Source organism: Globicephala melas, chromosome 1 (genome assembly GCF_963455315.2).
Source record: "Globicephala melas chromosome 1, mGloMel1.2, whole genome shotgun sequence".
NCBI lineage: Eukaryota > Metazoa > Chordata > Mammalia > Artiodactyla > Delphinidae > Globicephala > Globicephala melas.
In genome coordinates, this window is record NC_083314.1 from 1,784,876 (window position 1) to 2,056,792 (window position 271,917).

At 44.6% G+C, this 271,917-nt stretch overlaps 3 protein-coding genes and 1 long non-coding RNA gene across 14 annotated transcripts; 3 read left to right on the forward strand and 1 right to left on the reverse strand.

Annotated features, from left to right (window-relative positions):
- Nucleotides 1-25,935: 25,935 nt before the first annotated feature.
- LOC115845963 (uncharacterized) lies at nt 25,936-47,236 on the reverse strand. 5 transcript variants are annotated; one of them, XR_009561188.2, is made up of 7 exons: nt 46,922-47,236; nt 46,260-46,380; nt 39,145-39,303; nt 34,096-34,226; nt 31,644-31,806; nt 29,669-29,862; nt 25,936-29,583 (listed from the first exon to the last, which is right to left on the reverse strand). It is a non-coding gene; the product is annotated as an uncharacterized lncRNA (long non-coding RNA). The 5 variants fall into 5 exon arrangements; XR_009560761.2 differs by having other exon boundaries at nt 25,936-29,862; XR_009560775.2 differs by having other exon boundaries at nt 25,936-29,862; nt 39,145-40,539.
- Nucleotides 47,237-47,516: 280 nt separating this feature from the next.
- Nucleotides 47,517-69,291, forward strand: DDX59 (DEAD-box helicase 59). 7 transcript variants are annotated; one of them, XM_030844303.3, is made up of 8 exons: nt 47,517-47,711; nt 48,852-49,672; nt 50,748-50,915; nt 53,780-53,869; nt 61,176-61,427; nt 62,660-62,812; nt 63,327-63,455; nt 68,332-69,290. In XM_030844303.3, the coding sequence occupies exons 2-8, from the start codon at nt 48,863-48,865 to the stop codon at nt 68,593-68,595; spliced, it is 1,866 nt and encodes a 621-aa protein (XP_030700163.2). In that variant the 5' UTR covers nt 47,517-47,711; nt 48,852-48,862; the 3' UTR covers nt 68,596-69,290. The 7 variants fall into 7 exon arrangements, with proteins under 7 accessions (XP_030700163.2, XP_030700166.2, XP_060149528.1 ...); XM_030844306.2 differs by having other exon boundaries at nt 63,327-63,442; nt 68,332-68,504; XM_060293482.1 differs by lacking the exon at nt 47,517-47,711 and adding an exon at nt 48,009-48,086 and having other exon boundaries at nt 68,332-69,291.
- Nucleotides 69,292-88,013: 18,722 nt separating this feature from the next.
- KIF14 (kinesin family member 14) lies at nt 88,014-137,063 on the forward strand. Its single transcript, XM_030844298.2, has 29 exons — nt 88,014-89,095; nt 90,966-91,220; nt 91,741-91,828; nt 95,450-95,548; nt 96,545-96,597; nt 97,858-97,888; nt 98,287-98,394; nt 99,779-99,895; nt 100,626-100,741; nt 101,985-102,157; nt 103,128-103,275; nt 103,564-103,627; nt 104,216-104,400; nt 107,653-107,755; nt 108,579-108,739; nt 111,417-111,564; nt 111,933-112,085; nt 113,575-113,701; nt 116,116-116,209; nt 116,732-116,861; nt 119,745-119,845; nt 123,599-123,693; nt 126,505-126,729; nt 126,897-127,078; nt 129,630-129,788; nt 130,361-130,483; nt 134,081-134,155; nt 134,740-134,878; nt 135,241-137,063. Exons 1-29 carry the CDS (start codon nt 88,014-88,016, stop codon nt 135,621-135,623), a joined length of 4,917 nt encoding a protein of 1,638 aa, XP_030700158.2. The 3' UTR covers nt 135,624-137,063.
- A 103,648-nt stretch (nt 137,064-240,711) lies between these two features.
- Nucleotides 240,712-245,688, forward strand: ZNF281 (zinc finger protein 281). The gene is made up of 2 exons (XM_030844308.2): nt 240,712-240,798; nt 240,914-245,688. Exon 2 carries the CDS (start codon nt 240,932-240,934, stop codon nt 243,542-243,544), a length of 2,613 nt encoding a protein of 870 aa, XP_030700168.1. The 5' UTR covers nt 240,712-240,798; nt 240,914-240,931; the 3' UTR covers nt 243,545-245,688.
- Nucleotides 245,689-271,917: the final 26,229 nt, after the last annotated feature.

Consider the following 271,917-nt stretch of genomic DNA (forward strand, 5'->3'; position numbering starts at 1 on the left):
GACTCTCCAGTACATATCGAGCCATACTGCTCTCAAGACCTTGAACATACTGAATCCTTTCCCAGGCTGACTGGTTTGGCTGATTTTTTTTTAACCTCCTTCCATAACACCCTCCACCAGACCAACGTGAGCTATGGAAATCCTCTCATCTTTCAATATCTGCCTCAAATGCCACCTTCCCCATGAAGCCTTTACAGCCCCACCCTTGGCTTCCCGCATCGATCTGTGCCCTCTCACGGTAAGTTTTGTCTTGAATTATAATTCTTTCTGTGCACCATAAGAGACAATCTTCTCATGCAGCTCAATATTAAAAAAAATAAACAACCTAATCAAAAAATGGGCACAAGACCTAAAGAGACGTTTCTCCAAAGAAGACATACAGATGGTCAACTAACACATGAAAAGCTGCTCAACATCACTAATCATTAGAGAAATGCAAATCAAAACTGCAATGAGGTATCACCTCACACCGGTTAGAATGGGCATCATCAGAAAATCTACAGACAACAAATGCTGGAGAGGGTGTGGAGAGAAGGGAACCCTCTTGCACAGTTGGTGGGAATGTAAACTGACACAGCCACTATGGAGAACAGTATGGAGGTTCCTTAAAAAACTAAAAATAGAATTACCATATCACCCAGCAATCCCATTACTGGGCATATACCATGAGAAAACCATAATCCAAAAAGACACATGCACCCCAATGTTCATTGCAGCACTATTTACAATAGCCAGGACATGGAAGCAACCTAAATGCCCATGGACAGACGAATGGATAAAGAAGATGTGGTACATATATACAATGGAATATTACTCAGTCATAAAAAGGAACAAAATTGGGTCATTTGTAGAGACGTGGATGGATCTAGAGACTGTCATAGAGAGTGAAGTCAGTTGGAAAGAGAAAAACAAATATCGTATATTAACGCATATATGTGACATCTAGAAAAATGGTACAGGTGAAACCGGTTTGCAAGGGAGAAATAGAGACAGATGTGGAGAACAAACGTATGGACACCAAGGGGGGAAAGCGGGGGGCGGGGTGGGGCAGTGGTGTGATGAATTGGGAGATTGGGATTGACGTGTATACACTAATATGTATAAAATGGATGACTAATAAGAACCTGCTGTATAAAAAATAAATAAAATAAAATTTAAAAAAAAAAAAAAAGAGAGAAGAGACAATCTTATTCTGCTTCATAACCTCCATCAGTGCCTAATATATAATAGACCACAGCAAGTATTTGTTGAATAGAAGAAAGAATCAGTGAATTAACAGGTAACAAAAAATACACATTAACACACATTCTAAGACCGTGAAACAGACCAATATAACTTAACTAGCTTATATGGGAATTGAAAATGGAAAGTTAATCTCAATACTATACTAAGTCGTTTCCATTGGTTCCTAAATACTAGTCTATTATGTTTTATTAGAATCTATAGTGAGAAAATGTAGTGATTTTTTTCCATAAACTAATTTTCTTCCTCTGAAGGACTATTTTTTATTATGAGATTGTTCCCTTCCTGATTTTTTTCTGTTAAAATGTCCTTTCTCTCAGGGAATAACCATGATTATTGACGATGGTTGAGCTTTTTGTATCATTTAGAGAAATGAAAAGTGGACAACCCTGTATTTTCTCCTCTCCAGTTTATTCACTTATTCATTTATTTGGGAACCATCGCTGCTCTGTGAAATCCCAGTCTGGAGGTCACTGCTCTAATCGACCGAACTAAGTGAATTAGTCCTGCCTAGGCTTCTTAAACAAAACTGGCTCCAAATAGCATTCAGAAAAACAAAGCACAGATGTGTTATTTTTGTGTTACCATATTTGCTATGGAAACAGTTATCACTCTCATTTCAAATACATTCGTATTTGAACAAGTGATGGCATATGGGCTAAATTTTCCTTCTTTTTTAGTCACTAAAAATATACATCAATTCTTCCTTTAAACCTCTTGTTAGGAGTTATGCTTCAACTTTTGTGGACCTCTTTCTAAATGGATTTCGAACTGTTGCTGAAGATAGGATATGGTCGTTCCTTTCGTGATGCCCTATAGACACCTAGAAAAATGTACTGCCCCCCCCCCGATGTTTGATCTTTTGGGCCAGGCTACTGGGAGGATGCTGCATATATGATTTTGATGAACAGAAACAAAATATGGTGGCTTCCTTCTCCAGATTTAGTTTTCTCATCTGTCCCCATCTTCCTTCCCATTTTCTACATCAGAGAAAGGCAGCTTCCTGTTTAGTTTCTTCTGTTGTTGATTTAAAGGTTCTGGATAAAACTGGAAGAGGAAAATTACAGCTTGGGCTTGAGCATCTGAAAAGGAAAAAGCCTGTGGCATCCAAAATGATATTGCTTATGGCGCTTGGGTAACTCAACATTATCTTTGCCCCTTGAGAAACACTTGGGGTCTTCAAAATCAAAGCTGGAGGTGAAAAGGCAGGAAAAGCAACAAATGGCCCAGAGGGTTAAAAATATGCAGAGATCGTCCTCCACGATTCCCAAACTAAAGAGGTGTCCTTGAAAACAGAAGAAAGACTCTGGAGCATTAGCTAATCCATTTTAAACCTGCTTAAACCTGTTTCTTATTGCATTTTAAAACATTTTTTGATACATTAGTGGACACAATTCAGAATAATAACAACCATTTGTAAAGAAGATCAGGAGATTTTTATTTGAAGGTAAATGGGATCGGAAATGCTCAGAGCCACCTGGACATGTGCGAATAGCAAACCATTTTCTCACCGCTGATCTCTTTTGTCCACATGAATATTCACAGAGCGGGGCTGGTTCAAGCAGGTTGGATACTTGGACATCATCTAACTTTTGATTTCATTTGAAGTGAGTTTTGTTGTTTACCTTCCACAGGCCACTTAGCTAGTCTGGTTAACTTTTGGGAGTGAGGATGGACGTGAGAGATGAGAGCAGAGACGTGGTGGGTAGGATCGGAAAAAAAATGGTCGGGACCACAGCCTGTTCCCAAATCGTGGCCAGCACTTTTTAAAGTATGTATTTTTTCATTAGGAAAAGGGAACACAGTACAGATAACTTCAGGAACCCTACATTAATACTAAAAACAATTTAGAATATGGTCTTCTAACTGCAATTGAGTATATTTTTTATACTTAAAACTCACAATTTTTTCTCACGGTGAAAGCAATCCACATTTATTTCTTTGATTTAGAAAATACAGAAAAGCAAATGGAGAAAAGAAACACCTGTAATTTCACCACCCAGAGATATGCTTTGTATGTACTTCCATATATTTTGTACCAAAGTGAGATCATATTGTATCTCCCATTTGTACCTTGTTTCTTTCACATAATAGTATTATTAATATACCTTGATATTAATAATTATTCATCTAAAACATCAATTTAATGCATAGTGAATTCCATTATTTCGATGCATTACTTTTGTTTGTTTGTAACCAAACCCCTGTTACAGGATATTTTTGTTATTTCGATAATTTTTGTTTTTATGATAAAGCTGTAAGGAATACCCTTGAACATACATCTTTGCTTACTTCACTGATTATTCTTAGATATGGATAAGTTCTTAAATGTGAATTGTCCATTCATTTTTGTTGCCTTTTGATATATATGCTATACTGTTCTTCGGAGAAGTTGTACAAATTTTCATGCATACCAGCAATAGGTAAGAGTACACATTGGTTTTTTTTGTTTTGTTTTGTTTTTTTGTTTTTTTTTTTTGCGGTACGCGGGCCTCTCACCGTTGTGGCCTCTCCCGTTGCGGAGCACAGGCTACGGACGCGCAGGCTCAGCGGCCATGGCTCACGGGCCCAGCCGCTCCGCGGCATGTGGGATCTTCCCGGACCAGGGCACGAACCCGCGTCCCCTGCATCAGGCAGGCGGACTCTCAACCACTGTGCCACCAGGGAAGCCCCACATTGTTTTTTAAATTTATATTTCTTTAATTGCTAACTAATGATGTGAAACATTTCTTCATAATTTTATTTGCCTTTTTTCTCTTATAAGACTAGTTTCCCATTTATCTATTACAGTATTCATCTTCTTGTATTGATTTGTGAGAGACATACTATATATTAAATATATTAGCTTTGTCTCTCAAATAGTCATTTTTCCAAATTTATCACTTCTTTTTTTAAAAAATTATTCCAAATGGATGCACCATTTGTTTTATTTTACTTTTTATTGGAGAATAATTGCTTTACAATGTTGTTAGTTTCTGCTGTACAGTGAAGTGAATCAGCCATATGCATACTTATACCCCCTCCCTCGTGGACCTCCCTCACCCCCCATCCCATCCATCTATGTCATCACAGAGCACTGAGCTGAGCTCCCTGTGCTATACAGCAGGTTCCCACTAGCTGTCTATTTTATACATGGTAGTATCACTTCTCTTTTAATGTTACTTATAGCATTTTTTTTTCGGTCGCACCATGCAGCTTCTGGGATCTTAGTTCCCCGACCAGAGATTGAACCCCGGCCCTTGGCAGTGAAAGCACCAAGTCCTAACCACTGGACCGCCAGGGAATTCCCACTTATAGCATTTTTTTTTAACAAATGTATTTTTTAAAATTTATTAATTAATTTATTTTTGCTGCGTTGGGTCTTCGTTGTGGTGTGAGGGCTTCTCATTGCAGTGGCTTCTCTTGTTGTGGAGCACGGGCTCTAGGCGCGCGGGCTTCAGTAGCTGTGGCACGGGAGCTCACTAGTTGTGTCTCATGGGCTCTAGAGTGCAGGTTCAGTAGTTGTGGTGCACGGGCTTAGGTGCTCCGTGGCATGTGGGATCTTCTTGGACCAGGGATCGAACCCATGTCCCCTGCATTGGCAGGTGGATTCTTAACCACTGCGCCACCAGGGAAGCCCTGCCTCTTCCTTTTTTTAAATAGGTCCCTTGACAAATATTCTTTGGGGGCCATCAGCTACAATATGTTTTGTGTCTTGAGGTAAGTTCTTTCCTTCAATAAACTGTTTTCCACCAGACACTTCCAACTAAACATCCGAAAGGCTAGTATGTCATTTTACAGAATAACTGTATGTAAGAAAGCAATAAAACCTCAAAATAATGATGTGTTGTAGCAGGACCTATAGTATGACTCCACACAGAACTATCTCTTCTGAAACATAATGACCAAATACAGTAAATGTTTGAATTGTGCTAATCTATAAGTTACCTACCACCCTAATATCCAGGCCCAAACAGAATTCCAACGTAAGAAAAGAGGGTCATTGCCTTAATTTTAAATCTCTTAACGGAGATCAGAAGCCGCATTCAATTTAGGAAAACCACTCAGCATTGCTTCAGTTGATCAAATGCTGGAATAACAACTGTAATTCCAAGGACTGTGTTGTGTTGCTTTAGACATTCCAAGGGGACTAGAGAACAATGCTGAATAGAACAATGAAGGGGACAGTCTAGCCTGGTGGAAAGACAGACTGAGTGGCCTCAGAGGGCTTGTCCAACCCTTGAGCTCTGTGACACTTCAGTGGCTTCTCACAGTTTCATGAAAGTTAATAAAAATGGTTTTGTCATCCTCTTTTTAAAAAAATCTATTAATTATTGTAGTTTAGAACAACATTACATGGTCTCTACTACAAGGTGTTTTTTTCAACTGATTCAGTAGGACCCCAGGTACTTTTCTGCAGAGGAAATTCTCTAAAAGAAAACAAATTACCACTTTTTCCAGGCAAATATCTTAGTTCTTTCTAAATCCCAAATGGAACTAAAACTACATTATGTAAAAGATGCTTGCCAAGAGCATGACTGGGTTTTGATCAAAGGTCTTATTGAAACACACACTTTCCTAATTGCATCCTTTCCCCAAACTTCTTACAATAAAAAGTGAGAGCATAACTAATGGAGAAAGTCAGGCTCTACACAACATGTTCGGTTTGCTTTACCTGGTGTGTGTGTTTTCAGAATTTGTAAAAAAAACAAAACAAAACAAAAGAAAAAACCTACCACCACAACAATCCCCTGAAGCAAAGTTGTATGACGAATAAAGTGTTCCAGCCAAGTTATACATCTCTGCAAAGGGAGGTTTGAATGGCAAGTGCTGGGCAGGACGGAGCCCTCAGGTCAGCAGAGCTCCGAAACAAAGAAGCATTCAGGAGTCTCCAGGACACTGCACGCTCCAGTCTGTCACTAGCTAAACATGAGGCTGCTGGAGCTGTTAGTGGGGTTTGTCTGGAAAACTCAAAGGCATGGAAAGAAACACATTGAAGGGTGCCTGGATCTGCCCATGCACTGCACTTCTGATAGACCAAATATTATTTTGGCACATGGATTATTTCATTAGCTAATAATGGGCTTTTACCATCCAGCAAAACTAAGACACTTCAAGCTCAGTGTATCATGCCCCATTTGGTTTTTGTTTGCTTTTTTTTCCCCTTAACTTCACATTCTGTCTTAAAGCACATAACCAGTTCCTAACCATCAACGTCAAACAATCATCAAAAACCACAGTTTAGGGGCTTCCCAGGTGGCGCAGTGGTTGAGAGTCCGCCTGCCGATGCGGGGGACGCGGGTTCGTGCCCCGGTCCGGGAAGATCCCACATGCCGCGGAGCGGCTGGGCCCGTGAGCCATGGCCGCTGAGCCTGCGCGTCCGGAGCCTGCGCTCCGCGGCGGGAGAGGCCACAACAGTGAGAGGCCCGCCTACCGCAAAAAAAAAAAAACAAAAAACAAAAACAAAACCCACACAGTTTACTGTTTAAATTTGATATGTCATTTTTTTTTTAAAAAAAGGCAATCACTGCAATCATCTTGGAGGTGTGCAGAGGCCAGCTTCTCCTCTGCGGGTTGTACTCTTCCTTTAGGGCCTAATTAGAGAAGATTCCTTTTAGATACTTTACTGGATTTCAAGCAATGAGTTACAGAGAATGTTCTCCCGGAAAAGCAGAAATAAAAATAGTATGAGAATGGATTAATGTAACAGTTCTCAACATTTTTTATTCTCAGCTGTCCATTTTTAATTCCCTATATCATTTGTCAATTTAAATACCTAAAACAGAAGAAGCATGCCCACTTAGCCTTTTTAAAGAAGGCTCAGGGCTTCCCTGGTGGCGCAGCGGTTGAGAGTCCGCCTGCCGATGCAGGGGACACGGGTTCGTGCCCCGGTCCGGGAAGATTCCGCATGCCGCGGAGCAGCTAGGCCCGTGAGCCACGGCCGCTGAGCCTGCGCGTCCGGAGCCTGTGCTCCGCAACGGGAGAGGCCACAACAGTGAGAGGCCCGCGTACCGCAAAAAAAAAAGAAAAAAAAGAAGGCTTAAAAATACAAGAGGAAGACTACACAGGTGTAAAAGTTTAACTCACTATGTCCCTCTGCTGCCTTTTTTGGGTTTTTCTCAGCCTGGGTGTGTCCCTTGAACTGCCCTCGCACCCCACCCTCACCCAGCACCCCTTCGTGGCAGATGGAGACCCAGGTGCATGAGGTGGTGCTGTGAAGAGAAAGAATCACTGCATCCAGGTGCCCTCAGGGCCGTGCATTCTTCCAGCTCTGCACTTGACCACAGGGTGACTTACCTCATTGGGACTCAGTTTTCCCATTTCGAAGTAGGGTGTTGAAGAAGGCGTTAGGAATGGCCTAAGTTAAATTAAATCACATTTGGCATCTAAGTCTGCCTTTTAAAATCGTTTCTATAATTACGTAACGAATTACCCACTCTATACATATATACGGTGAAATACTACTCAGCCACAAAAAAGAATGAAATAATGCCATTTGCAGCAACATGGATGGACCTAGAGATGATCATACTAGGTGAAGTAAATCAGAGAGAGAGACAAATATTATATGATATCACTTACATGTGGAATTTAAAATATGACACAAATGAACTTATCTACAAAGCAGAAGCAGACTCACAGACATAGAGAACAGACTTGTGGTTGCCAAGTGGGAGGGGATTGGGGAGGGATGGACTGGGAGTTTGGGGTTGGCAGGTGCAAACTATTATATATAGTATGGATAATAACAAGGTCCTACTGTAGAGCATAGGGAACTATATTTGATATCCTATGATAAACCATAATGGACAAGAATATTTTTTAAAAAAGTATATGTACATATAACTGAATCACTTTGCTGTACAGCAGAAATTAACACAACATTGTAAATCAACTCTACTTCAATAAAAAATACTAAAATTGAAAAAATGAAAATAAAAAAAATTAAGGTTCTGAACTTTAAAAAAAAAAATTACCCACTCGTATTGTTTTCAATTTGCTCCCTTTATTTTTGGTCTTGGGCCTGCTTATTTAAAACTTATTTTCCTTTCCTCTGGTTCCCTTCTCTCCTGGTTGCTCAGCTGTATTCCTCTCTATCCCTATGCTCCCCGCCAAGCCTGGTTCACTTTTCGCTTCATTGTTCTCCCAATTTTATTAAATATGACTTCATCTTCACTCTTTCACCCTAGTAAAGTAATTTTGGAAAACACTGCTTGATTTTAAATGATTTCTTCATTTGCTGTGTTATAAGTAGAAAATGCTAGTATTAAATCAATGTATCATAAGACATTCCTACTCAAGTTCAAAATGTTAGAATAATAGGACTTGTATTTCAGCAACTACTGCAACATTCGAAGGTATAAATCAGGCAGGACTGGTTTTACTTTGTTTTAAAATATTTCAGGAAACTTGCTTAGAATATTTCAAGAACACTATAGAAAGTTACAGAAAATAGCATAAAGTACTGACCATTGATCTTTGTCAAATCTGAATATTTTGCTATATTTGCTCCAAGTTTTTAAAAATAAAATGTTACAGGTACAGTTAAAACCTTCTGTATGTTTTCCCCATCTCATTCCTCACCCTCTGCTTCCCATGTATACATTATACACTGAACGTTTTTTCCCTTACTTCTTTTTATAATTTTATTACATATGAGTGTGTAACAAATAAAACACATTATTGACATATGCTTTTAAATTTTATATTAATGATATCAGACCACCTTTCAATGTTAACATTTACCCATGTTGACCCACTCAACTCAAGTTCATTCTTTTTTTTTTTTTTTTTTTGCGGTACGTGGGCCTCTCACTGCTGTGGCCTCTCCCGTTGTGGAGCACAGGCTCCAGACGCGCAGGCCCAGCAGCCATGGCTCACGGGCCCAGCCGCTCCGCGGCATGTGGGATCTTCCCGGACCGGGACACGAACCCGTGTCCCCTGCATCGGCAGGCGGACTCCCAACCACTGCGCCACCAGGGAAGCCCAAGTTCATTCATTTTGATTGTTGTATAGCATCCTTTTATATGAATATACTACGGTTTATTGATCCACTTTACTATTAGTGGATATTTAGGTGGTTTCTAATTATTTGCTATTGCAAAGTGTTACAGTAAATATTCTTGTACCTGTTTTCTTGGGCACGTGTGTGAGAGTTGCTGGGGGTTACAAAGATGCACCTTTTCAACCTAAATATGTATTTCTCAAAGGCTCTCAAAAGTGTGTGTTTCAGGGGACTTCTCTGGTGGCAGGTGCAGTGGTTAGGAATCGGCTTGCCAATGCAGGAGACACGGGTTCGAGCCCTGGTCCAGGAAGATCCCACATGCCTCGGACCAACTAAGCCCATGTGTCACAACTACTGAGCCTGCGCTCTAGAGCCCACGAGCCACAGCTACTGAGCCTGTGTGCCACAACTACTGAATCCTGTGTGCCTAGAGCCCGTACTCGGCAACAAGAGAAGCCACCGCAACGAGAAGCCCGCGCACCGCAACGAAGAGTAACCCCTGCTCGCCGCAAGTAGAGAAAAGCCTGCGCCCAGCAACAGACCCAATGCAGCCAAAAATAAATAAATGAATGAATGAATTAAAAAAAAAAAAAGATGTCTCCTCGGTTGTAAAGAAGTGTGTGCGTTTCTCCTGGTCCACATCCATACCAGCTCTTGACATCATCAGATGTTTACATTTTTTCTGATCCGATGTAAGGAAATGCAAGATCATTTTCGTTAGAATGTGCATTTCTCTGATTGCAAGTGAGGTGGATCATTCTTGTTTCATGTTAATTGAATTTCTTCTGTGACTTGCCTATCTTCACCCTTCACTCATTTTGCTTTTGAGTAGTCTTTATTTTATTTAGGCTTTTCCTTTGTGCATTGTGTGTGATAGGTATGTTATTTTATTTTTTCCCACATGATTGATCAGTTTTGCCACCAATTATTGAAGTGTTTGTCCTTTCCCCGCAAATTTGTAATGTCATGTGCAGATTCCATGTAGGAATGGTTTCATTTTGCAAATTGTTTGGTGTTTTTGATCTATTTTCCCATCACTGAACCAACATTAATTATAATAGGCACAGTCATAACTTATAATAAGCTTTCTTACATGGCAGGGAATATTCTTTTACGTTGTTCTTTTTCTCTAAAAGCATCTCTTCATATAAGTTTTAGAATTCATTTGCGAAAACCCTGTAGAGATTTTGGTTGGAAATACTGTGAGTTCAGAGATTCACTGGAAGAGAACGGACATTTTTACAATATTGAATCTTCCAACAAACAAGATATAGCTCTACATTTATATGTCTCCCTTTATTTATTTTGACTAGTCTCAGATTATTTTTTTACAGGTTTAGATTTACTCCTAAGAATCTTATGGGTTTGGGTACTATCATATTGATGATATGTAGAAATGCAATTTGGTTTTCTAAAACTCTATTATTTATTTTATTTTATTTTTTTTGCAGTACGCGGGCCTTTCACTGTTGTGGCCTCTCCCATTGCGGAGCACAGGCTCCGGACGCGCAGGCTCAGCGGCCATGGCTCACGGGCCCAGCCGCTCCGCGGCATGTGGGATCTTCCAGGACCAGGGCACGAACCTGTGTCCCCTGCATCGGCAGGCGGACTCTCAACCACCGCACCACCAGGGAAGCCCTTGAGTCAGTTTTGATCAGTTAAATTTTTTCTAGGAAAATTTTCCCTTTCATTTATGTTTTCAAATTTATTTACATAGACTTGCTCATAGCATTTTCTCATTACTATTTCAATTTCTGCTTAATCTCCTAGTTATTTCCCTTTTCTCATCCCAATATTTCTTCCTTGTGTTTTTCTCTTATTTTCTGATTAGTCTTGCCAGAAACATGTCTATCTCATTAATAGTTTTAAAAAGTAACTTTTGGGGAATTCCTGGTGGTCCAGTAGTTAGGACTCAGCACTTTCACTGCCAGGGCCCGGGTTTGATTCCTGGTCAGGAAACAAAGACCCCACAAGCCATGCAGCGCAGCCAAAAAAATAAGTAAATAAATAAAAATAAAATAAAAACTAACTTTTGTTTTTATTGATCTAGTCTCCCTTTGTTTCCTACCTTGTTAATCTCTGCTCTTACCTTTATTTCCTTCATTCTATTTTCTTTGGGTTTACAGTGCTGTTCTCTTTATTACTTCTAAAGTTGATTCTAGCTCACTAATCTTTACTTTTTTTCCTTCTTTAATGTGACTATTTAAGGCCGTAAACTTCTAAGAACTCCTTAGTCTTTGACCCACAAATGCTGATGTATATTATTTTTCAGTTATAAGAATTGTCTAGTTTATATTATTACTTCTTTCTTGACACGATAATTATTTGTGCTTTTATTAAGAAAAATTTCAAAGCACTATGTTCCGAGAGCACATCCAATGTAAGATATTGATTATTTGATATGTGTTAGGATTTTTATTGTGCTCCTGTGTGATGTATTTTATATATGTTCCATGCATGCTTGGACAGACTGGATTTTATCTAATTATTTGTTGCAAGGTTCTTTATATGTGCATTTGATTGAGGTTGATACATGTTTTTTCCAAACATCTATATCTTTTCCAATTTTTGTCTGCTTTCTATGTCCATTACTGAGAGAGGCATATTCATACCTCAACAATATGCTTGTTCGTGTTTCAGTTTCTCCTTGTACTTTGGACAACTTTGGCTTTGTATACTCTGAAGCTATGTTATTAGGTGCCTGCAAGTTTAGTGTTATTATGTTTTTCTGGAAAATTGTTTCCTCTTATCATTGGATAGTTACTCTCTTTGTCCCTGATAACGCTCTTTGGCTTAATCACGGAGCTTTCTTTTGTTAGAATTTACCTAACATAGCTTTTCCCATCTTACCTTTTCACCCTTTTGGTGTCCTTACATTTTAAGTTTCCTGCTTATTGATGAGAGACAAACAGGTCGTCCTTGAGGCTCATTCCCTCCTACATTTGGTAGCTTAAGGAGAAAGTAGCTCAGCAGATTAACTCGATGGAAGGACAGGCTGATATCACATCCTAGTAGTGCCAGCTTCCTCTTTCTAATAAGTCCATTTCTTCCATCAAGAAGGTCCCACTGTTTTGCTGTAAAATAGATGTTCCTTGCCTCTCCTTCCAACATCCCTAGAAATATGTAGAACAATAAAGGGGGAGCCTCTTTTTGGATCCTGTGACACATCACAAAGTCCTCACTTGAGCACATTTCTCTGCGGGATAATGAGAGATGGGAAGATCGTGTGCCCTCTGTTGTTCTCGGCCTCTAAGTTTCCTCAACAAACAGCACTTTAATTTTCCATCACATGTACCTAGTGGTATATATTAGTCTGCTCAGGCTGCCAGGACAAACACCATAGACTGGGTGGCATAAACAACAGAAATGAATTTTCTCCTAGTTCTGGAGGCTGAAAGTCCATGATCAAGGCTCCAGATGACTCAGTTTGTGGTGAGAGCTCTCTTCCTGGCTTGCAGACAGATGTTTTCTCGCTGTGTCTTCACATGGCCTTTCCTTGGTGTGCACATGTGCACACGCACGCATGCACACGTGCACACGCACGCATGCACACACACACACACACACACACACACACACAGACCAAGCTCCCCGATAAGAACACTAATTCTATCAGATCAGGGCCCCACCTTTATGACCTCATTTAACCTTAATTCTTCCTTAAAGACCCTACCTCCAAATAGAGCCATACAAAAGGCTTGAGAAAAACTCCAGTATAAGCAGTGAGAGGTAAGGTAAATGATGTAAGGTTATTTTTATATTTATTTAAATTTACAGAATTTATCAGAAACATTTAGTCAAATATCTCCTAATAAATTTGGTATGAAAATCTGAACATGCGCTAAGTCAACTATCACATGAAGCGTTAATCATTCTGTTATCACTCTAATGTTAGCCAAGAAGGGTTTCATCTTGCATAACATCTATAATATACAGCAAAGTAAATGAGGAGATCATCTTAATGCATTCTGTAACTCATTCCTTAAAATTAAATATCAATTATAATCGTTTTGCCTAAATTCTAAAGTGTCTCTTAAAGGAACTTTGAAATTACTACTCTTTTTAAAAAAATAAGTTTATTTATTCATTTGTTTATTTTTGGCTGCATTGGGTCTTCGTTGCTGTGCTTGGGCTTTCTCTAGTTGCAGCGAACGAGGGCTACTCTTCATTGTGGTGCACAGGCTTCTCATTGCGGTGGCTTCTCTTTGTTGCAAAGCGAGGGCTTCAGTAGTTGTGGCTTGCGGGCTTAGTTGTTCCGCGTGTGGCATGTGGGATCTTCCTGGACCAGGGCTCAAACCTGTGTCCCCTGCATTGGCAGGAGGATTCTTTTTTTTTTTTTTTTTTTTTTTTTTTGGCAGGAGGATTCTTAACCACTGCACCACCAGGTAAGTCCTGGAATTACTACTCTTATTCAATATTCAGAGAGGGAAATTTTGATGACAAATCAATAACATATTGCTTTAAATATTTTATAGAAAGTGTTTTAAATAAGATACTTGAAATGATAACCACTTTTTCAATAATCAAATTCCAGTACTTGCATTTAGGTGCAACTTTGCCTACCAAAAACCTTGAAAGAGCCGACGTACATCTACACTAGCAATAAAAACTGTTGTAAGTCCTTTAAGTGGTGCTTGGGTGAAATCAACTTCTAAATACTCAGCTACAATGAATGGCAGGGTTTCTTAATCAGAACTGTTTTGGTTTTGGGCAATAGAAATCTACTCAAGCCATCTTGAAAATATACTATATAAAGGGTTTATTATAAGTAATTAGGTTATCACAAGGAACCTCAAGAATGGGGTAATGTGAAGAATTAGACAACTAAACAAGAAAACTAAATTAGAAAACTAAGCCTCTGCATTCTTATTTGGGGACTCTGTGGTTTCCTGTGTTCATCACATTTCTCTCTTTCTCTCTGCAGACCTCTTTCCCTGTGCTCATAGTCAAACATTTGCCCCCATTTGCTCTCAAGTATAATCATAACGTAAGCCTGAAAATGTATGAAAGGACTCTCTAATTTCAGGTAGTCATATCTAACAACTAGGCTCAAAGCTCAGGAGTAAAGGTGATTTTTTCAACAATTATCTAAAAAGTTTAGAATTCTTATTTTCATTCACCAAACTCAGGAAGGAAACTATTAATTTTTGAGTTGGTTTATTGCTGGAGTTTCATAAGATTAAAAGCAAGTTTGAGGGATGTGATGGTTTCTTTTTCCAAATCACCATATTTGGAAATATAAGACATGCTCCAATTTTACAAAGAAATCTTTCACCGGGAAAATTAAATACTTGTCATCACACGTGTATTGATCCTGCCTTGCTTTCCATCCCTTCTTCCCGGGACCCCTTCATCAGTCCCCAGCCTCTGGCCCCCGTTGCTTTTTGCCCGCGTCCCAGGCAGGACTGCTCACTCTTAACTGTCCCTCCTGAGATACTAGCTGAGGTCAGAGCCCGGGCTTTCCACCACCAGGGATAAAGATCACGTGTCGGACATGTTGCTTTAAACACTACAAATTAACTTTAAACAAGTGAGGGGAAGATGGAGGTTGGGCTGACTTATCTGTGGAATAGGCAAATTCAGATCCAGGTGATGACAGGTAATCTAGACAATTCCATTTCTGGACTTGTTTTCCTGAATTAGCCAGACAATTAACTCGGCAATTAAAGCTCACCAGATAATCTCATCATCTTTCATTCGGCAGCTTCTCGAGACAAAGCATGGCTACTTGCTGCATCGGGAGCAAATGCTGATTTTGTACTTAACCTGCCCTGTGCCGTCATAGGGCACAGAAGACTCCTGGTGACTAACAGAGAAAGAATTGGAAAACGGGAGTTAGGTACAAGTTTCAGCCTTTAGAGGATGAGGAGCCTTTGGGTTAAGTCTCTCCTTACATCGTTTGAATCTTTGAAATGAATCACGACTGATTCATGGCCCAGCTATTTTATTTTATTTATTTTTTTACTTTATTTATTTATTTATTTATGGCTGTGTTGGGTCTTCGTTGCTGCGCGCGGGCTTTCTCTAGTCGTGGCGAGCGGGGGCTACTCTTCGTTGCGGTGCGCGGGCTTCTCATTGCGGTGGTTTCTCTTGTCGCGGCGCACGGGCTCTAGGCGCGTGGGCTTCAGTAGTTGTGGCTCACAGCCTCAGTAGTTGTGGCTCGCAGGCTCAGTAGTTGTGGCGCATGGGCTTTGTTGCTCTGCGGCATGTGGGATCTTCCCAGACCAGGGCTCGAACCCATGTCCCTTGCACTGGCAGGTGGATTCTTAACCACTGCGCCACCAGGGAAGCCCCCCAGCTATTTTATGTCTAAAGGACTGACATCTTGACTTTTAAATTGACAACAGTAAAAAGTGAAAGTCTTTCTTTGAGAAACTGGTATCCTTTCAGATCATTTCTGTATCTCTCCAGAAATGATGTTGCAAAAGGCTAATCATACATAATCAGATTTACAGAGCCAATCAGTTCACATCATTTCATTTGGTTCTACTAATATGTTTACTGGTTATGCAGAGGAAAATATATTGTTGTTCCCGTCTCAGAAATAGAGAAAGTGGCACAAAGTCCTTTTAGAGTCCTGGCCCACAGATCGCTGGCAAAACAGGGAGTGAGCCGGTGGAGCCCCGCCCCCCATGGTTTGAAGTGCTATCTTTTTCCCTATTTGCTGGCTCTTCTGTGTTGAAACGCTTCATGCCTTCAGTTGGGAAATGCCTTCATTAGAAATACAGTTTAGTCATTCTGGCCTTTTGGAAGTGGCTGTAAAATGACGGATCCTCGTGTTTTGGTTTGTGTTGGGATGTTTCAGAGCTGGGCGGTCCAGGAGATAATTTACGGGCAATAAGGACTTGCAGGAAGCTCCCAGGAGGCGGGAAAGCACTGAATTATTAGCACCGGCAACACCACCAACAAACACTCCCGAGAATCTACTGCAGGCTAAGTCTGGAGACGTAAGACCAAAACAGACAAACACATAATCATGATGTAAACACTGCCCTCAAGGAGTTTCTAATGAGGTGTGGGGCATAATCGTAAACATAGATGACAATGTAAAGTAATAAGGCTAGGTGTACAGTGAGCACTTTTTTCAAATGAAATTTGGGTGGTGTGGACTAAGGGTACTTATGGGGGTGGAACCTCTTATTTTATTGCCAGTCAGCAGATGGACCTCAGAAGAAGGGGTGATTCTTAAGCACCTGGGCTGGTTGGTTAGACCTTGTGGAGGAGGCGTGGCTTGAAAGGAAGGCTTCAAAGAACATTGGAGCATAGACAGGCAGAAAGGAGGTAAGGAAGGCATAACAACAAAACAGGAGATGGCATGGGTGTGGGACTTCCGCGTAATGTTAGTTGGAATAGAGGGAATAAGTCATTAAGAAATAAACTTGGGGGCTTCCCTGGTGGCGCAGTGGTTAAGAATCCGCCTGCCAAGGTAGGGGACACGGGTTCGAGCCCTGGTCCAGGAAGATCTCACGTGCCACGGAGCAACTAAGCCTGTGCGCCACAACTACTGAGCCTGAGCTCTAGAGCCTGTGAGCCACAACTACTGAGCCCATGTGCCACAACTACTGAAGCCCGCGCGCCTAGAGCTCGTGCTCTGCAATGAGAAGCCCACGCACCGCAGCGAAAAGTAGCCCCCGCTCACCGCAGCTAGAGAAAGCCCGCGCGCAGCAACGAAGACCCAATGCAGCCAAAAATAAACAAATAAAATAACTAAATTTAAAAGAAAGAAACTTGAAGAGCACGTAAGGGCCAGATGGTAGAGGGCTTTGAATGCCAGCTAAGGACATACGAGTTTACAGGTAGCGAATGGGCTGAACTTGGTTGGATGCAATTAGGAAGTGATTTTACTTATCACCACTTGCTGAAAACATACTCCAAATAGGAATTCTCTTCTTCACCCCTTGAGTGACTTTTTGAGTAAGGTCCATAGTTTTCAGGGAAACTTAGGGCTTTGAGTAAATATAAATAAACATGCCAATCCCTCATCCGGTCAGAGCTCCTCTCTTGCCCTCAGCTCAGGCCAGACCTCTGGTTTGGGAGCCAGCAACGGGTGGGCGTCTGGTCTGTTCCTGCTCTATATCCTACCCACCACTGCTCTTGGCTTCTTTAGGGTTGGAGACAGTGGCAGGTAAGGGATTAGAGGGAAAGTGGCAAAGTCTATTCCTCACATCTGGTGATGTCTGTAATTCTCATTTGGCCACCTAATGTGTGGCGCGCATCCAAGTGCTGGCTCTTTCACACAGCATGTAGCGAGGTCTTTGGAAGTCCCACTGGATGTCCTGTTACAGCACTGTTCCTGGCCTGTATCACCTCCATCCCCTGGTGGATCATCCAGAGTATCCCTCTGTAGGGATCTAGGCAGATGGTTCTCTTGGATGGGGCTCCTCCAAGATAATCCTTTCCCAGCTACTCGCCATGGTACTCACTTTGTCCACCGGAAACATTGCACATCCTTGCTCCAGGATTGGACGATGCTCTCCGGAACAGCAGACTGTTCCCACTGCTGCCTTTTCTTCCTGCCCTGACACCATGGGCAACTCCAGCTCAGCTCCCCACCCGATGAATTTTCCAGGGGAGAGTTAGACATTAGTCCCTACCTTCGTCCTGTATGACCCAATTTCCTGGGGACATTTTCTCCCCCAAATGTTATGTTCCCACATTAGTAGCAAAACAGCCAGCTGGAAAGTGAGATTCCAATCTCCCCTCTTGTAGACGGCGCCAATCTCTATAAATGGGTCAACTGGGATCCCTTCTTTTGGTTTGGAGGTGGGAGGGGAAGCAAAACTATAAGCCTTTCTACTCACATTTGAGTTCCCTTACTACCAAGAATCTCACTGAGGAATCTCTTCTGTTATAAAGGTTGGAAATGGGGGATGGTATTGATTATTGATGGATCCGTTTGGTTACCCCTTAGTTAGTCCTGCAGGGATGTGTCCAGTCTCTTTCTTAAATATGGGTGCATTGTCACCCGTTGTCCAAGCCTTGAGGCTTTCACTGAAATATTGAAACAAAATCTCCTCTCACATCCTGTGACATGGGAAGTGGGAGTCCAAGGAGGAGGAAGACACGAGGAAAGGGAACACATTTAAGTTCTCTTCATTGCAATTTGCCTAGGACTCTAGTGGTCTGTCTATGAGCTTCTGCAAACCGTCCTAAATGACTCCATTGGCTTGTTGGCTCGTTGGGCTGTGGCTGCCTGAACTGAACTGGAGTGAGCACTCACAGGCCCTAAAGATTGCAGCTCTGTCTCTTTGCATCATCGGTATCACATGTCCAGCCACACGAGTCCATCTACCTCTCCTGCTTCGCATTAAGAATCATTCTGATGCTTTATTTTCGAGCAGTTGCTATCTAATATTCTTTCAAGCTGAGATTAAACGAATATTTATGCACCTAAATGTGGGTATTATTTTCTCTCCCAAGTTATGTTCCTTAAAGTACATCCGTTTTCAGCCACAAATGCCCGTATCCCATCTCCAAAATGAGTTTTCAGTACATTCCTCTTTGATGTGTGCTCTCCACAAAGATTATGGCATGCATTTGAGGCGTCATGTGGGAAAACTTGGGGTTTATGTTTTTTGAATTTTTAAAAATGTTTTGAACACTTCTAATAACAAGTGCAATAACATGGAACGAACATATATAAAAGACAAAGCTAATTGTCTCCTCTTTTTTCTTCCTCTGCCCCAACGCCATCCATTCACTGCTGCTACCCTGAGATAACCAACGTCAGTATTTTAACACATATACAAATATATATTCAGATACGTTGGGGGCTTATCTGTTATCATACTTTATACAGTTCCAGATTTTCCAAGGTTCAGTACCGAATCCCAACTTGCTTTTAAGTACCCTCAGCCCATGCAGCCCAACTTACATTTTGTTAATCTGACAGTTTATCATAGATTTCTCTGCAAGTTAGTAGATCTACGTCTGTAACAATGTTTTCTAATTTCTTCATACTTAATCTCCCTCACACATGCCATTTTACATAGAAGAGTTTATTCCGTGTATACTAGAGTACGTTCACTTTGCTTAGTCTTTCCATATTATTTATTCATCTGCATCCTCTCCTTCTCTCCTCTCCTGCTCCCCCATCCCTCTGACCACCCCTTTCTCCTCCAGGGAATTTGTGCAAACAAGATGATGCATATTTTTCTGTGTTTTTCTCCAGACATATAACTATACATAGATATGTAGATTTTAAACCATTATTTGCTTTGCAAAAATGCGATTATATTATATACTCTGCTCTCAAACCTTAGTTTTGTCTTGCAGTAACGTCTCATCCAAATCCCTTTGTGTCGACTGGCAGAATGCTAATGCATTCTTCTTCATGGCTGCACAATATTTCATAGTGTGAATGAATGTAACATATTCAGCCATTCCTCTCTCAGTGGACACTTTGTTTCAAATCTTTTTCACTATGAATGACCGCATGCGGGATCTTCATTGAGGTATGCAGGATCTTTTGTTGTGACACACAGGCTTCTTTCTAGTTGTGGCATGCAGGTTTTCTCTTCTCTAGTTGTGGTGCGCCGGTTCCAGAGTGGGTGGGCTCTGTAGTTTGCGGTACACAGGCTCTAGCTGGGGTGCACGAGCTCAGTTGCTGCGGCACGCGGGCTCAGCTTCCCCGCGGCATGTGGGATCTTAGTTCCCTGACGAGGGATCGGACCCATGTCCCCTGCATTGTAAGGTAGATTCTTTACCACTGGACCACCAGGGAAGTCCCCTATTTCTGAGTTCTTTATTCTAAACCATTGAACTACGTGTCTTTCCCTCTTCCAAATCCACACTCTCTTAGTCACTGTAGCTAGATTACAAGCCTTACTATCAGGTAGAGTGATTCCTCCCCTTTTATTCTTCTTTGTCAAGATAGTTTAGCTATTCTAGGATGTGTTCCATATAAATTTTAGAATAAGCTTGTCTGTGTCTTAAAAAATCTTTGCTGGGATTTTGATAGGAACTCCATTGAAGCTACAGGTTGATTTGGGGAGAATTGACATCTTTACTGTTTGGTCTCCCAGTCCGTGAACACAGAAAGTCACTTTATTTATTTAGGTCTTCTTTTATTTCATCAACATTTTACAATTTTCAGTGTACAGATCATCTACATGTTTTGTTAAATATATACCTAAGTATTTCATTTTCTTTGGGGTGATTGTAAATGGTATTGTGTTGTTGTGGGGTTTTTTTTTTGCAGTACACGGGCTTTCACTGTTGTGGCCTCTCCCATTGCAGAGCACAGGCTCCGGACGCGCAGGCTCAGCGGCCATGGCTCACGGGCGTAGCCGCTCCGCGGCATGTGGGATCTTCCCGGACCGGGGCACAAACCCGTGTCCCCTGCATCGGCAGGCGGACTCTCAACCACTGCGCCACCAGGGAAGCCCGGTATTGTGTTTTAAATTTCTTTTCCACATGTTCATTGTTAGTATGTGGAGATACCCTGTGTTTTGTGTGTTGATCTCTTATCCTATGATCCTGCTGAACTCAGTTCTAGGGTTTGTTTGTTTGTTGCAGATTCCTTGGGATTTTCGATTTTCTATGTACACAATCGTGTTATCTGCAAATGGGGATAATTTTATTTCTTCCATTCCAGATGATATGCTTTTTATTTTATTCTTGCCCTAGAGCAGCGACTAGACTTTCCAGTACTACGTTGAATAATAAAATCGTAATAAAAGGGGACATCCTTGTCTTGTTCCCAATATTAAGGAGAAAGCATTTGGTCTTTCACCATTAAGTGACATTTTAGCCATAGGATTTTGTAGATTCTTTGTGAAGATGAGTTAATTCCTCTATTCCTATCTTGCTGAGAGTTTTTTTTTTTAATCATAAATGGGTGTTGGATTTTGTCAAATGCCTTTTCTTTGTTAATTGATATGATCATTATGATCCTATGATTTTTCTTCTTTAGTCTGTTGATATAGTGATTACATTGATGGATTTTCAAATGTTGAACCAGTCTTACATACCCAGAGTAAATCCCACTTGGTCATGGTGGATAATTTGTTTTAGATACTATGTTGCAATCAATTTGCTAACATTTTGTCAGAATTTTTGTATCTAAGTTCAAGAGAGATACTTGTCTGCAGTTTTGTTTTGTTTTACTGTCTTTGATTTTATATCAAAGTAATACTGGCCTCCTAACACATGAGTCAGGAAATATTCCTTCTGTTTCTATTTTCTCGAAAAGACTATGTAAAACTGGTATTAATTCTTCTTTAAATGTTTGATGATCTCTCCAGTGAAGACATCTGGGACTGGATTTCTTTTAGGGAATTTTAAATTACAAATTCAGTTTTTTAACGGCTGTAGAATGATTTAGTTTCTCTATTTCACCTTCATTGAATTTTGGTAGTTGGTGGTTTTTAAGAAATTTGTCCATTTCTTTTAAGTTGTCAAACTTATGAACATAAAGCTGTTCATGGGATTCCTTGAAGGATTTAGAGTAGCATCCCTGATATTGTTTTGTGTCAGCTCTCTTTACTTTTGTCAGTCTTGCTAGAGATGATCAATTTTAGTGATTTTTTTTTTTTAAGAACCAGCTTTTTTTTTCACTGATTTTCTATTTCCAATTTCATTAAATTTTGTTCTTTTTTTTTTTTTAAGTCTCCTTCTACTTGCTGGGGCCTTATTTTGTTTCTCTCCTTTTAGTTTCTTGAGGTAGGCACTTAGATGACTGGTTTAAGACCTTTACTTGCTTCTAATGTTTGTGTTTGATGCTATAAATTTCCCTCTCAGCACTGCTTTAGCTGCATCACACATATTTTGATATGTTGTATTTTTACTTTCCATTATTTATATTTTTAAAAAATTTCCATTGAGACTTTCTCTTTGACCCATGGATTCTTTAGAATTATGTTGCTTGATTTCTCCATGTGCAGAGGAACTAAGACCTCTGGCCAACAGCCATCCAACTTGCTGGTCGTATGAGTGACCCATCTTGGGTGCAGATTCTGCAGCTCCAGGTAAGTCTTTAAGTGACTGTAGCCCTGGCCCCACTGTGAGTTCATCTTTGTAGCCTCCTAGCTAAGCCACTCTTGATCCACAAAAACTGTGAGAGATGATTAGTATTGCTTCAAGCCCCTAAGTTCTGGGGTAATTGTTATCTATCATGGATAATTAATACAATATAAGCTCTGTTCAGATTAATTTGTTATTTTTGCTCACTTTCTCAAGTTTTTTCCTCAACTGGTGGTTTGTCTATGATATATTCTCTGAATCCTTGTATATTTACAAGTATCTTTCATTCAAACTGATGGGTAATTGATCATTCACCTGGGTATAGAATTCTTGGATTTCAATCCTTTTCTCTTAGTACTTTGCAAAGTTTGCTCCACTGTCTTTTAACCTCCAGAACTGAAGATAAATCACATGCCTGTCTGATTCTCTTTCTTTATAGTTTGCTCATTTATTTTCCTGGAAACTCATGAGATTTTATCTTTATGTTGAAGTTCAAAAATTTTACTCATATATGCCTAGATATGGTTCTCGTTATTATGCCTGGAACTTAGTCAGCCGTTTGAAGTTGCAGACTCTGGTCTTTCTTCAACGCAAAAATATTTTCTTCTATTTTTATCTCTTCTCCACCTGCTCCTTGCCCTCCTTCTAGAATCTATCCTCCAAGGTCTATCTTCCAAATCTCTTATCTTTATGCTTTTGTCTATGCAATTTCTATCTCTTTGTGCTTTTGCTCTGTCATTTGAGATTTTATTCCATTGAATTTTCCAGGCCTCTAATTTGAGTCTCAGCAATGGCCTTCATTTTACTAAAATTTTAGTCAGAAAATAAAGGTTTGATTTATCTAGAGAGCCTCTTTTATGCTGCACATAGATCTCCTTCGTGTTCTTATTAGTTTTTTCTTACTGTTTTTCTTACAAGTTGTTGTCTGTCTCTTCCAGTGGCTCTATTTCCTAAGGGACTTAATCTGATAGTTTGATTTGCTCCTTCTCTTTCTGGTTGTGGAATCCTGGGAGAAGCTTAAGTATCAGTGGTCCAGGGAGGATGGAAGGACAATGGTCTCTGATTGTCTGATGGCATGGCAGCAGACAGGTCCTCAGGGAGGAAACCCTTTTGCTCCCTGATCTCCTTTAATTCTCCTGGCCTCGGTTTGGTTCTTCTCCAGCTCTTTGGGGTCAACAAGAATATACCCATGTACAAGGGGCAGAAATCAACCTGCTGGCAGGCCAACTATCATGGCACAATCAGGGGGTCTGTCTACTAGACATCATCGTTTTTAGTTCTTTACATCAGTTCCATCCTACCCTGACCCCCAACCCCCGTCCCGCCCAGAGTGAAGGCGGCATCACACAGGTCTGTGATTCCCACCCCTTCTTGCCTACTGAGTGGCCCCAGCAGAAGGAGTTGGAATGCAGTTGGAGTTAGAAGCAGAGGGAACGTGAGAGACAGTAAGCTACAATCTTTCCCTTGCGTAAATTTGAAATTAATTATTTTTTCACATTCATTCAGATCATCTTTCATGCTAAGTAGACAGAGTGCAAATAAAGTTTTTGTGAGTCACCTAAATATAAAAACATACTTGGAACTAAAATTCCAAGAACGTTTTATAGACTCCTTACAGAACTCCAGCCAACCAAATGATTTTTGTTCAGACTCTCCAACGCGAATGTTTATATGTAGACATGAAGCATGAGAAATGTCAGACCTGGCATAAAAACGGAACAAACGGCAGAATCTATGGTTTTAGAAAGGAACGGTTATTTGATCTCTGTGCAAACCTCAGCATATTTCTTCTCTCTCCCTTTTTTTATCCTCTGGAAAGCTATAATTTGAATTTAAGAGCAGTAGTTAGGAGCAAAATGCTAATCAAAATCAGAAGACCATACATTAAACCCTCTCATGAGTGAGGCACTATGTAAAGCAGAACCCAGCAACCGTTCTGAAGACTCGAAGCACTTTTTCTGACCCCAGCATCAGCCCCTCACTGTCCCAAATTTCTTCTTGCTGATCCCAGGATTTCCCCAGATGGCTCCCCTCCTTGGCCATGAACAGTCTGGTTTCTCTTCCAGAAATCCCATTCTCCAAGGTTAGCCTCAAAGGGGGCTACTCCTGCCATTTTTTAAGCCGGAAACAAGCCTTTTCATTTGAAGGGTTTTCACTGCTCCACGTTATTAAGAAATAGGGAATTAAAAGTAAACAAATGTTGGAAAAGTTACAGAAGTTTAAGAACTTACCAAAAGTTATCTTAAATACGTGTCCTTAGGCCGCAGTAAAATGTAGCTGAGGCCGGGATGCCTCATCCAACGTCTCTCTTTGGTTGCTCACATAGAGAGTTGTAAGCGCCAGCCTTGCGGGGCTCCCCCCTTCTGTTTCTATCACCCTTATTCCTCCGGCTACAGCTCAGGGAGACTTCCTCTCCCAGGCCCCCACCCTGAGCCCCTCTCCTTTTCTATCAGGTTCGGATATTCTGATGATCTTATTGGAGTAGAACTTTGGGTGCCCTAGTAATTCAACCAAATGCCTACAGGCATTTGAAGTGGGTCATTTATATCCCCAGAGCAGTTCTGTGTCTATAACCTTCATACAGGACATGTCATTAAATTATCCTTTAACAAGTATCACAGATGGAGGGAATTATAAAGCAATTATGAAGTCAGTGTCCTTAGTTTTCAGTAACAATCAGGCTCACGTGTAAGTCACAGCTCCAAATCCAAGTGGGGTAATGTAAGTTGGAGAAGAGGTTCAAAGCAAATTCAAATGATTAAGGACTGCCTTGGTGGTGCAGTGGTTAAGAATCCATCTGCCAACGTAGGGGACACAGGTTCAAGCCCTGGTCCAGGAAGATCCCACATGCCGTGGAGCAACTAAGCCCATGCGCCACAACTACTGAGCCTGCGCTCTAGAGCCCGCGAGCCACAACTACTGAGGCCATGCGCCACAACGACTGAATCCCTCGCGCCTAGAGCCCATGCTCTGCAACAAGAGAAGCCACCACAACAAAGAGTAGCCCCTGCTCGCCACAACTAGAGAAAGCCCGGGTGCAGCAACGAAGACCCAATGCAGCCAAAAATAAAATAAATATTTTAAAAAATCAGAAAGAAAATTCAAATGATTACTAAAGGTCTGGAAAATAAGAATATACTAAGAAGATAACTAGTTTATCAACCTTGGTACTATTAACACTGGAGGATAATTGTTTGGAGGGCTGTGTGCATGTGTGTCCATGTGTGTCCGTGTGTGTGTGTGTGTGTGTGTAGAACCACCCTGCACATTGTAGGGTGTTTAGAGCATCCCTGCCCTCTACCCACTAGACGCCAGTAGCATTTGCCCTCCAGTTGTGACAACCAAAAAAGGCTGCACACGTTGCCAAATGTCCCCTGGGGATAAAATCACCCCAGTTGAGAATGACTGGGTTAAAGGTTAAAGATATTCAGCACAGTGGGGGAGAGAAATTAGGAGTTTGGGATTAACATGTACATATAGAATAGATAGACAACAAGGACCTACTGTATAGCACAGGGAACCATATTCAATATCTTATAACAACCTATAATGGAAAAGAATCTGAAAAAGACCATTATGTATATATACAATTGAAAATATATACAATTGAAAAACTATATATATACATCTATATATAAAACAGAATCACTTTGCTGGATACCTGAAACCAACATAACATTGTAAATTAACTCTACTTCCATTTAAAAATGGTTTTTAAAAAAGAAATCATAAAGAAAATGTTCAGCACAAAACAGAGCTTTTAATACAGGGTTCAAATACACGAAGGGGGCTCACACTGACGACAGCCAGTAGCTTTCTAATTCCACTGAGGACAAAGGAATTTCAACTCAACGGATTTGGATAAAACATAGTTGATTAACTTCTTGTGAGGCGTGTTACGTAACTACATGGGTTACTGAAAAGGACTGGAATTCCCTCCTTTGCCCATCTTTTTTAAAAAATTAATTATTTATTTATTTATTTTGGCTGCGTTGGGTCTTAGTCGCTGCGCGCGGGCTTTCTCTAGTTGCGGTGAGCGGGGGCCACTCTTCGTTGCAGTACAAGGGCTTCTCTTCGCAGTGGCTTCTCTTGTTGGGGAGCATGGGCTCTAGGCGCGAGGGATTCAGTAGTTGTGGTGCGTGGCCTCAGTAGTTGTGGCTCACGGGCTATAGAGCGCAGGCTCAGTAGTTGTGGCGCCCGGGCTTAGTTGCTCCGCAGCATGTAGGATCTTCCTGGACCAGGGATTGAACCCATGTCCCCTGCACTGGCAGGTGGATTCTTAACTGCTATACCACCAGGGAAGTCCCTGCCCATCTTTAAGATGAGATAAACCCTTTGTTTCTAAGGTAACTCTGATGCGGTCGTTCGTTAGAGAAGATGTGACAGAACACCTTTGCATTCCGCTCTGCCCGCGCGTCCCTTAATCTCGCACAAGGCAGGAGCCTTGCAGGGTTCACGTGCCTGTTACCAGCACCACCCTGTCGGTCAAACGGGCCTTTGCCAAACAGACAATGTGAAGTATGAGTGTTGTTATTATTTTGACCTTATTAGGAAGAATAGAGGAATCCATAAAAGCGTCCTTCAGTGTTTTCTTTTGAAGATACATCTTAAAGGGCTTGGAAGAAGTCTATCAGTTCTAAGTTCCACTCGGTATTATATTACCCTGAATTATTTATTCAGTGTAAGTGGTAAGAAGAAGTATTGTTGGCGTCTCTTAAGAACCACAGGGTGAGAACAAGAGGTCTGTGTAAAAGGAGAGTTTGACTTCCTAGAAAAGAAGCTGTTAGAAAGAGGAAGGAACGGCTTGATGCCTTTTAAACTTATTTATATTCCCACGTCGTTCCAGAAAGATTTCAGGCTGAATTGTTGATAATGACGGAATTTTCAAGCTCTTAAATCTACAGTAATATTCGTTACCGAGCAACGTGTGGCAAAGAATTCTTGCAGCCTGTGATCAGGCTAGGGCTTCAGATTCTGGCTGCACAGTGCAGAACAATGACGCTTTGTATATCTCTGCTATATAACAGTTCATTCATGCGAATAGATGAACTAGTCAGATATCTTACTTGGTTTTTAATTATCTTATTTAATTATTTTAATTGTTTATTGTGTTATTTTCCATGTAGGAGAGTTAGGAATAATCTCAAATGTATCAGTTAGGATTTTTTTTCTATTGCAAGTTACAGAAAACCCACTACAAACTGGTGTAAGGAGAAAAACAAAACAGGGATGGAGAAGAGGATTTCCTGGATCTCGTGGCTAAGAAGCCCCAGTGGAGAGCAGACGCGAAACGTGGCTGGATCCTGGGCTAAAAAAAAAGTTCTTTCATTGTCATATGCTCCACATGGCAAGATGGCAGCAGAATTAAAGGAACCTGCTTTTCTAGTAGCTGGAATGAGTCACGTGCCAATCCCGACCCAGTCACGCTCGTCTAGGGACTGTGGGGTTCTGAGAGGTTTGGCTAGGTCACAAGTCACCCCCAGACTCCCCCTCAACCAGATGGACAGAGAGGAAGACTAGATGCCCAAACAAAACCCGGAATTGTGACTGGAGGTGGACTGAACGGGTGTTAGCCAGCCAAGAACAAACGTCTTTCACACACGTTCCTTGTATTTGAATATTTCAGTGAAGCTCTCAGTTTAGGACGGTTATGCTGCAGTCTGTGCTCCCTGCTTGTCTGGTGTGAAACTCCTCGGATTCAAGCTTTGTTCAGCAGTCAAAGCGGAGTCCCAACGGCCAGCGTCAACTGCCAGGCTGGTTGTTCCAAAGCGTCGGGTGCCGGGCTGTGAGCGCGTCCGTATGGTGAGCTAAGAGCGTTCCTTTAGATGAGGACTTTGTTTTTTGTTTGTTTGTTTAATTTTTATTGTATATTGAAGCATAGGTGATTAACAATGTTGTGTTAGTAAGACCAATATACGATATCGATATGCGGAATCTAAAAAGAAAGATGCTACAAATGAACTTGTTTACAAAACAGGAAGAGACTCACAGACTTAGAGAATGAATTTAAGGACTTGCCTTGTAACATCACGGAAACCTTCGCTGGCACAGAGTAGCTGCTGGAGACGAGAGGCCCTGGGGCAGCACCTGCCCACCTCCAGGCAGACCCCCCAGAGTCGGACACTGAAGGCTCTTGGCTGGAGGACCCGACCAGACACTGTGGAATGTCCAGGCGCTGCCCGAGGCCCTGTCCCAGCCGAGGGCGAGTCCCACTCACAGACGTCCTGAAACCATCACAAACCAGGGACCCTGCTGGCGCTGAGCTGCCTCCTCCCAGACTTCTCCTTGGCGAGGTCGGTACCCCTTCTGTGTTCTCCCTACTCTTACTAAGCTGTGCTGTGTGCTCACCACGTGCACTAAATTCTATGATTCCTGAACTGAATACTGGCTCCGTTCTGTGTGTCTCCACTCCCGTGACCCTTACGCAGCCTCACCGCTGGGCCTGGTGACAAAACCAGGACACACTGTCATTATGCTATGTGGTCGCATAGATTCTATTTAGAGTTATCGTGGCAGAAATGCTAAGAGCCCCCCACGCTGCCTCTTCCCTCCTTCCAGAGCAGGGAAAGTTTTACCCCGGCGCCTGGGTTGCCAGACACACACTACCTCCCCCAGCTCCCTGACAGCAGGTGCAGCCACGTGGCAACGCTCCAGCCAATGAGATGTGACGACAAGTGATGTGTACAGTCGCTAGGTCTTGTCCTAAAAGTGCGTGTGGGTGAGGCTACCCTTTTCTAATAACATACATATATATTTTAATATAATATACATGTAATTTCTTATATATAATTTATACTTCATTATTTATTATATTTTAAAAAATATATAAACCTGTATTACCAATATTTCAAAGAGCAAGCAATGTTTACCCTGGGGAAGAGAAAATTTAAGAGAGTGGTTTTAAAACCACTTTTAGGGACTTCCCTGGTGGTCCAGTGGTTAAGACTTCGCCTTCCAACGCAGGGGCTGTGGGTTCGATCCCACATCCCCTGCACTGGGGGAGCTAAGCTCCCACATGCCTTGTGGCCAAAAAACCAAAACATAAAACAGAAGCAATATTGTAACAAATTCAATAAAGACTTTTAAAAATGGTCCATGTCAAAACCAAAAAATCTTTAAAAAAATAAAATAAAACCATTTTTAAAGATTTTAGTGTATGTTCTTGTTTTCTAACCACTGAAATAAATTTCTAACCTCAACAGAGCATCACGGCATCTAAGGAAAAGCCCCCAACTGCTAACCTTGGCTGTTCCAAGGAGCTGGTATTGTCCAATAGGATGGCTGTCCCCTCACATTCCCGAGACTCCAGGTAGGAATCACTGACTCGGGGCGGGGATGAGAACACTGTCTCTAAGACTCGAAATGCCGTCCTGGGAAATGGGGAAGACTGGTTCCTGGTGAGGCAACAGTGAAGCTTCATGAATGTGGCTGAGATTCCCTGCCATTGGAGGTGTTTATAGAGAGTGGATGGTCACCTACCAGGGATGCTGTCGAAGGACCTCACACCTTGCCTTTCCACCTTCACTTGGATTTCACCTTAATTTGAAAAGTGAGCCCGTGGCGTATGGCCCTGGGAGACCAGGAGACAGTCTTGCTGCTTTGGAGTCAAAACCACACCAAAGGGCTTCACTGGTTGGTTTGAAATATTTGGTCTTCTAAACTCTCGTTCATTCCTATGAAGACATACAGAAAAAAAAAAATTCCAAAGACAAAACACACAAGAAATCAGAACATCACCATCTTCGCCAGGCCTGCTCCAACCCCCTTGACCAGCGTATCACTTGCAATCGACTCTGAAGAATCAAACGTGTAAAGACCAGGGAGCTCAGTACCCTCATGAAGTCGGTGGCTTTTAGAAAAATCATCACCTTCGAGCTGTAGATGTTTCACTGACGCCCGCCCTTGGGAAACAAGCTCATGAACTCAGCAAAGTCTGAGAGTCTGTGACTGATGAGGTTTAATGTGCTGACTTGTAAAGGGTGTGAGCTCTGGACAAGAAGGGTGAACTAAAAGGCACACCTCTTTAATTACAGGATTTAAGCCAAGAAAAGGCAAAGACAGTGGGTGGGGTTTGTGACCCTGTCTCTGCCTTTAGTAGAGAAAGCCTTCTGGGTAGCTCTTGAATTTTTTTCTTTCTTAACGACCAGTTTGTTTAAGAGCCAAATAAGGGTCACGTGTTACATTCAGTTTCTATGTCTCTTCTAAGCCATGGGTTCCTCCTCTGTTTCAGTCAGGCTCACTTCCTTTCTTTTCCTGGAAATGTATTTGTCATTTTTTCCTGTAAGTTTTTCCACAGTCTGAACCTTGCTAATTGCATGCCACTGACGTTGTTTAAAAGCCTCCTCTGTCTCTTATATTTTCTGTAATTCATACATCTAGAGGCTCAATCAGATTTAGGTTCAATTTCTTTGGCATGGACACTGTGTAAGTGGTTTTGCGTGCTTCCATCGGGAAGCACGGAATATCTGTCTGTTTCTGTGACGCTGGGATTGTTCAGCGGGCTCAGGCCCTGCCAGGCTGACTCATAACACTGTCAAGTTCTGTCCTTTTTTCACCTAATGCTTTTAGCAGCCGTTGGTGATCTTTGCTTACACCCGCTCTTTCACTGGAGGCTGCAGCCCTGTGATATTTCTGGATCTAATGAGGCCTGCTTCGCTTCTTAGCTGGAATCTCTCTACAAAGGGAAACCATTTCATCAACGAGTGGTTACCCTCAGGTACAGTTTGTACAGGAAGGCCAGACAAGTGTTTGATTCTTTCTTTTTATTTATAAGTTGTTAGAATGATAGGTTGGTTCCTGAAAGAAAACTATGACTATTTCTTCTACTCACAAAACTTCTGAGGCCAGATGTGTGGGATGCTCTGTCCCATTAAGCAATTCTGACACTAACTACCCGAAATTAGTGCAGACGGGCTAGAGGCACAGTCCCTCAAGACCATCCCCAACTTGAGATGCTAGTTGCAAATCCCGGGTACCTGTACTTCTGACCAACCAGCTAGAAATCGGAGATCCCCACAACCCTCACCTCAGCTTGATCATTTGCTCACAGAAGTTGGGAAAGCACTTACTATCACCCATTTATTACAAAGGACACAACTCAGGAACAACCAAAGGGACAAGATGCACAGGTATGGGGGGAGGGGTGGGGCATCCATGCCCACCACTCCCAGGACTTTGACGTGTTCACCAGCCCAGATGCTCTCCAAAACCTGTTGTGTAGGGTTTTTACGGAGGCTTCATTTCTTAGGCGTCATCGATTAAATCATTGGCCATGGGTGATTAAGTCCATCTCCAGCCCCTCGCCCCTCCCCCGAGGTCAGTGGGTGGGGCTGAAAGGTCTGACCCTCTAATCAACCCAGCCTCCCCTCAGTCCCATCCTTAGGGTCTTTTCTAAGTCACCTCATTAACACAAACTCAGGTGTGGTTATAAATAAGCAAGGAGGCCTCATTTTACCCGATCGCTCAAGAAATTCCAAGCGTTTCAGGAGCTCTGCGCCAGGAAGCCCGTGGAGACACCACACACATATTTCTTATTATGTCACAGTTCCCTGGCGTCCTCTGTGGGTGACTCACGGTTCCTTCTTTTCTTCTTTTTCTTTTGTCATTATGAAATCTATCTACATAAAAGATAAACATAAGAAAGGCTAAGCAAAATGATTTATTACATTCATTTTCCAATTTTTTACGTTGTAAAAGGAAATCGATTCCACATCCTACCGTATAACATATTTAAGCTACTACGGTGTCTTAATCTGTTCCAGATGCTCTACCGAAGTACCACAGACTGTCATTCTGTAAACAAAATTTATTTCTCATAATTCTGGAGGCTGGGAAGTCCAAGGTCAACACCGTGCCAGCAATTCGGTGTCTGGCGAGGGTCCAGTTCCTCATTCATAGACGGTGCCTTCTCACCGTGTCCTCACGCGATGGAAGGGGCGAGGAAGCTCTGTGGGGTCTCTTTTATGAGAACACTAATCCCACTCATGAGGGCTCCACCTTTATGACCTAAGCATCTCCTCAAAGTCTCACCTCCTAAGACTATCATGTTGGGAGTTAAGATTTCAACAGATCAATTTTGGGACGACACAAACATTCAGATTATAGCATATGGTTTTTTTTTAAAGTAATTGAAAGGTAAACTAAATACTGATATTTTTACTCACAAGATGAAAATTATAATTATAGACATACAAATTGATACGTGGCTATTTACAGAAAGCAAGTGAGGTAAAGTCGCAGCAGCCATATTCATAGGGAAATCTTATTTGATTTAGGAAATGTAGCATCTTCACATTTCTCAAAGTTGAATCCTAATCCAGAAATATTTGTAATGCTTTTTAGGAATAATCCAAGTGGCACACTTATCTCAATCTATTACCTTTCAGAGAAACAAGCTAACCAAGCTTGTGGTACAAGCTTTTGTATGACCCACTCTTATAAAAGGGAGATACTGGGACTTCTCTAGTGGTGCAGTGGATAAGAATCTGCCTGCCAATGCAGGGGACACGGGTTCAATCTCTGCTCCGGGAAGACCCCGCAGGCCACGGAGCAACTAAGCCCGTGGGCCACAACTACTGAGCCTGCGCTCTAGAGCCCGCGAGCCACAACTACTGAGCCCTTGTGCCACAACTACTGAAGCCCACATGCCTAGAGCCCGTGTTCCGCAACAAGAGAAGCCACCACAGTGAGAAGCCCCAATGAGGCAACGAAGAGTAGCCCCCGCTCGCCACAACTAGAGAAAGCCCGTGCACAGCAACGAAGACCCAACGCAGCCAAAAATAAATAAATAAATAAAATTTTAAAAATAAATAAAAAGGAAATACTCTAGGTGTAGGAACGAGAATGTTTAAGGTGGAGAATATTAGGGGCCAGGAACTCCCTTTGGTTGTTATCTTACCCAATGAGAATCTGCAAACAGCTCCTGTTAGCAGCTCTCTCTACTCTGAGAGCCACCAATTACCTTAAACTGGAAAATAAATTCTTATCGTTTAGTTGGTAACTTGGTAGATTATTACATCCTTGTATATCATTCAAATATTTTTGATGTGCCAAGGCTTACAGAGGTGTTGGTGACAAAAAGGGGAAAATTCAGGGTCTCTACCCTCAAGGAATTACAGCAGGTGAGGCAGACAGGAGACAGGCAATCTTAGCAAAGCCTCAGTGTGATTCTTTTTCCTCCAAAATAAGAATTACATAATAATCCTGAGTGGAACCGTGTATATTGTACTTGACAGCATTTCTCCGACGCGCCACCCTCTGGTCTTTTGCTTAAGCAAAGTCTCCAAGGGGTAAACACACAACTGCATCCTCCGCTCTTTGACACAAATCTGGGCTGTTATGTAGCAAACACTTCTGACAGCGGGTTCTAGCCCAGCTGCGGGTCTGCCTGCATCGCCATATAAGGGCTTTCCCTTTTCCACCTTAGAATTCAGGGGCAGGTCACGACTGCAAAGATGTAAACGTTTACGTAAGTGGTCACTGAAAAACCAGCGTTGGTTTCCAAGCTTTTTTCCATTTTTTTTTTAAGCTCCAGACCAAGTATTTAAATGAAATCACCCGTTGGTAGAAAACTGAAGGCTGCTACCCACATTCCCAATTTCCAGGCGCCTCTGCAGAACTCCGGCTGTTTCTCAGAACACTGACTTCAAGGATAAAAATGCAAAAACATAAGCAAAAACCTTCAACTTGAAATTTCTTGCAAAGGCTTATGTTCATGCTCTTTAAGAACATATATCTTCTTGCTTCACATAATAATAATAATTTCTATTTTATACTGCTTTTAACTTTCGGAAGTGTTTTTCTATGAATTATAGCAGATTTTGTGGTCTGGTCCCCCCTCCCCCTTTTTAATGTAGTTATTTCTAATTTCATGGCCTATGTCTAAGAAGGAAATTTGATATTATTACCTATTCATGGATTTTTCTCACTGTTTAAGCAATGTAGCCTTTTGACTGAGTAGATCTCTTTTAAGCAAGTATGACTTGAAAGTTATTTTCCTTAAGCCCAGTTATCATCTGATACTGATTGCTCCACCCACCTGCAAAAAAGAATTAATCAACATATTAACATATGCTATAATAAAGAGAAAATCTCCAATTCTTTAAAATACTTTTATATAATCTTTCAGACTATTTATAATCTACTTTAACACAGTCATTTTAATTCCCACAGTATATTATTATACTGTCAAATTGAAATTTAAGTTTTTTTTTTTTTTTTTTTTTGCAAAACACTGTTGCTTGTATTTATCACTGTGAAGGGATTACCACCAAATGCTAACCCGTCATGGGGTAAGGGAAGGATGTGCTAAAGTGGATTAAAGTATTAAACCCAATTTGTGAAACCACACTGAATATATTACCATTGCAAATTAAGATTTTTAAAGTGCAGAGGTTCTTGGGATGCAGCAAACAATGAAAAGTCAAAAATGGAAAGGCATGCAGCCTGGAATGAATCACCACACAAGACGAGAAAAGTAGAAACACCCACCAGATATCATTATTTGATGGAAAAAAAAAACCAAAAACCTTCCTCTATTCTACAGTAGAGGACAGTTAGAAGATGTAGGAATGGCTTGGGAGAATGGAGCAGTTTGCCTCTGAAGACAGTGATTTAACTTAAGAATGGTCTTGGGGCTTCCCTGGTGGCGCAGTGGTTGAGAGTCTGCCTGCCGATGCAGGGGACGCGGGTTCGTGCCCCGGTCCGGAAAGATCCCACATGCCGCGGAGCGGCTGGGCCCGTGAGCCATGGCCGCTGAGCCTGCGCGTCCGGAGCCTGTGCTCCGCGACGGGAGAGGCCACAGCGGTGAGAGGCCCGCGTACCGCAAAAAAAAAAAAAAAAAAAAGAATGGTCTTAAACCCAAGAACTTCTATACTTAATTCTAAGAAGTTACCTTGCTGAGACAAACCATTGAAACGAATAACTTTCTTTTTTCTTACGACTAGAAACGCTTGTTCACTGCAGGGGATACAGATGAACAAAACGATAAAAAACAGCATAAGCTCACCTTCCAGGAAGAGCTATTAACACTTTAGAAAGCTTTCTTGAGATTCACATACCGTACAATTCACCCATTTTAAGTGTATAGTTAAATATTTTAAAATATGTGTACTGGGTTGTACAACCATCACCACAATATAATTTTAGAACATTCCATTACCCCAAAAAGAAACCCATTAGCCATCACTTCCCATTTTTCCCTACCACACAGCGGCCCCTACTCAGCCCTAGACAACCACTGATCTGCTTCCTGTCTCTGTAAATTTGCTTATTCTGGACCTTCCATATAAGTGGAATCACAATATGTGGTCTTTTGTGACTGACCTCTTTCACTTCGCTTAATGTTTCCAAGATTCATGCAAATTGTAGCATGTATCGGTACTTAATGTTTTATTGCTGAATAATATTCCAATGTATGGATATGCCGCTTTTTAAAAATCCATTTATGACGCACATTGGATTGTTTCCAGGTTCTGATGGTCGGGAATAATGCTGCTATGAATATTCCTGTACAAGTTTTTGTTTGAACACCTGTTTTTGAGTCTCTTGGAGTGTAGGAGGAGAATTTCTGGGTTACATGGTGACTCTATGCTTAACATTTTGAGCAACTGCTAGACTGCTTTCCAGAATGGTTGTGTACCACTTTACACTCCCGTCACCAATGTAAGAAGGTTCCAGTTTCTCCATATAACACTTTTTATTGTCTGTAAAGAAATCACTAACATCCTCTCATGTCATTAAATATTCAACATAACTTTTAATGGCTGCCTTTTATTCCATTGTACAGATATACAATATTAATTTAATTCCCTTTTGGTGAATACTTAGGCTGGTCCCACAACAACATTATCATCAAATGATGTAATAAAAAAATACACCCAAAATATACCTTATGTGTATCAGTAATTAGTTTATAAGGAAAAAACCTAGAGTGGGAATTGCTATGTAAGAATATTTTTAAGTCCTTGATACATATAAGAGCTTAAGCGTCCCTCAGTATAGATGGAGATTACTGTTGTGAAATCTTGACTAATTCTGAATTCACATTTTATCGTAGACTTACACAAAGAGGGACATCTCAAAACTAATAGTTTTTGATAGCTTGACTTAAAGTCAAATAACCAACTCTTCCCCCTGTCTTAAATATCTCAGTTTAATGTTATTTTCTTCTCCTATATGAAGTACTGATTTGTTTTGCTGCACTAGGTAAACTGTCACTGAAAGTGAACATTTCAAATGAAGTAACTGAACGAAACCACCAAGGTTTGTGGCAGGTGTGCTGAAGTTAACCCCCCAGTACAGAATCTAAGTTGGATACGATGGGAAAGGAAGACAGAAGATGGCATACATGTTGGGAGAAAATAGAGAAATTAATAGACTAGTGGTCCCAGTGTGGTTGAAAAATGATCACGGCAGGAAAAGTAGGGCAGGGAAAGCTGGGAGGAAGGAAGATTATTGCCAGATAAAAGAATATCTGAATTGCCGCTCTCAATATGTCCACTGCTGAGAAATTTAGAGTTGCCTTGGAAAAACTTAAGATCTCTTGAGGGGACTTAGCTGGTGGTCCAGTGGTTAAGAACCTGCCTGCCAATGCAGGGGACGCGGGTTCGATCTCTGGTCCGGGAAGATCCGACATGCCGCGGAGCCACCAAGCCTGTGCGCCACAACTACTGAGCCCACATGCCGCAAGTACTTAAGTCCGTGCGCCCTAGAGCCCATGTGCCACAACTACTGAGCCTGCGTGCTGAAACTACTGAAGCTCGCGCGCCTAGAGTCCATGCTCCGTAACAAGAGAAGCCACAATGAGAAGCCTGCGCACCGCGACCAAGAGTAGGCCCTGCTCGCTGCAACTAGAGAAAGCCCGCGCGCAGCAATGAAGACTCAACACAGCCAAAAAAATAAATAAATATTTAAAAAAGAAAAAGAAAGATCTCTTGAGAATATAATGTCCCAGAAACAGGCCTAATCTTGAAAGGGACAGTCCATGCAGCATCTTTCCCTCTGGAAAATGGACGCACACTGGCAGATTTCTAAGTGTTCCAACGGGCATGGCTCTTGTACGATGTCTTCAGAGTATACCAGCTTTGCAGTGTTTAATCTAATGAAAACTGTATGTACCTCCCTTCGCTAAGGTCTACATATGCAGACTTTATAGTGTAGGGGACCAAAATTTCCACTCCAAAATGTCTCTTTGGGATATGGATTATTTTGAGCTGAAAACAATCAAGGCCAAAAGACGCAGGGAGAAACTCTGACCTTCCCCCAGCTGCCTAAAAGAATTTCGATAGAGGGCCTGTTCCCAAAATAGAGCTATCGCCAGAGATCTCTGCAAAGAATACGGGCCGGGCCGGTGTGGTGGGGAAGTCGGCAGGGCCTGGAGACCAGAGTCCACTCTGTCCCATTGTGTCTGCTGGCTCAGCAAACTCGCTCACCAAGCATTTGCTTTTCCATCTCCATGTAAATGGCCTTCCTCCCCTTTGAGGTCCCAAACCACTACTCGCAACTTCCTCTTTTGTCTTTAGTTGAAGACGGTATTTAAGGTGAGGGTTTTGGCCGTTTGGGGGAGTTACTCAGTTTTTGTGGATCTCTCCCATGAAGACATGTTATGAAACTTTGCGTGATTTTCTCCTGTTAATGTTTCATGTCAATTTAATTCTTAGACCATCCAGAAGAACCTAGAAGGGTAGAGGGAAATTTCTTCCTCCCTGACAATCGGTCAGTACCAGTCTATTTTTCTAACCATCCAATGACTTTGTAAGTTCGAGGGGTATTTTTAAGATTTTTTTTTTTTTTGATGTGGACCATTTTTAAATCCTTTATTGAATTTGCTACACTATTGCTTCTGTTTTATGTTTTGGCCGCTGGGCATGTGGGATCTTAGCTCCCTGACCAGGGATAGAACCCGCACCCCCTGCATTGGAAAGCGAAGTCTTAACCACTGGACCGCCAGGGAAGTCCCATAAGTTCAAGTTTTAGGATGAAGTTTTAGATTTCTAACACACCCCTAGTTTTAACTAGACACCTCCTAATTTGGCATCCCAGAAGCCTCACTGCCAAGAACTATGTAGTTCTGTGAATACATCTGTGCCAGGAGTTTGGGCAGAAGGAATAATATGATTACCAAGATCATTAACTCTGTGATGTGTTCAAGATTAGTAGGAAGACGTTTCTAAAATTATTAACAATAAAATATTTATCACGCTATTGTATTAAATTCATCTCTATAAAAGCTTTAATCTTCCTGCTCTGCTCTGTGGTTAGAATAAAGCAACTCGAGTGACAACCATGGTTCCTTTCTTTCACCCTCCACATCCAGTCAACCAGGGAGAGCTAGTTACTCTACTTCTTATGCATCTCTTGATTCCGTCCACTCCTCTGTATCCCCATGGCCTCTACCTGCGTTCAGGCCACCGTCTGCTCCAGCCTGAATTATTACCTCAGCTTCCTCCCTCAGTTTTACGCCCAACAATCTTTTCTCCACACTGCAGCATGAATGAGAAATAAACCACTGTTGTTGTTGTGTGCCACTGAGACTGGGGGTCACTTGTTACTGCAGCATAACCTGGCCTAAGCAGATGATCCCTAACTTCTTTCAGTTCCTTGCATGTACCGTACTCTCACTTTGGGCCTTTCCCTCCTCCTCTTTTTCCTGTGTCAATTGTCCCAATTTATCTTTGGCCTTTCAGATCTCAGCTTAGGTGTCATTTCCTCTGGAAGGCCTTCTCCTTTCCCCCACGACTGGTTTGTGTTCCCATCCTACACACTCCTCCGACATTCTGTACGTCCCCTGTCACAGCACTTACTGTGTAATTATCGCCCCACCTCTACTGTAAGACAGAGACTATGGCTTTCTTGTTCATCATTGTATTCCTATGCTCGCCATGTGGTAGATGCCAGAAATCCCTTGAATGAGTAAATCAATTTTTAGAACTTGAAGATTTTGTCATAGTGTTTACCGGGAAAAGTCACCGACGGCAGAAAGTTGAGTCCAAGCTGTGGTCTGATTCATTGTGATGATACAAGTGAAAGAAGTATCCATGGCAGCCAAATGCTATCAACCTGTGCTTTCCTGTCTTCCCCTCGACGTAAGTTATACGGGTTTCCAAGCCTCCATACTAAAGGAATAAGGAGTAATATATATATTTATAACTGAATCACTTTGCTGTACACCTGAAACTAACACAACATTGTAAATCAACTATACCCCAATTTAAAAAAAAAAAGGAGTAGCTATAAACGAATAGGTGTGAGACTGAAGGTCCCCGGAATCAAAGAACGATAGGCATTATTATTTCTGTACATGTCTGAACAGCGCATGAGGATAACATACAGGTCAGCTCACATTCTTGCAGCATTTCCGGTTCTAAGACACAGCCTAAGGCAAACTCTTAGCATGGTTATGCAGGATGTACGCATTCCACAACTCTTGTCTAACTGAGTCACCCTGGATAGTTTCCTGTCCCTCCCTGCCATAAAGCATAATGCACAAGAACAATGCATTCATCATGCCATCTGTGATCCCCACGTGAACTACCATGGGTAAGGCTTCCCGTGGTCCCACAATTAAAAGACCATCTGAAAACCATGTCGGTGAAGACGTTTTGTGCAGAAAGCAGGAGTCGCAGCTTAGGTTAACTAGACTGTGCTCTGGTGAGACCTAGGAGGAAATCTGACTCTGAGCTCATTACTAAAGAGCATATGGTGGGGTAGAGCCACATGTGAGGCCTGAGTGGTTCTGAGGTTGACTTATTAACACCAAAAGATGAAGGGCTTGATGTTTAATAGTAGGCTTCATGTAGCATGCCTAACTCACGTGCAGAAATGAGTTTAACTCACTAGGCTATATATTAAGAATGAAACACCCCACATGTAAAAATTGCCTAGTTTTTGAAAAAGAAAAAACAGAGGAAAAAGACTGACTAGTTTTCTTAAAGTCATAGTAAGAAGAGGCATGTATACAACAAGGGTCCAAATCTTCTATGAGAAAACTGATGAGCGTCAGGCAGGGCAGGGTTATGCAACACGTATTAGCTTGAACTAGTTCTGAGGTTTCCAAAGGATTAGAAAGTGCTGGGAATGCTAGAAACGATGGTTAGAACCAGGTCCCTTGATTGAAAGTTAAGGGGACATGGTTTTAGGCCCAACGTAAAGAAGCACTTGTGGGGGCTTCCCTGGTGGCGCAGTGGTTGAGAGTCCGCCTGCCGATGCAGGGGACACAGGTCCGTGCCCCGGTCCAGGAAGATCCTATGTGCCGCAGAGCGGCTAGGCCCGTGAGCCATGGCCGCTGAGCCTGCGCGTCCGGAGCCTGTGCTCCGCAGCAGGAGAGGCCACAACAGTGAGAGGCCCGTGTACTGCAAAAAAAAAAAAAAAAAAGAAACACTTGTGAATGTTACCTGTTTCTTCATCAGTGCAATTCGGATAAAATACCTACTTTATAAGATTGTACTGAGAATTAAACATAATGTTTGTAAAATGCTTTGCACAATGTTGGCTAATTAAATGGTAATTATAATTAAGCAGAGATCTCCAATGAAGAACTGGGCTTCCCTGTAAGGTAAGAAGTTCACTGCCTCTAAAAGTACTTAATAAGTCAACTGGTCATGTGCGGTAACACAACGCCTCCTGTTTGGGTACGGAGAGTGGCAGGGGCTATGACTGGACCCTGGTAAATGTATTCAAATCTAAGATTCTAAGACATATTGATGCTTACATTTCTTTGTACACACTGATTCTAAAATAAAATGGCCCCCAAATACACAAAACTAAAATTGCTGGAACTACAGGGAAAAATGGACAGATCCACCATTTTAATAAGAGATTGACTGACCTATTTTATCTATTAATGGGTGATAGATAGGCATACTGATAGGCAAATCTGAACATGAGCGTTAGTAAAGGTGTAAAACGTCTGAACTACCAAGCTTGCTTTATTTGATACACATCCCTGCACCTATCTACCTGCTGGTGAAATCAACATTCTTCTTTGTTTTAGACTATTTCTAAAAATCGACCATGGACCAGCCCATACAGCAAGCCTCCAGGATCTTTGATTCTCTGGCCACAATGCAACAAATATATATGAACAAAACATAAATACATTTTGAATTAAAAAGTCCTGGGCTTCCCTGGTGGCGCAGTGGTTGAGAGTCCGCCTGCTAATGCAGGGGACACGGGTTCAAGCCCTGGTCTGGGGGGATCCCACACGCCGCGGAGCGACTAGGCCCGTGAGCCACAGCTGCTGAGCCTGCGCGTCTGGAGCCTGTGCTCCGCAACAAGAGAGGCCACGACAGTGAGAGGCCCGTGCACCGCGATGAAGAGTGGCCCCCGCTTGCCACAACTAGAGAAGGCCCTTGCACAGAAACGAAGACCCAACACAGCCAAAAATAAAAATAAATAAATTAAAAGTCCTTAAATAACTCATGGTTTAAAGAAGAAATAACAATGGACATTTTAATATACGAGAACTGAATAAAAATACTATGTATCAAAACTTGTGGGATGCAGAAAAAGCAGTATTTGAGGAAAACTTATAGCCTTAGATGCTTATATTAGAAAAATAGAAAGATTAAAGGTGAATATGCTAAACTCATTAACTGAAAAATAGAATAATCTGAAGACAGTAGTAGAGAGAGAAAAAACATAAAGCAGTGAAACGGAAAACAAACTTGCAATAAAGAGGATCAACAAGGTCAAAAGTTGATTCTTGGGAAACGTACAATGAGACAAACTTTTGGTGAGATGGATTAAGAAAAAAAATGAGAGAAAGATCAAGTCAGTATTAATGAAAAAGAGACATAATATTATATATAAAATACATTTTAAAAAGATAAAATGAAGAACTTTCTGAAAGTAAATATGAAACAGTTGAAAAGAACATTAAAACACATATAACTTAGCAACACTGACCCAAGAATTCCTTAAGAAAGGCTGAATAGTTCTATGACTGTGAAAAACAATAAATCTAAAGGTAAAAATCTTTCTACCCACACAAAAAAACTCGACACCCAGATAATTTATAGGGAGCTCTGCCAAACTTTCAGCAGACAGGTCATTTCAATATTATATAATTTATTCCACAGAATAATGGAGGAAAAAAAAGAAATATTCCCCAATTCATTCTTTGATGCCTGTAAAACCATGGATAGCGTGAGAAAGGAAAATTACAGATCAATTTTACTTATAAACATAAACTTAAAAATCCTAAACAAAATGTTAACATAAAATATCAGATATATAAAATATATTATGGACAAATTAGGCTTATTTCAGGAATGCAAAGGTGTTTAACATTTGAAAAACCTTTAAATTATAAATATAATTCTTCATATTGCTAGATAAGGGGGAAATGCTTTTGCTGATCTCAATAGATTAAAAAAGAGAGGAAAAAAGCATTTGATATAATCCAGTACTCTTTCATGGTGAAACTTTTAGCAAATTCACAATGAAACAGAACTTCCTTAACTCGATAAAGGGTATTTGAAAAACCTGCAACACACGTCATTCCTAATGAGGAAATGTGTGAATTAAAGTATTTTAAAACCAGGAACTAGACAAGAATGTCTGCTATCATCACATGTATTCAACCCCGTGCTGGAGATGGTAGCCAGCATGATAAGGTAAGAGAAAGAAAAGGAAAGGAAAAACAAAACTGTCATTACTTAAGATGTGACCCTCTAAATAGAAAACTAAAAATAATCTACATATTATTGGAAATATGAAGAGCATTTAGCAAGGTGGCTAAAATATCAATATGTGAAAATCAATTTCATTTTTATAAACCAGCAAATAATTCAAAAACATAAGTTTAAGGACTTCCCTCGTGGCGCAGTGGTTGAGAATCCGCCTGCCAATGCAGGGGACAGGGGTTTGATCCCTGGTCCGGGAAGATCTCACATGCTGCAGAGCAACTAAGCCCATGCGCCACAACTACTGAGCCTGCACTCTAGGGACTTCGTGCCACAACTACTGAGTCCATGTGCCACTACTACTGAACCCCGCACACCTAGAGCCCATGCTCTGCAACGAGAAGCCACTGCAATGAGAACTAAGAGTAGCCTCCACTCGTCACAACTAGAGAAAGCCCACACACAGCAACAAAGACCCAACGCAGCCAAAAAAATAAAAAAATAAACAAATAAAAAGTCACCAAAAAGTCTTATTAAAAACAAAAACATAAGTTTAAGACACATTTATGATAATAACATAAACTGTAATGAATGTAGAATAAATCTGACCAAAGATGAGCAAGTATCTCTAGAGAAAATTAAAAATTCTATAGAAATCGTTAAAGAAAACCTAAATAACTAGAGATATATAGCAAAATCTTACTATAGGAATTTCAATTCTCCCCCCAAATTGACCTACAGAATTAATGCATTTCCAATCATAATCACATCAGGACTTTTTTGTGGAAATTGACAAGTGGATCCTAAAATGTATATGCAAGAAAAAAGGGCCAAGAATAGCCAAGCCAATCCTGAACAAACCTGCTCAACCAGACAGCAAAATGTATAAAGCTATAGTAATTCAGGCAGAAGGGTACTGGCACAGGGACAGAAAACTAGGAAGAGAATAGTGAGTCCAGAAACAGACTTTGGGGCCTTGATATATGACCAGAGATGGTAACCACAGGTCACTGGAGAAAGGATTCTAGTCAATATAGGGTGTTTGCACAATTGCCTGGCTATCTGGAAAACAGGAAAGGAAAGGAAATGGATCCCTACTTCATACTAGACAAAACCCAATTCCCTATGGATTAATGATTTAAATGTAGAAGGCAAAACTTTAAAAATTTCCCCCCAATTCGAAGAAATACCTTTCAGATAGCAGGGTGGACAAGGATATTTTTTTCTATTTGATAGACTTTATTTTCTAGAGCAGCTTTAGGTTCACAGCAAAACTGAGAAGGTACAGAGATGCCCCGTCTACCTGCTGCCCCTACACAGGCCCAGCCCCGCCATTATCAACGCACCCCCCCCACCAGATGGCACGTTTGCTTCAACGAACCTACAGACATGCATCACCATCACCCAGAGTCCACGGTTCACATTAGGGTTCACTCCACTTGTTGTACATTCCACAGGTTTGGACAAAGGTATAATGACATGTGTACCCCATTGACAGTGTCACACAGAATAGTTTCACTGCCCTAAATATTCCCTGCGCTTTGCCCATCCATCCCTCCCTCCCCTCAACCCCTGGCAAGACCAGGATTTTTTTAAGACATCAAAGTTTGCTAATTACAAAGGAAAGGATAGACATATTTAACTATGCTAAACTTAATATTTATCTAAAGATAGTATAGAAATAAAGAAAGTGAAAAGATCTTGGACTGGACCCTGGCCTGGGGGTGCGGAGGATTGCTCTAAATCATTGGTTCCCAACCTTTTTGGCACCAGGGACCGGTTTCGTGCAAGACAATTTTTCCACGTACAGGGGTTGGAGGGGGGTAGTGGAGAGATATGGTTCAGGCGGTAATGTCAGCCATGGAGAGCGCAGATGCTGCTTCGCTCGCTCACCCACCGCTCACCTCCTTCTGTGTGGCCCGGGGGTTGGGGACCCCTGGTCTAAATGACATTATTGGAACAACTGATGAAATTTCAATGTGGACTGTATATTAGACGTATCATATCAGTGCTAAATTATCTACATTTGAAAATTGTTCTGTGCCAACATAAGGAAACATCATTGTTTTCAGAGGTGCATGCTGCAACTTACTCTCAAATGGTTCAGCAAAAATAATTTATATCTTGTCTCTCTTACACACAAATACAGCAAACTGTGAATCTATGTGAAGGGTACACAGGAGTTCATTGTATTAGTCCTGAAACTTTTCTGTAAGTTTGATATTTTTTTTTCAAAATCAGAAGTCAAAATTTTAAAAAAATATTTGAAAACACACGCTATAAACAGGGAGAAAATATTTGCAACACATACAATTGACAGAAGATTGGTATCCAGAATGTTTTTTTAAAATAAAAATGCTTAGAAGAGGAAAAGAAACATGAATGAGCAATCAGCACATGAAAAAATGTTCGACATTATCAGTAATTAGAGAATGCAAATTAAGACCATAATCTTGTACCAATTTACTCTCAGTAGACTAGCAAAAATTAAGAAGTTTGACCAAAACAATGATTGGAAAGAATGTGGAATAACAGGAAAGGGCTGATCCGTGCTGGTGGCAGTATAGATTGGTACCAGCACTTTGAAAACATTTTGGCAACATCGTGTAAAGCTGTATACCCCATCCCTCTGATCCAGTCCTGTTACTCCTGGGTTCAACTGAGACGAGTGCAAGAGCTGTGCACAGGAAGGCCCTTGCCAGCCTTGTGAGTATCACCCAGGCAGGCTCAGGTTTTGTCAGGCATGAGCTTATGTAATTGGAGAAAAATCACAACAAATTGCAAATGTGACAAAACCCAGGAAAGTACCATACTAATTTTAAAATTAACTGTCTCACACACCTCTATACCCTTTTCCTTCATTCTTTTGGCTGCATAGGCTTAATCCCCTCTTTATATGACAATGATTTCCACAACATCACTTTCCATAGAGAAAATGAGAAGACTGCCCTTCTTCTAACATAGTTTACTGAACATTTTTTATTATTAATATTTGGGATGTAGAAAACATGTGTCTTCACATCCAGACAGACTCACTGTAGTTCTGTTATAGGGTTATGGCCTACAAACTCAGAGAATCTGACAAATTTTACTTTGTGTGATTCTCATCATTAAAGGAAACATGTAAAGTGCATTTATAAACATAGAAGCATGACTACGTTCCTGACAGGAGAGAACTTCCAGGTCAGAACTGGATCCTCCACTTACAATTTTACACATCTGAGTTTTTTCAGATCAGCTTCCAGCTCCCTACATTTCAAACTAGGTTTCTGCCCCAACACACACATAGGTCAGGTGCTGAATGTTATGGGACATTCCTATTCTGATATGACCATCTGTTCATGCACCTTCCTACCCTGGGGCGAAAAGCAAGAGCCTGACATTGAAGACTGCAAACCTCACACATACTCTCCACTGAACTCAAACGCATCCCTGATGCAACCCACCTTGGCTCAACCCCAAATGCCTGCAGCCGTGTATCACCCAAGCTGAAAAGGGCTGAAGGAGGGGGCGCAGGAACGTAAAGAGAAACTGGCCCTCTTCCATCGCGGTTTAAATGTCTTCCTTCTGTAGATTTTACAAAAACATATGACCATGGGAACACACTGCCAAGGCTCCTCTTTCGGGTCGATGGGAGAGACCCATGGGAGGGGCCCTGAAACTCCAATTTCATTAGCTTCAAGGTCGGTTTGCCTCCAATAATAACAAAATACTGGAGACAAGTGTCCACAGAAAAATGGATAAACAACTGGACATAAACGACTTCACAGAAACGCAATGTTACAGCAGCGAAAATACATGTTACACAGCTTGCTTACACTTAACAGCTTGGGTGAATCAAAGAAACGTTCAACGATAAAAGCAAATCCCACAAGACTGTGTATCATTTGTATAAAGCTCAAAAAGAGAAAAGTCAAACAATATATCCTTTGGGAATGCCTCCACCTATAATCAAACGACTAAGAATGTCAAGGAGAGACAAAGTTCAGGACAGGGGTGGTCGAGGGAAGAAGCAAAGGGTAGAACCCGGGAAGCGCCCGTATATATGCTCCACGTGGATAATGTGGAGTCACAGGCTTCCGTTTTCTCAGTGTGCTTTAAAACTTACATATTTGCTCAACATGTGATTTCGTGTGCATCCAGTATTAGCCTGAAAGCGCTGGAAGTCCTGGAGCCCCGCGTCCCTCCTTCCGGTCCCGCGCTTTCCCCGTCACTTCACTGCCAGCGGCTCGGGGACCAGCTCCAGCGAAGTGCGACCCCCGGGACCCACCCGGCACGTGACTGTGTGACTATCCCCGCAGTCGGGTGGGGCGGGTGGAAAGGTCCAGAGTATCTCACGTGCACACTAAACCTGCTCCGTTAATTCCAGTTATTCGCCGGCTAGAAGCAGATCAGGGTTCGAGGCCCACGGGGCCTCACCCACTGCCCGCAACACCCCCCCCACCCCCGCCTCCAAGCTTGCCGACCCCCCCACTCCCACCCCCGTCCCCGCCCCCGCCCCTTTCCCGGCGCCTTGACTCTTTTCCTCTAGCTCCGCCCACTAGATTACGCGAATTTTTCCAGGAGGATCCCCACATCCGCCCTCCCCACGGAACCCTCCCGCTTCAACCAGTCTCCGGGATTTACAACCAGCCGGAAGCCGGGAAAGGGGCGTGGAAAACGCGCGGAACTGCCCGCCCCCGCCCCCTCCCTTCCGGCCTCTCCGTCGGGCCCCGCCTTCCCCGCGCGCAGCGGCGCAACCCAAAAGCCGGAAAAGTGGAATCTGCGCTCCGCACGGTTCCCCAGCGGCAGGGTGGCCGCGTGGCCGCGTGGCCGGGCTCATCGGCCGGAAGCCCGGCCCAGCGCCTCAAGGGGGAGCTGCACCCGAGAGGGAGCGGACGCGGCCGCAGTCCGCGCGGGTGAGCGTGCCCCCGGCCCCACGGCTCGGGCCTGCCTCCGGTCCTACTCCTCTCGTGCGGGACCCGGGCGCCGAGCCGCGGCAGCGGGACGGGCCCCTGCGCAGTCCCCTCCCCCACTCCCTGTCACCGCCCCAACTTCCGGCCTCGTGCCCAGCGCGCTCCGCCCGGGCCATGGCAGCGCCGTGACGTCACGCGCCTCTGCGTGCGGAGCCGCGGTGGAGCGGGCGACGCACGAGGGGGTTGACGTAGGGGGGAGGGACGACGCCCGGGGGAGGGGAGGGGCGTTGGCGCGAACAGGAGCAACGCGTCTGCAGCCCCGCCAGCTCCGCCTCTGTTCCGTCGCGGGGACCTGCGTTTCGAGCTCCTCCCTCTCGAGTACAGCCGCCCCCCACCCCCACCCCCTTGACCTTTTCGGGGACTTGAGGTGGTAACCCTAGACCTTCACTTGTAATTTCGTTGGAATTTTTCTGGAAAAATGGAATCTGGCAATGTATCCTAAGAATTTTTGTTTTGAGAAAAATGTTTCTTAGCATATTTGGCAGCCCCCAAATTAGGTTAAAGCCTGTTTACCAAACGCTGTCATTTTGCAAAAACCTGTTTGGTTGTAAATGGGAAGCGCTGTGGTTGGAGGCTTGCACACGCTGAGAAGGTGTGAGCTTCAAGTCCCTCAGCCTCGAGGTGCTGAGTCCCCCGTGAGAACTGACCCCACGTAAGAGAACACGCGTGTGTACTTCGCGCTCAGCTCTGACCTTGGAACCTAGTAACTGCTGCACACGTGTTACTAGTGATCTTGTGGCTTCGTTTTAAAGACTCCAGTTGTGAAGTAGACCTTTTTCTTTTTGTGTTTTCGTTTGTGAACGTGTAACAGAAGGGTTTACCCCAGAATTTCTGTGATGTCTGGTATGTCAAAGTGCAAGTCAGTCCACAGACGGAGGTCAGTGGTGTGAAGCCGTGTGCAGTGTATGCAGACAGAACTGTCCTCACCCGGCGGACTCGGGCGGGGGCGGAAGGGAAGCTTGATGGGAGCATCGCCTTCTTTGTTCTTTTGAAGCAAAACCTGGGGACATGATGAACTTAGGGTTCTTTATCTGTGACTTTATTGAGGGTAAAATAAATCTCTGTGTATAATTTCTTCCACAGAATATTGAAGGATGTTCGTTCCAAGATCCCTGAAAGTCAGGCGGAATGCTGACGATGATGGTAGAAGTTGTGCAGCCAAGAAAGTCAAACCAGAAGCAGAAGACCCCCAGCTGGGTGCGGGCGGGGATGGTCCAGCTGATGATGCCCCGGGTACCAAAGAAGCTGCACTAGCGGCGCATCACGGCGCCCAGCCGTGCCCTCTCCCCGGGCCTGCCAGCCAGGTGCCTGAGGGGGGTCTGGCTGGACCCGGGCAACGGGCGCAGGACAGCGATCTCCTCGAAGAGCCGGTGAAGTCCTTCTCCAAAACGCAGCGCCAGGCCGAGCCCGGGGAGCCGGTGTGCGTGGTATGCGGGCGCTATGGAGAGTACATCTGCAATGAGACGGATGAAGACGTGTGTAGCCTGGAGTGTAAAGCAAAACACCTTCTGCAGGTGCGCGGAGCAGAGGCGCTGTTAGCTCCGGGCGGTCCACAGAAAGCGGATTCTAAGCCAGCGGCTCCACATCCTGCTTCGTATGTGTACACCGAGCACGCCTTCATCTCGAACCTTCGGGAGGACCAGATTGAAAACCTCAGACGGCAGCTGGGAATCGTGGTTCAAGGGCCAGGCATCCCCAGGCCCATCATTGACTTTGAGCATTGCGGCTTCCCTGAGGCCTTAAACCTCAACCTGAAGACCTCGGGCTACGAGATCCCCACCCCCATCCAGATGCAGATGGTCCCCCTGGGGCTTCTGGGCCGAGACGTGCTGGCCAGCGCCGACACTGGCTCTGGGAAGACGGCCGCCTTCCTGCTTCCCGTCATCATGCGAGCTCTGTTTCAGGTAAGGTAGAGCTCACCTGTATGAGCCTCAAGAACAGTCAAGGTGTTTACCAAGCGTCATCCTCAACTACGTTAAAATTGCAAACTGAAACCAAGTACTTCGATCTTTAGTCACTGGAACTAAATTTTATTATATTGAACCAGTCTCTTCATTGAAGGTCTAAAAAATTGCTTTCCTTACAAAGTGTTGTCTTTTTAACACATTTTCTATTCAAGGAACAGGCTTTGGGTTTGGGGCGAAAATCCTGCTGACCAGGTGAGCTGTGATTTTTGTGTCAATCTAGCCTGCTTCGATTTTGTGTTTTGAAAAACCTGATACCAAAGTCAGAACACTATTGTAGAGTTTCAAAATATACCGCTAAGTGTGACCTGCGTTTCATCTTAAAATGATACCACCTTGCCTTACTCGTTGGTTTATAAGCACTCCTGCACATAATTAGTTTAACAGACGTTTTGAGTAATTATTTGCCAAGTACTAGGGAGTTTGTGAGGTTTGGAGGATGGCAAGGGGGGAAAGGAGTGAGAAATGTAGGCAAAGGGAGAAGAGATAGAGGAAATTTTGGAACGCTAAAGCGTAGTAGAAGATAATGTGAGAAAAAAATAAAAGACTAGATTTTCAAAATATAGACGAAACTCACCGGAAGACCAAAATAGAATGTTTGTATAAGTAAGGTCTCCTGACAAAGAAAGAAGTGAATCTACAAGAGCGCCGAGGGGAAGTCGAGGGTAGGATGCCAGTCTTCACCCAGATCTTCAGGGCAACCAGCAGGTTTCTCTTCCGAGGAGGCTGGCTGAAGGTCGCACAGGCCAGTCGATGGGAAGCCAAGCTTCAGTTTTCCCGCCGTGATTGAGGCAGACGCCTCTCCCTGGTCCTGATGGTGGGGTCTTTCATTGTCTGTCTGTGTTATGTGAGAAATGGGTGCAATTTATGCTGGTTTTGGAGGAGAATTCTGCAGTTGAGCAGAAGGCCGGTGGGCTGATGGGACCACTTTCAAAGAAAAGTGCTCCTGGGGCTGCCTTGAGGCTTGCGTCCACAGCAGCAGAGCTCACTGCTGGTGTGTTTCACATCTTTGCAGAGCAAGATGCCATCCGCGCTCATCCTCACGCCCACGCGGGAGCTGGCCATCCAGATAGAGCAGCAGGCCAAGGAACTGATGAGCGGCCTGCCCCGCATGAGGACCGCGCTCCTGGTGGGGGGCCTGCCCGCCCCCCCGCAGCTCCATCGCTTGCGCCAGCGCGTTCAGGTGGGCTCCCTGGACCGAACGCCTTTGCAGAGGACCTAAGCAATGCAGGAACTAAGGGTTTTCGCCCCCTGAGGAACTTCAGAGTGTGATTTTAGGTGGCCTTTAAAGTCTTGCCATGTGAGCCTTTCTGTGGGGAAGGCCAGGAGCACAGGTTAGGGAGGTGCCTTTTGTTTTCCCAACGCAGTTGGACGTTCTCACAGCCATTACCACCTTTAATCATTGCGTTTGCTCTGGGAGGTGGGGTGGCGTACCCCCTCTTTTCACGGCTGAGAAGATGAATCTCCGAAAGGTGGGCCTTACCTCAGGATCGTGGCTGATACACTTTAGAGCGGGATTCCTACAAACAAGGACATTGTCCTTCATCATCACAATCCAGTTATAGACCCAGGAAGTTCACGCTGGTCTGTTGGGATGCGTTAACATTGGTGTCACGCTTCCGACCCCACTCAGGTTTTGCTAGTTGTCCCGTCAGCTGTTTTCCGTCAAGCTCAGAGTCTTCTGTTGCTTGTAGCTGTCATGTCTCTCAGTGTCTTCAGTTTGGAACCGATCTTTCCTTTTTTCTCAGGATCTTGGCACTTTTTAAGGATTATAAGCCGCTTACCTGGAAGAACAGCCCTGAACTGATGAGATTCAAGTTGTGGCTCTTGAATTTAGTTCTTTAACAGGACATCACAGAAGAGACGCTTTCCTTTCCATTATGTCCTTCTAGGTGGCGCACAGTTTCAATTTGTCCTTTGACTGGTGCTTTTATCTGCCAAGTTAAAACTGTAGAGTTTGTTTGTACCCTTTGTGTTGAATAAGTATTTTAAGGGGAGTACTTTCAGGTTGTAAATTTATTGAGCTTCCCCAAACTTTCCACTTATTTACTTTTTTGTATCAGTACGGACTCATGGCTCCCTGTTTTTTTTACAGGGGTATAATCTCTTTGACCAGTGGAAGCACCTTCCAGTCGGTTTCTGTGTCCTTTTATCATATCCTTGTCATTCTTTGACTACTTTCTTACTTTCCATCTAAAGAAGATGTTCCGTCCTTACCTCGTTCTTTCCTGGCCTCGGCCCTGGAACTCTCTCCACGGAGCCCTGGCTCCTTTGGTGTGGAGAATAGTCTTCAGAAACCGAGACCTGGGCTCTACCTGGGCTCCTTGCTGTTGGACTGTCATTGCTTCTGGGACCTCAGCCTATCCGAGACCATGAGTTCATGTTGATATTTCCAGTTCTCATTCATCACAAGGTTCCTTTTACGTTTTCTGTTTCCACGTTGGTAACTCTGACGATGAGAAACCTGCCATCCCTTATCCTTTATGTAGTTATTTATCTGCCCCATCCCCCGGCATGTCACCAGTGTCCCTCCGTCACAGCGATGCCTTCCTCCCTGGACTCTGCCCTACACGGCCTCACCCCTCCTCGCCCGGCTGCCGCACCCCCTGCCGCCCGGGCCAGGACTCACAGACACCTACCCTCTGGGAGGAAAAGCAGCTGAAGCGTCTGTGTGCTCGGCAGAGCTATATTTCAAGAGTAAGGACAAGACGAAGACCTACTCAGATAAACAAAACCGAGAGAGTGTATTGCCAGTGGACCATCTAAAGGAACTTCTGGAGGAAGCCCTTCTGCAGATAAAGAAGATTCCAGAGAGGAAGGTGGGGGGTGGAAGGGAAGCTGGTGCAAAGTCGGCAGTAAGCGTGTGGGCGAAGCTAAACAGACACAGGCCAAGCGAACAGTGACCAGGAGCAAGCCGTGGTTTCAAAATAATGGGGTGAATACCATCCCACAGCGTGTAAGGGCAGGCGAGATGCGATCGCCGTAAAGCAGCGCCCTGGATCTTTCAAGAACAAGCTAAAAGTGCCGGTTAACTTTATATTAAGTTATAGCTTTGTTGACATTCAAGGCGAAGCACTCAAAGAATGAAAAAAGTTGATAACTTCCAAACCATCAGAGGGGAAAACGGAAGAGAAGGAGTGAACTCAAGTCAAAGTAATTAAAATTGACTTGATATCTGTGGATGTCTGAAGTACCCACGCCAAACCCTGTGTTCTGGGGATACAGACCTTTTATCATCCGCGGCGATGTTACCACTGTGCGGGTGTAGACTGGAAAAGTGGGTACAGCTGAACATAGGAGGTCATTTGTAACTCCACCAGAGTTATCCCGACACTGTCTCATATAATCCCCACGATAGTTTTCAGCATTTCCATCTTACGACGAGAGAACAGAGACTCACACCATTATTAAATGCTGAAGCCACGATTCCTGCTGAAGTTTCACTAAGCCTCTACTTTTAACCACAACTTCAGCTAATACATGATAAAACTGTTAAGACCCTTGAGTGACCTTAGAGTTCATTGTACCCAGCCTCGTAATTTAAAAGTGAAATAGCAGGCCCAGAGAGGGCAAGGGGTTTGCACTTGTTCACGGAGCCAGATAGCGGTGAGTGTGCTCGTAAGACCCTCCCAGCGTGGGCCCTGCCAGGTTCTCAGGCCTCAGCTGCCTTCTCCCCCCTCCACCCACGCCAGCCTCCCCGCCTCCGAGCTCACCGGTCACGATGCCCTTCCCTCTCCCTGGACCTGCCGGTCGTGCTCACTCCCACTACTCCCGTGGGTGTTGGCTTGTGTTTTAGCAGCACTGAGTACATCCCTCCGTTGATAACACCCTGTCGTGATTCTCGTGAGCACGTGTTGGCTCTGTTTCTTCCTTAGTGTCATGACTTTCACGAGAGCAGAGACCAAGTCTGACTTACTCATCATCGAGTTCCGAGTACTTACACCAGAGTCTGGCATGCATTGGCCACTCAGTAAGTGTAGAATGAAGGAATACGTGAGTGAATGAACGCGATCGAACTTTCTAATTTGCCTTTTCTCTTTCGTTCAGGTTATCATAGCAACTCCTGGGCGACTTCTGGATATAATAAAGCAGAGCGCTGTAGAACTTGGCGGTATAAAAATTGTAGTAGTGGATGAAGTAAGTAGTGGTGTTTAAAAACAGAGTTTTATATAATCTGTGAAAAGCGCGTTATAGTTATATAATTGCATTGTATATTTTCAGGCATTTTCTCTCCCAATGGAAAACAATTCAGGGATTTTTTTTTAATTGGCAATAGTGGTTCTTAAGCTGGTTCTTGTGTAGCACTGCAGCTAAACTGAAATTAAACCACCACTGTCTTGTCCTAATTGATTGAAAATGTAAACTTAACAGGCATACTGTATTCTCAAGTGTTAAGTTTTTTAAACATGCTGGGTGTCATTTGTCTACAGAAAAAAGAAAGAAATCAGTGGCCAGTAACTCAGTGGGAATTTTGGAAGTAGCTAATGATGCTTAGTTGGAGGAGGTTCTTTACTTTTTTCTATGTGGACGCAGGTGTCTGTGGTTGTGGTTTCTGTGTTGCATATAGCAAATAGGCATTTTTGTACTTTGGGCTTGCTTAATAAGAAGTGAATGTGTTATTATTTGATGGTAATCCAGCACGTACCAACGGGACAGGGTGGGGGGCACGGCTGTCCTGCCTGCATGCTCGTCCTGCTGGCTGTGACGGGGCAGAGCCTTGGGCTTACCCAGCAGTGATCAGTGCCGACCAGTGACAGCAACCTGGCCTGCGTCTGTGGCACCAGGGAGTAGCCTCGGGACAGCCTTGGCCACAACACAGCCAAGACCCAGAAGACGGGGGTTTGAGCCTGTACTGCGCCTGCTGTGAGACCTTGGGCAAGTCATTTCATTTTCCAGAGTCGTAGCAAGGAAGAGTAGTGGTTGTGAAAACGTCTCGCACTGAAAAGTCCCGTATAAATGTAAAATAAGATCCAGTCCTTTAGAAAGTGCTGCTAAGTCAGCGTTTTCCTGGCCCGGCCTTTGGGGGACCTGATGTGTTGCATTGGATTCTCGTCCTTGCTGCCACCCTGAACATGTGGCTGGGTTTCCCCTGTGGATAAGCCCATGTCCTTAGGTTTCCCCTCCCCGTCTCATGAGCCAGAGGATGATCCTAGTAGAGAATTCATTCATGCCCCCCTCTCTTCAGAGCATTTTCGTTTTCTTACATTAACAAGGTGTCCGGGGCACCCCAGGGCTGCGCTCAAGGTGATGGTGCCCGAGGAGTGCTGTCCGGCAGAAGTGCACCGATGCCCAGCTCTTCGGTGACTGGGGACGTGGCTCCTGTGTGGTCAGGGGAGAGGAGCCGGTCAACAGCATAATCGGTCACATACTGAAACTGAAGTCAGCACAGAGGTGCTCTTTGGGTGCAGGGGACGAGCCCTGGGTGAGATGGGTGGCGTCACAAAGAAGCTGTAAACACCCTCCAAGCCTACAAGGTGCCCTGTTTACAAGAGCAGGCGAAGGTCTGAATTCGTCCGGAGAGCCGAGGTTTGCCCTCCCCCGATGCAAGCTGTCAGTAGGACCGTGTATGTGCTCAGGGTTCAGGAGGAGAAATGAGAGGGTCGGCGTGTTGGCTTCTCAGAGGTCACGGGACTTGACCTGAGCCTCGGAAGAGGGAAAAGGATTTAGAAGAGTAGAGGATGCATCCAGTGTCCCAGGTGAAGAGACCAAGGCGAGCAGACTCTGTCGGGTGCAGTGCACGTGTGCGGGGCTGGCGGGAGAGACGGGCGGGTGTGCCACGTGGGAATTGGTGGTTGACGAGGTCTGCTGCCCATGCTGGGGAATTAGAGGAGGAAGAAGAAAGCCAGCCATCGGCCCAGAAGAGGGGGGAGGGTCGGGGACGGAATGGAGGCAGGCGTCGGGGTTCGCCTGAGGGTCACAGGGAATCACTTACGGGTCGCGTGATGACCGGACACGCGGGAGGACGAAGGTGGGTGGGGTGTGCCTTGATTTAGGGCCCACGGGAACGGGCTGGGGCCTGGTAGACACACTCGAGTTGGTGCTGGATGAAGGGGCAGGTACCAGACCCATGCGTGAGAGTCCGCGGGACGTGCTGGCTTCTCTAAGGAGGAAGTTGAGAGAGACGAGCAGTGGGCTGAGGCTCTGCCTTCTGCAGCTGAAGACAAGTCAGTGAACAGAGAGGTGGTCTGAGAGCCCAGAGGAAACCGGGAACAAATGATGTCCCTGGGGAGAGGGGCCACTGTTCGGGGGCGGGGGGAGGGGGCCGGACACAGGAATGGTCAGGCCGGAAGTCTGACAGTCCTTTAAGATTAGGAAAATCTGCTGCCACCCTCTGCGTCCCCCGTGTCCCGAGGATTCTCTCCCACCCCCTCCGCCTGCTCTTCCTTCGTTCCGTGTCCATGACTCAGAACCTTCCCTCTGGAGCCGCCCTGCAGACCTCAGGCCCCCTCGTCTCTGCTCCGGGGACCCGTGCGCAGACCGTCCCTGCTCCACCCTGCGACCAGGCGCACTGTTTGCCGTTTCCCCGGTGGCTGAGATGGAGAACCAGAGCTCGTGCTTGGATGATCTGGTTCCGTGGGTCGGGTGGAGTCCAGGAATGTTTGTACTGCTTCCCTTTAGGGAGGCTTGGGGCACACGGACCGTCCTACCTGCTGACGTACGGTGCTGAGAATAATGAATGCTTATCTGTCAAATCCATTAGGGCTTTTCCCGTGCTAGCCTTTGTTCTTGGTTGTGAGGATGTGATGGAAAGCGAGGTGAGCTGTGACACAGGCGTGTACACAAGGTGACGGGACAGAGGCGCCCGAGGAGAGGGGGCCCCTCAGGTGGGAGGGGCCTCTGGGGGGCTGAAGAGCAGCAGCTGCCACACAGAGATCCGTCTGGAGGAAGGACTCCGAGTGGGAGAAGGGCCGCCGGCCACAGGGGGACAGGTGAGGACAAGTGGCGAGTGGGGCAGGTCTGGGGAGGGAGACGGGCTTGCAGGAGGGGCGAGGGGGAGGCCGGGCCGGGCGGGCGCCCTCCTGGAGTGATGGGAGGTCTCGGGAGGCTTGGGCCAAGGAGGAGCACCTGTGACACGTCCTCGGGCATCTGTCTCCTTGCCTGAGGTGAGCGGGTTCTGGTCGGCCGAGGCGGGAGTCGGGTCCGCACGGACGTCAGCGGAGTCTGCGGGGCTGCTGATGGATCGGAGGTGGGGTGATGATGATGAGAGACGAAACAGAGGTGCCGGACGGTGCCGTCTCCCGAGATGCTGCTGGAGTAGGACTGGGTCTGGCAGTGGGAGAGACGGTCTGTTTTGAACATGTTAAATTCCAGGGGCCTTGAGGTCCAGCTGGGGCCACGGAGTGGGCAGTGAGTCTCCACCACTTGAGTCCAGGGAGGCGGTTATGGCCCCGAGTGAGGTTTGCGGCATCTTTGACGTGTCCGTGGTGCACAGAGCCCTGGAACTTGTTGAGCTTCCTGGAGAGAGAGCATGGGTTGAGACCGAGGGAGCCTGGGACGTAGCCCACCGGCTCATTGACGTACAGAAATTGTCTGAAAAAGGAGAGCCAGGGAGGGAAGGAAGACCAGGGCTTGAGGAAGTGCTGGTCAGGATGTGCCGTGCTGTCATTTAACTGTATCATGTTTCGAGGATACGAACATAGTAAGTTTCCCTTCTGGACCATCAATTCTGGAAAGGTAGGGTCTCCTTCCGTGTCCTCACCGTCGAGCACACAGCATTGAGCTTGGTGTTCATGACGTAGGTTTGGAGACAGTGGTCCCCAGTCCACAGCCCAGCTCCACCACATCGTAGGGCACTGTGTCATGTGCCTCAGTTTCCACATCTGTAAAGCGGGGTCGCGATGGTGCCCACCTCCCACCATGCTCCCTTGAAAGGTGCCCAGCGTCCAGTAAATGCCCATCGAATGGGGACTGTCAGCCACCGTTGGCTACGAGTTAAGGTTTGCTGAGTGGAGTGAATGTTTAGCCTGGGGACCCTCAGGAGTGAAGTTTTGGTGGCAGAGATGGAAGTCAGATTGTCTGGGATTAAGGACATCACGAGCAGTGAAGAAATGCAGGTGACACCAAGAACAGTCCCCAGAAAATTAGGCCAGTTTTGCTGTTTAATTAGGGGACACCTACGTTCACCTCTTACCTTATTAATGCTTACTCTGTATCCAAGTGCCGTCTCCCCCCGGGGACTCTGAGATTTTCAGAGTAGCCTTGTGTTCATTGTGAGTGGCTCTACTATTTGAATCACCTTAAATTTAAGTAGTGCTTTTAATTCTAAGAGGTTTTTTAAGGTACATGTTCCCCCACATTTTAATCTGTTAACATCCCTCTAAGGTGGGTAGGAAATAGGTTTATAAATGGAAACTGAGGTGTAGAAAGAGTAAGATTTTCCCAAGGTCTGATTGATAATGGCTTTCAAAAAGTGCAGTTTAGATGGGAACCAGTCATAAATATTGTTTAGGTAGGGGTGTGTGTGTATGTGTGTGTGTGTGTGTGTGTGTGTGTAAATGAAACAGAACTTTCATGAAACAATACTTACCCTTGTGACCTGTGATTTCTCTATTCTCATATGTTTTATTCTGTCCTATTTTGTGGTTTTAAAAAATGATCTTCATGGCCCATTCTGCAGTTTGAATAACAACTGTATTCTATGAGTAATCCACGTACATTAAAGAGAAGTTAGAAACAGGAGGAAAAACACCCATATTCCCATTGAAATAACCATAGTCATTGTATTTCTTTTTCATTTTCTCCTGGCCTTGAGAATTCAGACATTATTCTGTAGACACTGGGAAACTTTAAAGGATTTTAAGCCTGAGTGTATTATACTCAGACTCATATTCTCCACGTGGAGAATAGCCTTTGAGCAAGCAGGCTGGTTCCCAGGAGGGAGGGGGGAGGGCTTGAGCCAGGGTGGTGGCTGTAGGGAGCGGGGGGAGGGTTTCCAGACACAATTAGGACATGGATAGTAAGTGAGGCAGTGCTGGTGTCTGGGTAGTGGGATGATGGACGAGTTTGGTTTTCTCTACTTTGTTTTGTTTACCAAGTTTTCTACAGTGAGCGCGTTATTACTTCTAGTATTTAAAACTAATAATAGGGCTTCCCTGGTGGCGCAGTGGTTGAGAATCTGCCTGCCAATGCAGGGGACAGGGGTTCGAGCCCTGATCTGGGAAGATCCCACATGCCGCGGAGCAACTAGGCCCATGAGCCACAACTACTGAGCCTGCGCATCTGGAGCCTGTGCTCCGCAACGAGAGGCCGCCATAGTGAGAGGCCCGCGCATCGCGATGAAGAGTGGCCCCTGCTTGCCACAACTAGAGAAAGCCCTTGCACAGAAACGAAGACCCAACACAGCCAAAAATAAATAATAAATAAATACTTTTTTTAAAAAAGAAAGCAGCATACTCTTTAAATAAAATAATAATAATAATTGCATCTTAAAAAGAGTTAGACAAAGACGTAAAAATGGCTGTTGAATGTGGCACCTGGGGAGTGATTGAAGACCTGAAGGAGCCGGTGAGGGGCGGGAGGTGAGCCCTGGACCGGACAGTGGGGGGAGGGCGGGGAGGCGGGGGAGAGAGACCGCAGGGCTGGAGGACTCTTCCAGGAAGTTTGGGTGAGAAGAGAAACTGAAGGAATTTATTTCTCATGGTCTTATTTTTTCTGAACCAGGAGAAGCAAGGCCATCTACTGAGATGAATGGGGCTTAGTGAGATTACTGAGGCACGTGGGGATGTTTGCAGACACACTGTGGGTGTGTGTTCTCTCTGTCTGCTAGTTAGTTGAAACACTGAGAAGGACCTTGCTGGTACTTTATATACTTTATCTCTTTAATCCTCATCACAGCCCCAGGAGGTAGTTACTATTATCATTTCCATTTATAAAGGGAAAAACTAAGGCTTAAAGCTCTTCATTAACTTGCTTGAGGTCATAGGTAGAGCCAGGATCAAACCCAGACCATCATGATAATTTCATATTTTTTAAATGTCATAGAGTGAATAATATTAAAACAAGGGATCAAGCTTCAGTCTAACTGACAGCACATTAGTGGACACTAAAACAATTCAATGTCTTATTTTCCAAAATTATAGACACCCAGATTATATTTGAAAATCAAGATAGCCTTAACTTTTCTTATTTTTTTTCTTTATTTATTTTTTTTTGTGGTACGCGGGCCTCTCACTGCCGTGGCCTCTCCCGTTGTGGAGCACAGGCTCCAGACGCGCAGGCTCAGCGGCCACAGCTCACAGGCCCAGCTGCTCCGCGGCATGTGAGATCTTCCCGGACCGGGGCACGAACCCGTGTCCCCTGCATCGGCAGGCGGACTCTCAACCACTGCGCCACTAGGGAAGCCCCTGTTTTTATTTTTTTTAATGTTTATTTATTTTTGGCTGCGTTGGGTCTTAGTTGCAGCATGCGGGATCTTTCGTTGTAGCGCACAGGCTTCTCTCTAGTTGTGGCACACAGGCTCCAGAGCGTGTGGGCTCTGTAGTTGTGGTGTGCGGGCTCCAGAACACGTGGGCTCTGTAGTTGCGGCTCACGGGCTCAGTAGTTGCGGCACGCGGGCCCCCGCGGCATTTGGGATCTTAGTTCCCAGACCAGGGATTGAAACCTCGTTCCCTGTGTTGGAAGGCGGATTCTTAACCACTGGACCACCAGGGAAGTCCCTCATTGTTTTTAGAAACCAGCAATGCAGAGGTATATACAGAAGTGAAAACCCCCAAATTAAATTTTTTTTGTTTATTTAAAATCATATTTTATTATAAATATATGTTCATGGTAAAAAAAAAAAAAAAAATTCAAGAACTTCCCTGGTGGTCCAGTGGTTAAAACTCTGTGCTTCTGATGCAGGGAGTGCAGGTTCAGTCCCTGGTTGGGGAACTGGGATCCCACATGCTGCACGGTGTGGCCGAAAAAAAGAAAAAAAAGATCAAACTTTGCGAAAAGCTATAAAATGAAGAATAAAACTGTTCCCCCCCCCCAGCTCACAGGTCTTCTCTCCAGAGTTAGCAATTAACTTTCCTGAGTATATACACAAATGGTCTCATGTTATACATAGTGTTCTCTATTTTGCTTCTTTTCTCCTAGCAGGGATAAAAGGCTCTCTGGTCATTTTTCATGCTAGCACCGTGTTGTATGGTATGGGTCTACCATAATTTACTTACCAAGTCTCCTCCTGTTGGATATTTAGGCTGTATATGGTGGGGGGGGGGGGTTGGCCACTATTACTAATGCCATAGTAAAAATCTTTGTATATCATTATAAACGTAGTTACACAATATGTAGTTTTATATAAATATATTTTTTTCCCAGTTAATCCTTTGGCTTTTGACATTGTGGTGTATTTTTCCGTGTAAAGAGTTTTAAGTTTTTTACGTTCTTAATTGTATCCGGTTTTTTTCTGGGGTGGCCCTGGGTTTTCGTGTAGGACTAACTTTACAATGATTTTGTTTAGGCTGATACCATGTTAAAGATGGGCTTTCAACAGCAAGTGCTTGACGTTTTGGAAAATGTGCCTCGTGACTGTCAGACCCTTTTGGCTTCGGCCACGATTCCAGCCAGCATAGAGCAGCTCGCAAGCCAGCTTCTGCGCGACCCCGTGAGAATCATCACTGGGGAGAAGAACCTGCCCTGCTCCAACGTGCGCCAGATTGTGTTATGGGTGGAAGAACCAGCCAAAAAGAAGAAACTGTTTGAAATCTTGAATGTGAGTGGTAAAGCGGTCAGCCCTGCTTTGTAGATTGCACTTGCATTTTTCACAGTTTTTTGTTTTTTTGCTTTTTTTGGCCACATGGCTTGTGGCATCTTAGTTCCCCGAACAGGGATTGAACCCGGGCCTTTTGCAGTGAAAGCATGGAGTCCTAACCACTGGACCACCAGGGAAGTCTCCACAGTTCTTTTTTTTTTTTTAAATAAATTTATTTATTATTTTATTTATTTATTTTTGGCTGTGTTGGGTCTTCATTGCTGTGCGCAAGCTTTCTCTAGTTGTGGCGAGCGGGGGCTACTCTTTGTCGCAGCGTGCAAGCGTCTCATTGCAGTGGCTTCTCTTGTTGGAGCACGGGCACTAGGTGAGCAGGCTTCAGTAGTTGTGGCACACAGACTCAGTAGTTGTGGCTCGCAGGCTTTAGAGCGCAGGCTCAGTAGTTGTGGTGCATGGGTTTAGTTGCTCCGCGGCATGTGGGATCTTCCCAGACCAGGGCTCGAACCCGTGTCCCCTGCCTTGGCAGGAGGATTCTTAACCACTGGGCCACCAGAGAAGCAGTCTGCACAGTTCTCGAGAGAGTGCTTTTTAGATGCAGCTTCAGGGGAACCTGCTGTAGATGTTTAATAATAAATTGCTTTGCTTACTTCAGAATTCTTTAGGGTTCAAGTAAATTTTTATTTGTGAAAACATGCAGTATAGACGCGAGGTTGGTTTTTTTCGCATTATTATAGAAAGATATTTAAATATCAAGGTTATTCCCAAAGAATATTTTTTTTGTTTCAAAAATTTTTAGTAGTTTTATATATAAGGTAAAGACAAGTTCTTTCTTGGCTGTTCTGTCCTTGAGAAATAGAATTTTTTTAACAGTAACTGGTTTAAGCAGAAATTTGTTAAGTGGGTGGTATGTATAAGCGTAGTTGTTAAAAATACAGTATTACGTTAAATATGGTTTATTTTGACTTACGAACAATTTTGGAAATTTTAAATTGCACTTAAAATCATTTCTGCAGTTTTCATGAGGTGATGCAGAAGCGTGAAGGACGTACACTGTTTGCCTTCTGTTTGTGCATATTTTAAAGAAAACACTCATTTTAATAGAATGTGCCTTTTTTCCCTCTTAGCAGTGTTGGTAAACCTGTTGATAACTAGCTTATACTAAAGCTCTCAGAAGAACGTCCCATTGTAAATTATGTTATAGCAATAATTTTAAATATGTGTTTTTAATGTTTCAGGATAAGAAACTCTTTAAGCCTCCAGTGTTAGTATTTGTGGACTGCAAACTAGGAGCAGATCTGTTGAGCGAGGCCGTTCAGAAAATCACAGGTCTGAAAAGCACCTCTGTGCACTCGGAAAAGTCACAGCCGGAAAGGAAAAACATACTGAAGGTGACACCCAGCGTTCTGTTGTCTTCTCTTTCCTGTAAATCTGTTTTGCCTCATTTTCAAGAGATACCATATTATCTGCTGCTTTTTAAAGCAGACCTTTTTTTTTAATGACCCTGAGAACTTCAGGCACACAGCAGTGTGAAGTTAATTGTTTCTCTCGCTCAGGCTTCTGTGTTTTGGGAGCAATAAGCTTGTCCCCTAGGGATTGTCTACTAAATAGATTAATCATTCAGAATCCGCCATTTCTGAAATCAGGTCACTTTGGACTGAGGCATAGAGTAGTTCACCTTTGGAAAAGGTTTGCGTGAATAAATTATTGGAAAAAATTGGGGGTTGGGGTCGGAAGGCCTTTAAGCTACATATGTCTCTCAGATGTACTAAGACCTATACTTACTGCGAAGGTATCGCAACACCAGTGTTGAAGAAAGTGTTGAGAAAAGAAAGGATAATCTGAACGACAGAAAACCACTCAAGAAAAATCCTCAATAATGAATTTTGTTGCTGTTTTGGAAAGGGTTTACTTGAAGGAGACTATGAAGTTGTCGTGAGCACGGGGGTCCTAGGAAGAGGCCTGGACTTGGTCAGCGTCAAGCTGGTTGTCAATTTCGACATGCCTCCCAGCATGGATGAGTACGTGCATCAGGTAGATTTTATATGTTACCACCGTTCTGCTCATGAATTTTCTTATGCAAGGCATTGTCGTTATAATGGTAAGTTAAAAGAAAGCAGGGCATAAAACTGCATGTATTTTTGCTTTTAAAATATATAAACTAAATTATGTTTTTCACAACGATATGGATGTGTAGAATGCATTAAAAATCAGTTGGAAATAAAAAACTAAAACATTTATTTAAAAAATTTAAGTGATTAGCTTTTGGTGTAGTTTAATTTTCTTTCTATTTTTTGTTTTCTTCAGTGAGTATATTAAATGGCTTTTATAAGCAGAAAAAGAGGGCTTTGTGTAAAAAGGTTGTTTTAAGTTGCTGCATCTGGCCAGAATAAAGTCGATCTGCTGAAGTGTTTGTTTTTTTAGGAATCATGTCTTCATCTCCTCTTCATACCCTTATTCGCTCTAGACTTTCACCTTTCAGAGTTTGGTTCCTTTCCTTTGCTGCCAGAGATAACAGCAGCTCTTCTTTCTCTCAGAAATAAAGCCTCTCTGAGCGCCACGTTATCTCACTGACCGCTACCTGTCTTCCTTCTCCGGCATCACTTACAGACTCTTCAAGTAAAGCCTTTCTCTGATGTTCTTAGAATCACCTCTGAATGTCACATTTACTGAAGTTGCCCACTGAAATGCCTGTAGCGCCCTTACTGAGTTGTTGCTTTATTTTTCATAAGACTTAATAATCTAGCAGTCTGCTCTCTCTCTCCCTCCTTCTCGCTCTCTCTCTTTTTTCCTTTCTTTCTTTCTTTTTTTTTTTTTGGTACCACCTCATTTACCCATGCCTCAGGGATTTGACTATTCCACAGGAGCTGACTGTTCACGTAACTAAACTTTATTTTCTTCCAAACTTTCAATTTTTTTTTTTTTTTTTTTTTTTTGCGGTACGCGGGCCTCTCACTGTTGTGGCCTCTCCCATCGCGGAGCACAGGCTCCGGACGCGCAGGCTCAGCGGCCATGGCTCGCGGGCCCAGCCGCTCCGCGGCATGTGGGATCTTCCTGGACCAGGGCACGAACCCGTGTCCCCTGCATCGGCAGGCGGACTCTCAACCACTGCGCCACCAGGGAAGCCCCAAACTTTCAATTTAATGATTTTGGCTGGATGGGACTTCCCTGGTGGCGCAGTGGTTGAGAATCCGCCTGCCGGTGCAGGGGACTCGGGTTAGGGCCCTGGCCTGGGAAGATCCCACGTGCTGCGAAGCAACTAAGCCCGCGAGCCACAACTACTGAGCCCGTGCTCTGCAACAAGAGAAGACACCGCGATGAGAAGCCTGCACACCTCAACGAAGAGTAGCCCCCCTCGCTGCAACTAGAGAAAGCCTGCATGCAGCAACGAAGACCCGACGCAGCCAAAAATAAATTAATTAATTAATTAAAAAGAAAAAAATAATAATTTCGGCCAGAAATCTGTCTCGAGTATTAAAATACTTAAGAAGCTTCTTTGCTTGTTACATGGAACATGCTGGTTATACCTATGTACCCGTCTCTTGCTCTCCCCAGGCCAGCCCTGTGGCTGGCAGTTACCACGCTGCACCCACTGTAATACAGGCAGCGTGCCTCGGGGATGCTGACAGGTGCAGAGCTGCGTGCCTCTCCTCAGAGGGGCCACAGGTCCTTCTGCTTTTCTAGTTCTGTATTTGGGTGTTTTTTTGTTTGTTTCAATCATCAAAGTACACATACACACGATAACAAAGCAACGCGAATAACGAAAGATATAAAGTGAAAGGTAAGTCTTTTCAAGGAAGCCCTCCTACCTTTGGGTGGTTCCCCCAGTTAACACTGCAGAAACGGTAAATGCATGCGTGTGTGCATATAAACAGATGTGATGTGCATACCCTGTCACACCTTCCACATAAATGGGACCATATTATACCCTCTATTCTGTGCCTTCTTTCTTTTTTTTTTTTAACGAGGAAATATATTTATTTTATTGAAGTATAGTTGATTAACAATATCATGTTAGTTTAGGTCTGCAGCACAGCGATTCAGCTCTATATGTGTGTGTGTGTGTGTGTGTGTGTGTGTGTGTGTGTGTGTGTGTAAATAATATATTCTTCAGATTGTTTTCCCTTACAGGTTATTACCTAATATTGATTAGAGTTCTGTGTGCTATATAGTAGGTCCTTGTTTTTTATTTATTTTATATATAGTAGTGAGTATCTGTTAATCCCAAACTCCTAATTTATCCCTCCTCCCACTCCCCCTTTCCCCTTTAGTAACCATAAGTTTGTTTTCTATGTCTGTGAGTCTCTCTGTTTTGGAAATAAATTCATTTGTATTTTTTTGTTTTGTTTTAGATTCCACATACGAGTGACATCATATGACATTTGTCTTTCTCTGTCTGACTTACTTAGTATGATGATCTCTCTAGGTCCATCCATGTTGCTGCAAATGGCATTACTTCATTCTTTTTTATGGCTGAGTAGTATTCCGTTGTGTATTTATACCACATCTTCTTTATGCATTCGTCTGTCTGTGCCTTCTTTCTTTATTAAAGAGACCTTAGACAGTTTTCCTTATCAGCACACACACTGGGTGCCGTTTAGTAAGTGTTAATATGTACTGAGTGCTTAGCCTAATGCTAGGCACTGTTCTAAGCTCTTTAAATGTTTTTACTTGTTGAATCTGCCTCGTTCTATTTTCGTGGCTGCATGGGAATGTATTATATGGATGTCCTGTAATTTATTTAACGAATCCTTCATTGCTGGACAATCAGATGTTTCCAGTGTTTTGTTATTAATGCTGCAGTGAACACCTGTATACACAGCTCCCTGGGCCTCTCCTGCAGGTGCATCTGTAAGAGAAATTCCTAGTGGGAGAACTGCTGGGTTAAATGATATGGGTATTTAAAATTATAGTCAGTATTCCCACGTGTCTAATTTTTAATTTCAGGGGTGGTAAGCTTCTGGAGAAATAATTTGTATTGTTAACATTAGCTGTCTTTGGCCGGGCTGCGTGGCTTTGTGGGATCTTAGTTCCCCGACCAGGGATTGAACCCAGGCCCACAGCAGTGAAAGCTCCGGGTCCTAACCACTGGACCGCCAGGGAACTTCCTAGCTATCTTTTAGAATTTGGAGACCATTGTAGTTAATTTTTAACTGCTTTTTATCTCAGTATAACATATCTAGTATAAATTACATCTCAGATGTAATCCACATGCTATACAATTTGCCAATTTAAAGTGTACAGTTCATTGGTTTTTAATATATTCATAGAGTGGTGCAGCCATCCGTATAATTGATTTTAGAAAATTTTCATCGCCCCCAAAAGAAACCCCTTGCCCCTCCGCAGTCACCCCAGTTCCTCATCACATGCACACACCCTCATTCTCAGGCAACCGCAACTGTACTCGGTAGATTTATGTCTTCTGGACATTTCATGTAAATGGAATCATACAGTATGTGGTCTTTTGTGACTTGCTTCTTTCACTTAGCATAATGTTTTCAAGGTCCACACGTTGTTGTAGTGTTTTATTGACAGATAATATCCCATTGTAAGGATACACCATATTTGTCCATGCATTCATTGGTTGCTAGACATTTAGGTTGTTTCCACTTTGTGGCTACTATGAATAATGCTGTGAACGCCCAAGGCCATGTTTTTGTGTGGACATGTGTTTTCATTTCTGTTGGACATAAACGTAGGAATGGAATTGCTGGGTCCATGTTGAACATCTTGGGGAACCACCAGACTGTTTTCCCATGTAGCTTCATATTATACATTCCCACCAGCAAAGTATAAGTGTTCCATTTTCTCCATATTCTCATTGACATTTACATTCTTTTTTTTATTATAGCCAGGTTCATGGATATGAAGTGTTTTGGATTTGCCTTTCCCTAATGACTAATGACGCTGCACATCATTTCATGTACTCATTGGCCACTTGTATACCTTTGGAGGAATGTCTGCTTAAATCCTTTGCTTTTAAATTGGGTTGTCCTTTTGAGTTGTAAAAGTTCTTTATATGTTCTAGAGACCCTTATCAGAAACATGATTTGCAGATATTTTCTCCCATTCTGTGAGTTGCAGGTATTAATTTTTAGTTTTATTGAAACAACTCAGTAAGGTAAATAAATCAGGTAAAAACAAAAGCTGATACTGAAAAACAGCATCTCCCCCTTATTTCTCCCCAGTCTCATTCTCTGCAGGCCACCCCTTCCAGCTTTTTTAGAAGTTTCTTCTTTTACAGCGTTAAGAACGTTCTGTCTGTTGGCGGGAACTATCTATTCATTTAGATAATCTGAGTATACTTTAAGTTCTACGTTTCAATTAAGGAGCAGAAATTGACCATGATTGTGTATTTCACTCCCTTCTGAAGAGTTTCTCAGTGTATTTGGAGACACATTTTGTTCCTTCTCACAGGGTCTCCACAAATTTGTGTCTGTTTAACTCTGTCAAAATGAGAAATAACTTTATGCATAAATGGACTTGCCTCAGTCTCACATTTCAAGGCACTTAAGTACTATAAAAGAGATACAGTCCTTTTGCTCTTAATGCAATAGCTTTCAAAAAGTTTCTACCTTAACCCACTCACAATAAGAAATATCTTTGCCTCCTTACCCCCTACACGTACATACAAACATGCACACACGCGCATAACTGAAACACAAGTTTCACAAACAATACTCACTTTTCTTATTTTTATTTTCTATTTGGGTTGTTTCCTTAACACTGTGCTAGTGGCAGCCCACTAAATTGATCTCACAAGTATATTGAGGTGAACAACTCAAAAAATGCTCTCTGAACAAATGTTCATCTCAGTGAAGCTTCTGTAAATACTAGTCTTCGTTTTCTTTCAAGAGCCGTTAAGATTCTATGTGAACATTTTGAAAACGTCCTTTGCATTTCATTTCAGGTTGGAAGAGTGGGGAGGTTAGGTCAGAATGGAACAGCGATTACTTTCATCAATAACAACTCGAAAAGACTCTTCTGGGATATTGCAAAACGAGTGAAACCCACAGGGTCCCTTCTCCCCCCGCAGTTGTTAAATTCCCCTTACCTTCACGACCAGAGGAGAAAGGAGCAGCAGAAGGATAAACAGACACAGAATGATCTGGTTACGGGGGCTAATCTTATGGACATTATTAGAAAACATGATAAAAGTAATTCTCAAAAATGATTTGTGATACCACGTTGAATAATTTTTATTGCATATTGTCAGTGAAATTTCTGTACATTATTCCTGTATGGTTTGATGAATGTGACATGCACATGAAACAAAAAGTTAACATGATGTAAAAAGTTTTAATAGACTATCAAATTTATACAGCAATATTGTATTTATTTTCCTTTTTAATTTTCATAAATTAAAAACAACAGAAAGTGAATTACTAAATGAAGTAAAAATTTCTTCTCTCTGGAAAAAGTCCTTTTTTTTTTTTTTTCAATAAAGATTCCTTGTAGCTATCATCAGAACCAGAAACCCACACATCCTGACTCAGATGGTGATTCTTCTGTTTTATATCCACTGTGCTGCATGCACATTGGCACCTGGATTATTGTTGAATCAATGAATATTAGCAGAAAAGTAAATGATAAAAAATGGAAGAAATGGTCAGTGCCCCTTTTGGAAGAAATGTTAATTAAATATCTATTTTCTCTCTCCGTTTTCCTTTCGGCTAGATAAACGTACATTTATTTTACATCTGATGTGGGCTGCTCATCAAATGATGTCGACTTATGTGAATGTTGCATAGCAATATATGGTTTTATGTTAACGCCACTTTGCTAATTCAGTTGACTTATTTAAAAAATAAGTGTACAAGATGTATTAGTGTACTCCACACATCTTTCCTGAGCTCACACTATGTTCTGGATGTTTGTTCAGTGCTCAGGACACAAGTGGACACTGTGCCTGCCCTCAGAGCTTACAGACTGCATAATAAACCAACTTTAAAGTCTGGGGAATTTAACAAAACCAAGATGTATTTCTCACTTAGGGCAGGACTGGCAGCTCTCCTCTGGGTCTGAGTTCGTCCATCTCTTGGTGTCACCGGCTTAAACACGTGGCCTCCAGGGTCGGCCTGAGAAACACGTGCAGGTGCTGGCCCGTCTGGGCTCAGGCTTCCAAACCTCTCAGCTGATGATTTTAAACACTGGGAGGAAGGATGGGCATTTTGCTTTGATGCAGCAATCCTTTCATTTCTTTAAAAACCATTAGTATTGGTTTAGCTGGGTTAGTTAGAAGGTATGTTACTTAAATGTTGACACTTAAACAAGCATTGTACCCTCAGCATCCTCCCCGGGGGTGAGGGACCAATGCAGGTAACTAAACCCTAGCGTTTGTGGTCGCCACCCAATGGGAACAGTGGGGTCAGAGTCTCCCCAGAGTGCGCGAAACCTCAGGACTCCCTCTTGCCCCATTTCTGTCTGCCCACTGTTGAGCAGTATTTCAAGGGACCAGGCTGCGGCAACCCTTAAGGCCCAGGGCGCTGTCAGAGGTGCAGTGAGCACAAGTCTGCACACGCACCAGGCGCTGTCGACGTGTTGGTAATACTCACCAAAGAAAGGGCAGCTTTTCAGGAGACTCAGACGTGTATATAGATAAAAGCAGTATGACCAGAAACGCAAGAAAGCTTAGCAAATCAGCATTTGCAGGGGAACGTATTTAAGCAAAAACAAGTACTGTTGGGCTGCAACATCACCTCCCTGGTCAGCTTAACGCGCGGGCACCCTGGCTTCTGCTCCCACCGCTGGGCACACGATCCTGTGTCTCTGTTCACCACCTTCCAGCCACGCGTGCCGCGTGCTCTCCGTTCCGGGTTTTGTATTGCGTGGGGCATGTGGACCACGCTCTTGGAGACTCACTTCTCAAGGCAGCAGGTGGAGGAGACAGTGGTGGGGAGGGAGCCCTGACTCACAGGCTTGTTATGCGGACCAGACCTCAGTGCTGTGCAGAGCTCGGCGGCGGCAGCGGGTAGAGGGAAGAGGGAAGGCACCAGTGCCCTGCCCTCCCTCCTCGTCCCCCACCATCCCCCCACTCCTATTTCTGGTCCTTCCTGCTTCTCCATATCTCAGCCTCTCACTCCTTGAGATCTTGGCAACACCTTCCACCTCTCCCATCTCCCCTCCTGTCGGGGACAGGTGGCTGCAAGGCACTTGCACTTAATATATCAGTAATTTACAGACCAGAAATTAAAACTTGTTTTCATTGGTCCCAGTGTTGCTAATATTTTTTTCCCAATTAAAGATGTTATTTTTTTAAAAAGCTACCTTCTCTCATTTCATGAAAGAAAGAACGTGAGATCTAGAACAAGAAGGAAGGACATACTCTCTGAATGAGAGCCACTTCTTCCCAAGAAGGGAGAGATGGCAACCTTACACCGATGAGCCATATGATAAAATTTTAAGTAATAGATGTTTGTGACGAATTACTATACAGTCTGAAATTTTAATTAGCTGAAATAACTAGTCATGTATGCTCTCAGACATTTGTTTTGCTCTTCTGCTAATTGTGTTACGTGACAGAGGTACAGAATTCACTCTTTAATTGCTTTATTGCCAGATGGAAGCAGACATCTTTTGTATGTCAAACACCTTAATGAAATTAAGCAGCTTTTAGACTCTGCGGTATGCAGTGCCATTTTATAAGATACGTTCAATGGCATTCTATTCATATTTCTAATACCAAGCACATTGTTAAATCAGAATTTTTTTCCCAAAAGCCCAAGTTTGTGTGTGTGTGTGGTTTCATAACATCTTTATGAAGAACATTGCCACATACTTAAACTGTGACTCACACTGATGAATTTAATAAATCTAAGTTGGCTCCATGAACTGTCATATTTTCTGATAAAACAATACTATTGGGGCTTCCCTGGTGGTGCAGTGGTTGAGAGTCCGCCTGCCGATGCAGGGAACGCGGGTTCGCGTCCCGGTCCGGGAAGATCCCACATGCCGCGGAACGGCTGGGCCCGTGAGCCATGGCCGCTGAGCCTGCGCGTCCGGAGCCTGTGCTCCGCGACGGGAGAGGCCACAGCAGTGAGAGACCCGCGTACCGCTAAAAAAAAAACAAAAAAAAAAACACAACAACAAAAAACAATACTATTTTCTGTTGGCAGGCTGAGTATTATTCGGGGTGTGCCCTTCTTTGGAATTAATATCAGCACAGGCCTTATTGCCTTGTTATATTTTCTGCTTAACACAGTCAACACAAATTTCGCTCCATAAACTAGGTAGGTATCCAGAGGTGACAGGTCATTCAAGGTGACTTTCCTGGAAGCCACTTGTAAAACGACTCCGGGCAGATAGGACTCTTGCGGTGTCTCCCAGGCGCACTCAGAGTGACCCCAGAGGCACTAGGGCCACAGTGTGAAAACCAACTAATGATAATTAAGGAAACACACTTCTCTTGTTCTGCTGTGGGTGGGAGGACCAATTTTATAACGGCACATGTGGTGTTATTGGACAGAATTACAAATAAAGTCAGTATAAGACAAATGTTTACTTTTTGGATGTGTTGACAGTCATTTGTAAAATGTTTACAAACAGTGATTTTAAATTTTGAATTTTAGCTTTCCAAAAAGTTTGCATATCCTTCTTTTTCTCACTTCATCTCAGAAAGATGAAAACTTGGCAAAGCCTTTTGCAAATTTTTTTCATTAGAGGAAATTAATTCTATCTCTAATCTTTAGCTTTTCTCATCTGTAAGATGAGAAAAGGATTGCTTTAAACTTCTCTGAGGTCTTCCCAAACCTACATGTTCTGTGCTTCCTGCTTTTAAATCTCTCCCTGTCTGGAATATGCTTCAGAATCACACAGGGTGGAGGAGTCTGGAGGAAACTCGTTTGGCCGGGAATTGATCATTATTGAAGCCAGTGCTGGGGGCGTGGAAATTCATTATTATTTGGTCTACATCTGATGTGTCTGAAACACTATATTCCATAAGAAAAGCATACAGGGCTTCCCTGGTGGCGCAGTGGTTGGGAGTCCGCCTGCCGATGCAGGGGACACGGGTTCGTGCCCCGGTCCGGGAAGATCCCACATGCCGCGGAGCATCTGGGCCCGTGATCCACGGCCGCTGAGCCTGCACGTCCGGAGTCTGTGCTCCGCAACAGGAGAGGCCACAACAGTGAGAGGCCTGTGTACCGCTAAATAAATAAATAAAAAATAGCATACGTATATGTATATATATAATCTGCAATCCTCTCCTTTTATTTGTGCCCTAGTTACAGATCTTCAATTCTCCACTGAGCCTTTGGCTCAAGTTGGACCCGTCTAGAGCCAAACTGACCAGCTTCCTTGCAAAAAGCCAGTTTCCCTCTTTCCAATTTCCCTGTTGCCTGTGGTGCAGCTGCTTCCTATGCTCAAGATCAGGGAGCCATCCATAGAGAACAGACTTGTGGTTGCCAAGGGGGCAGGGGTGGGGGAGGGAAGGACCCGGAGTTTGGGGTTAGCAGATGCAAACTATTACATATAAAATGGATGGACAACAGGTCCTACTCTATAGCATATGGAACTAGATTCAATATCCTGGGATAAACCGTATTGGAAAAGAATATAAAAAAGAATGTATATATGTAACTGACTCACTTTGCTGTACAACAGAAATTAACACAACATTGTAAATCAATGATACTTCAATTAAAAAGAAAGATCAGGGAGTCATCATCAGCCCATTTCTCTCCCTAGCCTACGTTATCAGCTTAGTCACCGAGTCGTTCTGGTTTTCGTTCAAAATGTCCAGATTCTTACGCTGCTACGGAAGCCCGGGACTCCATCACCTCAACTCAAATTCTACTAGCTGCTTCCAAACTGGCTTGTTAATTCTAGGACCCCTGTCACTCAGGATCTCTCCAATCCAGAGCAGGAGAATATTTTTAGAGGATAATTTCACTACTTCTCTGATGTTTCCTTGCTCAGAAAACTTCGGCACGCTTTTGACAGTGATAGCGAACCTGAGTCCTTCTGGCCGGAGTCCGGATCGCTCCTCTGCCTGAGTGCACGGTACAGCATTCTCCCCACTGCTCCCAGCCCGAACCAGCTGTTCTGCACGGGGGCAGCACTGAACATCACAGCCTGGAGATGAAACGGGGACACATCCCGGCAGCTACAATTAGCAGCTGGCCGCCAGGAACTGATGTGTCACTGGCGTTGCTCTGTCTCCCAGCACAAATAAAGGAAGGCCAAGAATCTGCTAACGGAAGGGCAACTTAATGAGGGAGGGAATGTTTTCGCATTTTTTCCCTTGAATCCTGGTGATATTTTCATTGGGATTACAGACAACTGTAAATGCTTGGAATCAGGAAATAATAAGAAAGTGAATTCTGAAACCAGGGCAGCATTTTAGAACTGACGAAGTTGCTATGATTTGAGCTAGGCAACTGAGTGCATTTAATTGAATGTGGTGCTTTGTGGGGAGGAAATTAAGACGTTTGTAAACCATTGTTACGATTTCTGAGATGTTTCGCCCAATTAGAGTAGTTTATGACTTTTATGAATGCAAAAATATAAAAGATGCAGAAAATTTGTAATTGAAAGTAGCATCTTACATATGTGTGTGTGTGCATGCACGCGCGCGCACACACACGCATGGAAAGTACCTTCGGAAGAATAGTAAGAAGGGAAATGTCTACTGGTGGGGGAACTGAGATCCCACGTGCCATGCTGTGCAGGCAAAAAAAAAATTAAAAAAAAAAGCACAGTATGGGAAAAGAACCTGAAAAATAGCGGATATACGTATATGTATAACTGCTTCACTTTGCTGTACAGCAGAAAGTAACACAACATTGTAAAGCAACTCTACTCCAATGAAAAAGTTTAAAAAAAGAATACAAACTACTAGATATAAAATAAGTAAGTTACGAGGAAGTAATGTACAGTAAATGGAATATAGCCAATATTTTATAGTAACTTTTTAAAAAAATTTTATTTATTTATTTATTTTTGGCCGTGTTGGGTCTTCGTTTCTGCACGCGGGCTTTCTCTAGTTGTGGCGAGCGGGGGCCACTCTTCATCACGGTGCGCGGGCCTCTCACTGTCGCGGCCTCTCTTGTTGCGGAGCACAGGCTCCAGACGCGCAGGCTCAGTAGTTGTGGCTCACGGGCCTAGTTGCTCCGTGGCATGTGGGGTCTTCCCAGACCAGGGCTCGAACCCATGTCCCCCGCATTGGCAGGCAGATTCTCAACCACTGCGCCACCAGGGAAGCCCTATAGTAACTTTATATGGAGTATAATCTATAAAATATCGAATCACTATGTTGTACCCCTGAAACTATTGATAATATGGCGTTGTAAGTTAACTATACTTGAATTAAAAAAACATAGTGTTCAAAAAAATAAATAAAATCATGCACAGATTTCATATTTATTTATGGGTAAATGGTTACTAAATTTCCTTTTAATTCTTTCAGATTTGGATGTGGAGGGGGAGTGTGGAGTTTGTGTGTTTGTAAGTAGCAGACCTGGCTGCTGTGGTTAAACACGGAACTGGTCTGGGTGGGACGGGAGGCGGTTAAAGCTGAGTGCAGGACACTGAGTGGAACAGAGAGTCAGCCCAGGGCCCCCAGACTGGCAGGCAGCCCCAGTGGGTCAAAACCTGTGCTGACGGATCAATAAAGCCGGGGTGGGGTAGAGGGGGCACCTGCAGGGAGTTGGGGGGGACAGTGCAAAGAAAGGGAACCCCCCTCCACCGCCTAGTTTATTTCTCAAGGAAAAACCTCTCCCCTCCTAGAAATGGAAGCAGAAATGAAACTTTAGCTGGAGCCGAGGGTGGCAGCAGGGCAGGGAGCCTGGCATTGAGAGAAAACTCCGTCTATGAATGTGGAATCCATCGCCCCTCCTTCCACCTCCAAGGTGCAGGGCGGGGAGAGAGAGAAGCACAGCCCGGAGGGTCCAGACCAGGCGCCCACACAGACTGGCGCCCACCACCCTGGCAAGGCAGGGCCCTGTGCCATCCTGATGACCCCGTGCTGGGTACCTGTCCCACAAAGGGAGAATTGAGTTCATGGTGTCCTCAGGTAAGAAGGTGAGTTTACAGCTGAGCCAGCGAGGAAGGAGTATCAGTTGCCACATTCCAGGAATGGGCCAGATTACTAAAGATTCAAACAGTTTAGGGAAATGGGCAGAAACGAGGCTAATGAAATTCAGTCTCACAAAGCTGGAAGGTCAGCCATTCAAGCAGAATCCATAATACATTTAAATGGAGCCTTAACAGGGAGAACTGCTGAAAATAATGAGGAAAGAGCCCGAGGGCAAAATATATCATCCACAGTCTAGTTGCCAATGGGATTTCCTTCCAGAGCAGTCGAGGCACTGGGGGCTCTCCATAAAGGCACCTCTCACACCTCATTTAGAATCTGGGGGGCAACCCTGGGCTTGCAGCTACTCAGAAAAGGGCTTAACACAAGGCAGAGTCTTGTGTTAAAGGGGGAACAGGAGAAACGAGAGGGAAGGCTGGCCTGCAGCTCAGGAACCTGCATTTTCACCCTCTTCCTGAACTGAGCACAGAACCTTTACACTCAGGTGTCGCGAGTTTCTGAGAGGGGTTCCCCCAATTCTTTTCATGATTTTGTCCTGACTCTTTTGCTGACTTGGTTCTTCTCTCTGTTGTGTGTTTTTGCAGCAGAGCTTCTAAATCAATTGCAGGGCGAGAGCTGGGGATTTGAACCAAGAAAAAGGAAATGGAATGATTTTGAAATTAGCATTAATTGAACAGAGTCAGGTACCTAATAGCTGTGAACAAGCTATGGATACAAATTCATGAAATCTGAAACAGCCTCAGACTACAGACCCGCTGGCAGCAGGAACAACAAAAGCCCAGGCAGATGAGGTGAGAGACCACGGAGTGTGCAGCCCGAGATCGGAGCTGTGGAACTCTGCTCCCTTTTGCCCAGCTAGAATGCCATTACCCTGTGATTGACGAAATACATTTTGAACCCACATCCTAAGACCCTGCTCTGTTATTCCTATACGCAATGAGAAAGAGAGAGAGAGAGAGAGAGAGAGAGAGAGAGAGAGAGGGAGGGAGGGAGGGAGAGCCCCTACACCTGCACTGTCCAATATTATGGCTCTTAGGCACTTAAAATGCGGTTGGTCCTGGAAGTGTAAGGTACACACTTGGGTTCTGAATAAAAAACATAAAATCTCTTATTAATCATTTTTATGTTATCCAGCGACAGATGAATGGATAAGGAAGATGTGGTACATATACATATATACACACAATGGAATATTACTCAACCATGAAAAAGAATGAAATTTTGCCATTTGCAGCAGCATGAATGGACTTGGAGGGCATTATACTAAGTCAGACAGAGAAAGACAAATAGTGTAGGATATCACTTATATGTGGAATCTAAAAAATACAACAAACTAGTGAATATAACAAAAAAGAAACAGACCCCACAGATATAGAGAACAAACGAGTGATTACCAGTGGAGAGAGGGAAGGGGCAGGGGCAAGATGGAGGTAGGGGATTAAGAGGTCAAACTACTATGTATAAAATAAATAAGCTACAAGGATGTATTGGACAGCACAGGGGGTGTAGCCAATATTTTACAGCAACAATAAATGGAGAGTGATCGTTAAAAACTGAATCACTATGTTGTACACCTGAAATGTATATAATATTGTAAACCAACTATACCTCAGTTTAATAAATTTATGTTGATTATGTATTGAAATGATATTTCTGATATGTTGGGTTACATAAAATATATTATTAAAATGAATTAACCTTTTCCTTTCCTTTTCTTAATATGGCTACTACGGGATTTAAAGTTCTCACGTGGCTGACATATTGGACAGCCCTCCTTTAGACTCTCAAATAGTGGAACAGATTCCTAGGGCTGCAGTTTGCACTCCCCCTTGTTAAATTCAGGAGACTGGGCGCAAACTGATCAGCCAGAAGTTTGTTTTCACTTTCTTTTTTCAGGAAAATGATCTCAAACTGCTCAGACCTGATTGTTGTCAACTGGAGTGGACGTTTGGGGCCAATGAACAGTTGCGGTACAGAAATTTAATTAATAATATTGAAGACATGCAGCTGGGAGAAATAAAGGACACAGTGGAGAAGACTAATTCTGTGAGCATTATTTCATATCATTTCATATGAATTAAACCCATAAAGTGCACACAAACCTTCACCATGGCTTGGGGGAAACTGTTATCACAGAGGACAGAAAATACCATCATTATTCATCTCTGTGCTGCAGGAAACTGAGAAACATTAATCCAAACAGAACACTACACTCTCTGTTGAGCCCCAGACCATTAGATCCGAAAAAAAAAAAAAAATGCAGAACTCTTTCTGATGGCGGATTTCTTTTTTTCCTGAGTGAGTCAGAGAACAGACTGTGGTTTAAACCAAAGAAAAAAAAATGAAGGCTTCTGTAAACGGGTAAAGGCATGTGGACGGGTATGGAATGATTCATGAAGCCGTGAGACTGACAAGCCCGCCTTTTCTCCCACTGAAAAGCCTGGCATGATGTATAATTCTTGCCATCCAGGTGGCCTCTTATTTGACAGCTGCCCTTTGAAAACCACAGATAAGAGAAGCAGTCACTCGACACAACCTTTTTTATGCTGTTTTTTAAATGAGAAAACTCATTTATATGAACACACACTGAAAAGGGGTTATAAAAACAGCTAAATTTGTATCAATTTAGATAATTCGAGATACTCCTAGTATTACAATTTAACAATAAAAGCTATGTGATTCTAAACTATTTTGGGCTTAAGATGGACCACAGAGTGATTTATACACATTCAACATCCTTCCTGAGGTCATCTTTTTAAACTTGTTGAAAGTTAAGTGGCACAAAATCTTTCATTCTCCACTTTGGAAAAATAGCTCCAATTCTACTTAGAAGAGTCAGCATCATTTTTAACAGGATGTCAGAAATGACTTTGGGCCATGTTGGCAAAGCACAGAGGGGAGAAGACACCTGATCGAAGGTCAAACTTGGCCTGTTTTAAAAAAAAAAATGTTCTTCCTAAGTGAGCCCCAGAGCTCCCTTTATGTAGAAATAGGTTACCCGGTAGACTTTGGGGTTGACAACGGTTCTAAATTTTCCTAATCTTCTCTGGAATGAAACCAGCAGGATTCAAAGAGAAAAGAGCGGTTGGACTAATCCCTGAGTTCTTTTCGTATTAAAAAAAAAAAGGATTACTCACTTAATGTCATTGTTTCTTTTAAAATTCCTGGCAGTGTTGCTAAATGTATTTAGCTTATGAAACTGATCATAAAGGTTTTCATCAGCTTCATCAAAACATACAAGCCTGCTATATGCCTGCTTCCAAGACCGTTGCTCTAACATGCACTAGAATTTAGAAAGAAAATAGAAAATATGACAGATTTAAAACTACCCTTACGTTTGTTTAACTCTTGTGCTTATCACAGTGCCACAGAAATGTGAGAATTGGGAACAATCTTAGTAAAAACAACAGGTCAGGGTAGTGATGCGGGACACCAGCAATGGCGCCCCATTTTCTGAGTTCTGAACTTGGCTCTGTGACTTAATAGGCTAATAAGATCAGGCAAGTTATTTAACAACTTGGAAACTCAGTTTACCTCATCTGTAAAACAGCAATAATCACAATAATAGTACCTGCCTTACAGGGTTATGGAAATTAAATGATATAATGTACGCATCTTACATAAAGAAGAGACTCAGGAGTTGCTGGTTTACTGGATAATTTAATCCAGTCATTGAGTTTCACAGGTGAGGAAACTACACACGGAGACCCCGCCTCAGTTCCCTCCACTGAGCCTCGACGGAGCTCAGCTCTGATCACTTCTCCTCCACTTCCCATCTGGGCTTTAAAATTAATCCCCATAGTCCTGTTTGGTTATGGACCCCAAAATGCAGCCAGTTACAAACACCTACACACCCAGAAAATAATCCCCATTTTAATAATTTAAAAATTATGAAATTGGGTAAATTGTAATAGAGCTGTATCCTAAGAGACCATTAATTAGCATGAGTTAATCATTTTTCTTTAAATCTTAACATAATAGAAGGCTTCGGATGTGCTTGCTTTACTTCTGAACACTTTCTACATGTTTTCTTTTGGTTTGTCTCCCTCTGGTGGATTAAAAAAATACTTCCTTTCATTTTCAGAATAACCACGGATTTTTTGGAACAGGTTTTGCTCAAGTTAAGAGTTTGTCTGAAAAAAAAAAAAAAAAAAGAGTTTGTCTGTTGTCAGCCTGGTTCACGTTGTGGAACTTCTAGAAAACTATCTTTCCTGGATGGGAATCTCTGCAGAGGCTCAGATTCAGGGAGGGCACCTGCTCCCTGACACTAAGAAGCTCATGCAAAGACACAGAGGAGTAGTCAGAGAATGACGTGTGGTTTGAATGGCTGAGAATAAAGTACCAGAGATTAGGGGTGAAGGGCGATGGTAAGAGATGAAGTAGAAGGTTGAGCAGGGACCAAATCATTGGGCTTTTAAAGTTATGTTTGAATTTTATTTTGTAGGTAATGGGAGTTGCATTAGTTAGGATGAGGCTGCAAAAACAGGAAGCCCAAATAAGTAGCTTTTAAAACAAAAGGGATATTTCTGTCTGCGTAAAAGAAGTCAGGAAGTAGGCAGTCCAGGGTTTGACATAGAGCTCCCTGTCATCAGGGATCCAGGCTCCTTCCAAAAAGTCCTACTCCATCCCTAGGGTGTGGCCTTTGTCCTCATGGCCCAAAACAGCTGCCGGAGCTCCAGCCGTCACTTGCATTTATCCAACTGGACATCTACATTGGCACTTCAATCTCAACTTTCCCAGAAAATACACCAATTCCTACCCTCAAACCAGTTCTTCTGTTTTGTTCTTTAGCTTCCCATTTCACTAGAGGAAAGAGCAGTGAAATGAGGCTGAGAGGGAGGTGCAGGAGACTCTGAAGCTAAGGAGAGAGAGTTCAGAAAACAGCAGAAGAGTGATTTAAAGGGGAGCAGTGACCAGTCATCTAAATGCTGCACAGAGCTCAAGTTGCACGTGCTCTGCAGGTTGACTTTTATTAGAGGTGCCAGTGAGGCTGGTGACCTTGGTGATGATGTGTCTGCACTTGTTTTGCAGAGCAGAGCCCTGTTCAGTGTTGAAGCTCGTGGCAGCCCTGACCAATGCGGCCTCCATCACATGAACCCAATGTGCGGATCCCCCCTGCCCAACACCTACTCACCCCCCCCGTAAGGTAACCTAGACGTGAAGAGATAGAACAGCAGCCAGAGGCCTCCAAGAGGAGGGCTGGGGGTATCTTCAAAAATTTTCTTTTTCTTATGAGAGAGATGCTGAAGGTAGAGGGAAGTTGGGGATGTGCTGCAGGGAGGTCCCTGGGGAGATGTGGAAGCTGCGTCCAAGATACAGGTGTGGCACTGGCCCTAAGCAGCAGGAAGGACACCTGTTTCTCTGAGGCCAAGATCTAAACAAGGGCTGAGATGAAGAAACGTTTGCAGCTGGTGGCATATGAGGTCACAAACTAAGACAAAAATATTACCAGTAGAGCTACCTTAGATGACGAAAGCCACAGCTGCTTCTTAGTTCCCGTTTATGGAGGCCTTTTGTTCCATGCAATGTGTGTGCAATTTTCATACACATTATCTTTTTCTTTTCTTTTTGGCCTTGTGGCTTGTGGGATCTTAGTTCTCTGACCAGGGATCGAACCTGGGCCCACGGCAGTGAAAGCGCCGGGTCCTAACCACTGGACCGCCAGGGAATTCCCCACATTATCTATTTTAATTCTCACAAATATCTCAGTTAACTATATACAGTCAAAACATATATCAGGGGGCTTCCCTAGTGGTGCAGTGGTTGAGAGTCCGCCTGCCGATGCAGGGGACATGGGTTCGTGCCCCGGTCCGGGAAGTTCCCACATGCCGCGGAGCGGCTGGGCCCGTGAGCCATGGCCGCTGAGCCTGCGCATCCGAAGCCTGTGCTCCAAAACGGGAGAGGCCACAACAGTGAGAGGCCCGCGTACCGCAAAAACAAAAACAAAAACAAAAAACATATATCAATTAAAATTTACATGCAGTAATGTGTCGCATGTTTCAGATGGTTTCGCGTGCATTATCTAGTTTGATTTTTCTAGCTATTGTTGACAATATCCCCTCATTTTACAGGTCAAGAAGCCAAGGGTCAGAGAGGTAAAGTAATCTGAGTGGCAAGCAGATTGTATAACTTTAGATTCCCAAAGTAGGCGTTATTTTAATGAGTCAAATCTGAAAACAGGTTTGAACTATAGGGCATTTTAAACAGCTGCTGTGTCACCAGTAAGGAAGCATTCCCTCTGCCTGAACTGGAGGGTAGAGCTCTGACACCACCACTGTCAGTGTGGCTGTTGGAAGGGCTGCACGTCCTCAAAGTCAGGCAGCAGGCCAGGACTAGAGGCCCCGAGATTTCATTTCACTTCATTGCATTTGTGGAGAAATGAGATTCCTTCAGGATGCTCGCCCTGGAATCTTGTGTGACTGAATCTGAACTTTCTACATTCCTTTTTCTTTTTTTTTTAGTTCAATAGTATTTTATTTTTATTTTTTTAAGTTGAAGTTTAGTGGATTTGCAATATCATGTTAGTTTCAGGTGTATAGATTCCTTTTTCTTGTCTTCCATCAAAAAGCATAGATGATCTGAAGTTCTAAAAAATTTTCATCGTATTAAAGCAGAATGGAGATTAGTTCTGCTTCCCCTTGGAGACCATTTGTCACTGCTTTCTCCTGATTTTTAATAGCCTCCAGTGAGTCCAGTACAAAAGGACTCACTGTTTCATCTTGTGGTTATTTCTAGGGATTAAATCGTAATCCTCAGCCTTCATAAAGTAAGATGTGTCATTACAGAGAGCCTGTAAATGTACGATCGCGGTTGGTCAACACTGGCCAGGGCCCTGCGGCGTTTTGGAGAGCGGTTTCAGGCGATTCAATTTAGTAGCTTACATTTAGGGAACGTAATCCTGTGCCCGGCTCGATGCTAAGCACTTTGCATGCACTATCTAATTTAATCCTCATGACAACTCTTTAGGGTAGGTGGCATTAACATCTGCAATTCCCAGATGAGGAAGCTGAGGCCCCCAGAAGTGACTTTGCCTGCTGGTCAGCTGTGGGCAGGATCTGAAGAGAGAAGCACCGTGTCAGTGGAATATATAAAAGACCCCAAATCCCTCTTGTGTAACCCGGAGGTGGCTCACAGGTGGCCCTTGATTCTGTGGAGTATTATCCCTGTGGCTGGAATTGAATCGGGAGCTTCGTACAGAGCAAGAAGAAAAGGGAAGTGTGGCTAGCGACCTGTGAAGGTTCTCTGTGCCAGGCACTGGGGAGACAGGGTGACACAGACGAGGCCCCTCTCCATCTTGGGCTCACAGTCTGGGGCGGTGTCTGGTCTTTAGGCCACACACTGTCTGCTTCTAGTTAATTCGTAATTGTAACTTTAATGACACTTAATTGTTGTAATAGAATTTATTATTTTTTTTCTTCATTTTTAACCATTTAAAGCATTCTCTCATGGTTGGCCATTGAGAGCTTTTCCAGCTTGGGGCCTACAAACTTTTAGGATGCCACTGAGATATTTTCTAAGAATAAAGTTTTGTAGTGCAGTAACTAGGTCAAAGAATATGAATCTCTTTACGGTTCTTCCAATACATTATCATATCGCTTTCTTTGATATTTACTCAACAAACATTTATTAAGCGTCTTTTATATATTAGGCCTTACACTGAGCAGTAGGGATACACTGTGAATGGGTGTGGTCCTTGCCCTCAGGAAGCTTACCAGTTGCTGTCACTAGAAATGTGTACTTTTAATTCTGATGCAAAATCACTAGCACCAAAATTAAAAAACATTTTTTTTACTTGTACCTCTTTTTTTTTTCACACTTGCATTTAATGGCTGGGTTTTACATTCTATTTTTATCTGAATGATTTTTGTGTGTATATGCATTCTTTATTGCATGAAGTCCCTTTGCCAATTTTTACATTTTATTTATTTTCTTATTCTATTTATAAACTTATTTGCCTTATAACATTGAAAGAGATCTTTACATCTTGTCACACTTAATGTATTTTTCTAGTTTACTACATTTTATTTTTGTTATTTTGAACGATACTTAAGTTTAAAGTTTTAATGTATTTGTCAGTCTTCCTTTGCCATATCTTCTTTTGCTTCTAGACTTGATCATTTCCCATATATCTGATAAATACAATATTCTTTTTTTGATAGCTGCTCTATAACTTAATTTTAATAAATTTTAGCATTTTTTTAGCATGATTTTTAAAGTGAGCTTTAGAATGAGTACTTTATCATCCACTCAATTTTTCTTTATAGTTGGAGTCCATTTCTGTTTCTCTAGCCTACTGAATACATTTCCATTATCTGCACTTTTTGCTGTTTAAAAAATATAGTTGCTTTATAATATTTGCTGGACTAGAGTCCCTCTCACAGATCTGGTTACTTTTCAGCATGTATTTTTATTGTTTTTTCATGCTTCAAAATCTTATTGTAGGGCTTCCCTGGTGGCCCAGTGGTTGAGAGTCTGCCTGCCGATGCAGGGGACGCGGGTTCGTGCCCCGGTCCGGGAGGATCCCCCATGCCGCGGAGCAGCTGGGCCCGTGAGCCATGGCCGCTGAGCCGGCGCATCCGAAGCCTGTGCACCGCAACGGGAGAGGCCACAACAGTGAGAGGCCCACGTACCGCAAAAAAAAAAAAAAAAAATCTTATTGTAATATTTATAGAAAGTAAGTTATATCTCACGACGTGGGCTTTGGAATTCTAGTTACACCGCCTGCTACTTGTCTGATTTTTCACAAGTTTAACTCTAAACCTCAGTCCCTCATCTGTAAACTGAGGAATCATATTAATATTTACCTCGTAAGATATACAGGATTAACTGAAAAAATTCCATGTAAGACATTTAGCGCACTTCCCATCACCAGTCTTTGCACAGGAAATCCTAGAAGTGTGAATGATTCTGGTTCACTTGGGGGCAAACAGCCATTTCTGCACCGAGAAGTCCAGCTGTGAGGCGGACGGACCGTACTCACTGTGCACCGTGGCTGGACAAGCGCGCTGCTGCCCGCTTCCTAGTCCTAGCCCACCCGAGGGCGGGCGCCCCGTCCGCCCAGAGTCCGCGCCCCCTGCGCGGCTATGGCCGCGCCCAGCTCAGTGCGCGCAGCCCGGAGGGCGGGCCCGTTGCCTAGGAGATGCGAGCTCGGATCCGCGCTACGGGCGCGCGCTTCCGGGAGGACGTGCTTGCGCGGCGCCCGGCAGCCAATCAGAGGGCGGGGCGCGCGTTCAAACCGCTGGCCGGCGGCGGAGGCGTGAGCGGCGCGGGAAGGCCTGGGGCCTGCTAGGTGGGGTACGCGAGGTAGGTGTTGCGGCCTGGGGGCGGCGCGTCGGTGCGGGCGGCGGCGGCGGGGGGCGGCCGAGCGGCTCGGGAGTCCGGGCGGGGCAGGGCAGGGGTCCTCCAGGGGGACGGGGCGGGAGGTCCCCAGGAGGGACAGGGGCGGGACCGGGCCTCGTCCTTCGCGCCGCTGCCCCCGCCGGGGCCGCCTTCGGGGCGCGTCGCTGTCTCGGTCCCGGCGTGACCGCTGAGAACCGGTCCCGGGGTCTGGGCCCTTCTTCCCTCCGGTCTCACAGCGACCCCCCCCCCAAAAAAAAACAAAGAGCCATCTCATTCCGTGTTAGTAGCAGCGGGTTTTCAGCTGCGGTTGAAGGTCCGCAATCTCTTCTTGCCTTTGTATTTGCTTCCGTAACAGGAAGATTCCCTGCTTTTAGTTAAAAGGTGATGGGAGATGCTTAGGTCCTGGTGAAGTTTCCGGTAATGATTTTTAGTGATTTAGAACTTTCAAAGGCTTACTTGAAAGTGAACCTCTGTTATTTTGTTCCTTCAGAGCCGTAATCTCTGGGGTCGACTTTAAAAATACAGCAGCCAGTTGCTGGATTAGCAGGAAGAGTCCGTGTGGGAGCAGCAGAGAACTACAGCTCAGGGCGAGCTCGCTGGAGCAGAAAGGGTGGACCAGTCCAGAGCAGAGGAGAGGGGCTTGTCTGTCCCGGCACCTCCCAGGTAGTGTGGGCTCCGTGAGACCACCCATGGAGTCACAGGGATGTCTTGTTTCATATAAAAGTTATGTTTGTGCTATACTGTAGCCTATGAAGTGTGCAATAGTATTGTGTCTAAAAAGACAATGTACATACCTTCATTTAAAACACTTTAATGGTAAAAATGCTAACCATCATCAGAGCCTTCAGTGCGTCCTAGTAGTAACATCAAAGACCGCTGATCACACATCACCATAACAAGTAGGGGGCTAATGAAAAAGTTCGAAATATTGTGAGAATTACCAAAACGTGACGCAGACATGAGGTGAGCCGATGCAGCTGGGAAAATGGCTCTGACTTGCTGATGCAGGGTTGCCACAAACCTTTAGTTTGTAAAAAGCGCAGTATCTGTATGGGGCAGCAAAGCGCCTAAGACAGGTCTGCCTTTGTGAAGAAAAGGAGGGAATTGAACGGCAGTCGGGGTGGTGATCACCTCCTAGTGGCTGAGCTGCGCATCTTCTCATTGGCTGGGCGGTTGCTATAGGCGACGAGGAAACCTTTCTTCCTCTTTGCTCTGGGATGTGAAGTAGCTTCTTCCTGTAGAGTCTGTAAAACATGGCAAGGGGTAAAGCGTGAGAGCTGCTCTTTAGATCCCCCCGTTCTATTTTAAATGAGGTTTCCTTTATTTACTTTCACAATGAAATATGTGTCAATGATCAGGTGTCATTTTACAAGTTCGAATCAGGCATGCAAATGTAAAGACTTGTTTACATCAATATAACCAGTTTGATTCAGCGTTGACTAGAACCCAGACCTCTTAGCTGTTACTGCAGTTCTCTTTTCTCTTAAACATGAATGCTGGATCGCTACTGTTGACACATAGTTAAATACATTCCTGTCTACTTTGTTGTCTAACTGCTAGAGGGCAGGCTGTCTACTTAACTAATCTTGCATAATTTTTCTCAGCACAAGCAATTAATTTACAGCACTTATTTTTATTGTCTCTGCTACTTATTTGGGAATAATCTGTCTGTGACACCTCTCAAACTCATCTCTCTGAGGCATTCTTGCATGTAACGTGCATTCAGCTGATGTAGAAGTGCTTCACTCCGGTCTTTAACTTTGGTGCTGGAGTGTCCCCGTTAGTCCCCCTCCCTGCTCCCCAAGCTGGGGGTACTTAAAAAAAAAACCTTTGCTGACATGTTCTCTTTTCTAACATTTACCATCTTAACCGTTTTTAAGTGTACATCCTTAGATATATTCATATTGTTGTGTGGTCGTCACTACCATCCATACCCATAACTCTGGTCATCTCGTAAATCTGAAGCTCTATACCTGTTAAACACTAACTCTCTGTTCTCCCCTCCCGCAGATCCCCCAGGCAGCTTTCTGTCTATGGTTTTAACTACTGTATGTACTTGATATGAGTGATGTCATGTGTTCTTTGTCTTTTTGTGACTGGCTTATTTCACTTAGCATAATGTCCTTGAGGTTCATCCATATTGTAGCATATTGCAGAATGTCCTTACTTTTGAAAGATGAATAATATTTCATCGTATGAATATACCACATTTTGGTAAGCCGTTCATTGGTCAGTGGACACTTGGGTTGCTTCCGCATTTTAGCTATTGTGGATAATGCTGCTATGAACATGAGCATAAGGATATCTCTTCGAGACCCTGCTTTCATTTCTTTTGGGTCTATACCCAGAAGTGGAATTGCTAGGTCATGTGGTAATTTCAATTTTTTGAGGACTGTCCATACTGTTTTCCATAGTGGCTGTACCATTTTGCATCAGCAGTACACAAGGGTACCAGTTTCTTCACATCCTTGTCAACACTTGTTTTTTTTGATAGTAGCCATTCTAATGAGCTAGTGATGTGGCATGTCATTATAGTTTTGATTTGCTTTTCCCTAATGATTAGTGATGTTGAGCATCTTTTTATGTGCTTGTTGGCCATTCTTATGTCTTTGACATGTGCTTTTTTTTTCTTTTTTTGGCTGTGCCACACAGCATGCGGGATCTTCGTTCCCTGACCAGGGATCAAACCCGTGCCCCCTGCAGTGGAAGTGCGAAGTCTTAACCACTGGACCACCAGGGAAGCCCCCGACATGTGCTTTTTACATCTTTAAAGTCACCTGGTACATTTGGCCTGATAGAAGTGTTATCTGTGCATTCCTTCTAGACTAAGGAAATGAAAACAGGGGTCTTGCCTTTGAAAATCCATAGTATCCGTCAGAGGGCCTGGCACCTCATGGGAGCTCAGCTGAGTAATGATTGTAAGTAATGACTGTAAGCTCTCTGAGGTCGGAGGTTTGTCTGAAGCTGCATGGGAACAATATCTGAGCTGGAGATCATGACCCACTCTGATGTATTGCTCTGAGCAGTTACTTTCACCATGGAAGCTTCTCATGTTTTTACGGCCTATTCGTAGTCTGTGCCATCTAAATTTTATTTATTTAATTTTAGCAGATAGTTTTGGAAACTGATGCAGAAGGAATGGCTGGAAGTTAAATGAACGTCCGAAGAAGAGCTTAAAGTTTCTTCAGCAACATCCTTTCTAAAAATAACTTGTTGCCACAATGTCAGTTTACACTGCACAGAGTAGAAATGACAGCAATATCCTTGGTATCCCTTCTTCCCCAAAGAGTTCATCGCTGCCTGTTCTCCCCCACGGTAGCAGGCTGAAGCAGCATTCAAAGTCGGATATGTCGGAATGTGAAAATGATGATCCGTTATTGATATCCGCAAGTAAAAGCAGAGACATAAATAGCACTTATGTTATCTCTGCCTGTAAAAAAACGGAAGATACACCCCTTCCCCCTAACCCTGTGGGTAGGTTAACACTTCAGAGGAGAGTGACAAGGAGCAAAGAACCCTCTCTGCTTGGTGAGTTGGGAGACACAACTGCGAAAACAGCAGAAACATGTCTTGCGTTACAACGTCGGGCTAAGACAGATTCTGTGGAAAAGTGGAAAGCATCGCAGAATGTGGGAGGTAAAGGAGAAAACAACTGTGCTTCACCAGAAACTAGTATAAATGCAAAGACTGTAAATAATGATAGAAACTTTCTTGTCACACCTTCTGTACCTTTAGCTGCAGACCCAAAAGACCCTGAAGTGAAGGCTGGTGGAAAATACAAAGAAACGCTTTCCGCTGTTGGTGGGGCAGACGAAAATGTTGCCCTTAAGTCCCTAAGTGATAGACCACCCGCTGGTTCCCAGAGTCAGACTGAAGCTGTTAGATCAGGACGCTTGGCAACAAAACCTATTCAGAGCAAGTTGGATATCAGAGCGTCAGGAACAGGAAGCTTACATCACAGAAGTGCTGGGAAGGATGGTGCGAAACTTGCACCTAAATTTGAAAGCTTAGAGAAAAGAACACCTTCGAAGTGTGTTACAGAGCACAGATCGACACCAAAGCGTGGCATTCCTCAGTTTAAGAGCCCAGCTGCGTCAGTTCTGAAAAACAGGATACCTACCCTTCAAGTTAAACAAAGGCCGAAAAGTTCTTTTCTCACAAACAAAAGGGAACGGTCACGAGAAAATATATTCCTTCTTGAAGAAGAAACTGCACTTCGGAGAACCTCTACAGAAACAGACCCCTTAAAAGTGGAAAACAGTCAAGTGACGGTGGCAGTCAGAGTCAGGCCTTTCAGCACGCGGTACGTTCCCCTTTCTGTCTAAGGCCAGGCTGGTGGCGTGGGGCGTGTCCAGTTCCTCTCTGCCTTTGGGAAGTCAGTGTGTTCGTGCATTTTCAAACTGGCTGGTGATTCTTTTATATAGATAGAACTTCTCGGTTCAGTTGTAGTATGTGGATTATTTTTGATGATTGGCTGTAAAATTAAAGAATCGAAATCACCGTATTTTGCAGACATAAGTTTCTCTGGCTATACTGCTTTTTAAAAGTCTAAATGACTTCAGTCTAACGTAGTCTGCTTTCAGATCTGTAATGTACGGTGGAATCTCTACCTTTCCCTTGAAAAGAGCCATAGCAGGTCACTCGTTCCCCAAAGAGGTCCTTCCAAAACCCTTTCCAGAGTGGTGGTCACCCCCTCATCATCTCTGCTATGTGGTGGTTATACGCTCATTTATTAGATTAGATTTTTTTAAACAATAAATTTATTTATTTATTTTTGGCTGTGTTGGGTTTTCGTTTCTGTGCGCGGGCTTTCTCTAGTTGTGGCAAGCGGGGGCTACTCTTCATCGCGGTGTGCGGGCTTCTCATTGTAGTGGCTTCTCTTGTTGTGGAGCACAGGCTCTAGACGTGCAGGCTCAGTAGTTGTGCCTCACGGGCTTAGTTGCTCTGCGGCATGTGGGATCTTCCCAGACCAGGGCTCGAACCCGTGTCCCCTACATTGGCAGGCAGATTCTCAACCACTGCGCCACCAGGGAAGCCCTAGATTTGATTTTGATGGCAAAAAAAAATCTCTCCCCAAAAGTGCTTGTGGGTGAGACACTCACAGATTGCGGGTTGTGCTGAAAAAGACGACCCGCCCAGTGTGAATGTGGCATCTGGTTATCTTTACATTCTTGGAGAGATGACTGTGAAGACTTCACAGAGTCAGTAGTTTTTAACTCTGTTATGGACCTAAGTGAGTTAGAGGAGGGTATGGTGACCCGGCAGTGCAGACGGACCTCTGGTTTAAACCTAAATGGCCAGCAGTTAAGGCAAGTTCCAGAGGGCTGTGGGCCTTTTAGCTGAAAATGTGGGGTCAGTGATAAGGGGAGAGAACTCAGTACCAAAGAGCCTCAAGACTGTGCGGGGAAGAGGGGCAGAAGGGACAAGCCCGGGATGGGTGGCTGCCCTGGAGAGGATGGAGCGAGGGACCACATGCTGATTCCAGACCCAGCAGGCGCACCTGTAGCAGGCCCGCGGGGGAGGATGAGGGAGGTGGTTTCCGCAGTAGTTTCTGATCGAAAGCAGAGTTGGGGGCAGAAGGAGAGACCTGGGGCCAGACAAGGACTGATACTGTTTTTCTGCAGCTCTGGAGCCAGTGAAAGATTTCCTACTAAGTCTTAGATGGAAGAAGGATGGACCCAAAGAGATAATTTAAAGGAGGAGGGACCTTTGGATTCATAGAAACGTAACTGGTATCCCGAAGACACTTATGGTTCAGACTTGTATCTAACTGAGTTTGTTGAAATTGTGTTTCTTACCAGCTTTATATAGATTTGTACCTCCAAAATTTCTTTATAATATATTCAAACAAGTTTCCAGGTTTGAACTGCTGAGACAGGTAGATTATAGTAGACAGGATGAGAAAAGGGAGAGCTTAAGAGAAAAAGGAAAAAGATGGAAAATCCTGTAAAAGTAGGGGGCATTTTTCCAGACAAGCAATCTGGAACTCCATTTTCCCTTTGAGCAGTGGCACTGGAGCTGCAGGAAATAGATTTTGGAAACCCACTATCATTACATGTGCTGGTCTGGAGTAATGTTGTATTTAACTAGTTTGAGGTCCTTATTACATTCTGTGGGAATGATACTCAGAATAATTATAGTAACGATATTTTTCTCTGTGCTTCTTTTTAAAGAGAGAAGAGTGAAGAAACATCCCAGGTGGTCTTCCTGAATGGGGAAGAAATAGCTGTGGAACATCCCAGCATGAGACAGGTGTACAGTTTTGTTTACGACCTTTCCTTCTGGTCTGTTGATGAGTGTCATCCCCGCTTCGCGAGCCAGACGGCCGTGTACGAGGCACTGGCAGCCCCGCTCCTGGAACAGGCCTTTGAAGGCTTCAACACCTGTCTCTTTGCTTATGGTCAGACTGGCTCTGGAAAGTCCTATACGTAAGTTGTATCATAAGTCCGATTATCCAGAAATGTTTACATTTTTTGTGCGAAGCAGCATAGTTTAATGGAAAGAATATAGTTTTGCAACTGCACAGGCCTGGGCGCAAATCTCACCATTTTACATACTAGTTCTGCAAACCTGGGCAAGTTACTTTGTCTCTGGGTTTCTGTTTATGTGTGAGATATTGTTTCGTTGGCCCCATTTTACTATAAACTCTTTCTTGTGTAAACTGAAGCCCAGAGAGGTTAATTGGAAGTATTGTTGTGAGAATTACAAGCAAGTCATCTGATCAACGGAATGGTAATAATGCCTGTCCTAGAAGGAAATACTCAAATTTTAATAGTAGCTAGCACTTAAGTTTTTACTGTGTTCCAGGCCCTGTGCTAGAGGCTCTGAATTAGATAGTTCTTATTTATTCCCATTTTACAGAAGAGGAAATTGAGGTTTAATTTCTCCCCAAAGAACTTAAAAACCTAATTAGTTTTACTTCCTCCCTATTCATAATGTATTTTCCAGGATGATGGGATTTAGTGAAGAACCAGGAATAATTCCAAGATTCTGTGAAGGTCTTTTTGCCGAAATAACCAAAAAACAAACCCAGGAGGTATGTTCTCATAGTATCCATAAGCCTTCTTATTAGACTAGAAAACGGTCAAACCAGTTAAAGTCGGAGTCGTGGCCGCTGAGGAACTGCTCAGCAGAAGATGTTGTAACTTCTGGTCGCTCTCCTTTCGGACAGTGGTTTGGGGGACGGGGGCTCCAGACTCAGAGGCGGTTCCTCCTGCTGGACAGGGATGCAGGGTCCTCTCTTCCGCCTTCTCTGCCCAATCACCTCCATGGGTGTGGGGTGCACGTGGCGGTAGTTACGCCCCATCGTGCGTGTCTGCAGTGGGGCGGCGGCCCGGCCTTCCCTAAGGACGGCAGGCATCAGCATTAGGACGGCGACAGTAGGAGAGAGGGGAGTGACGTGCAGATTCAGCCCGGAGTGGAGGTCACAGCCTCGCTCGTGCCCCGCACTGCCCCCGTGCTCGTGCCCCGCACTGCCCCCCGCCCCCTCACCTGGTCCTAGTGCGGCCAGCTGTTTGCCGGGCAGCCCGTTAGACCAGTTTTTCTGAAACTCGCTTGCGGGTAAGAGCGCCTAGGAATGTGTGTGTGGGTGTACTTGCTGAAAAGCTTCTGGAGATTCTGGTTCAGTTGGTGTAGAGGGTAGCCTGGGAATTTATAATTTTCATACTTTTCCTCTAGTGATTCTTATGATAAGGGGACTTGGGAAAATGTTGTGCTGTACTTGGGAGCACGGAGTGGAAAGACCCGGTGCCTGTAGTGAAGAGAGTGATGGAGAAACGGGCCAGTACACAGTCGAGTACAGTCACTGAGATGCTAAATAAAGTGAAGTAAATACTAGGTTAGGATGAGGGCGGCGGCTATGGGAACAGGTAAGCTGGGGGCACGGGGTCCTTAGAGGAGGCGTGGCCCGTGGGTTAGGCCCCTCTGTTTAGCATCTGTTTTGGTTAGAGGTGGTGGAAGCCAGGGAGGGAGAGCAGGCGAAGGCAAGGGGTCTCTGGAGTGATCACGGGTCTGGGGGCCTCCAGTTGTGGGGAGCGACTTTGTCAGTGAGCGGAACACATGAAACGGTTCAGAGCGTGGACTTTGGAGATGGCTTGAGCTGGAATCCAGGTTCCACACTTCCATGCTGGAAGTGTGACCTCGAGCAATGTGCTTAACTTCTCTGAGTGCCTCAGCACAGAGCCTGGGGACGAGGAGGACGTTCTCCTAGGTTTGCTGTGTGAAATGTGCTCTGTGTGAAAGGTTTTGAACAGTGCCCCCCACATAGAGAGCCCAGCAAAGTGACTGTGGTTTTCTCAATTTGGGATTATTCAGGATGGTAGAAGATAACAGCATGCGGGTGGGGGTCTCGGAGGTGGGTATAGCCACAGATGCCAGGTGCCTCGAAGGAGCAGACAAAGCATGATCCTCTGCGACGTGACCTCTGCACCTTTCACTGCTCCCCTCCCACAGCATGTTCCTCTCCAAGGCCCCCTGGAAGCCCCATAACACAGTACACTGTTTTATATATAATAGACATTAATGCATGTTTGTTGAATTCTGAGCCCCAATACCTGTATCCACAGCCCTTGTAAATAACCTGTAATTGCATGGGTTCACCTGTACCTGATCTCTACCCGGAAGTGCTTTGTTCCTCTCCCGGGATGCTAACTGTATCCTTCTGTCTGTGTTACTCAAGTGCTGTGTTGCATCTCCAATTAGACTGTGAGTTCTCTGAGGATGAAGCCTGTCCAGTTCACCTCAGGTTCTCCCACGGCACCTAGAAGAGTGCTGTGTGCCTGGTAGGCCTAATAAATATTTGGCGAATTGAACCTACATCTCTTTGATCTCCCTTGAAGCTTCTAGTTTCGTTAGCGCTGGGTGTTTGCTGACTCACTTTGGGCCTGTAGATGAAATTTATTTCGCTAACAAGGAAACATGCCCTAACTCAGAAGAGCTACATGGAAGCAAATTTTCCCTTTTTGGCTTTTATACCTTGTCTTTCAGAGTCAAAAGGAGGAGAAGCTCAGCTCTACTGAGTCTGGTGATTGTTTTTTGCCGCAATCCGGAATCACAATCTGATTTAAGATCCGCACTTAGCAGATCAAGTGTTCGCCCACAGGGTCCAGCTCGCTGCGTTTCTCATGCCTCACATCCTTTTCTCCTCCTTCCCCAGCCTCTCTGGCACCTGCATCTCCCCTTTCTGATTGGCCGTTTTATCTATGGTCATGATTTCTCATTTTGGTTCTTAATTTTCTATTGCTCTGTCTTATCTGTTGGAGGGTATGTTATGTTTCTCTGAGATGGAAACTCGTGGGCGAGAACCTTGCCATATACTTCTGTATATCCTTCTCATATAGTCCAAAGCCATGCACATACTAAGGTGAATTGAATTAGGTGAATTTCCTAGAAGTTAGTAAGAAATGCAAGGACTTTTGTTGTTGAAATTTTCCTTTATTAAGATAAAATTCACATAACATAAAATTGACCATCTTAAAATATAAAACTCAGTGGCATTTAGTACATTTATAATGTTGTGCAACCACCACCTCCATCTGGGTCTAAAAAAATTTTCATCACCCTCAGAGACCATCCACGTACCATTAAGTAGTTATAACCCATTTCCCTCCCCTCAGCCCCTACTTTCTGTCTCTGTGGCTTTACCTATTCTGGACGTTTCCTGTAAGTGGAATATCATGCAGCATGAGGTTCATCGGTGTTACAGCATGTATTGACACTTCGTTCCTTTTTATGGCTGAGTAATATGCCATTGCATATATGCGCCACGTCTTCCTTATCAGTTGATGGGCATTTAGGCTGTTTCCATCTTTTGGCTTTTGTAATACTGTTGCTATTACAATACACAGTTGTATAGTTGTGTACAATTTTTATTTGAGTAATTTTAAAAAATATTGATTTATTTGGCTATGTTGGGTCTTAGTTGCGGAATGCAGGATCTTTCCTTGCGGTGCGTGGACTCTGTTGTGCGCACGGGCTTCTCTCTCGGTGTGGCGTGTGGGCTGCAGAGCGCGCAGGCTCAGTAGTTGCGGCGTTTGCTTAGTTGCCCCGCGGCAACTAAGTGGGATCTTAGTTCCCCGATCAGGGATCGAACCCATGTCCCCTGCATTGGAAGGCGGATTTTTAACCACTGGACCACCAGGGAAGTCCCTATTTGAGTAATTTTTAATTTGAATTTATTTGTAATTCTTTTGGGTAGATAGGAGTGAAATTGCTGGGTTATATAGTAATTCTGTGCTTAACCTTTTGAGGAACTGCCCACTGCTTTCCACGACATTTGCACCATTTAACACTCCCACCAGCAACACTGGAGGGTTCTGATTTCTCCACATGCTCATCAGCATTTGTTGTTTTCCGTTTCCTTGATTACAGCCATCCTAGTGGGTGTGAAGTGGTTTCTTACCATGGCTTTGATTTGCATTTCCCTACTGACTTGTGATGTTGGACACCTTTCCATGTGCTTGTTGACTATTTGTGTATCTTTTTTGCAGAAATGTCTGTTCAGTCCTTTGCCTATTTTTTAATTGGTTGTTTGTCTTTCTGTTGTTGAATTGTAAGAGTTCTTTATATATTCTGGTTACCAGACTGTTATCAGATATGATTTGTAAAAAGTGCAAGAACTTTTCAAATAAATTGTATGCTGTGTTTCTGTTCCTGCTAGGTCAGCTATCACCTTGAAATGAGCTTCTTTGAAGTATATAATGAAAAAATTCACGACCTTCTGGTTTGTAAAGGTGAAAATGGGCAGAGAAAGCAAACAGTAAGATTTAAAAACTTACTTGTTTTTAATTTCTGTTTTTATTGATGCATATAATTATATTGGTTCTCAAGATGATATATAGCTTAATTACTAAAATGCATATGATAGCAAATGCTTGAGATCTAGTCTAACTACATTGCTATTTATTAAATAAGCTGAACATTATTGTTAGTGGACATTAAACTAGTTATGAACTGTAACCTCATTTTACTTAAGCAAGTATTGTGTAGAAGTTAAAGATAAAACATTCTAAGATTTAGTTGGACCACTTATGGCAAATACCAAATTCCTAAAAGTCTGCAAAGCCAAAAAAGAATAAAAGTTTAAAAAACTGTATTGTTATTGTAGAGTATGTATTTCACTCGATTATTTAGCAAATTGATGTCTTATAGCTCATATTTTCTGTGAAGTAGAAAGTTTCACAAAGGCGTAAACTTTTTAAACAACCACTATTAGAATTAAAAACTTCTGACTTTGGAAAGGGCTGTGGAGAGCGAGAAGCTAACATCTGAAGAGGTCACTTGACTCGCTCAAGGTCGTGCAGTCTGCTTTTGGCAGCATCAAGAGACTCACACAAAACTTGGCATTTCCTTCTCTGACTTCTACGTGTTCTTAAATTTCTGCTCACAAAGTTTAAAATGTATAATGTAAAACGGAAAAAAATGTTAACTGTCTGAAATTTATTGCACATATTTTAGAAAGCTATTTAAAAGCATATAAACAATAGCTACGGCAGGACTTAGGAATAAAAATCTAGTAAGATATTTGATGTTATGGTATGTTGTCAGATACTGTGCAGATGTGAACAGTTTGTGGTCTTGAGGCAGTTTCCTAGTGCCTTACAGATGTGTTTCTGTGAGGACCTTTATATTTATTTCCGGGTAGAGACAAATCTCTTTACTGTAGACCTGAAATATAGAAAAAGAAGGTCATTTGAAATTCTCTTTTATATGAAGTATTTGCCTTGCTGTTAACGTGCCTCATGTTTGCCCACAGCTGCGAGTGCGGGAGCACCCGGCCTCCGGCCCCTACGTCGAGGGCCTGTCCACGTGAGTGTGTGCAGCCAGGGCCCGTGACCGCTGTGCTCTTGGCAGCCTCCCCAGCCGTGAAACGCTGCGTCACTAGTCTTCTCCCCTTAATATTATCCAGTTAAATGTTCCTCTTTCCAAATAGGGTGTTAGCTGCTTGTTGTTATATTTGTTTATATCTCTCACAGCACCTGTGAAGTGCCTTGCGTAGAGCATTAATTATACTGTGTAGGAAATATTTGTCTTTCCTCCCTTTCCCCTGCTAACCCATTAAGTTAAGCCTTCCCTCTCGAGCCACTTTTTATATCTGTTACTTTAAGCTGTGGAGGCGAGAAGGTGCTGAGCTCAATGTTTAGAGTTAGAAATATGCTGAGAGTCATTTATTTGGTTTTCAACTCCAAATGCTCTCTTTTTATATGTGTATATATGTGTATATATATATATATATATTTTTTTTTATAAATTTGTTTATTTTACTTGTTTTTGGCTGCGTTGGGTCTTCGTTGCTGAGCGCAGGCTTTCTCTAGTTGCGGCAAGCGGGGGCTACTCTTCGTTGCGGTGCGCGGGCTTCTCATTGCAGTGGCCTCTCTTGTTGCGGAGCACGGGCCCTAGGAGCAGCAGGCTTCAGTAGTTGTGGCACATGGGCTCAGTAGTTGTGGCGCAGGGGCTTAGTTGCTCCGCGGCATGTGGGATCTTCCCGGACCAGGGCTCGAACCCGTGTCCCCTGCATTGGCAGGCAGATTCTTAACCATTGCGCCACCAGGGAAGTCCCAAATGCTTTCTTAAAGGAAAAGAAAAGTGGCTAGAAAAAATTCAGCTCCATTTAGTAAATCTGGGACAGTGCTGAGACCCATACACACCCGCACTACCACACCCATATATATGTGTACCTATACATGTACCTCTACCTACGCCTAACCACACCCACATATACAGGTACCTATACCTATGCCTTTGCCTATACATATGGGTTAAAGTTTATCTTTTGGTCTCATGATTTAGACTTGGATAGTACAATGTTAAGATGCTATAAGGTGCTTCATTATATTAAGAAAAATCATACTTCTTAAAATTTGTTAAAATGAAAGCATTATTTTATTACCTCCCTTTTACAATGGAGAAAATGAAAGATTCTGTAAGAATCAGTATAGTAATACCTATGGATTTTTCCACCGTGGTATTCGTGGAGTAATTATGTGGTTGAAAGGTGGCTGATGTTTTATAAGGACAGGAGTGTGATCATGAGTAAAACTGACTTTGTCCTTTGCTTTTGTGAAATAGGAATGTTGTCAGCTCTTACTCTGATATCCAGGTAAGGTCCATTGTAATTGATCTTCTCTCTACTAGATAGATCAGTCATAAACATTCATAAATATTGCTGTTTGCATAAATAAAAGGTTAATTTATAAGGAACTGATTTTGTTTGTGTAGACTTTAAGCAAAAGAATTACTCTTAAAAACGAAAAATTTAAATCGATCATCATGTCAGTTTAGAGCTATAGAAATAGCCTGTTAAAGGTATTATTTCCTCATTCAAATTTCTATGACAGAAAAAAAATAGACAATGGGAATGCAAATTCTTAAATAAGCATGTATTAATATTTTTATTTTATGAGCTGATCATAAATGTGTGTATATGCGTGCTCACGCTACTTCGCTCCGGTGAGCCCCTGTCTGCGGGCCTGGCCTCCTTCTCCCCTTTCTCACTAGGTTTGGCTGGAACTGGGAAATAAGAGGAAGGCAACTGCGGCCACTGGCATGAATGACAAAAGCTCCCGCTCGCACTCAGTGTTCACCCTGGTGATGACCCAGACCAAGGTACTGTGTTGTTGATTCATTTCTTAGGTAAGATAGTCACTATCTTCAAGTGTCATGTTTTCCTTATTTTCTCCTTTATTTTTTTATTTTTATCATCTTTATTGGAGTATAATTGCTTTACAGTGGTGTGTTAGTTTCTGCTGTATAACAAAGTGAATCAGCCATATGCATACGTATATCCCTATATCCCCTCCCTCTTACATCTCCCTCCCACCCTCCCTATCCCACCCCTCCAGGTGGTCACAAAGCACCGAGCTGATCTCCCTGTGCTAGCGGCTGCCTCCCATTAGCTATCTATTTTACGTTTGGTAGTGTATATATGTCCATGCCTCTCTCTTACTTCTTTAAATCAAAGGTAAAAGTCCAATCATATAAGTATATAACATAATTGGATTTTAGGACATATACACAGTAACGCTGAGTGGCATATACAGGAGTATGTTTTTCTCACTGTTTTAAAAATCAGTAACGTGATTATTAACTTATCATGATATTGATATTGTCATATCAATACGTGATAATATATTATCAACAATACATGATAATTGTACAGTATTTGAAAAAACATATCAGAAAGTAAAAGATTTTTAAGTAATTCAGCTGTAGGGTTCCACTGCTCAAATGAAACCCCTCTAAAGAGTTTGGTATATAATCTTTCAGTTGTTTTACAATCACACGTAAACAAATTTACAAAATCTGCAACAATTTTATACTATTAAAATTACTTGCAAAACATTATTATTCACAGCCACATAATTTTCCTTTGACTGTTAAAATTCCTCAAATTTTTCTCTGCTGTTGGACATTTATGTTGCTTTTAAATGCTTTGCTACTTCAGGGCTGGGATGAACAGCACCTTTGTACATTAAGCCTTTTTTCTATCTGTGGCCGTTTCCTTAATATAATTGTGTAGTTATGGGTTTAGCCCTTTAAAGTCATTCCTTTTATTTTGCATAGTCTGAGCACTGCTCAATATGTTCTTATAAATCGTCACAGATTCAACAAGGGATAGCTTCAAAAATAAGTGAGTGGTTTGTAATCTTGTCAAACTTTCCGTTTTGCAGACTTATATTGATGGCAAGTCGTAAAAGAACTTATGATGTGTTATTTTACCGTTTTTTTTTTTTTTTTTTTTTGCTGTACGCGGGCCTCTCACTGTTGTGGCCTCTCCCGTTGCGGAGCAACAGGCTCCGGACGCGCAGGCTCAGCGGCTATGGCGCGCAGGCTCAGCGGCTATGGCTCACAGGCGCAGCCGCTCCACAGCATGTGGGATCTTCCCGGACCGGGGCACGAACCCGTGTCCCCTGCATCGGCAGGCGGACTCTCAACCACTGCGCCACCAGGGAAGCCCATGATGTGTTATTTTAATGTCCTTTTGTCCCAGACAGAATTTGTGGAAGGGGAAGAGCTGGATCACAGAATTCGGAGCCGCATAAACCTGGTGGACCTGGCGGGCAGTGAGCGCTGTTCCGAGACCCAGACGAGCGGGGAGCGGCTGAAGGTAAGGGTGAGCCCTCACGCTGGGGAGCTCAGTCCTGGCCACTTTTTTTAGGAGATTACTGGCTAAGGACGTAATCTTTTTTTTTTATATATAAATTTATTTATTTATTTATGGCTGCGTTGGGTCTTTGTTGCTGCGCGTGGGCTTTCTCTAGTTGCGGCGAGCGGGGGCCACTCTTCGTTGCGGTGCGCGGGCTTCTCATTGCGGTGGCTTCTCTTGTTGCGGAGCACAGGCTCTAGAGCACAGGCTCAGTAGTTGGGGCACACAGCCTCAGTAGTTGTGGCTCGTGGGCTCTAGAGTGCAGGCTCAGTAGTTGTGGCTCGTGGGCTCTAGAGTGCAGGCTCAGTAGTTGTGACACACGGACTCAGTTGTTCTGCAGCATGTGGGATCTTCCCGGACCAGGGCTTGGACCCATGCTCCCTGCACTGGCAGGCGGTATTCCTAACCACTGCGCCACCAGGGATGTCCCTAAGTATGTTATCTTAACCAAGAATAACCTCTCTGTCCCTGCACTTTATAGACTGTGTTGCTGAGACTTAAAGAGGAGCCCGTAGTTCCTGGTTATGATTGCTTCTCAGAGTCAATTAGTAAATTTTGAGTCTGAAGAAAGTTGGTAGTTTATGGAAGAAAGTATTTCCTCAGTAATTATATGAATGAAGAAATATATTTTGTGAAATACATTTATTGCTGGGCAGTTCCTTTCAATTAAAATGTTTGATCTTGTCCCCAGGAAGGCGTGAGTATTAACAAGTCCCTGCTGACCCTGGGAAAGGTCATATCCGCGCTCTCCGAGCAGGCCAGCGGGAAGAGAACATTCATTCCTTACCGCGAGTCTGTCCTCACATGGCAAGTAGCTTTTGGAGTATAAGGAATTGTACAAAATAGAGTGAGTACTGTGGGGGAAAAGGGCATAGACTGACTTCATGTGACTCTGGGACAGAGCAGTGGTGAGCGGTACGGATTCCAGAGCCAGGCTACCTGGACTTGATCTCAGCTGTGCTTCCTACAAACTGTGTGACTTTGGATAAATCAGTTAATAGTCTTCCAGCCTGTGTCCTCATCTGTAAAATGGGGATAATTATCAATATCTGTCTTTTAGGGTTGTAATGAGGGTTAAATGATGAATGAACTATTATTAGTGCCTGATGTTTGAGCATATATGGTATCACCAAACACATTACTATGTGTGTGAAGTGAAGTTTAGCACACACTGGCTGGTATGTAAGTGTTCAAAAAGTATTTTCATTAATGAACATGTATGTAACTTCAGATATATTACATTCAGAATACATCTGTATTGATTTAATATCCAATTCTGATACGGACTGCATCACTGTTGACAGCAGTGTATCGTTATATTTGACTTATTATATTATAATTGCCACCTCAAAACCTGTAAGGGAACAATGTGATTTTTTTAATGCCTTTTGAAAATTAAGAATAACTTTTGAAAGTTAGGAATAATTCACTCTGCATTCATAAATACAGAGCTTTTAGTCTCATGATCTTTTTCCTTCTAAAATAAGGCTTTTGCATATAATAGAAAACAAAGTTTGTGTTTGTATGTTCATCCGTCATTTTCTGCACTTTCGAGCAGCTGCTTTGAAGGGCTCTGGTGACCCTGGAAATGCAAGGGTGACCAGACACACGGTCCCGCCCCTAAAGTAGCTTGCGGTCTAGTGTGGGGAGAGGGATTTTACTAAATATTGGAGAGTTAACCGTATTTTAAAATCTTTGCACAGACTATCGCTTCACAGAACAACATAAAAGTGTGAGACGAGGGACTTTCCCTGGCAATCCAGTGGTTAGGACTCTGCGCTCTCACTGCCGAGGGCCTGGGTTCAATCCCTGGTCGGAGAACTAGAATTCCACAAGCTGCGCGGCCAAAATAAATAAATGAGAAGTGTGAGATGAAATAAAGTGCGCAGAGATCTAAAAATAGCTACAAATACCAAACAATTCTAACCGGTGTCTGAGTGAGGAGCGTAGCACTGCGTCACGTGTCCCGGTGGTCTGCCTTGTGCTCTCTAGGTAGTTGTCACGAGGTCGTTGCAGAAGCAAAGTCTAATTGTGACTGTTTTCCTTGAAGGCTGCTGAAGGAAAGTCTGAGCGGAAATTCCAAAACGTCGATGATCGCCACGGTCAGCCCGGCGGCCAGCAGCGTGGAGGAGACCCTGAGCACGCTGAGATACGCCACCCAGGCCCGGATGATAGTCAACGCCGCCAGGGTCAACGAGGACGTGAGCGCCAAGTTGATCAGAGGTCAGCAGTTCCCTACAGACTTAAAGATTATCTTGCAAGAGTTTAGTCTCAAATATTCATTTCAGTGATGAAAATATGCAGTTTAAGGAAGTTAAAGATTTTTCTCTCGTATCTGTGTAATAGCTGCTAGCCATCGTTCCACACTGATGAGGAAGGCGGATGGAAGGACGGCGGGAAGGAGAGGAGGGAAAGGGAAAGTCAGAAAAAGCTGGGAAATGGGGTGGGTGAAGGGGAAGGAGCCAGCGTAGGAAACCCTCTATGGACTGAGTCGTGCGCCTGTGCAGCACAGGGACGATAATGTCCGTTACTTTTCCTCCTGTAGCCTTTCCGCCGTTGTCTGTCTCTCACCTCTGCTTCCTCTTGGTTCATTGACCCAAAGGCTGCTTGGTCCTGGGTTTCCAGCACGGGCCTCCCTTCGCCAGTGCCGAGTGTCCTTCTCTTGCTCACCTGCTCGGGGATCTTGCAGAAGGCGAATAGGTCCCTCAGAGGTGTGGGCCAGAGGAGGATGGATTTGCCGTCTCGTGCTCCATCTTTTCCTGTTTGGATCCCCTCGCGTTTACAAATGGGACCATTTTCATTAAAAATAAGTATTCTGAATTCCAGCTTGGCAAATCTGTCATCCTTATCTAACATGTCTTTATGAGTATGGTTTGCCTGGGGCAGTCCTGGTTCATGGCTGTCATCCCAGTGTGATGAATGGTGCCCCCGGTCCTTCCCAGACGTGTCCCTCTTTGGACGATACATTACGTGGCCATACTGCTTATGAGGGAGGGAAATTCATTAAGAGGGGAGCAGTTTTTCAGGTAAAGGTTAGGTAGAGATTTGTGGGTAAAGTAAAATTTCTGCAAGTATTCTGTTTTACTTAGTATTTAAAACGTCAAATAAAATAGAAGATTGGAGGGTTATGTCTAGTGTGGGAATTACTATATATCAAATGTTATTGATCATGCATCTTTCTTCAAATATTTAGACTTGAAAGCAGAAATTGAAAAGTTAAAAGCTGCTCAAAGAAACAGTCAGAACATTGACCCTGAGCGATATAGGCTCTTTCGGCAAGAAATAACATCCTTGAGAATGAAGCTGTATCAGCAGGAGAGAGACATGGCAGAAATGCAAAGGTGGGCTCTGGTCACTGCCTTCGATGCTGTGGGTGTTGCCTGGAATTGCTGGACTGGCTTGGGGCAAGGGTCGGGACAGGGGGGCGGGGGTGGAGATGGGGACGGGAGCTGAGGAGGTACCGGAGTCTGCCTTTATCCCTGCCTTCCCTGTGAACAAAGCAGCTTATCCCCAGACCATTATGTTTTAAGTATTCCCAGGTGGTTTCCTCATCTCAGAATCTCTTGATTCTCAGTCTTATAAACCTGGATAGTTTTAACTCTTTTAAACTCTCATTTGTCTTTGGTAAGAATGTGGAAAGAAAAACTTGAACAAGCTGAAAACAGGAAACTTCAAGTAACAAAGGAGTTACAGGTATCGTTTCAACTCTCTAAACTGATTTGAAAATTTGCAAAGAAATATGACAGTAAATATACAGATGTACTTTCTCAAATTCCAGGCCAAGGAATTTGTTTTATCCTGTGGGAAGTGGGAAATCATTGAAAGTGTTTGACCAGGGAATCAACATTTTGAGAATTAGTTCAGAATTACTTTGGTGTAGGGTGTAAGCAGGACTGAAGCCAAGAGGGACTGTTGGCAGGGCGGGCAGAAGGCTGCCTCAGTGGTTCAGGCGGGAGGTGCTACGGGTCTGAACCAAGGTGATGGCAGTGGAGACGCGGCGGCAGGACCTGACCTGCTGTAGACGTCGGTGGGTGAGATCAGGCACATCTGGTGATGCTGGGTTGAGCCGTGAGTGGGCTGAGGATGGTGCCAGGACAGAGGGTCAGCGTCTTCCTGGGAGTCTAAGAAGTATGGTGGTCACACTTACGGGGAAGTCGTGAGGAGAGGGTCTAAGAGACCGTTAATTAACTGAGTCCCACATACCGCGACTTTAATGTTTTAGGTGGATCTAACAGTTTCATGCTTGTGATTAAAGTTAATTTTTCTTCTGACTTCTACTAGAAAGCAGGAATTACATTTCAAATGGACAACCATGTGCCAAACCTGGTCAATCTCAATGAAGACCCTCAGCTGTCGGAGATACTGTTATATATGATAAAAGAGGGAACAACTACAGTCGGAAAGTATAAACCAAACTCGAGCCGTGACATCCAGTTGTCGGGGGTGCTGATCGCCGACGAGCACTGGTGCGTTCCTGCCAAGTACTTTTCCAGATCTTGATGACTGTGGCTTCCTTCACATGAGGCATTCACTCACACTGATTCTTTGGTATAAGTCTTCGAATGCATCTCTTAGCCAGGAAAAACAGGCAGTCTGAATGTTTTGTAAGGATGGCAGGTCAGTTACTCTCAATATGAGATACGATGTGGTATCGCTCTATCAGAAGTTATCCCTCAGCCAATAGATGTAAACTTCTATCCATCATCTATGGCAGGATTTTTGATCGGGTTGACAAATTCTAAAATTTGTTCACATGAATTGAACACATTTTAAAATTCATTCATATGATTGAATGATACTGTGTTGTTAGGGTGATAGTACATGTAAACTGTTGTAGCTCCGCAGTGTGTTTTCATGATTTGTCCATGTTGACGCTCTCTCATTTTTCCGCTGTGAAGTACCCTGTTGTATGAGTCTACCTGTCTACTTGGTTGGTGGGCGCTTGGGTGGTGTCTCATGTTTTGCTCCCCCAGTACTGCTGTGGGCGCTCTTGGATGCATCTCCTGGTACAGACGGGCAGAGCTTCTGTGGGGCGAGTTTCATACCCTGAGTTAGGGCCCTCGGGGCAGCCGCTGGGAACCCGGGCGGCCAGGCCCTCCTGTCCGCCCCGCTGCGCTGCGTGAGTCTCTGATGATCTTCCTGTTACCCTCCCTGTACGGTGATCATTGTGAAGTTTGGGAAAATTGCTCCTAAGTGGTATGTCTAGCAGCAGAGATGCCAGGCTGCAGCATATGTGCGTAGCCACCTTTATGAGGTAATTTCGGATTGTTTTCCAGAATGGCCGGCACTCCTGCCGCCCTTGGCGCTGAGGTCCCTGTGGCCCCGCATCCTTGCCGACCCTTAGCTGTCAGGTGGATGTGAGATGGCGTCTCGTGGGGGATGCGTGTTGCATTCCCTTGACTAATCCTGTTCACCTGTTCTTGGGCCATTTTTGTTTGCTCTTCTGTAACCTGCCTGTTCATGGCTTTTGTCCATTTTTCGATTGTGTTGGGTTTTTTCCATAATTTTTAGGAGTTTTTTAATGTATTTTGGTGGCCCAGCTTTTGTGAGTTTCGCGTGTTGAAAATGTGTTTTCTCCAGCGTGTGGCTCATCGTTTCACTCTCTCATGGTGCCTTTGGATGGATCAGAGTCTTAGTTCGTGTAGTACATAAGTCAGTCTTTTCCTTTACGGTTGTCAGTGTTTGCGTCTTGTTTAAGAAATCATTTCTACACTGAGGTCAAGAGACAGTCACCTAAATTATCTTCTAAATGTTTTGAAGTTTTGCCTTCACATTTAAGTCCTTAAGTCGTATGGAATTTTTTGTTTGGTGTGAAGTAGGGATCTAAATTCATTTATTTTCCACGTGAATAACCAACTCTATCAGTACCATATATTAAATAACATATGACTTTTTTTGTGATCTGCAGTACAAAAAATTTCCAAAAATACAGAGTGTATTTTCTCACCAATATTGCACGGCCTTAGGTCCTCGAGCCCGCGTTGTCTTTGTACCCAGCGTGGCACGGCTTCTTGATCCTCAGATCCTCTTTCTCTTCCGTTAATTAACCATTTTCTATAACAAATAAACCCAGAATTATTTATGCTTGTAGCAAAGATACAGAACATGCCCCCGAAGAGTTGAGAGTCCAGGGGGACCAGGAAGTCCCCCACTCGCCTGGCACTTGGTGTTTCCCCTTTTAGTACACGGATAGGTGTTTGTCTCACTCTCTGGACCGTGAACTTCACGAGAGCAGGTTTCGTGTCTGTCTTCACTGATGACATACCTGGCACGTGGGGCTCAGTGGACAAAGGAGCGCCAGTACCCATCAGTTTATATTAACATTAGGTGGGTCTTAGCTACTTAGTGCTTAAAAGTAAAGAAAGAGGGCTTCCCTGGTGGCGCAGTGGTTGAGAGTCCGCCTGCCGATGCAGGGGACACGGGGTCGTGCCCCGGTCCGGGAAGATCCCACATGCCGTGGAGCGGCTGGGCCCATGAGCCATGGCCGCTGAGCCTGCGCGTCTGGAGCCTGTGCTCCGCAGTGGGAGAGGCCACAACAGTGAGAGGCCCACGTACCGCAAAAAAAAAAAAAAAAAAAAAAAAAAAAAGTAAAGAAAGAGAAGGAAAGTTCACCTCTAGCTTTGAGCCCTAAAGAGAAGCTGCTGAGAGGGCTCTGGCCTTGACGAGTGATGGAGATAAGGGAGAGGATGTCTTATGTCGACGGAGCGATTCAGGTAAAGGAGAGAAGCTGATGTTAAGGCAAATCCAGGTGGGGTTCTTATGGAAAAGAGTGGTGGATCAGGGGGTTGGTGGTTGAAGCTGGATGGGGGTGGGAGGGGGCAGAATGCTAAGGCCAAGGGCTTTTGATGGCAGAGCAGATAGAACTGGGAGAGAGGAGGTGTCAGAACAAGCAGACCTTGTTTAAACCTTTATGGGGTTAGGACACTAGGCTGGCGGGAGGGTGGGCTGTTCTTCCCAAGTCCTCTCCTCTAGGTGCTCAAGTGCAAGTTTAACTGGAGATCTCGGAGCCTTGTCTGGAGCTGGAGGGTTTGTTTGGGGCTCAGCTTTTGCTACAGTTTTCTCTTTCTTTCTGTCCAGTTAATCCAAAGATAATTGGATTTTGGAGTTTCTTTCCTATTTTCTGTATAAAAAGACTAAAAAGGATATGTAGCATTTATAGTTGATTTTCAACAGTATCATGTTATCGTCAGAGTTCAGTTAATTAGACGTCCAAGGAGTGTGCTTTTATCTCCGTGCTTTTCCTTCCTCTGTATTACCTCTCTTTTCATGGGAGGAAAATGTTGTTTGTTCCATTATTAAAACTCATAAATGAAACCAGAAAGTTAGAAAAGTAAAACATAAAAATACTTAAAGCTCTTCCATTCATAAAGAAACCACTGTCAGTATTTTAGTGTATTTTCCTTTAATGTTTGTGTATTTTTTTTTTTCCATTTCTGGGGAAGAGGGGTTGGTATTTTTTTTAAGTAGTTTTAATCAAAATACATACGATGAAAATTTTTCCCACCACTGGTGGATAGAATTGCTAGAGAAGCCAGGCTTTTTCACCAAACCTTCAAAATCTAATTGAAGGAAAATAAGAGAGTTCTAAGTCATTATGGTCACAAATTGATATGAACCTTGACACTAAGGGAATAACTCAAGGAGGATTATCTGTATTGCCTTTTTCTTACTTGTTAGTCTGTCCTGTAGTTGTAACAATGTGCATCCTGTCTTCACAGCACCATCAACAATTTCGATGGGACCGTGAGTATCATCCCAGCTGGGGAAGCAAAGACATATGTAAATGGAAGACTTATTTCGGAACCCACGGTATTACACCATGTAAGTTGGCTGCTGCTAAGATGTGAGAAATTGTTTGACTTTGGGCAAGTGATCTAGTTTTTCTGAGCCCAGTTCTGTCCTCTGTAAGATCAGTAGTGAACGGGATGAAGGACTTTCTGGTTCTAACGTTCTCTTATTTCACGAATTGCCTGCCTTTGCGCAGAGACCGCAGTTCTGTTATGGTTGGGTGGACCAGCCCCCAAGGAGCTGTCCACCAGCAGCAGCATTATGTGTTCCGGGAAGAGCTGGGCTTTGGAATCAGGCCAGACAGGGTCGAAGCCCTGGCCCTGCCACTTGCCATATGACCTTTGAAAAGTTATTAAGCTCGGGGTGATTGCATGTCACCCATGTCAGGACACTTTTGAGAGCATTTCAATAATTATATTAGGAGAACAGGCATGAACTATTCTGTTGAAGGTAAAGCAAGACGTATGGCCACTTGGTATATATCCTGTCTTTCAGGAGGGATAAGGGAGGAGAAGGTGAAAGAATTCACGCATAGTTCTTAATACATTGTCTGCAGACAGTGAGCTCAGTGTGCGCTTACCACTGTTACTGTCAAGCTCTGTGCTCTATTAGTTTCCTCATTCCTAAAATCGGGATAATAACATGCATAGTTGTGAGACATCAGTGAGATGATGTATGTGTAGAGTGTCAGATGCAGTTCTTGGCCTGTAGGAAGCATTTCATAAATGTTAGCTGCCGTGATTTTTATGTTTATCATTAGTGATACTAGACTATTGAATTGTTGAACATAAGGTTTGTCCCACGGAATTTTTTGGTTCAGACTCACCTCAAGGAGTAAATTTCTTGTGTGCTTTAGGGTGACCGGGTGATTCTTGGTGGCGATCATTATTTTAGATTTAATCATCCAGTAGAAGTCCAGAAAGGGGAAAGACCGCCCAGTAGAGATGCTCTTGTGAGTGAGGGTCCAAGAGACTTTGAATCTGCAAAAAATGACTTGCTCTTGGCACAGAGATTACAGTAAGTATTTTTGTTGGTATGAAACTGTAAGTATACGGGAGAGGGCTATGGAGAGCCTTAATCAGGTTGTCCTGACTGCACTCGTTAACTCTTGGGGTGCCGATTTCTAGCGACGTGATCTTTCCTCTTCTGTGTGCACTCACTCAACAAACAAACTTAGCTCCTACGCTGGAGGAATTTGTCTTCTTATGGGGCTGACGGACAGACAGACAGAATGCCCTGACAGAGCCCTGCACCGTGTGGAGCTCCTGGGGTGACTCCTGCCCCGACCAGGGGTCAGCGAAGGTCTCGTGAGAAGATGTCCCCTGGGAGGGAGTCGGCCAGGGGAAGCCTGGGGAGTGGACCCTTATTTACTTTTCTTCTTTTGCCCCAGTTTTAGCTGAGGCAATATTGTAGGAGTTCTGATTTCAGCAGGATCCCTGTAAAATAAATGGCAAGTAACACAGAAATAAAATGCTAAAGCATTTGGACTTTATCTTAAAGGTTATGGGGTCATAAGAGAATTTTAAGGAGACGTGAGACAGACATGATGGGGATCACATTGCAGAAGGGTGGCTGTGGCCCAGGTCTGGAGGGTGGAGGGCGGTGGAGCCGGGTCCCGGGCTGCAGTGCAGTGGGGGCTGGGGGGTGAGACGGGCATCTTGGGGTCACGGGGAGAGAAGTATCCGCACAGAGGATGGAGGCGGGGGGTGGGAAGGATGACCGGGGTGGGCCACACGAACCCTGCTTTGTCACCTCGTCAAAAGTCTGAGCTTGCTTTGCCCTCTTTTTTTTTTTAAAGTTGTGGTACAACATACATAGCGTAAAATTCACCTTTTTAGCCATTTTTAAGTGTGCAGTCAGTGGTGTTAAGTACATTCACAGTGTTGTGCAGCCTCAACCATATTCTGTCTCCAGAACTTTCTCATCACCCAACTGGGCCTCTGTACCTACTAAGCAACGGCTACCCCCTCCCCCCAGGCCCTGGTAGCCATTAGGTCCTCTTTCTTTTGACATTCTTATTCTTTTTTTTTTTTTGGCTGCCTTGGGTCTTCATTGCTGTGCGCAGGCTTTCTCTAGCCGCGGTGAGCGGGGAGCAGGGGCCACTCTTCGCTGCGGTGTGCGGGCTTCTCACTGCGGTGGCCTCTCCTGTTGTGGAGCACGGGCTCTAGGCGCATGGTCTTCAGTAGTTGTGGCTCGCGGGCTCAGTCGTTGTGGCTTGTGGTCTCCAGAGTGCAGGCTCAGCAGTTGTGGCGCACGGACTTAGTGGCTCCGCGGCGTGTGGGATCCTCCCGGACCAGGGCTCGAACCCGTGTCCCTTGCCTTGGCAGGCAGATTCTCAACCATTGCACCACCAGGGAAGCCCTGACATTCTTATTCTAATTCAGTAAAATTGGGTACGGAAATTTTATGCAGTACAGTTGTTAAAGCGTCGGGTTTTGTTGAGAAGAAAGAAGCTTTTAGTTTTCTGTAATCACCAATCCTTTTCCCCCCATACAGTGAAAGGTAATTTAATATTTTGACTTCTCAAAATGTCTAAGTGTTACCTGAAAACTGGGTTCACCTCTTGGTGGGTGTCGAGCCAAAAGACACAGCCAGGCCAAAGATCAGGAGAAGGAAGGATGCATTACTTGCATCAAGTAAGGAGAACGTGGGAACTTTCCCAAAGCCGTGCTTCCCCAACAGTAAGACTGGGGAGGTTTTAAGCTAAGGGTACATGCGTGTTCGTGAAGGGGCCCGAGCAGGGGAGAAGTCAGCATAGAATCAGGGCAGGGATCGACAGAGTCCAGGCTTCAGTTGACTGAAGTCACGGGGATCACAGATGGTCAGCATCTCCATCCCTGAGGTTCCCGTTGACCTGGTGGCTGAGCTTCAGGCTAACCTTCACCATTGACTCAGAGCTGCGAGTCTTCACAACGGGTGTCTTATCTTTGCTGTTGTTGTTTCTCTTGCCTGATAACAGTTGTTCTTTTTTTCCCTCGAGATCATTGGTTTCTGAGGCTTGTTCAAGGGCAAGCGCTGTGTCCAGGCTCAGATCGCAAAACGGCTCAGGCCAAACATGGCTTCTCTTCTGTCAAGAAAGCCCTGCCTGGTTCTCTCTCTGGGGGACCCCCCACCCTGTCTGCTTACAAAGTTATTATAGATGATTGGAAAAATATGGTACAATCTCTGCTTTATCAGCTCATGTATCATGCTTTTAGAGGCATTTCAATATATTCCTAATCTGTGACCTAAACATGAATTGAAAGATAATGATATGAAATAATTTTTGCCCTAACCATTGTTAGTTTAACATAAAATGCCCATATTTTGTGTTTACTACAATGTTAACTGTAATATTTACTGCAGTGTTCACTGTAACATAATTATGTTATAAATATATATTTTATATTTTTATGTAAGTTAAAACATTTTTATATAGCTTAAGCATTAGAAAAACATTTGCTTAAATATCGAGCATCTGCAATGGTAATTAAGTTAGAAATGAGCACATTTTCAACCTTTTATGTTTTGTTTGTATAAACAGTTCTAGAGCTAATAAACATTTCAGAATGCTGCTGACAGAATGTCAGAAATGAAGTTTTGAGATTTGAACTTTTGTTTAATTTAACATCTTAATATGATTAAGAACTATTATAGCATATGAAGAATTCTTGACAGAGTACCCTGTCACTATTGAATATTTTGCTACTTGTAGACTTGAAGCAGAAATAAAGGAGGCGCAGTTGAAAGCAAAGGAAGAAATGATGCAGGGGATCCAGATCGTGAAAGAAATGGCTCAGCAAGAGCTTTCCTCTCAAAAAGCTGCGTACGAAAGCAAAATAAAAGTCCTGGAAGCAGAACTGGTAAGAGGCAGAACTGTTTCCTTTCTCTGCCGGTGCAGGGCCCCAGGGGAGCGTCAGAGGGGAGATCACGGCTGCTGGGCTGGGGGAGGAGAAGCAGACAGGCTCTGTCCCCCAGCCCTTGGGCAGCCCTGCCTCCCAGAAGCCCATCTGGAGGGCAGCGCTCTGAAAGGTTTGACTAGTGATGGTTATTTTCGGTTGGGTTAGTCAACCTGGATGGGGTGGAGAAGCATTGGGGCACCTTTTCTATCTGTGAGTCAATTTCCTGTGCACTGATTTTTACAAAGGGACTTTTGTACCTATTTGGTATCATTTTTGAAGAATTGCTCTGTATCTTTGCCCTATTTATTTTTTATTATTGTATGTCAAAGAAAGAAGAATGTCAAAGAAAGAAGATACAGGAAATAAATAACCAAAAGGCTAATTACAAAATTGAGGAACTAGAAAAGGCAAAGCAGCGTTTTGAACAGGAAATATATGTCAACAAAAAGCGGTTAGAAATGGAGACTTTGGCTACGAAACAGGTAATTTCATTTTATAGCTAGTCTGAGCTATCTTGAGGAGAGGCTGGATTTTTCTTTTTTTTAAAGAGCTTATGGTCTCTTGATGGGCGATGGCCAAATACAGGTCTGCAGGTGAGAAGGGGCTTCCTGCCTGAAAGCCTCTGTCCTCACGATGTGCTCACACAGATCTTTTCAAAGGGACAGAGCTGTTGTTTCCAGCGAGTTTCAGTCGAGTGTTCTCTTTCCCTGCGTGCACAGCGACCCTGTGGTCAGTCATGCTGAACGATGTAAGGAGTGAGGTGATACTAGGGCGTGGTACACAGAAGGGGGGACGGCTCAGCTCCTGGACCGGTTACATCCCACTGCCAGGGTGGAAAGAGCAGCGAGCAGGCCGTGTGCCCGCGTGAGTCCTCAGGGAACTACCTCAGCCTTGGGAGCTCAGGCGCTGACTTCCCTCATCTCTCTGAGCACAGAGGCATCTTTCAAGGGCAGCTCACGGTGGCTCTCCAGGTGCTGGACCAGCAGCCTCAGCATCGCCTGGTAGACGTGCAGATCTCGGTCCGACCAGAACTGCCGAATCACATCCTCTGGGGTGGGGCCGGAATCCCTTCTAACCAGCCCTGAAGGGGGGCCCTGAATCCGGAAGGGAGAGCCCCTGCTTTCGTCTCTGCTGCAACTTCTTACATCTTCAAGTTTTACTCTCAAATGGCAGTTTTCCTTCTTTCCTTCCTAAGTTTATGGTGGGGTTGGGGGTAGAGGAAGATACTCGCAGTAACCCCAGAGTACCGGTACTATAAAATGGTGAGAATACATATATTAGCCGATTCTAGAGCACGGAGGGGCTAGTGAACCACCCTGGAAAGTTTTAAGAGAAAAACAGATGTGTTTAAATCTTGAAAACAATTATCATTAGTGGGCTGTTATAAGGCTTATTTGTATCAAGTGAGGTGTTTTGTTTTTTTTTTTTTTTTTGTGGTACGCGGGCCTCTCACTGTTGTGGCCTCTCCCGTTGCGGAGCACAGGCTCCGGATGCGCAGGCTCAGCGGCCATGGCTCACGGGCCCAGCCGCTCCGCGGCATGTGGGATCTTCCCGGACCAGGGCACGAACCCGTGTCCCCTGCATCGTCAGGCGGACTCTCAACCACTGCGCCACCAGGGAAGCCCTCAAGTGAGGTTTTTAGGTGTATTTTTAATTTAACTTTTTAATTTAGTCAACAAATTCTTGAGTAGTTTTTTCCTTTTTTTGTTTTTTTCTGAAGGTTTTTATGCTCCTATCAATGGGGAGAAAAAGATTAATCTATGTTATCAAAAATTCCTAATGATTTTGTTGTGGGGGAAAAATCATTTTATGAGGATACTTTATAAATCATTTTTTAAAAGCCTTTATGCTTAATAAAACACGCACTGTGAAATGAGAATTATGTAGTGCATTACCATTGTCAGTCTGGTTTTCTAATTTCTCTCTTTGCACGGTCTCGTGTACGGCTCCACATGAATGAATAACAATTAGGCTTTAGAAGACCACAGGATCCGCCATGCAAGAATTCTGGAAGCTTTAGAAACCGAGAAACAAAGGATTGCTAAGGAAGTACAAATTCTACAGCAAAATCAGAGTAATAGGGATAAAACTTTCACAAGTGAGTATAGGACGATTTTAGCAGGTATTTTCTAAAGTTATGTATGTTATTTCATACAGTTAGTAAAATGTTAATTAACTTTGTGTATTTAAAATTTTTTTTCTAGATGTTGCTGACTTCTCTGGATCTAGATAAATTTGTATGAATGATTATTTTTAGGATATTCACTTTTTAGAATATTTAGTTATATAAGCAAATAGTAAACAGAATTCCAAGTATTATTTTAATGTGTAGTATGCTTCTCAAAATGTCTTACTCTAATCCTTAATTCTTATTTTATAAGAATTATTAATCCGAGTTGTGCTTAATCATTGCATACTTCGTTTTCTTTCTCACTTGAAAGTTGTTATTTTTTTGTACGTTTCTACATTCCTGTGTAGAGCACAGCATTTTTTTCAAATATTTATATATTTATTTGGCTGTGCCGGGTGGCTTGTGCCACCTTAGTTCCTGACCAGGGATCAAACCCAGGCCCTGCAGTGAGAGCGCAGTGTCCTAACCACTGGACCGCCAGGGAATTCCCCAAACACAGGCTGTTTAATGTAAGCTTTCTTTTTTTAATTATAGAAAGTTTCAAATAAACTATGAAAGCGGAGAGATTACTACAGTAAACTCTTCCATACTTATCATCCATCTTCAACAGTTACCCACACATGTTCAGTTTTGTTCCAGCCGTGCTCAATCCCCCTGCCCTCTTGGACTATTCTGAAGCAAATCCCAGACATCCTGTCACCTGATCTGTAAATACTTCACTGTGTATCTCCAAGTTAGATAAGAACTCTCTTTTCTCTCTTTCCCTGTCACTCTTTGAAGCATAACTCTGATATTATTATTACACCTAAAAATATTAATAATAATTTCTTACACATCAAATATCTAGTCCCTATTCAAATTTTGTGGACCGTGTCATAATTTTTAAAATCCAGGAGCTTCCCTGGTGGCGCAGTGGTTGAGAGGCCGCCTGCCGATGCAGGGGACGCGGGTTCGTGCCCCGGTCCGGGAAGATCCCACATGCCGCGGAGCGGCTGGGCCCGTGAGCCGTGGCCGCTGAGCCTGCGCGTCCGGAGCCCGTGCTCCGCGATGGGAGAGGCCACAGCAGTGAGAGGCCCGCGTACCGCAAAAATAAATAAATAAATAAAATAAAAAATAAAATCCATTCGGTTTGTTTGAATCAGGATACAAATGTGGTCGTCCACACCCTGTGTTTGCTAGATGTACCTTTTTTTTTTTTTTTTTTGTGGTACGCGGGCCTCTCACTGCTGCGGCCTCTCCCATCGCGGAGCACGGGCTCCGGACGCGCAGGCTCAGCGGCCACGGCTCACGGGCCCAGCCGCTCCGCGGCATGTGGGATCTTCCCGGACCGGGGCACGAACCCGCGTCCCCTGCATCGGCAGGCGGCCTCTCAACCACTGCGCCACCAGGGAAGCCCTAGATGCGCCTTTTAAGTCTCTTTTAATCTGTCAGCTGGCTCTTCCTTCCTCTCTCTCTTTCCCCTTATAATTCATGTATTGAAGAAGCCAGGTTCTCTACCTGTAGAGTTTCGCAGATTCTGGGTTTGCTGACTGTATGTCCAGGCTGTTGCTTATGCCTCTACATACCCTGCAAAGAACCCGTCGTCCGGGTTCAGTGTTTTAGCAAGAATACTTAGTAGTTGTGCCGTATACTTTCCATAACTTCTGTTTTTAAATTACCTTGAAACTGTTAAATCTGTTGTGAGAGATAAGGACATTGTATTAATACATGTTTTTATTCCTCTTAGGTCCTAAAACAGTACCATGCAATGAATACTTGATTTTTTTTATCCACACGAACAATGAATTTCACTCTTCCAAAAAAATGTTTTTAATGGAATGCTGGTTATAAGTTTGAACAATATAGAAAATGTTTATGCCAAAATCTTAAATTTGAATTAGGAACGTGGAATTATGTACTGAAAGTGTTTTTATGTCCTAATATATCTCTGTTTCTGTCTTTATCTATCTATTTTTAAAATTTCAGGCAAAATTAAAAAAGGACTGTGGTTCTATTTAAGTTAAGGCTGTAGTATACTTTACCTAATACTTTACATAAGTTAGAAGTTAAGAAAAAAAGAAATTAGAAAAAAAATCTTTAAAAATATTAGAAGGAAAAGCAGCATCTTTGGCATTTCCTTGTTTACAAAACCCGTATCCTCTCTCTGTGAACTTCAGTTTTCTTCCACGCCTCCACGGGTGAAAGACCTCATTTTGTATGAAGAATATTTTATTTCACCAGTGAGGCTTGAAGAAAAGTTACTGAGTTGTCACCTTCACCTTCTGTGATGTATCGTTAAAACCATTCGTTTGAAGTCAGTTGTTTTTCAGGACGTGTTGTGCCTGGTGGCGTGTTAGTGCTCACATACGTGTTCTGAATCTTCTCCGTGTGCTCTCTGCTAGTTCAGCCCAGTTGGAGCTCCATGAAACTCTCCGTGATGATTCAGGAAGCCAATACCATCAGCAACAAGTTAAAAAAGAATTATGTTTTTGGCAGGTGAGTGATTATCTTATTTGTAAAGTAATTTGTTGTTTTAAACTAGTCACGCTTCATGCTTCATGTGATTTTTTTTCTGTTTTAGTTTCTCTAAGGACATGGTATCCTACATGCCTGTCCAGGAGCAAGTGGGTGTCATAATCCCCAGGGGCACTTCCAGATTCCCCTCTCAGAGCTCACTCTGGAGTGAAAAAGGCTTTCAGCAATGAACATACTTGTATATTTTATAAACAATAATTTTAGATGTTTTAGGAATTCACTAATTTTCTTTTGAGTTGAGAATTTATAAGTATTCCACATTTTAAAAGGAATATACAATATTAGAACTTTTAAGAAATTATTATATAAGAAGTTATTTTAATATAGTATATACTAGACATGATTATTAGTATAACAAAAATACTTAACTATGGAGAGATTTAATCAGTGGTCTGAATCTTTATGGGAGTCATTCTAATTCGGAAAACTCTAGGTTATGTATGTTTTAGGAGAAGCATTTTTTTTCTTTGGTTTTTCTTTCAGACATGTATCAGATAAAGGAAGTAGTTCTGACACTTGTATTCAGGTTCGTAACCTGCAACTAGGGGTCTCAACTGTCTGGAGTCTGGAAAAGTTTGAGTCTAAGCTTGCGGCAATGAAAGAACTTTACGAGGTTTGGAATATTATTAAAATCTCTATAACCTTTTTGAAATCAAAATATTATATGTAAAAACTTACAGGATTCTGCCAGATTATAGCCTTAATGCTTGAATTGTGTAATGGAAAAATGAAAATAAACTAGTTAACTCAATCTAGAAAAGGATAAACCTAAACCAAAGGAGAATAGATGAAGGAATCATTAAAAATAAGAGGAATAATTGACAAATTAGAATTAATAAACTCAGGCTTCAGCTCTTTGAAAAGATGAACATGTGATTTTAGGAATGGACATAGCATTTAAATAAAGATCTCAAGCATTTTAAGATTATATTACATTTTTATGTAAATAAGTTTAATAAGTAAGCTAATAAGTTTAATAATTTTCTAGAAAGTTAAGATTTTTCTAGAAAAAGAGAAATTATGAAAGTTGATTTAATAGGTGACTAACCAAGCAATAAATTGAAAAGTTTGTCAATGAACTAGCCTGAAAAAAAAAAAAAAAAGATGCTGGGCTTCCCTGGTGGCGCAGTGGTTGAGGGTCCGTCTCCCGATGCAGGGGACACGGGTTCGTGCCCCGGTCCGGGAGGATCCCACGTGCCGCGGAGCGGCTGGGCCCGTGAGCCATGGCCGTTGAGCCTGTGCTCCGCAGTGGGAGAGGCCACAGCAGTGAGAGGCCCGCGTACTGCAAAAAAAAAAAAAAAAAAAAGATGCTGATCCCAGTCAATTTCATGGGTAAGCACTTTTGAACCTCCAAAAAACAGACAAATCCTGTTAACATTTAAACTATTCTAGAAAGTGTCACAGTTACGATGCTAGAATAACTGATTACAATCAAAACAAACAAACCCCACAAAAACTGAAAAGATGATTCAAAAGAGAATTACAAACCAATCTTAATATGAACACAGCTATAAAAATCCTGAAAGAAATGTTAGTAAGTCAAACCCAAGGTTGTATTTAGAGAATACTTATACCATGATTAAGTAGGGTTAATTCCAGGAATGGAATGCAAGGTATATTCACAATAGAAAATACAGAAAGGCTGAAGGGAATCATACAAAAGCACTGACACTTTACCTCTAAGTGATGGGTTTGCAGGTGGTTAAAATTTTTTTCTTTGTGTTTATATGTATTAATAATTTCCAGATTTTCTACAATGAATGTGAATTGCTTGTGTAATTAAAAAAACAAAAAACTGTATTGAGGTCATTTGATAATTCTTGCCTTGACATATACATTAAAATCTGATGGGTGGGTGAGTTACCTTACATTCCTACTTTCAACCGTTTGTTGCAATATTCTTTACTTATTTTTCCATTTAGTTATACTATTCTTGAATCAATCTCTATGTTTATTTTGCTAGCACTTCAATTGGTATTGCTTTAAATATTTAAGTTAAAATATAGATTGTTATCATGATCAATATATTCAACCAGGAAATGATTGAACCTTTTTTATTAGAAATAATTCATAATAATTTATTCCACAGTTAATATTGACCAGATATTGCTTTAAGCATTTTATAGTTATTGGTTAATGTATTCATTTCCAAAAATACTGATTCATTAAATTAATATTTTGTGTCAAAGCTAATTCAAATTTGTCTTTGTTTTTACCATCTTTACTGGAGTATAATTGCTTTACAATGGTGAGTTAGTTTCTGCTTTATAACAAAGTGAATCAGCTATACACATACATACATCCCCATATCTCTTCCCTCTTGTGTCTCCCTCCCTCCCACCCTCCCTATCCCACCCCTCTAGGTGGTCACAAAGCACCAAGCTGATCTCCCTGTGCTATGTGGCTGCTTCCCACTAGCTATCGATTTTGCATTTGGTAGTGTATATATGTCCATGCCACTTTCTCACTTTGTCCCAGTTTACCCTTCTCCCTCCCCGTGTCCTCAAGTCCATTCCCTAGTAGGTCTGCGTCTTTATTCCCGTCCTGCCCCTCGGTTCTTCATGACCATTTTTTTTTTAAGATTCCATATATATGTGTTAGCATACGGTATTTTCTCTTTCTGACTTACTTCACTCTGTATGACAGACTCTAGGTCCATCCACCTCACGACAAATAACTCAATTTTGTTTCTTTTTCTGGGTGAGTAATATTCCATTGTATACATGTGCCACATCTTCTTTATCCATTCATCTGTCGATGGACACTTAGGTTGCTTCCATGTCCTGGCTATTGTAAATAGAGCTGCAGTGAACATTGTGGTACATGACGCTTTTTGAATTATGGTTTCCTCAGGGTATATGCCCAGTAGTGGGATTGCTGGGTCGTATGGTAGTTCTATTTGTAGTTTTTTAAGGAACCTCCATACTGTTCTCCACAGTGGCTGTATCAATTTACATTCCCAGCAGCAGTGCAAGAGTGTTCCCTTCTCTCCACACCCTCTCCAGCATTTATTGTTTGTAGACTTTTTGATGATGGCCATTCTGAGCTCTGTGAGGTGACAGCTCACTGTAGCTTTGATTTGCATCTCTCTGATTATCGGCGATGTGGAGCGTCCTTCCTGTGTTTGCTGGCCATCTGTGTGTCGTCTGTGGAGGAGTGTCTGTTCAGGTCCCCTTGATGTTGTCAGATTATTCTGTTTTTCTCCTGAGGACGCTATCATTTTTGTTTTCTCTATGTTTTCTAAATCACGTTTATTATTTCTGAATTATTTAATGATTTCTGTTGCTTTTATTAGTAGATCTCTTTTAATATAATTCCTAGTGTCACGTGATTTTAAAAAATTTTATCAGGAATGCGATTTTTTTTACTTTTAACATTATCTAGATAATCTATAATTTTGCGAATTTTATAAATGCGACAAACTAAACATTTTTCCCTTAGTTGCTAAACATTTTTAACCCATAATTACTAGAAACTATATATTTAATTTTCTTAGAGCCATTGTAGTAACAAGTGTGAAGATGTGTTTTGCGACCCTGAAGATGAATGGGAACCCGACATCACAGATGTTCCAGTGTCTTCATTTTCCAGAAGGAGGTGAGGACATTTGTGTTACTGGCTTTCCTCCTTCTCAAAAGAACTATCTGTTGTCATGGTGGATATCTGGGAAGGAACCCAGCAGGTCACTGATCAAATTACAGCACTTAGGGCATTAGATCGTTTATATTCAGTTAGAATATGAAGAAACAGCCTCAGTATTTTACCATATAAGTTTTAAGAGCAACTTAGACTGGCATAAACCTAATTTCCTATGAAGATGAACAGTGTTTATTACTTTACCCTTTCTCAAAAACCTGGCATATTCTATGATATTTTATTGTAAGTTACCGAGTTTGAAATGCCGTTAAGTTAGTATGAGCACCTCAGAACGCTAAATCGCGGTGACGGGGACTTCTGTACGTGACAAATGTTGCTTATTAACTACAACATACAAGACTCAGCTCCAGAGGACGCTGCCCCTGCACACGCCCCCGTGCTTGGGTTACAGAGAGGCGAACGCTGTAGTAGGAACGCCTTCGTCCTGGGACTCGGTTAGCCCCTTGGTTTGATCTTTGAACAGGACTGCTGGCTGCCGTGTCCTGAGGATACGGGGATAAGTACAGAATATTCCCTGCCCTCCAAGACCTGGTGTGGAGGAAAGTTGGGGCGGGGCAAGTTGATGAAGACCTGACCCGAGGCTGGGCAGGGGCTGCAGAGGAGGGTAGGTCTACGGGCATCTGTGAGGCAGGATCACAGGCCTCGGGGGCTGGTGTGGGGTGACAGTGATGCGGGGCTGCAGGCGGGTCCTGGCCGAGCGACTAGGGGAGGGTGGGGTTCCCTGAGGTGGACGGTAGGGAGGCTCTTTTGGACGCGGTGAGTTTGAGGTTCCTGGGGATCATCCAGGTGTACACTGAGGTCTAAGACTTTGTAGAAGGGATTCGGGAATTTTCAGGGTGTAAAGGTCAGTGGCGTTTCATCCAGCAGAAGCATCGCCATAGATAGAACGTGTACTGAATGCATGCGGAGCAGAGTCTCATTCACCTCAGAACTGCTGCTGTCCTTACCCCCATTTTACAGGCGAAGTAACCAAGGATTTAAAGAGACAAGGATCTTGTCCAGAGTCACCAGCCTCTCTGTTGCAGAGGGAAGAACAGCGAGTTTCGGGTCAAATGTAGTTTCAACTTCATCGCCTTCAGCGCAGCTCAGAGTCCGTTTGGGTTTCTAAACCTTTTTAGGCCTCTCTTGGTTTTGACCATGCTTATTTTAAACTCATTTGCATAAACTCTCCTCAAAGAGGTGGAACTGCTTAATTACCTGTGACTTTTGCTTTATTTCCTGCATTCTAGCTGCTAAGCTAGAGTAAGAAATAGCCAGGACGTCGCGTTCATGTTATATGTTAGGTACGTGGCAGCTCGAATCTCAGGCTGAAGGAAACACAGAGCGTGTGCTTTAAACAGACTCTGGGCTCCTTGAGTGCATCCGCTGCAGGCCCGTGCTGTGCAGAGTCACGGGTCCCACCGAGACCTGAGTCCTCGTCCCGGCCGCACGTGGCTGGGGGCCCAGGGCAGGACGTCTCGAGGCTTCAGTTTTCTCATCTGTGAGCTGGAGACAGGACAGGGTCATCCGTGAGGAGCAGCTGCTTCTCCGGTGACCACCGTGGTCTCTGACACGGGACCGATGACGCGGATGATGCGGTGTTGCTGGGAGGGTTTAGATCCAACCTTGTCCGTGGCTGTTCTGTAAATGGCAGTTCTTGCTCTCAGGCACCTAATGTGTATTGAATAACCTTGGGATACAGAGAGGATATGATTTCTGATCCAATTCCAGTGAAAAGACAAGTGATGTCTTCAGGTGATTTGTCCCGAGGACTTCAAAACCGAGGTGGGCTCTGGCACTGAAATGAGCTAACTCGTCCTGGAGTGGAATTGGGCCGATGGGGCCTGGGACACTTACACCAGCCCAGAATGGGTGGCATAAGCCTCCCAGAATTCAACCCAGACCTACAGATTCTTGAGAGTGTGGTTTATAAATTCCTTTAGATTTAAAAATTACTGATTTCTTATTGTTTTATTATAAACAGGTATAAGTTTTGTGTACTTAGACGTGTGGATCAAATACGAGCATTAAGAATTAACATTAAAGTTTTATCCTATTGAAGGTTAGTAATTTACATCTTAAGTCCCGCTGACTTAATGATAAGGGAATAATTAGGGAATCAACAGAAACTTAAATTGTCACTGAAAAATCAAAGCAACATTTTCTAAGATTTCGAAATCAGGTGTTTTCATTTGGCAGAGATGTTTTTGAAAACTTTTATAACTTAAAAGTATCATTTTTTTAAAAACATGGATTGCTCTTGGTCAGGAGCCTTGTGTATGAAGTTTCAGCCTTGTAAGAATGTTCATGACAGAATTGCAGACTCTGAGAATGCCTGAAGGTAATGGACTCTTAATTATGGAGCTTCTAGGCAATGATGTGCTTGTTCTGCGGTGAAATAGACCGGTTTGGTGGCATATAAATTTTGATATGTGCTGTTGACAGTTAAAAGTAAAATTTCCCCCGATGTTAAGTAAAAATTCTTTGAAAGGAATGTGACAAGCATTTTTTAATTTGAGTTTAAACATTGTTTAACTACAGTAGTGTTGAAAGAATAAGTTTTCCTAGTTCAGACTTAATGGGATAATGTACGCTTTTCTTTCGCTACTAAGTAAAAAAACTGTAACCTTGATATTTTCTCTCCCTGTTGTCAGTCATAATTCTGTGTTTCTCCCGTAGGAATTCATGGGGAGATTTTATATTTGAAACATTTAGGCGACTACAGATAGAATGCTTTGTTTAACCATCTTTTCAACAAGTAGCGTTTTTCTGTGAGCGGCCACTAGTAGAGAGGGTCCTGTTAAGGAGAAGACTTCAAAGGTCCCGCTGGACTGAGGTCTGGGGCCACAGCCTGATGTCTAGGGGCTGGAGCTGGGCTTTGGAAAGTTGGTCCATGGGTGGTGATACGGAAGCAGGCGCTCCTTCCGTCACACCCCAGGGGGAGACGTGAGTGTTTTTACCCTCGGCTGAGGGGAGAGGCAGCAGGAAGAGCCCTGAAGGTCGAATCTTGGGGTCGCCTCCTGCCTTGTGCCGCTGCTGCGCTTCCCGGTGCTGTGCTCTTCGCCCTGTGCAGCAAATATTTACTTGAATTTATTGACCTGGATCATTTCCCTGCTTAAAACCCTTCCCAGGATAACTTGCTCAGGATCAATCCACGCTCCCTTAGCTGGCATCCGAGGTCGGCCCCAGGCTCGCTCCGGGGGCCCTCCCGGCTCTGGGGCCGAGTCCTTCCATCCGAGCGCCTCCGCAGCCCTCTGTGCCCTCCTGACTTCCTGTGGACCGTAAGCTCCGTGAGCCCAGAAGCCCTGTTTGCTGTGTCTCAACCACCGTATCCGGAGCCTGTGAATAGTAGCACAGCTGACCCTCTAACAGCACAGTTTTCAGTAGTAAACACGACCGGATTGGGGTTGGCTGAGCCCGCGGGTGTGGAGGAACCCCGTGTGCCGAGGGCTGACTGTGCGCCCCTAACCCCCGCCTCGCTCACGGGTCAGCTGTGCATTTGTTCTATTCAGTTCATTAACTAGAGGGTTAGACTGGTACCTGACAAGAGTAAATTCCTGTTCGATAAACCAAATTAATTTAACCCTTGATGAAAGTATTTCCATGGAAAACATTCTCGTGGATGTCCATTCTCTTTGGAGAATGTGAAACTGTGTCCTTCGCATTTTCCCACGTGGAGTGTCGCTGCCAGCCTTACGGTTTCTGTTTTTCCAGGAGCAGGACTCTGATGAAGAACAGGAGGATTTCCAGCTGCCTGCATGGCATAGCGGCCCCCGCGGCCCAGGATTTGCACTCTTCACACTCATCAGGTACTTTTCTCTTCAGACTTTGTTGTTTACTGGGAATAGCTCCAAGTCTTGTCTCTGCCACTGTCCTGTTTCCGGTTCTTGTGCAAATCATTTCATCTCCCGGAAGCTTCCATCTCCTCTGTAAACAGGGTGGACCGGAGACCCCTCCCACTTCTGAAACTGTGCTCTGTGATGTATTCCAAGCCTTTAGTTGAGTGACTAGTTCAAATGTGGAAGACGTGTGTTTGTTCAAAAATGTATGAGGATGTTGTTTTCTTCTACGTGAATAAAAGGCAAAGTGTAGAAGATTATGTATGACAGGATACCGTGTGTGTGAGGAGGAGGAGAAAGATGCATGCAAACATGCTTACGAACGAACATGCGCTCCCTGGAAGCGCTGGCTTGTCCAGGCACTTGGGGGAGGGGGCGGGGCAGGAGGGAAGACGCCCTTTCACAGCATATCCTTCGTTTTCTGCTGAAGTTTATATAATATGCATGATTTGTCTAAAGCTGCTTTAATTTTTAAAAGTTTAAAAGAAAAAGTTATAGGAATTATTCCACTGAATAATTATTTCATGCCAATATTGACTATGTTAATTTTCATAAGAAGAGGGGATACACTGTAATTTATATGTGTAAGTACCTGTAATAATTAAAATTACTGCCTGGTAACAGCAGGCTACTGCACAGCAATAGAAAAGAACCACTGATTCGTACAACAACCCAGATGAACCCCAAAACATGAGGTTGAGTGAAAGAAACTAGATGATAACGAGTACATTCCATATGATTCTATTTATAGGAAGTTCAAAAATAGGCAAAACTAATCTATCGTGACAGAAGCCGAGTACTTCAGGTAGAATGGTGGGTCACGAGGGAGCCTGCTGGAAAGCGGCGATGGGCGTGTTGCACGTGCCGATCTGAGCGGGGGTTGCGCGGGGTACACGTGTGTAAAGACAAGCTGCACACTTAAGATGTGCACAGCTTACACTTTACAGAATGTCACTTGTGCCTGAGTAAATGGAGTTTTAAAATTACTCCGTAATGTAGTAGTCTATTTCGATAAAGGTGTCAGTGGAATATGAGTAGCCATGAAGGAAACTGTGTCTCGTCTTTGCCTTTAAAATAAAGACACTGGGGGGCTTCCCTGGTGGCGCAGTGGTTGAGAGTCCGCCTGCAGATGCAGGGGACACGAGTTCGTGCCCCGGTCGGGGAAGATCCCACGTGCCGCGGAGCGGCTGGTCCCGTGAGCTACGGCCACTGAGCCTGCGCGTCCGGAGCCTGTGCTCGGCAACGGGAGAGGCCACGACAGTGAGAGGCCCGCGTACCGCAAAAAAAAAAAAATAAATAAATAAATAAAGACACTGGGGTTTCTTTTTTTTTAATCATAAAATTATCTTTTAGGAAGATAATTATTATCCTGCTACTTGTTTAATATAGACTTTATGTTTACCAGCAAAATAAAAGTTTCTGTATCTGTGGTAGCAACTTATTTATTCAGTATTATTTGAGAGTAAGATGTTTTACAAAGGTACCTTTTCCAGATAACTAAACCTGTTTTGAGGGTCGTTTTTGTTTTTTTTAATCGAAGTATAGTTGATTTACATCATTGTGTTAGCTTCAGGTGTTCAAGGGTCATTTTTTAAGGGCCCTTTTTAAAGGTTAAGGTACAAGGGGAAGTCAGACATATAAGAGGTCTTTGCTTGTTTGCAGTTTTCAGTGAGGGAGCTGGAAACCCACGTGTGCATTTAGTGCGAACCTGCCCGGGGGCTGCGAGGTGTGGGAGGACAGGCCTGCCAGCTTCGGAAAGTCGAGCCAGTGTCCGAACCTCTCACCTTAGGGGCCGTATTTCGAAACTAGATTTTTACAAGTCTTTCTGACACGCTGATGCTGGATTTGGGGATGCATTCACACCGGTATCTCACTAAGCAGGCGTTACGTGGTTAACTGTCCGTGGTGACGGGAGGAGCGTCGCTGTCGTCGTCACCCTGTAGTGACAGAGCTTTGGGCTGGCAGCTGTTTTCTCTTCCCAAATCCAGCTCCTGTCTCGGCTCTCGACTCTTAATAGTCCCCACCTGGTGCCTTTATTGCACTCTGCGTTTTAGTTTGCTGTTTCTAATGGCTTATGGAGTAGAGCAGAAAACTAATCGTACATATTAAATGAGAACCCTACTCACGTGTTAGCATTCCGGGATAAAGTTATTTCCAGAGGCGCCAAATGAGCTCTTAAAGTTTTTCCGTTTACCTCTGGTTTGGACGGTGCTTCGAAAATTATGCTGAGAGTCTGTCTCCCCAAGATGTGATAGATTAACTGTAGACAGCTGTTTGGCTTGCACCTCTTTTGGTTGTAGGGTACCTAGAGCAGGGCTGTTACAGGAAGAGCTGCCGAGAGGTCTCCCTTCTAACGTCGTTTGCTCTATTACTGCCTGCTTTTCCAGCTTATAAATTAATTAAGCTTATTTTACTTATATTTAATGTGTTTATATTATTTTATGCAACTGCCATTGTTTTCACCAACTCACAGTTCCTTAGGTGTTACCAAAAAGTAAATAAGGAGGTTAAGCCAGTGGTGACGTGGGATGTTTGGATTCCCTGTCATCTGTGTCTGTAGCCGCTAAGCTATGGATGGATGCTGTTGAGAGGTTGATTGATTCTTCTGTGGAATTGTGTTTTCCTTGGTGTGTTTTCCGCTTGGAAGTAAGGTGTCCTGGAGTAGGAATAGCCTACTTGGAATGTGTGGCCAGTGTTCTGTGGCCGCTTGCACTGATGGGTTTGTTTGCAAGTATCGTCCCTGGAAACGAGGCTTGAGGTGGCTGTTTTCTGTCGACACAGGCTTAGCGGGGAAATCAAGCCCCGTGTACCGAGATTCAGCAGAATCCTTTCTTCCCGGAGTTTGCAAGGAATTGATTGGCTCGTCGTTAGAGCTTCTTGGACAGAGTGACGATGAAGAAAACACTGTCGCGGACAACTTGATTAGTAATTTCCTTAAAATCCACGACGGGATACTCGCCGTGTCCAGAGCTCATGAAGAACAGGACGAAGACAGTCAGAGTAACGGTGAGCAGCCCCTGCCGCCCGCTCATGAGCACCGCGGTTCCCTGCTCCGTTGTGCGTGGCTCTGTCACCTCTGTCATGCGGTGCCCGGCGTTACAGTGTCTTCATGCAGATCAGACGTGAGCTCTCGTACTTGGGGGTCACTTATCAGTTTTCTTCTTCTTCCGAAGTGTTCTCCGATCGAGCAAACCAGTCGCTCGCTGTGCAGGTGGCGAGCGCCTTCGAGCGGCTCGTGGTGCTGACGAGACACTGGCTGAGCGGCGTCCCCCCCAGGCCCGGCACGGGGGCTTCGCCGGCCGAGCTGAGACGGGAAGTGAGGAAGCTGGGAGGCTGCTTACAGTTGTTTCTGCAGGTAAAGTGATCTCGGCTTATCGCTAGGAGAACTCATCTGTTCAGCAAGTGTTTATCGACGCTCTCCTGTTCGCATCTTGCCCAAAATGCGACCCTTAGGATTTTCAGAAGTGCTTTCTGTGTTGAAATCCCAAGACTGTGGATGTTGGATGATTGATTGATGGCAGCGAGACTTCCCAGGGCTTTCTGCGCCCCGCGCACTACAAATGTTAACTCCTTCAGTCCTCACCGCAGCCCCGGACGTGGGCACTGGTGTTGTCACCCTGTATCAGTGAGGAAGTGGAGGCCGGGAGGGTGTGTCGACTGTTCACAAATAGTAGGTCATAGACTTGGGCCCAGGTCGCCGTGGACCCAGCGTGTGCTCCTACCTCCGCCCCCCCACCCCCACCCCGGGCCGTACTGCCTTCTGCAGGGGCTGCCGGGAAGGGGTTCGGGGTCTCGCTCTGGTTACGGGTGGGGCTTCAGTGCGGGGTGAGTTAGTCACAAGCCTGCTGGCACAGGGGCAAGGAAAGTAATCTTGTTTCCCTGTTTACCTTAAGTCAGATAAGATGAGGCTTGGCTGTAGGAAGAGGTAAGGTGGAAGCTTCCTTCCTCTCATAAAATCTGGAGGCGGGCTTGGCGGCTGCCTCGGGACCCCGGTTCCTTCCGTGCAGCTCTCGGCTGGGCCCCGAGCCTGGCCCCAGGCTCTGTGTGTACCGCGTCCAGGGCTCCAGGGAAGGTCAGTGCACGGGATGGAAGAAGGGGCCTTCTTCTAAGGAGGTTTCTGGAAATGGCCACATGACATTCCTATTTACGTATCTTTGGCCAGAACCTCCTCACGTGACCACACGTAGCTGCAGGTGTCCCTGGGAAGTGCATTTTTACTCTGGCAGCCGTGTGACCAGGGCGGACTGGAGGAGAGGGACATGGGGGCTGGTGCTGGAGAGACCCCGCGTCTGCTGATGCCCGCACCTCCTCTGAGAGGCTCCGCACGTACGAGGGGCCAAGGCAGAAACCCAGAGGGACAGGCTTTGTAGCGAATGTTCTAGATGCTTGGACAGACCCTGTAGAGCCTCCCAAGGCTTCCCGGCCCTTCTGCTCTAGTGGATGCTCAGTTGGCGGCAGATGCCTCCTGGGAGGCTCTCTTTCTGACTGAACTTACGGGTCCAGTGTTGAAACTAGACGTGTGGTTTACATTGTCCATTATTCTCCCCTAGGAGGTCTTTGTGGGGCTCCCCGAGACCTGGCCACACATCCCTCCTGTTAGGTCCTCTGATAATAACCCTGTACGTTACCCGTTGTGCCGTTTAATGCACTGTGTCGGTGTGGGCAGTGAGCTCCCGGCAGGTGGATGGAATGTGGTGTCCTTTCTCACGAGGGCTCATTTTGTGATCGATGCTCGGTTGGGTCCTTGTTATTGAATTAATTATAAACTGACATTGGACGAAGGGTCATTTTGGATATAGGTCACGAGGAAACAGAGTGACCGTCACAAGGAGGGTGGGCCGCAGACCGGTGAGGACGGGGGACAGAGGCAGGAGGGCTCGGACAGCGCAGGCCCTGAGAGCGCGGGCCGCAGGGTCACCCCCAGCCGCCTGGGCTCCAGCCGCGTGGTCACGGGAGGGCTGGGTGACTCGGTCAGCCTCAGATCCTGGAGGCGGTGCAGGATAGGGAAAACCCAACCCAACCCGCCGCGGGCGTTTGGAAGTCCAGTGTGTGAACCGGGGCTGGATTAGGTGTGCGTGTGTCCTTGCACAGACTTTGTGAGTCTCCTGTTGCCCACCTAGAAAGTGAAGTGGCAGTGCCAACCTGGCGAGGCTGCTGGGACGGCCAGTTAGTTGGCTGGTGTTACAAGAAAGGACCGCAGGGGACCTGGGGTGGAGCGTTCTCCCGTCTCTTCCGTCTCGAGGAAAAGCACTTTGACCATAACTTAGGGCTGTGGCCTGTTGCCCTGTGAGAAATGCTTTCCATAAGGAATCAGGGCGGAGAGGACGGGTGACCTGGAGGGGGAGGTCAGCTGAGCTCAGGAGACGCTGAAGTTCAGCTGGCAAAACTGGATTTAGGAACTAGGCTCTGCTGAAGTGTAGCCTGAGCATCCTTACCTTGCAGTGATACAGGCAGCATTTTCCAGGAGGCAGACCCGGGAGGGGTGCCTCAGCCGCCCTCCCCGCTCCTCTGGGAGATGTGGGGGAGCCTTTCATCTGCAGGGTTTCAGGTCTTCCCTCCCTTTTCCCTTCCCCTCCCCACCCCCCATAGTAGGAAGCGTCCTGGTTACCCATCCATCAGACGGCCCCGGCACAGGGAGCGCTCGGCCGCCGTCTCACGTCTGGCTGCTGCCTGCTCCCCTTCCGTCTCCTGTTAGTGCAGAAGCTCTCTGAGGGCAGCCTGTGTCCTAGTCGTGTCATCACCGTCAGAAGCTATGGGATCACACGTTGTCTGGTCCCGATCGGACTTTGATGAAGCACGGTCACCGTATCGATGAATGCAGAATCCATTTTCTTCACACTGGTCTTGTTCTTACCTCCCCTGGTAATCTCACGTATCCGATACCCTGGTCCATTTTTATCTCACAGGGATGCTCTTCAGATATTTCATCAATGGTGAAAGAGGCTCAAAAGCAAGTGATCCAGATCGTACACCAAGCCATCAAGTACGCGGGGCAGCTAGCAGCTCTCAGCGGGGACCAGCTGCGCTCCCTGGAGAGCAGCGACTGCGGGGCTGCCGGCCTCCAGGTAACTCGGCAGCGTTCGTGGTGGAAGCCTTCATCTCAGGGAACAGTAGGGGCTTCTGATAGTGGTGTTGCTAAGCAGGATGAGTAGCAGCACATCCTTTACTAGTTTAGCAGGAGATTGAAAGCTGTCCCAGTCTAAGTGGTTAAATGCACCTGATGATCTGGGATCCTCGCCGTGCCTTCCAGATCTTTGGCTTGAAGGTCTGCCATGTGCCGGCCAACATGTGAAGAATGTAATTACGTTTGCAAGTCATTCTAGAAGATGTGTATTTGCTTGCTTTAATTATTCATGCTACTGAAAACATAATATTGTATTAAAACGTTCTAGCAACGCGGTGTCCTGTCTAAGAGGATGAACATTCTTTAACATATAGTATGTGGGATACAAAATTACAGACTGGCTAATTTTTTTTCCTCATGCACCGTTAGTTCTTATTCTAGCTTTTGTTGAATTAATCAACTTGGAATGTATTACAGTCCTAAAATAAGCAGAAAATATAACTTAATTATTTGGTAATTTAAAAAGAATGTAGAACTTGAATTTGCCAGTTAACGCTTAAAAACTTTTCCTAGGATGATTTCATGGGTGCTGTTTGTGATGGTGTAGGCTTGGGAATGGAGAGTCTCCTAGATTCTGGCCTAGAAAAAGCAAAAGAGCTTGAGCGTGCACTCCGAAGGCAGAGTCCCCAAGATGAGGTAAGACGAACAAGGCGATGTCCTGTATAGTACCAGCCGGTATGTAAAGCTGGTTTTTAAACATAGTTTAACTCAGTCAGTGGCTGAGGTTTTTATAAATCTATGTATTTTAGCTTGTGTTGGATTGTTTTTTACTGAAAAGGCTGTTGACGTCATCACTCATGGTGACATTTCCCAGGTTACACCTGAGTCACTGCAGCCCCTTTTGTGGTTCGTGCTTTGCTGGTCCTGCCCGGGCTGCCTGGGGATAAACTGAGCGGACAGAGTGTGTCAGCGACCCCTAGTGGCCACTTTCCGCTTCTCTTTTTCTTCCTCGTCTTTATTCAGGACTCTGCTCTTCCACTTGAGAATGGAAACTACCATTTATCGATCCACTGTCTTGAACAAGGGGAGTTCACATCAGTTGTCTCGTATCAAGATATAGGACCAAAGGAGATGTGGGTGGCCTCCTGGGACAGGCCTGTCCCCACCTCCTCCAGCTAATTCATGTCACAGTACAAAGCCAGTGCTGGCTCACAGGGGGGCTGTGGGGACCAGCTGGATCTTGCCATTGGAGGACCTGTGTGTGTGACCCGGCTCCGTCACCTTCCAGCAGTTGTTTACCGAGTCGCTTAGTGTTCTGAGCCTGTTTTCTTCACCTGTCATGTGTGATAACACCCGTGGCACAGGTTGTGAGCCGTTTACTTATTAAGTGACTCCTGGTAGCAGGTACTGGACCAGGTGTTTACACGGAGTAGAGGTGACCCTCACTCACCACCTTGCGGGGGGCGGTGGTTACTGCCGGTCCCGTGGCTTCACTGAGCCGGGGCACCTAGTCTCCCTGAGTCGGGGTCTTATGTTCTACCTGCTTGACTCCCAAAGTCAGCCTGCCACGTGGAAGTCACTGATTACGCACCAGTCTTCTCTGTTGAGAGTTTGTATTAGTGAGTCGGGAATTAGGAAGGTAGAAGTTCAAACCTTGTGACGGTGGATTTCAGGTTGGTCTGTTCTAGAGTCTTGTTGTAACACCTGTTGTTAGAACCATATCTGAAGGAGCTCCCCGGGGACACTCGGGTTCCTGAGGTCACCCGTGTGGGTGAAGATTTACGTACGTGGTGGTGATCTGGGGAAGGCAGGTGCGTGGAGGGCTGTCGGTTCCCACCCCTCTGGGGGGCTGTTTACAGGAAGGCGGGGAAAGTGAGAGTTCTTTCTTCCTCTTGGGGAAGCCTTTGCGTTGGTGTATTTCTAGCTCCCTTAGCTGAGGGGAAGCTTCTCATTGAGCCAGAGGGGCTCCCCGTCCTTCCGTCAGATGATGGGGCTTTATCTCTGCCCAGGGCAGCTCAGAGCTGGGAGACGCTGAACGCTGAGTTGCTTCCCCAGGTCCCGTGTAGCCGTGAGCAGCCGCCTGAGCCTCGGCTGTACCATTTACAAGGTGAGGACGGACCATGCTCACTTCCTAAGCTGCTCTGAGCATCCTACGAGATTAAGAACAGCGTGCAGGAAATCCTAACCGTAGACATTCTGCTTGCACTTTCCTATCTCACTTTGTGTCTTGTTTTGTTTTTAAAATAAACACATTCCAAAGGAGCTCACATTGTCACTGCCTCAAGGTCTGTGGGTCTAATTGTGTCCAGGGGACACGAGGCTGATTTGGGTTCCTTGATGCGGCTCTGCAGGCAGGGCGCTCCGCCAGCGCAGCTGACGCCGGAGCCTGGCTGTGCCCTGCAGCAGTGGCGGTGACATTCATCACTAACACTTTACTTATCGCTGTTTGCAAAGTAGAATTTCCACTGGCAAGGAGTGCAGAAGGGTGCAGAGTAAGTTAATGAACGGTGCAGGTGGGATAGTGCGTGTGGGTGCGTTTAGCAGGTGCTGAAGCAGGTGCAGGTGTTGGCGCTGGTCTTTTGTTTTTGAATTGTATTTTATTTATTTTTGTATACAGCAGGTTCTTATTAGTCATTGGTTTTATACACATCAGTGTCTATACGTCAATCCCAATCGCCCAATTGATCCCACCCCCACCCCCGCCCCCGCTGCGGCTTCCCCCGCTTGGTGTCCATACGTTTGCTCTCCACATCTGTGTCTCAATTTCTGCCCTGCAAACCGGTTCATCTGTACCATTTTTCTAGATGTCACATATATGCGTTAATATACGATCTTTGTTTTTCTCTTTCTGACTGACTTCACTCTGTATGACAGTCTTTAGGTCCGTCCACATCTCAACAAATGACCCAAATTCGTTCCTTTTCATGGCTGAGTAATATTCCATTGTATATATGTACCACATCTTCTGTATCCATTCGTCTGTTGATGGGGACGCTGGTCTTGTTTTGAGGAAGTAAACAGCTAAAGGGTCAGGCCCCTCGTCACAGAATTGACGGGATCTGCATTTCCATGTGGACCTCTGCTCCCACCCCATCCTCTCCTTTCCTCTCTGCAGAAGGCCACAGCAGTGTGCTCACGGCGGGGGTTTAGTTTATCGTATTCTTAAAAGTTAAACTCGTAAGAACCCACAGAAGGAGAACAAATATCTGAAGAAATACAAAATCGGCTCAGACATAAGGCATTGGAGTTGTATTTTCAAGCTGGAGTCTAGAGGGAAAAAACAGAATTTGGGTGCTCTTTTTTTTTTTTTTTTACCACAGAGAGGAAATTTGAGTTAGACCCAGGGAAGGGCTCTGTGGGAAAAGCCAGTTACATGCTTCAGCAGCTCGCGTGGCAGAAGTGCTGCGGGACACAACCAAGCAGCACAAGCCACAGCTTAGAATGGGGGGTGGGGAGGGGTCCCACCCGGGTTCTGACCTAGGCCTCGGGGTCTGGTTCCATGTTGTAAAGTGAGGACAGGCGCGTCTGCAGCACGGGGCCCTGGTGGAGAATCAACTGAGCATCAAGTGGTAAAGCACGTGAAAGTGAACTGGCTCAGACAAAGATACGTGCTGTGTGAGCTCATGTGTGTGTAGAATCTAGAAAACCCAAGCTCACTGAAACAGGTGGGTGGAGCGGGGGGAGAGTGGGCCGGCGGGCAGGGGGTGCAGACTTGCAGCTGTAAGATAAACGAGTCCCGGGGGTGTGACGTGCACGGTGGTGGTTGACGGTACTGTGGTTTATGTTTGAGCGCTGCTGAGAGAACAGATCCTGAAAGTTCTCAAGAAACAAAATCGTGTAACTGTGAGGCGACAGATATTAACTAGACTTGCGGTGATCATTTTACGGTACATACAGGTATTGAATCATGCTGTACACCTGGAACCAATACAGTGTCTCTGTCGGTTTATCTCGGGGGACTGGTGAATGCATGTAAAGTTCTGAGGGTGTGATCTTTTTCTGGACACGTTAGTTATCTCACCCCCTTCCAAAGGAGGTTTTGGAAATTTCTTTTCTATAAATATTTAAGTAGGCAAATGCTGTTACTACAGCAAACATCAGAGGGTATCCACATTTAGTGTAGAATCTGTGTGTGATTTCTTTAGAAAGAAATTCCACTCGTGTGATTCAGACACTCCAGTCTCGTGACTACTAGACGAGAACTCTTTTCCCTGGCAGGTCCCGTGGAGTTCCAGGGTTTTTATACTTCTAAATAGTTATTTGTATAACAGAATATTTTAACTTTCTCTGTAGGTTACCGAGCAGATGAAAGCTAATGCCGTAGGATTGATTGAATCCCTTGAAAGCCTCTTTGCTGAGTGGAAAACAGTAAGAAAAGCATTAAATTGTTTTTAGGGTTAATTTTGTTTAGTGTACTTCATTTGGTTCCAGCGTGGATGTGTTTATTTCAGTTTCTGTCTTTAGCCAGTGACTCCTCTGTGCACGTTTAGTAGAAGCAGGTACAGTAGCTCTCAAGCTTCTTCCTCTTGGCGTCCTAGCTTACTAGGTTTAGCGATGGATAAAACAGTGTGCAGAGATTGAGTAGTAGTCATGTATTTTATCTGTTTCTTCCTGCTGCTGGTTTAGTAACGGTCAGCTTCTGCTTGAATAGTCAGCAGAGGCTAAAAAATTGTGTTTAACAATCAGTATGCTCAGAGATTTTAAAATACAGGCAAATTAGATAAATTATTTTATTCTCATGTCACAGGTAAATAGAAAAATATTATAAGCTAAGTATATAATCAGTGTGTTACAAAGGAGAGAAATTTCTGTGGCTTGAAAGTGTTTGTTTAAATAAAATAAACGGGAGATATAAAGTTGAACCCTTAAAAATTAAATAAGTTTATCTTTTATGATGTTGGATAATAAATGGTAGGTACTGCTGTTTTAAACTATGAACTTTATTTACACAGAAAAGCTTCAGAACTCAAGTACAAGAAGAAAATTCTGGATACCAAGATTTGAAGAAGATGCTTAATTTTGCCCCAGAATTCTTGAAGTTAAAACATTGCTTAGAGCAAACTATTCAAATTATTATTTCTGCGCTGAGAGGTATATACTGCAAATGGAATTTATGGTTAATCAGAATTTGACAGTTTGAGGAATCTCAGACATCTTCTCGTTTCTAGTCTGGTTCATTCACTGGGGCCTGCTCAATGCTCCTTCACTGACATTAATTACCTGTAGGAACTTGTGGGATTGAATTCCCACTTAGCATCTGTAAGTTCCTCTGCCTCAATGACTAGATCCTAAGAGGCAGGTTGCTTATTTAGCAGATAAACTGAATAATCTTAAGTGGTTTCAAATTGCCTTGAGGGGTCACTTTGGCTTAAAGGGCGTCTTGAGTCCATCACAGCGCTCACTACCTGGTGAGGAACGCCAAGGGTGACGGCCTTTCCCTTCTCCTTGCACAGGGCACCGCGGCCACGTAGCACTCCTCCAGGACTGTGTCCAGAGTCTCTGCAGCTCGGCCAGGGGTCTCCACGGCGACCGAGCCCGCCACAGGGAGCTGGAATCTCGAGCTACCTCACTCCTCTTGGGTTTTGGATTTGAAGAAAGACCTGGTTTGTTGGGACCCTGGGAAGCTTGTGATGGGGATCCCACAGCAGCAGGACGAGAGCAGCCTGAGCCAGACAGGCCCGGCCCCTGGAGGACCCGAGGTGTACCCAAGCGGGTGTATGAGCTCCCGGGCCCGGCCCCGGGGGGCTCAGAGCAGGGCGCACTGCCCACCCAGGAGGGCGCTGGTCGGGGGTCTCCCACCGCCGGAGAGCAGAGTGACCACTTCACAGACATCTAGTCTGTGGGTGGCCTCCTGTTGGGTGTGGACATATAAACGCAGTGGATCCTGATTCCAGATGCCTGTGTGTGCACCCAGAGGTTTCCCAGCAGACGGTTTAAAACAGGTATTTACTATGTTGGAACTTTGTGGCAATAGGATGGAATCAGGAGTTCAAAGCCAAGTGAACCTTCCTCTGGTTTTCCGTCGCCTTGAATTGTAAGTGTTCATCTTTGACGCTGACGTGCGGTCTCTGGTTGGCTCACTAGCCTGTCGGTAAAGGGTTTTTGTGGTGATTGTGAGTTATTTTCCTGTGAGTGGAAACTTTTGTGCCTGTATCTGTGCTCCCCTGCAAATAGCAACGATGAGTTTTATGGTGAAACTGCTAAAACAGGTCTAACCAGAGCAGCTTAACTTGCCCCGGTAAATCTAAAGCTCTTTTCTTGAAGGGTTAACTGGCTGCTGTTCTGAGTAGCGTGTTCAGGACACAGTTTCCTGTTTCTTTCCAAATTATAAGGCGCTTCCTAAGTATGGTATAGTTTACATTAACAGTGCGGCTTGCTGGCGTACTAGTTTACTTCGTTATCCGTTGGGGGTCATATTAGGGGCTGTGCGAGTATCATTTACAACCAGTTAAACACTGCCAGAAGCACACTTGACGGTTAGATGAGGTTGGGAGGCCAGAGGCTGGGTCGTTCCTTGATAATCCTTGTTTGATAAGCGAGCAATGAGAGCTTGTGTGTGATCTGATGACGATTAAAGGGCCTCACTATGTCTCACAGCTTTATCTACAGTCAGGTAATAAAGATGACATTGTACTTCAGGCGTCTTCCACTGAGGAAATAGTTTGACATTTCTGACGGCAGAAATGTATGTAAAATGAAGAGATACACAGTGGCCTTGCTTGGGTGATGTCAAGCATTTCCTGGAGAAGAATTATTTTAACCGACCAGGTCTTTCCCTCGCAGACACACTGCGTGCTCGGCACGGCTGCTGGGAGCCAGCTGTCGGTGCCAGGGCTGAGTGTGATGCTTTTCTCATTGGGCAGAGCTTGTTCTGACACAGTGACCAGTATTTATTTACGGTGTTAATGAACCACGTGTCTTCAGGTGCTTTGAAATGGTGCAGTGTAAGAAATGTGCTTTTGTTTTCTTTCTCTTTTATTTTTGGCGTTTGCGCTTGTATTCCTTCTGAGGTTCCGTGTGTATTTGTCGTAGCTGATGCTCTACCAAGGGGCACTTTGATCTGAAGTTTTACGAAGAGTAGGTGTGCAGACAAGGATCCTCTGAAGGTCTTAAAGTATTAGTTTGGTGGGTTTTATCTTAATTTTCAGTATTTAATCTTTACTTTTGCTTTCTAAACTCATGACTTCATTGGTCAGAAACCTTTCTTTATTGTCTTTGTAAAATTTTGTATATACATGTGTTTATACTCTGGGCCGTTACATGATATTTGATCCAAGGGTGGAAAACATATTAGAATCATGTGTGCTAATAAGACGTGTTATAATAAAGGAGATGCCTTCAACAGGTCTCGCCTTGTGGTCTCAGTTCTCACTCCTGTTTGTAAAGTTAGTGTCTGTCGTCCTTTCCCATCACCAGTCACAAGACCATTGTCATTGTGCCCACAAGGCCGCCCTCGGGGGCACCTGCCACGTGTGGACGGTCACCGTTTCAGAGACAGTCTCACTCCTCGCCTGCCTTCCCCATGCCTCCGTCACCCGGCCGGACGCTGGCTCCACTGCCCTTCCTCCGTGCAGTCCCCCGTCGGCACCTTCCTCTTCATCCCCAAGGGCGAAGCTCGGCTGGGAGGCCGCTCGTGACCCATGTCACTCCCCGGACCCCCTGCTCCGTTGTGCCCAGCGCCCACGTCCAGGAGACTCTTCAGCCTCTGAGCTTATCTCCTCGAGTCCTTCTCCCCAAGAACAAGCGATGCCCAGATACAGCGCGTGGCGTTCAGTCCTATAGACATCTCCCAATGCGCCACCCGCTCCGGGCCGCCCAGGGGGCCCGTGCGTCCCGCCTCCGGGCTTTGGCCGACTCGGAAAGCATCCCTCCTCCTCTCCACCTTGTCTAGTCCTGCCCGTCTCTCAGATTCTGGAAGTGTCTCAGTCATATTAACTGTAACGCTGGGGACGTGACGGGCGGGGCCCTGAGATGCTGAGGAGACAGCGGCAGAGGACCTTCAGAAGGGGGACGACAGGTCACTGCAGCGGTGACACGGTGTGGCCGGTGCCCCAACGTGACGGGCGGGAGGCTCCCCACCCGAAGGCCGAGACGAGCAAGGTCGGACCTGGGACAGGGCGGCAGCAGAGGGAACTGCATGTGCAAGCCTGCAGGACGGCGGGGTTGGGGCGTGACCAGTGGGGCTGGGCTGCTGCGGGGGGCTGAGCGGGGTGGGGGGGTGGCTAGGCCGGGAGCGTCCTCACAAGGACCTCAGGAGAGGCCTGGCCCCGTAGCAAGGCCCTTGAATCGTTGTAAGCTGGGAAGTGATCTCAAATTTGGATTCGTGGAGCATCCCTCTGTGTGGGGGATAGAGCGTGGGTTGGAACGGCTGAGAGTTGATCTCCAGGATGCCTGGACCAGGGTCACGGATGCAGCTGGAGACAGTGAGAGGGTCCTAGAAACGTTCGCGGGGGGCGGGGGGGGGGAACGGACCAGACTTGGTGACCTGGCAAAGGGAGGACCAGGGAACGGAGGCAAAAGCCTGCTGTCCAGACGTTCGGCCTGAGCAGCCAGGTGGGGTGGGTACCACTGACCGGGGTAGGAAACTCCAGAGGAGGGGGCGTGGGGAGGTGGGCTCGTTCACCACAGCTGCTGTGACAGGTACCACAGCCGGCAGCTGAAACAGCAGGAACTGAGTGTCTCCCAGTCTGGCGGCCAGAGTCCAAGTTCAGGTGTCAGCGGGTTGCTTCCTCCTGAGGCTGAAAGGGAGGATCTGGTCCAGGCCCCCTGCGCCCCCCTCCCCTCCACAGGCTTGTGCATGTCTGTCTCCAAATTTCTCCCTTTTATCAGGACAACAGTCATATTGGATTGGGGCCTCCCTTAATCCTCTCATTTTAACTTGATTATCTCTGTAGGGACCCTCTCTCCAAATAGGGTCACATTCTCAGGTGCTGGAGGTTAGGATTTCAACATATAAATTTGCGGGGTGCGGGGGGGGACACAGCTCAACCCATAAGAGGAGCTGTAATGAACTTAGTTTTAGATCTGTTGATCTGAGTTCTCTGGGCACATCCAAGGCGTGGTGTCCAATAGGAAGTTGAAAGGATGAGTCTGAAGCGTGAGAGGGTTTATGGGTCTTTTATATTTTCATACTGTGGTGTGTCTTTCCCTTTTTCATATAAACCTCATCGCTCCAATCAGTAGGTATGTTGCCTGATGGGAGTTTAGTGGATCATTTAATTCTTACAGTGGCTATCATGTAAACAGAAGCACTCAGCTCCATTTTACAGAAGAATGAACAAAAAATTTTGAGAAGTTGAACTGTTTGTCCAAAATCACACAGTGAGAAATAATTAGAATTAGGCCTCAGATACAAGTTTATAAACTCCAAATATCACACTTCTTTGTAAATCTCAGTAGATGGAGGGGTAGAGGGAGGAAGAGAGGGTTGGATGATGAATAGAAGGACGAGTGGTTGGATGGATGGATGGATGGACAAGTGGATGGGTGGGTGAGTGGGTGGGTGGGTGGATGGATGGACGGATGGACAAGTGGATGGATGGACAAATGGATGGACAGATGGACGGACAAGTGGATGGGTGGGTGGATGGATGGACAAATGGATGGACAGATGGACGGACAAGTGGATGGGTGGGTGGGTGAGTGGGTGGGTGGGTGGATGGATGGATGGATGGGTGGATGGACAAGTGGATGGATGGATGGACGGGTGGATGGATGGGTGAGTGGGTGCATGGATGGATGGATGCGTGGATGGATGGATGGATGGATGGATGGATGGATGGACGGACGGATGGATGGACGAGTGGATGGATGGATGGATGGGTGGATGGATGGGTGAGTGGGTGGGTGGACGGATGGATGGATGGATGGATGGATGCGTGGATGGATGGATGGATGGATGGACGGATGGATGGATGGGTGAGTGGGTGGGTGGGTAGGTGGGTGGATGGATGGATGGATGGGTGGATGGATGCGTGGATGGATGGATGGATGGACGGATGGATGGACAAGTGGATGGATGGATGGACGGGTGGATGGATGGGTGAGTGGGTGGGTGGGTGGATGGATGGATGGATGGGTGGATGGATGGATGGACAAGTGGATGGATGGATGGATGGGTGGGTGAGTGGGTGGGTGGGTGGGTGGATGGATGGATGGGTGGATGGGTGGGTGAGTGGGTGGGTGGGTGGATGGATGGATGGGTGGATGGGTGGGTGAGTGGGTGGGTGGGTGGGTGGGTGGATGGATGCGTGGATGGATGGATGATGACAAGAGCTCACATTTGTTGAGAATTTACTGTGGGCAGTTACTAAACTAAAGCAGTGTACATGCAGCTGCTCATGTAATCATCAGATAACTCTACGAGGGAGATGCTGTTGTTATCCTTACAAGCCAAGATGAAGGAAGTGACGCTTGGGGTGGGGGGTGATTCTCCTGGGGTTATAGGGTTAGGAAGTGGGTGGAGCCTAGGTTAGAACCCAAGCCTGTTTCAGAATTTTTAGTCTCTCTGCTAATTAATGCAGTTCTCTGAGAGTGTAGATGCCACTGCAACATTCAGATCCTCCCTGGTTTCATTTGAGTCTATAATTAGTAAGCATTTTTTTTAAGACTGTAGGTGGGCAGGATGACACCTACTCGCTGTGGGAAGCCCCTTCCTTTCTTTGCCCCTCTGAGAGCTGTCTTGCTGCCATTCTGGGTACCATGATGAGGACCATAAACTTTAAGGCATTCACGTTTTAAATGTCTTCTCATTTTTTATCCGCCCTAGCCGTGACATCCTCCCTGGCAAGCTCAGTTTTTTTCAGATCAACTTTTTAAGTGAAGCATGACAGATACATAAAATTCACAAATCACGTGTCCTACAAGAATTTTCACTATGTGAAGACATCAGTGTAGCCACGACCTAGGCAAAGGAGCAGAATATTACAGACACCCAGTGGCCCTCCTCATGCCCGCTCCTGTCATTGCCCCGAAAGGTGACCCCCTGCCCTACTTGTAACACCATCGTTAGTTGTGCCTGTTTGAGCCTCATACAGGTGGCGTTACACCTGTGGGTTCCTTAGTGTCTGACTTCTGCTCGGTGTCATGTTTGTGACTAGCAGCCGGTCATCCATTTTCACTGCTGTATAGTATTCCCCTGTGTGACCATATCACAACTTAACATATGTGTGGGTAAGTTGCCAGCTGCCCACCCACCCCCTCCCACCCGTCTGCCATACCCTTGGGCCTGTAACCTTTCAGTGCCTTCCCCCTGCCATGGCTTTGGCCGTCTGACTGGCTTTGGCTAAGAGGACATTAGCAGGAATGATACGCAGTCTTGGAAAAGTGCTTTGAAGTTGGGGCTTAGTAGCTCTTGTACTGCCGCTGTCACCACGAGACAGGTACATGCAGCCTGGTCCTAGGAGAAGGATGAGAGGCACGTGGTGCCGAGGCTCCGACCCCCAGAATCCAGCCTAGACCAGCTCATAGATTCGTAAGCTAAAAGCAAGCGCTGGTGCTGATGCCATAGAGCCTGTGTGGGCGCCGTGCTCAGCTGACATTGACTTCCTCTGTGCCCCATGCTGTGTCTCGTTGATAGGCATCTTATCCCCTGGCTTTGGTTATTACAATAGTGGTGACATGGACTTTTTTTTAAAAAAATTTGTTTTATTCATTTATTTGGTTGCTCTGGGTTCTTAGTTGTGGCTTGAGGGCTTCTTAGTTGTGGCATGTGCACTCTTAGTTGTGGCATGCATGTGGGATCTAGTTTCCTAACCAGGGATCGAACCCGGGCCCCCTGTATTGGGAGCACGGAGTCTCAACCACTGCGCCAGGGAAGTCCCAGACATGAACATTCTTGAACTGTCTTTTGGTGCACACATCTACAGTTTCCTGAATGGCTCAATATTTTAAAATTGAGGACTTCCCTGGTGGCGCAGTGGTTAAGAATCCACCTGCCAATGCAGGGGACACGGGTCTGAATCCTGGTCCAGGAAGATCCCACATGCCGCGGAGCAACTTGAGCCCGTGAGCTACAACTACTGGGCCTGTGCTCTAGAGCCTGCAAGCCACAACTACTGAGCCCGTACACCTAGAGCCCGTGCTCCGCAACAAGAGAAGCCACCGCAATGAGAAGCCCGCGCACTGCCACAAAGAGTAGCCCCCACTCGCCACAACTAGAGAAAGCCCGTGTGCAGCAGCGAAGACCCAAGGCAGCTAAAAATAAATAAATAAAATAAATATAAATAAAAATTGAAAAGAAGGAAGGTCCTCATGCAATTTCCTTGAACAATTTTGTTATGAAAATGTACTATATTCCCCCAAGTAAAAGTAGCATCTGTATGCCTTTGGTTTCATTCAAGCCTCTAGAAAGATGAATGTTAACTGCAGACACACAGAGAATCCCAACAGAGGTGGTTAAGCATGGGCTCCTTACCTGCTGCAGACGGGAGGCCTGGTGAGGCTGGTGGGAACAGGGTCCCCTGGAGTCCAAGTGGGGCTTCTCTTGGCCCCCTACAGGCTCCACCAAGCTCACCTGGACTTGTGCTCTCCGGGGGGTGCCCTTGTTGGAGCCGTCCAGCACCAGCGCGGTCCCCTGACGAGCCTCCAACTCTCCCTCCTCCTGGGAGCGGGGGCCTCCCTGAAGCATCGCTCTTACAGATCGGCAGGGCGAGCTGCGGCCCCGTCATCTATTAGTGTAATACACCATCAGGGCGAGGTGCACAGAGGGCCCAGCTGGTCCCTCTGTGAACTGTGGGATCCAGGAGTTCAGAGTGTAACGCAGATTTCAGGCTGGATTGATGTGGCTGTGAGTGGTATTTTATGATACAAAGTTTGCCTCTGATTTAGAAAGTAATTTAATGTGGCTGACAGCTCAGGTTCAGGCTGAGAGGTGGCCGCAGTAGATATCCATGCCTCTTGGAAGATGTATTTCAGGAATAAATGACTGTTCTTGATACTTTCATTTCATTTTGCAATATGTCATCAGGGGCACCAGAAGATTGGCCTGCGAGGAAAGTTTTGCACATAAAGCAAAACGGGCTCATTCCGCTGCTCGCCAGGTAAATATATGTGGGGCAAGCATGGCCTCTGGGAGGCTCCGTCCGTCACCATCTGTTTTGGGTGGCTGGAGCTGCGTCCTCAGAGGGCCTTGCTCTTGACCTCATGTTTAGATAACAAAGCAGCAGTTGCAATGCATAAATTGTTAACAGTTTCTATAAGACTTCGGACTTCAGGAGAACTGTCGTGTTTAGGCAGAGGAATAGGGTACAGGAAGTCCAACGACAGGAACCAATAAGTGGTTCAAATAAATCAGGAACCCACATCAGGGGATGTGTAGCTACCTTTGTTGCTCAGGAGAGAAGAGGCTCTGTTCTGTCCCGTGGACGTCCCCGAACTGCTTCTGACTAGACACGGAAAGAATTTTCTGGTGGCTCTCAAAAAGAGTCGTCCACAATGATCAGTACTTAGTATATACTCATCCATTATCTCACATACAGTTCTCACAACAGCCTTATGAGTTAGGCTATTATTATTATATCTATCTTAAAGTTGAGAAAAGGAAAGCACAGAAAGGTTGAGTGACTTGCCCAAGGTCACACAGCTGGTAAATGATGAACACAAGTGACCTGGATGCAGCCATTCTGCTCTTCACCACTGAGAGAGGCTCCGCTGTGGTTGTACGTCAGCATCACCTGGGGACCTTTTAAAAAATATTAACCCCTGAGCCCTGACTCCCAGACCAGAGATTTTGATTTAATTGGCATGGAGTGGGGACGTCTATAAATGTTTTTTTTTTTTTTTTTTGTCTGCGTTGGGTCTTCGTTGCGGTGCGCGGGCTTCTCATTGCAGTGGCTTCTCTTGTGGCGGAGCATGGACTCCAGGCGCACGGGCTTCAGTAGTTGTGGCTCGCGGGCTCAGTAGTTGTGGCGTATGGGCTTAGTTGCTCTGCGGCGTGTGGGAATCTTCCCAGACCAGGGCTCGAACCCGTGTTCCCTGCATTGGCAGTTGGATTCTTAACCACTGCACCACCAGGGAAGTCCCTATAAATGTTTTTTAAAAAAAAATTTTATTGAGGTATAGTTGATGTACAATATTATATGTTATAGGTGTACAGTATCATGATTCACAGTTGTAAAGGTTATACTCTATTTACAGTTATTCTAAAACTTCAGCTGTATTCCCCGTGTTGGACACTGTATCCTTGTAGCTTATTTATTTTATACACAGTAGTTTGTACCTCTTACTCCCCTACCCCTATATCGTCCCCACCTTCCCTCTCCCCACTAGTAACCACTAGTTTGTTCTCGTATCTGTGACTACTGCTTTTTTGTTATAGTCACTGGTTTGTTGCATTTTTAGATTCCACATGTAAGTGGTATCATACAGTATTTGTCCTTCTCTGATTGATTTCCCTTAGCATAATGCCCTCCAAGTCCACCCAAGAATACATTTTTAAAGCTTCGTAGATATTTTCTACTGTGCAGGTAAAGATAAGACCCACTAATTCAGTGGTTCTTTCAATAAATGGTCCTTATTTTCATCACGATATTTTAATGCAACTGCACCAAAAAAGGGCAGAGCTCACTTTTCAATGAGCTCTAGGGAAGCAAAGCAGTTAGAGGGCCCTGGGCTAAGGAGGTACCACCTGGGCCGCGGGACCCTCATTGGCACGATGACACCCCGGGTGAAGTTTTCCTGTAGGAGCCTCGGCACCACCGTCGCCATGGAGACGTCAGGCCTGTGGCCAAACAGGCCCTGAAGCTCACGGCCCCTTCTCAAGTAGAAAGGGCTTACTTTGGAACCTCACACCGGCACTCCCTGGCGGTCCAGTGGTTAGGACTCGCGGCTTCCACGGCAGGGGGCACAGGTTTGATCCCTAGTCGGGGAACTAAGATTCCACACGTGGGCAGCCTGGCTGGAAAAGAAATAATAAACCTCACACCAATCTTTTCAGAAAGATTTTAGAAATCACTCCTTATCTCGAAGGCAGTGGGTATCTTTTTGCAACTGAGATGACATCCACATTCCTTCCAGTCCTGATGGCGGGATCCTGTGCTCTGTCATCTCAGGCAGCTGGGACAGGCTCTCGGGCTGGGCCGCCCCTGTGAGGCTCCCTCCCCTCTGGGGCCCCGCCCCTCGGCCCCGATGCGGGGAATCTCGATGCTGCTGTGGGCCTGGCTCTTGCTGGCTGAGGTCTCAAATCTGCACCTCGGGCCAAATGCAAGATGGCATACGGCCAGCTCATGCAAAGAAAATCCATTCCTCTGAGGGTTTTCTATTTAGCGCAGAACGAGAATACGAATGGACATCCCAATATTGCACATCCTTCGGAGTCTATTAATGTTTCTAATGTAGTTCAAGCACGTGAAATCATCTGAAACTGACCATGAAACTGTTCAGTGCTAATACAGTTGTAGATGGTTCTGAATAACACTTGATTTTAGCCCAAAGCTTTTGACCCTAATAACATTTAAATGCTGAATGGGACTATAAAATTTTTATGTATAATTTTAGAAACTGAAACCAATAAGCTTTTAAAAATGTGATTGAATAAATCTAAAATGAATCCTAATTTCATAACAGCGAGCTGTTTGTTATACATTTTATATCACAGATCTGTGTATATTGTATCGGATAATGACGGGGCTGTGGAGAAAATCAAATCGATTAAAGGGGCTGGAAAGTGCTGGCCTGGTGGGAGAGGGGTTGTGCTCTCTGCCAGATGGTTAAGGAAGGCCTCACTGGGGTGGAGATGTGTGAGCGGAGACCCCAGGACGTACCGAAGCCAAGCAAGTCCTGGGGCAGTGAGGGGCCCTGGGGACTCGACGTTGGGTGAGCCCAGGCAGGGCGGGAGAGAAGAGTGTGGTCCGTTAGGGGAAGGGCAGGGTCTGCGGAGGAAGGAAGGAAGAAAGGGAGGGAGGGAGGGAGGAAGGAAGGAAGGAAGGAAAGAAGGAAGGAAGGAAGGAAGGAAGGAAGGAAGGAGACGGGACGTGGGGAGAGAACCCCCTGTCCCCGCGCAGCCCCGAGGGGTGGAGAGAGGCCCTTTGGTCTGCTTGCAGGACGGAGAGAGGCCGTGGGAAAGTCACGGTGCCCAGCGCCAGGGCGCTGTCAGCACCAGGAGAGGTGTGCTTCGGCCACCAGCGCTTGCTTTCCACTGCCCTGCACACGCAGACACACACAGACACACGGACATGCGCACACAGACACACACGCGCGTGCGCACGTGCACACACGCGCAGCTTCCGCTGCGGGTACCCCATCACGTGGCTGCCTCCCGGGAGGGTCCCCGCCAAGAGCCGTGGGGCAGCGGGGGCCCAGGGCTGCCCGGCCCACCCCCTGGGGAGCTCCCGGAGCAGCCCTCTGCCCTGCGGCTCGCGGAGGAGCTGGATCTGCAGACCGGGCACGCGGGCGGGGGAGGGTCTCATCTGTGAGTTTCTGGACTCCCTCAGCCCGTGGAGCCTCGGATGCTTCCGAATCCCGTTCCAGAGCAGACCGGGTGGGGGGGGAGGGGGCGCGTGGAGGGGGTCCTGGCCCCTCGGCTGAGCAGGGCCTCCGGTTCCCTCCGGGAGTGGCCATGGCAGAGGTGGCGGCGCTTGCGGGGCGGGGCGGCGGAGGCGAGCAGAGTCGTCCTTCTCCTGTGCTCTTTCTGCCCCCATCCCCCGAGCGCGGGGCCGCTCCTTGGCATGTGCGGGGCCTCCATCCTCGGGGAAGTGACCGAGGCCGGGCGTGGACTCGGAGGCGTCTGGTCCCCCGGCTCAGGGCGGTGAGACCGCAGGGTCACCACCCCGGGCAGAGCAGAGCCCTCGGCTACGGCGGGGTCTTCATCTCGATTCACAGGCTTGCTGACAGGCTGGAGAGCACAGCTCCCTTCACACTAAACCAATCACCTGTCGGGGCTGGGTACCCAGGTGACCTTCGGCCCCTGCTCTTTTCCCCATCATGTCAAGAAGCCTGAATTTCCTGTTGCAAACCCCAGAGGGCAGCGCTCTACCGGGTCCAGGAGAGACAGAAGGGGGACCCGGGGCCTGAGAGCCTGGCGAGGCTGCCCACGGAAATGACGGGGCCTCTTCTTAGCCTCTCACCGCCTCTGACAGCCCTGCTCACAGAGGGCCCACAGCCCTTAAACCAGGCAGACCCCGGCCGTTCCTCCTCACGAGGATCCCATCGACCTCACCTCCTCCTACACGAGAAGGCGGACAGGCGCCGTGGCTGCCACCGGGCAGGGCCGGGATTTGAACCCCGTGCTCTGGTGGGAAGCCCCCGTGCAACCCTGCCTCGGGGGTGGAGATGCCACGTAGAAGGACTCGGAAGAAATACTGCATGGAAGTGACACACAGCCGCCGCCCGGCTACTTCCACCCCCGGGAGTCACGACTCGCTTGTTGCCTGTTTTTGCTGCGGTTGAAACGGTGACCGCTTTCTTGGCACGATGGGTCCCGTCCACCCGTCAGGAGCCTTGGGAACGTCAGATGTGAACCAACGTGGACAGAATAAAAAAGAACGATTGTCACCCTTCAAGTTTTAAAAATCTAAAACCGCATGGCACCTCTGAACGAGTTTCATAGCCGTCAAGCTCCTTCCCAGCAAATCTGTTGACGACCTGGCATCCATGGGGGACTTCTCCCCTCGGAGTCTGATGGGGGTCGGTCAGGTGGCCGAGGGAGGGGAGCCGTCGGTCTCAGCCGCCCCCGTCGTGTAGTGAACAGCTTGTTAGTTGTTTTCCTGTCTGTCCAGCATCCATGGTGCGTGTGGTGAACTGCTTCCTCCCGGCTCTAGACCGTGTGGTTCGGATGGGTGGCCCGTTGTAGTGACCACAGGGATGGTCACGTGACCTGTGCCAGCCCAAGGGGTCGGGGGTGGCTGGAGAGAGAAGGAAAGGGCGGAGGCCTGATGATATCAGATCCAGCTGTGTCTGAACAGGGTTTGCTCCTCTGGACTTCTCAGTTCCACGAGGCAATTGTGCTTCCGTCACTCATAACCCAAAGGGCCCTAACGAACCTCTGGGGGGCAGGTGGGCAGCCGAGGAGGCTCAACCTGACGGACGTGCGTGGCCATCAGGCCGGGCAGAGAGGCGTGCAGCTCCGGAATGGAGCGGCCCCCAGCCCCGCCCCCACGCACGGCACGGCAGCTGGGCTCCGTCAGCCTCCGGCGTGGGGCTCTGGAAGTTTGGGGGTCTCCTCTCTGAACCGTCCCCTGATGCCTGAGCCATCATCCCAGGAAGGAGAGGGCTGCGGGCAGAGCAGTGTCTTCCTCGGGTCCGAGACAGTCAGCACGGCGGCCAGGGCAGCGTGGGACAGGAAGGGGACCGCATCTCGTCTCCGGAAAGGGTTTAGGTTGGGGAGTGCTCTGCGGGGGGCCGGGGGGTCCCTTCTGACCTCTAGCGCCCCCCTCAGCCACTGTGGAATCCAGGGCCACACGCAGGCCTTGACCTCTCCAGGCCTGGCTTCCCTATGTCCAGGTCAGCCCGGAGGTGCCATTGGTCAGAGCCGTGGGGGTGCAGGGCGTCCAGAGCCCCCCAAGCTGATTGGCACGAGTATGGCTTCCACCAGCTCCGGCAGGTGACCAGCTGACCGGCACTCGGCTGGTGGGGACGAGACGACCTCCCGGGCTCTGGGAGGACAGAGGAAAGTTTCCATTACCCTGTCTGCTGCAAGATACACCTTAAACTCCTCCCCTTGACGTCTGCTGAGATGCAAACGTGCTCCTTGGCCCTTGATCTTTTTCCTACAACAGGGCTGAGCCTCCTGCAGCCCATCATTAGGAGGAATGCTTTTCCACTCACTTGCTTTAGATCATCATAAGGACGTTTTCAGGTTTATAGGAATTACTCCCATCCGGGTCTAAAACCTTGACCACACGCCTCTTGCAAATGCATTGCTACTTTGGCATTGAAGAGTTGTTGAACTTTCATTTGTTTTATGCCCATGGCCTGATGCTCAGCAAACGCTGCTGGGAAATACATACAAAATGTCAAGTCTAATTAAAGTTCATGTGATATTTCCAAGAAACGCTGTCAGTGAGCGAAGCTACTATGTGTCTGGTGACACCTGGATACATTTGGACCTTGGTCTCGTGATCAGTTGACTGGGAGAGCCAGAAACACACGAGCCCTTCCCAAAGGTTCATGCCCTATTTTACATATGCTTAGAATTTTCTAGTTTAGCCTCTTTGCCTCCAAAGTATACATGCAATTATCAGAAAGTTCACTGGTTTCTGTAACAGTAACGGTTCATGTTTCTGCCTTTCTTGTTTTGTTTTGGTTTTGCTTTGCATCTCATCACGGAAGGATTTAGAATAAGCGCAATGGCGCTTATGCAGTTGACTTGACAGATAGGAGGCTGACGTCTCAGTGACTGGTTTTCTTGTCTGTCTCTTTAGAAGAACTTGAAGTATTGGGGCTGACACTTTTTAATCTGCCAGCCCCCAAACATAATCCTGGTAGTAATTGTTGGAAAATGCACACACTGTGACGTAATAGAGTTTTTTACTCACTAGGTATTTTCTAAATCCTCACAGCAGGAATGGTCTCCTTTAAAGTTCCTAGTGATTTATGCAAAGAGCCTTGGCTCCTGGATGTTCCTTGAGCCGTAAGCACGCGGTCTTATGGAAGCATTTGGGGAAGAGGTCTGGGGAAGAGATCTTTGCAGGGATTTTTGGCACAAAAGAAGCCCTTTACACGAAAGCGCGCAAAATGGGAACCGGAGAACTCCGGAGGTTTGCCTTTGCTTTTCGGTCTATAAAGCTAACTTCAGAATAGATTTGTGTAGAGGAAAGGCAGGGCCCCAGTTAATGAGGCAGCTTTAGGGTAACCAGTGCTGTTTCCGGTGGAGGCCTGGAGTGCCCGGCCGTCTCTTCCCTGACACTTCACGGCTCCTCAAGTGGTTCTTCAAGAAATGCCCCCTCCAGCTTCCCAAGTTCAAAAACGGCAGCTCCTGGGCTGATGCTGGCTTCTGAAGAGAGACCGTGCCCCCAGGAGCTGTGATCACAGTGGCGGGAGGCGGGCGGCTCCGCAAATCTCTCTCTAAGTGGCCTCACCTAGTGCTGGCATTTCCACCATCAGTGACCGCCTTTGGGTCAGAACTTAGGCGAAGCCCTAAAGTGAAAAGACTCAGGCATCCAGGATGGGATTTAATCTTGTTTTATCTTATTTGATAGAATCCGAGAGCTTTCTAAGTTGTCAAATTTTGCACAGAAGAGAAGGGTAAATAAGCAGATACCAAAATCCAAAGTCTAAGCTTTTCTTCACTTTTGTCCTATTCCGTCTCTATCCTCCCCAAACCTTTCGCTTCTTAATGGCGACCCCCCCCCTCCGCCCCCCCCGCTCCCCCCCCCCGAAAGCCGCAAGCTTTCAAGTTTCTCTGAGCGCTAGTGTCTGTTGTGCTTGCTCCAGGGACCCGGAACCTGGCTGTGAACCAGCAGAGGCTCCCTCAGCCTCGCACTCGGATCTGAAGAGGCAGGGCGAAGGGGCAAAGGGAGAAAGCAGGTTGGGTCATCAGTCATCATCAGTCATCGAAGACGGTGTAAGAGAAGGAAGGTGTCGGTAACCTGAGTTTTGCTTCCAGCTCTGCGTCTTTCCGTGTGATCCCGGGCAAATCAGTGGTCCTCTTGGCTCTGCAAACTCCACCCTCATTGCAAGGACCTCTGAGATGGGGCTGTGGAGGCCGCTTGCGGAGACCAGCGCTGGTGAGCTGCAGGGCCGCACGAATCGCCAGGGGTCTTGCTAAAGCCAGAGTTTCTGAGTGATGTTCCATTGTGTATGTGCCGCATCTTCTCTATCCATTCCTCTGTCGATGGGCGCTTAGGTTGCTTCCGTGTCTTCGCTATTGTGAAGAGTGCTGCTATGAACACTGGGGTGCGTGTAAAAAGGAATGAAATGACGCCATTTGCAACAACATGAATGAACCTAGAGATGATCGTACTAAGGGAAGTGAGTCAGACAAAGGCAAATACCGTATGACATCACTTATTTGTGGAATCTAAAATATGACACAAATGAACTCATCTACAAAACAGAAACAGACTCACGGACATAGAGAACAGACTTGTGATTGACAAGGGAGAGGGAGGGAGGGGGAGGGAAGAACTGGGAGTTTGGGGTTAGCAGATGCAAACTAGTATATAGAGAATGGATAAACAACAAGGTCCTACTGCATAGCACAGGGAACTATATTCAGTATCTTGTGATAAAGAATTCAAAAAAAAGAATGCAGGGCTTCCCTGGTGGCGCAGTGGTTGAGAGTCCGCCTGCCGATGCAGGGGACACGGGTTCATGCCCTGGTCCAGGAAGATCCCACATGCCGCGGAGCGGCTGGGCCCGTGAGCCATGGCCGCTGAGCCTGCGCGTCCGGAGCCTGTGCTCCGCAACGGGAGAGGCCACAGCGGTGACAGGCCCGTGTACCGCAAAAAAAAAAGAAAAAAAAAAAAAAGAATGCATATATATGTATAACCAAATCACTTTTCTGTGCAGCAGAAATTAACACAAAACGGTAAATCGACTATATTTCAATCAAAAAATAAAATTAAAAAAAAAATTAAAAAAAAATACAAATGAACTTATTAACAAAACAGAAACAGACTCACAGACATAGAAAACAAACTTACGGTTCCCAAAGGCGAAGGGGGAAGGGGAGGGATCAATTAGGAGTTTGGGATTAGCAGATACACACCACTCTATATTAAATAGATAACCAACAAAGACCTACTGTACAACACAGGGAACTGTACTCAATATCTTGTAATAACCTATGATGGAAAAGAATCTGAAGCTGTACACCTGAAACTACCACGATACTGTAAATCAACTATACTTAAATAAAATAAATAGGAAAATAATCTGACTTCCTGCCCGAGCTGAGAGCTTAGGGTCATCCTCTTCTTGTCCCAAGGAGGCACGAATTCACCATTTCTACTCGTTAGTTAATGGAGACCTGTTGAAACAGGAGGAGATGTGAATTTTCTTTAAGATCCTCCCTGGATTTCCATAGTCCGTGCCACATTGCTCTGGAAAGGGGGGGTTCCACCCGCTCTGACCCAGAGCAAGAAACACGTGCAGCGCTGGTAACCCCAGGCAGTCAGAGAATCTCCAGGTGTCTTCCTCTCTGACCTTTACTGAATGTTTTAAAAACAAAGTTCCCTGCGTATTTACACTGAGCTTCGGAGGCACGTGAGAATTTGCAGGGGGCAGAGCCCACGTGGCCTGTGTCTGCTTTTTTTTTTTTTTTTTTCAGTCAAGGACTTCCACCATCTTTATTTTCTGAGACAATACTATCCAAAATTCCCCAGGCACAAAATTATATCATGTTTGGATTCCGTACATGTTAGCCAAATTCTATAAGTGAGAGAGTTTAGGGCAAACATCTCTCCTTTGCTTTGACTTGTAATGTGTAGGGGTGTCTAGGTTGATTAGCTAAGATCTGGTCATAGCTGCAGTGCAAATTGGGCTCAGGTGGAGATACAAAGGGTTAGGTGCAACTCTAGTCAATCTGAAAATACATGAGGCTGAGGTTCAAATGGTAGATCAGCTTATCTACCAACAGCAATCTTGGGCCAGTGAGTTTGTTCGACTTAAGAATTATCAGGTCGGGCTTCCCTGGTGGCGCAGTGGTTGAGAGTCCGCCTGCTGGTGCAGGGGACACAGGGGTCTAGCAAATTGAATATTTCGGAGTCACCCTTCTGGAGCTGCTGGAAGTCTTGCTAAACGTATGGCCCCCATGTCGTGCCTTCGTAGAGTATGCTGAATGAAGTACATTTCTCTAAAGCTCAGGTTTTTTGGATCTGCTTATGAAAATATTATAAAGCTCATTTGTAAAAATGGAAGAAAAATTGAGAAAGTAAAGAAAATAAATATCATCTATAGTCCTTACTGCACAGAAATAATAACTGCTCTAAAGTTTTAATTTTTTTTTTTTTAATGGCTGCATTGGGTCTTCGTTGCTGCGCGCGGGCTTTTTCTCTAGTTGGGGTGAGCAGGGGCTACTCTTCGTTGTTGCCGAGCGCGAGCTTCTCATTGCGGTGGCTTCTCTTGTTGCAGAGCACGGGCTCTAGGAGTGTGGCCTTCAGTAGTTGTGGCTCGCAGGCTCTAGAGCGCAGGCTCAGTAGTGGCGCAGGGGCTTATTTGCTCTGCGGCATGTGGGATCTTCCCGGACCAGGCCTCGAACCCGTGTCCCCTGCATTGGCAGGCGGATTCTCAACCACTATGCCACCAGTAATTTTAATTTTTTTGGTACACGCACACAGACACACACACACAAGGTTTTAGCAGGCTGCATCTTGCTTTTCTCATTTAATATTTTATATTTCATGAATTCTTTCCTGTTTATTAAGTTTTTAATGTAATAAACACACCTAAATTTTATTACTTAAAAAAATTTTATTGGAATATAGTTGACTTACAATGTTGTGTTAGTTTCAGGTGTACAGCAAAGTGATTGTTATATATATACATATCTACTCTTTTTTAGATTCCTTTCGCATGTGGGCCACTACAGAGTACTGAGTAGAGTTCCCTGGGCAGTACAGCAGGTCCTTATTAGTTATCTATTTCATGTATAGTCGTGTGTATATGTCAGTCCCAATCTCCCAATTTATCCCTCCCGTGGTAACCATAAGGTTGTTTTCTACATCGACGACTCTACTTCTGTTTTGTAAATGAGTTCATTTGTGCCCTTTTTTTTAGATATAAGTGATGTAAGCGATGTCACGTGATATTTGTCCTTCTGTGTCTGGCATTAAAGCATTTTTTAAACTACGACTTCAGTGTCTTCATACGAGGTACACAAGCAGGTCTTTCTTCGGCGGTTTCGGCCTCGCAGGCTCAGCATCACCCGGAATATTAATTTTCACTGGTGATGTAACAGGAGTAGGTGGGTTGGCGGAGGATGAAGTGTCAGCAGAACCCAAACAAAAAGCTGAGTGTGTTTTAATGCATCATTTAATAAACCATTTCTCACACTAACGAGCTTCTTTCCCCCTGATGCAGGAGTAGAATAAAAATCCTAGTTAATTTAGATCTTTCCTGAGGTTTGAGGATGGTAGGGTCGTTTGAGAGCACCTGGGTGGGAAGGAAGCAAGACCCCAACAATGTTGCTTTAACTGCCGCTGTAAATCCGCAGACCCTCCCAGCTTCAGTGCCTTGTAGCCTGGTGACAGCAGATGGGAAAACTCAGATGGGGAGCCGGCCCCGAGGTGCCGCCTTCACCGCTCCTGCTGAGACGAATCCAGTTCCTGCTTGAAGACCGCGTGCTACACACATTCCTTTTACAAGTGCGAATCAGAACAGGGCAGGTCGTAACTGAAAGAAAATAAACCTTCAATAATTCGCGACACGCGAACACCCAGAAGTCCGGAGGGACCACAAGGCAGGCAGAGGTCAGCATTCTGGGTCGCGGAGGCTACATGCTCTGGGGACGCCACCCTGACCTGCTGGGAGGCTCCTTTTGGGGGGGGGTGGCTTTTGTGGGGTCCCCTCCTGGCACTGAGTTGATTCTGTCCCAGGCTCCTAGCGGGCGGGGGCTGTGTCTGTGTGATCACTGTGCACAGTCCCTGGACAAAACCACTTACACTGTCACTAATGAAGGTTTTAATCTAATTTATTTCCTGACGAGGCAACGCGTTCACCCGCTTTGAAATCCAAAAGGTGCCCAATAACATCCGATTAAAAAGCCTTCTTCCCATCCTGTACCCCAGCCACCCAGAGTCGCAGTTTCTTATGGGTCCTTCAGTAGATATTTTATGCATTTATAAGCATATGCATACATTTTTAAATTTTTCTCTTTTTTAATCAAATAGCGCATTCTAGAGACACTCTACTTTGTTCATGGAACATCATCTCGAAATCATCTTCAAGTCAGTTCACAAAGAGCTTCCTGGTTCCATTTTATGGCTGCATGGCATCCCCTTGTTTGAGCCATAACTTAGTTACCAAATCCCTCATTAATTGACATTTGGGTTGTTTTGCTACCACAAACGAATCGCCAATGAATAATGGTGGAATATGTCACTTTGTACGTCTGAAGGAATCATACGTGCTTTTGAATCTCACTAAATTGATTAGAAAACTTGAAAGGAATGAGCTGGATGGAGGCAAACGTAGTTTCGTGACGACGGGAGCAGGAAGCCAGCGGGTTAGACCTCCTTCTACCGCAAGCACAAGGGGCCTGTCCAGCTGAGTGTCTGGCAGGTAGCTGCTGCCTGGGAGGGAGGCTGACCTAAGTGCTGTCTGCTCTCTTGCTGAGCACCTTCAGCAGGTTGAGAGCGGCTGGCTGTAAGTACCTGCATCTCCAAGACTTCCTCTTCCATGCTTCCCCTCACCCAGTCCCATTTTCTCGTATTTTTACTTTATTTATTTATTATTTATTTATTTATTTGGGGGCACTGTGCCCCGCGGCTTGCGGCATCTTAGTTCCCCGGCCAGGGACTGAACCCAGGCCACCGCACTGAAAGCACTGAGTCCTAACCACTGGACTGCCAGGGAAGTCCATCTTGTATTTTTATTTTATTTAATTTATTTATTTATTTTTTTGCGATACACGGGCCTCTCGCTGTTGTGGCCTCTCCCGTTGTGGAGCACAGGCTCCGGATGCGCAGGCCCAGCAGCCATGGCTCACGGGCCCAGCCGCTCCGCGGCATGTGGGATCTTCCCGGACCAGGGCACGAATCCGTGTCCCCTGCATCGGCAGGCAGACTCAACGACTGCGCCACCAGGGAAGCCCCATCTTGTATTTTTAAAGAACCGAGACTAGGCATCAGAGAATCCAAACATGGAGGTCAGAGTCTATCAGTCCTCTGTCTTTAGCTGCAAAAACAAACAAACAAAACACCCCAAAACCTAAAAGCCAAAAAAACCCTGAAACAAACAAAAAGAAAACCTGGAGCGTCCTGCTGCCTTTTGGTTCCAGCTCCTTCTTTGCCCTCCTCCCTCTCTCCCCACCCGCCTCCTGACCCCTCTTCCTTTTCTCCCGTCAGCACCCAGTAGCCAGCCTGAACCACGTGCCTGCGGTGTCAGGCCCAGCATCCCTGCCCTCGGGGCTCCTCCCACCTATAGGGGTGGACATGGCTGTGGATGGGGGTGGGGAGTGGAGGCCCCCAGGGAGGCGGGCGAGAGGGTGAAGAGGAGATCAGGGCAGCATGGAGGTCGGGAAAGCAGGCACCGTTCCCTCCAGGAGGAGGGGGGGCCAGGGGCTGCCCCCAGCCACAAGGAGCACAGAGGCGGTGCAGGGACGGAGCGGACGAGGGGAAGGTGAGTGGGGACAAGATTGTAGGTCTTGAGGGTGTGAGGGGTCAGAAGATGTGTGAGCAGCCTTCAGCAACCAGCACCCTGATTCGTCAGCATCCGTCAACGTCAAGGCGAGACCCTCCATCAGCAAAAGTATTAGGACTCGCTGAAGGCTCAGATGATGGTTAGCATTTTTTAGGAGTAAAAAAAATTGTTTTTTTTCGGTACGCGGGCCTCTCACTGTTGTGGCCTCTCCCGTTGCGGAGCACAGGCTCCGGACGCGCAGGCTCAGCGGCCATGGCTCACGGGCCCAGCCGCTCCGCGGCATGTGGGATCCTCCCGGACCGGGGCACAAACCCGCGTCCCCTGCATCGACAGACGGACTCTCAACCACTGCGCCACCAGGGAAGCCCTATATTGTTTCTTTTGTGAAGAAATTGTTTACACTTTTTGCTCATTTTTCTGTGAAGGCATTAGTGGGTTTTTATTTGTTTCATTTTGGTTTGTTTTTATTTCAGTTTGTGTAGTAGATTTATGAGTATATTAAACTTCTGTCATATGTATTGCAAATAGTTTTCAATTTCTGGTTTGCCTTTTAATTTTGCTTATTATATCTTTGAAATACAGTCACTTAAAATTTTATGAGGTCAAAATTGATCAGTATTTTATTCCATTTTTCCCTTTCCATAAATTTTATGTCTAGAAAATCTTATCCTATCCTCAGAGTATATAAATAATCATATATTTTTCTAGCTCTTGTTAATGCTTTCACTTTAAATTCTTCAATGAATTTGGGGTTTATTTTGCTGTACGAGAAGAGGTAAGAAAAATTTTTCCCCAAATAATTGACCATTTAAAAAATTATTATTTGTCACACACTCCATCTCGTCCTCATTGATCTGTGATTTAAAAAATAAATATAATAGGGGCTTCCCTGGTGGCACAGTGGTTAAGAATCCACCTGCCAATGCAGGGACACGGGTTTGAGCCCTGGTCCGGGAAGATCCCACATGCCGCGGAGCAACTAAGCCCGTGAGCCACAACTACTGAGTCTGTGCTCTAGAGCCCGCGAGCCACAACTACTGAGCCCACGTGCCACAGCTACTGAAGCCCACGCGCCTAGAGCCCGTGCTCTGCAACAAGAGAAGCCACCGCGATGAGAAGCCCGCGCACCGCAACAAAGACCCAACGCAGCCAAAACTAAAATAAATTTAAAAAAATAAATATAATACACTAATGTCTTAAATATTTGAGGGCCCATTTTACAACCATTTTTTCCTGTTCCAGTGATCTATGTATTTATTCTCGTGTCATCACCACAGTGTTTTAATTAATTTGTCTTTAAATTGATTTTAATTAGGCAACTCCTCCTTCACTTTTCTTCTCTGCCAAAATTTCCTGCCTATTCTCAACTGTCTATTTTCTCAGGTAAATGTTAAAATAATTTTGTCAAGTGTTAAAGAATGGTATTGTATTTGAATTTCATACTCCTATGCCTTAATGGAAATACAGTCTTTCTCTATGAAATTTCTCTTCACGGGTGCATTTCTTTTTTTTTTTCACTTTTTGTAATTTTATTCTTAAGGGCCTGGTGAAAGCCTTTCGGGACTTATTTTTGAACCCTGACCACACTGATTCCATGTGGACTCTCCTGAAGTTTTCAGTCCTCATCCACTCATAGATAATGTCCTCTCTCAGCAGTAATGTCATTTCTCGTCTTTCATTTCTACTGATAATGAATAGTTGAAAATTTCCGACTTCCAAAACAAAGTTTCCAAGGGCTGTTGGGTAACTGATTACAGTGCTGAGGTTTGGAGGTCTGTTCACGGTGGTGTGAATCAATCGCTTGTGAAAATTTCCCTCAAAAGCACACGCAGAAGGGACCAATTTGGCCAGCTCCGTGGCTGGCGTGGGAGACAGGAAACAAGGCTGCAGTGAATCTAAGAGCGGCCAACAGGTTCTGTCCACATGTGACAGGTGGATGGCTGAATGGTGAGGACACTAAACAGAGTTTAATGGGGAAGCCCCAGAAGGTTTCTGAGGTCAGAGAGAGGCCACATGTTTTGGGATGCCACGGTGTGGTCAGCTGGTGAGTGTGGGGGACGAGATCCCTAACACTCTCCGCTCACTGACGAATTCCTGTTGTTTTTCTTGTTTTGGTCCGATTCCTTATTTAAGAATGATCCCCAGGTATATGATTTTGAAAACAGAGAAATTCCAGCGGTATACTTTTCTTTTTTTTAAATATATTTTTCCTTATTAGTCATCCATTTTATACACATCAGTGTGTCCATGCCAATCCCCATCTCCCAGTTCATCCCACCACCACCAAACCAAGCCGCTTTCTCTGCTTGGTTCGGGTGCATTTCTAATTCGAATCCAACACAAGGATGCCCCCGAAAGTCGCTGGCGGATGACACGGGAACATTAGCGGCAAATGACAGCTCTCTCGGTGACTCATATCGAACAGAACCTATTTCCTTGTCAGAACCATTAGAAAGGGAAAAACATATCGTACATGTATGTTACAGAGTGGAAGTGGCTTTGATGTAAATACAATGCCACACCCCGTGTGTGCCTGCGTTTCCAAGGTAACCAGCGGGGCTCCCCACCTCAGGGTTGGGGGGCTATGTCGGTGTGAACACAGCCACCCCCCCCTTGTGCTTTGTCTCCTCCCCCATCCTGTGGGTTGATGTGTCATCAAAGGAGTGATTTCCTCTGCTGAGTCATGGTCAGAGCCCAGATCTTAAAAATAACGGACGGTGCTTGAGTTCATGAAACATGCTATCTTAACTCTCCCGTGAGAGTGTGAATTAATTATAATCGTAGAGCTAGAGTGCTTTATTCAGGCGTGAGAGCTTTAAGTTAAAATGACTGCAATGTAGGATGTCTTTCTTGTACAAAAAAAAGCAGTGTTCATAACTTCAAAAGCACTGCCTTGGAGTCTTACTGGTCTGGGAGGACTCAGAGTCTGTGGCTTCCACAGAGCCCTTGACTTCTCACTGGGTCACAATCCAGCGGGTGGGCGGGGGCGGGGACTCTGCTCCATGAAGCCACTCAGGGATCCCAGCTCTTGTAGGCGCCCCCCGCTCCTTTAGGTTCTGGGACTCCCTTCCTTTCAGCCGGCAGAGGGGAAAAGGAAAGGAGGGTCCCACAGGGGAGGTTTTCATCAGCCAGGCCTGGAGGTAATGCTTCCAAGGGCCAGAATTTGGTTGCCGGATCACGTTAACCGCAAAGGAGATAAAAAAAATGCGGTCTGGTTGTGTGCCCCGGGAGGAAGAGCTTCGCTGCAGGACGCATTCATTCATTCATTCGTTCATTCACGCATGGACACGTGTTGAATAGCTGGGACGTGCCAGATGGTGTCTGCAGCTGAGAGGACGCAGCCCACGGGACTGCAGGGGAGTCGGCCTTAGGGGGACTGTACCCTCGGTTCTGAGTTCTCACCTAGTAGCCTTGTGACTGGAGCCGTTTGAGCCGCTGGGTGGGCGTGAACAGAGCTTGCAGTGCTGTTGTGAGGACTGCGGGATGCCACGTGCAAAGCCCCCATCACGCTTTCCATACATGGAGGAAATGACCTGCAATGTGTCGATCACGTAACGTGTCTTCAAGATTTGTCGTGAAAGAAAGATTTGTGTTTCTCTTCCTGTGAAGTCACAGAATTCATACAATATACACTTTCATATCTTAAAAGAGTGGATTTGTACTTCTAGCAATACTTCCAATGTTTACAGATTAAAAGCCTGGCTTTACTTTCCACCCAAACATTTGTCCAAAACAGACAAACAAACAAAACTCCTTAATCCTTCAACCAAAGGAGTTTACGGGTTTTATTATGGCTCATTTGTACTATTCCTATGGAGGAAAGAAAAGATTCATTTAAGCCCCGAGGAGTCAGTATAATTAGTGGGAGTGTTGGTGAAGGACAGGTCACAGGTTTGCCAAATAACCTAGAACTTGAGGGACAAAGGGCAGTCAGCCTCCTACTGTAGTGCTCACATTGGCCACTAGATGGCAGCATCTCACAGGACTATGTGAACTCGCCCCCACCCGACTCTGAGCCACTTCCCAAGGGCCCTCTGAGCCTGACCTCTGTTCTTGACTTCCATGCACACGTGGGAGCTGGTCTCCTCCAGGGCTGCTGATAGGAAGCCTCATTTTTTCCTAGAGACACAGAACAGAATGAGACAGTCATGAAGAGACATCCGGAGACTCTGGAAGCCACTGGGGAATGTCTGGCAGTTTTTATCCTTGTGGTGATTGTAAGACTGTTTAGCCTGGAACGGAAGCCAGGGAATGTTTTCTTGCTGTTTAGTGTCTGCGTGGGTTTTCCAGAGAACTGAGTATTGAGTGGGAATCCAGGAGACTGGGAAGGTGATGATGCCTGAGACGAAAACGTCCCTGACGATGAGGCAATCACAGAAGCTGTCATTTATCGAGACATCACTATACGGTAGTCAGGCGCTGTCCTCAGGGCTTCACGTCTATGGTTTCATTTACTCCTCATGTGAGCCACCTACGGAAGAAAGGTACTCTTATTGTAAATTTACAGGTGAGGAAACAGGCAAAGAAAGGTAACGTGTTCCAGGCCGCACAGCTAGTGTAGATGCAGGCCTTGAATATGGGTTTATCTGACTCCAAAGCCAGTTAACAACAAACAAACCCTTGTTTGCCTTCTATGTCACACCCGATTCCCCTGTTAAACACTAGGCTTTGTCTGGACGTCCGCATCCCTATGAACTGCCTACCGCCCTCCACCCCCCCATAAAACTGAATTTCTGTATTCACCCAAGAATCCAGCTAATGTTTTAAAAAATCTTCATCCACAGCCTGAAGGAAGAGAAACAATGAAATTGGGGGCGTCTTCCCCGCCTGCGGTGGAGACCCTGGCCTGGGATTAGACTCCACATCACGGTTCTCAGGCCCAACCCCTTAACCCTTCCAGGGCCTCCTGGTCTCCAGGCGGCCAAGACCCAGCAGGACAGTGAACAGGTTGCCGGGTGATCAGGGCACCTCTCACCCCAACCTCGTCTCTGCCAGCCTCCTGACGTCTCCCCTGCTGCAATGACACTGAGTTTGCCGTGTCCCCTCTGACCTTCATGGAAAGTCTCTGAGTTTGTAATGACCCATTTGTACTGGTGTTTGGTTGTCTCCCTGAGGAGGCTGTTTAGTCCGTCACACCCAGAGGGCCCGAGTCCACAGCAGGTGGTCCAGCGGGACTGGGTAAACTGACAGGAAGCGTATTTCCTTTTTTTTTTGCGGTACGCGGGCCCCTCACCGTTGTGGCCTCTCCCGTTGCGGAGCACAGGCTCCGGACGCGCAGGCTCAGCGGCCATGGCTCACGGGCCCAGCCATTCCGCGGCATGTGGGATCTTCCCAGACCAGGGCACGAACGCGTGTCCCCTGCATCGGCAGGCGGACTCTCAACCACTGCACCACCAGGGAAGCCCCATGGAAGCATATTTTCTGAATAAAAATAAAGTGACATGATTGAGGAAAACTTTCTCCCCTGACTTGTGCATTTTTTTATATGAAGTCATGTAATGCTAAAAATATTCCATCACATTTTTTTATTACTCATAGGAAATCAGCATAATCAAGGATGTTTGAATCACTGAAATCAGGACTGTGGGCAAGCCAGGGCTGCTGTCCGAAGGGCGGCCGCCCAGCTGGGAAGTCGGGCCTTTGACCAGGTCAGCAAAGAGGGGTTTGGCCGACCGCTCTGCTTTTCCTCAGGCAGAATGATTTCCACAGAGCTTTCAGCATCTACCTTCTCCCCTAAATTCTCAGTCTAAACTTTTCCACTAAATCTCTGCTTTAATGAGAAGCAGCTTTTGGTGTTTCAGCAATAGTTCTGGGGCCTCTCTCACTGCTGTCAGGTTTGCGGGTTTTATTTTTGTGTGTGTAATTGGAAAATTCCCCCGTGAGCCTGGGGAAAAGCATCAGTGTGGCTACAAAAATGGGCTCCGGGTCCCACCGATCGGATCGGGGGAGCTTTTGCGTGCGAAGCCCATCGGGGAGGTGAGGGTCAGGCTGGTAATTTTGCTGTTGCTCTGGTTGGACATTGGTCTTTGTTCTGGGGAAGATGAGGACGCAGCGAGCATCGTGGCTCGTAAAACACATTGACGGCGCCCGCGGTGGCAGGGCCTGTTGGCGGCTGGGATTTGGGGGAACAGAGGCGGCTCTGGGCCGTGCCCGAGGGCCACCCCTGCAAGTCCCCATGGGGCCCCTCCATGCAAACGCCACCTCTTGGAATTTTCTTCTTCCACATCTCCTTACCCCTACTCCCTCTGTCTCCTTTATCTTCCTTTCTTCTCCAAAGAAAAGAAGAAACCAACTCTAAGTGGGTTCTTGCTCTTTTTTTTAACATGGATGAAGACAAAATTCTTTTTTTTTTTAATGAATGAATGAATTATTTTATTTTTGTCTGTGTGGGGTCTTCGTTGCTGTGCTCAGGCTTTCTCTAGTTGCGGTTGCGTGGGCTTCTCATTGCAGTGGCTTCTCTTGTTGCGGAGCACGGGCTCTAGGAGTGCGGCTTCAGTAGTTGTGGTGCGTGGGCTCAGTAGCTGTGGCTCACAGGCTCTAGAGCACAGGCTCAGTAGTTGTGGCGCACAGGCTTAGTTGCTCCGCAGCATGTGGGATCTTCCCGGAGCAGGGCTCGAACCCGTGTCCCCTGCATTGGCAGGTGGATTCTTTTTTTTTTTTTTAAATAAATTCATTTATTTATTTGTGGTTGTGTTGGGTCTTCGTTTCTGTGCGAGGGCTTTCTCTAGTTGCAACGAGCGGGGGCCACTCTTCATCGCGGTGCGTGGTCCTCTCACTGTCGCGGCCTCTCTTGTTCCGGAGCACAGGCTCCAGACGCGCAGGCTCAGTTGTTGTGGCTCATGGGCCTAGTTGCTCCAGGGCATGTGGGATCCTCCCAGACCAGGGCTCGAACCCGTGTCCCCTGCGTTGGCAGGCAGACTCTCAACCACTGCAGGCGGATTCTTAACCATTGCGCCACCAGGGAAGTCCAAGACAAAATTCTTTTACTAATTATTTTTAAATTTTATATGGCAATATAGTTGATTTACAATGTTGTGCTAGTTTCAGGCGTATAGCAAGGTGATTCAGTTATACATATATCTATTCTTTTTCAAATTCTTCTCTCTTTAGGTTATTACAGAATATTGAGTAGAGCCCCCTGTGCTATACAGTAGGTCCTTGTTGGTCATCTATTTTACATGTAGTAGTGTGTATATGTTAATCCCAAACTCTCAATTTATCCCTCCCCCCATCTTTCCCCTTTGGTAACCAAAAGTTTGTTTTCTATGTCTGTGAGTCTGTTTCTGTTTTGTAAATAAGTTCATTTGTATCATTTTTTCTTTAGATTCCACATGTCAGTGATATCACATGATATGTGTCTTTCTCTGGCTGGTTTACTGCACTTAATAGGATAATCTCTAGGTCCATCCATGTTGCTGTGAGTCTCTTTTTTTTGTCCACCATAAACACATCTCTCTTCTCCACGATCCTCACTATTTATTTTGGAAAATTCTCCAAAGGAAATTCATTTCACATTATAGTGTTTCTGTTACCGAGGGCCGTGTGGGATGTGCAGAAGCCCCGTGCACTGATAAATACGTGAGAGAGATTCCCTTATGAAGCAAGGCAAGCACTTCAGTTTCTGCCAGCAGCTTCCCCTCCTGCACATCCCTACTTCATGGTAAAGTGACTCTCTGTCGCCAGAGGCCCCCCCCAACCCCAGCGTCCCCTTAGGGAAACTGCCCTCCTGCCACTGGGTGTGGGACTCACTTTATCACCCTCCAGTTCTCACGTCTCTGATTTCACCAAATCTTTGGGGCTCGTGTTTAATAGGCCTGTGTTTGCATAAGTCCACGCCTATAAACCGTTCACTTGGGGACCTGAAGCTGATGTTTTTTATGACCCAAAGGGCAGTAAAAGCCGCCTCCACGTAGGGCAGCCGCAGGTTCTGGGACTGAGTTGTGAAAGCTCTTGTTAGAGCCATCCCTGTCCTGAGGTTCTGCACGCCTCCTGCAGCCTATAATTTCGCTAGTAAGAATGGGACTAAAAAACAAGCGGGCTCCACCCGAGATAACCTCAGCATCTCAAGTTCACCTGCAGTTTGAGAAAGAATCCTAGTTCGGGCATCCTGGGCGGGGCAGGAATGAAGGATGGGATGGATGTAATCAGTTCTACCCAAATGTGTCTTTTGCTGTATAATCCGTTTATTAACAGCTCTGATGTGTTCCTGTATTTGTTGTTTTTTTTTTTTTTTTTTTGGTGGTACGCGGGCCTCTCACTGTTGTGGCCTCTCCTGTTGTGGAGCACAGGCTCCGGACACGCAGGCTCAGCGGCCATGGCTCACGGGCCCAGCTGCTCCACGGCATGTAGGATCCTCCCGGGCCAGGGCATGAACCCGTGTCCCCTGCATCGGCAGGAGGACTCTCAACCACTGCGCCACCAGGGAAGCCCTCTGTATTTGTTTCTTACTACATTCTTCTAGAGCGAGGTTACCAAACCACGGCCCATGGGCCAGATTTGGCCCCACTGCTCGTTTCTGTCTGGCCCTCACACTGAGGGTGGATTTACGTGTTTAAATGGTTGAAAAGGATCAAGAGGATAATATTTTGTGACGTGAAAATTGCGTGAAATTCACATTTTCATGTCCGCAGATAGAGTTTTATTGGAACAGGTCACACTTCCCCATCCACGTGGGTCCAGGCTCCACTGGGGCTGCCCTGGGGAGCGGGGTCATTGCCTGTGAAACCTAAAATAGTCACTCACTGGCTCTTGGCAGAAAACGTTTGCAGATCCCTGCTCTAGAAAAACAAAAGGATGCCTCTCTGTTCACAAGTAATTTCTGCAAGTCCCCAAGGCTTGAGGGTTCCTTCGTGTTCAGGAGAGCTGCTTCCATGGTCCCTTCTGAGCTGGTCTGGTCTAATTTTCCTCCAAGGGGCTTTCAAATTGGGTGATTCTTGAAGAATTCTGCTCAGTGAATATTTTTGCCTAAATGTTACCTTTTGATGGGCGCACACTCTTCACTGGAGGAAGCTGTCATTCACTGCTTCTCCTTCCCGGCTGTCCTTTGAATCACCGGGAGTTTTTATAAATCCCAATGGCCGGGTCTCACCCCAGGCCCATTGAATAGAAGCTGTGACTGTGGGACCCAGGTGATTCCATTGTGAAAGTTCAGTTTACGAAGGGAGAACCTCCCTCTGCTATTTTGAAATTAAGGTTTTAGTTGCCATAGCCGATTCCACTGGGAACGTTATTCCTTTGGACACGTATTTGTTGAATGCCCACAAAATGCTAATTGCTCTGGAATTTGTATGTCAAAAAAGAATGAAACAGCTCTCCGCTTTGTACGATTTAGCCAGAAGCATCATCAACACGGGACTGCGGGGCCCCCCTTTTCCCAAACAGGCTAGCATCAAAATCGTCATTTCTGGGAACCAGTTAAATATGCAGGATGGAGCATGTAGATATATGGAAAACAAAAACGATTAACAAATACAGTCCTAGCTTTAGAGCCATCCCACGACCATGCTGGAAATGGCGACATTTCTACTAACATTTGGGCCGTTGGGGGGGAGGGGGAGGGGCATCAATTTGGTTTCTCTTTAGAAGCAGCGGCATCACAAGGTAGAGCTCACAGGCCCTCCCACATACAAGCTACACAACCTTGACCACGTCCCTTCATTTATCTTGGATTCGTTTTCCTCTTCTGTGAAATGGAGGTAATAGTAATACCTCTGCCACAGGGTTGTTGGAGGGATTAGATGAGATAACGTACATAGACGCTCTCTTATGACTGTGGAGGTCTATTCTGGTTCAAGCCTCTTCCCGGGGGCTCATGCTGCCATGAGACAGACAGAAGTAAACAAGGAAATACAAACGGAGGCCCAGGGTGGGAAGTGCTGCAGAGAAAAACTAGGCAGGATGGGGGGAGGAGTGCTTGCGGGGGGTGAAGATGTTTCAGATGGGATGTTCAGAAAAGACTCACCAGGAGACCGGGTAACTATTCGCTATCATTACGGTATTGATAGGGAGTGATGAGCCCCCTGCTATGACCACGGGGAAGGTCTGGGAGAAGAAAAAAATGCACCCAGACCTTTTGTCTATTTCCTTCCTCGACTCCAAGACTGTTGAGCCACTAACACGGACAGGGTGGAACTCTGGGATATCTGCAGATGACTCGTGTCCTAATAAGAGACGCTGGCGTGGGTAAAATAACTCCCCACTTCTCCGAAGCTGCATGATGCCTGGGTCAGCCTTAGACACAGACAGCAGCCTTCGTGGGTGACGCCGAAAGGCTAATTGCCTCTGAACCAACTTGCAGTCGATAAGATTCGAGGTCTCTTAAAACTTCTAGAAGATGGGTCAAGGACATGAAAATTCATTGGATTGACTCATAAACGTGCAGGAAAAAATCTCATCTCCACTAGTGACCCGGGGAAGACAGATTAGACTAAGAAAATATTTTTTACCTATCAGATCAGGAAACTGGCTGATGGGAGTATGACCTGATGCCTCCTTTTTGGGGGGCAATTTGTCAGTATCTCTCAAACTTTAGTAGGCATGGACATTTAAACCCAGAAATTCCACTTTGGGGAATCTATTCTCCGGAGATAATCACGCACAAGTATACAAGAATACATGTATAAAGGTATGGATTTATCATAAGAGTGAAAAGTTATATTTCTATAGACAACCGATACATATACATCACAGGCACTTGGTACACGTGTGTTAAATGAGCAAATGAGTGTGTGTATAAGCGGGATATGATGAGACACAAGCAGGAGAGGAGGAATCCGTGGTGCGTGAAAAGTGCCCTGGGAACCACATTAATACAGAAATACACAGCTGCTCTGTCATGGAAAGGTCTGGAAAGCTGCTAACAGGCCTGCACAAATCTATTGGGTCAACTACAACACAGAGCACTTAATAATACATAACAAATAAATAGTAATAGATTTTCTTCACACGCTGCAGAGCGGGGTTCAAGGGGGTGGTGGGGAGGGGAGATTTTCCCTTTTCCTCTTATACTTTTCAGTATGCGTAGAAATGCTTCCAATTTTCACAGGCTACTTAGGGAAGTCTTTACAATTAAACTAATTCAATATTGGTAAAAGCCTTTTAGAAATACAAGCATCTTTTAACCGGACAAAAGTGTCGCATTCCTCCTTAGCTAAGCAGCTCCCATTTCCTAACTATTGTAACTAATGGGATGTGGGAGACACCTGCGTTGGTTACGTCATTCAAGCTTGCCAGGTAGGGCAGTGGAAGCTTCTAGAAGCTGAGTAACTTTGCTGCATGTTGAAAGACTTGTCTGGTTTCAAAGACCATGAGCCCTGTTGTTTCGGGGCAGAGGAGGTCAGAGCCCTGCGGACACAGCCCAGAAATGGGGACTCTGAGACCACACCAGGGGACCCTCAGTCACCCAAGAACAATACTGGAGACAAGGACATAGCGACAAACTTCTCCTTTCTCACATTTTGCCTGGGGTCAATCTGAGTGCAGTTAAAAATTAGGATACTGCTCTAGAAACTTTGGAATCGATTTGAATCCCTACCGGGCCAAAGTTCAGCCCCTGAGCCACAGTGACCAGACAGGCCCGTGAAGGCCAGTACTCATTTGCTGTAACACTGTTTTCTAGAAAATCGACCTTTATCTTCCTCAAGGTCCTGCGTATAAGATTCCGGGGAAATATCTGTAGAATCGAGTGGAAGGGCTTGGTCGGTCACTCCAAGAAACCCACAGTCCCTCCTTTCAGATGACTGGCACCTCGCAACCTAGGGGCCCCTTTGTGGTTCCAGCTTGGGTCAGAAAGCAAAGCCGGGGGCACGGATGACATGTACCAGCCCTCAGACAGAGCAGGTCTGTTGCCTCTGCGTGTTCTCTTTCCAGATTTTCCAGTTCCGCTTCTATTACACCGCCGTGTCTCTTACCCATGGAATCCAGGCCGAAGCTCTAAAGATGTCGGGCCTCTCCGTGGCCTGGCTGCAGACCAGCCTCCCAGCCTCTTGAGCCATCCGTCACTCACTCTGACCGCCACCTGCTTTCTGCAAACGCGCTGCAGGCTCTGCCCCGCTCTCCGCTCCCTCCCACCCTCGGTCCAGCCCAGGCCGGCAGGGGCTCTCCTTGACCTTGCCCTGCCCAGCGCCCGGCGCTGCTCACCCTGCCCCAGGTCCCCAGTTCATTTCCTTCCGAGCCGTCCCGTGGTCAGTACTGATCTTGAAAGAATGAGGCTTCAGGGCCCGGTCTCAGTCACCTCTGTCTCCCTAGAGACTGGCAGAGGCACCCGATGAACATTCATTGCATCTTTAATGAATACACTTGTTTCAGGCTACTGCAAATTCTATCTGGTTCCACAAGAAAGGGGAGTCAAAGATACTCAAATCAACACAGACATCAAACGTAATTGAGAACGAGGGGACTTTTCCCTCCTATACGCACCCTGCACAGCCCTCCCCCGCCCCGAGGTGTTAGCTCACCGTGCCAAGCAGCACACTGACTGCAGTTCCTGTGGGCAGGTCTCTTTACACAGTCCTTACACACCAGCCTCCAAACCGTACTCCTCGTTCCCTTTCATGGAGCCACACACTACGTTTATTGAGCAGCTGTCATCCTTTCCCTCAGACTGCGACAATTTCTCCTTTCCCTGTAACGCTGGGCATCACACACGGGTTCACCCGAGTGTGTTTCCTACTGACCCCTCTTACACACGTGTCCACCTTGTCTCAAGGAGACGGTCGAATTCAGGTGTGGGGAGGGCTTATGTTTTTCTTCTGTGACTCTCCTCTCGCCGCCCGGGACCCAGTACAGTGACGTTGCCAAATAAGCAACTGATGATTGAGCTATGGATGGACGGACATCTCGTGTACCAGCCGGTCACACCGTCAGCAGCAGAGCATGTTTGTTTCAACTTTCACTGAAGTCGTGCTTTGACAATGTGTCATTTGTTAATGTGTCAGACGAAGCCAGGGGGCACATTCCTCAAAGGTAGAACAGTCCTCGGCATTCCAGAGGAGGCTGGGTGAGTAAGATGGTCCCTGACCGCAAGGAGCTGTGGGAGACGAGAAAAAGGAAACGCGAACTAACTTTATATATATGTATTTATACAAGCATATATATAATAATACATATATTAAGATAGCATATAATAAGATAATGGAACTTTGTGGCAGAAAGTATAATAAGGAGCTAGACTAGGTGTTGGCAAACTTTGTCTATAAAAGGCCAGACGGTAAATGCATGAGGTTTTGCCAGCCACGTGGTCTCTGCTGCAACCGCTCAAGGCTGGGGCAGCCAGCAGGCAGCAGGCGGTACTTGGGCCCCCAGGAGGTAGTTGTCAACCCCTGATAGAGGACTTCAGTAAATGTCTTTGGATGAGGGGAAGGCAGCCAGGACAGGAGGGCAGGAGGACAGCTCTGAGTGGGGAGGTGGGGCTGACCTGGTCTCGAAGGCATGGTCAGATCTGGATAGCGCATGGCAGGAAAAGGGATCGCTGACGTCCGATGACTGTGACAAGCAACAACCTGCGCCGGATATTCGGGGGAAATGTTGAGAAGGTATCTCGGCGGGAGAAGAATTTGCATTCAGGATGAGAGGGAGGGAGATGAAGACTGAAGGGCGGTGGGAACTTTGAGCTAACCCTGTGGCCAAGAGCTTCTGGAATGTTCCGCTTACACAGCAGAGAGGGATGGTCACCTGATCACCTGAAGTGAGGCTGTTTCTAGGAACAGTTTTATTGTAAAAATTAAGGCAATTTATCATTCTTCTCTATAAGGTTTATTTTAGTGAAAACAACAAATGTCACGAATTGCCTACCATTGCGCGGAATTAATGCCATAGGGAAATGTGCTCTACTCATCCAGCAGTTGTTTTTGTTAGTTTAAAATGATATTTTATTTTTATTTATGTTTTTCAATTTTTTTAATTGAAGTGTAGTTGATTTATAATATTGTGTTAGTTTTGGGTGTACAGCAAAGTGATTGTCATACATATATCCATTCTTTTTCAGATTCTTTTCCCATTTGGTTATTACAAAATATATTTTTTTATACCATGCTTATGTCTACATTTATTTATTTATTTTTGGCTGTGTTGGGTCTTCGTTGCTGCGCGCGGGCTTTCTCTAGTGGTGGCGAGTGGGGGCTACTCTTCGTTGCGGTGTGTGGGCTTCTCATTGCAGTGGCTTCTCTTGTTGTGGAGCATGGGGTCTAGGTGTGCGGGCTTCAGTAGTTGTGGCACGTGGGCTTCAGTAGTTGTAGCTCATGGGCTCTAGAGTCCAGGCTCAATAGTTATGGAGCACGGGCTTAGTTGATCCATGGCATGTGGGATCTTCCCAGACCAGGGATTGAACCCGTGTCCCCTGTATTGGCAGGCGGATTCTTAACCACTGCACCACCGGGGAAGTCTCTATTACAAAATATTGAGTAGAGTTCCCTGTGCTCTACAGTAGATCCTTGTTGTTTATCTATTTTATATGCAGTAGTATATACATGTCGATCCCAATCTCCTAATTTATCCCCCCTCCCACCCCCTTCCTCTTTGGTAACCATAAATTTGCGTTCTGTGTCTGTGAGTCTCTTTCTGTCTTGGGAATAAGTTCATTTGTATCTTTTTTTAAGATTCCACATATGACGTTTATCCTTGTCTGACTTACTTCGCTTATTATGTCAATCTCTAGGTCCATCCACGTTGCTATAGATGGCATGATTTCACTCTTTTTCAAGGCTGAGTAATAGCCCGTTGTACATCCAGCTGTTTTGAGGAGCTTGCCACACACCATGGCGGTCCTCTCACCGTAGTCTGAAAAGGATGGGGGTGGCCAAGGAGAAGGAGTGACTCCCGAAGGGCTGACCCTGGAGGGGGTGGCCTGGGTAAAGGTCAGTGTGATGTACCCCCATGGCCGGGTTACACACAGAGGGGTCAGGGTGTGGAGGCCTGGGGACCGATTAGAAGGCGGTTTCCATGGACAGCTGTGACACAGCTGTGACACTGATGGGTGAGAAGTCCCGAGGGTCTTACTGAAGGATGGGAAAGGCAGAAGACAAACATGTTCAGGAGGCAAGGATGCCAGGGCTTGATAAAAAACAGTGGGCAAGTGAGGTGTGCACATGTGCGATAATGCCGCTTCCGATTAAGGCAGAAGACTAGTTTTTGTTTTGTTTTTTTGCGGTACGCGGGCCTCTCACTGTTGTGGCCTCTCCCATTGCGGAGCACAGGCTCCGGAAGCGCAGGCTCAGCGGTCATGGCTTACGGGCCCAGCCGCTCCGCGGCATGTGGGATCTTCCCGGACCGGGGCACGAACCCGTGTCCCCTGCATCGGCAGGCGGACTCTCAACCACTGCGCCACCAAGGAAGCCCAGACGACTAGTTTTTGCATGGTAAGTTCAGCGATATCGTATTTTATTGGTTCTAAGACGCATGTGTCTTAACATTTTCACATCTGTGGATTCAGGATGCTTCAGACAGTTGGGGCACAACCGAAGTTAGCTGTCAGATTTTGTTCTTTCTTAGTGGTGCACAGAATGGCGAGGCGTCTTACCATGGCATCTTGGATTTGTTGAAATACAGTATTTGTAAGGTTTTAATGACAAATTACTAGCTAATCATCTCTCTGTTCAGGGCCCTCAGTAAGACACTAAAAGCTGCCGGAAGGTGAAAGGTGAGATCAGAAGGGTTTTTCAGGCATCGTTGGGTTATTTTTTGGTCCTTTTCTCAAAAAAGGTCAGTTCCCACTGTCCTGTTAATATAAGGAGGAGACAGACCAAGACCTTTCCCAGGATTTTTCTTTCTTCCTGGAACTAACTGATCAATACAATACAGGTTAGTGTGATCACTTACCTTTTCACTTGCTAGGCAGCAGAAATGACATTATATACCAAATGTAACTAGGTCGTTATGATTCCGAAATATGAAAGCGGGTTTTTTGCACCCAGACGACTGTCTAGTCAGGACAGTTTCAGGGCTGCAGCCAGCCATGCAGATGGGTTCATTCAGAGACAGTGAGGTGTACCTCTGAAGTCAGAAGCAGAACGAGATGATTTCACATTGTTTGTTACGATCGCATCTAAGGATGGCTTAATAAGGAGTCTCCAAGTAAACAGTGGGAACAGTACATGGAGCATTTAGAGACGGTTAGAGCTCTTGACGCTTCTTAGAGCAGTTTCAGGATATGGGCAAAGCATTTTGGAAGAGGGAATTCCCTGGAGGTCCAATGGTTAGGGCTCCGGGCTTCGACTGCAAGGGGCACGGGTTCGATCCCTGACAAGGGAACTAAAATCCCACATGTCACGTGGACCAAAAAAAAAAATTTTTTTTTTTGGAAGAAAGTCTTGCCAGTTGAGTTTCATGCTGCTGAAACAGGACATTCCTGAAGACACAACCAACCTCCATGCAGCCCTGAGGCTCCTCCGCACAGAACCAGCGGGTGTCTTTTTCTGAGAGACGTTGCGAGACCCATAGACCCACTCCCATTAATATGGGATCACAGAAATGTATTTCCTATGGGAGAAAGTTAATTTTTAAATAGATCTTTTTTGACTTCTAAATACAGACTAAGAAGCTTCCCTTTATTTTTAAATGTAAAATGCAGATTCCTGAAAGCAACACGACTGAGGGGCTTTGGTCTCCCACGTGTGCTATTTATTTATTTTGCCATCATCTGGCACGTCAGCGGGGCCCCGTAATGCCCCGTGTCACAGAAAAGCAAACACAGTCACGGTACGCTCACGACCAGGCTGAGACCAGACAGCTGACTGGCTACAATTCTATGCCCCCTTTGCTATACAAAACATGACCCTAAATCTTAACCAGTTTGGAATAGAAGGCCCCACAATTATGATATTGTAACAAAGTTCATGTTGTATACAATGTGATTGTTTCAATACTCTGCCCATCCATTTTCATTTTACATGCTATTTATACGTGGCAGTGAAAAGTCAAGTGGAAAATCCACTCTTTGCTATGTTAGGCGCAATATTCATTTACCTGGCATGTTTGCGGGATAAAACTAAATGCAGTGGAACCCTCTTTTATAATCCTGGTGTTTGAAGTTAGAACTACGCTCGCCTGGCGGTGTAATTGTAATCACAGACCTTTTCCATATGTAGTTGTGTTTCCCAAAGGCTTGGGTCATGATCTACCTCTGTATATCTGATCAATCATCCCCGATACCCCCTGATTTTTAGCTAGATGAGTCTTTACCAGATATTAGATACTCAACAAGTACCAACCATCTGGAGCAGAAATAAACCTTCTGTTTGGGCTGTTACGTATCCAAACGGTCCAGTAGAGATTTTTAGTGAAAGCAGTGAAACGTGCCCGCTATATTAGGCAAAACGGCACTAGTAAAAGTGGGTCTGTGTGGCTTGCGTGTCCGGCAGACAGGAACCATCACAAGAGGTCTATGTGCCCTTCTGTCCTTCCTGAGAGGCCTGCAGGGTTATTTTTTGGAGGCTAGATAGAGAAACGCCTACCGCTGTATCATTTCCTTCAGAGCCAGCAGCTTTGATTCTTTTCGGCAAGTGTTTAGAGGAAAGCGTTGATGCTTATTAATCTGTTTCTCGTCTTACAAACGTGCGTCGGCGTGATTGGTGGCAAAACCGCCTATCTGACGGGTCTCAATGTAATCTACATGGCAGGACGAGATTGTTACACTGAACAGATCTGTTTGGAGTTGTTATTCTTTGTAATTACCTTCATTAAGTGAAAGCATGTGTCAATCAACTTTGAACTTTAAACATACCAGGAATTTGCAAGAAAAATGCATTTCTATTTCCTAGAGGCACATGTGTGCTTAAAGATGAGCATGTATGTAATAGGTACAGAGACGCTGTATTAGAAACATGTTTCTGTCCTTTTCTGGATATATCATTTCACCCTGGTTTGCACTTGATAACTTTATAAAGAAAGTGCATGACAACTCCAGAGTAGGTTTAATAGATCACTAATTCATGCACTAGTGTGAACGAATCGTTTTAAAATAAAGAACAGTGCTTCCTGAATTTCTGCAATGAAAGAATACATTCACATTAATTTTAACAACCACTGATCCCTAGGGATGTAAATTTGGAAACACACTCACTCTGCTGCTGTCATATTGGAAGGGAACCCTGTGCTATAACTTTCTGGGTTTGATCGGACCTCCCTCGGGCCAGGACTCTGTGGCCAAAGTAGGGAACGTGCCACGAAAGTGTCCTCAACTTTAGCAGGTGGATGGATTCCTCACCTGTGACAGGCGCCCCCCGACAGCCCTGCACTTACCGCCCACCCGCACTGCCGCGTGCTCAGCCCCCGGGGATAACGGGATCGATGAGGTGCCCCAAAGATGGCCCAGGAAGCAAAGACGGGAAAAGCGGCAGAACTGGTCCGACGCCAGCGTCCAGCCTGCGGCGGGCAGATTCCTTGTCCGTTTGGTGAGTAGCCAGTTACCTCCAGCAGGGGGTGGTCAGGGATAGAGAGATAGGATGGAGGTGCGGGGTGGGGGGGGGGGCTGGGTGGGAAGTGTGTGTAGGGGGGCCGAGCGAGCCCTCCACAGCAACCTTCCCCCAGAGGCTAGGAGCCCCGACCCAGGTCCTCAGCCGTGCGGGGGCTTCGGGGACCCTCCGTCCCTACAGGAGACGGAGGGACCGCGTGGCGGCGCCCCCGACCCCTCAGCCCTCACCCCACAGCCCTCCTGATCCCCGGGTGCTAGCGCCACCTGCGCCCGCCCGTCCCCGCCGTCCCTCCTGCCCCTCCCCCACATCTGGGCCGGGCCCCTCCACCCGCCCGACCTTTGCCCTGCGGTTCCCCGCTCCAGTCTTGGGCAAAGCACCTCCTCGGACCCGCTCTGTGCTTCCAGAAGCCGCAGACCCAGCGTGCACCCGGCGGGACCCCTCCCTTCACGGCAGCCTGGGGGACCCTGTAGCCCGGGCATCGCGGATGCTGCGTCTGGGGTCTGGCTCACCTGAGCAGGTAGGCTCTGCTCGTCCTGCCACTCACATCGTACGTGGTCCCAGTTCCTGGAGCAACGCCGGGAACACTGTCTAGTAAACACTTTTTGAATAAAGGAGCATTTCCAGATCCCCAGACTGAGCACGAGGGGGTCAGATTTGTCAGACCGGCCTTCATTGAGGCTTGTGGTGATGGGCCCCCGGGGGGGAAGGCCTCACCCACCATCTCTGGAAGGAGACCCGGCGGTGACCTCCTGGTGGGCGCCCCGGAGGTGGTGACCATCTCACCTGACTCTTCTTCACGACACGACCTTGCGAGGTGCTCAGAGGAGGCGCTCGTTCCTCAAATCTCTCAGAAGGGCTCTGGGAGGGGGCCTGGCCAAAAAGAATCCTTTTCGACGCTGCTGGTGGGGGTGGACCCTCAGTTCTAGGAGGACCTGTAGGCGGGTGAACTGAAGGAGATCAGAAGCTTCTGGAGAAATTTGTGGAAACCTGACACTGGGGAGCGAACTTGAAAAGCATCTTGGGGGCTGGGGGGGGGGGTGAGTGTGGGGACAGTTAGTGGGAGAGAGCTTACAAAGCTGTGGGGCTTCCTCTTTAAACCCATCTTTTTTCTTTTTTTTTTTTTGCGGTACGCGGGCCTTTCACTGTTGTGGCCTCTCCCGTTGCGGAGCACAGGCTCCGGACGCGCAGGCTCAGTGGCCATGGCTCACGGACCCAGCCGCTCCGCGGCATGTGGGATCCTCCCGGACCGGGGCACAAACCCGCATCCCCTGCATCGGCAGGCGGACTCTCAACCACTGCGCCACCAGGGAAGCCCCATTTTATTTTTAATAGCTTTATTTAGATATAATTCACATACACATAATTCACTGATTTAAACTGTACGATTCAGTGGTTTTTAGTGTATTTGCAGAGCTGTGCAACCATTACCACGGTCAGATTCAGAGCATACTTTTCACCCCGGAAGCACTGTACCCGCAGGTAGTCACTTTCCACTCCTCCCTGCCTCTGGCAATCTCTAATCTCCTTTCTGTCTCCAGATTTTCCTATTCTGGACATGTCATGTAAATGGGATTCTACAACACGGGGGCTTTCGTGACTGATTTCTTTCGCTTTGCAGATGTCTTCAAGGCTCAACCGAGTTGCAGCATGTATCAGTACTTCCCTCCTTCATAGGGATGAATCCTATCCTCCCATACGGTTAGACCACGTTTTGTTTATCCATCCATCGGTTGGTGGACATTTGGATTACGAATATTGTGCACATTGGTGTCCAAGTTTCTGTGCAAATATATGTTTTTCTTTCTCTTACGTATATATTTAGAAGTGGAATCAGGGGACCCTATGGTGGTACCACGTTAAACCTTTACAGAATTGCCAGACTGTTTTTCATTGTAGTAAAGCTCACATGTCTGTAGCAAAGCAAGACACGGTACCAATGCTATGGCCTTCCGGCAAGTTCTACGTCTCATCCGGACCTTCTCCTCGGAGCTCAGCTCCGCAGCCTGAAGGCTCCAGGGTGGCTGGCCACCCAGCCGCATGGGGCGAGTGTCCAGGAGGCCCGTGGAAGAGAGTGGAGTGGGTGACCAGGGCAAGGAGAAAAGTACAGGAAGAGGAAGGAAGAAAGAAGGCAGGGCGCTAAGGCAGGGGGAAGAGAGGGTTGACCTGCCTTTTGGAGGCTGCCCACTCCTAAGCCTAAAATTGATGAATATATTTGTATTTTAAGTTTTCTGAGTAATTCGCACAAGTGCTTAATTAAGAGGGGCGTGTGTGTCTGGGCTCCCCATGGAAGGCTGAACATCGATCGTGTCGTGAGCCGCAGCCTGCCCGTGGGATGACTCACATCCTGGGGGGAGGGACATGTAGCAAAGTGACTCACCTCACCTCTGGCTGAGCTCCTCCTCCCGGCCACATGCGAGAATCACCGGGAAGCTTTTAAATACCACCGATGCCAGGGCCTCATGCCGGGACCCTGATGGACCCGGTCTGGGCTGAGGCCTGGGTACAGGTGTATTTTAAAGGTTCTACAGGGACGTTATGCAGCCAGGCTTGGGAACCGCCAATGCAGAGCCACAGTTTTTATATTTCAACCTACATTCTCAAGACGAACCACGGTGGTGATCTTTGGACGCACTGTAGAGCTTTTCCAGAACTGCTTCTGAGCCCCAATTATTGCTCCTTTTAACGGTGCTAGAGAATAAGGGATTTTGACTGCTGTATTACTTTACCTGCTAGTGTCTCTCTTGGCCAGAGGTGGTTCTATTTTGGGGTCATGGAGCACGTCTGTTGGGACCCATGAGAATCTCTGAGTGGAAGGGCAGGGTACCAGGTAGGGCTGGACCAGGTACGTCTGAAAGCAGCATGGCCTCTCAGAGAATGTGGAGCCCAGAGTGAGTTCCCTGCCTCCAGTTTGGGAGAGATGCTCTTCCCACACTCCTTCATACAGATTCCTGGGCACCTTCAAAGTGCCTCATAAGAACCAGAGGCCTGGTGCTCTGAGCTCTGCACCTCGGTCTCCACAAGCCTCAGGGGCCTTCCTGGGACCACCCTGACCCAGGTCTGCCTCATCTCCAGCCTGGCCTCGGAAGCTGTCTACTTGCTTTTGCTTTTAGCCTTTCACAACCTCCTCTCCTCACAGCTAGAGGGATCACTAAACAACAACAACAAAAAAAAAAAAAAAAAAACCCAAACCAAAAACCAAACAAAAAAATATGCCATCACTCCCTTCCTCAAAGCTTCCAAATGGCTTCTCAGAATTAAACTCCACCCCCTCAAGCTCTCCAGGGCCTCACCCGTCCTCACCCTACTCTTCTCCCTCCAGCCCTGGAGCCTCGGCTTCTTTCTTCCTTTGGGCTCTGCACCTGCCCTTCCCTCTGCTTGGCCCAGCCTTTCCCCAGATGATCAGTGGGTGTTTCTCTGCGTCCCCCATGAGATGACGCGCCTCTCTCACGCCAGGACCCTGGGCCGGCCATTGGTACGTCCCCACCGCACCCAGTAAGGCCAGCTATGTGGAGGAGGTCCTCAGTAAGACACTCAAGGCTGGGAAGGGACAAAAATATAAAGAAAGTGACGCGCTGGGAGGTCTGTGCCCCAAGGTCTCCGGAACAGGTAACTCAAAAGAGCTAGATCAGCACATCCGAGTCTGCACTGGTCGCCTCGCTGTGCAGAGAGCGGCAGGGATTTTACGCTTGTGCAAGCAGGTCCTCTCGGAGTAATTTTCTCTGCAGGACACAGGCTCAGCAGTAAATTCCCAGGCTCTTACAAGAAGATGGAAAGTGGAGATCGCATGGAAAGTTCTATTCGCACATGGGCAGCTCCAATCTCGGTCCGTTAATGCTGTGAGCCCACAATTCGACTGTAATTTCTCTCTGTCCGTGTGTCTCTTTCCTCTCAACTCGGGAACATGCTTCCTGGCAGGTCTACACGGCATGAAGTAAACCGGGTGTCCTGCAGACAGACATGTTTGGACATAACACAGGCTTTGTCTCCCATTTTTATATCTTTAAATTAGATATTTTCGTATTTTATATGAGGTCTATTTATATCTAATTCTAGATAATTTGAAAATATATGGACTCAAGAAAAAGTTACCCATAGTTCCACCACTCAGAGAAAAGTCAGTATTTTGTATCTTCCTGTGTGGGAATACCTTGAAATTTTTAACCTTTTGCTCATGGTTACGAAAGCCATACATCTTCATCATAGAAATTTTGGAAACAGAAGAAAACTGTAAAGAAGCAGAGAGAGAAATAGGTCATCATATAGAAAGATTTGTAGAGAAATAGTATTTCACTACGACATACATGGGAAACGAAAGTGTCAGGCTGGTTGAAAACCCCAAAGAAAAAAACACAAGATAGGCACGTCCCCCTAGGGGAGTTCCCTGGCGGCTTAGTGGCTAGGAGTCTGGGCTTTTGCTGCCGTGGCCTGTGTTCAATCCCTGGTTGGGGAACTGAGATCCCACAAGCTGGAAAAAAAGGGGGGGGACCTGAAAGGAGCACATTGCAGACTCTGGGCATAGGTCGCTGGAAACGCCAGGGTCATCCTGAGCAGGAGGGTGACCGTGGGGGACTCAGAGTCACCACAAGAGATGGGGAGAAGGGTGAAGGGCAGCAGTGTATGCGTGCATGTGCGTGTGTGTGTGTCTGTGTCTGTGTTTGCAGAGTGGATGGGGAAGGAGAGGGGGCCTTCTTGCACAAACACTCAGGGGGGAGAACGCCAAGGGGAGGGAGTGAGGGGCCATGGAGCCTACAGAGGGGGACCCTGCAGGGTCCTGGGGGACCAGAGTCTGCCCCCTCGGGGGGTCTTGCAGGCACTGAGGTCCTACGTCAGCCCCTCACGTGCAGGGTGGCCTTCTCTGTGGCCTGGCTGGACCATCTCAGCCATAAGTCACAGCTCCCTTGCACCGACTGGGACACCGTCCACCCAAGAAGACCCAGGCAGGGTAACGCGAGGGGCGTGGGGAAGGGGTGGGTCCCCCCGACTTGGCTCTTTTGGTCTCGTGGGAAGCACGCTGCTGGGAGCTCACCAGCATCCCGGTTCCAGCCCGGCTTCACACTGGCCGGCCTTAAGCTTATTCTTACCTTGTTTTTTTGTTTGTTTTAAAGAGCAATCAATGCCTGCCCTGCTCACCTCTCAGGAGTATTAGGGGCATAAAATGAAGCGGTGAACACAAAGGACTTAGAGTAAGATTCCACGGCCGATCCCCACACACCCTTCAGATCTGTTGCTACAGCACTCCCTCCAGGAGAACCCCAGTCTGGGTGAGCCGGGGTGCCCCCAGCCTGAGCTCCTGTGGCGGTTGACTGGCGGTCAGTGGATGCTTCTGGCTGAGCTGGTGGCCGGGGCTGGTTGGTCACTGCACCCCTCCACCTCCCAGCAACTGGCACGGCTCCTGGCACTGCTGGGGGCTCGATCAGTCTCACGTGTTGGTTGAACAGGCGAGCGTCGCTGTTGAGTCCTTGCAGAATATAAGGCAACCGTTTCGCCTTTGCCTTTTATGTAAGGAAACCAGAGCTTGAGAGAGAAACAACAGAAGGAAGAAAACCCGGGAGACGCGGGCTAGAGGCAGGTTTGCGCCCCGGACTTGCCGCTTTCGGCTGAAAACTGCCCCACGAGGTATCACTGGGTGTGGATTTTGTGTCCACGGAAGAAATCTATTTCAAAAAATCTATTAACATCGATTAAAACTTCATAACTGCTTCCCTCCCCCAGGACACCTCCTTGAGGTCCGAGAAGGAAGGCTGGGTGGGGCGGGGCATGGGGTGTGCAAAGGCCTTGGATTCCAGGCCAGCCTCGGCCCCGCGAGCGCGGCGCTGGGTACACAGCTCGCGGCCCTGCAGAAGCAGTTGACCGGAAACCCAAAAACCCGCGGAGCCTGCAACACAGGCTTAGGCAGCGCCCAGAGCGATGGTGAAGATTAGGCAGCAAAAGCCCTTCCATCACAATGGCTGGCAAGAATACAGACATTGAAATCAAAGATTTGAAACGGCAGGACCTGTGCCGCGCGCATGGCTGAGTCTGCGTGGTCGGTGTCTGCGCGGGGGCCGGGGCGGGGGCCGAGGCGGGCACACACCACCGCTCCATGGAGCCGGTTACACCTGCGAGTCATGCTAACGATAAACAGAACCACAGAAAGTGTGGGGAGGGGCGGGGGTTGTGGTGGAGAAGCCGAGTGAAGGGCTGGTAAGGGAAAAGCCATTTATCGACTCATAGGTGAATTTTCCTTTGCTATTTTTGGTAATTTTCTTAGACTGCAATATACTTCCCACTGCAACATATTTGTATGATGCTCGGCTGACGGCTGCCAGCATTTCCCGCGGACTCACAATGGTTCCTAGGCCCAGGACAGTCTGTATTAAAATTGTAAAATTACCTCTAAGCACAATGTTATTTTGTTGCTGAACTCTTGGCCTTCTTTCATTTTCAGAGGATCTAATGAAGTACCTAATATGTTTCACTCTTACACTGATACTGTATTTAATGTGTACCTCGTGTGTATTAAAAGCCCAGAATATCAAATATCTCCAACTTCAGCATGAATGGCCCTGCGTTCTAAAATGGGGAGCATGCTTCTTGAAGCTCATAAAGAATGTTTTCAGGAAAGAAACAAACTAAGATTTGGATGGGTGAAAACAAGTAGTTTCTTTAATAAAATGTGTTTCATGAAAAGGCACTTTTGTTCAGATGCAGTTATTGCAAGATGAACTTGCAATGTTCCTAGTGCAGGTCCACCTCCCTACTTTACCACTGTTTATTTAGTAGCAAGAAGTATCCTCCTCAACTGAGGGCAGGATGTTTCAGATCCAGGCGCTGGTTATCTAACCATCAAAAGGACGGTTGGTTTTTCTTACTATGTGGTCCTTAAAACTCAGTGCGTATTTTGAGATGGGAGTGATCCGTCAGGCATAGAGAGTCTTCATTATTACTCTAAAAACTTAAAAAAAATGTTCCAAATGAAGAAATATGTCATAGACTCATTTCACCTGAGCACAAAAGGAAAAAAAAGTCTGTTCTCTTATAACAATGTTTAAAATGTATGTAGAAACAAGCTTTGTCCTTTGTTTGAAGAAGACAATAGCACAGCGCGCGCGCGTGTGTGTGTGTGTGTGTGAGGATGATTTATCTCTTGTTAAACCGCCCTAACTGTTGATGACAGCGAAAAGACAGGTATCATTAACCTTAGGTGTTGACAATTTAGAATTCACGGGAATGAGTTTGAGAAATGCTAGCTGGGTCCCACTCCTGAGTTTGTGGAGAGCAGATGAATCCTATGAACCGTCACCATAGATTCCTTTTGTGACCAGAAGAGAGTTCCCTGGAATTTTCATAGAGGGGGTTTGGTTTCATGTCCCTTCTCTCTGAAGTTGAAGTAAACATTGTTTTTAGGAAAAATGGATCTATATTCCAATGAAAGTATTTTACAAGGTCCTAGAATCAAGTTTATTTGTAAACCCATAATTTACTGAACCGTTTTCCCTTCCTTGTAAGTGATTCCTATAAATTAGTGATGGATTCCTGATTAATTTATTTTTGCTGCTGTTCCTGTATTTTAAAAGCTTTCATTGCTCGAGATCACCCTCTTCATAAATACCTTCAATAGATTTCAGCACAGAATGACAGCTCAAGCTCTTTTCTCCTTTACAGGGTGTTATATAATCGGGCATTCTAAAGCAAATAAGAATTCGGTGACCCCAAAAATGTATCAGATTAAAACCTACCAATAAAAAATGACGTGGTACCAGAGAAAATACTCTGCAGCTGTTCTTTGCTTTCGATGCACAGAACACCACCACGGACTTGGGGTAAGATCCGGTCTCAGCGTGGCATGCATTAATTCACTTAAAAAAATCTTTTACATATGTTTATCTTCTTAGGAGCATACTGCTGTACTACGTTAGATCTCCTTAAAATCTATTGAGAGTATTGATTTTTTTTTTTTAAGAAAAATCTGCACAGTGAGATGGTCTCTCTCCTCTTACAAAGGCCACTAGAGAAAAACAGAACTGTGTTGACATAAAGGAGAACACTTCCTAATGTACATGACATACCGCCGTGGTTCAGAAAACTCAACTCTCTTTCAAATCTAATTATCTGATTTTGTCAAGCTTGAATGCCAGAGCCAGTCCCACTTTGCACTGTGATCACACCACTATCAACATAAACTCCCCTAGTTAGTAACCAGATGTGGCTACAAAAAGACTAATCCAAACAGAACTCTCTTGATATTTTACCAATGTGGTAATATTATAATCTAGTAACGACATGAACTGCTTAAATTTCATTTGGGCAGTTTCTTTAAAGATAATTTCCAATTGCTATGAGACTGGAGTTTCACAGTGTATGATTTAGCTGCAATAGTTTAGTAGAACTCGGTAGATAAATCAAATACCCTGAATTCCCTTAATGGCCATTATGATTTTGACATCTTCTTATTTTAAAGAAATTGCTGAAAATCTGACAAAATGAGTGTGGATGGCTATAACTGAACTTGACAATATCTATATGGGGGAAGAGGGGAAATCACTATATTTAGAAACCAGTGTCCCCCCCTGCCCCCCAACACACACATATTCATGTGAAGTGTGTGCATTCCGGGAGCTGGAACATCTGTTTCTCGCTTTTGTTCCTCTTCGCTGCGTTTCAATTGGATTTCCTCGCACAGGTCCCAGGCCTGTCACTGCGGCCAGGCTCTGTTAACCATCGCCACCGGTCCCGCATTAAGGAGGGGGTTCAGGGCTAAGCTAATAACTGGCCTGCCTTTCTGACTGATCACAGCAATGCTTTCCGCAGCCACTTGTCACCGGCTTCTCCGGGAGGGAGCTCTTCTTTGTCTGCACCTCTGGGGGGAACCGGTCTTGCCCCCCACCCCGTTCCCGGAGCCCCATGTGAGAAGACAGAGCCCATTGTTGCTTCTGTGGGGTGCCTGTGTCCCCCCACCCTGTCTAGTCAAAGGAACCAAGGGTCACACACAAACTCGCCATGTTCTCTCCGAAAGAACTCCTGGTATCACCTGTGCGTGACGACTCCTTTCTTGCTTCTCCCACAGGATCTATCCCTGAATACGCTTTTAAAGGAAGCTACGTGACGTTTAGAGTGAACCAGGACTTGAGTGTTCGGAATCGTGGTTATGATTTGGCATGAAATCACACGCGGAAAAGGTTTGACGTTCACAGGGTAGCAGGCGGGTGGCCCACATCCCAGGAAGCGGGCTGGGGATGGGGTTGGAAGGAGACAACAGTTGTAAAGATGCTTATAAAAGCCTTTACACGATTTGGCGACTTCTACTTCACACGTGTTCCAGGCTGACCGTATAAAAGGGGACGTCCAAATTCAAGGGTAGATGAAAAGCGCTTAGGAGGTTTCTAACTGGCCAGGGGGACGTGTTGAATTTGCTTACCATTTCTACTGTCTAGTTGGCTGCTGAGACAGCAAAGACATTTGGGTTCCACCTGGCCCTGTTCCCCGGGGTTGACACCATCCTGGTGTGACTTACGCAGCTCAGCATTGATAGAAGTGAGCTCCCTTTGCCAAACCCTGCACTGGCTTTGAACCTCGAGTGTCCTCTCCCTGGGGTAGGCGTCTCACAGGGAATTCTCTCTGCGGCCAAACCTGGCCCTGGTCTCCTGTGTGGATCTACTGCAAGATGGAAAACAGATCCTGGGCGAGGAATCACCCCAGAGTGATCAGGTGCAGTTACTGTAGCATCAGAAATGGGATCAGGGTGCACGGCTTCTCTGACACACCTGTTGGTCCTCTTTTGGGGAGGGGATGGAGGGGGGGAGACAGATATTATCCAGATTTCTGGCCACTGAAGCCATGAGTAAACCTACCCCTGGGTCTTACTAAATTTGATAATAACGGACCTTTTGTTCTGATTTTACCCGTCTCCTTTGCATACCCATTTTACGAGGACTTCCAAAAAAGAATTCAACTTTAGGAATTCTAGTTGTGAAAATCTGCTCATTAGCTTGGTTGTTAGAAGCACAGAATTACATTGTTAAAGTGGTTTGAGCTTTAAAGAGAAAATAAATTGATGACATAAAGAATCAGTGGAGGGACTTCCCTGGTGGCACAGTGGTTAAGAATCCTCCTGCCAATGCAGGGGACAGGGGTTCGAGCCCTGGTCCGGGAAGATCCCACACGCCGTGGAGCAACTAAGCCCGTGCGCCACAACTACTGGGCCCGCACTCTAGAGCCCATGAGCCACAACTACTGAAACCCGCGCAACCAGAACCCATGCTCTGCAACAAGCAAAGCCCGTGCACCGCAATGAAGAGTAGCCCCTGCTCGCCACAGAGAAAGCCCGCATGTGGCAACGAAGACCCAATGCAGACAAAAAAAAAAAAAAATCAGTGGAAAATTCTAGCATCTGGGGGTGAGCCTGTGATTTCCCTTTTGACCTTGCTGCTAAAAGCAAACAAACAAAACACCCAGCAGCTAATGACACCAGCGCTTATGCAGAAGATGCTGGCTAATTCCTGCCGAATATTTACTAGGCAACCAGGCTTATACTGAGTGCCTCACTGCATTATTTCCCTGAAGTCTCCCAAGAAGCCCACGAGGTCTCTGTTGCCTTTATGTTCACTGAGCTAAAACAGTGCAATGCATCTTCTCCTGCTGAAGAAAAATCTGAGAAATGCCTGGACTCTCCCCCCGCAGCCCTCACTCCACCCGTGTGCCCTCGGGGGCCGAGGGGAACTTCTGTCCGACGGGTATAGGGTGAACCTGAGAGCAACCTTGGAGAAGAGAACGTAAGTGGAAAATCACCTGGAACTGTGGTTTCTTTGCAGAAGAAACGAAAAACTCAGGAGAGAGGAAGAGAGCAGCAGAGAGCAGAGTTGGGAAAGGAAGACCAAATGGGCAACAAATGTGACTGGGAATTTACCAACTTCAAAACGATTAAGTAGGATGTCTTGTGACGTCACTCTGACCTATCACCCTCTGTATCACAGTGACTTTCTCCCTTTCGTTTTGGGACAGGTGCATTTATATATAATAATAATGAAAGAATCCCCCTAAGAACAGTAACATGTAAACACCATGATCAATCCAGACTATTTCCAAATACTGTGAGAAGGGTGTGTGGGGGGTGCAAACTATAAGCAAGATTAATTCAAACTCCTTATTTCATTAAAAATATTTTGTTTTAAATGATTTCATATACTACATACATTATCTCATAGGCAGTAAATAAGAGTAACTGGTCATAACTTTCTGTTTTTATTGTCATTTTTTTCTTATTTTAGGACTTTGTTTTACTTTGACACAGTTCTTTTCAGGCACCAATTCAATTTTATATCCTACTTTTTCCCCCCTTAGCATTATATCGTAAGCATAGCATTTGCTATGGTCTTAAACATTATTCAGAGACCAGATTTTTGATGGCTGTATAATATTCCATCCAGTAGGTGGTCCAGAGTTACCCCATAGCTTATATTTTGAAGTTGCTTCCAATGTTTTAGTGGAAAATATTTTTGTATGTACAAACATTTTAATAACTTGGATTTTCTCTATATGATAGTCCCAGAATCACTGAGTTAAATAGTGCATATAGTTGGAGAAATCTGAGATTCTTTTGCTTTTCAATAACAGAAAGAAAGCTCTCTTTTAATGTTTTAGTTGAGCAGAGGAGCTAACGTTTCTACTATGGTGAATTTGCTTATCTGACCCACATCTTATTAATACATGGAGTGGTTCCTGGCTCCTTCAGAACCACTAAGGTGATAACCATAAAGAAAACGTAAAGTGAAAACAGCATGTTCAATCCAAGTTTCCAGAAGAATAAAAGGTCTGATTTATCTTCTCACATCTATAAATGTGAGAAGACGTGCATATATCTTAGGGAAGGAAGATGGAATTAGGAGGATGCAAAAACAGAGAGGGTGTGTTAATAGCTCTGTAACGATATAAAATTTATTCTGGGGGTGAGGTAAAACTTCATGGTTCATAAATAGCGAATTCATTCTAGTTTTCATACTCAGGTTATATTAACACCATATAACATCTTTATGGTACCATTAGCAGCATTTAAATCTTTGACTCAAATCTTTGGAAAAACAAACATTTCCCAATCTTGACCCTGAAATGATTAGCCAAATAAAATGTTTTAATAAATATTATTGAATGAGAACACGGTTGGTTGGGTCACAAACTGTCTTATAAATGTTTTATGTTGGGACTTCCCTGGCGGTCCAGTGTTTAGGACTCCGCGCTCCCACTGCAGGGGGCACGGGTTCAATCCCTGGTTGGGGAACTGAGATCCCGCATGCCGTATGGTGCGGCCAAAAAAAAAAAAAAAAAAATCAGGAAATGTTTTATGTCATCTTGTTACACTGCATTTTTAAATGTTAACAAATTTATTTTAAAGGCCGTGTCAAGGTGAAACCTCCTTGTTTTCACCGGGGCATCAGGCAGCCGTTTCTCGTTCAGTCATATCCCTGGCAGAAGAGATGTTAAGACAGAAAAGGTTGTATGTTTGTTAAATATTCATTTATAATTTGCATTCATTATTAAATTGAGTGTTGGGCCGATCTTTCATCTTAAACATACATACAGTGTCATAAAGCTCTCAGAATATATAATATTTCACAGTTTAGTGTGACTTTAAGTGTTGACTCGAATGCACGCAAATGTTTGTCCGTCGCGATACTTAATTATTCCCAGGAGATTTGATCTGCATCGGGGTTGAGCTCAGTGATTCATTCCAGCCTTCAGGTCACGAAGAGAAATGTCAGTTTGCGGACACCACCTCCTCATGATGAATGGGGATCCAACTACGGGACCCTCAGGATGACACTGTCATTCATTGCCCCGAACCATTTCAACACTGAGCTGTGACTTGTAAGTGGAGACTTAGGAGGGTGGGCTTATGTTTTTGTGGTCTCAACGACTTCACTTTGGGTGTGGGAGCTTGAGAGCTGAAATTCTCTGAGATTCAGTCCTTTGGATAGACTCTCCCAGAATACAGTAAATTCCAGGCTAAGAATTTCCCATGCTTGAATGGTCAAGTATGTGGTGAAGCTGCGTAGCCAGTGAGATTCAATTTGCATTTGGTAAACTGAAAAAGTACAGCCACCGGGAGCAAGCTGGATGTGGCGGCGTGGTCATTTGTATTGTAGTAGCCTGGTAGCTGCCCAATGAACCATGTGAAAACAGTTCATTAAAATGTTTATGTGCTTGGCTCGTTAATACAAAGAAAGCTCTACTGCAGCCTTATAAACCCTCGGTAACTTCGGGATGGAGTCAGATCAATGCACTGTAATAACTCAGGCATGTGCTTTACTTCTCCTGGAGGGAAAAGAAGAACCGAGAAACTTCCTTTTCCTCTTTGTTTCTGTGACCACATAGTTGCAGGTTTTTGAAGCTAATCTGGGCTTTATTCCTTTTGGCTCTTTTTAAACCAAATGAAAGATTCCAAGTTCATTTTTAGGCAGTTTGTAATAATGTTTTGCATAAAACCATGGAGTTTTGCTTGTAATAAAATCTAATCAATGAATATGTTATAAGACCTAATTAATGAATATGTAATAAAACTTAATCATATTCATATGAATTTCTGCACATCTGCATTTTGTTTGGAAGTTAAACTTTTATGGAATCTCAACTCTACTGAACATCAAAGAATAATTGGTATTAAGTTGGACAAGAGACTTGTTAATTTAGTTACCAGTTAGTTTCTGCCATTTACTTCAGTAGCTCTGGGGATGCATGGACATATTTTAAGCTCATATAGGAGACTATAGCTGTGTGAGACTGTTACATTCCTCTATGTTGACATTTTAAAAAATACTTAAAAACAATTGGGTCTATAACAGGCAATGATTTTTTTAAAAAACTTCCTTAAAGCTAACAAAACACCCACTTTTAATAGACAATTAATCTATGTGGACATTTACCTTCACAGGATACACACAATTAGACTTTCAGAGGGAGCGTGATGTTTCTAATTCATCCATACAAAGTCTTCCAATAAAAATGGTTTATTCATTAGTTTGGAATCTTGAAAACTGCCTCCAAAACAAGCATGAGAAGAAAAGACGCTTTCAGGAGGAAAGCCAAAGGCACTAAAAGCCTAAAACAGTGTGATATTAAGAAAGATACCTCTATATGTTTTCTCTCCTTCCCTTGCTACCCACCACTATCTACTATAACAAGCAACACGCAGAGGAAGAGGCCAGTGAGTCCCCTGTTACACTCAGAAGGCATCAATTAAAATAGAGGCTCCTGGGCTTCCCTGGTGGCGCAGTGGTTGAGAGTCCGCCTGCCGATGCAGGGGACACGGGTTCGTGCCCCGGTGCGGGAAGATCCCACATGCCGTGGAGCGGCTGGGCCCGTGAGCCATGGCCGCTGAACCTGCACGTCTGGAGCCTGTGCTCCACAACAGGAGAGGCCACAACAGTGAGAGGCCCGTGTACCGCAAAAAAAAATTTTTTTAAATAAAATAGAGGCTCCTTGCACACAGCAAGACAGTCTCAAAACAGTCTTAATGTTCTGCGATCAGTCAAACCATGGTGTCTGAAGATTGTACCTTAAGGTGCCTGCGAATATAAAAATCTACTCCTGCCCTCCCCACCTCCTGCCAAGTTGGAGATTGGACAGCTGCCCCCAGTTGGCATTGGGAGCTATTTTTTCCTGTTTCCTAGGACTGTTCAGTCCTTCGATTAGGGGGTTCTTTGGGGATTTGGTACTATGTCAAATAGAGATGAATTTGACTCCAACACACTGTATATATTCAAAATAATTAGTACAACTTGAAGCCAACACTTAGCAAAATGTTTCACATGTGGCAGTCACTCAATAAACCTTTGTTGAATGAATGAACGAAGGGTGAAGGAGTAGTCTTTTAAAATCTTCTTTGGGCTTCCCTGGTGGCGCAGTGGTTGAGAGTCCGCCTGCTGATGCAGAGGACACGGGTTCATGCCCCAGTCCAGGAAGATCCCACATGCCGCGCAGCGGCTGAGCCCGTGAGCTATGGCCGCTGAGCCTGCGCGTCCGGAGCCTGTGCTCCGCAACGCGAGAGGCCACAACAGTGAGAGGCCCGCGTACCGAGAAAAAAAAAAAAAAAAAAAAATTCTTCTTTGAAATCCAGTGGCCGGGTCCTCTTATCTGAGAGTAAGAGGCTGGAGGGAAGGAAGAGGAGGAAAGGATCCATGAAGTTAAATACGAGAAGCCAAATATATATCTGCTTTGGAGCCCTAGCCTCGCCTCCGGATGCACACAGAACACCATTTAACACGTCTATCTGCACACTGCTAGACATCAGATTGTTTTCCTTCTCTACGTGGATTTTTAAAGTAGGCTTGGGTGGTTGAGTTGGGTCTGAAGCCACACCCGTTCAAGGGCACTCAGTTGAGAATCTCTTCTTATTTTAAACTGCTCATCCCATCAACTTTCATATAAGATTCAGGAAGGATGTGAGCAGTGATGCGGCCGCCGGTACATCATCATCTGGTTTGTGATTACAGATGGGACACTTATCGCGCTGACCCATATCTTACGCCAGGACTGTGGACAGACATCAGTGGCCAGACTTGGTCTTGGGTGGCTGTTTTGGCTTCAGATGAGATTCAAAGCAAGTCATACTGAGTGAAGTAAGTCAGACAGAAAGACAAATATATGACATCGCTTATATGTGGAATCTAAAAAAAATGGTACAAATGAACTTATTTACAAAGCAGAAAGAGTCACAGCTGTAGAAAACAAACTTATGGTTACGGGGGGATGTGGGGGAAGGGAGGAAGGGATAAATTGGGAGGTTGGGATTGACATATACACACTACTGTATGTAAGACAGATAACTGATAAGGACCTACCGTACAGCACAGGGAACTCTACGTAGTACTTTGTAATGGTCTATATGGGAAAAGAATCTAAAAAAGAGTGGATATATGTATATGTTCATGTCCACTTTGCTGTACAGCAGAAACTAACACGATATTGTAAATCAACTATACTCTGATCAAAATTTAAAAAAAAAAGAATCGATTTTTCCCAAATTTGACTAAAATCTGTGTGTGTATACATGTGTAATTATCGCTACGTGAATACAGTGAGAGAGGGGACAGTATAAGACTTGAAACTCAATATACCTAAGACTATGGCTTTTCAGTTCCTAAAGTGAAAAAAGAGAGCTCGGATAGGTTTAATTAAGCTTCCTCACCTCTTGCAGCTTCAAAAAGCCCGAGTGGGGTGGAGAGGGGAAGGACTGTGAAGCATGTGGGTCTCCTCAAGCCCTCTCTGATTTAATTGCGAGCGTGAATGACCCCCAGTCCTGCAGCATCTCAACTTGATGTGTGTAATTGATGGCCAAACATGTTTTACAGGCTGTTAAATGGTGAGGCCACAATGAAATGTATATACGGTTGATTAAAGTGATTTTTGTACAAAAGGGTCAGAGACATTAACAAGTTAAAAGAAAGCGTGAGCTCTGTTCTTATTCTTCTAACCTTTGTTCGGTTTTTTCCCATAATTGACACCACATGTTTACTACGCCTATTTTGGTCAAATTTAAGGCTGTAAGTATTGTATGTATTTAGAAGTGCTCTCGAGATCAGGGCTCTCACAGAGTGCTCAGAAAGGTAGATTTCAGATATTATTGTAGCACATGGTAAAGGGGAAAGATTTAAATAAACCCCTCTAGCGCGCCCTGCATTAAATTGTCTGGCTCGTAATGGCAGACGAAAGTAACAGTAACTCTGAAAAGGATTCGAATGGACATCTAAATGATAATTACTGGGTAATTTTGTTTTGGTTATAATTTGTGGTGTTATTTTTATAACTGACATGAGACATAATATATTTTCAGGGTTCTGCAACAGCTAAGCAACAAATGAAAGCTGTCAGAAAGTATTTGTAGGAACAGTTATTGAAGAAAGTTGTGAGGTTGTCGAAACAATGCACAGGCTGAGTTTTTTTTAGCCCATACATCAGTGGAATGCTTTCCCCAAAATGGAATGACTGTGGACATGTGTCGTACAGCAAGTCCTCTGCCTAGGCTTTAAAAATTCTCTGATTTTCATTAACGCGAAACCCACAGGGTCTCTTTCAGGATCTTTCAACGTGTCCTGTGTCGTAACGTAGACCTCACTGGGCATCGGATGCTGTGGGCGCTGGTCATCTCACCTCCTGTTCTCTGGACCCGCCCCTCTCCCCCTTCCTCACTCTGGATCTCTCTCTGTGTCTCCAAGGACACTGCAGCGTCTTTAGATTGTGGTCCTTAACTGGCAGTACTCAAATCAACTGAATTTACTGACCTCTGCCCGAGCCATGAACTGAGACCGATGAACAGACCACCCAAACTGCCCGCAACTACCAGATGGCAGTTACACTCGGCCCTTCCCATGCGACGTAATTTCATGGAATTGACCTCTCTGCCCATATGGCTCTGATTACTTGCTGACTTGTAATTTTAGTTCTTTGCGTGCAGGTCTGATCTTCCTTGCCCCACCGTAAGCTCCTGGACCACAGGAACGATGACTGATGCTTTTTGTGCGTCTGTTCTCGTTCCCTGAGCTCAGCATGGCGTTCTGCACAACGTGGAAATTCAGTAGAGACCCGGAATATCCTAAAGATAATTAGGAAGGCCCGGATTGGCCTCGTCCCTGGCTAAATCTGCAGCTATTCAAAGTACAATTCCAGTATCTTATTTCCATAGATAGGAAATCAAGGGGGTGTATATTTTAAAATTTCCACAGTATCTTATTTCCAGAGATTTGAAATCAAGATGTTCTATCTTCCTTCATTGAGTAGGAAATAGCTCTTACGCCCTGCGGTGGCAGTACAAGGCTGAAGGAGTTATAATAATCCTTGGACTCAGATCTACTGATAACACATTTTATTAACTGGTTGGGGACCAGAACAAGACTCGTGGGGGGAACCAGCATGTCTCAAGCAATTCTAATTTGCAGGCATAGGAACTGTACTTTTGTTTGAGCAATGGCTTTACTAGGGGAAGTTCAACCAATTACTTAATTTCTTTTTTCCCTTAAATTATAGGAAAAGGGCAACTCACAGCCTCAAGCTCTCAGATACATTTAATGTTATAATAGTAGACACACTTGCATTGTGTTTTGTTTGCTTTATGGCGATTTGGGGGAAATACACAAGAAGTTAACTGACTATGTTTCTTTATGAATGTTTCTACCTTTTCCAATTTTTCTCGGCTGTATCTTTCCCAGCACATAGAGATCTAAAATAACAAAATCAACTGTTGAAATAATGAAAACAGGACAAACCAGTGTTTTTCCACTTACGTTGTTTTCCAGAAAAAAGAATTCTTTCATTCCAAATTACATTTTTCCCTCAATTTCTGTTCAGTCCTTGATATTAAATTTTAATTGAGATGAGATACTTTTCAAGTCACAAGCTCCACAGTGCAGATAAGATCTTTCTAATACGTTATAAAAGTGAAAATTCAAAAATACTGAAGTTAGAAACCCACGTTTGTGTCTTTTTCTCCGTGACTAACCCATGTCTATTCTCTATGAAATTGATGTCAAAAAAGTATTATATATTTTCAGTAGGAAATAGAAGGCCGCCCTCTACTATCCTTGTCAGGACGTTGTATCCCTTTAATCATACTTTTCATTTCAGTACATTGAAATTTCCGTTACCAAGGACAACATCATAAATAAAAGTGTTTGTGAAATTTTACCTGCAGCTTTCGAACTTTGTGCATTAAGCATGAGGCCAGCAGAGAGGTGGTCGAATGTGAAAATTTATAATCATTTATTACGTACGGCTGAAGCAAGGAGGGAATAAAAGCGTGAAGGCATACATCTATAAACGGAAACCGAAAAGCTTAAACGAAAAGTCAAGTGAATTTCTGTGTCTTGTCATAAAGTAATGAGAAGCTAGAGCTTTTATTCATAGCAACCCAAGATGCATTTACTCTCAATCTAGCTTCGGCAGTAAACGCTTCCCTGATGTATTGCTTTGGACTTACAGAGAAATATTTGTGCTCTACATAATAGTATAGTTAGGAGAATTACTGCATGGTTGAGAAGATTCTATAAAGGTTTATAGCTGGCGGTGTTACTGTAATTTAATCACAATGTAGCTAATGTAGTACTTTAATATCACAGGTTGCTTTTTTATTTACCATTTATTAATAACTGGCAGAGTCAATCATCTCTACATCATAAACAAATCATGGAAGGGTTCTGAGGAACCCTAAAATCCCAGAATAGATGGACTACGGTTGTTTTCCACTACCACATTTCCTGTAATGAGCTAACCATCAGATTATTATTTAGAGCTGTGAAATGTAAGTCAGGATCCTTATTCGCAGTTCATTGGCCAAAGAAAACTTGAGAGCATTTTATGTCATGAATACAATTAGCACTGCACGTCCTTTATGCATGGAAATAAGTCATCTATCCAATCTGAGCAATGATTAGACGTGATTTCCGAAGAACCTTAAGGTATTTAGCTAGAGATGTTATCTAACTATTCTGCAATATATTCATGAACATTACCATAATATTAAGCTTATTTTTTAAATTGAAGTATAGTTGATATATAATATTGTGGTAGTTTCAGGTGTACAGCATAGTGATTCAGTATTTTTGCAGATTAGATTCCATTATGGGTTATTACAAGATAACGGGTACTATTTCTTGCGCTACACGGTCAATCCTTGTTGCTTACCTGTTTTACGGATAGTAATTTGTAAGCTCGAACTGTTGCCTTCTCATTAGAATTTTCTAGAAAAAGGTTTTGTTTTTACGTTTGAAAACTAAAAGGAACTGCTATTATACTTGGTTTATACACGGTTCTCTTTTGATAGGTAGATCAGTAGATAGAAAGATAGTTAGATATAGAGAGGGATAATTAGTTGCTACATAAATCAAGCCACATTGATCAGCTGATGCAAACAGTATTAATCCAGACTAGTGGAAAAATGGTACTCGTGTTTGGGGGCTGTGGGACATTGTGGAAACTAGACTGAGGGCAAATCTACATCAAAGCCAAGTTTAGGGCACTTCCCTGGTGGCGCAATGGTTAAGAATCCGCCTGCCAGTGCAGGGGACATAGGTTCGAGCCCTGGTCCGGGAAGATCCCACATGCCGCGGAGCAACTAAGCCTGTGCACCACAACTACTGAGCCTGCACTCTAGAGCCCGCGAGCCACAACTACTGAGCCTCTGTGCCACAACTACTGAAGCCCGCGCACCTGGAGCCTGCGCTCTGCAACAAGAGAAGTCACCGCAATGAGAAGCCCGCGCACCGCAATGAAGAGTAGCCCCCTCTTGCAGCAACAAGAGAAAGCCCGCGTGCAGTAGCGAAGACCCAATGAAGCCAGAAATAAATAGATAAGTTAAAAAAAAAAAAAAAAAGCCAAGTTTAGTTCTCCGACCTTGGACAAATCTCCTGACCTCAGTAAATCTCAGTAGCTCCATCTGTACAATAAGAGTAATGGCGGACTTCCCTGGCGGTCCCGTGGTTAAGACTCTGTGCTTCCACTGCGGGGGTGCGGGTTCCAATCCCGGTCAGGGAACTAAGATCCCACATGCTGGGAACCAAAAAAAACAAAAAACAAAAAAGTGAGTAATGGCATTTGCCTTACTAATCCTTCTGGATTGCTGTAAGGATCAGATAAGATATTATTTTCATATAATATCTTATAAAGCCTTTGCAAACCTAAGAGCTACATGAACTATCTATGCTTTGGATGTAAAAGACATTAAATAAACGTAGAACTGAGTGTTTGGAGCAGATACATTTTATATACTATTTGAACAGCTTTTATGACAATGTGGGCACAAAGGCCATGTAAAAATGGTCTATCATTTAGCTAATATGTATCGAGCACCTACTGTGTGTCAAGCACTGTTGGAGCACCTACTGTGTCAAGCATCTCATCTCAAGAAGAGATGATGGAAATTTCTGAAAAGGTAATGAACTTGAACGAGGTTAAATGTGAGTACATAGCCGAGTCCTATCCTCAGCGGGATGGATTAGATTTTCTAAATTTTTTAATTTCTGGGAGTTTACAGCCTCTTAAACTCTCCGTAGATCTTCAGCTCATCTAGTGTTGGTCCCATGTGAAGGCGTTAGGCTCTAATTCAGTGACAGTGACTGATCTCTGGTTTCGGAGGTGATACTTCTGGAAATAAAAGTAGCCCTGTTCAAAAGTACAACCTTAGATTAACAACTCAAAGGAAAACAGTCTTCAGGAATCTGAACTGACTGTTCAGTTGAGAACTGAAATGTCAACACAGTCGTGGGCTTTACTGCTTTTCCATGGATGTTTAGTTCCTGGTGCCTGGGATATCCCCCCGCCCTTGGTCTGTCAAAGTCTTGCTAATTCTTCAAGGTCCAGTTAAAGGGTCTACCCCTTGTATTCCATTACACTATTTCTTACTTATAATTCTAAAATTCTATGTTCCGTTACTTCGTGTCATTATTTTGTACACTTTAAAATTGTAAAAGCAAGGGCAGTCATCTTCATCTCTGAGCCCCTTTTGCTCTCTCACACTAGAAGCAAATCAAATAACCATTGAACTTAACTGCCACCACTAAAAAAATTGTCTGATATAGGTATGCATACAACATTAGGATTTTTACATACTGGTGACCTCAAAAAAAGAGCTAAAGCTATTTTAGGCGCTATAAAACAGTGGTATATTGGTTTTATTTTTCTTTTATGAAATTAATTTTAAAATATCACCAGTCTAACTGTTAAATGCTGTATTCTGTTTTTCTCCTTTGTAGTTAATTTTAAGTCTTCTTCTTCTTCTGTACATCTTATGACATACTCTTCAGTAAAAAGCAACACTAGTTCCTACTTTTTTAGCACTGCAGTGGGTACAAAATGAATTCGAGAAGATAGAAGATGGAACACCTTCCAGGAGCCTTTAGCTGTCTGAGACTTATAACAAACCTGGGCGGTCAGCCCCCCATCAAAACAAGCCATTGTGAAAACCCCTGCGAGGCGTGGCGCTACCAGATTCGATGCTGATGGGATCAAAGGGGGAAAATGAAGGAGATGAGGAATGTGTCCCACTTTCCCAGGCTCGCTGTGGCACATCACCTCCATTCTAGAAAATGGAGCATTTTATCTCAGGGCAAGAGAATACAGAACTATAGCAAAATAGGATGGATAAAATATGCCCAAAGCCTTCCTGTTTGAAGTAATTTTTAACCATTTGTTAAATACATTTATCTTCCTATTAGTCTAAGATGTAGAAATAAACTTAAACATTTGTGTTAGTGATAACAGAAAATCACAAGTTAGGGACACAAACAACCTTGGGGCAGTTCTGTGTGGTACAGCAGCTCTATCACCAAGGCACACCCCCTTGCCTATCCGAACAGCTATTGTCACATCTGTATGTATAAAACATTAATTTTTCATCATTTGATTCATGTGAAATGTCTAGCTGTACCTTTTAGCATTAGAGACTAAGATAATTTAGTTCAGCTTAATATAATTATTGAAAGTCTACTTTGCCAGGACTTTTGCTAGGGGTGTGTGTGTATGTGTACGTACCACACATATGTATGGGTGCATGTGTGTGTGTGCGTGCATGTGCACCTATATCTTGGAGGATGTTGTTAAGGGAAGGATAAATTAGACATGAAGTCTGACCTGGTGGACCATGTAGATCCCACCAAGGTCAAACAGCTTACCACAGATGATGGAGTATTATGTTATCCATGAGGGATTTCATTAATAGTAGGTAGGATCTCTCATATAATCTTCGAGACATATTTTCCCAATTTCCTTTTATTTTTGTTGTTTTTAACGTGTTTTAAACATCTATCCTCTTTGACAGGAATCTATTATCTTTTGTGATTTTTAAAAATATATATATTTTTTGCCAAATCTTTGGAAACTATCATTCTTTCAAAGAAGTGATAAATACACGAGTTTTTCAAGATTTGATTAATATTTAACTCTTTAATCCAAGTGTTGTTAAAAAGACTTTTATTTTTTATTATTATTATTTTTTTATAAATTTATTTATTTTTGGCTGCGTTGTATCTTCGTTGCTATGCACAGGCTTTCTCTAGTTGCGGTGAGCGGGGGCTACTCTTTGTTTCGGTGTGTGGGCTTCTAATTGCGGTGGCTTCTCTTCTTGAGGAGCACAGGCTCTAGAGTGGGCGGGCTTCTGTAGTTGTGGCTCGCGTGCTCAGTAGTTGTGGCTCATGGGCTCTAGAGCACAGGCTCAGTAGTTGTGGCACACGGGCTTAGTTGCTCCGCGGCATGTTGGATCCTCCCGGACCAGGGCTCGAACTCGTGTCCCCTGCATTGGCAGGTGGATTCTTAACCACTGCGCCATCAGGGAAGTCCTAAAGAGACTTTTAAACCTCACTTTTCTGGATACACACAAAATAGAGGAACTGGCAGGTTTAAAGAGCTGCTTGGACATTTTAAGGAGGCAATTTAACTCATTGCAGAAATCAAACCAAAGAAAAACTAGCTGGGTTTAGAAAGATAATCCCCACTCTGCAGAGGTATAACAAGAACTAAATAAAATAGTAGAGGGAATATTATTTGACCCTGTGCCTTGTGTGTAGAAAATACACAAATCCTTGCTGCATTTGAATCTCAGGGAAGATGCTTAAGAAAACTCGGTATCACTTGAGGTTCTAAACCTGGAGGAGATCCTGAGTGTGTGCTTTGTACTCAAGCCTGAGGGGAAGGTGGGGGAGATGAGTAGCCATCAGATCAGTAAGGATGCCCATGAAAGGTAATTGGACCTACATTTTTGCATTTCCCTAAATGTTGTTCTAAATTTTGTAGTTTCTATTTAAGTGTAGTTACTTCACGTAATTACTTAAATACAGTGTTAGTATTGCTTATATTTAATGATAGTATTTGATGTAGAGCACTGACAGCATTTACTGAGATTATTTAGCTGTCTAGAGAAAAGTGTAACCAAGTAGGAAAGCCAGACAAATCTTTACCTCAGCTAATTATATTCATTCATTCAATATTATTTATTGAGCATCTACTTTGTGCCAGGCACTGTGGATATCAACCGGCTGTGGGGCTTAATTCTGGGAAAGACAGATGCTAAGGAACCAGGTACACAATAAGCGCTTAAATACAACTGTAGGGAGTGCTTCAAAAGAGACATACAGGGGGCGCAGAGGGTACGTGTCAGGGCCCCAGATGGAAAGCTGGTTGGTGGGTATTTTGGAGATGAGCTCACAACCCAGACACCATCACTCAACTCATCACCTACCAGATCCAATTTCTCCTAAAGATGTGAACACCTTCTCCCTAAAGAAGAAGGAAAGAGTTTATGGTGAGGATGAGTCTACAGGACCACTGCCCTCCCCAACTGATGGGTGATCTAATTGCCAGTGGCGGTAGGGGGAGGAACAAGAGGAAATTCACTCAGTATGAAAGGCACAAAGGAGAGAATCACAACTTGGACTTTTCCATAGACTCAGGAATACACAGGGAATAGTGTAAAGGAGGTATTGGGCTTACTTCAAATGTTACCAAGTGAGGTCTCTGATAACAGAGGCAAAGGTGAGGAGATTTCAAAGAGGTTAAGGGGGTGAGAAAATGTAAGAGAGGTTTAAGGAAAACTTGGAAAAGAAGCGAACAGAGAAAGGGGGAGTATATGATAACATTTCAAGTTATTTGGGACAATTTATGGTTATTCAAATTAATGTACTATTTTTCAGTGGTTAATATTCAATCAAGCGCCCTAAATGTGCTAGGTAATATGTTCTAGGAATACAAGGGTGAACAGACCTTATTCCTGTTTTCATGGAGTCTGCAGTCTATAAATCACAAAATAAAATAAGTCATAGGAAGAAATGTACAATTAAGATTGGATTCAACTGGAATCATTGGACTAGTGCTATGAAGGAAATGTATGCACAGCCCTGGGAGAGAATGCTGCAGGGGAACCCCACCCGGTCCAGGCCCCAGGGCATTAGGGAAGTGGTATCTGGGTTGAAAGGTGGAGAAAAAGTATAAGGGTTCACTAGTGGGGAAGAGGCGTTCCAGGGAGAGGGAATACCATGCACAGAGGCCCTGGGGCTGAAAGAGCGTGAAGCATTGGACAAACCAAAAGACGTTCAGTATGGCTACAGCTGACAGCAAGAAGGATGTAGTCAGTGAGATTGGAGGGTACAGAGGAGTCAGGATTGACAGAGCTTAGTAGACCCAAGACCAATGGGGCTATATTAAAGAACTATAAATAATGTGTTATAATCTGAGTTTTGTAAAGACCGTTACTGTTGCTTGAGAAGAACACACTGAAGAAGGGCTTGAACGGATTCAGGAAGACCAGCTGGGATGCTACTGCAGTAGCCTTGTCAAGTGATCAAGGAAGTGTGAGCTAATGGAGTGGTGGTGGTGATGGTGGTGTTGGTGGTGTTCATGGTGGTGATGATGGTGGTGGTGATGGTGGTGGTGATGGTGGTGGTTGTGATGATGATGATGGTGATGTTGTTGGTGGTGGTAGTGATGGTGGTATGGTTGTGGTGGTGGTGGTGGTGGGGATGATGATGATGGTGATGGTGGTGATGATGGTGGTGGTATGGTTGTGGGGATGGTGGTGGTGTGATGGTGATGGTGGTGATGGTGATGGTGGTGGTGATGTTGGTGGTGGGGATGATGATGATGGTGTTGGTGGTGGTTGTGATGATGATGATGGTGTTGGTGATGGTGATGGTGTTGGTGGTGGTAGTGATGGTGGTGGTATGGTTGTGGTGATGGTGGTGGTGGGGATGATGATGATGGTGATGGTGGTGATGATGATGGTGGTGGTATGGTTGTGGTGATGGTCGTGGTGTGATGGTGATGGTGGTGGTTGTGATGATGATGATGGTGATGGTGTTGGTGGTGGTAGTGATGGTGGTGATATGGTTGTGGTGATGGTGGTGGTGGGGATGATGATGATGGTGATGGTGAAGATGGAAAGAAGCAGACAAACTAGGCATACAGTTAGGAGGTAAAGTTGTCAGGACTGGGACAAAGTTCCTGGTTCATAGAACTGGGTGGGTGGTGGTGTCATTTCCTGACAGAGGGAAACCTGAAAAAGGACAAGCTGGATGTGCCTTTGAGACAAGCAAGTAGAGATATCGAGCAGGCAGCTGGATATCTGTGTCTGGAGCTCAGGTAAGTGACCAGGGCAAGAGATGATAATGTGAGTGTCATTGGGCTGTGGTCACAAATCAGACGGCCTCAAGAGAGGTTTTAAGTGTGAGAAAAGTACAGTGCTTGGTACTAGTCTTCAGGAATTCTAGCATTTAGAGCTTGGGGAAGGGAGAATGAAGCTGAGAACGAGACAGAGTCTGGGCCCCAGCTCCTACGCCCTGAATTCTGGTACCCTAGGATATTGCAGGATTTCTTTTTATGGAAAAAAATGATCTCATATTCTACAAACTCTGATCTGTGTCATTTATATCTTGAGAAAAATCTAGCTGGTTACGCATCGTTCTAGAATCTTTAATTGAACAAAGATGTGTTGATTTGTGATGCCTTTAGACCATATCTCTCTCTTGTTCAAAATCCTTCCAAAATTAAAATACTGCTATTTTATCTCCCATTTCCTGAGTTACAGTGAGGTTGATCACCTTTTCCTTTTCTTATATAAATAGGTAGATGGGAACCACTTTAAAACTTAGGGCGGGGGTAGGGGAGAGGAGAACGGGGGAGGCAAGTTTCCGGGCCCCTTTCCCAGCAAAACCTCTCCTCCTTCTTCTCCCATTTTGGGGGGTCTGACCGTGGTTTACCTGGAATAATTCCAGGTAAATAGAAACAATCACCTCACCTGGGGAGAGACTCAAGCTGCAAGGACAGCCTGGACTCTGGGCTATTCGGATGGAAGATCATCTGGGAATGCAGGGTGGAAGGGGTGGTGACCATGTATGTGGGAAGGAAACACCCCAGGATGCCTTTGTGGGTTTGCTCTTGTACTGAAGCAAAGGAGGGGGCCTTGGTGTCACCAAAGCCAAAGAAGATATTTCAAGGAAAGGCCAAGCAAGACATGACCTCAAATGTGTCCGTGGTGTTGAGGAGATCATTTTCCATGGGAGCTGTTTGGGGGTGAAGGGGTTTTAAAGTGAGTGGAGTGGGAGGGAAGTGAAGACATATACAGGAAGTTAGATGACTCTTGTACATTTGATGTAGAGAGGAAGAAAGGGAGGGTGGGAGAAGAAGGGAGGTCTAAGGAAGGTTTTTGGTTTTTTGTTTTTATTGAGATGAGAGAAGCGAGCATATTTAAATCTCTTAGGCAAGGATCCAGTCGAGAGTGTGAGATTACTCCTATGAGAAAAAGTGTAAGGAAGAGAACTCGGAAGTAACATTCCTGAGAAAGAAGGCGAGAATGGGATCAAGGGCCCTGGGGCGCTGGCCTTGAGGGGCAGGAGGGGAGGGAGGTGCAGGCGGGTTCAGGAGACTGCAAAGATGCCCTTGAAATAGACACTGGGTCTTCTGACCTTGCAAAGGAGGCAACTGAAGTAGTTTAAAAACTAGGTAAAGGAGATCCCTGAAGGTCCAGTGGTTAGGACTCTGCGCTTTCACTGCCGAGGTCCTGGGTTCAATTCCTGGTTGAGGAACTAAGATCCTGCAAGCTGTGTGGTGTAGCCAGAAAAAAAAAAAAAGAAAAAGAAATGGGTAAAAATGTCTCCCCTTGTATTGTGATTTCATGGAGATGAAAAGCCTCTGCCCTAATTATTTTTGCTCCAAAATGAAAAATAAATGCGTGCTGAACTGAATTGATAAAAGCCCCACTTTTTCTTTTCTTTTTATTTATTTATTTATTTTTGGCTGCATTGGGTCTTCGTTGCTGGGTGCAGGCTTTCTCTAGGTGCTGCGAGCAGGCGCTACTCTTCGCTGTGGTGTGCGGGCTTCTCTTATTGCAGAGCACGGGCTCTAGGCGCGCGGGCTTCAGTAGTTGCAGCACGCGGGCACAGTAGTTGCGGCGCACGGGATTAGTTGCTCCGCGGCATGTGGGATCTTCCGGACCAGGGCTCGAACCCGTGTCCCCTGCATTGACCGGCGGATTCTTAACCACTGCGCCACCAGGGAAGCCCAATTTCTTAAATCTCTAGTAAATGAGTGTTAAAATCCAAGTTCACATCCTATGGGCTCTTGATTATGATCCAACATATTAAGACATTCAGAACCTTCTTAGCCTGGTGAGAACACATGTTTTAAAATATATGAATGTTGATACCATGAAGGCCCGTCAAACTTACAAACCACGTTATCACTGGTGAATTTTTACTTTAATCCAGTGAAACATAAGAATGTGTGTCTTGGATGTGTTTGGGGGGGGATAAATTAGGAGTTTGGGATTAACAAATACTCACTACTATATATAAAATAGATAAACAACAAGGACCTACTGTATAGCACAAGGAACTCTACTCAATATGTTCTAATAACCTATAACAGAAAAGAATCTGAAAAAGAATCTGTAAATGTTGATTTAGTCATCCATTTGCCTGATTTAATGGTCAAGTGAGTGCTCTAAGAAAGCCCCAGATTGGTCTATTTGCATTTTATAGACACTCCTAAAACTAAACTTAGTTTATTTCGTAGTATTCAAGGTACAACATGGTATTCCAGGTAGATTCCTAATTAGGAAGAATTACACATTAGAACACTTGTGATGTAAAACAAAAGCCTAGCCTGTTGCACAACCAGAAAGACAACCACCAGAAGTATTTGATTAGCAGAGAGTATGAATTGTGACTTCCGGTTTCAAAGTAAATGATTATCATAAACAAATAAAGGAGCATTAAAAATTCAAGTATCGGTTTGGCAAATTTCTAATTTCTTTATAAAGCTAGATTCTTGGAGATATAGAATAGTTTCCCTTCCTATTTTTAAAGTTCACCTGCCATTGGCTTGATACGTAAAGTGACCCCTGTTAAGAATCTAACGTTAAGTGTGATGTTTGCATTAGGGATACAGTACTTGTCTGAGTCGCTATTGAATGACATCATTAGAATATTCATTCATATCTATTTATATTGATATTAACTTGTGATCCTGTATTTAATCCCATAAATGCTCTGTCTCTTCTGAACTCAAATCATTGTTGTGTTCTCCTGTTTTAATGCATTTGTATCAATGCTTGGCATGGAGCCTGCCTTATCAGAGGTGCTCAGTGGTTGTTGACTGAACAAGTGAGCCTCCCAATAAGACATTACGTGTCTACACCTGCCTTTCGATGACAGCACTATGGCGGGCGCTATGTCCAGCACATCCTTCCATCTCTGACGTTGCCAAGCATGCAGTAGATATTCCACCAGTGTTTGTTGATGGTGCATAATATTATGGCTGTAATTAGTACTGAGTTTTTCTTTAACTAGTAGTATTGCCTTTCATTCATTTTCTTTCCTTAATTTTTGTTCTTTCTTCCACCTGACTTTTCCCCTCCCCTTACTTAGGTCAATTTCTCTCCCTTTGCCTTTTCCTGTGTATTTTTGGTATTCGTCCTTTCATATTTCCCTTTTTCAAGCATATTTTGGTATTAGTCCCTTCGTAGTTTGCTGTCCGACTGTCCTAGATGAGGCAAACTAGCCTCTTCTGTTGTAAACACCCACCGTGTCAATGGCTTGATTAACAAAGTACAGTCAGCACCATGGTGGCCCAGCAGGACACTGAAACACTTGCATGTGTTTCGGAATTTGTCAACTGAGGTCACATCAGGGTGTGAGTGTGTACGTGTGTTCCATCCACAACCCCTGTCCCTACTGTCATAGAGATAGAAGCATGACACCCCTTCTCCTTGTGTGGTTTGCAGTCTCTCCCTTGCCACTATTAATAACATACTTCTGGCATTGGCAGGGCCTCGCAATCATGACGTCTGAGGCTCCCCACATGTCTCAGCTTCACTTGGTTAATTACCCAAAAAAGCAGTGCATTATGTTTTATACTCTGCCGCCATGAACGTTATTTCTTTTTTTTGGTTTTCTTTTATTTGCGGTACGCGGGCCTCTCACTGTTGTGGCCTCTCCCGTTGCGGAGCACAGGCTCCGGACGCGCAGGCTCAGCGGCCATGGCTCACAGGCCAAGCCGCTCTGTGGCATGTGGGATCTTCCCGGACCGGGGCACGAACCCATGTCCCCCGCATTGGCAGGCGGACTCCCAACCACTGCGCCACCAGGGAAGGCCTGAATGTTATTTCTTAAATATATTTTGATTTAGCTCAATGGGGTTCATTTATTTCTGTTAAATAAAGTGACAATTATAAGGTTTTGATACGGAGAGTCCAATACTCAGAGTAATTCTTGTTTGTATATCCAGACAGTATGTTTTTTAGGTGGGCTGGAGAAAGCAACATGAAGCTGTAATTTGAGTTTATTTCTTTTGCATCTCAACTAACTGTAGCCCTGTGAATAATAATAACTGTTGTCTTTGATAGGATTTTTTTTTTTAACAATCATCATTTTTTTTGTTTTAACTTTTTATTTTTTGGCTGCGTTGGGTCTTCGTTGCTGCACACGGACTTTCTCTAGTTGCGGGGAGTGGGGGCTACTCTTCGTTGCAGTGCGCAGGCTTCTCATTGCCGTGGCTTCTCTTGTGGAGCACAGACTCTAGGCGCGCGGGCTTCAGTAGTTGTGGCACACGGGCTCAGTAGTTGTGGCTCGCGGGCTCTAGAGTGCAGGCTCAGTAGTTGTGGCGCAGGGGCTTAGTTGCTCCGTGGCATGTGGGATCCTCCCGGGCCAGGGCTCGAACCCGTGTCCCCCGCATTGGCAGGCAGATTCTTAACCACTGCACCACCAGGGAAGTCCCAGGATTTTTCTTATATTATTTCTAATCTTCACTACCTCCATACAAGAAGATGTTATTCTCCCTGTTCGGACGAGGAAATTGAGCCTTAGCAAAAGTAGGTTACTTGCTTACAGCCATTCAACTAGTGGCTCAGTTACAGAAAAGGAACCCCGTACACAGCTCCAAAGAGGAACCTACTTCCTAAATGGGGTGAAGAGTGGTGGGAAGGGTAGGAATGACTGGATAAAGAGGACAGGCAGGGAAAGTGATTTCTTGACATGCGACGTCCTCTCGGGGCTGCTGTGACCCAGATTCCCATCAGGAGTTTCTAACACCACCGCTAAACGGAGGTAAGAAGCTGGTATAGGGCTTCCCTGGTGGCGCAGTGGTTGAGAGTCCGCCTGCCGATGCAGGGGACGCGGGTTCGTGCCCCCGTCCGGGAAGATCCCACATGCCGCGGAGCGGCTGGGCCCATGAGCCACGGCCGCTGAGCCTGCGCGTCCGGAGCCTGTGCTCCGCAACGGGAGAGGCCACAACAGTGAGAGGCCCGTGTACCGCAAAAAAAAAAAAAAAAAAAAAAGAAGCTGGTATAAAATCATACCCCACTCCAGGAAAAAATTACTATTGGCACAGTAAGTAGAGAGAAAACAGAGATGCAGGGGTGAGGTGAGGAGATTTTAGGGTGGTGCGTGTCTGCAAGCCACTTGTCACCCACACCGGATCACCAGGCATGCCTGTAAAGAATGCGGGTTCCTGGACGTGCTCCAGACCCCCTCTGGTGAATCTGGGACCAGAGGAGGGTGGGGCCTGCGGGGTGACACGTATGCACACTAAGATGCGAAAACTCCTAATATAGGGTAAGGGCCAAGATGTTGGGGGGGGTGAGTGCTAAGACAGGAAATCATAATGGAAAGCCATGATAATTTAATCTTTCCAGTTCGATCTTCGAAATTTACTCTCAGTGCTTGCTTTGGTAGCACATATACTAAAAATAATTTGCAAACAAAAAACCAAAAAAATACAATTACTGATAGTTTAGTGGGATTATTTTTGGAAAAAAATTAGGAAACTTAGGAAACTATAAAGCAGGTAATGAAAATCACAGAAAGTTCTACAACTAGAGAAAATCCCCACTACTGTTTTGGCTATCTCCTTTCAGTCTTTTTTCACTATTCAAATCTCGATATATTTATATAATTGGAGTCACATTCTCTATACTCTTTTCTCCTGACATTGTATCTATCATAAGCAAACTTTCAAGTTGCTAAAAATTCTTTGAAAAATTAATGACTGTCTAATATTATCATTTGGATGAAACGACTTATTCAACGATATTTTCATCGTTGGACGTTAAGTTTCTATTTTTTCCCTATTATACTCAGTATATCAAATAGAGCTTTTATTATTTAAAATTCAGCTTTATTAAGTTCACTGATCTTTTTCTTATGTCTCTTAGAAAATTCAAGCAGGTTTCACTACAGAGGTTCTGAAAGATATATAATCCAAGTATTTTTTAGTACTTTGCATCCTGGGGTGCATGTCTATCTAGCTGGGGCCCAAGGGAATGGATCTCCCTGGATGCACAATCAGGGGGTGGGTCATGAACTTGGCTTCAATTATATTGTCAGAAAGAAATGAATGAAATAGTTATCAATAAAATCGAAACCAGGGGATTCTGTTGAAGCTGATTTCAAAACAAGAATGACCCATGCTGACACAAGGAAAGAATAAAGAGTGCAAGGTTTGGTTTCTATATGATTGTTTTGGAATTTTTCCAGTTAAAAAGTGTTATTCACTAGTACTGTAAAAGTATGCCAAAAATATGTCTTCAAATGCAGAAGAGATAATTAGGTTTCACTGTCCCAAGTCAAAAGGAAAATAATTACTTTCTGTACGATCTCTTAAAACTCTGGCCACCTGCCTGGTATTCCTCTTCAATTTCACACTTTGGAATGACCTGCGGGCAGACACCAGGACCGGTAGCAAACAACAAAGCTGCTAAAATAACCCTTTCACCCACTTTTCAAAGGAAACTAGCCATCTTCAATCTGTATGTAGAGGATTGCTAGAAGTAACTTTTGTTTATGAAAATTATTGTTCCTGTGTCACATTTTTCCAGTATAGCTATCCCTGATTATAAGCCAACAACTTCATGGAATTTATAATAAATATAAGCTAGCTCACCTGAGTCTTCAAGCTTATAGAATTTTAAGCAGATTGTGTTCATTTCCCTGCAAAACTAACCCTAGGCAAATTTTTGAAAAAGACAAAAAAGTGTCTGGATTTTTTTTTTTTTTTTTGTGGTGCGCACACTTGGGTCTGAGCTTTCTCAGTTGCCAGAGGAAAGAGTCGTGCCACTCTGTGGTAAGTTTACTGTATCCATAAGATATAAAATTTCCAGGAATCACAGCCTGAGAAAAGTCTCTTCTGTGGGTCTTCATTTGGGATACTTTTGTGATGTAGTGGACACTGTTCCCAACCATGTCCCTTGCAAACATACAAAGTTGTGTTTCACAGAGCTGTCTATTTTAATGCTAAAATGCTCTTTGGTGAAAGCAGTCTTAGGATAGCCATCTGCAAAAGAATGAAGTTGGACCCTTACCTCACACCATATAAAAAAATTAACTCAAAATGGATCAAAGACCTAAAAGGAAGAGCTAACACTAGAAAACTCTTAGAAGGGATTTCCCTGGTGGTCCAGTGGTTAAGACTCTGCGCTTCCACTGCAGGGGGCACGGGTCCGATCCCTTGTCGTGGAACTAAGATCCTGCATGCCATGCGGCACGGCCAAAAAAAAAAAAAAAAAGAAAACTCTTTGACGAAAATGTAACAGTAAATCTTGGTGACCTTGGATTTGACAGCGGATTCTATAAGACATCGAAAGCACAAACAATAACAACAACAGATAAATGGGACTCTGTCAACATTGAAATGTTTTGTGCTTCAAAGGACACAACAAAGGATGAAAAGACCATCCGTAGAGTGGGAGAAAATATTTGCAAATGTAAGGAACTTCTTTCTAGAATTTATTAAAAAGACTTCTGCGACTCAATATTAAAAAGACAACCCAATTTAAATAATGTGCAAAGGATCGAAATAGACATACAAATGGCCAATAGCTCTTGAATAGTTGCTCAGCATCGTTAGTCATCAGGGAAATGCATATTGAAACCACACAGTGAGACAATAATTCACTCTGAGTAGGATGGCTGCAATAAAAAAAAATCAGATAATAACAAGTGTTAGGATGTGGAGAAATCAGAGCCTCATAGACTACTGGGGAGAAGATACAGTTACTGTGGAAAACAGTCTGCAGTTTCTCAAAAATCTAAACATAATGATTATTTGCAATTCCACTCTTAGGCATATACCCAAGAGAAGTGAAAACATATGTCCACATGGAAGCCTGTACGTGAATGTCCGTAGCTGTACATAATATCCAAAAGGTGGAGACACCCGAATGTCCATCAACTGATAAACAGGTAAATAAAATGTGGGACAACCATACAATGGAATGTTCTTCAGCCATAAAGAGGAATGAAGTACAGATACAAACTACAACATGGATGAAACTTGAAAATATTATGTTAAGTGGTGAAAGAAGTGAGTCACAAAAGACCACATATTATATAATTCCACTTATATGAACTATGCAGAACAGACATATCTGTAGAGACAGAAAGCAGATTAAGGGACTTCTCTGACGGCGCAGTGGATGAGATTCAGAGCTCCCAGTGCAGGGGCCCTGGGTTCGAGCCCTGGTGAGGGAACTAGATCCCACATGCATGCAACTAAGAGTTTGCATGCCCCAACTAAGGAGCTGGTGAGCCACAACTAAGGAGCCCACGTGCTGCAACTAAGACCTGGTGCAACTAAATAATAAATTAAAAAAAAAAAGCAGATGAGTGTTTGCTTAGAACTGGGGGAGAGAGAGACTAGGAAGAGGTTAGAATTGAAGGGTGGTTTTAAATTTGTTTTGGTTTTAGGTGATTAAAATATTCTAAAATGGATTGCATTGATGAATGCACAGCTCTGTAAGCACTCTAAAAACCAAAACGACTGAATTGTCCACTTTAAGTGAGTGAACATTTATATCTCAATAAAGATGTTTGCAAAAAAAAAAAAAAAACAATCCTAGGAGAGTTTGAAACACAGCAGTCAAGTGAGGCCCTCTGATGGTCTGGCCTGGTCCCAGACAAGTCGAGAATATCTAGCAAAAGACAAGTTGTATATCTTTCTGGAAATCATCTATTAATATCATTTCTCATAAGTGGGCTCTGATAAGAAAGGGGTACCAGAGAGTTCAAGCTACGCTTTCTGGCAGGATCCTAAAATGCAATTATTTTTTGATGATTAAGGATAAATTCAGATACTTTGGCAATCCAAACTAGAATTCTTTCACAGGGCCTGAAAGTTTAGATATATTCAATTGCGAATGCTTTGAGGTCTTTTGATGACAGCACTGCTCAGTACTGAAGACAGGTTTGAGTCAACAGTCAGAATAACTGTTCACAATGCAGAACGAACCTTAACCATTAAGCTAGACGTGGTCTCAAGTACCACAATGGACTAAAGTGTTATAAATTTAAAAAACAGTTGTATCTGTTCTAGTTTTCTTAAAGTTTTTAAGTAAAAAAAGCTACAGAAACTAAAAAAAAAAAATTCTTTATGAAGACAGGCGTTCAAGGAGACTGTCTGACATTAACTCTGTGTAAGTCATCATTATCTGCAGGGGCTTCATGTTATTTTGTGTAATGTGTGGAGTCCAAACGTCATTATAGTTGCTCTGTCAAAAATAACTACAATATAAAGGGGGGGAAGGCCAAAGGTCGTCTTGTTCTAGGTACCACAACCTTAGGTAAGTCTTCTCCTTGACTCACCCTTCTGGTTGGAAGTGGCTCAGGAGAGGTGACCAGGAGATGGGCAAGACCGCCTCACCCGTTCAGAGAGCCCATGTCTGCAGCTGTCAGCACTGCCCTTACGTGGAACCTGGCCTCCATTCTCGCGTGCCGGCCTGCTCTGGGTGCTGTCTCCAGGGTCACACTGGAGGAGACCACTCCGGCCCACCTCTGTCACCTCGAAGCTCCACCTCTCTGCCAGTGTATCTGGCAGACAATCCTGGTCTCGGGTTTGGCCCCCACCCGCCCCCGCCAAATCAATTATTTTTAAGGCTTCTAAAAGCAAGCAAATACAACCTGATTGCCTACTGCTTGCAGAAGATGTGTAAAGCGAGTGGATAATAATAATGCATTTAAGGTTTCAAAATAAGTTGTTTTCAAAGTGATTTTTCTGCCACGTGAAGGAGAGTCGCATTAGCATATAATGCCAGCAGAGGCTCCGAACTGCACGTCCAGGTGGGGCGGCACATAGACCCCGCCACTGCTAGTCATCACGAGGGCCGTTGAATCTCCCTGGGCCTGATTTCCTCATCTGTAAGGTAAAAAGGCAGGATTATTTTATAGTCACTAGGAGAAGGTATTTAAGGCATTTTCTAGCTTTAACATTTATAACTATCTTAACTGATCTTAATCAACAGATATAGGGAGAAATCAGAATTGTGATGGAATGCGGAATTTTGTCTCCAGGAAAGAGAGTGGGCTTTCCACTGCAAAGAAGGGCTGAGAAGGATTTGATGCCTACTTTGGATGTCAGAGCTTCAGCGAAAAGTTCACCTTAGGACCCTGACCCTAACCCTGGGGATACACCTCCTAACAGGGGGAGGAACCCACCCCCGACTGAGTAGGAGTCTTTATATGGATAAGTGCTCTCTCCCAGCCCCTGCCTAAGGCTACAGCTGTCCACAGCTCCTGCAGGGTTCTGCTGATAGAACAAAGCACCTGCTGACTCTCTCATATTTCAGGCCAGATTCCACCTCATAAATGGCTCATGAATATTTATTGAGCAACTACTATGTACTAGACCCTAAGACTATAGCAGGGGCCAGATTGACATGCTTAGGAGAGATGGGCAAAAAAATAATAAACAAATGGATACTTATACTAATAATCCATATGTTAAGAACTCCTACAGGAGTGAGCAGGTTGTCTGAGGGACACAGGGGCGGAGAATCATGTGTGTGGGATGGGGACCGACCTAGAGAGTCAGCTCAGGAGGTGACACGGAACCTGAGGCCCGAGGGCTGGAGGAGGCTGGCCCTGAGAGGATGAGGCAGCAGGAATTGGACACAGAGTCCCCAGTGTGGAGAGGCTCGGGGTGTTCCGGACCCATAGAACAGGGAGCGGAGTGAGTGGGGCCCGCAGGAGGCTGAGAGAGAGCCTGGAAATACGTCCAGGAGTCTGGACTTGACTCAGCAATGACAGCCACTGAAGGGTTTCAGAGGAGAGGGGCAGGGCCAGACTGTGGGTTTTTTAAAAAATTAATTAATTAATTTGGGGCTGCGTAGCGTTTTAGTTGCGGCACGTGGGATCTTTCGTTGCGGCACTTGGGCTTCTCTCTAGTTGGAGCGCGAGAGCTCAGTTGCTCTGCAGCATGTGGGGTCTTAGTTCCCTGACCAGGGATCAAACTCGCTTCCTCTGCATTGGAAGGTGGATTCTTAACCACTGGACCACGAGGGAAGTCTCAGGACCACGGGTTTTAAGATTACGCTGGAGGTCGTGTGGGAAAGAGGCAGTGGGGTGGGGGTGGGGGGGAATGGAGGGAAGGAGAGTCATTCAGAGCTGGTCATAAGCAGTGAGACAGAGGTTCGATTCCCTGTTTCCTCAAAGAGCTAGCCAGCGGCACCATCTCATTCATTAGCGTATCTTTCTTTGAACCACCTTAGTTTATATCTACACCCACCCCCCATATATTGATCTGTTTCTGGGTTCTATTTTGTCCATCTGTCGTGTATCCATCCCAGTGCCAAACTGTTTCAACTGCTATTCCTTTATAGCAGCGGTCCCCAACCTTTTTGGCACCAGGGACCAGTTTCGTGGGAAACAATTTTTCCAGGGATGGGGGGCGGGGGCGTGGGCATGGTTCAGGTTGTATTGCATTTACACCTATTTACGTAGCATTTACATTGTATTAGGTATTACAGGTAATCTTGAGTGATTTAAAGTATACGGAAGTGTGTGTGCCGGGACTTCCTTCATGGCGCAGTGGTTACGAATCCACCTGCCAATGCAGGGGACATGGTTTCTATCTCTGGTCCAGGAAGATCCCACAAGTCACGGAGCCACTAAGCCCTTGCGCCACAACTACTGAGCCCGTGAACCACAACTACTGAAGCCCGCATGCTGCAACTACTGAAGCCCGCGTGCCTAGAGCCTGTGCTCCACAACAAGAGAAGCCAACGCAATGAGAAGTCTGCGCCTGTTAGGAACCGGGCCGCACAGAAGGAGGTGAGTGGCAGGTGAGCGAGCGAAGCTAAATCTGCCGCTCCCCGTCGCTAGCATTACTGCCTGAACCATACCATGACGAACAGTAGCCCCTGTTCTCTGCAACCAGAGAAAGCCCGTGCACAACAATGAAGACACAACGCAGCCAGAAAAAAAAAAAAAGGGTGTGTGAAGTATCTGCAGACTTGTATCCAAGGTGGGTCCTGAACAAATCCCCCTCAGGTACCCAGGGATGACTACAACGAAAGTTCTTTGACACACTTTGCCTAAGAGTTCAAATAAGCCTAAAACTTAGGACCTAGCAGCGTGCCGTGGGAAGGCATCCCTGATCCTGGGCTGAATCCTTCAATCATTCATTAATTCTCTTGTTCATAATGTCCTACTGTGTGCTAGGAACTGCGTGGCGTGGGAGCAGATGAGCAAACCTCAGAAGTCCTCGTCTTTGCTGTCTAGCAGACTCTACGGGAAAGCAAAGAAGTAAATAAAAAAGGAATGATATGGCTGAGTAATATTCCATTGTATACATGTGCCACATCTTCTTTATCTATTCATCCAATGATGGACACTTAGGTTGTTTCCAACTCCTGGCTATTGTAAATAGAGCTGCAATGAACATTTTGGTACATGACTCTTTTTGAATTATGGTTTTCTCAGGGTAGATGCCCAGTAGTGGGATTGCTGGGTCATATGGTAGTTCTATTTGTAGTTTTTTAAGGAACCTCCATACTCTTCTCCATAGTGGCTGTACCAATTCACATTCCCACCAGCAGTGCAAGAGGGTTCCCTTTTCTAGATTTTTTGATGATGGCCATTCTGACTGGTGTGAGATGATACCTCATTGTAGTTTTGATTTGTATTTCTCTAATGATTAGTGATGTTGAGCATCCTTTCATGTGTCTGTTGGCAGTCTGTATATCTTCTTTGGAGAAATGTCTATTTAGGTCTTCTGCCCATTTTTGGATTGGGTTGTTTGGTTTTTTGTTATTGAGTTGCATGAGCTGCTTGTAAATTTTGGAGATTAATCCTTTGTCAGTTTCTTCATTTGCAAATATTTTCTCCCATTCTGAGGGTTGTCTTTTGGTCTTGTTTATGGTTTCCTTTGCTGTGCAAAAGCTTTGAAGTTTCATGAGGTCCCATTTGTTTATTTTTGTTTTGATTTCCATTTCTCCAGGAGGTGGGTCAAAAAGGATCTTGCTGTGATTTATGTCATAAAGTGTTCTGCCTATGTTTTCCTCTAAGAGTTTGATAGTTTCTGGCTTTACATTGAGGTTTTTAATCCATTTTGAGCTTATTTTTGTGTATGAGTCTGTCATACAGAGTGAAGTAAGTCAGAAATAAAAAGACAAATACCATATGCTAACACACATATATGGAATCTAAGGGGGAAAAAAATGTCATGAAGAACCTAGGGGTAAGACAGGAATAAAGACACAGACCTACTAGAGAATGGACTCGAGGATATGGGCAGGGGGAAGGGTAAGGTGTGACAAAGTGAGAGAGTGGCATGGACATATACACACTACCAAACGTGATATCGATAGCTAGTGGGAAGCAGCCGCTTAGCACAGGGAGGTCAGCTTGGTGCTTTGTGACCACCTAGAGGGGTGGGATAGGGAGGGTGGGAGGGAGGGAGATGCAAGAGGGAAGAGATATGGGAAGATATGTATATGTATAACTGATTCACTTTGTTATAAAGCAGAAACTAACACTCCATTGTAAAGCAATTATACTCCAATAAAGATGTAAAAAAAAAAAAAAGGAATGATAGAAAATTACAACGCTTTGCTCTGGAAATCTGAATGCAGTAAACTGTTGACAGAAAGAAAAGAGCAGTTAATCCTAGCTGGAGGAGGGGGGGTGTTGGGAATACGAGGTAACACTTGACCTGAGCTTGACATTTGTATCAACTACTGAGATTGGGGAAGAAGGTATGCTTATCACATTTACAGAAAATACAAAACTTGGAGAGACATGTCAGGTGACAAACTCAGGAATTAGAAAAAAATTGTGATAGTAATACTTTTAGGAATTTATATAAAGGAGACAATTGCACAAGTACAGAAAGACTGTTTATCATGACTCTGTGTATAAGAGTGTAATTTGGAAACTTGTTCATTAAATTTGGCTTCACGAATGCAACAGACTACTACATAACCATTAAAATTAATGTTGTAGTTGTGTATTTATTCCCTGAAAAGATATAGATGGTGAGAGAAAATAGCATGTTTCAAAACAGAATATAGTGTAGTCCTATGTTAAAAAAATGTTCATTCATATCAATATGCATGGAGTTTCCTCTTTTTTTTGGCCGTGCTGCACGGCTTGTGGGATCTCAGTTCTCTGACCAGTGATTGAACCTGGGCCATGGCAGTGAAAGGGCCAAGTCCTAACCACTAGACCACCAGGAAACTCCCAGAGTTTCCTTTTTTTAAAAATTTTTTTATTTTTTAAATTTTTGGCTGTGTTGGGTCTTCGTTGCTGCACACGGGCTTTCTCTAATTGCGGCGAGCGGAGGCTACTCTTCGTTGCGGTGCGCAGGCTTCTCATTGCGATGGCTTCTCCTGTTGCAGAGCACAGGCTCTAGAGCGCAGGCTCAGTAGTTGTGGCCCACGGGCTTAGTTGCTCCGCGGCATGTGGGATCTTCCAGGACCAGGGATCAAACCCGTGTCCCCTGTATTGGCAGGTGGATTCTTAACCACTGTGCTACCAGGGAAGTCCCCAGAGATTCCTTTTTTAACTAACAAAAGTGAGATTATACAGTTTGGTAACATTCGTTTTTATGTATTATGCCACAGACCTCTTTCTATACTTAAAAATGACAAAACATAATTATCCATGCAACTGTAAACTTACTAATAATTGATGTTTGTTTTGTTTGATACCATTATAAAAATAAATTTGTATGCTTTTAAAAATGTAATCACTCCTAGGGAAAAGAATTTGGGGTGATTTTTTCCTTTCCTCTTTGTACATTTACCATCTGATTTTTTTTTTACAATGAACAAATATTTTTTAAAAAACAATAAAGCACTTTTAAAATCATAAACAGCTGCTCTACCTACCAAAACAAAGAAGATGAAACTCTGATTTCATCTGCTAAAATTCTAATGCAATTTTAGGTGACATTAACAGAATTATAGCATGCCGACCTTGGATGTGAGCTTGTCCAGCCCCTCATGGATATAGTTTCACTTCTGCACTGCAGTCAGAGACCTTACAATCCAGGGGGTGTTCGGCCAGAGGACAGAGGTCAGAGACACTGTCACAGATCAGTATTGAGAAAACTCCCGACAATTAGCCTGGAAAAGAGATGATGCAAGAGGGCACGTGCCTGATGTCCTCAAGTATTTCACGAGCTGTTCATGGAAAGCAGGATGGAGTCCTTCTGTGTTGCCCCAAAGAGCAAAACTAGGGCAAAGGAGTGGGCTTCACACAGAGGCAGAGTTCAGCCCAATATCACGCTGTGAATCAGAGCTGGCTACCCACAAAGCAGTAAGTGTAGTAAGTTTCCCACTGCTCTAAGTGTTCAAGGCGGGTAAGTGATCGCTTACAAGGAAGTTACAGCGCTGGGGAATTGTCCCAGATGACAGCCAAGCTCCCTTCTAATTTTAAGATTATATATTTTTCCCCCGTAAAGATGCATCCTCAGTGACCCCATATTCTGTTCACTTCTGACTACATCTCCGTTTTATCAGTTATTTTAAACTATGATTTCATAGGGGAGGGATAAATTAGGAGCTTGGGATTAATAAACACACACTACTATATGTAAGATAGATAACCAACAAGGACCTACTATATAGCACAGGGAACTCTAGTCAATAACCTGTAATAACCTATATGGGAAAAGAATCTGAAAAACAATGAATATATGTATATGTATAACCGAGTCACTATTCTGTACATCTGAAACTAACACAACATTGTAAATCAACTATACACCAATAAAATTTAAAAAAAAAAAACTACTACAATCTCATAATCCTTAGCTGGAGTAGCCTATGTCCCACATTTAGGAGCTCATGCCAAAGAAACCGAGAAATATATCTTGCTTAACAATCTCATGTCTTCCCACTTACAGTATTTGTCTCAATGACGGAAAGCTTCGTTAATAATAGACACACAGTACTGCCTGAAATTGGCAATGACAATTCAATTCCCCTCCCCTGACGACCCATTAGAATCACTCAGCAGGTCTCCTACTGATTGTAGCACCCTCTCTTGGCCAGGATACTTTTCTGTGAACCACTCGTGTCTACACGAGTGTCTACACGTGTCTACAGTTACAATAAGGTTAATATGTTATTAATAAGATTACTGTAACACAGCTACTCAAAGATGGCCATTTTGACAAAGTATTCAGTGCAAGAGACATTCTAACCCCTTAAGGCCATCCCTGAACCTTAATTCTTTTATTTTTAATTAAAAAAAAAATTTTAACATCTTTATTGGAGTATAGTTGCTTTACAATGTTGTGTTAGTTTCTGCTATATAACAAAGTGAATCAGCCATATGTATACATACATCCCCATATCCCCTCCCTCTTGCATCTCCCTCCCACCCTCCCTATCCCACCCCTCTAGGTGGTCACAAAGCACCGAGCTGATCTCCCTGTGCCATGCAGCTGCTTCCCACTAGCTAGCTATTTTACATTTGGCAGTGTATATATGTCCATGCCACTCTCTCACTTCGTCCCAACTTACCATTCCCCCTCCCCATGTCCTCAGGTCCATTCTCTACATATGTGTCTTTATTGCTGTCCTGCCCCTAGGAACCTTGTTAGCATACGGTATATGTTTTTCTCTTTCCGACTTACTTCACTCTGTACGACAGACTCCAGGTCCAACCACCTCATTACAAATAACTCAATTTTGTTTCTTTTTATGGCTGAGTAATATTCCATTGTGTATATGTGCCACATCTTCTTTATCCATTCATCTGTTGATGGGCATTTAGGTTGCTTCCATGTCCTGGCTACTGTAAATAGTGCTGCAATGAATATTGTGGTACATGACTCTTTTTGAGTTATGGTTTTCTCAGGGTATATGCCCAGTAGTGGGATTGCTGGGTCGTATGGTAGTTCCATTTTTAGTTTTTTAAGGAACCTCTATACTGTTCTCCATAGTGGCTGTATCAATTTACATTTCCCACCAACAGTGCAAGAGGGTTCCCTTTTCACCACACCCTCTCCAGCATTTATTGTTTGTAGATTTTTTGATGATGGCCATTCTGACTGGTGTGAGATGATCTCTCATTGTAGTTTTGATTTGCATTTCTCTAATGATTAGTGATGTTGAGCATTCTTTCATGTGTTTGTTGGCAGTCTGTATATCTTCTTTGGAGAAATGTCTACTTAGGTCTTCTGCCCATTTTTGGATTGGGTTGTTCGTTTTTTTGTTGTTGAGCTGCATGACCTGCTTGTATATTTTGGAGATTAATCCTTTGTCAGTTTCTTCATTTGCAAATCTTTTCTCCCATTCTCAGTGCTGTCTTTTCACCTTGTTTATGGTTTCCTTTGCTGTGCAAAGCTTTTAAGTTTCATTAGGTCCCATTTGTTTTTGTTTTTATTTCCATTTCTCTAGGAGAATGAGTTTGGGAGTGTTCCTCCCTCTGCTGTATTTTGGAAGAGTTTGAGAAGGATAGGGGTTAGCTCTTCTCTAAATGTTTGATAGAATTTGCCTGTGAAGCCATCTTGTCCAGGGCTTTTGTTTGTTGGAAGATTTTTAATCACAGTTTCAATTTCAGTGCTTATGATTGCTCTGTTCCTATTTTCTATTTCTTCTTGGTCCTGAACCTTAATTCTAACGTGTACTCATCTTTTGTCCCATCCCTGAGTCTGGCCTCATCACAAAACCTTACCCAACCCCTTATTCTTATTTTGTGACAGTCCGAGCTCCTCCTAACTCTCTCCCATTGAGAAAAGGGTGTAGTTCTTCAGGAAACTAAACTCAGAAGGTAGTAGGTGGGAAAATAATCTCTCTTCTCTCTCTGGGTCCCTTTTCTTACATACAAAAATCTGAAAGGCAAGGTGTCAAATGAAGAAGGAGTAAAGGAAGATGCTAAAATAGTGCTCCCATGTGAGGGCAAGCCATTGGCTAGGATGGGATACAGTCTACAAATTCCTGATGGGAAGATCATTTTTCAAGCGAGATTATTTATTGCTTGTTCTTAATCTCTGTTTGTTTCCTTTCTATTATATTCCATAATGAGAAAACATTTACTTGGTCTTGCTTAGAAGTTTTATTTCCAGTGGAGGATCATAACTGATTCACTTATTGATTTGTTGATTTCTTTAATCATTCACTCACTGATCCATCATACACTGACTGAACATTGGGTTCAGTAGCAGGAACATGAGACAGAACAAGATGCAGACCTGCCTCCCAGATGCCCACACTGCAAACTGGGTGGGATCTCCATCCTTGATGCCCTTGAAACTTTAAGGTCAAACTCGGGACAGTAATGCTGTGATCTCTACTAGCAATTCTCTTCCAAAGGCCAATCTTAAAGAAGTGGGTTTTTATGAAGACGGCAGCTCTCTGGGAAACTCCTATTCATCCTTTGAAACTTATGTAAGACACTTAGGTGCCTGGGATCTTATCTAGTACATGTTCCCTGGTTTGTCCTGTTGCTATAGGATAACGAATAATCAATCCCCTGGGTGCTTTGTTGTTTATCTTTCCTTCTCCTCTTCCAGATAGTTAACCCCTCAAGGAGGGACTGGATTTTCGCATTACTGCACCCTGGCACCTGGGAGCGAGCTGGGAACATAGTTGGCCTGTGATGAACATCTCCAGAAGTGGTGCTGGAGCTGCCTCTCTGCTCAGATATCTCTCCGCAAACTGTCTAGATACCATGTGCTCAGACTTGCTGAGTAGCAAGAGAAGAGAAACTTAGAGGAAACTTTTCTACATTAAGGGACAGTTATTTTCATTTTCTTAAAGCAGCGTTGTCTCTCGTCCATTCCCAGCTCCCACATAGGATTTCTTCTTTATGGGAACAGCTGACCGTAAATCAGTCATTTCTGCACACGTCTGTCCTTTGTCCAGAGCACTGCAGAGTGGAATCCCTGTGTTTAGGGAGCCCGTCCTCTGCACCTCATTTACTGTCCTGAGCTAGAAAAAGGAGTCATTATCATGAAGTCTGTTATTCCAGGTAACCTATACTGATGCTACTGAGGTTTTATAAACTGAAAATGAGAGCTCGTGTTCAGTTGCAGAGGGAGATACTCACGGGATGAGGCAGAAATTGGGACATAGTGTCACTGGGTCTTGCTCTCTCCTCCCTGGGTACAGTTCCCTACACATTGAACACGTGCTCTACTCTTTAAAAAGTACCACAGTGGTTAATAGAAGCACAGTGCCCATCATTCTTCCATCTAATTCCGTGAGAAGGGAAATGCACTTCGACCTGGGTTTGAATTCTTGGCTCTGTTGCCTACTTACCTATGAACTTGGGCAAGTTGGTCAACTTCTCTGAGCCTCTTTGCTTTTCTATAAAAGGGTTATTTGGGGGAAAAAATGTGATTAAGTACATAACGTGTCTAGCAGACACCATAGGCACTGGATATACGCTAGGTCCTCTTCTGTTTTTCTCAGCTCCTGGGAGATACTGAAATGATCACTGTATAAAACCAAACCAGGACTTCCCCGGCGGTCCAGTGGTTAGGACTCCACGCTTTCACTGCTAAGAGCTTGGGTTTGATCCCTGGTCCAGGAACTAAATTTTGGCTTCCAAATTCCTGAATACTTCACCCCAGGAGCTGTGGTCACATTCAGAACAACCTGCGTTACACCTGGATTGGGGTCCCAGTACCCGACTGTGGGCGCCAGGACCAGACACTGTGTTTCTTCGGGTCAACAGAGGCCATTTTCCCTCTAAGTAAGTTCCTCGCTCAGCTGACTTTGCAACGTTGATTCAACTTTTGCCATGTACGTTGACAAATGCCATTCAGATTACAAATCACAATCTTGTCAAAATCATATTCTGCATTCCTTCAAACTCAAATACTGAAATTTATGCGTTATCATTTTTGGTAGAAACTCAAGTTCTCTGTAGATCTGCTTATGTTATGTTTCTCAGCAAGTAATATTGTGAAAGTTCATGTTTGTCTAATAAAGGTTCCTTGTTTCAAAATCAGTTTATTAGCCTGTTTCCTTATAAATGTTTTTTTAAGTTCATTCTTGATGGTTTTTCCCTAAATTTTTCCAAGCTACTAAAGGGAGGCTGACTAATACATTATGTACAATGTAGACAAAACTCTGAAAGGAAAACAATTTAACTGAAATTTAATGACAATGCAAATGTGTTTGTGGTATGTTATTATGTGATACAGCAGTTATTATATGAAAAAAGCAGAAAGGACAGAATGAGCTCCCCTTCCTTTTTAAATAGAATGTATGTACATATTTAGGTATGAAAAAAGACTAGAAAGGTACGTACCAAACAGATACCAGTGGTTATCCCTAGGTTGTAAAATTACAAATTACTCAAGTTTTTTTTTTTTCTAATTTTTAATTTATGAATCACCTGACAGGTAGCCTAAAATGGGCGTGTGTCCCTTGTTCAACAGAGGGTGAAAAAAAACCCAGTTATTTAAAAAAATATATTTAAGATATGTTCTAATTTAGTATAAAATATATTTATAATATTAATATATATTTTATCATATAAGATATAATGTAAAATATAATATTGAAAATATTTTTAAAAATCTGACTTTTAAAATAATAAGCTGGATGGACGATGATGTTAATGTTATTTATACGCAAAGAGCTCTTACAAATCAGAAGACTCAATTGCCTCAGTAGAAATATTTATAAAGGGTCTGAACAAATAGTTCATAAAAGAAGAAATTTCAATGTCCAACACAGGTATAAAAAAACTAGACCTTATTCTTTTTTCATATATTTTATATTTAACCACATATATACCTTTTCCAGTGTTCTTTTTTAAAAAGTTTTATTTATTTATTTAGGCTGTGCCGGTTCTTAGTTGTGGCATGAGGGCTCTTCACTGCAGCATGAGGGATCTTTAGTGGTGGCATGCGGGATCTTTTTTTTTTAGTTGTGGCATGCAGACTCTTAGTTGCAGCATGCAGACTCTTAGTAGTGGCATGTGGGTATCTTTAGTGGCGGCATGTGGGATCTAGTTTCCCGACCAGAGACGGAACCTGGGCCCCCTGCATTGGGAGCGTGGAGTCTTACTCACTGCACCACCAGGGAAGTCCCCAGACCTCATTCTGAATCAAAGAAATTGGAATTAAAGACAACAAACTTCATCAAATTTTCATTAACTGTTTAATGCTGCTGCGGAGGAGTAAGATAGTAACAAGAGTTATCACAGATTGAGTACTTGCCTACAGGCAGGCACTGAACGAAGCCCAGAAGCTTAAGGAAGCTGTACGTGATGACTTTGAAGCCAAACCGGACCCTGTCGACTAGAAACCCCAGGCCACGGATTCGTGGGGCAGAGAATTGGAACATTAAGACTCCTGAAAAATATTGTCAAGTTGCTTTCCAGGAGTTTGCATCAAAGCAAACCCTCTCGCCAACCTGTCAGATCCTGCCTTCTAGGAATTTACCTCCTGTCAAAGAAAATCATCAGAATGCAAACAAAAATAAATACAGAAGCATGCAAAAGCGAAACGTGTAAGTTAGAGAAATAGTGAAATAAACGATATTATATCCTATTTTGCTGTCCTTAAACATGGCTATTTTGAGGAATTTTTGACGACCTAGCAAAATGCTCATGATTTAGTATTTTAAGCCAATAAAACACTCCAGCCAGATAACCATTTGGAGAAGCCCACAGTTGATAAGCCCCCAATCCCAGGTACAGAGCTTCCAGACAACTTTTTTTGTGTCCTACTCTTAAATATATATAAGAGAAAACTTAAAAAAAAAAGACAACTGCAAATTGTATAATTAATATCACCGGTATCCATGAAATGAGACTAAGATACTGTTAAAGAAAACATTCAGGGAACAAAACAGAGTTTTTGAAAATTAAAATAATATGGCATGGCAAATTAAAAATTCAATAAAAGGTAAGAAGATGAAGTTGAGAAAATACCCCAGAAAGCAGAATAAAAAGATAAAAAGATGGAATGTGAGAAGAAAAATGAAAATTAATGATTCTATCCAAGATACCCAACATTTAAATAATAGAGTGTTTAAAGTGGGGTGGGGGAGAGAGAAATTAGGGGAAAGACAGGAAATGATCAAAGAAATAATTTAAGATATTTCCCAGACGTGAAAGATAAGTGTTTTCAGACTGGAAGGGCCTCCAGGTCCCAGCTCAGTGAGTGAGACTTTACCCATACCACGAACATCATCAATACCTGAAACTAATATAATACTGTAAGTCAACTATACCTCAATAAAAATAAATAAAATAAAGTTTAGGGACTTCCCTGGTGGTCCAGTGGTTGGGACTTCGTCTTCCAATGCAGGGGGTGCGGGTTCGATCCCTGGTCGGGGAGCTAGGATCCCACATGCCTTGAAGCCAAAAAACAAAACAAAACAAAATGATACAAAACCAAAACATGAAACAGAAGCAATATTGTAACAAATTCAATAAAGGCTTAAAAAATGGTCCACATCAAAAAAATCGTAAAAAGTAAAAAAATTAAGTTTAGAAAAATTTATAAATAGAAAGAATATCAGTCAACACTGGGAATAATGAGGAACAAGCTTTCAGATAGAACAAAGTAGTTTTCACAAAAAGGCTCAAGAATAAGAATGGTATCCAGCTCTTAACAGCAGCCCTAGAAACTGGAAGATAACTGATAAAGGCCTTCAGACTTCTGAGGGAAAATCATTTCCAAACTAGAATTCAGAACTAGCCACTGAGCATGAGGGAAAAACAGACATTTTCAGACGTGCGTGGTAACAGCTTTGCTTCCCGTTCACCCTTTCTCAGGAAGCTACTGAAGGATGTGCTCCACCGAAAAAAAGGAGTAAACCCAGAGGGAGGAAAGCGAGGGTCACTGAGTAGAGTGGGGCTAAGGAGAGCCAGGTCCACATTTTCCACTGTGGAATGAAAACTGGAAACTAGGAAGTAGTAATATAAGCATATTAGTCAGACATATTAAGTATGAAAATAATCAGCTAAAAGAGTGAAAATTGGTTGCCCCTGGGGAATGGAAAACTGGAGGTGGAGGTCAATGTTTTTTATTACAGGTCTTGGAGAACCATTTGACTGTATAAATGCTGTGCATGTATAACTTTGAAAAGAGTAAACCCTCAATTAAAAAATTCATGTGGGGGCTTCCCTGGTGGCGCAGTGGTTAAGAATCCGCCTGCCAATGCAGGGGACACGGGTTCGAGCCCTGGTCCGGGAAGATCCCACATGCCGCAGAGCAACTAAGCCCGTGAGCCACAACTACTGAGCCTGCGCTCTAGAGCCCGCGAGCCACAACTACTGAGCCTGTGCGCCTAGAGCCTGTGCTCTGCAACAAAAGAAGCCATCGCAATGAGAAGCCCGCGCACCTCAACGAAGCGTAGCCCCCGCTCGCCACAGCTAGAGAAAGCCTGCGCTCAGGAACAAAGACCCCACGCAGCCAAAAATAAATAAATAAATTTATTTAAAAAAAAAATTCACGTAGATAATATCATTACTCGCTGAAGGGAGCCATGCTAATACGATTTGAATATATTGCTTTCTGATGATCTAACTTCATACAGAAATAGCACTCAGAGAATCTAGGAATAGTTGACAGATATCCTAGGCCCCGTCTCACAACCATCAGTTGTCCCAGAGGTCTTCGGCAAGCGTTGGGCTGCAGTCAATGGATGCTTGAAACCCCATCAAGAGCCTGAAGGGCCAGTATTCTGTGCTGTCAGTGGAAGGGGTGCCAAGGGGCTCAGAAGCCAAAAACAGAAGGCCGAGCTGTCCTCCTCTGGCCACACCAAGCTCTGCGTCCTCCCGTGGGCTGTGTGTCGACACGTTTGTACACGGGTGTGAGAGGCGGAGTACATGCAGGTATGCTTCTGGATAGTTTCAGAGCTCTCTAGAAGCCCAGAATCTTGCTGCAGCAGCGCAGAAGCCATTATTTCAGCCTGGAGAACTCTGGCCTGAAGAAGGCCACCTACTAGAGCTCTCAAGACGTCACACAGAGGCGTCCCGAGGATCTGAGTGTCACTGACAAAATGATTTTACAGCTGCTTTCATGTTAAAGTCATTCTACTGGATGCAACACTCTCACGGTCTATATATTTGATGCCAACTTGCCGCTTCCTACTCTCCTGTCAATGGGATCAGCTGCTTTTGAGGTCAGCGCCCACGTGAGAGCGAGCTCTCCAGGCCATTGGCTGAGCGGTTGGAGCTCCCTCAGTGCATAGAATAACTGTTATTTCATTTAACTAGAGAGTAAAAGAATGAGGAACCTACAACGAAGCCTTATTTTATACTCTTTAGGAGTGAAGGTGCTTGGGCCTGATGTCAGCAGTAATATTACATGAACAAATTTTGAAAAAAGAATGCCTACTAGTCCAGGATTTGGGGACAATTGAGTTACTGTTTACAGAGCCAAGAACTGGAAGTCTGGTCACGCCACAGAGATACACGCTATCCTCAGCTACCCAGGGTGACACAAAACGGAATGTCAGCTGTCGTGGACTCACTGCTCTGGAAAGCTGCTTCATCTTCTGACGAGATTTTAGGTTGAGTCCAAAAATTTGTTAACTACAAACTTCAAGATATTTGGCAGAAATAGTAGATTTAGTCAGCTTCACCTTTTAAAGATGGGTTAGATGAGGTTTTGAATCCAGCTTAGGAATTTGTGATTATACGCTATCTTCTGTAAGAAATTCACCCATGGGCTTCCCTGGTGGCACAGTGGTTTAAGAATCCGCCTGCCAATGCAGGAGACATGGGTTCGAGCCCTGATCCGGGAAGATCCCACATGCCGTGGAGCAACTAAGCTTGTGCGCCACAAATACTGAGCCTGTGCTCTAGAGTCCGTGAGCCACAACTACTGAACCCGTTACACCTAGAGCCCATGCTCCCAGCAAGAGAAGCCACCACAATGAGAAGCCCGCGCACCACAACGAAGAGTAGCCCCCACTCGCCACAACTAGAGAAAGCCTGCGTGCAGCAACGAAGACCCAATGCAGCCAAAAATAAATAAATTAAAAAAAAAGAAATTGACCCATTAATTTTTGCTCTACTTTACAAAGTAGGCGAAGATGAAAACTGTAAGTGTGAAAGAAAGAGAAGCAAATGTGAATAAGCCATTCTATTTGTTAAGTGGAAGAATGCTACAGCAGAAAAATGCCAACTAGGAGCCACGAAATCTAGGTTCTGTCTTCACTGTGCTACTTTGTTTTGTAACATTGGGAAAATGACTTATTTTTTAATTTTTAGAATGGGAAGTAGTGAGGCCAAAATCAGATCATGCTTCATAAAAGTAATTTACAAAGTATAAGGTACTATGCAAATGTCTACAAGGAATAAATTAAATATCAGGAAGTGGAAAAGGGAACTTGCACGGGCGAGCCTCGGGAGCTCTGGCTCCTATAAATACAATGACCAGGGTTAGATTTAAGGGGGAATTTCCAAACATTTTGGACTTGTGCCATCTTATTGTTGATTTTTAAAATTTCATACTTATTCCTCCTTTCAAAAAGGTTTTTGGGGGGACATACATATAAGAACACCACCGAATTTTACACCAACTGGTATACGTGTAATAGAGGAGCCCTTGAATTTGATGAGACGGTCTGGAGACTAGAAATCTGAAAGTTGAATATTTGGGCAACAGAAGCATTCAGCAACACATGCTCACAGTATGAGCTCCACAGTATTTGTTCAGGGAATGTAGGTCCTGATGAAGTTCTACCTGAAGGGTACGTCAGGCCAGTTTAGCACCTTGGCCTGAGAAACTACTGAACTATATACTCTAAGTTCAAATGGTACGTGTTCCAAGAACCATAGTTGGCTTTTGGAAGAAGATGCAACTCGATTCAACATGCCAATATTTTGAGGTTTTCTTTGTTTTTAGAGTTTTTCAACAGACCATGGTAATCGCTCAGTGAATTTGTTTGCCTGGAACAATTTACCTGAATTCCACAGAAGAGGCTACTACAGCCTTTTCTGGGTTTGTAGCAACAACTTGTCTCCCCCATGTTCTGTTTCCAGACGGCAAAACAGCACGATGCCCCTGTTGGCCTTAGACTGTCCATGCCATGTCATTATCTTCCAGACACAACAGGAAGTGTGGAGGTCGTCCTTAGCTCTGATCTTCTGGGATGTTCTAGGAAACTTAACAGGTCGTCAGTTTCTGCTAAAATGTTAAGCTACTTTTGCAAAACTCTCCCGCAAGTGTGTAGCGACATCTTTTTAAAATGCAGGTGGAAGTCTACATTTATGACAGCTAGAGATCACAAGTAATTAGTGGAGCAGCAACCCTGGATATTTTAGATTTATTAGGTTTGTATGTCCATGGGGTCTTTTTTTATATTATTTGGATTGGCGGTTCTGACTACAAAAGAAACACAAACCCACTGGAGAAATAAGAGAAAGAAAAAAATGCATGAAAAGGACATTTCCTTAAATGTTGCCACGTAGTAGCAACATTTAGGTGTATTTTTGTCCACTTTTTTCTATGCATATTATTGTATCATTGTGATTACATTGTGATACAAATTTGTATGCAGATTTTTGTCATTTAACAGCCTAGAATGTTTATTGCCCCATACTATTAAAAAATCTTTTAAGGGAATTCCCTGGCGGTCCAGTGGTTAGGACTCGGCACTTTCACTGCCAAGGGCCCGGGTTCAATCCCTGGTGGAGGAATTAAGATCTGGCAAGCCTTGTGACCAGAAAAAAAAAAATGAAAAGAAAAGAAATCTTTTAAAATCCATTTTTAGAAAATATATTTCTGATAATAAGAGAAGTAGAAAAATTTGAAAAATATATAGTAGTATATGGAAAATAAAAATTACCCATAATCCTACAACTCAAAGTAATCATCATTAATACTTTGCCATATTTCCTTCTTTTCTCTTTAAATGCATTTTCTTTTCCATAGCTGAGATAATACATTTTTTTTTCTTTTTTTTGCGGTATGTGGGAGTCTCACTGTTGTGGCCTCTCCTGTTGCGGAGCACAGGCTCCGGCCGCGCAGGCTCAGCGGCCATGGCTCACGGGCCCAGCCGCTCCGCGGCATGTGGGATCTTCCCGGACCGGGGCACGAACCCGCGTCCCCTGCATCGGCAGGCGGACTCTCAACCACTGCGCCACCAGGGAAACCCTGAGATAATACATTTTTTATCCTGTTTTTCTTCACTCATGTATCTTAAATACTTTCCCACATTATTAAAAACTTTTCATAAAAAATATTTTTAATGTCTTAAAATGTTCTATCATATCAATATACTTGCTTGTCATATCTGTATGTCATATATTATCAATATATTTCCTTAAACATTCCTCTCTTTAGTCAAGGCTTTTTCTAACAGGTTAAATCTTTCCTTGAGTAATCCAGGAGTCGAGTTTTATGTTCATTTTCAATAAAGAATCAAATAGCTTGGGAAATTCACACCAAAGCTACGAAAGAGAAAACGGGTCATTATAAATACGAAGTCAAGAGGTAGTCATTCTTAACCACAGGGACCGCGCTGGGCTTTAAATATTTGCTGAATGTACATTTGTTTCTAATCTTTTCCAAAGAGGGTTTGAGATGGTTTATAGAGAGACTCAGAAATTAGGACAAAGGACAAAGGTGCTAACGGCAGGCCATCTTGAGCATCCAGTGGCCAGAGCAAGTTAATCGTAAGAGTCACAGTTTCCTTACAATGAAAACCAAGTTCAGCTCAGCAGGGCAGCTTTACCTGGTATCGAGACCTAAGAGAATTCTTTATAAAAGAGTGCAAGCTGCGGGCGTGGTGTTAAGGGGGGCTGTATATGAGTCTAGGAGCCAGGGGACCTGAATTCCAGTTTTGGATTGGCCACTTACCAGCAGTGCAAGCTGGGTAAGCCACTAAGTCACTCTTACAGCCTCTATTTCTGTCATTTAGTGGTCATTTGAAGTACCCCGCTATGTTCCACTAAGATTACAAAAGCAAATATGAAGTTTGTGTCCGAAGGAGCACAGATCCTGATGGTTTGAAAACTCGGCAGAAAGGTTATAATAAAGTTAGAAACAAACCTGTGCATGTTCCATTTGACACCGGTGACTTTTAGGTTAATCCAGACACCAAACAGCACCTCCTGTAAAATTCCATTATGTTTGTCAAAAATCAATGTCTTGAATTAGGAAATATTAAAATTTTAATAGGATTGAAGTGACTAAAGTATCAGTGAAGCCACCATAGCTGGGGGATGGTAATTGTATTACATAGAAAATAGAATATGCACAGAATAGGAAGGTCTGTGGTATTCTCACTCACTTTCGTAATTATAATGTGGGTTGTTTTGCAAAATCTGATCCAGCAGAGTGTTGTTTTTTAAATTGTACACTTTGTCGGAAAACCAACCCTCTCTTTCTTTTTTTCCCTACATCCACTCATGTACCTTTCTGGCAAAACAGTCTGGTTAAGCCCCTTTCAGTCTCCGCCCAATGACCCTACTGTCCACATTATTATCACAAATCCCCCTTTGCTGTTCCACCTTCAAGTTTAAAATATTCACGTTTCTTTGACACTGATGTTTCTTTGGTTTCTTGTATCTAGTCAATCAAACTTCACAACTTTATTTTCCGAACATGTTCAGATTTTTCATTCACCTCTGTTCTCACTGCTTGCCTTCATTCTGGTAAACTCTCACTTGGGATTTTCCAATATCTTCCTCATGTGGTTCTCTGCTTCCTTTCCTCCGCTCCCCCTTCTAATTATTCTTATGTACCTTTACATTATTATAGCCTCTACGGTGATTTACTTCTTAGAATTCCTTTAATAACTCTGCCATTTTCCAGAGTAAATAACTATTTTGGACTTAACGGAAAACTACAAAGATTCTAATCAGGATTTTCCATCCAAGCAGGTTTTTTCACATAATCTTTTGTCTCTTGGGCAGGAGATGTCTCATTGGTCGCTATGATATTCTCTCCTCTTTTAAGACTCATAATCCCAATTCACCAGGGATCCTTTAATATTTAACTTTGCATTCTTTTAATTCCATAATCCACATGTATTCGCCTTTCTGCAGTTTTTTAAAATGCTCGATAAACTTATTTAGGATTCAAATCAACATTTCAAAGCAGACTTAACTCACTGGAAACATTATTAACGCAGAACACCGAATTGGTCAGATTCAAAGCAATATTATTTCTTCTGTTCATTGATAGGAGTTCATTATTTATTTTGCATTTATTAATTTTTTCAATTTATGTGTGTCTGTATTTCTTATATACAGACTTATTTGTTTTGCTCTCCCACTAGGTTGTGAGTCCTGGGGACAGTGACCACGTCTGCAGTAAACACTTTCCGGGGGAGCCGACATTCCTGTCTTATCCCTCCCCCATGGCTCTATCCCAGTAGTCCGAATGGAAGAGACCACCTTCTCTTACGATCTTGTTTTTCTGGTCACAGGATTGATTAAGGGGTAAGACTGTAAACCAGTGTGAACCAGTCACAACTGTCCACTCCTCAGACCACCGTGATTGGTCCACTGAGGGACATGTGACTCAAATGGAGCAGAATCCTATCTCAGGACTTCAGAGAGAAAAGCCATTTTTGCTGTTGTCTATAGAGCCACGAGAATGAGAGCCTGGACCTATGGGGCACAACATCTCCCACCAGAGGAGAAGGATCTGGGAGGATGGTCGAGAAACAGGCAGAGAAGGCTTTACATCCCTCTTTTTGCCATTCTGAGATTTAATTATTCAACTATTTATTCCATTCTGATAGCTACCCCAGTATCCTTACAATAAATCTCCTCTCATTTTATGTGTCTCATCTGGTTTGAGTTGGGTTTCTGTCATTTGCAACCAAAAGGGTCCTGACTCATATAATATTTAAACTATATTTTGAAGTCCTTGTAGCATAGAGCTGTAAAGTGCTAACTCTCATATAATGCAAGCCTTAGAGCATATCTAGCCAGTCATCTTAACTTCAAAAAAACTTTAGAAGAAAACTTTTGTTGCCAAAATTCTTTACATTCTGTCCTGAAATTCTTCCTAATTTGTTTACTCCCTACAGCCTTTTGGTTACACCACCTGAAAATCGTTGCAAGACAGAATTCATTCGGTCTTCAAATAAGGCAAACTCCAACCTCCCTAAAGTCAAACAGACTCTTATATTTGCTGATTATCCCTTAAAACACGAACTACTGTGTATAAAATAAGGTACAAGGATGTATTTTACAGCACAGGGAATATACCAATATTTTACAATAACTATAAACGGAGTATATCTATAAAATTTTGAATCACTATGTTGTACACCTAAAACGAATATATTGTAAATCAACTATACCTAAAAAAAACCCAGTGATTTGTTTATTGTACATAACAAACATGTACACAATGCTTATTTTGAGCCAGGTGTGTGCTAAAAATGTAGCTCATTTGACTCTCCCAACAAATCTCCAAGGTAGGTACTATTATTATCGCCATATATAATGAGGTAATTGAAGCACAGAGAGGGGGAGTCATTTGCTCTAGGTCACAGAGCTAGTGCACGGTGGAGCTGGAATGAATTCTTAAAGTTTATGATGCATCAGAACAAATGGGATATGCGTTAACCATGCAGATTCCTGAGACCCACTTATTCAGAACCAGAGCAAGAAAAGGTGAGGCTACTCTTTAGATTTTTTTACATCGACCCAAAAATTCTGATCTCTCCTCTGCAAGCTTTAGCGATCTCAAATTTGGTGGAGGATACATTTCATCTTCTTTGATTTTTGTAATAGAATGAGATTCTGCCACACGTGGATCTGATATTTCAATTATACTGAACTTGCTTCAATAAATAGGACCGAATATATGCCCTTCAGGTATTCACTAGACACCTTAGTCTTGTGCCCCTCCAGCTCATTGCAAAGGAATAGTGGAAACAGGTATTTGAGACAGACTTGAGCAAAGGACAGGCTTACTATTCCACACTTTAGCATTTCTTACTCTACCATGCAAGCAAAATACATTCACCACAAACCCACAAGCTTGGACTTCGCTGGTTTGCTTCTCTGTGGAAATACTTGCAATCTCCCCCTCGGTTAACGACGTGCCATTCAATGGTCAACTTAACTGCAGTCTGTATTCGTGCCACCCCCATCCCCACCCCCATGCGTCTACAGCCACTGTTTCTGAGGTCAACAGCAGCTACGTGGAGAGGACACATGTAGAGGTGAAGAGGTGTTCTCCGGAGCCAGTCCAGCTCAGTTCAAAGCTTGCTTCTGCCACTGGGACTTTGCTGAGCCCCCCAGCCCTGTGCTACTCAGTGTTCTTATCTGTAAAATAGGGATAATCATGGTACCCGCATCATAGGGTAACCGTGAGGAGTGAGAGGGTAATGCTCGTCAGGTGATGAGAACAGCACACGTAGTCCGCATCCAATAAATGCTCTTCACCAGAGTATGAGTTCCGTCAAGGGCAAGTTCAAGGTTTTGTTCATGACTATGCCCTCAGTGCCTGACATACAGTAGGGACACAAATATTAAGTGGAATGAGTAATAACTCCCAAGTCCAGGGGCGTTTTGGGGCCTCTTATTCGATCTTACTGTGACGATTGATCAAGCACTCAACAGCAGTTACCTCATGCCAGGATCTGTTGTAAGCACTTTACAAACACTCTTAACCCATTTAATTCCTGTAACAATCCGATGAAACAGGTACAAGGATTGTGTGCCTTTTACACAAGATGAAGGTGAGGGACAGAGATGTTTAATACTTTGCCCGACCTCACACAGCTAGTAAGTGGCAGGGCTAGGACTGGAACCCTTTAACCTATGTTTGCTGTTAATCGTTTCTTCCTTCTTGAAACTCGCTTCCTTGCTTCCATGAAAACGCCCTCTTTTAACCTGACTCCTTCATTGATTCTTTTCTTTTTCTTTTCTTAAAAAATTTTATTGAAGGGCTTCCCTGGTGGCACAGTGGTTGAGAGTCCGCCTGCCGATGCAGGGGACACGGGTTCGCGCCCCGGTCCGGGAAGATCCCACATGCCACGGAGCGGCTGGGCCCGAGAGCCATGGCCGCTGAGCCTGCGCATCCGGAGCCTGTGCTCCGTAACAGGAGAGGCCACAGCAGTAAGAGGCCCGCGTACCGCAAAAAAAGAAAAAAAAAAAAATTTATTGAAGTATAGTTGATTTACAATGTTGTGTTTAACTTCTGCCGTACAGCAAAGTGACTCAGTTATGCATATATGCATGTTCTTTTCCATTGTGGTTTATCGCAGGATATTGAATACAGTTCCCTGTGCCAAACAGCAGGACCTTGTTGTTTATCGCTGGTTCTTTTCTTTCTGCTCATCTCTAGAGCAGAGATGACATTTCCCAGAACCCTGTCCAAAGCCATCACCTCCATTTACATGCTAACATATTTACCTAGTTGATGGTTTCAGTTTCCATCTGTACTCTGATGACCCCCGAATCCATATCTCTATCCCAGGTATCCTTCCTAAAGGCTCAAACTTCTGTGTCCAATCACTCACCAGACCACACTCGCATTCAACATATATAAGATAATAAATTTGGGCTTCCCTGGTGGCACAGAGGTTAAGAATCTGCCTGCCAATGCTAGAGGATACAGGTTTGAGCCCTGGTCCGGAAAGATCCCACATGCCACGGAGCAACTAAGCCCGTGCGCCATAACTACTGAGCCTGCGCTCTAGAGCCCGTGCGCCACAACTACTGAAGCCCACGCGTCACAACTACTGAAGGCCGCATGCCTAGAGCCCGTGCTCCGCAACACGAGAAGCCACCGCAATGAGAAGCCCGCGCACCGCAACGAGGAGTAGCCCCCGCTCGCCGCAACTAGAGAAAGCCCGCTATCTTAGGAAATGGTAAGCCCCCGCCCCATCCCCAGAGCCAGAAATCCAAGAATCATCTGTAACTCAGCTCGCCCCTGTACCCTCCATGTGCAGTCAGCATCCATGTCCGTTTGATGGTACCTCCTAAGCATCTCTGAGTCCTCATAACCATTTCCTTTGTCTTGGTTCTCTTTCCCTGGTTTCTCTTACCTCCTAACTGGTTGCCCTGCCTGTACCCTGTGCTGCTTCAACCCATCTCCCTTATTGCTGCTAGTGTTACTTGAAAACAAAACAAAACAGAAAACTCATGACATCACTTTCCTGATTCACAATCTTTAAGGATCCCCCTTTCCTAGAGAAGAGAGAAGAGTGGCTGAATTCCTTGGCATGACTTACAGCTGGTCGTGTCCACTGTCTGGTTTTCATCAGTTTCCCCTCTCACTTGAAAACCGCTTGGTCTAGCAACTGTGAACTGAGGCAGGTCCCCTGGAGAGCTCTATGCTCTCGCCAAGCTGGGCTTTTCCTTCTCTCACCCAGACTCTCTTCCAGCCATCTCCCTGATCACCCTTCCTACTCCTTCAAAAACCAGATCTTGAGAGATATGGGAACATATGTATATGTATAACTGATTCACTGTGTTATAGAGCAGAAACTAACACACCATTGTAAAGCAATTATACTCCAATAAAGATGTCAAAAAAAAAAAAAGAACCAGATCTTGAGAACAGTATCAAATCAAATGCATAACACAAAAGAGGCCATTCCTTAATAGATGCTAGCTCCCCTTCCACACACGATCCACCCTCTTTCCCTGGCAAAACAAAGTATTTGTTCTACTGTTTAAACTGCTTACGTTTCTTTTAGTCCATTAACCACAATGAATATACATTTACTGTAAAAATATAAACCCATTTTAACATAACTTCACTTTAAATAAACACACTTACATGTTGTTGGTTCAAATTTACTGTCATCTTTATATTAAAATAATAGGAATCTTAAAAAAACAAACGCTCACAGTCTTAACCTCAAATCAATATTTTATTTGTTCATCTTATATTTAGATCCTTATCCAGGTGCAGATTCTGTTTGCTATATTTATGGCAATATGCTCTGTAGAATTTTACATTTCACCTCTTCTGTTGACCAAGTCATGCCTGTTTTTCTAGTTAGTTTCTGTCCCCCCTGTTTCTGACTTGCGTCTTCTCCGTCCATCCTTCCCCTTAGGAAACCAGTGACAAAGGTTTGGTGTGAATCTTTCCACCCTTTTCTCCTGTTGAATCAGTTATATTTGGGGAGGAGGAAAGGAAGGTTTTGCCGTCCTTTTGGCAAAAATGAGACTATATAATGCACGGGTCTGTTCCTCTTCCTTTTCTCATTTAACAATGCATGGGACTCTCTCCAGGCTAATAAACATAGCTCTAGCTCACTCCTTCGGCTGCCTAATATCCTAGGGGCTAAAGATACCACAATTTATTCAGCTATTCCTAGCTTGAAGGGCCTGCAGTTGTTTCCATGTCTTTGCCACCTTACCCAGTGCTGCCAGGAGCAACCCGGAGCACACATGCCAATGTCCACTGATGCTTTGTTTCTATGGGATTTTGCCCCCCAAACGGGAATTGTTTATAGCAGGTAGGTTGGAGCGTGATTTATAAATAAATAAAAGCACACAGCTTAGGGCCATACATTCAAAGAAGTTCAGTAGATGCTGATAATGATAAGGATGTTTGACTATGCGGTTACCTAGCAGCCTTTTGATGGGAAAAGATATGTTTCCCGGCAACTAGCAAGTATACATCATTGAATGAGAATTTGGTAGGAAAGTACAAAAGACAGAGCCTGGCACATAGCAACTGAGAATCTCTGTTGTGAAGCCAATTTCCTGCCGCACTCGCCAGGCCCTCTTAGACTGGCAGAGGAGCAGGGTTATTACTGGATACCGAGTCCCTGACCTTGAGCTAATCAAACTGCAAAATGCTTTCGACAAACCTCAGCTTTCAAAGATCTTACCAATTGCATTATCTTGCTGCTGGTGACTTAAGTTATGAAAGGGTCTATTGAAGGCAGTGTGTGTGTGAAAAAGCATCGTGTGAGGAGTGAGAACGTATGTCCTTGGCTTCGCCAACCTGTCAGCATCGTGGCACTTTGAGCAAACCTCCAAATGCCCATATCTAAAATAAAGCTAATAATACGCCCGTCGCCTACTTGGCAGTATTGTAGTGAGGAACGAACGGAATTATGTAAATGAAAGTGCTTTGAGGGGGCTATACATATATTAGCATTGTTAATCTTATTCAGATTCTTGAGTAGGTAATGTACTGTGTATGGTGGCATCTTTCCTGTTCTTTGTATCGCCAGGAAAGAACATATTAGCACTTAAAAGAAGATTATTTTGTTGCAGTCATGACGTGTCCTATGAAAACTCAAGGCCAATCAATATAAAAATAACAGATTAGATGTTGGCCCTTGAATCCTTCCGCAGATACTGTTCCATGGACTTCTGTAACAATGAAAGTATTTACAAAGCTGCCTCAGTTTTGAACGTTTCATAGATAAATGAGAATAAAGAAATAGAGGAGATTCCCGCCCCCTTCCCTTAAGTTTCTGTTTTTAACTCCTGTACAGTGTTAAATGCAACACCCTGGTGTTCTTTCCCTAGTCCTGGCTCTTGCCCACGAAACACACACATGTTACAGGAATCCAGCCACCCTTGGGAGATTCCTGCCCAATAAGTGTTAATTTTACCGGGACTAAAATATTGAGAAATTGGTACCTCTATAGATAGATACTCCAAATATATGATGGACGGGTATGTCTATGGATGGAATCGCAGAAACTTCCTAACAGACGTGGGGGTCATTCATTGCAGAGATGTGGCATACTTCAATATTCACTCTTCGGTAGGACAGAATGTTGGTATAAGGAGTTCCAGAAACCTCAGTGCCGGTTGAAGTTTCGCGGTTGGTTCCTTCCAGCTGTTCTTAAAGGTATTCTCTGCAGGGATTAAGAAGTGGCTCATAGTTATGGCTTAAGATTTTTATGTTTCGCTGTTTCTGATTTCATTTTTCTCGTTGGGAAATACAGGAAATGGGATGTGTATCCGGTAGTGAAGGGTTTATGAAGTTCTGCAGAGTTAGGTCTAAACTATCACAACTGTCAACAGCTGGTAACATCAGTGGGGAAAATGGCATCATGTGTGAAGCATGCAATTAAATTAATTAATTATTCCTAATGTTTGACCTTTCAACTGGTTGTGGTGGTATCAGGTGGATAGCCCCGGAGAAAGAAAGGCAGACGTTCCTTGGAGTGACTTGGAGTTTCAGACCCTTTCGGGGTCTTGGGAAGTCATCCTTTGGGGGTTTGCTCAATCACGCTCTTCAGTGCTTCTGTTGAAGAAAAAGGAGAAAGAGAAGAAACTTTTGAGACTGAAGCTGCCGTTACTTAAAATCCCTTTTCAGTCTACATCCCTTTTTTAACGGGAGATTTTTGTTGTTGATCATTTTACATTACTTTAAGGATTAAGTGTATTAAAATTTAAAATGTGTAACAAGAACACAGAAGTGCAGTAAATACAAATATTCTCCTCACTTTACCAAGACATGGGGAAAAATGTGAATTTTTTTTTTTTTTTTTTTTTTTTTTACTGTTTTCTCTTGGAGAAAATTGAGTTTACAGGATAGATAAATTATAGGAGTGATTATACACATTATAGAATGGCTCTTTGATTTTTTCAAAGCATCATATAGATTCATGCAAACAGCTGAATTTTTAACGTACAGAAATCACAGTGCATGTTGTTCAATACTCAGGAAACCGTATTTATCAAGAACTCATCTATTACTGTAAACAATATTGAGTTTAGGAAAAGTGTACTGATTTCTGCAACTTACTTGTGAAATGCACCAAAAAGGAAGATGGGTTGGTGGGTGATAGAGGAATGGACAGATTGATAAATAGGCAATTAAGCAAATATAATAAAGTGTTAATGTTAAATTCTAAAAAAAACCCTCATCTATCGCACAAAGCAAAATAGTCCTATCTCACAAATAGAATTAAAGTTTGAATGACTTAATTTTATATGTATATAACACAATACGAAATAAGAATTAGCAATTACTAAGGGAAGGACGACTGTCAATTATCTTCTAGTCTTTTTCATAAATCAGAGAAAGAAGTATATATTTTTTTCTTGAATGATCTAGAATATGGGCAAACAGCCTAGAAAATGAGTATTATCTAAGCCGCTTGAATTCACTCTGCACTCTGTAGATCTTGACAAAGGCAACCTGAAAGATGGGATTGCATGTCGATACCGAGCTTTGGAAAATCATATATACACAATGAAAAACTCTGTCATTGAATTTTTAAAAGTTTATGACCCACATGGAAATTTTTGATTGTGCAAAACTATGTCTTTCTTACTAATACAAATACATGTACTACAATAGTTTTAGTTTCTGAAATTATATATAGGAGTATTGAAAACTAAAAAGATTAATTGTAAAAAACGTACCATACTATTGTAAAATGTTGATAATAGGGGAATCTGGGTGCAGATATATGCAAACCCTCAGTACTATCTTCTCAACTTTTCTGTAAATCTAAAGTTGTTCTTAAAAAATAAAGTCTGGGGCTTCCCTGGTGGCGCAGTGGTTGAGAGTCCGCCTGCCGATCGATGCAGGGGACACGGGTTTGTGTCCCGGTCCGGGAAGATCCCACATGCCGCGGAGCGGCTGGGCCCTGAGCCATGGCCGCTGAGCCTGACGCCTCCGGAGCCTGTGCTCTGCAACAGGAAAAATAAAGTCTGTTAAAAAAGAAACTAACAAGAACAAAACTCATTTCTGTTTTATTCAGTTTCCTTGTTCTAGGATGTTTTCCATAATCTGTAATGTGTAAGGATTCAGAGGTAAAACAAATATTTAAATTTTCCTGTAATATTTTCCTTTTGAAAATGCCATACTACTTAACTATTTGAATCATATCCAGATTTTAGTCCAGACCCCTACTTAATATTTGGTTTATTAGTACCTAACAAGACTAGTACAATATAGATTTTTCTTTCCTCTGTAAGACAAAAACACATGGGAAATTTCTTGTTCCCTATTATCTCTACTAAGTTTAAATCGTTACAGTTTTATTTATTTTAAAAATTTAAGATTTTAGATTTAAGAGAGAGATTTAATTTATATACTGCAATTAAGTATTTTTCTAATGCTAAGAACTAGTAAATAGCAGATATTTGGAATTTTATTATACATAGCAAACAATAACGATGCGTGCAGTCTCACAACAGCTGATGATGTGAAAGTTTCTTAACTTGAACTGGCATTTTAAATATTATTTAAAAACGATTCACACTTATTACCCTTTAAGGTTTATCCTTTTAGCTCTTTTATACTTTAATATTAAAGATTTTTTTCTACCCTGTTGAAGACTGTAACAAATTTTTCCTACTTGCTGTAGTCTAAAGAAGTGAATAGCACAAGGACTATAAGTGATGTGCTGGTATGTTATCTTATAAATGCTCAAGGTACAGCTTCTGACATTGAAGAATAGATAAATAAATTGACCTTGATGAAGTGTGTCTTCTTTTGTCTGTTCCCAGGAAAGTTGATTTCAGGTATTCCTGCTGCTGAAATGATTAGCGTTAACAGCTTTTTCCCTCCATTTTCTTTTACAGGGTCTCTTCATCTTCCTGATATATGGGGTGTACAACACAGAGGTAAGTCTGCTTGGAGTATCTCAAGGCTGACAGAGTGAATGAGAGAAATGACAGGTTTCTTATCTTGATAACTGAGGAACAAAGTTGGCTTTTCATATGAGTGTCCTGCTGCCCTTCATGCTTGGACTAGCTTATATGCATCCCAGCTTACCATTAAACACTGCCACCCTGAGCAAAGGGACAGCCTCATTTCTCATAGGCGTTGACTAATATTTTACAACTGCCTTAAGTTTTTGAGTTTTCAGTCTTTTAACACTGAAATATACTTGACGGTATTAGAGTTTCACAGTTTAAGTGGCAGAATACTTCTATGTAGTTGCATGGAGTTAGAAAAATACTAATATTTCTTGTCTCAAAATACTCATTACATAGTCATTACAAGTTTTTGAGCAGGCTCAGAGGGGCCTGTAAGGATTAGTTGATAATCTTTATGATTCCAGTTGCAAAATTTCTCAGAGAAGTCATTTATTACTTAACTATGATAAGTTATTTGGCTAGAAATATTGTGAGACAATTGACTTGTAATTTCATCATGAAAACGTACCATGGAAAGAAATTATTGTCATGGTGCTGGTTCTTTTATGAAAAATAATCCTGTGCTTTACACACACTCTTGGTTAGGAGAGTTGCTGGTTTAGATTTTCGCTTAACATGAAAGTGGGTGCCTTGTGTGTACATTAGGCACGGAATAAATATTTGTTTGATTTTTGTTGCTCTTTGATTTCAAGATTTTACTTTGTAAGTTTCCTTAAGAGAACAATTAGTGATTTTGCCTGCGTTTCTCAGTATTCTGTACTGGGGAGGGCAGAGTGGATCTGAGTAGCACTCTTAGAAGGGCCTGGCAGTCGATTTTTCATAAATAACATAGAGGGCCAGGCAGCAATACAACAGGGCCAGCGGACTCTTAGACAGACTGAGAAGGCCTGTGGGCATTTAAAGAACATCTGATGATGATAAAGTATGCGTGTGGGCGTGTTTTACAGGGCTGCCGCACCTGGATTACACGCGGCTTCCTCTTTCAGTAGCCTTCAGGTAGGTTGGCAGTAAGACAACCTTTTTTTTGCAACGGTACCTCTGCTGCGGTTTCAAAGCAGGCCCCTCCCACAAATGCAGAGGAAAAGCGCCCATTATTAAAGTGTGTGCCAGACAAGGAGGGGTACCGGAAGCAACCTGTCCCAGTAGATGCTGAGCACTGGAGATTCAGGGCACACAGGCAGAACCCACAGCGCCCCAAGCCTCCCCCCTCCGGGGCTGGGTTCGGCTGCAACACCCGGCCTACAAGCCGCAAAGCCGAGGGGGCCGGGCCGACCGGGCCCGTCCCCCCGCCCACTCCGCAGCCCCGCAGCATCCCCCTCCCTCCGGCCTTTCTCCGCCGCCGCCGCGCAGCAGCCCGCCCCGGGTCCCGCCCCCCGACGCCCGGCGTGCGGCCCACCAATCGCGTCCGGCCGCCCGGGGCCTCCCCTCCCGGGGGCTCCCTCCGCCCAACCACCCGAGTGATTGACAGGCGGCCGGGCGGAAGCCTTGGCGCAGGCGCGCTGGCCGGCGCAGCGGCCCTCGGGCCGGGTCGCCGAGCTCCCGGCAGGCCCCGCGCCGCGGCTGCGCAGTGCCGCGCAGGCTTTTAATTCCATTGTGGAGAGGACGGCGTTATTTTTATTAACCGGAGGCGGCGGCGGCGGCGGCGGCGGCGGCGGGACCCGTAAGTGCGGGGCGCGGGCGGCGTCGGGCGGGCGGGCACGGGCCGGGGGCGCGGGCCGGGGGCGGGTGGGGGCGCCGCGGCCGGCGGCCGGCCCACTCCTCCTTCCTCTCCTCAGCCAGGCCTGCTCCGGGGCATGAAAGTCGGCAGCGCGTTCCTGAGCGGCGGCGGCGGCGGCGCGGGCAGCGGCGGGCGGGCGGAGATGGAGCCCAGCTTCCCGCCGGGCATGGTGATGTTCAACCACCGGCTGCCCCCGGTCGCCAGCTTCGCGCGGCCGGCGGGCGCGGCCGCCCCTCCCCCGCAGTGCGTGCTGGCCGCCGCCCCGGCCGCGGCCCCGGCCGCCGAGCCCCCCCCGGCGCCCGCCCCGGACGTGACTTTCAAGAAGGAGCCGGCGGCGCCCGGCGCGGCCTTCCCGGCGCAGAGGACCTCCTGGGGCTTCCTGCAGTCGCTGGTCAGCATCAAGCAGGAGAAGCCGGCAGACTCCGAGGAGCCGCCGGGCGCCCCCCATCCTCACTACGGGGGGCTGTTCGCGGGGGCAGACGAGCGGGCGCCGGGGCTGGGCGCTGGGGACGCGGGAGGCCCGGGCGTCATCCAGGACCTGAGCGTCCTGCACCCGCCGCCGCCGCCCGCCCCCCACCCCCGCGACGTGCTGCTCGGCCGGACTGACGACCCCCGCGGCCCCGAGGAGCCCAAGCCGGACGCGAGCGTCAAGAAGGCCAAGAGGCCAAAGCCAGAATCTCAGGGAATCAAAGCCAAGAGGAAGCCGGGCGCATCTTCCAAGCCGTCGCTGGCGGGAGACGGAGAAGGCGCCGTCCTGTCCCCAAGCCAGAAACCTCACATCTGCGACCACTGCAGCGCCGCTTTCCGCAGCTCCTACCACCTGCGGAGGCACGTCCTCATCCACACCGGAGAGCGGCCCTTCCAGTGCAGCCAGTGCAGCATGGGCTTCATCCAGAAGTACCTGCTGCAGAGGCACGAGAAGATCCACAGCCGGGAGAAGCCCTTCGGGTGCGATCAGTGCAGCATGAAGTTCATCCAGAAGTACCATATGGAGAGACACAAGCGGACGCACAGTGGAGAAAAGCCATACAAATGTGACACTTGCCAGCAGTATTTCTCAAGGACTGATAGACTGTTGAAGCACAGGCGCACGTGCGGCGAAGCCCTGGCGAAGGGGGCGCCCAGTGCAGAGCCTGGGTCATCCAGCAACCATAGCACCGTGGGTAACCTGGCTGTGTTGTCTCAGGGAAGTACAAGTTCTTCAAGGAGAAAAGCGAAGTCGAGAAGCATAGCTGTTGAAAACAAGGAGCCCAAGACTGGGAAAGCAAATGAATCCCATATGTCAAACAGCATAAACATGCAGAGTTACTCAGTAGAAATGCCTGCTGTGTCTTCCAGTGGGGGCATCATCGGCACTGGCATAGAGGAACTCCAGAAGAGGGTGCCAAAATTGATCTTTAAGAAAGGAAGCCGGAAGAGCATGGATAAAAACTACCTGAACTTTGTGTCACCGCTACCAGACATAGTTGGACAGAAGTCCTTGTCTGGGAAACCGAGTGGCTCCCTTGGCATCGTGTCAAACAGTAGCGTGGAGACCATTAGTCTTCTCCAAAGTACAAGTGGCAAACAAGGTCAAATAAGCAGTAATTATGACGATGCCATGCAGTTCTCAAAGAAAAGAAGATACCTACCCACCGCCAGCAGCAACAGTGCCTTTTCCGTGAACGTGGGACACATGGTCTCCCAGCAGTCCGTCATTCAGTCGGCGGGCGTCGGTGTTTTGGACAGTGAGGCCCCGTTGTCCCTTATTGACTCCTCGGCCCTGAACGCGGAAATTAAGTCTTGTCACGACAAGTCGGGAATTCCTGACGAGGTTTTACAAAGTATTTTGGATCAGTACTCCAACAAGTCAGAGAGCCAGAAGGAAGATCCTTTCAACATAACAGAACCACGAGTGGATCTGCACGCCTCAGGAGAACACTCAGAACTGGTTCAAGAAGAAAATTTGAGCCCGGGCACCCAGACTGCTTCAAGTGACAAGGCGAGCATGTTGCAAGAATACTCCAAATACCTCCAACAGGCTTTCGAGAAATCCACGAATGCAGGTTTTACTCTGGGACACGGTTTCCAATTTGTCAGTCTGTCTTCACCTCTCCACAACCACACTTTATTTCCAGAAAAACAGATATACACTACATCTCCTTTGGAGTGTGGTTTCGGCCAGTCTGTTACCTCAGTGTTGCCATCTTCATTGCCAAAGCCTCCTTTTGGGATGTTGTTTGGGTCTCAGCCGGGTCTTTATTTGTCTGCTTTGGATGCCACACATCAGCAGTTGACACCTTCCCAGGAGCTGGATGACCTGATAGATTCTCAGAAGAATCTAGAGACTTCATCAGCCTTCCAGTCCTCATCTCAGAAACTGACTAGCCAGAAGGAACAACAGAAAAACTTAGAGTCCTCAACGAGCTTTCAGATCCCATCTCAGGAGTTAGCCGGCCAGATGGATCCTCAGAAGGACGTAGAGCCCAGAACAACGTACCAGATTGAGAACTTTGCACAGGCGTTCGGTTCTCAGTTCAAGTCGGGCAGCAGGGTGCCAATGACCTTTATCACGAACTCTAATGGAGAAGTGGACCATAGAGCAAGGACTTCAGTGTCAGATTTCTCAGGGTATACAAACATGATGTCTGATGTTAGTGAGCCATGTAGTACCAGAGGAAAGACCCCCACCAGCCAGAGTTACAGGTAAGGTCCCAAGAGTGACCAGGCTGGAGGTCTTCTAATGTAATTTTGTTTTATTTTGAGAACACTGCCATTGGAATGTTTCTACACGATCCTATTAAGAATAATGTAATGCCCTTTCAATGCAACTTTTCATATTTAGTTTATTTTGTTAGTGTGATTTTAGCTCTGTTTGTATTATGATTTTTAATCAAAATCAATAGATTAAAATAGTTTGACATTCGAAGTGACAATGTTTAGCAATCAAATTTACATGTATAGATCGTCAGGGAATAGCCCAAAAGTTTTAAATGCAAAAAAAACAAACAAAAAAAAAACACAAAAAAACCATACAAAAAAAACAAAAGAAAACAAAAAAAACACACAAAAACAAAAAAACAAAAAAAAAAACTTTGTTGCTAGGATTAAGGTTATTCTAATTGCTTTACTCTCAGGAAAGTGTAATAACGCATGGGAATTCTGTACGTTATCACTGTAATGGAATATCCAATTTACAGATAGTATAATAATACATTTCATTACTTAAGTAAGGGATCGAAAACATTTCAAATTGCTCTATCTGGGCTGATACGATACACGTGTCATCATTTAAGTAAGGGATCGAAAACATTTCAAATTGCTGTCTCCATCTGGGCTGATCCAAAATTCTGAGATGTTGGCTACCTATATTTTGTTGCAGCTTTTAAATGTACTCTGAACTTCCAAACCACATTCATTCCAGCCTGGTAGAACAAATATTCTTGAATCTTTGATCAAAGCCTGGAATGATAGCTTTAATAATAGGAAGAGAAAAAAAAAAAAGGCACCCTCTCCTTATCCCAACTGTAACAAGGCTGTGTGACTCCCATCAAGAGTTGATGGGAACAGTGTTGAAGCCCAAGTGGTTGGTTGGTTGCAGTATTAGAACCCAAGTTGGAATTACATAATTCTTTGAAATTTGGGGTGTGTGTTATTTATTATACATGGCCTAAAAACACTGTTCTCCGTCTCTGTTACTACATGTCACCCACACTTCCGGGGGTATTTTGTGTTATTTTTGTTCTTAACCTGTCCTCTCAGAGCTCTGGGCCTTCCTTGTTCCCTCTCCTCTCTATCTGGACAGTTTCAATTTTAGAATGATTCACATTCCAATAGGTAATTTGTTATGCATTTCCTATGCCTTCCGGCATCCAAACAGTAGAATAAACATCCACCCTCCCCCTTTTTAAAAACAGAACCCACACAGATGTCCATGTATAATAAAGCCCCACACGCTCAGAGCTGTGGATATTAATAAGGTGGTAATTCCAACTGGTGACAAAGCCGATGGGAGGGGGAAGAGTGGCTTATTTAGTAATGACATCAGAACCTCTTTGTGAAATTGCAGCCTGTGTAATGTACATTTTAAAAGGGTGCGTTAGTCAGTATTGTACAGGGGTCTTGTAAAGTCATCCAAACTTGCTATGAACGCTAATTTGCCATTTGAAGCCACTGGTAGACAGTGGCTCTGCTCTAAACCACTTTTTAGCAATTGTATTTTTTTCCTGATTATATTTTTAATGTACTTTGATGTTTATGCTGATGAGTTTTTTATGTACTTTTGGTGATGTTTCAGTCTTATGTACTCTTCTGACGTCAGAAAAGTACCACTGGTTGTTTGCAGTCTTATTGTGTAATCAGCCTACCACAGGCTTCCATGTATAATAAAGTAATTAATATTGTGCAAGTGTAAAACACTTCTGTTATGAAAGCAGTGTTTGGAAAATGAGAAATTATTTAAAATGGTTACAACATACTAGTTAATTTCCTTTCCCCACTTTCCTCCCTTAAGTCTGCTTTACCAGCTAAAGGGTCACTTATTGTCATTGCAAGGACCTTAGAAAATGTGTTTAATCCTCTTAAATACACTCAGTACTAAAAAGTATGTATTTCTTATTTTGCTAAGTGCGGTAAGTTCTGTTGGGTACAGAGTACAAGCTGTAATCGAAGGATGGAGAGGACCTTTACCACTGTATCTCTTGAGCTGTATGATTTTTCTCCAGTGTTTTGTTTTATACAGGTTTTGAATTTCTTTAACTTTTATTGTGTGTACTGAATACTGCATATGTACTATTCTGATTGTTTGCTCTAGTTTACTACCAATAAAAGACCTGTTAATCACAAAATTGAAGAAAGGAGATATCACTTAATATCCAGTCACATTTTTCACATTTTTCTGTTAACTACATTTCATAAAATATTCATGTCAGTGGTATAACCTGCAGTTTAGGGACTGGAATGTGTGTGTGTGCGCGCGCACGCGTGCGTGTGTGTTTTTTTTTTTTTTTTTTTTTTTTTTTTTTTTTTTGCGTTATGTGGGCCTCTCACTGTCGTGGCCTCTCTCGTTGCGGAGCACAGGCTCCGGACGTGCTGGCTCAGCGGCCATGGCTTATGGGCCTAGCCGCTCCGCGGCATGTGGGATCTTCCCGGACCGGGGCACGAACCCGTGTCCCCTGCATCGGCAGGTGGACTCTCAACCACTGCGCCACCAGGGAAGCCCGCGTGTGTGTTTTAAGTGTTTCGTGTTTCTAGGTTTATTATATTTGAAAATTGGTTGAATATTTTCTTCAGTTTGAGGCACACTATCTGGAAAAATAGGAATTTAACAGTGTGGAAATGAGAACGTGTTTTATTGAAATGGGGTTAGCCATCCTAAATATTATTCCAGAGAGATTATTTATTGAGGTTTCATTTTAAATCAGATTCCAGTTTCTTTGGGTTCTAGGTGCATCCTTTTTGACTCCAAAAGGTTGTAACAAAATAACAGTATGACAAATGAAAGAGGTCCTGAGCATTCTTAGTGGGGGGAAAAAAAGTATTGCTTAGTCTAAGTTTAACAGTGTTTCAAAAGGATGTAAGTATAGATATTAGAAGAAGAGAGCCAAGACATGGAATACTTAAGGTGCAGACAAGGTGTTTGAAACTTAGTGAATATGTTAAGTTTTAAAGATAAAGGGGAAAAATTGTAGGTCTGTGTAAAATCTATGAGAAAATTGTGCTTTGAAATTTAGTGACTACAAACGTTGAAAAATCAATAAAAATATCAAAGGGTGGAATAGGTCGAGGCTTTGCCTTTTTGGTATATGATACTATGTACAGAAGTGATAAATTATTTGTGTTCAGCATAAACATGGATTTCTCTGTAGAGACGTATCTACTCGTGGTCCCATATGATTAGGAAAAGTAAATTTGTTTTCTCTTTGCCAAGATTATTCCCTAGATATAGTCATTTTCTTGAACAAGCATGCTAAGCAGAATCTCACTGATTCTGCATTGAAATCCAACTCTTGATACCTCTGCACATGTTCTAGATTAAAGCTAACATTAATTTTGTTTACTGACCCCCACCCTTTTTTTTCTTTGTGTGGAATGTATATATCTGAATATGATAATTTTAAAATTAAGGTTTTTACTTCTAAGGTATTAGGGTATGAGGTAGGAAACTAGGCTTTGAATTTCTATTTTGCTGCTGTAAATTGAAGATAAGGGCTACCATAATTTAGCAGTTGCCTGTTAGTAATTTGGGAGGTAATCTCATTCAATAATGAAAACAAAAAATGAGAAAAAAACTCTGTAGGATTTTTAATGTTTTTTTAAAAGTTGCAGACAGTTTACAAATATTTCTACCTCAGATTTAGTTTTCTGTATTACACTCATCAGATGAGAGGGGCGTAACTTTCTGTACATCCTTGGTATCTCTCATTTTGTAGTTACCTGTCATTAGTAGCATTTAAGCCTGAACTGGGTGACAGTGTGAGCAATATGGCCTCGTGAGGACACACACAGTTCTTAGCTTCCAAATTCATAAGTTCTTGGAAAATGTCCCTCAGAAAAGAATTAGCTTCCGAACTTGTTATATTTTTAGAGTGAACTGCATCTGAAGACTATCGTTTTCAGAGTTTTGTGGTCTGTGTGTGTTCTGTGACACATAATGACAGGATTTCGGTTTTGAAGTGCGATGTAAGTAGTGCTCTGGCACCATCCGTGCGTTATGTTGTACAAGATTACACGGTAATGGTCCACAAATGCTAAGCGTCCCTCCTGGTGTTTAGGAGGCAAGGTCTGGGGTGGTTTGCCCATCTGCTTGTACCTTCTATGAGATGATAAAGAGTTTCTGATGGATTTTGAGCAACAATCTTGTGTTCCACTTGTTACGTTTTTTATGTCCTTAATAATTTATTAATTAAAATGAACATTAATTAAAATGAATTAGCGTGAAGACAGCATCTGGTAATTCTGTTGTCTTACCCTTGATCAAAAAAACCTAACAAAAGAAAATCGTCTGTGAGATCACTGTTAGTTTTAAAAGAGACTATTACCGTAAAGAGGGCATGCACTTTTAAAATGATTTCTGCTTTGTTTGTACCTGTTTTGCTTTTTTAAAAAAGTCATGACAGTATGTGAGTGTAACTTAAGTAGATTCTATTTAAATTCTTCACGAACCTTTGGGCGCACTCTAGGGAAGAGCTGCCTCGCCTTTTTAGGGTCATGGACTCTTTGGGCAGCTGGTGATGGAATGGATGTCTCCCCATCCCCATACATTAGCAGAAATATATTTGCACATGAAAATTTAGAAGCCCACGTATATGTTTGCAAGAACCAGCCCCCCCCTCCCCCGCAACCTGATAACAAAATTCCTAACCTATGGACCCCAGGCTGAGAATACTTGCTTTGGAAGGCTGCCTAAACATTGAACTTTTTTTTGTACAGATAACTTAGAAAGTCAATACCTAAACTTAAAAAGCATGAAATATTAATTTTTAATATTGAAATTTCTTGATCTGCTATTTAATTAGCATTTATGGCATACGTTCCGGTTACATAAAGCCTAGAGTTTTATGATAAGCTGGTCAAATAATGAATAGAATTTATAATTCTTGGCAGTTCCTCATCTGATAAGTACCATCGAGATGCTAGACTTGACAATAGTTCGCTCTTTTCCATCAACAAAGAAATGTGTTAACAGCGCATAATAACTACAGTCACTACTGTGGTTCTTCAGTTGCACGGAAGTAGCTTCCCCCATAAGTGTATGGGCCAGAATGAAAAGCCACAGCCTTTTTGTCAAGAAGGAATAATTGTGAGTTCTTAATAACATGAAGCGTATACCTCAGGTAGCCTGAGTAACTAGCTGGGTTGAAATACACTGTGCAAGATAAGCCTTGTAAATAAAGCATGTTTTGTGTTGAAATAGGTATCTCTTGGGAAAGGTAGATAAATAGCCAGAGAAAAATGTAATGATTTGGACCTTATACTCCAAAGGAGAAAATTTGCTCCCTGTTTTGGAATGGTGGGCAGAGGTGGTGTGTTGAGGGAGAGAGGTGGGGATATCTTAGAATGGAGAAGAAAAGGAATAGGTTTTGAAGAAAAATAGGGAATATAAAACTTAGTCCAATATTGGCAGGGGTCCTGGAGAGTTTAAATGATCAGAAGGGTAAAGGAGATCTGTGATTGAAAAACTCAGTTCTTATGTTGTCATTCTTTCAGTTCAGACTTCCTTTGGTTCTTTGGTTTGGTATGAACTTTAGGACTATTGTGGAACAATTAATAAATAACTCTTAACAGACAACTGTGGTGAACTTCTGTTTACATTCCCAACCTAGGAAAAAGATGGCTAATCTTTGTGTTTATATGTTATATCTTTAGTAACTCAATCACACAGCTTCCATTGGTTGGTGAGCATTTTAAATAACTCTCATAAAAACGATTCGAGTCAAAGTTATTGTTTTATGTGATTAAGTGAATATGCACAGAATTTAGGAATTAAAACAAAAGCTCTGAATCTATGTGCCCAACCTACCAAAAAAAAAAAATGAAATTAACAAGTACAGTGTATAAAGGCATACTTGGTTATGACAAAGGAAAAGTGTGATTGTAAAAAGTTGGAAACTCCCTAATTATTTTTTAAGGTTTGCATTGCAAAATTTTAACTTGTGACTGGCTCATCTGTTCTTTCTAGTTTAAAAATCTTGGTTTATAAGCATTGTCTATTGGAAAGTTAAAAGTTTTAGTTGGGAGCTAAAGTTTTAATCTTGATTTTTGGGATGCAGATTTTTAAGTCTGAAAGTGACGTTTTAGATTGATTTTTTTTTTTTTTTTAAAGAGTGGATTGCAAAATTGAATGACAAGGTTAGCAATATAACTGTTTTATGTTTCGTTGTGCATAAACTGGGCTCTTCCTACAAGGGAGCCAAGTACAGACATGTGAAAGAGAGCTTCCTCTTTTTGAGAGGATAATGGGTATCCTTGTGGGTCTCTGTGGTAGACGGCCGTGACCCTGAGAGTGGGGACTGGAAAAATCCTTTCTCACCGAGCCGTCTCTTACTTCATGGCCCAAACAACAAAAGTGCCTGCAAGTGATCACATTAAAAACCTTGATCTTGTACTGCTTTCCACTTTTGCTATAAGTAGACCTTCAGTGAACGTCTGAAAATCGGGTTAATGTTAAGGGTTGTGTTGTTTGTAAGGTAAGTTACTGTGAAATTTTATTCCTCTCGATTTGGGAGACAGTCCCATAGAAGTTACAAACGTTTAGTTTTTATGTTTGTCTGTTTTTTAATGAACTCCACTAAGGTATCATAGGTGTTTCTATACTCAGTCACATTTGGAATAGTAAGCTGTGTATTTTTCTTCTAGGTGTTCATGTTGGTAATTTAGTTGCTCTCTTAAAGGTTTAGTCTAGAAAATCTGAAACCATTAATTACACTCTAACATTTTACATTGCTTAATATTTAGTAAGGAAAAAAATTAGGTTATGACTAGATTTAACATAGTTTGTTCCAGATTTATTTGAATATAAAAAACCTATAAACGTTGAACATAGTGTAACTTGTTCAAAGTATTAGAACTGTTGTGACAGATTTGTCTTTGAAAGCGAAGGAAGGACTGTTGTGTAAAGGAAAGAGGGAAAAGGGATCTAAGGAGATTAATATTTGTGGGTGTGTTCACTCTGGTCATGTCATTAAAGGGCCTTAAAGGTCTGAATGAGATCCGTTTGGAAGACTGGCAATGGTGGTAAACTGATGTGGGTTCCTTTGGGTTGCTGCTGGTGAAACACAGGAGTGTATTATGAAGACAAAATTAAAATATGATTTGGGGAATTTTCTAGAGAAGACTGGTAGAATGAGCAAAAAATTACAGCTTTTCACTCTGTTCATTCTGATTTTATTAAACCTCTAAAACAAATTGTTATTTGGCAAGAAGAGCAGAGGAATATTAATGAAGGCTACAAGAGTATTTTTGCTGATGATGCTAGTGTAAATGACCTATAAAAGGAAGGGCAGGTTGTATACGTGTTTTATTATTTAACAAGAAATGATCACTCGGGATTATATTCAGTCATCCACCCAACTGAACCGGTATTCCATCTGGAGCTAAGATACAAAAACATTTTGAACAGTCTGAAGGTACTGTTCGTTAAAAATGTTCAGTACTGAAATATCAGTTGGAATTTTGGCAACTGAATGTGAGAACAGAAATTAGAAATATTTGTAGAATTGCCTTTCATGATTCAGTGATTTTGTTTATAAGCCAGGTGTAAATAATTATTTAGATGATCAAATTTATTCTCACTACTTCCCTCCGCCCACGTACTTGCTTTGTAACAAAATATTCAGAACACAAGTTACTGGGGCTGAATATATTTCTAAGAAAAAAGAATTATGTTTTCTGATGAAATACTAGCAAGAACAGATGGTGGGGGCATTGCTCAGCAATAAACAAGATAAATGTGTTTTTAGAGCTATTAAGATTCTGCAGAGAAGGGAAAACGTTTAGCCTGTCAATGGGAAGCAACCACTGCCTGAACGCAACTTGACCTGGGTTTGAAAAAACGCATTTCTGGTCAATGTGCCTAGAAAATTGAGCTTCACGGGACAGATCCTATTTTTGAAATTCGTTGTTCGCATACTGTTTCAAGAAGACCCACTGCAGACCTTTCAGGGCCCTTCAGGTGTTGGGTGGTACCAGTTCAGGCTTACAGTAAAATGGGAGTCAGAGATCTTTTTTCGAAGAAACTGAAAGTTTTCGCTTGGTAAAATTACAGTGCATTTCTAGAAATGTCTGTTGGAAGGTGAAAATTAAACATTTTGAAGACATTGAGTAACATGTGAAATGATTGCTCTTTTAAAAATGATCACTATAGGGTATTTGATCACAGCAAAGAAATCAAAAACTTAGTCTACACTTTGGAAATGGGTGTCCAAAATTCTGTGATTCTTTTCTGGCATGTTTTGGATGAACCTGTTAGGTTAGCTGAAGCTTATTCACTTATTAATTTATAAATAATCTAAGTTTTAGTCACTTCTTTCTCTTTTATAAATACAGCATCACTTGATTTTACATTAGGAATAGATTTTTAAAAAGGCGTTTTGATAATTGCGCTTTCCTGATTTAAAGTTGCCTTTTGTAATCAAACTAAGTCGAGCGTTTTACTGTTACCAGCAGCTCTCGTGAGCAGACATACTTTTGTAAGTTGGAAACGGTGATGACCAATGCTCTTCATCTTGGTCCCAATGACATTGTCATCCGCATCGAAACTGGAGGGAGAGCTGCCTGCTCTTGAACTTGGAGTGTCCCCTCCTCCATTCAGCTACTGGCAATCTCATAATTTGCAGCTGCTTGTAGTCTGCTGGCTACTAAATTCAGAGGTGATGTGTATGTGTTTCATTAAGTATTCAGTAATGTTGAAGCAGAATGACTGTGGAAAAGAAAGCTTTTGCTAATCCGTTACTGAGATCAGATAAGTTCGTCATCGGTATTTTGTATTTATTATTTATAGGGTAATCAGGAATTAAGCTTAATATTTTTAAATATTAAACATCTCAGTGTATTACTTCCCAAACAAGACCAAAATGTATATGAACAATCATTGCATTATGGACAAAATGCTATATAAATCTGAGATTATTTAGTACTGGGGTTTGCAGACTCCCCAGCCTTCGCAGCAGTGCAGAGGGACATGGCGTGTATTTTTCACTGGCAAATAACTCTTCTAATTAGTCTTCCTCAGCCCTGATTCACGTCTTGGGGCAAAGTTGTTTTAGATCCTGACCAAGAGTGCCCGTCAGAAGCAGCAGCAGAGCCTCCAGGGATGATATGGTTGGAGAAGTGCTGTCCTAAAACTTTCACCAAGGCTCCCACACTTCTTCCTTGGCTTTCCTTTGATGAGAAAATCAAAATCCATCTGATTCCCACAGGTCCTTAATTCGAATTTCTCTTGTTTAGTTTTTTTTCTCTCTCTACTTTTTTTAAAAAAAATTGAGATCTAATTGACATGTAACATTGTGTTAGCTTTTGATGTACAACACAATGATTTGATATACATGTGTATATATTGCAAAATGATCACCACGATGAGTTTACTTCTTATACATCCCTCACCACACATCGTTACAGTCACTAGTTTTTAAAAATCAGTCCACCAAGCAAACACCTGGGTGCCAGGCTCTGTTCTGGGTGGTAGAGGTGAAAAGAGGACAAATTAAGTGCCCTGAAGTTCTAGAGGGGGAGGTGGGGGAAGAAATACACCATAGGTTGTGGGGTAGAGAACTGCTGGGAAGAATGAAGGGACCAGAAAGTGAGAGTGAGGTGCGCGCTCTTCGGAGAGAAGGCCCGGAAGGGGTGACGTAGGGACCAGAAAGTGAGAGTGAGGTGCGCGCTCTTCGGAGGGAAGGCCCGGAAGGGGTGACGTAGGGACCAGAAAGTGAGAGTGAGGTGCGTGCTCTTCGGAGGGAAGGCCCGGAAGGGGTGACGTTGGAACCAGTTCCCCAGGGAGGCGGGAGATGAGCCTGGGGAAGAGACCTAGGGTGCTGCTGTTGAGCCACGAGTATAAAAAAGGATCACGGTGGGGAGCGCACTGGTGTGCCAGTCCACAGGTCCCCTGTGTGCCAGAGGTGGAAGTGTTTTCACGTCACCGGTGACGAACAGAGCCCCGGGGGAAGGTTACACCTTTGGCAGAAGCGGTGAAACCCCTTGTGGGTCTAAGTCTTGTGGGTTTGTTTTGCTTTTAACTCTAATAGCCTACTATGTCAGATGTTAACGTCTGGGCTCCACAGTGAATAGAAGTAAAGTTACTTCCAGTTCCTGGACCTGAATTGCCTCATCTGTGAAGCAGTGTATGCTGCACCCACCCCAGGGGCTGGGGCTTGTGACCGTCTTTAACCTGCCAGGTAGCACACGTGCTCTGTCACACCGGAGGAAAGATGGAAAAAGTGGTTCTCAGCCGGGAGCAGTTTCGCCCTCCAGGGGACGATGGGTAATTTCTGGTGACAGTTGTTCTGGTGGTCACAGCTCGGAACCAGGCTGTCTGCCACTGGCGTCTAATGGGGAGAGACCAGGGATGTTGCTAGACAGCCCCCTACAACAAAGGATTACCCAGCACAGAACATGTGCCCCGTGCTGTCAGGAGGAAGCTGATCCAAATGGCGCCACTGTTGGGGTGATTCGGGAACAGATGGTGGGAGCTTCCGGAATACCTCGATGACCTGACCAATCGCTATATAAGAGATGAGTCCAGGGCTTAGTGTGATTAAAGATGGGGTGATTTTTGGGAAGAAGCTTTCCTAAAAAACCTCCTTGGGCCTACCTGATTCAATGATTTAATTTTTTTTAAATTAATTTATTTTATTTTATTTATTTTTGGCTGAGCTGGGTCTTTGTTGCTGCGCGTGGGCTTTCTCTAGGTGCGGCGAGTGGGCGCCACTCCTCGTTGTGGTGCGCGGGCTTCTCACTGCAGTGGCCTCTCCCGTTGCAGAGCACGGGCTCTAGGCACGTGGGCTTCAGTAGTTGTGGCACGCAGGCTCGGTAGTTGTGACTGGTGGGCTCCAGAGCTCAGGCTCAGTAGTTGTGGCGCACGGGCTCAGTTGCTCTGCGGCATGTGGGATCCTCCCGGACCAGGGCTCGAACCTGTGTCTCCCGTGTTGGCAGGCGGATTCTTTTTTTTAAATTTTTTTATTTTTGCGGTATGCGGACCTCTCACTGTTGTGGCCTCTCCCGTTGCGGAGCACAGGCTCTGGACGCGCAGGCTCAGTGGCCATGGCTCACGGGCCCAGCCGCTCCGCGGCATGTGGGATCTTCCCGGACCGGGGCACGAACCCCTGTCCCCTGCATCGGCAGGCAGACTCTCAACCATTGCGCCACCAGGGAAGCCCGGCAGGTGGATTCTTAACCACTGCGCCACCAGGGAAGCCCCAATGATTTAATTTTTAAGCTGGTTTTATTTTATTTTTTCTCTCTTTTTTATCTTGGCCACGCCGCTTGGCATGCGGGATCTTAGTTTCCCAACCAGGGGTAGAACCCATGCCCCCTGCAGTGGAAGCACGGAGTCTTAACCACTGGACTGCCAGGGAAGTCCCTAAGCTTGTTTAAAGCCAACTACCCTTTTATTTCTGATCATTGTTTTATCTGACAGTGATATTAGTTAATTGAAGGAACTTACTGCTTCTTAAACTTTAAATTAAAATCACCGTTGGAGAGCTTCCCTGGTGGTGCAGTGGTTAAGAATCTGCCTGCCAATGCAGGGGACACGGGTTCGAGCCCTGGTCCAGGAAGATCCCACATGCTGCGGAGCAACTAAGCCCATGTGCCGCAACTACTGAGCCTGTGCTCTAGAGCCCGCGAGCCACAACTACTGAGCCATCGTGCTGCAACTACTGAAGCCTACGTGCCTAGAGCCCGTGCTCCGCAACAAGAGAAGCCACTGCAATGAGAAGCCCGTGCACCGCAACGAAGAGTAACCCCCTCTCGCCGCAACTAGAGAAAGCCTGCACGCAGCAACAAAGACCCAACTCAGCCAAAAATAAATTAAAAAATAAATTTATATAAAAAAGAATGAATGAGAATATTAGAGGCATCTGGAGATTTGACTGAAAGCGCTAATGATTCTGGTATATTCTAGATAGTTTCTGGCTCACTGTGATGGTAGATTTAGGATTATTATGTGGTATTTAGAGTTTGAGATCAGCCTAATTTCTTTAATGAGAATAAATCTATTTGCAGTTAACTAAAATTCCTTATATTAACTTCTTATTTATATATTTTTATTTTTTTAAATTTTTTAAAAATTAATTTTTGGCTGCGTTGGGTCTTCGTTGCTGTGCACAGGCTTTCTCTAGTTGTGGTGAGCGGGGGCTACTCTTCGTTGCAGGGTGCGGGCTTCTCATTGCAGTGGCTTCTCTTGTTGCGGAGCACGGGCTCTAGGCACGCGGGCTCAGTAATTGTGGCTCATGGGCTCTAGAGCGCAGGCTCAGTAGTTGTGGCGCATAGGCTTAGTTGCTCCACGGCATGTGGGATCTTCCCGGACCAGGGCTCAAACCCGCGTCCCCTGGGTTGGCAGGCGGATTCTTAACCACTGCGCCACCAGGGAAGCCCTCATGTTTATATTTAAAACATCAAAACAGTGAAGGAAGAGATACCTAATCTCTCTTTTATTCCAAGACTCTCTTTTCTTTAACAAAGTAATCTCCCTTAAAGACAAGTCTTATGTTGTATGTGTTATCTGATAATGCCTTTGTGTGGCCTCCAGCTGGGGCTGAGGAATTGAGTAGCAGTTACTGCTTCAGATCAGCGGCAGCCACGGATGCAGATGGAGGAGGGAGGAGGCCGGTTATCTCGGTAGGAGAAGCGGTTTACACGTGACCTGGAACGCTGGACCATAGGTCAGAATGTCTGTTTTTGGAGCTGCATAAACCTGAGGGAGCCTGATTGTCATGTGCCCTGTCATGGTGGGATCGTATGTGCTAACACCCCAAGCACACGTCCTGAAGAACCCTGTTCATGCAGCTCCACTGGCTTTTGTGGTGGTTGGGTGTTATCATTTATTGAACATCTACTTTGTGCGAAATCTGGCATACTTTGCCTCATTTAATTCTCCTGACAAGCCTGGAAGGCAGGATAATAATAATCTCATTTTACAGGTGAACAGATCGGGCTAGGACCCTTCCACCAGAGAAGCACCAGGAATGGCAGACCAGGAATGCGAGCGTAGCTCAGCTCAGACCCCTTCCACCTTCCACAGAGCTCAACGCCCAGCCTGGCGCTGAGTTTCAGGATAACGAACAGAAAGAGCTCAAGCCCAGGGATCCAGAGACTTGAGTTCTCAAAGCAGCTCCTGGCTCCAGGGCTTCTGACCTACTGTTAAACTGTTCTAGATTACTTCTTCCCATAAATATAAAAATAGGTGCCTGCCTGGGTCTCAGGAGTGCTGTGACTGTCGTAGCGGGGACAGGAAAGTGCTCTGTGACAGGTAGGGCCTGTGGCCTTACTTAGAGGACGTTGACTGGCAGAACTGGGCTGGCTGGATGTATAGGAGTGAAGGGTTTCTATTTTTACCCATTCTTTTTTACAGACTGTCCATGTCCTATTTGTGATTCCGCAGTTAGGTGGTGTTGCTGCTGTGCTCAGCTATTGGTTTGCAGTTTTCAGTGTGTATAGTGTATCGTGCTAATATTTGCAGTTTGTACACCAGAAAAGGTTTTTTGAGGAAAGCAAATTTTATAACATGAAAAAGTAAATTGTCTTCTGTCTCTGTGATGTTCAGATTATTTTTGTAGTTTCCATTGGCGTGATGAATATAAAGGAAATTTAGTATAAATATCACCACCTTCCTCATTTTGTTTCCCCAAAATGTAACAATTTATAGAAACACTTGACTCTTCTTGTTATCCTGTCACAGCATTCTTACTTAATAAATATGAATAAGTAGATAAAAGGAAATATAATTTGCTTAGAAATGGGAATTGTATAATGAGATCAGGGTTGTGTTTTTTAAATTTATTCATTTATTTTATTATTTTTGGCTGCGTTGGGTCTTCGTTGCTGCACGTGGGCTTTCTCTAGTTTTGGTGAGTGGGGGCTACTCTTTGTTGCGGTGCACGGGCTTCTCATCGCCGTGGCTTCTCTTGTTGCGGAGCACAGGCTCTAGGCACGTGGGCTTCAGTAGTTGTGGCACGTGGGCTCGGTAGTTGTGTCTCGTGGGCTCTAGAGCGCCGGCTTAGTAGTTGTGGCGCACGGGCTTAGTTGCTCTGTGGCATGTGGAATCTTCCAGGACCAGGGCTCAAACCCGTGTCACCTGCACTGGCAGGCGGATTCTTAACCACTGCGCCACCAGGGAAGTCCTGAGGGTTGTTTATATACCATGCAGTTTGATTTGTTTTGTTTTCAGAATAACTAATTTAGAGAAAAAAATAGAAAATGATATATTCAAGAGTAAAAACTCTAGTGTTTATACAGATTAACTATTTTTTGAATTACAGTCTATTGAGGAATCTTTTCTGAAGCTGTTTAATTTAGAACTTGTTTAGAGGATGAACTGAGAAATTGAAGATAATTTGAGAATAGTTTGAAATTTTTAAAAAACAAAAATGTCACGTGGTTTTCTACTGCATGTGTTTATAATCTGATGACTGGTTTTTCTGGGACTTCTCACTATGTAGCCAGTTAGCCCATTTAATCTGTCCCCAGAAATAGGTAGAAAGGAAAACAACATTTGTTTTGTATCTGGGATCTCACTTCAGTATTCTAAGTAGGTGGATGTCAAGCATAAAACACCTAATTTAGGAGAATATAGACACTTCTAAATGCAAACCAGTATTTTGTTATTATCTCATTAAGAGGCAGCTCATTTTACGGATTTAACTTGACTAGTACACTTTGGGATTTTTAGCAAAGCAAATTGCTTAAGATACCCGTATAAGATGAATAATAGTATCATAGTTATGTGTAACAGATTTGCTTCACTGTTGAGACTTCACATTTTCACTGATTAATGAGACTTCACATTAATCAGTCTTTTGTAGCAGATTTAATGCCATCAGCTTTTAAAAAGGTGATTTTCGGTGTTAGCTTTTTAAATAAAAATTTGCCAAAAAAGAATAAATACATGAGCATTTCTAACAGTCCAAGTGTCAGATATTCTGTGCCATTGAATAGATCCTAACATCAGCCATGTATGTTGCAGATTTATGCCACTGGTCGCAGGGGAGGTCAAAAGAGTGGATCAATGTAAACTCAATCCCTGCTGGTGGTAAGCCAGTTTTATATCACTTTCCTAGTGGGACGGTGTTTCCTTTGCATACAAACAATAACAAACTAGGTACGTTTAGAGTAAGCTGTAATGTAATGATTTCAGTTTTCAACTCAAAAGTCACTCCACTTTTAGTATTTCAGTTTTAAAGTTATGGTATCGCTCCGTAACAGTATTACTGCGTGCCAGGCGCTACTAGCTGCTGACGGTGAAGCTCAGAACGAGACGTGGTCCTTCGTCTTGACCTTCGTTAAGGTCTAGTGGCAGAGAAGGGCCGACGCAAGGAGTCATGAGAGGGACGTGGGCGTCCTGCAGGTCCTGTAGTTGGGAACTCACCCCAGGGGCGGGGTCTCGGGACGGGAGGGCTGAGGAGCTGGGCAGACCTGAGGATGGCCGTGACCGCAGAGCAGGTGGTGCCCCTGGACAGGCAGCAGGACGGGGCCGCAGTGGGCAGGGAGCGTCGGACGCAGGGGGCGGGACGGGGGTGGGGTGGTGGGAGGAAGGACGCTGGGGGCTGGAGAGCAGCGGGGGTGGGGTGACATGAAGAGGAGGTACCTGAAAGTCCAGCGGGCTTTAGTCCCGAGGCTGAGCAGTCCCGGGCCTCAGCGGTGTGGGCGCAGCTGTGGGGATGGGCCGGACTGGTGCAGAGGGGCCGTGGGAACACGAGGGGCGAGGGGACTTGGGTCTGGAAGGTTTCCAGAAAGGTGGCAGGACTGGGCAAGGAGGGGAGCCGTCTCCAAAGCGTTCCTCTTAGGACCTGGGACGTGGCTAAGAGATGTCCACCAAGGGACGTGCCCTGAGGCCCAAGAGAGTCTTACAGGAGGGGAGAGCTTTCAGGAAGTGTTGAGACGGTGCTCCTGAATTCTCCCCATTTCAGCAGGTGGACGGATTCCCCTGAGTATATTCTCTGTCAGCCCCCTGACCCGGTTTGAGCCCCCCAGGCCTCTCGATGAGACTCTGAACTTCCTTACTCTCCTCCCTTTGTCATTTTTGCCCCTGCACAATCCGTTTCCTCTGGATAAAATCCAAACTTCCAGCGAGACCCCGCCCAGCCACGTGGCAGTCACCTTTCTCAGATTCTGTCCCACGGGCTTGCCCCTCTTGTCCCTGCAGGAGGCGGGCGTAGGGCGGGGCCGGACCCCGAACTGGTCACTCCATCACAGCCTCATGGTGCTGGACGCGGCTGGGCCCTTGGAAGGTGCTCACTGAATATTTGTTAAATGAGTGAAGAGCAGCCTCCTCTTGAGAGGCTGTGGGGAGACAGGTGGAAGTGAACAGCAGGTTGGGGTAGGAGAGTTTAATCTGGGATGTGAGTTGCCGAGGTTACAAAGGCAGGCTTTGAAGAGAGCAGTCTGGCGAGGAGAGTGGGAGTGCAGAGAGCTTGGCGTTTGTGGTGTAACAGGCTGTGTAATCACGGTGTCACAGGGAAACTCGGTGTCAACAAATGGACGAGGACTCAGTGTGGCCAAGCTGCCAACACTTCACTTGGCTTCAGGCAACTCAAAACTTCTGCAGGTTTAGGGCTTGGATTAGGGCATGACTATGGAATCCTGCCCCACGTTAGTTTTTCATAGTTTCCAGGAATACTTGATTTGGGGATTTAATTTTGATTGGGAGTGGGGAAGAACAGTTTGTTGTTGGTTTCATTGTTTCTCCACAGCATTAGAAGAGAAGCTTTCAAACTTTGCCTGTGACCCCACAGTCAAAAATGCATTTTAGGGACTTCCCTGGTAGTCCAGTGGTTAGGACACGGCGCTTCCAATGCCAGGGAGGCGCAGTTTCCATCCCTGGTTGGGGAACGCCGATCCCCGCATGCCGCGTGGTGTGGCCAAAAAAAATAAAATAAAAAATTTTTAAAAAATGCATTTTACATCACCTATGATACAAATCGTGTAATAGATACAAAGTTTTCACATAAAATATCTTTGTTGGGACTTCCCTGGTGGTGCAGTGGTTAAAACTCCACGCTCCCGTTGCAGGGGGCCTGGGTTCAATCCCCAGTCAGGGTTCTAGATCCCACATGCATGCTGCAACTAAGAGTTCGCATGCCACAACTAAGGAGCCCGCCTGCTGCAACTAAGACCCAGCACAACCAAATAAATAAATAAACAGTCTCATTCTTAAAAAAATAATAATAATAACAGTAATACTAAAAAAAAAAAATCTTTGTTATTGCCCTCTGATATATTTCATTCGATTTCATCTTTTAAAAAGTGCTGGAAGGGACCCACTAAAAACCAACCTATAACTTGAAAAAAACACTTCTAGAAAGTGAAGAGTGTCCCTTCCCCTGAATGATGGAGTAGCTTACACGTCTGTCTTGGTTTTGTCCCCTTCGGAGGAATGAGGGAGAGAGATGGAAAGGGAGGAGAATGGGCTTCTGTTTGTGACTCTAGGTTTTACATCAATATTTAGGTCAGGTTCTGAGTATTTCTGAATGAATAAACAAATAACTCGGAAGGCCCCATCCCATCCCCTTTTCCTTGCTCTATTTCCAAATGTCTGTTGCACAGGGCAATGAAATGGAGAACAAGTGACTAATTCTTTTCCTTTTATCCACCTTCTGTCACTCTTAATTGTTTTTATTCGAGGGAAAAATCTTTTATTGCCAAACGTGCCATAGGTATGCCTTAATTGCACAGTTACTATGCTGTTAAAAGCTCATATAGGGCTTCCCTGGTGGCGCAGTGGTTGAGAGTCCGCCTGCCGATGCAGCGGATACGGGTTCGTGCCCCGGTCCGGGAAGATCCCATGCCGCGGAGCGGCTGGGCCCGTGAGCCATGGCCGCTGAGCCTGCGCGTCCGGAGCCTGTGCTCCGCAACGGGAGAGGCCACAGCAGTGAGAGGCCCGCATACCAAAAAAAAAAACACAAAAAAACAATAAAGGAAAAAGCTCATATAAATCATCCTAAAGAAAGGCAAATTTTAAACGCTTTCATGAAGCCTCCAGAAATTATGGGACAACATTTAGAAGCAAACATATTTTAAGTTACAGCCCTTTAGGTGAACAAAGTCCGTTAAAAGTATGAGCCAAGATGCTGAAGATAAAACTCCAGAAGGTAAAGAGGACTTGGTAGCATTTTTACTTTACTGAAAGAAAAAAAGTTCAATGACTGCATATATTTTTATGTTTCTTTTGTTTTTTTCCTAATTATCAAGATGTTCATCATGATGTTTATTGCTAAGAAGCTAGAAGATACAAAAAAAAAGAAAAAGCATTCAACACTTAGAAAACCATGTAATTAACATTTAGTCATATTTCCTTTCAATTTTCCCTATGCACGTATCATTTTTGTCCTTTTTATGATATTTCTGTGTAATTTTAAAAATCTAGTTTGTTACTTCCCTGTTACTGGTTGTTGGTAATTTTTCACTGTAGTGATGATGAAATATATGAAGCTCTGAATGCCTTTGTGTATAATTCTTTGTACCTCTCTCTGATAATTTTACTACGATTAAGTCTGTAAGTAGAATATAGGTTAAAGAGTTTGAAGATTCTCAAGGCTTTGATACTGCTAAATTCACCGCCAGAAATGTGTGCATGTGTGCTCACTCAGCTACAGTGTATGAAAGTGCCCAGATGATGCCCACTCTTTTTATTTATTTATTTTATTTATTTTTGGTCGCATTGGGTCTTCGTTGCTGCACGCGGGCTTTCTCTAGTTGTGGCGAGCGGGGGCTACTCTTCGTTGTGGTGTGCGGCCTTCTCATTGTGGCGGCCTCTCTTGTTGCGGAGCACGGGCTCCAGGCGCGTGGGCTTCAGTAGTTGTGGCACGCGGGCTCAGTAGTTGTGGCGCACGGGCTCAGTAGTTGTGGCACTGAGGCTCTAGAGCAAGGCTCAGTAGTTGTGGTGCACAGGCTTAGTTGCTCCGCGGCATATGAGATCTTCCGGGACCAAGGCTCAAACCCGTGTCCCTGCATTGGCAGGCGATTCTTAACCACTGTGCCACCAGGGAAACCCCATAACGCCCACTCTTGCCAACTCCAGGTAGTTCTAAGAAATGGTACCATTTAGATAGAGGGGAAATGCAGTCGTTTTACTTTGCATTTTTGTGATTATTTCAAAGGTTGTTTTCTTAATGTTTATTGGCCGTTTTTCTTTTGTTAATGGATATTGCCTATGTTTTGATTTAATACATCACGTAAGTTAAATACACTGTTAATGTAACCTCCCTTTGAAATGGACTAAACTTTCCTATACTGCCAGTTGGTAGTTTAAGTACAGCTTTGCTGGAGGGCAGGTTATGTCAAAAACCTTAAAATATTCATAGAGCATTTGAGCTCCCAGTTACAATTCTAGGGGTGTTTTCTATGGGAATATTGTGGATGTGTACCAAGATGAGCAATGATGTACATTCCAGCACTGTTTATAAGTGAAAAATGGAAGCATTCTAGATGTCCAGACAAGCTGACGAACCCATTCTGTTTCTAGAGTGCCATCATTAAAGGTGATTTTATGGGGAGTTCCCTGGCAGTCCAGTGGTTAGAACTCGGCACTTTCACTGCTGTGGCCCAGGTTCAGTCCCTGGCGTGGCACGACCAAAACAAATAAGGGAATTTATAAGAATGGAAAGATGCTCAATATTGATTCAGTGTAAAAAAAAAGCTGTAAGATATAGTATGCCTCCTATTTTCTTTTTATAAGAATAAATGCATGGGGAAAAGTCTAGAATGGTTAACAACGTGTTATGTCAGGGTGATGGGATTGTGGGTGGTTTTTTCCCTAAGTCTTTGCTTATCTGTGTATTCTAATTTGTCTACAGTGGTACACATATGTGTGAAAATTAAAGCTCTGCAAATGACAAAAACGAGGTGGCCTAAATTTCATAAAGTGTCAGTGTTATCCAAAACAAAAAGCACACTTGACACAGAGTTATAGAGTATATTGATACATGGTTGCTTTAGTTGGAATATTATTATGTGTTTTAAAATAAGCTAATGCAAAGTGTCTTTAAACTTACTCTCATCATTTAATTGAAATACTATTTGCTCCATCTTGAATTAATGTGAAATATAAATTCACCTTCATGATTTTCGGTCGATCTTTGTTAAAATGCTAATATGACAACTTCTGGCCCTACTCTGACTTGCGTTGTCAGCTGGCCGAGATGCTGCCTTTCCCGTGCAGAGAAGACACCTTAATCCAGCGTCCTTAGGATGTGTTCAGAGTTTTTCTAAAGTCTAGAATGGTTCTAGGATGGTTCTGTGTTTGGCAAATAAATCCTATACCTTTTGAAGCAAAATGAATTATAAAGAGAGACTGAACCGGGTTTTCTCTCTCTCTCTCTCTTTTTTTTTTTTACAATTTCTTTTAAACTTTTTTTTTCTTTTAAACTTTTAATTTTATATTGGGGTATGGTTGATTAACAATGTTGTGAGGACTTCCCTGGCAGTGCAGTGGTTAAGAATCCTCCTGCCAATTCAGGGGACACGGGTTCAAGCCCTGGCCCAGAAGATCCCACATGCCGCGGAGCAACTAAACCCGTGTGCCACAACTACTGAGCCTGTGCTCTAGAGCCCAAGAGCCACAACTACTGAGCCCATGTGCCACAACTACTGAAGCCCAAGCGCCTAGAGCTGGTGCTCCGCAACAAGAGAAGCCACCGCAATGAGAAGCCCACACACTGCAATGAAGAGTAGCCCCCGCTCACCACAACTAGAGAAAGCCCGCATGCAGCAACGAAGACCCAATGCAGCCAAAAAGAAAAAAAGAAAAAAAAAAAAAGCAACAATGTTGTGATAGTTTGAGGTGTACAGCAAAGTAATTGAGTTATACATATACATGTTTCTATTCTTTTTCAAATTCTTTTCCCATTAGGTTGCTACATGATATTGAGCGGGTTTCTCTTTAACCACATAAATATTAAGGACTGTGACGGAAACTCATTCTAGTTGTTTATAACCTGTGTCTTTAACAGAGGTGATCTGTTACATTCTTTAACACTCCCGGCTGTGCTCTTGTCCTCCGTGGTGAGGAGTTTCGCTCTAGTTTTTGTCATCGCTGGAGCTGCGGCATCCCATTTCTTTTCCCCTTGCGCAGCTATTAGCATCGGCTAGTTACCAAGAGCCACGTGGGTAGCGCGAATGTGGAGACTGCAGCGTGGCTGGAGACAGGAGGCCCCAAACCTGGTGATGAGTGACTGGGCAGGGTTGTCCATGGAGTTGAGAAAAGTGTGGGGTCTGCTTACGTCCTGAGGAATGCTTCGGTAGGAACCGTTCTAGGAAATCTCAGTGCACTATTGTAAAGATGGCTTGTGCTGAACTCCACTACCGACCAAATTCTAGTAACTAGAAGTCACAAACAAATTGTAAGGCAGTTGAATAAAGCTTTTTGTTTGTTGTGTAGCCTCTTCTTTGTTGGGCTTTCTTTTCCGCTGTCCCTTAGTTCTGATTCCCTGGTGACCCTGCAGAGCTGCACATGGTAAGGTTTGCAGAAGGGGTCCTGCTGTTTCCCTCGGGATGTGTGGTTTGGTCTTTTTTTTTTATATATTTATTGTTTGGTTGCGCCGGGTCTTAGTTGCGGCAGGCGGGCTCCTTGGTTGTGGCATGCGTACTCTTAGTTGCGACACGCGTGTGGGATCTAGATCCCTGGCTAGGGCTCGAACCTGGGCCCCCTGCATTGGGAGCACGGAGTCTTATCCACTGCGCCACCAGGGAAGACCCTGGTTTGGTCTTTTCATTCTGTGATTCCCTCCCTCCATCTCCTTGAAAGAGGGCTAGTTCTGATAGGCGCCATGGCTGTTTCTCACTTTTTTCTTCCTATTAAATTTGTATAATATCCTCATATAGAGATTGGTCCTTTAGGAAACAGAAAAATATAAGACGTTTAGCAGAGTGTGGCCATGTGTCAGGGTACTGGGCTGTGCGGGACACACCTTAGCAAGTTGAGTGTGGCTAGAATGGCTGGACCTCAGAGAGGGGTTAGGATCTGAACCTGACCTTCCCTGAGAGGCTCACCTCTTCTGTTACCTTCCTTCCGTGATATGGATTCTGACCAAGAGATCTGTCAAATAACAGGTAGGTCAGTAAGTTCAGATTCCCTGAGTGGAAAAGAAAGAATTTTGCCCAACTTAAACGTATGTAGTGAGTTCAGGCTTTGTTCAGTGTTCTTAGCATTGATGCAGCAGAGCCGGTGGACAAGTGGTGCGTAGTGCCTGCCTAGCACTGTTCGAGATCCTGGGGGTACAGTGATGAACAGAACAGGTAATGTCCCGGCCATCAGGGTGGATAGCCAACATCTTTTAGCTGTTTTCTGAACAGAACGTGTATTTATTTGTTAATTCATTTATTTATTTATGGCCTCACTGCATGGCTTAGGGGATCTTAGTACCCCGCCCAGGGATTGAACCCGGGCACTGGCAGTGAAAGCACTGAGTCTTAACCACTGGACCACCAGGGAATTCCCTTCTAGAATGAGTATTTAGATAGTTTTATGCATAATTACTCCAAAATGGTGCTAAGGAAACCTAAGAAGTTTTGGGGACACATCTCTTAAGCTGTCTCAGGAGACAGTGACTTCCCATAAACTCCTGGGCTGGATGGACCATTTCCTGGTATGACTTCTTTCCTGTTTCTCCACTGCTTTTCTCGACATAAACAAAAACCATAGTATTTTCATATTCATTCTGCGTTTCGCGGAACACCCAGATTACTCATGCTTCTTTCTGAGAACAGAGTGAAATCTGGGTTGAAATGTATGTAAGCAAGATGAGAGATGTTCATATTCTTTGACTTGGTAACCCCGGTCCAAGAATTTTTTTTAGAATCTAGTCAGATGTATCTGTGGTGTCATTTTTGATGGTCTCCCCTACACAAGAGATATGTCCCACAGAAGGAGCATTAAAAAAAAAAATGATGGAATTTTATCAGGTGGAATCTTTACCACTGAAAATTATAAATGTGAAGTGTCTGGCAACATGGAAATAAATAAAGCAAAAAGGACAAAACCCCAAATAGCATGTATACTGTGAATGCAATGTAAGATTATGTTCGCGTACGGATCAGAAATGATGTACCTGGTTTGGTGCAATGGCAGTATTATGCCATCCATACTTTTTTTCTTCTTTTATACTGATTTTCCATTAACGTTGCTCTATCTCCATTAATGTGGCAGTGCAAAAGTAAAACAGAGCCAGATGAGTTCATACACCTATGCGATGCCTGATTTAGGAATAATTATGGTAGGCAAAAATCTTATCTATTATATCAAACCCAGTGTATGGAGAAGGCGATGAAAGCAAAAGAAACGGCTGAAAGTGAATGTTCAGTCTTCTTCATTCTTAGCTAGACTTTGAACTACCGTGGTGATACCATGAAACATCAGTGGGTGTCGTGTCTGAATGTACCGCGAGGAGGTTGAGCTGGTGTGCGTTCATCTAGGTTCATCTAGGTTGTTGGGTCCCACGTTCGACGAATTGTGTGGATCGTATCAATACACCCTTTTATCCCCAAGATGACTCAAAGTAGACTCAGACCGTGGAGTCTGCTTCATGTCATATTTGGAAGGCAATCTTTATGTGACGTAAATAGATGCAGTTTACGATATGCTCTGCCGCTCTTAACCCTTAAACATATTTAGGGAATTCCCTGGCGGTCCAGTGGTTAGGACTCCGAGCTTCCACTGCAGGGGGCCTGGGTTTGATCTCTGGTCAGGGAGCTAAGATCCCACATGCGTGGCGTGGCTAAAACAAACAAACAAACATTATTTGTATTGTCGGTGATTGTGTTCTTTGGGACGTGGGTAATTTAACTTTTATTAAGGTGATTTTGGTATGCTAGATACTCAACTCTTTTGGCCATCAGAGCGTTCTTCGTTTGGGAGCATATAACCAGTTGTCCCTGACGGATTATGCGGTCCTGACGTATCTGGAGGGAAGATCCAACTCCAAACACTGCGAGATAAATCATTGCCACATTCCTGCTTAAGTGGCCATTTCAGTGTGAGAAGCACATTTTCTGTTGAGCACCAGAGCCAGTGTCTCCTTGACCCAAGGTCACAGCAGTTTTTGAGCAACAGAGGCACAACGGTTTAGGAAAAGCTCCACAGATAAGAACAAATCCTGTAGAGTTTAAAATTTTCCCTTTGAAGACCTATGGACAAAAGCATTCATTTGAAACACTGTAAGTCACATATATCAGTAATGACAATGGGGACTGTTTTCATTTCTTCTTGTTTACAGACACACCACGATGACTGTGTCTGAGTTTACTAAGCATTAGCTGAGCAAAAGCTCTGCTTCCCTAGGCAGATTCCTGAGTTCTTAGGAACATTTCGATCTCGAAACAATGAGACAAAACTGTAGAATTCAGTAGATTTCCCCCCATACACTTAATGCTTTGTATAACAGATCCACTCTGTGTCTCCTTTCACGTGTAAACATCAAGGACCAGTATCTGTATGAACGGCTGTGTAGGCGGGGGGCCTCCCCTGCACCGTCTGTGGGGATGATTAACCCCTTTTGGAAGCAGCCCCCGGCGCCAGGGGCAGCCCCTCCCCGTCCCCTCCGTCTACCCGAGGAGAGCTGTAGCTGTGTCCAGGAGGGTGCTGCTCCTCTCAGGGGGTGGACCCACAGCTTTTCACAAGCCATGTTCTCTCTGGAAGCAGGAGGGGCCTGGGATACAGATTCTCCGACCAAGGGCGTGAGTCAGGGGTCTTCCAGAGGTGGAGCCACGTGCCTGTATGATCTCATTGTGTCTGACAGTAATGCCGACCCTGGCATCGTCCCCATATCGCGACACTCTTCTTAATTCCTCTTAACGGCTGTGTAGTATTTCACTAGGAAGGTGTACCGTACGTAATTAACATATTTCCTATCATCGGGCATTTAGGTTGCTTCAGATTTCGTCGTGTACATCTTTTTTGCTTTTGCGTCATCTCTGAAGATCGGTTTCCAGCAATAGGATTACTGTGTCAAAGGGAACTGACATCTTTATGACTCTTGGGCCACACTGTTAAATTGCTTTACAAAAGGTTTGACCTTTTTCTTTGCGCAACTTTAAAGGTGAATCATCAGCCGTGAGCCAGTGCTTAGATTCTGGGGCAGTTAATTATTATTCCCACATTAGGCAGAGAGAGATGCGTGCACGTCCGAATTTCTTCTAATTGCTTTCATTACACAGAGCTGACCTGTTGAGAAAAATGTTCTGGCTGCAGGACATTCCAAACAACAGAGCCATCACTTTTGGAAAGTTTGGATCAATCCCAATTTTGTAATCGGTTCCCAGAGTCGTTCCTATTTCTCTTGGCAGGGGTCACCTGTCGCTGTGGTCAAAGGCAGCTGAGTGGTTGAAGTCCCGGGGTGAGTGGGTCAAGGTGCCTATTTTAGCATTAGGTTGGCAGCCTGGGGCCAGGTGTCTGGGTATTTTGAGGGAAGTAGTTTTGAAAAGTGATTTTCAATTCATAACTGCGAATAGCATCAAAGAGTCATATGCAGCCCTTCCGTGGAACTTCTCTCTCTCTCTTTGTCTCCCTCTCTCTCTCTCTCCCTCCCCCCTATACCAGTTGGAGTGGAATCATTAGGTTTCAGTGAAAACACATGGATTGCACGGAAGTCAAGATGCCTGCGTGCATCACAGCGCCTGTGTTTTGCAGCAAACTGCTTGACCTGGGTTTCCGCCTCTGACAAGCGAGCATGTTGGAAACATGTGGAAACATCCAAAGTCCTTAAGAATTTTTAGGATTTCTGTCCAGTGGGTGACACCAGTCGTGTCTGCATTTCTGTAGCCAAAGATGTAATTTCCCCATTCACTGGTGCTGCCGTCAGGCAACAGCAGAGAAGAACAGGACGTGAGACATAAACCTGTGTTTACAGTTTTCCATTTCCATTTCCGAGGCTTCACGGCCTATAGCATTAGGACTAATAGAGAAAACTGCTTTAACTCCCTGTGGCTTGAATATACTTAGGTCATCCCTGCTCCGCATTAATATGTTAAACATTAAAACCCAGGGAGAAAGAAAAAAAAAGAGCATTCACTCCTGTCCAGCGGGTTGACGGGAAGTTGACCCAGTCTGTGGGACTGGTCCGGAATTTACTGGCCATGACTTTGTTTGCTGACTGCAAACATTTTTAGCATAAAAAATAGCAATCTCAGCAGCAACATCTTCAGAAATGAAGACCGATCATATTTTATTTAGCATAGCATTTTGAAAATCTAAAGGCAATTTGATAAGAGAGACTTGGGCCATTTAGGGGAGGGATAAAGGGTGAAAGTGGGTTCGCTCAGGATTCACTTCCTGTTAGCAATACTGAATTATTTTTCATTTGGTCTATTATGAAAGTAATTATGCTCATTTCCTCCTAAGAAGGCATAGAGTAAGAAGAGAGGTTTCAGCATGAGGCTGTGTGGTCACTGGCACACGTTTGTCTCTGTAGCTGGCCGCAGAAGGATTTTCTGTTGATCATGGAAACGCCACCTGGAGAGGCAAGGTGAGGCTTACGTCTGCTGAACCTGAGCAGCCTACCTCACCTCTCTGGTTCTGCTTGTTGTGTGGATTAGAGCCGATGCAGTTAAAGCACCCAGCTGCCCTCTTGCATATATATATAGTATAGTGAAGATACTATATTTAGAGAGGAACCCAGTTCTCAGCTCTCCCCAGGGAATAGCTGCAGGAGGGTGGCCTAAAGGACGGAGACAGTTGGAAGTAGTTTTTAGCACCATAAAGCCATCCACGTTCTTTCCTCAAATTCAGCTTTTTTTTTTTTTTTTTTTTGAGTGTCAGGCACTGTTTCAGGTAATAGGAATACTGCTGTGAACAAAACAGACAGAGGCCCTGCCCTGCTGGGGGAGAGAGACAATAAACAAGTAAACAAACATGATTTATTTATCAGATGGAGATAAGATCTCTAAAGAAAAGGCATGGAGACAGGGAGTGGAAGGGCGCAGGGTGGGTTTGGGGCAGGGCCTTCAGGTCAAATAAGGTTGGATCTGATCCTCTCACGGGAAGACACCGGGGCCTGTCCTGCAGGAAGTGCGGGGGCTCTGAACTGGCGACGAGAATATTGGGGGAAGACGTCCCAGAGAGAGAAGAGCGTGAGCAAAGGCCCTGAGGCAACTGCAGCAGGAGCAGTGTCCTTGGTACCGTCACCTGCACAGGCCAGTGTTGTTTGTGGCTGGAGCAGACCAGGAGGAGAATGGGTGGGGACTGACCAGGGAGGGTGTGGGGTGGCCAGGCCTCAGAGAGCCCCTAGGTTAAGATAAGGACATTCTTTGGCTTTTATTTTGAGTCAGAAGGGAAGCCTTGGAGACTTTGAGCAGAGGTGTGGCGCGTTGCCTGATTTCAAGGGGGCTTTTATGGTGTGATGTCGTCAGGGAAGGGGGACCAGGTGGAAGGGGGAGATCACACAGAGCTGTGTTCTCCAATATGGTAGCCACAGGTGACTATTTTAACGAAAGTTAATTAAGTTTGTTTTTAATTAAAAATTTAGGGACTTCTCTGGTGGTCCTTTGGTGAAGACTCCATGCTCCCGCTGCAGGGGGGCCGGGGTTCGATCGTGGGTCGGGGAACTAAGATCCCGCATGCCGCACAGAGGGACCAAAAAAAAAAAAAAAAAAAATTAATATCCTCAGGAATTCCCCAGTGGTGCAGTGGTTAGGACTTAGCGAGGTCGTGGGTTCAGTTCCTGATCGGGGAACTAATATCCTGCAAGCCGTGCAGCTCGGGCACCCCCCCACCCCCCAAAGTTATATCCTCAATTGTAACACCCACGTTCCCGGGGCTCCCTTCCCACACGTAGCATCGCTGGTGGCTACTGCGTTGACAGTGGGCTATAGATCATTTCCATGACCACAGAAGGTTCTATTGGACAGTGCCGAGAGAGTCTTACAGGCCTTTGTAGGACTTTGGGTTTGCTCTGGGTAAATGGAAAGGTTTACCCACTGGAAGGTGTCAAGCAGAGGATGAACACGCTCAAGTTACGATCACTGGGGCCGCCGTGTTGAGAATAGACTGGAACAGGGCAGGGGTGAAAGCTGGGGGCTGTTAATCGTCTGGATGAGACACGATTGAGTCTTGGATGAGATGGTCCTGCTGGTGATGATGAGAAATGGTTGGTTCGAGTATATTTTGAAGGCAGAACCAATAGGCTTTTAGGATGGAATCGATGTGTGATTTGAGATGAGGTGCCGTGGGTGATGGTGCGGAGAGAAAGCGAAGCCCAGGCGGAGGGGTTCCCAGGCATCTTGAACCAGGAGGTAAGGCAGGGCCGTGGCTGGAAGGAGGTCTGCGAGCCCTCCCCACTGGAAGAGGTGAGGGTCAAGACAGTTGTGTTGGAAGTTTAAGGACGGTGGTGACTGAGCTGAAGGGAGAAACAGAATACGGGTGCTGGGCAGTGCTGGGGCCCA

Excerpts from the sequence above, each read along its gene's own strand:
- DDX59 (XM_030844303.3), top strand. The coding sequence starts at position 48,863 with ATGTTCGTTCCAAGATCCCTGAAAGTCAGGCGGAATGCTGACGATGAT. Across the intron at positions 49,673-50,747 it reads TCATGCGAGCTCTGTTTCAG|AGCAAGATGCCATCCGCGCT; the intron begins GTAAGGTAGAGC and ends ACATCTTTGCAG. Across the intron at positions 50,916-53,779 it reads GCTTGCGCCAGCGCGTTCAG|GTTATCATAGCAACTCCTGG; the intron begins GTGGGCTCCCTG and ends TCTTTCGTTCAG.
- KIF14 (XM_030844298.2), top strand. The coding sequence starts at position 88,014 with ATGTCAGTTTACACTGCACAGAGTAGAAATGACAGCAATATCCTTGGT. Across the intron at positions 99,896-100,625 it reads CGAGCGGGGAGCGGCTGAAG|GAAGGCGTGAGTATTAACAA; the intron begins GTAAGGGTGAGC and ends TCTTGTCCCCAG. Across the intron at positions 116,210-116,731 it reads AAGAATTATGTTTTTGGCAG|ACATGTATCAGATAAAGGAA; the intron begins GTGAGTGATTAT and ends TTTTTCTTTCAG.
- ZNF281 (XM_030844308.2), top strand. The coding sequence starts at position 240,932 with ATGAAAGTCGGCAGCGCGTTCCTGAGCGGCGGCGGCGGCGGCGCGGGC.